We start from the raw sequence: 239801 nt of genomic DNA, 5'->3' as shown, positions 1-239801 counted from the left end.
GTCCTACAGGGGTGACTGCCCTATAGTGCGCTTTTTCATTTTATATTTTAAAAAGATTTATCTTTCAAACCGTTAATGATCCGCTTTCATCATCGACTTTTTCGCGACGAGATCTTCAAAACTAGATTCCATGTCGATATGTTTCGATAACTTTTATTTTTATCGGTATTTGTCAGATTACTATCACTTACTTGTCGCATTATTTTTCACATAGTTCTCACATTAAATCAACTTGGTTATCAGGCTTATGAATGTTGATATACCCCAATAAAAAACTTGATTCATTTATACTTGTGCTGATTCATGCATTTACTTGGTTATTGTTAGTGCTTTAGTGCCCACTTTTTAACTACACAGAACATTGCAATGTTTAAAAAGTATAAAATTATTGTTCGATAACTATGTATAATTTTTGTGACAATATACATCCGTAAGATGACAACTACGATGACATAAATATGGCAACTAGGAACGACGAAAAAAAAATCAACGAAACATGTCAACATGAGATCTTATTTTAAAGGTCTCGTCGAGACGAACCTAACGGTGAAGGTAAATCTCCAATCAAATTATTAATCCGTGAGATAAATCATTTTCCAAAATTCAAAAAAGCATTTAATACGATGCAAGCATAAGATAGAAGATTCCTGCATGTAAGCATTTAATGCGATGACGTAAGCACGCTTATGAAATTCAATTAGCAGGCCGCCGCACGGGGAAGGGTTGCATGCGGCCCTGCTAAGTAGTCAATCCCATCATTGTAATAGAGAGATAACCATTAATAAAACTTAATTCCTTCCTACTTCGTGTGTCTTCTATTTTTTGTGAGATTGTCTTTGACGTTTCACTCATGCTTCGCGACCTTGGACCGGACTCGTCGGCAGGAGTTGCGGAACACGTTATCAGCACGCTTCGCTCCATCAACTCTCCTCGAGCCCGCGTCAAGCCTGCAACAAGCAGGCTCTCGTCGATCGCACGGAGGTATAAGATCCGATCCCCCTCTTTGCAAAAAATGGATTCCTCTCGTTATCACGATTCCATTTTTGCGATTAGTTTATTTTTTCGGACTTCATCTACCTACAGTGTGGATTTGTCTTCCATGAACTGGCTGACAAACACGTCTCTCACCAATGTTGATGTTCATGGATTACGAAAGATTTATTGGCTACACCTAGAGAGATGGTGATAAGACGTACTCATCAGGAGTACGACACCACCGTGATGTATCGGATGTACACGCGTTGTGACGTTCCGCTGACGCACGATTTTCCCCCGAGCTGCTATAGTAGCCGCCGTCGTCACAGTGGCCATGCTGGTCACGACCGCGGCGCGCCAACCGCGCCTGCCGTGCCTGCCATGCTCTTCGCGAGCTCTGGCCAAGCCGAGCCCGTCGCTCGCGCCGATGCTGAGCCCGCCGCTCGCATCGGTCGCCTGGTCAAGGCGGCCGGCCGGACGCCTCGCTTGCCTCGAGCGCCCGCTCACCGTCGCCTGGTCGCGCGCCTCGCTAGCCGCCAGGCCTCGCCGACCACCTGCCTCCGTCGTTCGCCGCACCGGGCCGTCGCGCCCTACTGGCCAGGCACATCCTCCGCTGCTGCTCGGGCGCTAGGGAAACCCTAGAGTCCCGGTCGAGCTGGCTGGCCAGGACGGCCTCAGCTCGGCCTCTGGAATTGGGTTGGCAGAGGATGAATTGGGCTGGCTCCCTAGTTTTTCATAAAAAATAAATATATATTGGCTTTAGAGGAGCTCGAGAATTCGGTTTTTTTTGCTATTTTTCACATATTAGATATGTGTAATATACTATCTCATGCAACATGATTTTATTATATATTTTTACTGCTGTAGATTAATTGTTTAACACTTTTAATCATTAGGTAAATCACTAGCAAAAGGGCCCGTGCGTTGCAACGGAAGAAAAAAATGCCGCATGTTCTTAATTTATAAAAAATGATCCATAATCTGAGATTTTTTAGTTACGACACAAACAAGATGAACTTACCCTACAAAAGTGCAATTCAAGATTTTCACTGACCATATGCCGCATGAGAGCAGAAAATAGATTCAAAATCCAGCAACCACTCTGTATGCATATCTGGCCGATGTTGTGTACGTCGGACGCCGCTGTGCTCGCATGTATACTGTCGTACGTGAGTGAAAGAAATCAAGATGAACTAATCCAGAGGCCATTGGGGCAAAAAAAATTATTCGCGGTCTAGTTAGTGGTATACAATCTGAGGCAAAATTGACAAAAATGACCCCTGGGGCGAAAGAACTCACGGATTGACCCATCGGAGGAAATATTTCAGCGGCCTGGCCCTTTTGTGTGGCGCCCGACACCTAGGCGCCACACTGTACTGTGGGACTTCTAGAGGTTCGGCGCCACACCACCGACCACGTGGCAGGGAGGGCCCCACCCCCCAGGCAGTGTGACGCCTAAGCCTCAGGCGTCACACATTGTAATGTGTGGCGCCTAACACTTAGGCGCCACACATGGACTTAGCTGGCCACGGGCCAGCCCCCCTCCCCACCCCTCCCCACCCCCTCCCTCATTCAAACAGAAACTGCAACTGTGGCGGCGGCTGGCTCTCACCCCCTCCCTAATCCCCTCCCCCATCTCCTTCTGATCTGGTGATTTCTTTCTTGGATTGATCCCCCAAGGTAATCTCCTCCCCCATCCCTTCCCTTTCCCATCCTTCTATCCAATTGTATTAGGTTTTGGTTGAGTAGATTGATTTGAGTAGGTTCTTAGGATTTGACTAGTTAGGATATGAGTTAGTATATGAGTATATTAGTAGTAGTAGTTCATATTTGTAGTTATTATTAATAGTTAGTATTAGTAGTTAGTATTAGTAGTTAGTATTAAGCCTTAGGCGCCACACAATTGAAAACCTACTGGCATCCAAAATGCACACTTTTTGTTACTCTATTTCACATGTGTGGCGCCTAAGCCTAAGGCGCCACACATGTGCAACGCCCAAGGCTTAGGCGCCACACATTCTGTCATGCTGAAAACTGCAGCACATAGTGGTGGAGGAGTTCAAATATACATCACAAATATACAATGCGTAGTAGTGATGGAGGAGTTCAAATACATACGTTAAAACATACAACACAAAGCGCATAGTAGTGGTGGTGGAGTTCAAACATACATACCGTTCTTGAAGTAACATACGTCCAAAAGTGCATACATAGTGGAGTTTCATAGTAATAAAGCGCGGAACCGAACAAGGTTCAACAACACATAGAATAGAAGCATCCGGCTCTATTGGGTCGAGCAAGGCCCCTTACCCTTCTTCTTCTTCCTCTCTTCTTCCTCTTCCTCTTCCCTTTTGCGCATTTTTGAAGCCTCTTCCTTAACCCTCTCCGTGAAGCGTTGATGCTCCCGCTCTCTCTTTGCTGCGGCCTCTGCCCACATCTTCTTAAAGTTAGCTTCATATTCTTTTTTACGTTTCTCTAGCGCCTTCCTGTCATTCTCCTTTATCCTAGCCTCATATCGCTTATGCTCAAGGAACATTTGTCAGTCCTCATCCATCTTTGCCGTATGCTCCTCGTCCTTCTTCTTTCGCGCTTCCGCTGCATCCTCCTCTCTCAACTTCTTTGCAGCCCTCTCCATCAACAGCTGCTCCTCACTGGCTGCATCCTTCTCCTCCCCCCACTCCGCTTTTGCCTTGTTGGGTTGAGAAGCGGCCATACCTACAAAACAGGCATCAAAGCTCACAATTAGTAAAATAACACACAAAGGAGCATCAAAAACAACATGATAAAGATAAGTGAAATATGTGACATACGGAAATGGTCCTCGTAGGTATCCACGCATACCAATCCTAGTAAGTCCACCACCTATCCCACCACTGCCTCTAGCAGCACCACGACCTATCCCACCCCTGCCTCTAGCAGCACCCCTGCCTCTACCACCACCACTTCTTCTAGCACCACGTCCTCTAGTAAGCCCAAGTCGGCTAGGAACATGTTGAGTAGGAACTTGTTGGGTCGTGCTTGCTTGACCCGTCCCTTGTTGGCTCGTGCTTCCTTGACACGTCCTTTGTTGGCTCGTGCTTCCTTGACACGTCCTTTGTTGGCTCGTGCTTCCTTGACCCGTCCCTTGTTGGCTTGAACTTGGTTGGCTTGACCTGGAATCATTGTTTTTGGACTTCTTCTTTCAAGTCGTACACCTTCTTGTGTTGTGCCCTGTTACACCGCAATCTCCACATTGTGATCTCTCAGTAGGCTCTTGGAATTGGTTGTTCCCCATTTCTCTGCCACCACCATGGCCCCATCCATCCATGTCTCCTCTAAAACGCTTTGTCTTTCGTCTTCCCAGTTTCACAACCTTCCACTCTGGGCCGGGCCATAGTTGTACTCCATGATACTCTGGCCATTGTGATTGGTCAAAGTATGGTTCAAATCTAGGAGCCCATGTATGCTTCGTGGTCATGATCGAGAACTCGGACTCCCTCACGGTTAGTGGATGGTTGACGTCCACATTCCTACTGCGAGCTGCCGTGTACAAATGCGAGCATGCGAGATGAAGCAACCTTGGCCTCCCACAAGAGCAATCACACAAGGATAAAGATACCTTGAACACCCTGTTTCCCTGTTGCTGGCCATCGTTTGTCGTTCCTCCGGGCTCATTCACTTCGTATGTCCAATCCTCGTTGTTGTACAGGGTAGCCGTTTGGGAGTCAGCCTTCCGTGATTGAAATACCATCCATTTGTCAACCTTTGGTGGAAACTGATACTTATTATACTTTTTCTTGTTCTCTCCCGCAATCTGATCATCTGTTTCTTGTGAGTACTTTAGAAAGTATGCTCTCAACTTGTCGAATGTGTATTGAACTATTGCCATCACCGGCAACGCACGGACACCCTTCAACACCCGGTTGAAGCATTCTGCCATGTTACTGGTCATTTGACCATATCTTCGGCCATCTTCGTCATAAGCTCGTGCCCACTTGGCCCGAAGTTCAATGTGCCTGTTAAGAAACTCAAGCCCACCTGCATCAAGTTTTTTGTTTACAAGCAAAGCATTGTACAATCTTGCAAATCGTTTGTCAGAAAATGCTTGACAACAATCTTGAAGATCAGCCGCCAACTCCTTGCTACCACATGCCCGGTAGAAGTTTGCACAGAAATGCCTCATGCACCATCGATGATGCAAAGGAGCATGGCCGGGAATGACAATGTCAACCGCGTTAAGTATGCCTTGATGGCGATCCGATATGACACATATTTCCCTCTCAAACGGTAATACTTTGGTTCTCAAAATATGCAAGAAGCATTCCCAGTTAACATTGTTCTCTGCCTCAACCAAAGCAAAAGCCAAAGGCATCAACCGGTTATTGGCATCACTTGCTATTGCAACCAACAAAGTGCCCTTGAATTGTTCGGTCAAAAACGTGCCATCGATGGAGATGACAGGACGACAGTGCTGGAAAGCCCTCACACATTGGTCAAATGCCCAAAATGCACGGCCAAATACGCGGACCCTATTTCCATTCATAATCCTTGTTTTCTCCCCATACGGCTTGACCACATGAACCATGCCCGGGTTAGTGTGGGCAATAGCTCCCAACAACCTAGGAATGCGGTTGTATGCTTCCTCCCAATCACCATACAACATCTTGAATGCGGCTTGCTTTGCTTTCCATGCCTTACCATATTTCACCTCGTAGTGAAAGAGGGCTTTCACAAGGTCTTGTACGCTTTTTATGCTCATTGTAGGAAGAGAGGAGATGGAGTTGGAAAGCCTATAAGCGATGAACTCGGAGGTTAGTTGTCTATGGCTTTGCGACGATAGGGCAACATCAACCCTCTTGCCTCGACACATGTGAGGCATACAACTGACAATGTTCCATCCTGGCCCTCCTTTCCATGGTCTTGCACGGACAATCCAAGGACAACCTCTATCCTCACATGCAACCGTGTAACGCAGCCTCATGTTTGAATGAACAACTTTGTGTGGCCTATAATGCGTAACCGAATATTCATCCAATCACATCTTCAGTTCAAAGAATGTTTCGAACTTTGACCCCGGCAAAATAATATTCTTCCCATGTGTGTCCCGATGAGAAGGTGGCCTAACTCCAAACAATATGCCTTCGCCTCCGTCAACCACGGCTTCATCCGCAAGGCTAAGATCCTCGAACAATGGTGTCCGGTGATCACGCTTTAATACATTCGTGAAAGCTTCAACCTCCTTTGCCGTGAACCCTTCTTCATCAACTTCTTCATCGGGACCCTCATCGTCAGACTCAGAGGCATAGCCACGTGAGTACGGAATGGAATGGTCCATTGTCTCTTGCAAATTATATTTGTCCAAATCACCAAGATTGTTGTCATGAAGAACATTACCATCATTCTCGTCATCATCGTGCTCATCATTAGCCTTTACCAATGGTTCATGTTCAATGTTGACCTCTTCGTTAGCCTCATAGACACAAGAAAGAGGTTCAATGTTGGCCTCTTCGTTGATGGTTGCAGGAATAGCTTCAACAACCGAAGAGGCAACCCGGTTCAAATCCAACAAGTTAGGAACATTTGTTTTGATGGCAAATAACTCTAGAGCCTTGTCTAGTGATTCGGCCACCGTATCCTTGTATGCAAGCCAACGTTGCTCGGAGTTGACACGCATGGTCTTCCAACGAATGTGCATTCCGAATCCCACATTATGCCTACCATCAAACTCAACTACATCACTAGGGTCCATCCAATTCAAATCCTTTCGGACTTGTTCCAACAATTCACCATAGCTAGGACACAAATCGAACACCATGTCAAGCTCATCCGGGTCCGGATCAATATTGCCTTTTAAAAAGGCATCCTTGTCCACGTGATGAACATAAACACATGTTCTTCCCATACCTAAACAACAAAACATACAACCTTTTTTATGAGCAATCATACAATTACAATAACCCTTGCCTAACTTCCAAATAACCCTAACCCCATCATAACCCTAACACAACCAAATATCCCTAACCCTAGCCTAACCATAGCCTAATCCTAGCCTAACCCTAAAACAACCATAATGCACACATCCAAACAACCCTAATCCTAACCCCATCATACACCTTATCCTAGCATACAAACAATATCATATACATCCCACATTTCATGAAAAACTAGGGTTTCCTCAAATTTGCAAAAAAAAGAACACAAAAGATTTTCCTTTGGATGAGAATGAGGGGAGAGGTGGGGATTACCTTAGGGGAGTGATTGGACAACAAATGCCCGGTCCAAACCTTCAGATGTGCTGATGTAGAGAAGGATTTGAGGGAGGGGGCAGTGGCTGGGACAGGGGCTGGGGGAGGGGAATGAGGGAGGGGGTGGGGAAGGGGGCTGGCCCGTGGCCAGTTAAGTCCATGTGTGGCGCCTAAGCGTTAGGCGCCACACATTACAATGTGTGACGCCTCAGGCTTATGCGTCACACTGCCTGGGGGGTGGGCCCCTCCCTGCCACGTGGTCGGGGGTGTGGCGCCGAACCTCTAGGCGTCACACAGTACAGTGTGACGCCTAGGTGTCGGGCGCCACACAAAAGGGTCAGGCCGGTGAAATATTTCCCCCGAGGGGTCAATCCATGAGTTCTTTCGCCCCAGGGGTCATTTTTATCAATTTTGCCACAATCTGACAACCTATCATAGATAGTTGGCCTCTTCCACAAATAATCCATTTCATCTTCTCCTCCTAATTCCTATCGCTTGATTTGAATCAGCCTGATAGAAGAAAAGAAAAAAAGATAAACAAAAAGAGGCAAACAATTAAACAAAAATCGCTTTGATTTGAATCAGCCTGATAGAAGAATAGAAGAAAAGGTAAATAAAAAAGGGAAAATTAATCAAAAATTGCTTCATTTGAATCAGCCTGATAGAAGGAAAAAAGAAAAGATAAACAAAAAAGAGAAAACAATTAAACAAAAATCGCTTTGATTTGAATCAGCGTGATAGAAGAAAAGGTAAAAAAGAAAGAAAAAATTAAACAAAAATTGCTTCATTTGAATCAGCCTGATAGAAGGAAAAAAAGAAAAGATAAACAAAAAAGAGAAAACAATTAAACAAAAATCGCTTTGATTTGAATCAGCCTGATAGAAGAAAAGGTAAAAAAGAAAGAAAAAAATTAAACAAAAATTGCTTCATTTGAATCAGCCTGATAGAAGGAAAAAAGAAAAGATAAACAAAAAAGAGAAAACAATTAAACAAAAATCGCTTTGATTTGAATCAGCCTGATAAAAGAAAAGGTAAAAAAGAAAGAAAAAAATTAAACAAAAATTGCTTGATATTAATCAGCCTAATAGAAGAAAAAAAGAATAGGTAAACAAAAAAAGGAAAAAATAACTTAGAACTGGATTCGAACCCGGGTGTGTGGGGAAGAAGGGGTGCACTCTAGCCAGTATGCTAGGACCACTTAGTTGCCATATTGCGGTTCAACTTCTTATGTACCAATACATGGCGGAGCGATGTGATAAAAACGATCCGTTTCCTTTTGACTTGAAGGTGGCATAGTGGGTAATTTGAAGCAAAATTATGGGTAATGTTTATCACGTACGACAGAAGCATTATTTGCTTTATTAGTAGGTAAATCATATAATAAAATGTATTAAATAAAGAAATTCATTTTTATTGAATAAGTTCATATCTATTTTTATTGAATAATGCAAGAGATTACGAGTTGTAATCTCATTATTTTTGTATAAATTATAGATGGCCGGAATCGTCAACATGGAGTTTCCTGAGTTGGCCGAGACTAGGCTAAACTACCTGAGTTGGTCTTCGGAGAGCGAGATCTGGTTCGAGGGCAAGAACCTCCTGAGGGCGATCTGTAAGGGGACCCTGCTGTCCCCCACTGACCCCAAATTCGCACCAGAAAATGCCCAGGCTCTGCATTTTCTCCGTCATCACCTCTGCCCTACTCTAAAAGACGAGTATATGGCTGAGCGAGTGCTTCTGGCCTTTGGAGCGCTCTTAAGTAGCAGTTTGAAAGGCTGAAGTACACCGTCAAGCCACGTGCAGAGGCGGAGTGGATCCATCTGAGGTTCGCAGACTTCAAGACGGTTGGGAAGTACAATTCGGCGCTGCACCAGATTTGTACAACTCTTCAGATGTGCAGTACTGAGGTTACCGAGAGTCAGAAGATTGAGAAAGCCCTATCCACTTTCCATCCCGACGCGGTCCAGTCCTCATGGAACTACCACTAGGGGAACTACACGAGGTATTCATAGTTGATCGACATCCTCCAGGTGGCAAAGGCGTGGGACGAGGTTCTGAAGAAGAACTTTGCCGCGCAACCACTTGGGGGAGTTCTCGTTAGGAGGTGACACTAGTAGAAAACACGACATTTGTCCCAGTTCGTAAAGGCCTTTAGTCCCGGTTCTTGAACCGGGACTAATAGGTCATTAACTAATGCCTCCCCCCTTTAGTCCCGGTTCTTACACGAACCGGGACAGATGGGCATCCACGTGGCCGCTGCGGGCAGCCCAGGCAAGGGGGCCTTTGGTCCCGGTTGGTGACATAAACCGGGACCAAAAGGCATCCACGCGTCAGAAGCTGGCTGCAGCTGAGGTTTTGTTTTTTGAGAGTGGCTGGTTTAGGGGTTTTGGGGGTTAATTTAGGTTGTTATTAGCTAGCTAATAGAGAGAAGTGTCCTCTCTTATCTTCGTGCTTGGTTTACCAACGCTACTGCTATGTTCATTTCACCCGCTGATATATAATAACTCTTCATGCTCGCATCATACATCATCATACACTAGTAGAAAAAGGGCCTTTTGTCCCGGTTCGTAAGGGCCTTCTGTCCCGGTTTTGGAACCGGGATTAAAAGGTCGTTACTAATGCCCTCGGCCTTTAGTCCCGGTTCTTACACCAACCGGGACAGATGGGCCTCCACGTGGCCGCTGCGGCCAGGCTAGGCAGGGGGGCCTTTAGTCCCGGTTCTTACACCAACCGGGACAGATGGGCCTCCACGTGGCCGCTGCGGCCAGGCCAGGCAGGGGGGCCTTTAGTCCCGGTTGGTGACACCAACCGGGACCAAAAGGCATCCACGCGTCAGCACCTGGCTGAAGCTGAGTTTTTTTCCTGAAAGGGGCTGGTTTAGGGGTTAATTTAGGTTGTTATATACACCAACCAAGGAGCATCCATGAGCAAGCACAAAAATAAATAATTTTATCTTTCATCAATGAGCATCCATGAGCATGCACAAAATTTCATTAGGCACACCATCATCATACTTAAAAGTGCAGTAGCAGTTCAACACTATCGTACTTAAAAGGTTTACACTATAAAGATTAAAGCTCCATCAAGTTCTTAAGATCTTCACTCCAGCTTCTTCACCTTCTCCTTCATCATCCTGATGCGCTTAGAGCGGCGAAGCCCCAGGCCAGGCTGTGGGATGTACTCCTCTACCAGAATTGGCATGGCCCTCTCGCCCAGCTGTGGGATCACCATCGCGAGGCCATCATCGCTGCTACTTTTGCTGTAGCCAGAGTCACTGCTACTTTTGCTATAGCCAGAGTCGCTGCTGCCGTAGACATAGCACATGTCGCAGTACTCGCTGCTCCTGCTCCCATTGCCTTGCCAAATGCAAAAAAGTTTTTTAAAAATGGGTGTGAGACATAGCCTAATGGATAGGAAGAAGAGACAAAGCGTACTGGCATCGTCGTCATCCTGGTAGCGCCTCCGACACATAGTCGTGTCGAACACCTTCACGGCGAAGGTGGCGTTGTCGTCGTACCTGAAGACAAGGAAGTACCCGTGCCGCAGGTCGCAGCACTACAGGAATCAGCTTCTTTGCCGTCTGCCATCACACACGGCAAAGACTAAATCTCGGACGGCAAAGAGAAAACCACACACGGCAAAGAATCTCACGGCCGGCAAAATTTCTGCGTCAGCCTACGATGGCATAGGACCTTATTTGCCGTCAGCCCCCCCAAAGCGGACGGCAAAGGAGGAGAAGGACTAGAAGGTCCTTGGCCTTCTCCTCCTCCTCCTCCTCCTTCTCCTTCTCTTCTTCTTCTTCTTCTTCTTCTTCTTCTTCTTCTGTCTTTTCATTTTGCCTATTTCTTCTCCTCTTCTCCTCTTGTTGGAGCTAAATTACCTAATTATGTCTTTTTGGAGCTAAATGGGTTAATTATCCCATTTTAGATGAAAATAAGCTAAGTATATAATATTCATGAGCTAACCAAGGTTCTTATGCCATTTTGAGCTTATTATGGTATTTTGGAGCTAAATGGGCTAATTATGTCATTGTTGGGGAAATTAAAGCGAGGATAATATGAAAGAGGAGAAGAAAGAGGAGGAGGAGGAGAAGAACAAGAAATCAAGAAGAAGGAGGAGACGGAGGAGAAGGAGGATGAGGAGAAGGACTAGAAGGTCCTTGGCCTTCTCCTTCTCCTCCTCCTCCTCCTCCTCCTCCTTCTTCTCTTCTTCTTCTTCTTCTTCTTCTTCTTCTTTCTTTTCATTTTTCCTATTTCTTCTCCTCTTCTCCTCTTGTTGGAGATAAATTACCTAATTATGTATTTTTGGAGCTAAATGGGCTAATTATCCCATTTTAGAGGAAAACAAGCTAAGTATATAATATTCATGAGCTAACCAAGGTTCTTATGCCATTTTGAGCTTATTATGGTATTTTGGAGCTAAATGGGCTAATTATGTCATTGTTGGGGAAATTAAAGCAAGGATAATATGAAAGAGGAGAAGAAAGAGGAGGAGGAGGTGAAGAAGGAGAAATCAAGAAGAAGGTGGAGAAGGAGGAGGAGGAGAAGGACTAGAAGGTCCTTGGCCTTCTCCTTCTCCTCCTCCTCCTCCTCGTTCTCCTTCTTCTCTTCTTCTTCTTCTTCTTCTTCTTCTTCTTTCATTTCATTTTTCCTATTTCTTCTCCTCTTCTCCTTTTGTTGGAGCTAAATTAGATAACTATGTCTTTTTGGAGCTAAATGGGCTAATTATCCCATTTTAGAGGAAAACAAGCTAAGTATATAATATTCATGAGCTAACCAAGGTTCTTATGCCATTTTGAGCTTATTATGGCATTTTGGAGCTAAATGGGCTAATTATGTCATTGTTGTGGAAATTAAAGCAAGGATAATATGAAAGAGGAGAAGAAAGAGGAGGAGGAGGAGAAGAAGAAGAAATCAAGAAGAAGGAGGAGGAGGAGAAGGACTAGAAGGTCCTTGGCCTTCTCCTCCTTCTCCTCCTCCTTCTCCTTCTTCTCTTATTCTTCTTCTTCTTTCTTTTCATTTTTCCTATTTCTTATCCTCTTCTCCTCTTCTCCTCTTCTTGGAGCTAAATTACCTAATTATGTCTTTTTGGAGCTAAATGGGCTAATTATCTCATTTTAGATGAAAACAAGCTAAGTATATAATATTCATGAGCTAACCAAGGTTCTTATGCCATTTTGAGGTTATTATGGCATTTTGGAGCTAAATGGGCTAATTATGTCTTTTTGGGGAAAGTAAAGAAAGGATAATATGAAAGAGGAGAAGAGAAACTTACCGTAGTGGTCATCAAGGAGGAGAAACACCACGGTTGCTCGCGGCGGCTTCGTTTGGAGACGGTTGCCCTGGAGAAGGGTCGTGCGATGCCGCTCGGCAGTTATTCTGCAGAAAAGATATTTTGCAATGTCTCAGTTAGCATGATGACACTCAATTATTAATACTAGTTTATAATGAAACTCACCATGCCAATCGAAGAAAAGACGGGTATCGACCGAGGGACTTGACCGCTCTTCTCGCACATACCCTGAAGAGTGGGTCGTATTAGTTAGTAATGAAACAAACATTACACACATGATTTGGCTAATGTGAAAAAAAACATACCACAAAAAGCTCGTACAGGGCCCGTTGAGCCGCCTCATTCCGGGCCCTCTCCTCCTCAATCAATCGTGCCGTGGTCTGGTCCCTCTCATCAAGAGCAGTCTGAAGAGCAGCCTGGCTTGCCAATCTCTCTTTCTCAAGAGCAGCCTGGTTTGCCGCTCTCTCTTTCTGAAGAGCAGCCTGAAACATCGTTCCTCGTTACCACAATAATGATCTATGGTGACACACATAATGAAATGGATGAAAGTGTTCTTAGTCCGTACAACTAACCTTGATGGCAAGTTCGACTGGCCGTGGACGACGCGTTATCTCAGGACTGCTGCTCGACTGGCGCGCCTTGATCTCCGGAAGAGTGAGTGGACAACGTATTATCCCATCTCCAATGGCTATCGAGCCATGGGGCCTCCCGCCACCAGATATCATCACCAGCTCTGGATCCAAAGGTTCCTGGCTAGGGTTAAAGTCATCCCCTTTCGTAGCCTTCCCCGCGTCCCGTATGCCACAAGCTTCTGGTGGGATGATATGTTGGTGAAATTATTGGGATCATCCAGGTCAGACTCAGAGAATGCCTTCGCCTTCTTGTATGAGGCAGTATGGGCCATGCCATAAAGGTCGTACAAGTGTGGCATCTCCGTCTTATTGTGATGCGCCTAAAAGAGAGGAACAAAATATTAGCATCAAGAATGAGTTGCATGAATCATGAAGCAAATCACATACCCAGTTTCATCCAAACTGAAGTAAGTTGGCGCTACCTTGATGATGTGGCACACCAACCATTTGGCTACGCCGATCCTTTGCATTCTCGTGGACGGCTCGCCAGCTTCCTGTGCACCACTCATCAACCAACGCCTCCCAACAATCCATCTTATCCGCACACCATCTCGGGGGCACCTATAAGTTATTAGAAAGAATTTTCAGCGCTACGCCTATGAATGAAATCAAGAGAACTACGTAGAAGGACTTAAGAATAGGTAATTACCTTCATGTATTGCTCCTTCTTCAGAAACTTTCCGCGGCAATCCTTCTTCTGCTTCTTAATACCACGCGTGGCGTAGTAATCTCGAATAGCGTGCGGCCGAGCCTCGTGGCACAAGTTCTGTAGTAACCGCCTACACTCGGCCTCGAGAACCCTGGCTGCCTCCTCCTCATATCCATCCTCACACCTATAGAAGGTCTGCAATCAAACGTGAAAACACCGATTAGTACAATAATTAGCTATATTGTTAATTTTAGATTGTGTAAAAGGATAATTTACCCAAAAGCTCTTGTTCACCATCTCGGCCCTCGTGTGGCACAAAACACCATCTATAATCTCCTCTGGCAGGGCCTGCACAGCCTGGTAGTGCTCCCAAGAAAATCCTAGTGTAGGAACCTGACCCTCACCAGGCAACGTGACAAACCCCGTGAAATTTGTCCGGCAAAGCACACCAAGGACGGAGTTCGGCCTGCGGACTCCAAGAGGGTGTACCCATCCCCTGCAGTATGATAAGGTCAACGCATTAGATATTTGAACAAACTTGAAGGCAAAAGCTAAAAAAAGAGTAAATGTACTTACCTATCTCCTTCAGGTTTAATCACCGACCTCTGCTCGCGGGTAGCCGGCGTGACCGGGAGACGTGTACTACCACGCTTGTACACAGTGGCCCCGTCCACCTGCACATCGCCCTCACTATCCGTAAGCTCATCCCCGCCATCCCCGCCCCCTGAGCGACCCGGACCCTCGGTCCAATCCGGCAACTCGGTACGATCCGGCCAGGTCTCCTATCCGGGCCTCTCCACGTCGGGTGAAGCCTCCGGAACCGTAGTCTCGTCCGGCTGCTCCTGGGCCGAATGCACCTTGACCCGAGGCTGCTCCTGGACCGGAGTCTCATGGGACGAATGCCCGTCAACAACAGGGTCCTGGAACGGAGTCCCCGTAGCCTCCTCCGCAAACGGGTCGACCATACTAGTCCTATGCTCGGGTGAATGAGCTGGTGGTGGTGGCGAGGACGGCTCAACAGTCCTCCTGGATCCGCGGCCACCACCTCTCCCTGTACCCTTCCCCTTCTTCCCTACCGCCGACCAACACCTCTCCCAATGGGCAATGCTGCCGACGAAGTAGAACCCACGGGTGGTGTCGACAGACTGTCTGCCAAGGCTCTACGGAGAGATAGGGGTGGAAGGGAAGTACCACCCCTCGTGCGGGGCGCCTGGGAAGAAGCCGTCGAGCGATCTGGACCAGCGCCCACCATCTTTCCACACCTGGTGACCTGCCATGATAAAGATTAAAAGAAATTAGTACAACATAAAAAAATTGAATAACTAACATGAATAATAATATGTACATGAATAATAAAGATTAAAATATATATAATTTAAGTTGTGAATCTTGCAAACTAATAATCATCATCAATAAATGCATCATCATCATCACTATCACGCATGTCTTCATGAATGACGTGCTCGTCGGGTTCAACGGCGTGAAGTTGTGAAAGGCCTTCCTTTAATCGTTGAAGCATTGACAGGTCATCCGCATCAGTAACCTCTACGAGTTCCAGGTCTTCTGGTTCCGGCTCAGGGCTGGAATCGGATTCATTGTCGCTATCTACTTCCATGTTCTTGGGTGAAGCACGGCGGTTCTTGAAACATTTCTTGGAAAGATGTGTTTCTTGGAAGAATTCTCCATCATATGTGTCTGGGTTAATGTGAGGTTCATAATCCTGTTCATTTGGGACAGGTGGTCTGACATGTGGCGGCACTTCATAAACAACATACCAACCTTCCAGATTCTTATCCGTTTGGCATGCCCACGGTAGATAGAAAACTTGGGTCGCCTGTTGAGTCGTAATATAGACATCGGGAACATCTAAATGGGTGTTTGGATTGATTTCGACTAGTCCTATATGTTCATGAGTCCTTCTATTCTTTTTCGGCTGGAACCAATAACATTTGAAGACTACGACGTTCGATGGGTTTTCACCATAGAATTGAAGTTCATAAATTGCTTCCACTCTTCCATTATACTCGATAACACCTTCGCCGATAGCAGAGACACCACAATTTGTAGATTTCCGGTCGGGCATAGATAGCTCTTTGCCAAAGGTACGAAAGAGATACCCGTTGATGTTGTATTTCTCAAATGAACGGACCTTATAGTCAAAACCATTAGCGACTTGTCTCAATTCGGCGTCCATAGACTCTGAATTAGCCTACAAGTTTAATACGAAACGGTTGTTGCATTAGCCGCAAGTTAGACCAAGAATGAAATGGTCCATTTTTGATAATTACCGTTTGTTTGAACCAAGAAATGAAACCAGGATAGCTGCCTCTTGTCTTTGACAGAAGCTCATACTCTTCGATGGAATCATTTTCGATCACCGCTCCATCCGAGAATTTGACGATGTAACGGTTGTTTGAAATATCCGGGAATAAGAGCAGTTCAAATGAATTAGAAGTTACGGGAAAATGTGCCGAGAACTCACTCGATGTACGGCCGCACTTCTGTTAGGTTGTTGAAGATATACAACGAAATGTTCCGCCATTCTTCGACATCCAACGTTATTGGTTTCGAAGCACCGGCTGGTGCGAGCTTCTCTTTGAATAGGTTGAGGTTGGACCCACCTTTTTTAGGGTCTGCATCATTGTGCCGAGGCTTTGGATTATGCAAATGATGATTTTTGGCTTCGTAGTGTGCTGACACAAAGTTTGCCACCTCCTCAGTAATGAATGCCTCAGCCATCGATGCTTTAATTCTACGCTTATTTTTACATTTAGCTCGAAGGGTCTTCTGCATCCTCTCAGTTGCATAGCACCAACGATCTTGCACGGGCCCACCCAATCTTGCCTCGGTCGGTAGATGTAAAATCAAATGCTGCATTGGATTAAAGAAGCCCGGTGGAAAGCTCTTCTCTAACTTGCACAACAACTCCGGTGCAAACTCCTCCATGTCTTCTACCACGCCAGGCGACAATTCTTTCGCACAAAGAACACGGAAGAAATAACTCAGCTCCGCCAGTACTAGCCATTCATCCTCAGGAATAAAGCCACGTAACATCACCGGCATTACCCGCTCTAGCCATATGTGCCAATCATGACTCTTGAGACCAAAGATTTTTAATTTTTCAAGACACACTCCCCTCTTTAGATTCGCTGCATACCCATCGGGGAGCATCAAGTGCATTTTTACCCACAAGATAATTTCCCTCATAGCTCGCCTTCCAAGATTGAACCAGGCCTTTGGCTTCGACCACTTCTGCTTTCCTTTGCCTTCTGACATGTTTTGTAACGGTCTATGACATAGTGTCTCTTGATCGACTCTAGCCTTAATATTATCCTTTGTCTTCTCATCTATGTCAAACAATGTACCAAAAATAGCCTCTCCGATATTCTTTTCAGTGTGCATCATGTCGATATTGTGTGGAAGAAGGAGGTCCTTGAAGTAAGGCAGATCCCAGAAGCATGGCTTGTGAGTCCACGCGTGTTTTGAATTATACCCCTTGAAATACCCTGGACGCTCTGGATCAGGCTCGGGGGCGTTTAACTGATCCAGGATCTGTTGGCCTATGAACGCAGGTGGTGCCAAGTTGTTGAAAACTTTACCTTTGGTAAAGTTCTTCTTGTCTTTTCTGAACTGATGGTCAGGATCCAGGAACTGTCTATGCAAGTCAAAGCAAGAATACTTCCGACCTTCCTGCAACCAATGAAACTGAAGAGCTGCCTTGCATTGGGGGCACGGGAACCTTCGATGGACACACCATCCAGAGAATAGCGCATACGCTAGCCAGTCATGCATAGAGTACATGTACCAGACATGCATTTTGATTTTTCTTTTCTAGCGACATCGTATGTCTTGACCCAATATCCCAAGCTTCTTCCAATTCGTCCTTAAGCGGTTGCAGGTACACATTCATATTCTTCCCCGGATAATTGGGCCCTGGAATTATCAACGTCAGAAATATGTTCTTTCTTTGCATAATCTGCCGGGGGGGGGGGGAGATTGAGTGGAATGACAAATACAGGCCAACAACTGTATTGGGTTACCGTCATGCCGAAGGGATTAAAACCATCCTTGGCGGCGCAGACTCGAGGATTCCTTGGATCTGCCGCTTTATCCTGATGCAATCCATCGAAATGTTTCAACGCTTCCCCATCCGATGTGTGTACCATCATCTTATTCCCATCCGCATCTAGTTCGGTTCTTTTGCCCAATTTGTGCCATGTCATCTGTCTGGCTGTCTCTTCAACCATGAAAATATGTTGAAGTCTTGGATGATTGGCATATACCGAAGAACACTAACTGCGATTTTGGTCTGCCTCTTCTCACCCATACCGTTGTCTACCACAAGATACCTGCAAGACTCGCAATTGGGACAATAGTCCAAGTGTGCATACTCCTTCCTAAATAGGACACATCCTTTCTCACATGCATCTATCTTCTCATAGGGCATCTTAAGTACACGAAGTATTTTGTTCGACTGGTACAGGTTTGCAGGCATGACATGGCCTTTGGGTAGGAAACATCCAAATAGTGTCATCATCGCGTCGTAGCATTCTCTTCCCAAGTTGAACTGAGCCTTCAAAGCCATTACTTGTGCAATTGCATCCAGCTGACAGAGCTCAGTGTGCTCATGGAGAGGACGTTTTGAAGACTCCAACATTTCATAAAAGGCCTTTGCAGATTCCTCCATCTCATCTTCCGAATCCCAAACATCATCAAAGTCTTGCACCATGTCTTCGATCCCGGTACCATGCTCGTCCGTGCGACGACGGACCACCTCAGCTCTTGTGCGTTGTATAGACTCACCATGAAATGTCCACACCATATAATTAGGCTTAAAACCCCTCCTCTGCAGGTGTTTAATCATTACAGCCACTGTCGTCTTTTTATAGTTGTCGCATCGAGGATAGGGGCAATAGTTTCTTTCATGGCCATTTGCGAATGTGGCTTTCACAAATTCCTTTGTTTTTACAAACCATTCTTTCGTCATATCTTTCTGACTAGGGTGACCAGTATACATCCACGCACGATCACTCATCCTGCGTAGCTACTAAAGACAGAAGAAATATATTTATATATAATTTAGCATTTATATTCATCGGTTAATCAGGTTCGCCATTTTTATTACGTCCAGGAAACCTACACGCTAATAGGTAAAGATAGGTCCTAATCCCACCCGAGTATGTGTAGATTGGGTTCATTTTCCCATGCTCTGCTCCGGATCCAACGCAAAATTTCGGCAGCACCTCCCCGATGTTCTCCTGATAGACGTCTCCGTAATAAACAGAGAGGATGTGCATCCGGAGAACAACAGGGAGGCACTGAAGAAATTCCGCATCAGATCCAGAGCACAGCATACGGGAAAACGAACCCAATCTACACATACTCGGGCTATCCATGGATAATGTTGGACAATTCGAAAGGATGGCGGTTATAAATATGCAAAGACATGCATATTTATAGATGTCGCCCTTTCGAACGGGAGATGCATACTGGTCACGCATACTGATAAATTAATTGAATTACCTAAATCTAGAAAGTTTCATCCGGAAACCGAGCCATAGTAAATGAAGGGGCGAGGAGGAGATGAAATTTGTACTGATCCACGAATGAAGGGGCGGAGCTCGTACAACGCACGGGCAGGTCTTCGCACACCAGACCTCACAGCGATGAGACAACTATCACATGTAAATCCACCCGATCAACACAAATATTCTAATTATGTCATTTTAGAGGAAAACAAGTTAAGAATATAATATTCATGATCTAACCAAGGTTTTTATGCCATTTTGTAGCTAAATGGGCTAATTATCTCATTGTTGGGAAAAATAAGATCAGGAGAATAAGATAGAGGAGAAGAAAGAGGAGGAGGAGGAGAAGAAGAAGAAATCAAGAAGAAGGAGAAGGAGGAGAAGGAGAAGAAGGAGGAGAAGAAGGAGGAGGAGAAGGTATTCTTCTTCTCTTCTTCTCTTCTTCTTCTCTTCTTTTCTTCTTCTTTTCTGCTTCTCCTTCTTATTTTTGTCTTCTCCTCCTCCTATTCTTCTTCTTCTTCTTCTTCTCCTCCTCCTCCTCCTCCTCCTCTTCTCCTCTTCTCCTCCTCCTCCTCCTCTTCTTCTTCCTATTCTTTCTATTAAGCTAACTAACTAACTAACCTAACTAACCAAGCTAACTAAACCTATCGCTAAACCTAGATAGCACTAAACAGCAAAAAAAATAACAAAAACAGAATCTACCACTATAACAAAAACAGAATCTACCACTAAGTAACTAAAAAAGAATCTAGCTACCACTAAATACCAAACAATAAAAAATCAACTTCTTCTTCTTTTTTCTCTTCTTCTCCTTCTTATTTTTTTCTTATTCTCTTCTTCTTCTTCTTCTTCTTCTTCTTTTTCTTCTCCTCCTCCTCCTCCTACTCCTCTTCTTCTTCTCCTCTTCTTGTCTTCCTCCTCCTCTTCTTCTCCTCTTCTCTCCTCCACCTAACTAACCAAGCTAACTAACTAACCTAACTAAAACTACTAACCTAACTAAATCTACCACTAAAACTACTAACAATAACAACTACTAAAACTACTAAAAAATAATAAAACTACTAAAAACAATGCGGGTGGGGGTGGGGGTGTGGGGGCTCACCGGGAGGGGCGGCTGTGGAGGGGCCGGGGTGTTGGGGGTGGCGGGGCGGCGCCAGGGGCAGCGACGCGATGGGGGTGGGGCAGGGACAGCGGGGGCGAGGTGGGGAGAGAGACAGAGGGGCGGCGGCGGGGGTGACAGGGGCGACAGGGGCGGCGATGGGGGCGACAGGGGCGGCGTCGGGGGCGACAGGGGCGGCGACACGACGGGGGCGGCGGCGCGACGGTGGTGGCGGCGGCCGTTACAGAGAGAGGAGGGCGCGGGGTGGGGAGAGAGAGAGGGGCGCGCGGGGTGACCGTTACAGAGAGAGAGAGGGGCGGGGTGGGGGGGAAGGAGCCGTTAACGGTGTTAGAGTATTGTCGTGTGCCGGAGGATGGCAAAGAGTCTAGACTCTTTGCCGTCTGCCTGCCTCCGGACTCTTTGCCGTCCGCTAGCAGATGGCAAAGGTCCGACTCCAGTTTGACGTAGCCACCCCGTGGTCAGGTGGGCCTATCTATATCTTTGTCGTCTGCCTCTGGACTCTTTTCCGTCCGCTAGCAGACGGCAAATATGTGACAGATGGCAAAAAGACTTTATGCCATCAGCCTGTGCTTTGCCGTCTGTTTTGCTGAAGCTGACGGCAAAGACACTCTTTGCCATCAGCTAGCAGACGGCAAAGACTAGGCAGATGGAAAAAAGATGTTTTCTAGTAGTGTAGGCACGGACGAACTGCTTCCAGCCACGATCTAGGTACATGCTTCCATCGGTGTCGAACACCACCTCCACGTCCCACAGCTTGCGAAGCCCGTTGCCGGCCTGCCTCAGCTTCATGTTCTGTGGCCGATGACCGTCCAACATCTTCACAAAATTGTCCGGCGGCACCTGCGTGCTAGAGGATTTCTCAAGTATAATCGTGAAGAACTCCATCTCTGAAAAGCAGCAGAAGAGACCAATTACTACCCTTTACAACATTGTCAGTACTCGCTGCTCCTGCTCCCATTGTCTTGCCAAATGCAAAAAAGTTTTTTTAAAAATGGGTGTGAGACATAGCCTAATGGAGAGGAACAAGAGGCAGAGCATACTGGCATCGTCGTCGTCCTGGTAGCGCCTCCGACACATAGTCGTCTCGAACACCTTCACGGTGAACGTGGCGTTGCCGTCGTACCTGAGGACAAGGAAGTACCCGTGTCGTAGGTCGTAGGCACGGACGAACTGCTTCCAACCACGATCTAGGTACATGCTTCCATCAGTGTCGAACACCACCTCCACGTCCCACAGCTTGCGAAGCCCGTTGCCGGCCTGCCTCAGCTTCATGTTCTGTGGCCGATGGCCGTCCAGCATCTTTGCAAAATTGTCCGACAGCACATGCCTGCTTGAGGATTTCTCAAGTATAATCGTGAAGAACTCCATCTCTGAAAAGCAGCTGAAGAGACCAATTACTACCCTTTACAACATTGTCATACAACATTTACAACAACATGATCATTAGTATTAGGTAGGACTTTTCTGCATAGTGCTCTCCAATTTTAGCATTCAAAGTAGGAGTACTTTTCCAATTTAAGCATTCAATAGCATGCATTCAAATTAGCAAAACCAAATCGTAAAATAAAGTAGTATTCAAATTAGCATGCATTCAATTATAAGAAAAACAACATCATCTCTTGTCATACATATAGCATCACTAATACAGCTAGAACCGTAGTGCCCGACGGGTATTTTCGCGGGCGGTGGACACCCAAAGAGAAGGAACCATCACAGGATCATAGCTCCAGTGAGATCCCTGAAGAACCTGCCAGGTATTGTCGAACCTGCCCTCTAGCGCAACCATGTAACGAAGGACGTGCTCGTCCTCCTCTCTGACACGGTGACGTACCACCTCCGCGGTGTCCGGTAGCCTCGGCACCGTCACTGGCCCACGCGACCACCACCAAACAAGGATCGTGTCAACAACGGACTGGCTCCTCACCAACCTATGCCCCCCGGAAGGTAGCACCTTCGAATACCAGCTGGGCGGAGCCCAGTCCCGGACAGGGCCCTCTGATCAAGCAGGTGTCGTTCTCCGCCGAGTCGACGATGAGGATGCGGGATAGGCATCGTAAAATGAACTAAAAATATAAACTAGTTCTATTAATTTTCTTGCTAAAAATAAACTACTTCTTATATCAGTGTGCTTCTAAAAATAAATAACAAATTACCACATCACCACATCACAGTATTTAGAAACAGTGCGTGTTGACTATATGAGACAATTATGGTCCTATAGGCCATGGATTGACAAAGAAAATACTATGAACAAAAAAAATCATTAAATTGACAAAGAAAATACTATGAACAAAAAAATCATTAGATTGACAAAGAAAATACGGTCTATAGTTGCAGAATTTTCCTATACATACATGTGATAGCCCTTTGCCGACGTTCCAGAAGATTCCCCTCTATTTCCGTTTTCGTCGTGTGTCTATTTATATTGGTCGCATCATCATCGCATCATGCGCATCATCTGCATCGCATCGGCATCTCCGTTGCCGCCAGTTTTCAAAACTTGCATCCGTTGTTAGTTGCCGGTTCGCGTCGTTGTCCGTTCTGAGTCCGACCGCACACGCACGCGCCCGCGGCACCGTCGAAACCCTGTTTTTAAAGTGCGTTTAAAACTTTCTCTGATCGGGTTGAGATGTGACGTGCGGTCGTGATTAGTTGTAGCGAGGCCGCCTGTCGAATTTTGTCGCGATCGGAGACCGTCTGGTACCCGAATGGACGCCCGTAGCGTCACCGTATTCGGTCTACCGTCGGGCGTCTGTCGGTGTTTTAAAACTCGTTGCCGCGCCGCCCGTTTTCCCTCTCATCCCTGCTGAGCCCCTCTACACAGTGCACCGACCATACGCGTAGCCTAGTCCGAAGACCTCCCGAAACCCGAACCGGGTGCTCGTGACCGTTGGGTCCAGATCAACCCGGTTTTACTGTAAATCGTCTTCGATTTGTCCATTGGACTCCCGATCGTAATTATCTGGACCACCCGATCTAAATCGAAAGGTCCAGATGCCTCTATACCTAACCCACTAGCTTTATAGGCTACCCTAGCTCAAATAGACAGAGACCCTAGAAATTCTCCCCTGTCCTATCAGCGCCGCCGCCGCAACCACCTAGTCTCCTCCCTTGTTTTCTCCACCTTCGAGTCAGATGCTCACCTAGCTTTCCCCGCCAGGAAGACCGCAGCGAGCGAGTCCCTGCTTTTCCCCAGTTCCCCGCCTCGGTTTCCTCCCCAGTCCCAAGCGCCGCGTCAGCCCAGATCGGGAGCAGACCCGCCGCGCCGCGCCGCTGTGGGCCAAAGCTCCCAGGTGCTGATCCCGCTCGATTCCCTCGGGAGCATCGCCTTCCCGCTCGGGTGCTCGGGGCGTTGACCTCGGGAGCGCCAGTGCCGCCCTTCCCGCGATCTCGGATTCCAGATCGGTCCCGCGTCCCGCCGCCGCGATGGCAACGCGTGCCTGCTGATCTGATCGAGCCCCGGGACGCCTTCCCTCTGCTCCTCGACCTGGGCCCCGAGCCGGTCCAGATGGCCAGCAGCCGGCCCAGCCGGCCTCCGTCCCCAGGCCGCCTCCGCCTCAGCCTGCATGGGCCGAGTCCACCCGGTGAGACCTCCCTATTCCCCGCCCCAGCGCGTTTTTATTATGTTGCGCATGTTGTAGACCCGTTAGTAATATAGATGATTTTTCGGAATTAATATAAATTCTAGAAAAATATGACGATTTTAAAACGCGCGTATCTTTTTTTCCGTTAGTCGGATCGAGGTGATCTTTATATCGTTTTGGCGTAGAATTTCGCGTAGTATCCGTTTTTGCAACTTGCGTAATTATTTGACATCGTTTTACGTGCCAAACGCCTAGTCTAACGTGCTGTCCTATATTGTTTCGTCCCGTATTTATTTTTTCTTGCGGTTCGGACTGCCCGTATACCGTAGATTAAATGCCTACGTTTTAGGAACTATTTTTCCGTGCATTTTAGAGCGGTCACTTGTATTTTTGCATGTATGGTTTGCCGGTAGTTAATTTTCCCGTATATAGGTTTTTTTTCCCGCATTTTAGTGTGGCATTATTTTGTGTTGCAAACCCCACATATTTTATATGTTTCCGTGGTCTGTGCAATTAGTTTTAGCATTAGAGCAAGTTAGTTCGCGAGATATTTTGCCATGTTGCCCTTTTATTTAGTTCGTAGGATTTAATCCGTTCTTCGTTTGACGGAGTTGTCAACTAGGGAGTTGTTCTTGGGTGTTTAGACTAGCCCCTGGTATTTTTAGTTGCGATAGAAATGCATGTTTAGGTGTTGTTTGCTTGCTCTCAAGTTGCTAGAAATAGTGCTGTTTTACAGGAGCTGAAATATTCTAAGTCTGGGATATGTTATTATTTTGTTGTTGTTTTGTCTTGCTTGCATCTTGTGATCTGTAGCTCTGTGGAGGTTGGTCCAATGGAGTTAGTTGTACCCCTTATGTTTCTCTAGCATGCTGTTAAGTTTCATGCCATTTGGAGACCTGTAGCTACAGATTTTGCTACTGTCAAATATAGCTTCAGGCTGAAAACTGCACTTTCATGAGATGTTATTTTCTCTAAGTCTGAAATAGTGTGTGGGAAGCCATTTTGTGACTTCTTTCCCTAGTGTTTCTTGCTGCCATGCTAGTTGTTGTTAGTTGTTCGTAGTAGTGCTTCTTGCCCTCTTCCGTGCCATGCCTTGCTTGAGCATATCGGAGTTGTGTAGCTCGTAGTTGTGGGGCGTAGAAAGTGCTACATGGCTGATTTTGGCAGATTGTAGTGTTTTCTTGTTTTGCTCGTAGTTTTCGAACCGTAGCTCCGTTTTGATCGTGTCCGACATGAAACTTGCTTAGAATCTCGTGCAGTTTCATTTTCTCTTGCTGGTTGTTTGTGTTGAAGTGCTCGTAGCCGCCGTTGCACACATTTTTGCATTCATGCCATCATATCTTGCGGTGCTTGTATCTTTTGAACCGTAGCTCCGTTGGAGATGTTCTTTATGTGTAGATTGCTTGCCTTGACGCGTAGAATCACGTGAACCTATTTTTTTTTGCTGTTTAACAACTAATTAAAGGTGTTAATTCAGATCTGGACAGAATTGTGAATTAACATGTGAGGTCGTTTCGGAGGTGCTATATGTCATTTCCGACCTCACTTAAAATGCCTAGATAGGTAGTTTAACTTCCGCTTCACCTCTTGCATGTTTGACAACATTAATATTGCCGTGTAGATAACCGAGAGTGAACTAAATAATTAACGTGGAGTTTCGTCAATATGCAACTCGTGCATATTGAGCTTCACTTAATGTGTAGTGTTTGATTGTGTGATTTGTCATGCCGTGACTTGCATGTATTCAGTAGCTCATGCATCATATGTGTTGTGCATTGTGTGGTGAATTTCGTGTGTTGATTCGTGTTTCCGGTTTGCTTCGTCTCGATAGAGTTCCGCAGCGTGCCGGATTGTGAGGACCCGTTCGACTACGTCAGTTCGTCTGCTTCGTGGAGGCATTCTTCTTCCAAGCGGGATCTCAGGCAAGATGATCATTTCCCCAGATACCATTACTATCATTGCCATGCTAGTTTATCGCTTCTATCGTTTATGTCTCGTTGCCTACCACCTGTTAAATTCAGCCTCTCAACAATGCCATGATAACCTGCAACCTGTTCAACCTAGCAAACCACTGATTGGCCATGTTACTGCTTGCTTAACCCTGTGTTAGCGTTGCTAGTTGCAGGTGCAGATGCTTCCATGTGAAACATGGGTTCCTTGTTATATCACCATATTAAATGCTATTTAATTTAATGCACCTATATACTTGGTAAAAGGTGGAAGGCTCGGCCTTTCTAGCCAGGTGTTTTGTTCCACCTTTGCCCCCTTTAGTTACCGGCTACCGGTGTTATGTTCCATAATTGAGCGCTCCTAACACGATCGGGGTTGTTATGGGGACCCCCTTGATAATTCGTTTTAGATTAAAGCTGGTCTGGCAAGGCCGAACATTGGTACTACATTTGCCTAGTCACCTAATAAAATTGCATAGGGACTTCACGGGCCCCGAGGATAATTTAATCAACCCCCGGGCCAGTGCTCCTCATGAGTGTTGGTCCAAAACAGAGCAGCTTATTAACGCTACCCGGGGCAACTCGGCGTTTGGCGTGGTAACCATCGCTCATCCGTCGTGTCCTGAGAACGAGGTACGTGACTCCTATCGGGATCGTCGACACGTCGGGCGGCCTTGCTGGATTAGTTTTACCTTTGACGAGATATCTTGTGCATCGGGATTCCGGTGATGCTTTGGGTAAGCTCAGAGTTGAGGTTTTCCACTAGGGAATCCGACGAGATCGCGAGCTTCGTGGTTGAGGATTTCTATGCGGCTTGTGGTAATTTGTAATGGACTAGTTGGAGCACCCCTGCAGGGTTAAATCTTTTTGGAAAGTCGTGCCCGCGGTTATGTGGCAACGTGGAAGCTTTGCTTAACACTGGTTCTAGATAACTTGAAGTTAACTTGATTAAAACTTGCCAATTGTGTGCATAACCGTGACTGTCTCTTTCGTGAGTTCCTTCTCCGATCAAGGACACGGTGGGGTTATGTCTGACGTAGGTAGGTGTTCTGGATCATTCATTTGATCATCTGTAGGCACGTCCGTTATGCGTAGATCACCCCCCTCTTTATTCTTGTACTCGTAAGTTTAGCCACCAAATATATGCTTAGCCGCTGCTGCAACCTCACCACTTAACCATACCTCACCCATTAAGCTTTGCTAGTCTTGATACCTTTGGAAATGAGATTGCTGAGTCCCCTGTGGCTCACAGATTACTACAACACCAGTTGCAGGTACAGGTAAAGGTTACTTGACGCGAGCGCGTTGATTGTTCATTTGGAGTTGCTTCTTCTTCTTCTTCATCATCGATCTAGGATGGGTTCCAAGCCGGCAGCCTCGGATAGCAAGGATGGACGTCGTTCTTCTTTTGTCGTTTGTTTTCGTCCGTAGTCGGACCCTGCTCTTACTCTTGATGATTATGTAATGTACTGATGTGACTCTGATGTAGCTTGTGGCGAGTGTAAGACAACTCTTTATATATCTCATCTTTTCAGTACATGTACTTGTAACGATATCCATTCTTGCGACACGACGAGATGCGCTTCTATCCCTGACGAGGCCCTCGTGCCAAATTGAGCATAGGGTCGCATCTTGGGAGTGACAATACACAATATGAACATATACATAAATTGACAAAGAAAACACTATGAATAAAAAAATCATTAATATTCTATGAACAAAATTACAACAGAAAAAAATCATAAAAATTCTATGAACAGAAAAAAATCATAAAAATTTGACATATTCGATCTTTACATATATATGAACATACAAACATGCATATTCAACAATAATATCACCAAAAAAATATTTTAATAGAAAAAAAATCTTTGCTCACGGCGACGGTGTCAGGGACGGCGACGGCGACGACGAGGTGCGGCGCGGGGCGGGGCGGCGCGGCGACGGTGAGGTGCGGCGCGGGCCGGGGCGGGGCGGCAACTGGCAGGGGCCGGCGGCGTCGCGTGGCATGGGGCGCGGGGCTGGGCGCGGCGACAGCGTCGGGGCGGTGCGGGACGACACGGGGCGACGACGGCGACGGCGAGGCGGAGACGGACGGGCAGCCTGGCGGCGTCGGGCGGCGGGGAAGAACCAAATTTTCGCAAGGGCTGCTTATATAGGCACAACATTGGTCCCGGTTCATGGCACCAACCGGGACCAAAGGCCTCTTTTCAGCAGCCCAAAGGGCGGAAAACAGAGACCTTTGGTCCCGGTTGGTGGCACAAACCGGGACCAATGCACCCCTTTAGTCCCGGTTGGTGCCATTAACCGGGACGAAAGGTGTGTTCGCGGCAGTTCCGAAGAAGTTTACTCCCACCTCGCCAAGCGATGCGCCCTGTTAATGGTTTATAAGCCCCTCTACGGCTGCTTATTCGAAGTGTCTTATAAAGAAAATTCAACCTAAAAATCGAAGGGTGTTTAGGTTGAATTTTCTTTATAAGTGCATCGATTTTGTTGCAATTTTTTTTGATTTTATGAAAACTTTTTTAGTTGATATTTTTTGATTTTTTAGTTCATTCTTTTTATTAATGTTTTATTTGATTCTTTTTAATTCATTCTTTTCAGTCCATTATACGGAAACTTGTCTCTTAAAGCATGCATATTCATACGGAAACTTGTCTGTTACAACATGCATTTCAATGAACTACAAAAAGGTTGAAAGTTGGCATGGTATCATCATAATAGTTGTGGAGAAAGTCTTCACTTTTTCTTCGCTTGTGTCCTTTCCTTATTGTGCCGTAACCATGGATAATCTTCATCATTTATCAGGATGCTTGGGTCAGCCTTGACTTTGAAGGGAGGAATTTCATGAAACTTTTCATAATCTTCGGACATGTCTGTCTTGCCCTCCACTCCCACGATGTTCCTTTTTCCTGAAAGAACCATGCGGCGCTTTGGCTCATCGTATGATGTATTCGCTTCCTTATTTTTTCTTTTTCTCGGTTTGGTAGACATGTACTTCACATAGATAACCTGTGCCACATCATTGGCTAGGACGAACGGTTCGTCGGTGTACCCAAGATTGTTCAGATCCACTGTTGTCATTCCATACTGTGGGTCTACCTGTACCCCGCCTCCTGACAGATTGACCCATTTGCACTTAAACAAAGGGACCTTAAAATCTATTCCGTAGTCAAGTTCCCATATGTCCACTATGTAACCATAATATGTGTCCTTTCCCCTCTTGGTGGCTGCATCAAAGCGGACACCGCTGTTTTGGTTGGCGCTCTTTTGATCTTGGGCGATCGTGTAAAATGTATTCCCATTTATCTCGTATCCTTTCCAAATCTTAACAGTCGAAGATGGTCCCCTGGACAACGAGTACAGCTCATTCCAAACAGTGTTTTCATCTCTGAGACGTGTTTCCAACCAACTGCTGAAAGTCTTGATGTGTTCACATGTAATCTAGTCGTCGCACTACTCCGGGTGTTTGGAGCGCAGACTGTTCTTGTGTTCATCGACGTAAGGGGTCACCGAGGTAGAGTTATGTAGAACTGTGCAGTGTGCTTGAGACCAAGAATATCTGTCCCTGCATATTATTGTGTGCCCTCCAAGCGTGTCTTTTCCAGTCAGTCTCCCCTCATACCGCGACTTAGGGAGACCTATCTTCTTAAGGTCAGGAATGAAGTCAACACAAAACCTAATGACATCCTATGTTTGATGGCCCATGGAGATACTTCCTTCTTGCCTAGCGTGGTTACGGACATATTTTTTTAGGACTCCCATGAACCTCTCAAAGGGGTACATATTGTGTAGAAATACGGGGCCCAGAATGACAATCTCGTCAACTAGATGAACTAGGACGTGCGTCATGATATTGAAGAAGGATGGTGGGAACACCAGCTCGAAACTGACAAGACATTGCACCACATCACTCCTTAGCCTTGGTATGATTTCTGGATCGATCACCTTCTGAGAGATTGCATTGATGAATGCACATAGCTTCACAATGGCTAATCGGACATTTTCCGGTCGAAGCCCCCTCAATGCAACCGGAAGCAGTTGCGTCATAATCACGTTGCAGTCATGAGACTTTAGGTTCTGAAACTTTTTCTCTGCCATATTTATTATTCCCTTTATATTCGACGAGAAGCCAGTCGGGACCTTCATACTAAGCAGGCATTCAAAGAAGATTTCCTTCTCTTCTTTGGTAAGAGCAGAACTGGTAGGACCTTCATACTGCTTTCGAGGCATGCCGTCTTTTTCGTGCAAACGTTGCAGGTCCTCCCGTGCCTCAGTTGTATCTTTTTTCTTCCCATACACGCCCAAGAAGCCTAGCAAGTTAACGCAAAGGTTCTTCGTCACGTGCATCACGTCTATCGAAGAGCGGACCTCTAGGTCTTTCTAGTAGGGTAGGTCCCAAAATATAGATTTTTTCTTCCACATGGGTGCGGGTCCCCCAGCGCCACTCGGAACAGCTAGTTCGCCGGGACCCTTTCCAAAGATTACGTGTAAATCATTGACCATAGCAAGTACGTGATCACCGGTACGCATGGCGGGCTTCTTACGGTGATCTGCCTCGCCTTTGAAATGCTTGCCTTTCTTTCGACATTGATGGTTGGTTGGAAGAAATCGACGATGGCCCAGGTACACATTCTTCCTGCAGCTTCCCAGGTATATACTTTCGGTGTCAGCTAAACAGTGCGTGCATGCGTGCTATCCCTTGTTTGTCTGTCCTGAAAGGTTACTGAGAGCGTGCCAATCGTTGATGGTTACAAACAGCAACGCGTGCAGGTTAAATTCCTCATGTTTGTGCTCATCCCACGCACGTACACCGTTTCCATTCCACAGCTGTAAAAGTTCTTCAACTAATGGCCTTAGGTACACATCAATGTCATTGCCGGGTTGCTTAGGGCCTTGGATGAGAACTGGCATCATAATGAACTTCCGCTTCATACACATCCAAGGAGGAAGTTTATACATACATAGAGTCACGGGCCACGTGCTGTGATTGTTGCTCTGCTCCCCGAAAGGATTAATGCCATCCGCGCTTAAACCAAACCATACGTTCCTTGGGTGACGTGCAAACTCAGCCCAGTACTCTCTCTCGATTTTTCTCCACTGCGACCCGTCAGCGGGTGCTCTAAACTTCCCGTCTTTCTTACGGTCCTCACTGTGCCATCGCATCAACTTGTCATGCTCTTTGTTTCTGAACAGTTGTTTCAACCGTGGTATTATACAAGCATACCACATCACCTTCGCAGGAACTCTCTTCCTACGGGGCTCACCGTCAACATAACCAGGATCATCTCGTTTGATCTTATACCGCAATGCACCGCATACCAGGCATGCGTTCAAATCCTCGTACGCACCGCGGTAGAGGATGCAGTCATTAGGGCATGCATGTATCTTCTGCACCTCCAATCCTAGAGGGCATACGACCTTCTTTGTTGCGTACGTACTGTCGGGCAATTCATTATCCTTTGGAAGCTTCTTCTTCAATATTTTCAGTAGCTTCTCAAATCCTTTGTCAGGCACAGCGTTCTGTGCCTTCCACTACAACAATTCCAGTACGGTACCCAGCTTTGTGTTGCCATCTTCACAATTGGGGTACAACTTTTTTTTGTGATCCTCTAACATGCGATCGAACTTTAGCTTCTCCTTTTGACTTTCGCATTGCGTCCTTGCATCGACAATGACTCGACGGAGATCATCATCGGGCACATCGTCTGGTTTCTCTTGATCTTCAGCAGCTTCCCCCGTTGCAACATCATCGGGCACATCGTGTGGTTCCTCTTGATCTTCAGCAGCTCCCCCCCGTTGCAGCATCACCGTATTCAGGGGGCACATAGTTGTCATCGTCCTCTTCTTCTTCGCCGTCTTCCATCATAACCCCTATTTCTCCATGCCTTGTCCAAACATTATAGTGTGGCATGAAGCCCTTGTAAAGCAGGTGGGTGTGAAGGATTTTCCGGTCAGAGTAAGACTTCGTATTCCCACATTTACTGCATGGACAACACATAAAACCATTCTTCTTGTTTCCCTCAGCCACTTCGAGAAAAATATGCACGCCCTTAGTGTACTCGGAGGTGTGTCTTTCACCATACATCCATTGCCGGTTCATCTGCGTGCATTACATATAATTATGTGTGTAAAAATTAAGAAAATCAGACAAGTATCTATCTAAAGTAAGAAAATCAGACAAGTATCACAAAGAAGATAAGAACAAGAGGCTCACCACGGTGGTGTCGGCGACGAGATCGGCGCGGGCGATCAACGGCGGTGAAAACGGGGACGGGGCGTGACGGACCCCTAAATCTAGACAAATCTTGAAAAAATGGAGCTCCTAGGTCGAGCTTCGAGAGGAGAAAGCTTAACTAGTGTGGCTCGGGCATTTCATCGAACACCTCATGTGCATAGGTGGTGAACTAGAGCATCCAAATGCCTTCTCCTCGCCGGATTGAAAAAACAGACCACTCTGGAGTGCTCTGCCGCGGCGGTGGGTATATATAGGAAAGTTATTTGTCCCGGTTCGTGGCATGAACCGGGACTAAAGCCACCCCTTCTGTCCCGGTTCATGCCACGAACCGAGACCAATGGTTATGGGCCAGCAGCGAGGACCATTGGTCCCGGTTCGTGGCTTGAACCGGGACAAATGATTCTACACGAACCGGGACCAATGCCCACGAGGCCCCGGCCGCCCCCCTGGGCCCACGAACCGGGTCTAATACCCCCCCTCCCCATTGGTCCCGGTTCTTGAAGAACCGGGACTAATGGGCTGGCCAGGGCCGAACGATAGCCCTGTTTTCTACTAGTGATATATAATAACAAGTCCTACTAATCATGCATCATCATACAACTTCTACTCGTTATTAATAACAAGTCATACGATCATCATACTCATAGTCATCGAACCCAACCCTACATAATTGTTCTTAGCACATCATCGGTATCAGGTAGACCTAAACACACTTAAGATAAAATAGCATAAAACAATATAGACCCTGACTTTCCATTATGAAGAATGGAGATCATCCTGTCTCCAATTCTTGCGCTTCGCTTCCTTTTTCTTCCAAGAAGCTCCTTACGACTGTCCATACATTTTTTCCATTCTTTGATTGTCATGTCTTCACTTCTTGTAGAAATCCGGTATGGACAGTTGAGATTCGTAGGACGACCTGGTTGTATGTTCAAAACATCAAGGCGACCGTGCGTATACATCAGATGAGGCACACAATCATTCGGGATTATCTGTTGAAAAACATAGTAATAAACTCATAGTTAGCAATGATGTATACTAGTTTTAGAAGTATGCAAAAAGATGCACGGATGTCGTAATAGTAAAAAATCTTACCAGGGTATCTCCATGGTAGTTACCGTAGTTCAACACGTGCACTAGTGGCATGTATTGACCATAATGTTGAGGAGTTCGATGGTAGACATTGTAATTCTCAAGATCAGTACAAAATGCGATCAGATGATTTTTCTCCTTATAAGTTAATTCGGAGCCATCGGTGTAGTGGGTTTTGTCTACCATCTTCCGCACATTCTTTGAAGAATGAAAATAAGCTGTCAATGGAAATAAGTTGTCAACTATTTTGAAATAAACAATATAAATTACTTAATAACTATGTTAAGCTCACATGGGGGAAGAATTGGAGGTGTATCCACAAGGACCCAAATGTCCATATTGTCTTGCTCGATTGTAGGATCACCAAGATCCATGGTGACAAGTATACCCTCATCAAAACCATACATCTTGCAAAGTGCTTCCCAATTTTTGCAACCAAAATGGGTTACACTCTCAGCATTGTACAGCTTTACTTTAAAATCCACACCATGATGGGTTCTTAGGAGAATTTGTTTGGTTTCCATACTTTCATGGTCTTCAAAACCCATCCTCTCCAAGACATAGCGTCTTGCCTAGCATGGGATAAGCTAGTCGAATTGGAAAAGATGAAAAATACACGTTAAAATAGTTGAAGTCGTGCTTAATTACGAAAAAAACTATTGTCGTCGTTGTGTACCGTATGAACATCGAAGGTCTCCTCGAGCTTAATGCTGAAGCGCCGATCTTCGTCCAGCTCAATGAACCAATCGCACATACCTCGGTCGTCATGGCACCAATCGCACTCCCCCAGGCGGTTTTCGTCGTCCGAGTACGACATTTCCGGCCTATGTTCATAATTCAAATATTAAACTTGTACAATTAAATATATGTACTAAAAAACCTAAATTAGATCATTATTATTAATCACGGGTTGACTATTGGTGATGGTACGTAGCTCCTCCTTTCATTCCCTAATGCATTATTACACCAAATTGTCTAGCACACGGGAATGAAGGAGAAGCTACCCCCACGACGGCGTGTATGATGGAGGGGGCTCCTAGATTTCTGCATAGAGTGCTCTTCAATTTTAGCATTCGAAGTAGGAGTACTTTTCCAATATGAGCATTCAATAAGCAAAACCAAATCATAAAATAAAGTAGTATTCAAATTAGCATGCATTCAATTATAACCAAAACTACATCATCTTTTATGTCTGTACATCGTCGAATATTATCACTAATACTCCTCGAATACTATCATACATATAGCATCGCTAATACAGCTAGAACCGTAGCGCCCGACGGGTATCGTCGCGGGCGGTGGACATCACAGGATCATAGCTCCAGTGAGATCCCTGAAGAACCTGCCAGGTATTGTCGAACCTTCCCTCCAATGCAACCATGTACCGACAGACGTGCTCGTCCTCCTCGCTGACACGGTGACGTACCACCTCCGCGGTGTCCGGAAGCCTCGGCACCGTCACTGGCCCACGCGACCACCACCAAACAAGGATCGGGTCAACAACGGGCTGCCTCCTCACCAACCTACGTCCCGCAGAAGGTAGCACCTCTCAATACCAGCCCGGCAGAGCCCAGTCCCGAACATGGCCCTGATCAAGCAGGCCTCCACCGCTGAGTCGGCGACGACGAGGATGCGGGATAGGCATGGTCGACGTCGATGCGGGAACTACTTCTATATATAGTTAAATAAAGTAATTTTATTAATTAAATCAACTAGTTCAACTACTAAGCACTTACTATAAATAAATAAAGTAGTACTTAATAAAAACAAACTACTTCTATATATAGTAAAATAAAGTAGTTTATTAAATCAACTAGCTAGTTCAACTATATATGAAGCACTTGCTATAAATAAAATAAAGTAGTACTTACTAAAAATAACCGAGTTTAACTATAGTTCTATTATTTTTCTAACTAATTATATTAAACACTTTCTCTTCTTATTTTTCATTTTTCCTCTATTCTAAATATGAACATATTCATAAATGACTTTGATCATGCACAATTTTCCTATACATACACAATATGAACATATACATAAATTGACAAAGAAAATACTATGAACAAAAAAACCATTAAAATTCTATGAACAAAATTACAACAGAAAAAAATCATAAAAATTCTATGAACAGAAAAAAATCATAAAAATTTGACATATTCGATCTTTGCATATATATGAACATACAAACATGCATATTCAACAATAATATCACCAAAAAAATCTTTTAATAGAAAAAAAATCTTTGCTCACGGCGACTGTGTCGGGGAAGGCGACGGCGACGGCGAGGTGCGGCGCGGGGCGGGGCGGCGCGGCGACGGTGAGGTGCGGGGCGGGGCGGCGACGGGCAGGGGCCGGCGGCGTCGCGGGGCACGGGGCGAGGGGCGGGGAGCGGCGACTACGTCGGGGCGGCGCGGGACAACGCGGGGCGACGACGGCAACGGCGAGGCGGAGATGGACGGGCAGCCTGGCGGCGTCGGGCGGCGGGGAAGAACCAAATTTTTGCAAGGGCTGCTTATATAGGCAAAGCATTGGTGCCGGTTTATGGCACCAACCAGGACCAAAGGCCTCTTTTCAGCAGCCCAAAGGGCGGGAAACAAAGACCTTTGGTCACGGTTGGTGGGACCAACCGGGACCAAAGGCCTCTTTTCAGCAGCCCAAAGGGCAGAAAAAAGAGACCTTTTGTCCCGGTTGGTGGCACAAACCGGGACCAATGAAGGTGTGTTCGCGGCAGTTCCGAAGAAGTTTACTCCCACCTCGCCAAGCGATGCGCCTTGTTAAAGGTTTATAAGCCCCTCTACGGCTGCTTATTCGAAGTGTCTTATAAAGAAAATTCAACCTAAAAATCGAGGGGTGTTTAGGTTGAATTTTCTTTATAAGCGCAACTATTTTGTTGCAATTTTTTTTGATTTTATGAAAACTTTTTTAGTTGATATTTTTTGATTTTTTTAGTTCATTCTTTTTATTAATGTTTTATTTGATTCTTTTTAATTCATTCTTTTCAGTCCATTATACGGAAACTTGTCTTTTAAAACATGCATATTCATACGGAAACTTGTCTCTTACAACATGCATTTCAAATGAACTACAAAAAGGTTGAAAGTTGGCATGGTATCATCATAATAATTGTGGAGAAAGTCTTCACTTTTTCTTTGCTTGTGTCCTTTCCTTATTGCGCCGTAACCATGGATAATCTTCATCATTTATCAGGATGCTTGGGTCAGCCTTGACTTTCAAGGGAGGAATTTCATAAAACTTTTCATAATCTTCGGACATGTCTGTCTTGCCCTCCACTCCCACGAGGACCCTTTTTCCTGAAAGAACTATGTGGCGCTTTGGCTCATCGTATGATGTATTCGCTTCCTTATTTTTTCTTTTTCTCGGTTTGGTAGACATGTCCTTCACATAGATAACCTGTGCCACATCATTGGCTAGGACGAACGGTTCGTCGGTGTACCCAAGATTGTTCAGATCCACTGTTGTCATTCCGTACTGTGGGTCTACCTGTACCCCGCCTCCTGACAGATTGACCCATTTGCACTTAAACAAAGGGACCTTAAAATCTATTTCGTAGTCAAGTTCCCATATGTCCACTATGTAACCATAATATGTGTCATTTCCTCTCTCGGTGGCTGCATCAAAGCGGACACCACTGTTTTGGTTGGTGCTCTTTTGATCTTGGGCGATCATGTAAAATGTATTCCCATTTATCTCGTATCCTTTCCAAATCGTAACAGTCGAAGATGGTCCCATGGACAACGAGCACAGCTCATCACAAACAGTGTTTTCATCTCTGAGACGTGTTTCCAACCAACTGCTCAAAGTCCTGATGTGTTCACATGTAATCCAGTCGTCGCACTGCTCCGGGTGTTTGGAGCGCAGACTGTTCTTGTGTTCATCGACGTAAGGGGTCACCAAGGTAGAGTTCTGTAGAACTGTGCAGTGTGCTTGAGACCAAGAATATCCGTCCCTGCATATTATTGTCTCCCCTCCAAGCGTGTCTTTTCCAGTCAGTCTCCCCTCATACCGTGATTTAGGGAGACCTATCTTCTTAAGGTCAGGAATGAAGTCAACACAAGACCCAATGACATCCTCTTTTTGATGGCCCATGGAGATGCTTCCTTCTGGCCTAGCGCGGTTACGGACATATTTTTTTAGGACTCCCATGAACCTCTCAAAGGGGTACATATTGTGTAGAAATACGGGGCCCAGAATGACAATCTCGTCAACTAGATGAACTAGGACGTGCGTCATGATATTGAAGAAGGATGGTGGGAACACCAACTTGAAACTGACAAGACATTGCACCACATCACTCCTTAGCCTTGGTATGATTTCTGGATCGATCACCTTCTGAGAGATTGCATTGATGAATGCACATAGCTTCACAATGGCTAATCGGACGTTTTCCGGTAGAAGCCCCCTCAATGCAACCGGAAGCAGTTGCGTCATAATCACATGGCAGTCATGAGACTTTAGGTTCTGAAACTTTTTCTCTGCCATATTTATTAGTCCCTTTATATTCGACGAGAAGCCAGTCGGGACCTTCATACTAAGCAGGCATTCAAAGAAGATTTCCTTCTCTTCTTGGTAAGAGCGTAGCTGGCAGGACCTTCATACTGCTTTGGAGGCATGCCGTCTTTTTCGTGCAAACATTGCAGGTCCTCCCGTGCCTCAGCTGTATCTTTTGTCTTCTCATACATGCCCAAGAAGCCTAGAAGGTTGACGCAAAGGTTCTACGTCATGTGCATCACGTCTATCGAAGAGTGGACCTCTAGGTCTTTCTAGTAGGTAGGTCCCAAAATATAGATTTCTTCTTCCACATGGGTGCGTATCCCCCAGCGTCACTCGGAACACCTAGTCCGCCGGGACCCTTTCCAAAGATTATGTGTAAATCATTGACCATAGCAAGTACGTGATCACCGATACGCATGGCGGGCTTCTTCCGGTGATCTGCCTCGCCTTTGAAATGCTTGGCTTTCTTTCGACATTGATGGTTGGTCGGAAGAAATCGACGATGGCCCAGGTACACATTCTTCCTGCAGCTTCCCAGGTATATACTTTCGGTGTCAGCTAAATAGCGCATGCATGCGTGGTATCCCTTGTTTGTTTGTCCTGAAAGGTTACTGAGAGCGGGCCAATCTTTGATGGTTACAAACAGCAACGCGTGCATGTTAAATTCCTCCTGTTTGTGCTCGTCCCACGCACGTACACCGTTTCCATTCCACAGCTGTAAAAGTTCTTCAACTAATGGCCTTAGGTACACATCAATGTCGTTGCCTTGGATGAGAACTGACATCATAATGAACTTCCGCTTCATGCACATCCAAGGAGGAAGGTTATACATACATAGAGTCACGGGCCAGGTGTTGTGATTGCTGCTCTGCTCCCCGAAAGGATTAATGCCATGCGCGCTTAAACCAAATCATATGTTCCTTGGGTCACGTGCAAACTCAGCCCAGTACTCTCTCGATTTTTCTCCACTGCGACCCGTCAGCGGGTGCTCTCAACTTCCCGTCTTTCTTACGGTCCTCACTGTGCCATCGCATCAACTTGGCATGCTTTTTGTTTCTGAACAGTCGTTTAAACCGTGGTATTATAGGAGCATACCACATCACCTTCGCAGGAACTCTCTTCCTGCGGGGCTCGCCGTCAACATCACCAGGGTCATCTCGTCTGATCTTATACCGCAATGTACCGCATACCGGGCATGCGTTCAAATCCTCGTACGCACCGCGATAGAGGATGCAGTCATTAGGGCATGCATGTATCTTCTGCACCTCAAATCCTAGAGGGCATACGACCTTCTTTGTTGCGTACGTACTGTCGGGCAATTCATTATCCTTTGGAAGCTTCTTCTTCAATATTTTCAGTAGCTTCTCAAATCCTTTGTCAGGCACAGCATTCTCCGCCTTCCACTGCAGCAATTCCAGTACGGTACCCAGCTTTGTGTTGCCATATTCACAATTGGGGTACAACTTTTTTTTTTGATCCTCTAATATGCGATCGAACTTCAGCTTCTCATTTTGACTTTCGCATTGCGTCCTTGCATCGAAAATGACCCGGCGGAGATCATCTTTGGGCACATCGTCTGGTTTCTCTTGATCTTCAGCAGCTTCCCCCGTTGCAGCATCATCGGGCACATCGTCTGGTTCCTCTTGATCTTCAGCAGCTCCCCCCGTTGCAGCATCACCGTATTCAGGGGGCACATAGTTATCACCGTCCTCTTCTTCTTCGTCGTCTTCCATCATAACCCCTATTTCTCCGTGCCTCGTCCAAACATTATAGTGTGGCATGAAGCCCTTGTAAAGCAGGTGGGTGTGAAGGATTTTCCGGTCAGAATAAGACTTCCTATTCCCACATTTACTGCATGGACAACACATAAAACCATTATGATTGTTTGCCTCAGCCACTTCGAGAAAAATATGCACGCCCTTAATGTACTCGGAGGTGTGTCTGTCACCATACATCCATTTGCCGGTTCATCTGCGTGCATTACATATAATTATGTGTGTCAAAATTAAGAAAATCAGACAAGTATCTATCTAAAGTAAGAAAATCAGACAAGTATCACAAAGAAGATAAGAACAAGAGGCTCACCACGGTGGTGTCGGCGACGAGATCGGCGCGGGCGATCAACGGCGGTGAAAACGGGGACGGGGCGTGACGGACCCCTAAATCTAGACAAATCTCGAAAAAAATGGAGCTCCTAGGTCGAGCTTCGAGAGGAGAAAGCTTAACTAGTGTGGCTCGGGCATTTCATCGAACACTTCATGTGCATAGGAGGTGAACTAGAGCACCCAAATGCCTTCTCCTCGCCGGATTGAAAAAACAGACCACTGTGGAGTGCTCTGCCGCGGCGGTGGGTATATATAGGCAAGTTATTTGTCCCGGTTCGTGGCATGAACCGGGATTAAAGCCACCCCTTCTGTCCCGGTTCGTGGAATGAACCGGGACTAAAGCCACCCTTTCTATCCCGGTTCATGCCACGAACCGAGACCAATGGTTGTGGGCCAACAGCGAGGACCATTGGTCCCGGTTCGTGGCTCGAACCGGGACAAATGATTCTACACGAACCGGGACCAATGCCCACGAGGCCCCGGCTGGCCCCCTGGGCTCACGAACCGGATCTAATACCCCCCATTGGTCCCGGTTCTTGAAGAACCGGGACTAATGGGCTAGCCAGGGCCGAACGATAGCCCTGTTTTCTACTAGTGTGAACGCCCTCAAGGTCCGCAAGGGCAAGAAGAAGGGCCCTCACCCCCCCCCCCCCCGCCGGGTCCGGCTAAGTAGAAAAAGGCGGGAAATGGATGCAGAGGCCTCAATACTGCTTCCGGTGTGGATCGTTGGAGCATTTCTCCCGCCAGTGCCACGCACCACGGGAGGTGGTTGCTGCGTACAAGGCTCAGAAGGAGCGTGAGACGCACCTCACCTTGGTCTAGGAGGAATCACCACTGGCGCCACCAGCGGCTCCCATGATGATCCCTACGCCTCCTCCTGCGGCCATAGTGGCGACCTCAGTTGTTCCCATAGTGGCAGCCTTGGCGGTCTCTAACGACGTTGACGTTGCCATGGAGTTTGAGCACACGGTCGCCCCTACGATGCCGCCACTGGATGTTGATGCTGCTACCAAGATGATGTCTATCGAGGAGGGGATCACCAGTCTGGACAATGGCTTCTTTGCCGAGTCTACTTAGCCTACCTTGTTAGTGATCATGATTCCATGATTTGAGACAATGCATTAGAATAAATTCGATTTGGTTTTAAGATCTATGAGAGCACAAACTTATTCTTTATTTCATGATGCTTGGATGACATTTATATCATTCATTTATTTCATTATTTATACATGATAGTATGTTATGTTCTGAAATGTGTGCATTTGTTACTAATGTATGTTCTTGCTCATTACATTAATTAGATGTCATATTTTACCGGCATTGTACCGGAAGTGACGAATGGGTTCCGAAAGTTCACCGGGAGGGGGGCAACCCACCCGGGGGAAGCCCAATGGCCTTAGGGGTGGCGCACCAGCCCTTAGTGGGCTGGTGGGACAGCCAAGAGGGCCTATGCGCCAAGAGAATAAAACCAAAGAAAAAAAGGGGAGGTGGGAAGGAACATAAGGACTCCACTTTCCAATCCTGATTGGAGTAGGAATCCTCCTCTCCTCCTGGCCAGCGCACCCTTGAGGGCTTGTCCCTCAAGGCAAGCCTCCTCCCCCTCCCTCCTATATATAGTGGTGATTTAGGGCTGATTTGAGACAACTTTTGCCACGTGCAACTCAGATCTAGACACCATAGTTCTTCATCTAGATCGTATTTCTGCGGAGCTCCGGCGGAGCCCTGCAGGAGTAGGTCATCACCACCACCGGAGCGCTGTCACGCTGCCGGAGAACTCATCTACTTCTGTGTCTTGCTTGCTGGATCAAGAAGGCCGAGATCATCGTCGAGTTGTACGTGTGCTGAATGCGGAGGTGCCGTCCGTTCGGCACTAGACCGGAACGGATCGTGGGATGGATCGCGGGACGGTTCGTGGGACAGTTCTTGGGCGGATCGAGGGACGTGAGGAGGTTCCACTACATCAACCGCGTTTCTTAACGCTTCCTGCTGTACGATCTACAAGGGTACGTAGATCCAAATCTCCTCTCGTAGATGGACATCACCATGATAGGTCTTCGTGTGCGTAGGAAATTTTTTGTTTCCCATGCAACGTTCCCCAACACTCGGTTGCAAGCTCACCCTCAACCCGCATCTAACCCACTAATTTTTGTTCTTGTCCCAACTGCAAGTCCCCCTCTACTCGCAACTAGCCCCGTAGTAGGTGGTGTTCCACTTGCAAGTCCGCCTCTCAACTCGCAACTAGGTCCATAGTGTGTTGTTGTCTCCCCGGGTTGCAATCCCACCACTTGACTCGAAACTTGGCCCGTAGTTGTTTTCAATGCACTCGCAACACCACCATCGACTCGCAACTAGACCCGTAGGTGTTGTTGCCATCCCGGTTGCAATTCCAGCCCTCGACCCGTCTCTTGGCCCCTACCTTTTTTCTTGTTCCAGTTATAACTCCCCTTCTCCTGAATCACAGTTAGAGAGGCCTTAGTAGGTGTTGTCCCACTTGCAAGTCCACACAGCAACCCTACAAATCGGGCCCACAAGATGTTGTTGTTTTGCCGGTTTCAAGCCCACCCCTTGACTCGCAACTTGATCATGATGTGTGCAGACACTGTTGAGTAGGGTATGTATTTTAGGGGACCTTTGAAGACTTTGTACTTAATTTTAATGATCTATTTAGACAAGAAATGCTAAGACTTGCGATATGTGTTATTTGCAATTCTGTGATCCAACATGTAGCATAATAGCTCAAATCTATGCAAGTTTGTCATCAATCACGAAGAGCTTAGTGGGTGATGGATACATTTTTATAAGTGATGAAACAATTAACAACAACCTCGACGACCTGGAATGGAAAGGGCATAAAGTCCCTCTCATCCTTCTCAGGATTAACAAGCAATAGATTCATAAACAATGTTCATATTTACTATGAACTTTGTCGAAACCTACAAAGTTTGAGTTAAAAAAAACTCGCACATACACTATAATTGGGCTGTCTATCTACAGAAATTCATGCCGGCCAGTCAGCAGTTTCGACCCGCCAGTGCCGGGTCCGTGGGCCGCGGCCCGTGTTGTCAGTGTCTTTGCAATTGGCCTCCTTTCCCCCCAAAAAAACATCTCCTCTCTCCTTTTTATTTGGGAAAAGATTGCGGTCAACCTCGGCGACCGTTCGATCTGTCCTTTATCAGACGGGCGAGACCGGACCACCTTCCGCGTGAGCTGTGGCCGTTTTCCTGAAACGATGTTCTTGTTTGAGAAACCGTTTCCTGCAGCTGAGTGTCCGCGAGCATTTGATGTCGTTTTTGCTGGATCTGGAGGGTGACGACGAGAGGTGTTGCTCCTGTCGGACGGCAACGGGGAGCTGACCCACGCCACGGGCGTGGAGCTGGGCCTGTCGGACAAGCTCGTGGGGCTCGGCCTACCTGCCACCCTGTTTGCGGTCCGCCGCCCCTGCTCGCCCGCAGCCCCGCACACCCTCCGCCGCCGCGCCCGCCCACGGCCCCGCCGGCCTACCCGCCGCCCTGGCTGCCATGGCTGTGCGTCCTCCACAGCTCCATACCTCCTCTGTTTTCCGTCTGAAGGAAGAAGATGGAGGAGACGTGCCCTCCGGCTGGCTGCCCCTGGAGAAAGGGCGGTTCGACTGAGCAAGATCCGCAGGTGAGTTTCTGCAACATGAACTTTGCCGCAAAAATCTCTTTCGCAACAGTACTTATGTTGCAGAAAGACGAAGAAAAAAACTACAACAAAGCGATGGTTTCAGAAACTCGAGCATTGTCTTAGGAATTACCGGGTGCCCAACCGAAGCGCGCGCGAAGAAAAAAACTGCAACAAAACGATTGTTTCAGAAACTCGAGCATTATCTCAGTAATTACCGGGTGCCCAGCCGAACCGCGTGCGAGAAAAAAAAAAGCTGTAACAAAACGATTGTTTCAGAAACTCAAGCGTTGTCTCAGGAATTACCGGATGCCCAGCCGAAGCGCGCGCGAAGAAAATTTTTTTACAACAAAACGATTGTTTCGGAAACTCAAGCGTTGTCTCACGAGTTAACGGGTGCCCAGCCGAAAGCGTCGCATGCGGATCGAACGGCTACGCGTGTAGATCAAACGGCTATCAAGGTGGATGATGTTTTCTAAACATCATCCGACGGATGCGTAGCAGCCCTATTTATTTTCCCTGGTCATTCATTATAAAAACAAAAAGAAAACCCTCTCTCTCCCTCTCGCTTCGACCGCTCTCCATCCTCGTCCTCCGCCGCCGCCGCCCTCGCCCTCACGAAGACCGGACTCGAGCCCTAATCCGCTGCCCTTCTTCCTCCTCTCGGTAAGCTCTAATCCTCTCCTTCTCCGAGCAAACCCGACGCCAAAACCCTACCAGCCTGACCTAGCTCCGAGCCCGATGACGAGAGAGACGAGCCCTGCTAGCTGCTCTGGTGTAGTGTAGGCTACCGAGATGCACCCGCCGCTCCCCTGCTCTTGCATGCACCGGCGACCAGTGGTGTTCCGCCCTACGTTTTGCTGCGGTGGCTCAACCCCACCCCCTGCCCGTGCTCCGGTTTGCGGTGCCCTGTGCTCCAGCTAATAATTAATCAATTAATCGTATCCTGTTGCTATTGTGGTTGCTGCACAACTGTATGATCGTTGATGCGTGGGCAATCTTTTCACGATTTTGCCCCGTCCAGTCTGCCGCCGCTCAATTGTTCGCATATGGATTGGATGAATTCTATAGCCCTCTATAGAGCCTTGTGTCAGTGTCAGACTGTCAGGTAGCTAGGAATATTACATTACGTTACAGGGTTGCTTGGCCTCATGGGATCTGTTGCTAACCTCATCATCTTCTGCTAGCTAGATCTTAGGATTGTAATTGTTCATCATGAAACTCTTTATCTAGAGATCGATGGAGTATATATCATATCAGATACACCTGATGGAGCTCTTGTTATATGTATGTCCTCGTCACGGAATCTAATATATGCTAGATACTTTATATTTTTATATTTTTTTATATACATAGATACATAATAAATGAAACAATAATAACCATGGTTTACAAAGCGGTAAAGCGAACTAAAGCTAGAGCGCCTAAAGCGGGCACTTAAGCCCCTAAAGCAGGGAAATATCTAAGGCGCTGCAAGGGCACATTGTTGCTTAAGCGAGTGACCATAAAGTGTCTGAAGCGAGGCGCCTTAGAAACAATGATAATAACAAGATAAACAGCAAAGTTAGTCCAAAATCGTTATATGTGTTGTGACCATACATCTCTCTTTTTGCTTCTGTGATCTTACTTGTTGCAAACGTTGACGTTTTTGTATAAATAAGTTCCATGCTGTTAATTTTAATTAGTAAGGATGCATATTCTGTTTTTAGGTTATATGCCTTTTGGGATAGTAACTCTGAAGGGTGCTCTAGCTAGCTAACTATTGTAACGATCAGTCTTATTGGCTGATTTGGCATTCGTCTGTACGCTGTTGGTACCAATTCTACCCCCTCCCCTCAACCCAGCATGCTACACCCGTAACGTGCCTTGACTAACATGAAAATAAAATCTTCCACTACCAATTGCTGCTAGGCTAAGAGCATCTCCAATCGCAGCGTAAAAAATCCGCGTTCAATAATTTTTTTAATGCGCCACTGTAGCACTATTAAAGCGCGGGGACCAGAGCATCTCCAACAGACGCGTGCTAGTGGGGCACCCAATCCAGTCCGGTCCAGCGGCCCCACATGCAGCAGCTCAGAGTTTGCTGCGCGCGCAAGCCGGTGCACCAAATATGTTGTGTGCGATAGTGTTTTTAAGCGCGTGCCCAAAAGTTTTTAGCGCGCGCACTGTTTTGCAGCGTCTGTTGAAGCTATCCAGCGCCCAAAAAATAAATCTTTTAACGCGCGGAGTAGTTTTTGGGCCCCCGTTGAAGATGCTCTAACGTCCGTGTGAGTTCCCTAGTCAGCTTGCGACCAGTGAACCTGTGTTCATGTTGTCAAAGGTTCTGTGGAGACGCCATGCTCTCATGGCAAATATCATTCATGACCATTCAACCCATTTAAGCTCTTCCTATTGGGTCATAAGTTTGGTAACAGGCCACCTTGGTCTGGATTGGGACCGTGACTTGGATAGCTCTTAAGCTGGTGTCTTAAATCACTTTTGTGCATTCATTTCTCTTATGCACGTCATAGTGCATGATTTACCTTCCATCAGCTTTCTTTGTAAATCTTTCCCCTGTACTGAAAATTCAGAGTTGTCTTAGTGAATCTTCCCTTCCTACTACTCCCTCCATTCCGTAATATAAGATGTTAAAAAACGTCTTATATTATGGGACATAGGGAGTAAAATTCATAAGCTCACACATAGATTGTTTTTCTTTATGTTATAGTGCTAGTGATATAAAATGAAACTAGAAATTTATATTTAGCAAAAAACAGCAGCAATATTCTCCTTTAGTATAGCACTAAGTTTGCGCAGGTTATATAATACAATTTGGTGAGTATATAAACCGAACTTTTAAATCTCGGGCGAAAACTGAGCGATCACGGCGCTATCACATTCTGCGAGCCTCCCCGCGAGGCAATGGCTGAAAAACGAAAACTGTGGCTAATCGCACGATCGCCCGCGAAACGGCGTGATTTGGCTTTGTGGTTGCTGCAATTTTGTGGGATGGGCCGAAACACTGAAACACAAGGGCCCAAATAGATCAGGAACGGCCCAAATTTCTCACGGTGGTATATCATCTTCTCCATAAAACCAAGCTCGTGTCCCTCCCCATTACCTCCCCCCCCCCCCCCCCCAAACACACACACACCAAAAAAAAGTTTGCGGCGGCTGCTCTGTTTTTCCCGGCTGAACGATTGCTGCTTCGTTGGAAGGCGGATTCAGTTGTGGGGGAGGTTGAAAGACGAACGGCGATGAGGGGCCTCTGCGACCACGATGACCTCTCAGTCTTACTCTCACACGGTTCCAACACCCGGTGCAAGCACATCCTCAGGAGGATTCAGTTATTCTGTTTACTGAACTTAAGTGCTGATCTGGTGATGTTATGCTTTCAATTTATATTGCTGTTGGACTGTTGCAGAGAAACCTCTGTTTTCTATTGAAAATCCCCTGTTTTCTGAGAAAAGCATGCACATGTATTAGATGTGTAATATACATGCAGAAGTACCGTAGTCGCGAAATGGGTTAGCGGCCGTAGCGTTTGAACGAGTTAGCCGTGAAATGCTTTAGCCCGCAATTTTAAACTTTTGATATATACTAAGGTGATAAGGGAAAGTAGAGAAAAACAGGGACGTTTGTTGCTACCCTGTGAAAAACTGGACTTGACAGGTGTGTTCACCAAATAGAAGTATCACTTGATTGATAATACCATATGTTCCATTTTATTCCCTAGCAACTCACGGGCACGTAACTTAGTCTCTTCAGTGTACAGGACTGAGTGAACCATACATGTATATTATTAATGAATGCTCAAGTCTGTATATAAACTATAAACGAAGTATTTATGCAGTAAATTTCTCTTCTTCTTCTACTGTTTTTTGAATTATGGGCTCTTTTTACTAACTGGAATTATTGGCATATTTTCTGTATTGTTCTACAGCCTAAATATATTGTCTAATAGTTGTTTTTTGATTTTGCTAGCTGATCCGGAATGCATATCTTTGTCAAGAACCCCACCGGCAGGACAATCCGCTTCAAGGTCCACTCATCAGACACCCTGTACACCGTCAAGGCAAAGATCCAGCAGCAGTACCACCTCGTCTTTGATGGGTTGCAGCTAGAAGACAACCGTACCTTGGCTGATTATGGCATCCAGCATGACTCTACGATTGACCTTCAGGAAAAGATGCAAATCTACGTGACGGAGACGCTGGCAGGCAAGACCATTGCCCTCGAGGTTGACAGCCTAGACACCATCGGCAACGTGAAGTCCAAGATCGAGGACATGGAGGGCTTTCCCAAGGGCCAGCAGTGCCTCATCTTCGCCAACAAACAGCTGGAGGAGGACAACCGCACCTTGGCTGACCACAACATCTGGAAGGAGTCCACCCTCCTTCTTGTCCTCCGCTCGTGTAGGCCAGGAGAGAGTAGGATGATGCGCATTTTTATCAGGTCCGTGGATGGGAAGAGACTCACCCTTGAGGTTGGTAGCTCAGACACCATTAACAATGTCAAGGTGAAGATCTACGAGAAGGACGGCATTCCCCCTAGACAACAGGCATCCTCTTTGCTGGCAAGCAGCTGGAGGACGGCCGCACCCTGGCGGACTACCAGATTGAGAGCGAGTCTACCCTTGATATGTTGCTTCGCCTTTGTGGTTGCTGAGCTGCATGGCCTGCATTCAACAACCAGTTTTATTTTGCAGGAGCCTTCCTACCAGTAGTGATGCGTTATCAGTAAACTATATGCGTTAGTATATATATATATATGCTCCAGTATTGTTCCTTCACAGTAGAAGTGTGGTGGGTTATCAGTGAAACTACGTACTACCATATCATTAATATGTTAATGTCTCGAGTACTTATTTTTGTCTATCTGTCAACAGGAAGTACTATTAAGAGTCGCTGGGTATGTATTGTCATCAGTTGATTGAGAATACAGTCTGTATGCAGTATTTTTGACCGACAAATAGCCTCCTTCCTTTACCCGTTTCTCTCTTGTCTGCATACCCAGTGCGGTTAATTTCTGTATTCATGTTTTTATCTATGTTATCACAGTCAAAAGTTGAAGCGGTGTGGATCATAACACTGATTGCATGTTGTTTACAAAGAAATTTATTGTCGCATATGCAATTCGAAGTTGAAATCAAGTTGTCCTCGTCCTCGCTGTTGAAGGCGGAGAAGGAGGAGGAGGACGGCGGTAGGATGACCGGGGCGCGGCTCAGGAGTCGCAGAGGAGGGCAAGGAGGAGTTAGCCGAATAGCACCCCTTAAGCTACCATTGAGCATTGGGGGGTATGGTCAGCAGGCTGGGCTGCGTGGCAGGTGGGGATTTGGGGTGCAGCGTTTAGGGTTTGAAGGCGGATTGGTGTTTTGGGGGCCGATGATGGGGTATTTGTAGGAGGGGAGGCTAGAGGGTCATGGGGTGGCCGAGGCAAGTGGTAGGATTTAGGGATAAAGACTATTTTGGCGAAATTTGAACAAACGGGAAAGTCAAATTTGAACAAACTGGGAATAGTTTCATGTGTGACTCTTTGAGATGTTTTGAACTTTAAAGGAAAGGACTAGACTTGCAGAAAGCCTAAAACGTTTCTTTTTGAGAGTTAAACGGAATTTAGAAATATACTAGTAAAAGTGCCCGTGCGTTGCACCGGGTTAGATTGTTGACTTTCCGATCATGAATTTTGTATTTGAAAAGCCCGCGCATCCCCCCCCCCCCTCCCTCATGTCCTTACAGTCAATTCACTTGTATGTTAGTGAAAGATTAAACACCTTGAAGGATTTATTGACTGAGCATCATACTGCTCCTTGAGGATGGGAGCAAAAAAAGGACTATGGCCAACTTCTAGAAGAGAAGCAATGTTACTAAAAGTATCCATATGCTTTGTGAGGCCATCGGTCTGGTGAAGGAAGACGACAATTTCATGAATTTGGTCGTTTGGTATCGATTGATCAGGATTCAAATACAACTCCCCAATTTGAGCAATTGCAAATTGTTGCCCTGGAATGATGAAAATAATGTAGATGTCAACGAACAACTGAAAATAGAAGAAGCAACCCTGACACACTCAACACAGAGTTTAACTTCACCACCTAGTGTTTACCTTTCAGCTTCATGCCTGAATTATCAGAATCTGACAGTGCAAGACCAATACCGACTTTTTTGGCTGCTGAGAGTTCCAGTACACTCGACAGAGTCTCAAGGAGGCCATCTGTAGCAGTTTTTATCCGCGTTAATGCCTCACAGAAACAAGTGTTGAAGTAAGTTTTATCCAGACAATATCTGAAAGTGGAGGATAAAAGATCATGCTTCAACTGCAAGTTTTTGGCCTCCCTGTCATTCAACAACACTTCATCCAAACAGACTTGGAGCATCAAAAGACATCCATCATGACCATAATCAACTAACTGAAAAGGTGGAAAGATAAACATATCAGAAAACCTGCACCAAACTCAGATTTAATTGGTACTTTGCTTGTATGCGGAAATGGTTGAAGCAATAAATTTCTCTCATAAACTGCTGGGTTGTGCACAAAGGTTGCGAGTTGCTTGTGGGCATGCCGATACCACCCTCCCATTTCGCAATTGGAATGGAAAAATGAGGCAACTACCATCCTATTGCTATACAACTGCCACAGAAGATCCAATCAATCCCCAACCCTCAAAACACCCCACACAAAATAGGTGTGGAGACTTACCTTGGGCTCGCCGTCGAGGAAGATGGTGGAGTCGGCGGCGTAGGGGAGGAGGGAGCGGCCGTTGCGGGGGGGGGGGGGTGAATGAATGGCGACACCGCGCGCGCGGGAGGCGGCGTCTAAGGCGAAGACGGACTTGAGGCCGTGCTTCTCCAGGATGTCCCCCACCTCCAGCTAGTCCTGCGTGTACCCGCACAGGGGTGACCGGAACACGGCCACCGGCCCCCGGCCACGGCGGAAGAGTTGTACCTCCACCTCAGGCGCGGCCGACGGCTCGGATCCGGGCCTCCCGTTCTGGGCGGAGGCCGCCACCTCCTCGTGGATGCCGTCGTCGGCCGGCGACGCTGCCTTGTCAGCCTGCTGTGGTGGTCTCGCGACCGTCGTCGGCCTCGTGTGCTCCTCCTGTCGCCGGATTAGACGGGCCGCCGCCGCCGACCTCGTGTGCTCCTCCTAAATCTAGAGAGCCAGCGAGACATGAACAACCATTCCATGAGCATCATAATAATGCAAAATTCAACCAGGTTCCATAATCATTGTAAACGAATAATCCGACCACACACAAATAAAACTGTGCAGATGAATCACCTGCTTCTCGACGACCGTGTTGTTGAAGCTGCCGGGGTCCGTCTATGCAAAATCATAGCAGCAGAGGTCAGCACAAGCCAGCTCAATGCAAAGACCCATAAACAGGCAGGATTCGCCAATTCCCAGCAAAGCGCGGCAGCCGGGGCCGAGATCTAGGCAGCCGGCCGCCGACACATGCCAGGGCGCGTCGAAAACAGATCCCCGAGCCACGGAGCCCGCGAGGCGGATCGCGAGGAGACGGCGGGACTCAGATCCACGCACCTTCGCCGCCCTGGTCGCCCTCCGAGTCGGGGAACTCCTTCTCCAGCGCGCGGTCGATCATGTCGGTGAGGCTGTTCTCCTTGTTCGTGCCATTGCCCTGCGCTGCCTCCCCGACGGCCTGGGCCACCCCCAGGGCCGGGGCCGTGGCGTCCGCGCGCTCCACCGCCGCGACCGCCTCGCCCACGCGGTCCTCGTCGGCCGCCTCGGCCACGTTGCCGGCCGCGCCGGGGAGCAATGCGGCGGCGGACGCGAGGAGCAGGGCGACGAGGAGGCGGGGGAGGACCGGGCCCAGCAGGCGGCGGCGACGCATCAGCATCGCCGTAGGGGAGCGGTCGGATTAAATACAGGGGTTTTTCATAAAAAGTGAAAAATAGTTCGACCCGACTTACAAAAGGACTGTGGGTTAATTACCTGAAACGACAGGGACCTTTTCGTAAAAATGCCACGACGGACGACCAGAAACCCTATTTGCTTTATTATTAGGGAGAGATTTGCCTGACGTTTATAACCTGTACAGTAAGATTCATGGAGACTGATCACTCATTCCTGAGCAAAGAAATTACAGTTGCATACATATTCACCGTGTACATACCAAGTAACTTGAAGACCATCAAATTGCATCTCATTCTCATTTATTCATAATTTACAAAAGAAAATTTGTGCATTTGGAACTCACGTGGCTGACAAGTCTGAAAGGGATAGAGAGAGGAGCAGGAGGGAAAAAAGATGCAATGTGATCAAGACCTATGTTTCTTTTAGCGTTCGTATGTAGTCCGTACGGTTCAGATCCCAGATATCTACAGATAGATATCCTAGATACGGCCTATGTCACGGCCGAATATCATCGTGGTCAGCGAGTTTATAGCCACATAGAACCTATTTCTCCAGCTGACAACACGAGTCAGGTATGCCGAGCGCCATATGAACCAGCTTGCAAATCCTGCGATGGATATGCCCTTCGTAGATACCCTAGATACGGCCAATGTCACGGCCGAATATCATCGTGGTCAGCGAGTTTATAGCCACATAGAGCCTATTTCTCCAGCTGACAACACGAGTCAGGTATGCCGAGCGCCAGATGAACCAGCTTGCAAATCCTGCGATGGATATGCCCTTCGAGCCCTGTGAATAGGGAAAAAATCGCTCAGTTCGACTCTTGGGCGTCTAGTGAATTGCAAAGATTCACAAAGAACGGAGGAGCAACCAACCTTGCTTTGCCTCATATCCACCAAAGCTTTGTACCTTCCAACGGTTGCCATACTCCCTAGATGCTTATATACAAACTTTGGACCTAGATCAACTTCAACCTGGGAGTTTGCATGCCCTCCTCGAGCTTTCATCACACTGTTGAGCAGGCGAGCAAGGTACAAGCCTTGTCACTCGGCAACCTGTTCAGGAGTACAAGCGGCACATTATATGTACATAGCAAAATGACAGGCCTTTCGTCTGAAAGAGAAGGAACAAAATCCTAGAATGCATGACTGATATGCAGCATTGCAAAGAGATAGTCTTATGTCATGCCCAACAGCCCAAGTGTCTGCAATTTGATGAGATGTATAATCATCTGTTCAATTTTATCTTATGCTATGTTTCTATTCCACCCAGTTCTATTGCACTTCAGGAAAGAGGAAACAATACATAAGACCATTTTTCTTTCTGAGATAGTAACTTTGGCAAAATGCTTTCATACTCTTGAACTGCGTCAAGATAGTTCGTGAAATTACCTGAGCTAAGGCTGGGAGAACTTCCTTGCCAGTGCTTTCAAGGAATCCACAGCAATCACCAACAGCGAATACATCTGGCACTGAAGGAACACGTAACCACTCATCTACACCGATCCTGCAAACAGTAATTAATTGTAAGGTCATACCAATTAATTATACCTTCCTCCAGCTGACTTAGGAAATGGCAATGACTTGACGAATGATGAAGCACCAACTCCAGTAGACCATACAAGCAAACCATAAGGAACCTCCTCTCCGTTGTCCAGGATTAATTTGTCGGGTTGTACATCCTTCATGATTCCTTCAATACAAATATAAACTGAACATCAATACAATTTAGTTTAGATAAGTACAGTTTGGAGAAAAAAATGCCCACGCAAAGATGGCCATAGTTGATGATGAGAAGCAAACTAAGCTCCCCTATTTGAAGTATGATCATGGAAGCGACCTGCATTGGAAGGGTGTGCCATGCTCCATTAAGTATGAACCTTACGAAAAATGGCAACTGAACAATGCAAGGAATCTATGAACACTGCATATAAAACCCTTACCAAAATTGGTAATATCTAAGTGAGATCCTTGTAGGCCAGAATATACACAATGATAATAATAACTAAAAGGTACAAATACTTCCTAATGTGCTTTATTTATGGCATCTACCCTTTGCTTATGTAGTACATGCAAATCCAACAACGATAATAATGCATTGGAGCTTCTGGTAGGAGATCAAATTGGAAAGCTTGAGTCTCGAATCAGTGCAAGCCATAGACACATAAGGTCCTTCATTCACATGAGACTGCAAAAATTAACTGTCACAAAACCTGAAACCTGATTCAATCTGGGTGTACTTATACCATTCATCTGCTGGATAACGAACTTTGTTCTCTCGAGAACTCATATATAATTCAATATTACTATCATGTAGGATGCATAAATAACAAATGGACACCAAAATTTGTGGTCACTATATTAGTAACAAATCATTAATATGCAAACCATTTTAAAAATAAAATAATAATACCTTCTCTTCATAGTTAATCTTGTGACAGCTCACAAATAAGGTGCAAATGGCATATCCACAAATCAAACAATTGAAGCATTTTTTTTTACAAAATTATCTACTTGCAACTTTTTCCAAGGGAAGTGTTGCCAACATGATAAATTCGATAGCTTTACTCGAGCACTCTGTACAATACCAATTATTACCATATCTTGTGTTAAGTCCTCATTGTGACAACACCCTAAATCATGCAATGGTGTTTTCCTAGGCTATTTACCAACAGGAAAAAATAATTCAAGATGATAATGCCACTGATGGGGTTATAGTCCTAGGGTAGGGTCATAAGCCTACCTTATAGGTCCTACCCAAGGACCACCCTTCATAAGGGACAAGGCCCTTTGTCAGCTCCGACTGAACTAAGGAATTCCCATCATCCAATCGGTAACAGACATCCGACCATCCAGTCGAAGGCGAGCATTCGGAGCGTATCGATCGGACCGACTGGATTCCACTCTGTACATCGTAACCCCCCAGGAGGGAAACGGTCGTACGTTTCCTCACGCTTTTATTAGCATTTAGGCCGTACGTTACCTGTAACGTAGGTATTTATTCGCCATTATTCCACCCCTGCGCACCGACCGTTGTGAAGGGCAGCGCACTCTACATAAGCCACCCTTCTCCACTGGTGCAAGGGTTAGCAACTCATGGTATTCCATATTTCCACTCGACAACAAGCTCCCTGAGCACTGAGACGTAGGGCTATTACCTCCACCGCAGAGGGGCCTGAACTCATACAACCTCGTCGTAGCTAAGGCTCTGCCCATCCTTTTCGTACCCTACACATCTACTGTCAGGCTTATACCCATGACAGTTGGCGCCCATCGTGGGGCAGGCGTCTAAGCGACTTCCGGCGAGTTTGCGACTACTTCCTTTCGTCATGTCGTCCGGTGGAGGTTCGAGCATGGGTCACCAGATCTTCTTCGGCGCTCTCTCCTTCATCATCGACGATTCGGCGTGGCTTCGGGATGCTCCTCTCGACGTCGAGGCGCTTCCCCGTTGTGGGGCTACGCACTCTCGTGCCGGCGCCCGCGGCATTCTTCTTCTCCAACAGTCGGCTCCGGTGTCGACCCGCACCTGTTGGAATTATGCCCTAGAGGCAATAATAAATGTATAGTTATTATTATAATTCCTGTATCAAGATAATAGTTTATTATCCATGCTATAGTTGTATTGAATGAAGACTCATTTACATGTGTGGATACATAGACAAAACACCGTCCCTAGCATGCCTCTAGTTGGCTAGCCAGTTGATCAATGATAGTCAGTGTCTTCTGATTATGAACAAGGTGTTGTTGCTTGATAACTGGATCACGTCATTGGGAGAATCACGTGATGGACTAGACCCAAACTAATAGACGTAGCATGTTGATCGTGTCATTTTGTTGCTACTGTTTTCTGCGTGTCAAGTATTTATTCCTATGACCATGAGATCATATAACTCACTGACACCGGAGGAATGCTTTGTGTGTATCAAACGTCGCAACGTAACTGGGTGACTATAAAGATGCTCTACAGGTATCTCCGAAGGTGTTAGTTGAGTTGGTATGGATCAAGACTCGGATTTGTCACTCCGTGTGACGGAGAGGTATCTCGGGGCCCACTCGGTAATACAACATCACACATAAGCCTTGCAAGCAATGTAACTTAGTGTAAGTTGCGGGATCTTGTATTACGGAACGAGTAAAGAGACTTGCCGGTAAACGAGATTGAAATAGGTATGCGGATACCGACGATCGAATCTCGGGCAAGTAACATACCGAAGGACAAAGGGAATAACATACGGGATTATACGAATCCTTGGCACTGAGGTTCAAACGATAAGATCTTCGTAGAATATGTAGGATCCAATATGGGCATCCAGGTCCCGCTATTGGATATTGACCGAGGAGTCTCTCGGGTCATGTCTACATAGTTCTCGAACCCGCAGGGTCTGCACACTTAAGGTTCGACGTTGTTTTATGCGTATTTGAGTTATATGGTTGGTTACCGAATGTTGTTCGGAGTCCCGGATGAGATCACGGACATCACGAGGGTTTCCGGAATGGTCCGGAAACGAAGATTGATATATGGGATGACCTCATTTGATTACCGAAAGGTTTTCGGAGTTACCGGGAATGTACCGGGAATGACGAATGGGTTCCGGGAGTTCACCGGAGGGGGGCAACCCACTCCGGGGAAGCCCATAGGCATTTGGGGGGGTCACACCAGCCCTTAGTGGGCTGGTGGGACAGCCCACCAATCCCCTATGCGCCAAGAAAGAAAAAATCAAAGGAAAGGAAAAAAAAAGGAAGAAGTGGGAAGGGGGAAGGACTCCCTCCCACCAAACCAAGTAGGACTCGGTTTGGGGGGGGAGAGTCCTCCCCCCTGGCTCGGCCGACCCCTTGGGGATCCCTTGAACCCCAAGGCAAGGTCCCCCTCCCTCCTCCTATATATATGGGGCTTTTAGGGCAGATTTGAGACGACTTTCTCACGGCTGCCCGACCACATACCTCCATAGTTTTTCCTCTAGATCGTGTTTCTGCGGAGCTCGGGCGGAGCCCTGCTGAGACAAGGTCATCACCAACCTCCGGAGCGCCGTCACGCTGCCGGAGAACTCTTCTACCTCTCCGTCTCTCTTGCTGGATCAAGAAGGCCGAGATCATCGTCGAGCTGTACGTGTGCTGAACGCGGAGGTGCCGTCCGTTCGGCACTAGATCGTGGGACTGATCGCGGGACGGTTCGCGGGGCGGATCGAGGGACGTGAGGACGTTCCACTACATCAACCGCGTTCACTAACGCTTCTGCTGTGCGGTCTACAAGGGTACGTAGATCACTCATCCCCTCTCGTAGATGGACATCACCATGATAGGTCTTCGTGCGCGTAGGAAAATTTTTGTTTCCCATGCGACGTTCCCCAACAGCACCGTCGTCACGCGCCGCAGCAAGCGGTCTCGCCGTCCGCGGCTCCAGCGTTGGGTGCAACACGCCCAGGCGCGCCAGAAAGCGTCTTCACAAGTGGCGGTTCTAGAGTCCGTTGTGGTTGCCCCGCTGTCCCAGCACTCGGACTCGGTTCCGACTGAGTTTCCTTCCGAGTATGCGGGTCGCGGGCCCGCAGCAGAAGTCCATATGGCCAACTCCCATGAAGATCCCCGTCAAGCTGGCCGGAGCGAGCGCGAGGTCGGCGAAACGTCCGGCGCGCGCCATCCACCTCGTCGTTCTGCCAGTCGGCACACTCGGCGGAGCAACGTAGAGTTGTTCCGCACACCCCTCCTCAACTTGGTTGCGGCTACCAAGATAGCCGATTCCCTCCAGCCGACTGATTCAGAGGTTGGTAGAGGGATCGAGCAGATCCGAGCCTTGTTGCACACGGCGCAACAGCAGAATTCAGCGGTCTCCCTGTCGCACAACAGGATCCATAATAGTTCTGTTCATGCGAATACGCATCGGTCGGTTCACAGCCCTGGTTCCCATCAGCAGCACAGGGGAGGCAGCCGTTCCATGAATCACGAAGAACGCCGTCGTTCACGCACCCCTCCGCGGGGTGGGCCCTATGGGTTCCGACATCATGATGATCGGCGTTCAGTCGGCGACACTTACGATCCAAGGCCCGACGCAAGAGGGCGTATCGCCCAGCGAAGGGTCGACAGGGGCCGAGCCCACCGCGATGGTCACGATATGGACCGTCCAAGTGGAAGCAGGACCATCGTGTCTGGTCCCGAGTGTTTTAGTCGAGCCATCCGCTCGGCTGACATCCCGCCCAACTTTCGATTGGCGACGAGAATCAGCAAGTTTATAGGAGAGTCCAAGCCAGAAACATGGCTAGATGACTACCGAGTGGCGGTCCAGATCGGAGGAGGGGACGACCATGTCGCCATGAAGCACCTCCCTGTGATGCTCGACGGCTCGGCGCGAGCGTGGCTGAATCAGTTGGCCCCCTCAAGCATCTACAGTTGGGCAGATCTGGCCCGAGTGTTCATCAAGACCTTCGAAGGGACGTGCAAGCGCCCTGCAGGCCTCATGGAGCTCCAGCATTGCGTCCAGAAGCAGAATGAGCCCCTGCGTGACTTCATTCAGCATTGGACAACTCTCTACCACACGGTGGAGAACGTCACCGAGCATCAAGCAGTCTACGCCTTCAAGGCAGGCGTGCGGTACAGGGATCTGTACCTAAAGTTCGGCCGAACAGGTGACATCTCCATGAGCAAGATGATGGAGATAGCAGCTCGCTACGCAAATGGCGAAGAAGAGGACCGCATCCGAAGCGGCAAGCACAAGACAGTCGGCGACGGAGATGGAAGCAACACTCGGAAGCAAAAGCAAAAAGTTCCATCCACTCCGCAGGCAGAAGCTGCAGTCATGAACAATGGCAAGTTCAAGGGCAAAGGGAAGGCGCAGTTTACCCCCAAGAAGAAGCAGTTCAATAATCCCATCCTGGACCAGCCATGCCCGGTTCATACGAAGATGGACGAAGAGGGCAACCCCATATATCCAAAGCATACCACTTGACAGTGTCGCCTCCTGATCCAGGGGTTCGGCGAAGGGCAACCGAGTGAGAAGGTCAATGAACAAGATGAGGAGGATAAGGAAGATCCGTTCCCCCAAGTCCATGCGACACTCATGATTTTTGCTAACGTCGAGAGCAAGAGTCGACTGAAGCTGGTGAACAGGTAGGTGAACATGGCCACCCCTGCCAGCCCCAAGTTCCTCAAATGGTCTCAGACTGCGATCACCTTTGACCAGTCGGATCATCCAGCACATGTACCCACCCCAGGAAGACAAGCTCTGGTCGTTGACCCGGTGGTAGAAGGAGTCCGACTACGCAAAGTCCTCATGGACGGCGGCAGCGGTCTGAACATCATGTACGCCGACACTCTCAAGGGGATGGGCATTCCGATGTCCAAACTCAGCGAGAGCAGCATGCAGTTCCATGGAGTCGTCCCTGGACGGAAGGCCAAGTCACTCGGCCAGATCGCGTTCGACGTCGTTTTCGGCTCCGACAAGAACTTTCGCAAGGAAAAACTCACGTTTGAGGTGGTGGATTTCCAGAGCGCTTACCACGCAATTCTGGGCCGCCCAGCGTATGTGAGTTTCATGGCCCGTCCATGTTACGTATACTTGAAGCTGAAGATGCCAGGCCCGAAAGGCGTGATCACCATCACAGGCAATCGGCAGCAAGCCGAAGAGTGCCTGCAGCAGGGATCAAGAATCGCCAACCAGCAGATGGCCGTCCTCGAGCTCGACGAGTACAAGAAAACAGTCGACCCCGCCGACCTGATGCGCTCAAAGAAGCCAGCTTCTGAATCCGCATTCCAGTCGGCGGGAGAGACGAAGAAGGTCAGCATTCACCCGACGGACGACACTGCTGCCCCGACGAACATCTCCACCACCCTCGATCCTAAATAGGAAGCCGAGCTCACCCAATTCCTCCGTGAGAACTGGGACATCTTCGCATGGAAACCCTCTGACATGCCAGGTGTACCCAGGGAGTTGGCTGAGCACCGACTGCATGTGGACCCCGTCGCTCGGCCCATCCGAGAGCGCTTGTGCCCGTCCGCCGCGCACAAGAGGAAAGCAATCGGGGAGGAGGTGGCCAAGATGCTGGCAGCCAACTTCATTCGTGAGGTTCACCACTCCGAGTGGCTCGCCAATGTTGTCATGGTGCCCAAGAAGGACAAGTCGCTCCGAATGTGCATCGACTTCAAGCATCTCAATAAGGTCTGCCCGAAGGACCATTTTCCGCTCCCCCGCATAGATCAAATTGTCGATTCGACTGCGGGGTGCGAGCGTTTGTCATTTCTTGATGCCTACTCGGGCTATCATCAGATCCGTCTGTATGGCCCCGATGAATTAAAGACAACCTTTATCACCCCATTCGGGTGCTTCTGCTACATCACTATGCCATTTGGTTTGAAGAATGCAGGAGCTACCTTTATGCGCAAAGTCCAAAAATGCCTTCTCGACCAGATCGGTCGGAATGTGGAGGCATATATGGATGATATCGTAGTCAAGTCACGCAAAGGTTCCGACCTGCTGACTGACTTGGCAGAAACATTCGCCAACCTTCGTAGGTACGATATCAAGCTCAACCCCGCCAAATGTTCATTCGGCGTTCCCAGCGGAAAGTTACTCGGTTTCTTCGTTTCCGAACGAGGGATCGATGTCAACCCCGAAAAGATCGGGACCATCGTTCGAATGGAGAGGCCGGTCAGAATACACGATGTTCAACGGCTCACAGGTTGCCTAGCGGCTTTGAGCAGGTTCATCAGTCGACTCGGCGAGAAAGCACTTCCTCTGTACCGACTCATGAAGAAATCAGATACTTTCGAGTGGACAGACGAAGCCCAAGTCGCATTCGATGACCTCAAAGTCCTACTTTCCACCCAGCCGGTTCTTACTGCTCCGCTCAGTAAAGAGCCCCTTCTTCTGTATATCGCGGCTACAAATCAAGTCGTCAGTACTGTTCTTACAGTCGAACGAGAAGAAGAAGGCAAAGCATACAAAGTTCAGCGGCCAGTGTACTACGTCTCCGAGGTCCTGACTCCTTCCAAGCAGAGGTATCCCGACTATCAAAAACTTATCTACGGGATTTACATGACTGCGAAGAAGGTGGCTCATTATTTTCAAGACCACTCGGTGTCTGTCGTTTCTGATGCTCCGTTGTCGCAAATTCTCTACAATCGGGACGCGTCAGGCCGAGTGGCGAAGTGGGCAATGGAGATGCTGTACTGCGATATCAAGTTCGAGGCCAAGAAAGCTATTAAGTCTCAAGCTCTGGCTGACTTCATAGCAGAATGGGTAGAACAACAGCAACCGACCCACATCTACTCGGCCCATTGGACAATGTTCTTTGACGGGTCCAAGATGTTGAATGGCTCCGGCGCTGGCGTTGTGATCATATCGCCAAAGGGCGACAAACTCAAGTACGTGCTGCAGATACACTTCGATTCCTCCAACAACGAGGTAGAGTATGAAGCTCTCCTCTACGGATTGCGCATGGCCATCTCACTCGGCGTCCGTCGCCTGATGGTCTACGGCGATTCAGATTTGGTGGTCAATCAAGTGATGAAAGAGTGGGATGTCAGGAACCCCACCATGACCACATATTGCAATGCAGTGAGGAAGCTTGAGAAGAAGTTCGAAGGTCTAGAACTTCATCACGTTCCGAGACTGAAGAACCAAGCAGCTGATGAGTTGGCAAAACTCGGATCCCCTCGGAAACCAGTCCCGAGTGACGTCTGCCTCGAGCACCTTCACCTCCCTTCAGTCAAAGAAGATCCTTTTACAGAAGAACCAGTACAACCAAAGAGTTCAACAGATCCGACTGAAGTCGATGTACCTGCTCTGGTTGATCTGGTCATGGAGATTCTTGTTGTCATCCCCGATTGGACTGTGCCGATCATTGCATATATCCTGAGACAGGAACTACCAGAAGACGAAGTCCAGGCCAGGCAGATAGTCCGCAGGTCGAAGTCATTCACTGTCATTGATGGCCAATTGTACAAGGAGAGTGTTTCAGGCGTTCTCCAATGATGCATCTCCCCAGAGGAGGGGCGGCTGATCCAGGAAGATATTCACTCGGGGACCTGCGGTCATCACGCCTCTTCGAGAGCAAGCGTCGCCAAGGCATTCAGGGCTGGTTTTTTCTGGCTGCAGGCAAACGAGATGGCTAAAGATATGGTCGACCGATGTGAGGGCTGTCAGTTCTACTCCAACAAGTCCCACAAGCCGACATCTGCGTTGAAGACAATCCCTCTTGTGTGGCCGTTTGCAGTTTGGGGAGTAGATACAGTCGGACCATTCAAGACAGGCCAAGGGGGATACACACATCTGTTGGTGGCAGTAGACAAGTTCACGAAATGGATCAAAGCCAAGCCCATCAAGAAACTCGACGCCTCAACAGCCGTCAAGTTTATCAGGGACATCATCTCCAGATTCGGTGTACCTCACAGCATAATCACGGACAACAGGACAAACTTTGACTCGGACAGATTCAAAGGTTTCTGTGCAAGCCAAGGTATCCGAGTGGATTTTGCTTCCGTAGCACATCCTCAATCCAATGGACAAGCAGAGCGGGCGAATGGGCTTATTCTTCAAGGTTTGAAGCCCCGACTCCTGCGAGAGGTGGGACACGCCGCTGGCGCATGGGTCATCGAGTTACCTTCAGTACTTTGGGGTCTCCGCACAACCTCGAAAAGATCTATTGGGCGATCACCGTTCTTCCTCGTTTATGGAGCAGAAGCGGTCCTTCTGAGTGACTTGCTTCACAATGCGCCACGAGTCGAACTCTTCTCCGGAGCTGAAGCAGAACAAGCAAGGCAAGATGGAGTGGACCTTCTGGAGGAAGAGCGCGAGATGGCACTGACTCGCTCAACCATTTATCAACAAGATCTGCGGCGTTTTCATGCACGCCACGTCAGGAGTCGCGCGTTCCAAGCAGGCAACCTGGTGCTCCGAGTGGATCAGCAAAGACCTCACAAGTTGGCTCCGGCCTGGGAAGGACCTTTCATCATCTCCCAGGTGCTGAACAATGGAGCATACAGACTCTACAACATCGAGAGGGAGACAGACGAGCCGCGTGCATGGAACGGAGACATCCTGAAGCGCTTCTACACGTGATCGTCGACTGAAGCAGTGTAAAGAACAAGTATTGATGAAATAATATAAAGCAGATTCAGTTTTTGTAGATTCAGAATTCTTCCGCGGTCGCAGACTCCGGTCACACACAAAAAAACTTAGTTGCGATCCAGAATCGCCTAAGTTCTAACTTCCTCCGAGTGTGCACTAAACGTCGCACTCGGGACTTAGCTATGATCAAGAATCACCTAAGTAATACGTTTCTCCGAGTGTGCACTAAACGTCGCACTCGGGGACTTAGCTGTGATCAAGAATCACCTAAGTAATACATTTCTCCGAGTGTGCACTAAACGTCGCACTCGGGGACTTAGCTGTGATCAAGAATCACCTAAGTAATAACTTTCTCCGAGTGTGCACTAAACGTCGCACTCGGAGACTTAGCTGTGATCAAGAATCACCTAAGTAATAAATTTCTCCGAGTACGCACTAAACGTCGCACTCGGGGACTTAGCTGTGATCAAGAATCACCTAAGTAATACATTTCTCCGAGTGTGCACTAAACGACGCACTCGGGGACTTAGCTGTGATCAAGAATCACCTAATTAATAACTTTCTCCGAGTGTGCACTAAACGTCGCACTCGGAGACTTAGCTGTGATCAAGAATCACCTAAGTAATAAATTTCTCCGAGTACGCACTAAACGTCGCACTCGGGGACTTAGCTGTGATCAAGAATCACCTAAGTAATACATTTCTCCGAGTGTGCACTAAACGACGCACTCGGGGACTTAGATGTGATCAAGAATCACCTAAGTAATAACTTTCTCCGAGTGTGCACCAAACGTCGCACTCGGAGACTTAGCTGTGATCAAGAATCACCTAAGTAATAAATTTCTCTGAGTATGCACTAAACGTCGCACTCGGGGACTTAGCTGTGATCAAGAATCACCTAAGTAATACATTTCTCCGAGTGTGCACTAAACGTCGCACTCGGGGACTTAGCTGTGATCAAGAATCACCTAAGTAATAACTTTCTCCGAGTGTGCACCAAACGTCGCACTCGGAGACTTAGCTGTGATCAAGAATCACCTAAGTAATAAATTTCTCCGAGTATGCACTAAACGTCGCACTCGGGGACTTAGCTGTGATCAAGAATCACCTAAGTAATACATTTCTCCGAGTGTGCACTAAACGTCGCACTCGGGGACTTAGCTGTGATCAAGAATCACCTAAGTAATAACTTTCTCCGAGTGTGCACTAAACGACGCACCCGAGACTTAGCTGTGATCAAGAATCACCTAAGTAATACCTTTCTCCGAGTGTGCACCAAACGTTGCACTCGGAGACTTAGCTGTGATCAAGAATCTCCTAAGTAATAAATTTCTCCGGATATGCACTAAACGTCGCACTCGGAGACTTAGCTGTGATCAAGAATCACCTAAGTAATAACTTTCTCCGAATGTGCACTAAACGTCACATTCGGGGACTTAGCTGTGATCAAGAATCAACCAAGTAATAACTTTCTCCGAATGTGCACTAAACGTCACACTCGGGGACTTAGTTGTGATCAAGAATCACCTAAATAATAACCTTCTACGAGTGTGCACTAAACGTCGCACTCGGAGACTTAGCTGTGATTCAGAATCACCTAAGTATTAACTTCCTCCGAGTGTGCACTAAACGTCGCACTCGGAGCCTTAGCTGCGATCAAGAATCACCTAACTAGTAACTTTCTTCGACTGCGCACTTCACGCCACACTCGGGGATTTAGATGCGATCAAGAATCGCCTAAGTACCAACTTCCTCCGAGCGTACACTCGAAGATTTAGCTGCGATCAAGAATCGCCTAAATACATGGCTAACACTTACATGCTACGTATGTTTGCCTTTGGCTTCACCAAGAAACGCCAAACAGAAAAACTCGAGACAACATTGCAACACAAGAGCAAACGCTTTGATTCAGATTCAAAAGCTCTAGCAAAGATAGTTCACTCGGTGCGGATCAAGCTTACCCGCACTGATCTAAGAATGTGACGGCCAACAGCAGTGGCCAAAGTTCCTTATAGATAAACACTCAGCATACCGAGGATAAAAGTGTTCTTACGCATCATCTGGATTAACGCCAGGACTAGAGGGCTCTACGAACGTGTCCAGATCAATACCGTCGGCGATGCGGGTAGCTCTCTCAAGGAAAGTTTCCATGAAGTCTTCGACTCGAAGTTTCTTCGTGTTGGCCACCTTCAATGTCTTCAGCTTCTCCTCGCGCACCTCCTTGCAATGGACTCGGACCAGGGACAGAGCAACATCTGCACCACAACGAGCTGCAGATTTCTTCCACGACTGCACTCGGTTCGGAATCTCCTCCAGTCGAGCCATCAGGTTCTCCATCTCCTGCCGCGACTCATCTTCTGGCCAAAGCTCCTTGTCGATTCGGCCGACGACTTCTCTCAGTTGACCGATGAAAGGGCCAACTTTGCCCACGCGGATGTGCGCCCGGAGCAGATCCTGATTGGCGTCCTCGCCAAGTAGCACGTCATCGCGAATCGACCGCTCCACATCAGCTGCTTCAACTTCAGCATCAATGCAAAAATCTGCAACAGAAGGACAAGCAAACAATAAGCGCCGAGTGTAACGCACATAGGACAAGCACTCGGCAAAAAACAGGACTTACCAGCCAGACGCGTCATCATCTGCCGAGCCCAGTCGCTGACGTATTTCTCCTGAGCTATGCATCGTTTGTTCAGCACGTCCATCTGCCCCATCAGAGCAGTCCTCTGTTTCCCCATCTTCTCAACTTCCTCAGTCAGCACCTTGTTCGCTTCACGTGCCTGCTCCAATGACTTCTCTCATCCCGCCAGAGCATCCTTTATGCCAGCCATTGCAAGCAGCGCCGCATCAAGCTCACTAGCTAATTGATTCTTCTCCGCCCTGAGAGTCTCATAGGCTGTTCCCATTTCACAAGTTTTCTGCCAGCAAACACCAAGGGACAATCCGAAAATTCAACAATAAAAGTCTAAGTTCTTCATACCCCTGCCGACGCAAACAGTCGACAGTGGTCTCGGGGACTACGCCCAGTGGGTTCACTAAGAGTGACCCCACTGGCATGCAAGTCAAGCAGGCCCGCCCTATTGAGATGCATGTTACCACATACGCCTACGAGGCCAATACTACCCGACCTGAGTACAAATTACTCTCGGGGACTCTTACAGTAAGTGCACTCCGAGTGCCACAACTGCTCGCAGTCGGTCATATTATTTACAGACCTGACCAAAGCAAAGACAATATGTATAAAGACAACTGTCGGTGCAAGCACTCGGCAGAAGTCTCGGGGACTACACCCACTGGGTTCACTCAGAGTGAACCCATTGCAAACAACAGATGCTATCCAAGAACACCCAGCGAGTTACAAGAGAAAAGTAAATACTTACTAGCCCACTTACTCGGATATCATCCCGCAGCTCCAAGCTCCGCTGCTACAAGGATGCGACAGAGTCGTAGGCCCTCTTGGCTTCTCCAGCCATCAGCTCCGCCTGCACCATGGCTCCCTTGGCCGCTCCCACCTGCTCCTCCGGAAGACGCTGGATGTTGAACTCGACATTCGACGAGCCTGGCATCGTTGGAAGTTCCTGAGTCATCCCAAGGTCCGCTCCAGTCGGCTCTTCAACCACCAGCGCCGGTTCAGTCGGCGGCAGCACCTCAGTCGGCAGCACGTCGGCGGCGAGAGCAGCAACAGGCGGAGCAGCCTCAAGAACAGGCTCCGCAGCTTGTTCAGCTCTCCCCTGATCACCCTCATCCATGCAAATCGCCCCTGATAGACTGAACGGCGCAAGATCTCAGAAAAAGAAAGAGGCAGAACCTATGATCGAATTCGAGACGCGATAGTATAAAACACTCGGAGTCACTACAACGCACCTGGCTGGGATGAGACGACATTGTCCGTGTCCATGGGGTCATCCTCCTGGCGCGCCGGAGAGGTGGCAGAAGTAGCGACTCTGTCGAGTGAAATCCATTCGACCAATAAACAGGAGTTCACTCGGATATCACAAGAAATTAGAAGATCGATGCACTTACGTGGATGTGACGGGGACAGCAACCCTCATCCGCGGCAGAGCCTTCCGAGGCTTGGGCCCACTCGGTTTGGCCGCCTTGGAAGACTGACCCACAGGCTCAGCGGCAGCATCCCTGGCCCTCTTGGTGCTCCGAGCATTCGAGACCACTGGGACAGTGGACGGAGCACTCGAAGATGCCGGAGGGACCGAGGGAACGGCAGGCTCGTGTCGGCGCTTGGTCCGATGCTCTAATTGCGGAGGCGGCGAATCCTGCTCTTCGTCTTCCTCCTCTTCCTCGCTAGTCTCTTCCTCCGATTCCCCGCTGTCGGAGACATGCTAAGTGCTCTTCACGCTGCCTTCCTGGCTGCCTTCCTCCTCCTCCTCGGCCGGGTTCCCGTTCGAGACGGGAGAAAACCAGTTGGTCCACTTCTGCATAAAATTCAGTCGGCGACATCAGACGTCACACAGAGATTCAAGCAAACGATAAGATTAAGACAGTTAGGCGCACTCGACAAGTGTTACTCACCTGATTCGGAGGAGGATTATCCGTGCAGAAAGGCTTCACTCGCCGAGATCCTTTGGGATTCTCGCAGGGGCCTGTGATCTGGAGCACCCACGAGGTCACCTTCTCCTCAGTCACGCCCACAACGTTGGTCCGAGTGGAATCCTCGGGCCCCGTATAATGCCACATGGCGTGGTCGCGAGCCTGCAGAGGTTGGATACACCGACCGAGGAAGACCTCCAGCAAGTCTATGCCGGTGACCCCCTCCTGACGACATCTACGAGTGCCTCAACCAGAGGTTGGATGTCGTTCTTCTCCGCCTTCGTGAGCACGAGCTGCTTAGGCGGGGCGGGCCGATCTAAGCTAAAGGGAGGCAGCCCTGTCGCAGCATTCAGACAGGCGATATCCTGGCAATAGAACCACGTCGACTGCCAGTTCCTGGCCGACTCACTTAGCTGGAGGGCAGGATAACTACTCCGACTCTTTTTCTGGAAACCTAAGTCCCTGCAGAGCTGGAGAAGATGTGTCTTATCATCCGACTGGCTGAGTCGTTTGATGGTTTGGGATCTAGCAGAAAATATGTGCTTGAACAGCCCCCAATGGGGAGGACAGCCAATGAAACACTCGCACAGAACTATAAAAGCAGAGAGATGAGCAATGGCGTCCGGGGGAAAGTGGTGAAGTTGTGCCCCGAAGTGATTCATGATGCCCTTGAAGAAAGGATGCGGGGGCAAGGAGAAACCTCGATAGACGTGGCTGAGCAGCAAGACGCGCTCCCCCTCCCGGGGTGCCGGCTCGACCTCGTTCTCCGCCGGCAGCCTCCAAGACTTGTGCACGATCATTCCGTGCTCCACCAGCTGCAGCAGATCCCCCTCCGTCACCGTGGAGGGGAGGAAGTCGCCTTGAATCCACCCCGCCGGCAGCGGCCGCTGCCGCCGCTGAGCAGGAGCCGCCGCCTTCCCCTTCTTCTTCCTCGCCTCCATCTTGCTGGTCTGACCCTTGGTCATGGCGGAAACTACGAACCCGCGGGAGGAAGGAGGAGGAAGGAGTGTAGAGGCGCTGGAGGTGGCGAGAAGGACGGAGCAGGCGAAGGCAAGAGATTCGGCGAGCGTAACAAAGAACCCTCGCCGCCGAGATTTAAGTAAGGTTCCGACTGGGTCGCTGGCAGGTGGCCCTGAAACCTTATCCCCCCGACCCACCGCGGCGATATTAGTGTAGAGGTTGAAGGCGCGAGAATCGAGGCGTCAGGCGCTACTCGAACGCGATGGCGTCATCCCTGCTGAGCGCGCGGAAACCAAAATTTGAGGATCCCGAAAAATCCGCCGCTGTCAGTTGACCGGTCGCGTCAGAAGATGCCGCAGAAGCACTCGGCTTCCGGGAGTCTGTTTCGCGAGCACTTCCACTCGGATCGTCGATCGGAAAAGATAAAATGGACCGAGGCAAGCAACGCCAAAGTCCCGTCCGTGCCAGTCGGATCCAAACCACAAGCATCACTTCGTCGTTTCAACCTCAATCCATTCGGGGACTAATGATGGGGTTATAGTCCTAGGGTAGGGTCATAAGCTTACCTTATAGGTCCTACCCAAGGACCACCCTTCATAAGGGACAAGGCCCTTTGTCATCTCTGACTAAACTAAGGAATTCCCATCATCCAGTCGGTAACAGACATCCGACCATCCAGTCGAAGGCGAGCATTCGGAGCGTATCGATCGGACCGACTGGATTCCACTCTGTACATCGTAACCCCCCAGGAGGGAAACGGTCGTACGTTTCCTCACGCTTTTATTAGCATTTAGGCTGTACGTTACCTGTAACGTAGGTATTTATTCGCCATTATTCCACCCCTGCGCACCGACCGTTGTGAAGGGCAGCGCACTCTATATAAACCACCCTTCTCCACTGGTGCAAGGGTTAGCAACTCATGGTATTCCATATTTCCACTCGACAACAAGCTCCGTGAGCACTGAGACGTAGGGCTATTACCTTCACCGCAGAGGGGCCTGAACTCATACAACCTCGCCGTAGCAGAGGGGCTATTCAGAACAAATGGATCTTTAAGAAGAAGACGGACGCTGATGGTAATGTGACCGTTTATAAAGCTCGACTTGTGGCAAAGGGTTTTTCACAAGTTCCAGGAATTGACTACGATGAGACTTTCTCTCCCGTAGCGATGCTTAAGTCCGTCAGAATCATGTTAGCGATAGCTGCATTTTTCGATTATGAAATCTGGCAGATGGATGTCAAAACGGCGTTCCTTAACGGTTTCCTTAAGGAAGAGTTGTATATGATGCAACCCGAAGGTTTTGTCGATCCTAAAAATGCTGACAAGGTGTGCAAACTCCAGCGATCCATTTATGGACTGGTGCAAGCATCTCGGAGTTGGAACAAACGCTTTGATGAGGTGATCAAGGCATTTGGGTTTGTATAAGTGGTTGGAGAATCTTGTATTTACAAGAAAGTGAGTGGGAGCTCTGTGGCATTTCTAATATTATATGTGGATGACATATTACTGATTGGAAACAACGTAGAGCTTTTGGAGAGCATAAAAGGTTACTTGAATAAAAGTTTCTCTATGAAGGACCTAGGAGAAGCTGCTTACATTCTAGGCATTAAGATCTATAGGGATAGATCAAAACGCCTGATAGGACTTTCACAAAGCACATACCTTGATAAAGTTTTGAAGAGGTTCAAAATGGAACAGTCCAAGAAAGGGTTCTTGCCAGTGTTACAAGGTGCTTTATTAGTAGGGATAGAGTTAGTGATGGTCTTACTAAGCTATCATCTTGGGAATGTGCTGAGTCCTACGAAACGGTCCTTCTCATCCGTATTATTAGGATTAAAGACCAAGAGGTTGTGTTCCCTCAGAATGGGACTTATGATATGTTGGTAGAAAGTGTTAATGGGACAATCAGCTAAGCTAACAAGCCAACTCTTAACTTCTGAGGAGTACATTTTCTGATAACTTTTCCCCATAGCTGAAAAGGGCAGTAAGTTGTCCTCTATTTATAGAGTAAATAGCATAAAACTATCATATTAGGGGCTAGGGTTCCAGAAAACTTCCATTTGATTTTTAAATTCCGTGAAACCTACCACTATTTTGGTTCGTTGTTCCAAAATTACCACGTTGGACTGTGTTAGTTAATTTTAATCGTGTTTATGGTAGATTGGGTCCCACATGGCATAAAAGTAAACACAACTAGCTTTGACCGTTGCGATAGGTGGAGCCCACATGTTGATCCCTTAAAAAAAAGCAATCGAGTCCCTATAACTTTTTTTTATTAAAAGCAATTGGTCCCTATAATTTTTTTAATTAAAAGCAATTGGGTCTTTGTAATTTTTTTAATAAAAGAAATCGGGCCCCTCTAACTTGTGTTTCATAAAAGCAATGGCCCCTTTGGCTGTGGCGGCGTCGGCTATAGTGCAATTATAAACCACCTAGACTACAAGCATTGAAGCGAGTTGAAGGAATGCCGCCGTCATCTTCCCTTCCTCCGTTCCTCGCTAGATCCAGGCAAACTTTGTTGTAGTAGAGAATCCAAAATTCGTCGTCATAAGGCCCTGCAGAACCATCACACAGGACAACAACCTACACTAATGAAGAAAAGCATAGATCAAAAGGATCTAACCTATACACACATTACCACTAACGATCAAATACTAGATCCACAAACACCGACCCAGTCCCAGGAGATCCGTCAAAGACAGACCCCCACACGCTCTTTAATGATGCTAGAAACACCGCTAGAATGGAGGCTAAATGAGGATAACCGTATTCCATCTTCTAAGAGCCGTCGGTGCCTAGCTTCTCTGAAAAGAATAGAAGCCCTAATAAAACTAAAAAAACATCAGAAAAGAAGCCCTCCCAATGGCAAAGGCGGGGATCCACCGTGCCTCCATGGCCCTACGACCAAAAAAGACGAGGCTCACCGATGGTGGTATCAATGGGAGGCACAAGAAATATGAGCGCTAGTTGTGGCTAAGAGAGGAGGCGACCAATCCAACAATGTACCCAATGGCAGATCCAGGATTCAAAGTTACCCGGGTGGACTTTTATAGAAAACAAAAAATCAACGGCATAAAACAATTAAATAAGGATTCAACAATATTATGTGGCCAAGTAGTTTGCAATCAGGCAAGACGATCAACAAAACTAATTATTCAAAGTAGATTCATTCTAAAAAAAACTAGGCGAAAAATATACGACAAAACATGAAATTCATATAATGTCTAACATGGACTCCTAAAATCTTCCATTAAGCCGATGTGACAAGAAACTAAATAATGATACTTCCTTCGTCCCATAATATAATAGTAGCAACATATATAAAATATGGCTTCTCTCTGAAACAGTCCGGAGAAACAACACCCAATGAAATTTACATCATCATCGTCAAAGAATCTAGCCACCACCATCACCGAAGCGTTCATTGGAGGAGAGAAACACTTGCCTTCAACTTGCCAAGATCCAAGATACACTAGTAGAAAAAGGGTCTTTTGTCCCGGTTCGTAAGGGCCTTCTGTCCCGGTTTTGGAACCGGGACAAAAAGGTCGTTACTAATGCCCTTTGCCTTTAGTCCCGGTTCTTACATGAAGCGGGACAGATGGGCCTCCACGTGGCCGCCGCGGCCAGGCCAGGCAGGGGGGGCTTTAGTCCCGGTTGATGACACCAACAGGGATCAAAAGGCATCCACGCGTCAGCACCTGGCTGGAGCTGAGGTTTTTTTTAAAGGGGCTGGTTTAGGGGTTAATGTAGGTTGTTATTAGCTAGCTAATAGAGAAAAGTGTCCTCCCTTATATATCTCCGTGCTTGGTCATCCGTCGTGCTTTGTCGAACATATTTACAAAATGTAGACACGAGTTACATGCACATATATGCATCTTTTTTACACTATATCATTTCATATCATTTTCGTCGAATGGCAATAGTATTCTAATCGATCATCTAACAACTCATCATCAACTTAATCATATACCAAGTTATCATATGATACATATAAAATAAAACAGAGAAACATCATAATATATATATAGTCATCATATGCATCATGCATCCTAATTAATCGATCATGTCAAGTAATAATATAAACTAGAATAACTTGTCTCTCATAAGACCTAGTCCTCGCTCTTAGATATTAAGGACAGTAAAACCGAACCCTTTCCGAGCTCTCTCAGGCCTTGACTGGTTTCAGCCACCGGATCACGTTTCCTGGCCATCCCTAGCCGTCCAATACATTGTTTTCTCCGGAGTGGGCTTACACTGGGCCATATGTCCTCGGTCGCTATTCCGGTGGCCGAATCTGAAGCCTCTTCACTGAAGGGCTAACGTCACATGTTGAACGAACGGAGGTGATTCTGTCTTGACACTCGCCCTTCTCTCCCTTTCCCACGCCAACCCTACTCCATAGCCCCGACTCCTTCTGATGCACCGCCTGTGTCGCCGTCACCGTAGAGAGAGAGACGGCCAAAATGGATCGCCAAGCACATCATTGCAGAGTGGAGCCACTTAGATCGCTCCCATTCTGGACCGAGCCTCCAAATCTCAAGTGAAGAAAGAGATCGCCGCTAGAAGAGGAAGCAGGAGGCGACGGTTCGACGACATGAGACGAGAAGAAGGGTGGAGGCATGGAGGTGAACAAGAACCGGTGGGTGGAACACCGTCCGGGAGAACCTGGAGCTCAACTTCCGCTTTACCCGCCGCAGCCTCGCCATCATCGGCCTCTTCGGCCTCGCTAGCCCCATCCTCTTAGCATCGTTCACAAATTCGTAAGGTCCCCATCTACTCCCATATCTCATTCTCAGTTCCCCAAACCCTAAAAGAAATATGTACGTGTGGTTGGAAGGGATGCAACATAAAGTTTTGATCCACCGGATGGCAGAAGAATATATTGGTGATGGCCGGTGATGAAAGGGTCCATGAATAAAGGGTCCGGTATGAGACCACACAAGGTAATTACACCTCTCGCTCAGATTGATTCATGATTTATTTCATTGGGGCTATCTTTGTTCACGGTCCTCTTGTGATTGCATCGGATTCTGGTGTTCCAGATGATGGTTGATCAGTGCTATTTTAGGTACTTACGTTTTACATAGCTTCAAATGAACATGAGGCTGAAGGGGGATTTAGGAAACGATTCTGATGTTAATGCGGACACTACTTCATCATGAATATTATCTTCCCCTGAATCACGTGGACCAAGTTGAGGTATGAATAGTATAGTATTACAAGAAGTTAATTAATTAAGTACTACAGTTTTCTGTTCTCTAATTTGTCAATACCTGTAGTTTTACTATGGTACATACATCTGATATTCTACTTCTCATCATGTGCCGGCAAAGCGTTCCGTGCGAGGTATGACGGTGACGCCATGCTAGCTTGTGTGAGCAACAAGGAAAAAAAATCAGCTTTCACATTTGCAAGCCTCACGACTGAGTGAAGCGTTCCGTGCGAGGCGAGCGACCACGGAAACAAAACACAGTGTTTTCCATGGAATCGTTGTTGTCCCTTCACGAGCGAAGGTGCGTTGTTTCCTGCCCTCCCAGCTTACCTCCTTCTCATTTTCTTTGGGGCCATCAGTCCTTGTCTGAAAACATGAAGTAGCACAATTCTTTTTCTGAACAATTCAAGTAGAATTCATAACTATTCATAGTTCCAGACCGTGTACGAGTGCACACACGCTTGCAGTTGTGGTTATGTGCTTTCATAGTTCCATTGCGCTTGCACGTCTACAATATCAAGGTAGAGAGAGACAAAAAACTGTGATGAGGTTGGGCTCTCATGGTGATGTACATAGCTGGCTGACATATTTTCTGTTGTTGTTTCCTGAAGCTTCTGTGTCGTCCATGAGAGGCCGTTGTGCTTGTAAAGAGAAAAAGGAAATAATCTCTCTCATGATTGTGCATATATCTTACTTTCCTAGCCTAAATGATTTTGTTGCCTCTAATCAATAATTTTGCCAAGGTTAATTTTGTCTTAACATGTGTATAGTTACGCGCCTTGGTCACCTTGCCGGAAATAATACACCTTACATAATGAAACGGAGGGAGTACCTTATAAGCCGACAATAATTCTGATTTTTTGATTATTTTTTAATAAAATTTAGTCTTTTCAAACTACACATATGGCTTAGTACTACTTTAAATTTGCACCTTCTGTATACTTTATATGTTGTATTAAGCCATGTTATATGTTGAGTATTTTAATGGACCTTTCTTCCTTGTGATATTGGCAAACTGGAGTAACCGCTTGTACAATGGAAGCATGCGCTAACTTCTGAAGTTGAACTGATGTTGATTGGTTATAGCGTCTTATGAGTTGCTTTTGTAGAAATGCATGACTTCTTTTTGTAATTGGATGGGAACCTCACCTGTTATATCGGTTATTACGATGAGTTTTAAAATTGTGCATGCTAACCTGATCTTTTCAGCTGAGTTATTTATTTCAAAGATACAGACTGTGCATATGTTCAGATGCATTTACCACTGGCATGCAGAAAGGGTTAAATAATATCTCCATTTAAAAAATCATTGTTTACTAGAGGAGTTCCATCTTGTGTTTGAATATGCTCCTACCTCCAAATCGTATGTTAGACATAATGTAGATCCATTTCAAGTGACAAGCTAACAATATCATAGTTGTGTAACCATTTCGAGGTCACTTTACATGCAAGGTAACAAGATGAGATAATCTTTTCATGAAAGTTGCTAAAGTATTAGAAGGTAGAGAATATGTCCTCCTACATATGAAGTAATTTTTGTCATACAAAACATTCTTGTATTTGCCATCTTATTTATGAGCATGCATATGATGGCAGACGGACAACATGATTCCCATTGTTACTTCTTTTCCAAATTCAGTAGGCATACTTTTTTATTGGTTATATAAACATGAAGAGGATTGCTCGGAAATCAATACCAAACATCGAAATGGTTGCACTATAGGCATTATTTTTCCTAACAATAACAGTACCATGTAAGGCATAGCGCTATAGGTACTGATTAATAATACCCCCCATTCATATTACTTGTTGCTTAAATGAATGTATCTAGACGTACTTCAGTGCTATAAACAATTTTTTTAGCTAGAAGTAATATGGATCAGAGGGAGTACAATAATTAAGTCTCCAAGGCATTTCATCTTGATGTCGCTGCTACTTCCATTCTCTGCATTGAAACGGGAAGATTCATAACTTGCGAAAGGTAAAAGTTTACCCGATATAGCATTGTATGTTTTTTTTTTCTTATTTGGTGTTTTGAAAGAGATGTTGTATTTTGATTCGTCATTGACATAAAGGAGGAGTTAGGAATTAATTTAGATTGTTTTATCAAAAAAATCCTTGAATATTCTTCTAATGTAATTTTTATTTCCTTAAATATTCTTCTTTCTTCAACATTTTTGTTTCTAGGTTTTGTGATGTGATACTTTACAAGAGTTACTTTAGGAGCCAAAAGAGGTCATGATCAATCACCTAACATGTATCCGTCAACCAACAAACACAACTTGAATAAAGAAGTCTCTTAGATTCTTCTCTTCAATTTCTTGACATTATTTTGAAAATTGGAGATAAACACAAGCTACCAAAAAACACATTATTTCAAAGCATTGTAAACAATTGTATACATATTACTTTATATTCCTAACAAATAAGAGCCAAAAAAGATGGGCGCGGCAACGCGCGCCATCGATGATCTAGTTGTTGGGGAACGTCTCATGGGAAACAAAAAATTTCCTACGCGCACGAAGACCTATCATGGTGATGTCCATCTACGAGAGGGGATGTTCGATCTACGTACCGTTGTAGACCGCACAGCAGAAGCGTTAGTGAACGCGGTTGATGTTGGAATTATGCCCTAGAGGCAATAATAAATGTATAGTTATTATTATAATTCCTGTATCAAGATAATAGTTTATTATCCATGCTATAATTGTATTGAATGAAGACTCATTTACATGTATGGATACATAGACAAAACACCGTCCCTAGCATGCCTCTAGTTGGCTAGCCAGTTGATCAATGATAGTCAGTGTCTTCTGATTATGAACAAGGTGTTGTTGCTTGATAACTGGATCACGTCATTGGGAGAATCACGTGATGTACTAGACCCAAACTAATAGACGTAGCATGTTGATCGTGTCATTTTGTTGCTACTGTTTTCTGCGTGTCAAGTATTTATTCCTATGACCATGAGATCATATAACTCACTGACACCGGAGGAATGCTTTGTGTGTATCAAACGTCGCAACGTAACTGGGTGACTATAAAGATGCTCTACAGGTATCTCCGAAGGTGTTAGTTGAGTTAGTATGGATCAAGACTGGGATTTGTCACTCCGTGTGACGGAGAGGTATCTCGGGGCCCACTCGGTAATACAACATCACACATAAGCCTTGCAAGCAATGTAACTTAGTGTAAGTTGCGGGATCTTGTATTACGGAACGAGTAAAGAGACTTGCCGGTAAACGAGATTGAAATAGGTATGCGGATACCGATGATCGAATCTCGGGCAAGTAACATACCGAAGGACAAAGGGACTGACATACGGGATTATACGAATCCTTGGCACTGAGGTTCAAACGATAAGATCTTCGTAGAATATGTAGGATCCAATATGGGCATCCAGGTCCCGCTATTGGATATTGACCGAGGAGTCTCTCGGGTCATTTCTACATAGTTCTCGAACCCGTAGGGTCTGCACACTTAAGGTTCGACGTTGTTTTATGCGTATTTGAGTTATATGGTTGGTTACCGAATGTTGTTCGGAGTCCCGGGTGAGATCACGGACGTCACGAGGGTTTCCGGAATGGTCCGGAAACGAATATTGATATATAGGATGACCTCATTTGATTACCGGAAGGTTTTCGGAGTTACCGGGAATGTACCGGGAATGACGAATGGGTTCCGGGAGTTCACCGGGGGGGGGGGGGGGGGGGGAGGGCAACCCACCCCGGGGAAGCCCATAGGCTTTGGGGAGACACACCAGCCCTTAGTGGGCTGGTGGGACAGCCCCAAGGGGGCCTATGCGCCAAGAAAAGGAAATCAAAGGAAAAGAAAAAAAAAGGGGGAGGAAGTGGGAAAGGAGGGGGACTCCTCCCACCAAACCAAGTCCAACTCGGTTTGGGGGGGGAGTCTTCCCCCCCTTGGCTCGGCCGACCCCTTGAGGGTCCCTTGGACCCCAAGGCAAGGTCCCCCTCCCTCCTCCTATATATATGGAGCTTTTAGGGCAGATTTGAGACGACTTTCTCACGGCTGCCCGACCACATACCTCCATAGTTTTTCCTCTAGATCGCGTTTCTGCGGAGCTCGGGCGGAGCCCTGCTGAGACAAGATCACCACCAACCTCCGGAGCGCCGTCACGCTGCCGGAGAACTCTTCTACCTCTCCGTCTCTCTTGCTGGATCAAGAAGGCCGAGATCATCGTCGAGCTGTACGTGTGCTGAACGCGGAGGTGCCGTCCGTTCGGTACTAGATCGTGGGACTGATCGCGGGATTGTTCGCGGGGCGGATCGAGGGACGTGAGGACGTTCCACTACATCAACCGCGTTCTCTAACGCTTCTGCTGTATGATCTACAAGGGTACGTAGATCACTCATCCCCTCTCGTAGATGGACATCACCATGATAGGTCTTCGTGCGCGTAGGAAAATTTTTGTTTCCCATGCGACGTTCCCCAACAGTGGCATCATGAGCTAGGTTCATGCGTAGATGTCTTCTCGAGTAGAACACAAAAGTTTTTGTGGGCGGTGATGTGCGTTTTGCTGCCCTCCTTAGTATTTTCTTGATTCCGCGGTATTGTTGGATTGAAGCGGCTTGGACCGACATTACTCGTACGCTTACGAGAGACTGGTTTCATCGTTACGAGTAACCCCTTTGCTCAAAGATGACTGGCAAGTGACGGTTTCTCCAACTTTAGTTGAATCGGATTTGACCGAGGAGGTCCTTGGATGAGGTTAAATAGCAACTCATATATCTCCGTTGTGGTGTTTGCGTAAGTAAGATGCGATCCTACTAGATACCCTTGGTCACCACGTAAAACATGCAACAACAAAATTAGAGGACGTCTAACTTGTTTTTGCAGGGTATGATTGTGATGTGATATGGCCAACGATGTGATGTGATATATTGGATGTATGAGATGATCATGTTGTAATAGAAATATCGACTTGCACGTCGATGGTACGGCAACCGGCAGGAGCCATAGGGTTGTCTTTATACTAACATATGTGCTTGCAGATGCGTTTACTATTTTGCTAGGATGTAGCTTTGGTAGTAATAGCATAAGTAGCACGACAACCCCGATGGCAACACGTTGATGGATGATCATGGTGTGGCGCCGGTGACAAGAAGATCGTGCCGGTGCTTTGGTGATGGAGATCAAGAAGCACGTGATGATGGCCATATCATGTCACTTATGAATTGCATGTGATGTTAATCCTTTTATGCACCTTATTTTGCTTAGAACGACGGTAGCATTATGAGGTGATCTCTCACTAAAATTTCAAGACGAAATTGTGTTCTCCCCGACTGTGCACCGTTGCTACAGTTCGTCGTTTCGAGACACCACGTGATGATCGGGTGTGATAGACTCAACGTTCACATACAACGGGTGCAAAACAGTTGCGCACGCGGAACACTCGGGTTAAGCTTGACGAGCCTAGCATGTGCAGACATGGCCTCGGAACACATGAGACCGAAAGGTCGATCATGAATCATATAGTTGATATGATTAGCATAGGGATGCTTACCACTGAAACTATACTCAACTCACGTGATGATCGGACTTGGGATAGTGTAAGTGGATCATGAACCACTCAAATGACTAGAGAGATGTACTTTTTGAGTGGGAGTTTAGCATATAATTTGATTAAGTTGAACTCTAATTATCTTGAACATAGTCTAAGTCCACTTTGAATATATTTGTGTTATAGATCATGGCTCACGCAAGTGTCATCCTGAATTTTAATACGTTCCTAGAGAAAGCTAAGTTGAAAGATGATGGAAGCAACTTTGTAGACTGGGCTCGTAATCTTAAGCTAATCTTACAAGCTGGGAAGAAGGATTATGTCCTTAATGCTGTGCTAGGAGATGAACCACCCACTACGGCTGATCAGGATGTTAAGAACGCTTGGTTAGCGCGTAAGGAGGACTACTCAATAGTTCAATGTGCAGTCTTGTATGGCTTAGAACCGGGACTTCAACGTCGCTTTGAGCATCATGGAGCATTTGAGATGTTCCAGGAGTTGAAGTTCATCTTTCAGAAGAACGCCCGGATCGAGAGGTATGAGACCTCCGATAAATTCTATGCTTGCAAGATGGAGGAAAACTCGTCTGTCAGTGAACATGTGCTCAAAATGTTTGGGTACTCAAACCGTCTAGCTGAACTGGGGATTGAACTCCCGCAAGAGGCTATCACTGACAGAATCCTTCAATCACTGCCGCCAAGCTATAAAGGCTTTGTGTTGAACTACAACATGCAAGGGATGAACAAGTCTCCCGGCGAGTTGTTTGCGATGCTGAAAGTCGCAGAGTCTGAACTCCGTAAAGAGCATCAAGTGTTGATGGTAAGCAAGACCACTAGTTTCAAGAGAAACGACAAAGGCAAGAAGGGCAATTCGAAGAAGAGCGGCAAGCCTGTTGCCAATCCGCCGAAGAAACCCAAGGCTGGACCTAAGCCTGAAACAGAGTGCTTCTATTGCAAGGGTATGGGTCACTGGAAGCGCAATTGCCCCAAGTATCTGGCAGATAAGAAGGCGGGCAAAGAAAAATCAGGTATATTTGATATACATGTTATTGATGTGTACTTAACCGGCTCTCGTAGTAGTGCCTGGGTATTCGATACCGGTTCTGTTTCTCACATTTGCAACTCGAAGCAGGAACTGCGGAATTGACGAAGGCTGGCGAAAGACGAAGTGACGATGCGCGTAGGAAATGGTTCCAAGGTTGATGCAATCGCCGTCGGCACAGTGTCACTTCAGCTACCATCGGGATTAGTGATGAACTTAAATCATTGTTACTTAGTGCCTGCGTTGAGCATGAACATTATATCTGGATCTTGTTTATTGCGAGACGGTTACTCTTTTAAGTCTGAGAATAATGGTTGTTCTATTTCTATGGGTAACATCTTTTATGGTCATGCACCGAATGTGAGAGGATTGTTCATATTGAATCTTGATAGCGATACGCATATACATAACATTGAGACCAAAGGAGTTAGAGTAAACAATGATAGCGTCATATTTTTGTGGCACTGCCGTTTAGGTCATATTGGTGTAAAGCGCATGAAGAAACTCCATGCTGATGGACTTTTGGAGTCACTTGACTTCGATTCACTTGACACGTGCGAACCATGCCTCATGGGCAAGATGACTAAAACTCCGTTCTCCGGAACAATGGAGCGTGCAAGTGACTTGTTGGAAATCATACATACCGATGTGTGTGGTCCAATGAGCGTAGAGGCACGCGGCGGATATCGTTATTTCCTCACCTTCACTGACGACTTAAGTAGATATGGTTATGTCTACTTGACGAAGCACAAGTCTGAAACATTTGAAAAGTTCAAGCAATTTCAAAGTGAAGTGGAAAATCATCGTAACAACAAGATCAAGTTCCTACGGTCTGATCGTGGGGGTGAATATCTGAGTTTCGGGTTTGGTGCTCACTTAAGACAATGTGGAATTGTTTCGCAGTTAACACCGCCTGGAACACCACAGCGTAATGGTGTGTCCGAACGTCGTAATCGTACTTTGTTAGAGATGGTGCGATCTATGATGTCTCTTACTGATTTGCCGTTATCATTTTGGGGTTATGCATTAGAAACAGCTGCATTCACTTTAAATAGGGCACCATCAAAATCCGTTGAGACGACACCATACGAACTGTGGTATGGCAAAAGGCCAAAGTTGTCGTTTCTTAAAGTTTGGGGATGTGATGCTTATGTCAAAAAGCTTCAGCCTGAAAAGCTGGAACCCAAAGCGGAAAAATGCGTCTTCATAGGTTACCCAAAAGAGACAGTTGGATACACCTTCTATCTCAAATCCGAGGGCAAAGTGTTTGTTGCTAAGAACGGAACTTTTCTCGAGAAGGAGTTTGTCGAGAGAGAATTGAGTGGGAGGAAGATAGAACTTGACGAGGTTGTTGAACCTCTCATCCCTCTGGATGGTGGCGCAGGGCAAAGGGAAACCTCTGTCATTGCGACGCCGGTTGAGGAGGAAGTTAATGATGATGATCATGAAACTCCAGTTCAAGTTTCTGTTGAACCACGCAGGTCGACGAGATCACGCGCTGCTCCAGAGTGGTACGGTAATCCCGTCTTATCAATCATGTTGTTAGACAACAATGAACCTGCAAATTATGAAGAAGCAATGGTGGGCCCAGATTCCAACAAATGGCTAGAGGCCATGAAATCCGAGATAGGATCCATGTATGAGAACAATGTGTGGACTTTGGAGATACTACCTGAGGGCCGCAAGGCTATTCAGAACAAATGGATCTTTAAGAAGAAGAGGGACGCTGACGGTAATGTGACCGTTTATAAAGCTCGACTTGTGGCAAAGGGTTTTTCACAAGTTCCAGGAATTGACTACGATGAGACTTTCTCTCCCGTAGCGATGCTTAAGTCCGTCAGAATCATGTTAGCGATAGCTGCATTTTTCGATTATGAAATCTGGCAGATGGATGTCAAAACGGCGTTCCTTAACGGTTTCCTTAAGGAAGAGTTGTATATGATGCAACCCGAAGGTTTTGTCGATCCTAAAAATGCTGACAAGGTGTGCAAACTCCAGCGATCCATTTATGGACTGGTGCAAGCATCTCGGAGTTGGAACAAACGCTTTGATGAGGTGATCAAGGCATTTGGGTTTATACAAGTGGTTGGAGAATCTTGTATTTACAAGAAAGTGAGTGGGAGCTCTGTGGCGTTTCTAATATTATATGTGGATGACATATTACTGATTGGAAACAACGTAGAGCTTTTGGAGAGCATAAAAGGTTACTTGAATAAAAGTTTCTCTATGAAGGACCTAGGAGAAGCTGCTTACATTCTAGGCATTAAGATCTATAGGGATAGATCAAAACGCCTGATAGGACTTTCACAAAGCACATACCTTGATAAAGTTTTGAAGAGGTTCAAAATGGAACAGTCCAAGAAAGGGTTCTTGCCAGTGTTACAAGGTGCTTTATTAGTAGGGATAGAGTTAGTGATGGTCTTACTAAGCTATCATCTTGGGAATGTGCTGAGTCCTACGAAACGGTCCTTCTCATCCGTATTATTAGGATTAAAGACCAAGAGGTTGTGTTCCCTCAGAATGGGACTTATGATATGTTGGTAGAAAGTGTTAATGGGACAATCAGCTAAGCTAACAAGCCAACTCTTAACTTCTGAGGAGTACATTTTCTGATAACTTTTCCCCATAGCTGAAAAGGGCAGTAAGTTGTCCTCTATTTATAGAGTAAATAGCATAAAACTATCATATTAGGGGCTAGGGTTCCAGAAAACTTCCATTTGATTTTTAAATTCCGTGAAACCTACCACTATTTTGGTTCGTTGTTCCAAAATTACCACATTGGACTGTGTTAGTTAATTTTAATCGTGTTTATGGTAGATTGGGTCCCACATGGCATAAAAGTAAACACAACTAGCTTTGACCGTTGCGATAGGTGGAGCCCACATGTTGATCCCTTAAAAAAAAGCAATCGAGTCCCTATAACTTTTTTTTATTAAAAGCAATTGGTCCCTATAATTTTTTTAATTAAAAGCAATTGGGTCTTTGTAATTTTTTTAATAAAAGAAATCGGGCCCCTCTAACTTGTGTTTCATAAAAGCAATGGCCCCTTTGGCTGTGGCGGCGTCGGCTATAGTGCAATTATAAACCACCTAGACTACAAGCATTGAAGCGAGTTGAAGGAATGCCGCCGTCATCTTCCCTTCCTCCGTTCCTCGCTAGATCCAGGCAAACTTTGTTGTAGTAGAGAATCCAAAATTCGTCGTCATAAGGCCCTGCAGAACCATCACACAGGACAACAACCTACACTAATGAAGAAAAGCATAGATCAAAAGGATCTAACCTATACACACATTACCACTAACGATCAAATACTAGATCCACAAACACCGACCCAGTCCCAGGAGATCCGCCAAAGACAGACCCCCACACGCTCTTTAATGATGCTAGAAACACCGCTAGAATGGAGGCTAAATGAGGATAACCGTATTCCATCTTCTAAGAGCCGTCGGTGCCTAGCTTCTCTGAAAAGAATAGAAGCCCTAATAAAACTAAAAAAACATCAGAAAAGAAGCCCTCCCAATGGCAAAGGCGGGGATCCACCGTGCCTCCATGGCCCTACGACCAAAAAAGACGAGGCTCACCGATGGTGGTATCAATGGGAGGCACAAGAAATATGAGCGCTAGTTGTGGCTAAGAGAGGAGGCGACCAATCCAACAATGTACCCAATGGCAGATCCAGGATTCAAAGTTACCCGGGTGGACTTTTATAGAAAACAAAAAATCAACGGCATAAAACAATTAAATAAGGATTCAACAATATTATGTGGCCAAGTAGTTTGCAATCAGGCAAGACGATCAACAAAACTAATTATTCAAAGTAGATTCATTCTAAAAAAAACTAGGCGAAAAATATACGACAAAACATGAAATTCATATAATGTCTAACATGGACTCCTAAAATCTTCCATTAAGCCGATGTGACAAGAAACTAAATAATGATACTTCCTTCGTCCCATAATATAATAGTAGCAACATATATAAAATATGGCTTCTCTCTGAAACAGTCCGGAGAAACAACACCCAATGAAATTTACATCATCATCGTCAAAGAATCTAGCCACCACCATCACCGAAGCGTTCATTGGAGGAGAGAAACACTTGCCTTCAACTTGCCAAGATCCAAGATACACTAGTAGAAAAAGGGTCTTTTGTCCCGGTTCGTAAGGGCCTTCTGTCCCGGTTTTGGAACCGGGACAAAAAGGTCGTTACTAATGCCCTTTGCCTTTAGTCCCGGTTCTTACATGAAGCGGGACAGATGGGCCTCCACGTGGCCGCCGCGGCCAGGCCAGGCAGGGGGGGCTTTAGTCCCGGTTGATGACACCAACAGGGATCAAAAGGCATCCACGCGTCAGCACCTGGCTAGAGCTGAGGTTTTTTTTAAAGGGGCTGGTTTAGGGGTTAATGTAGGTTGTTATTAGCTAGCTAATAGAGAAAAGTGTCCTCCCTTATATATCTCCGTGCTTGGTCATCCGTCGTGCTTTGTCGAACATATTTACAAAATGTAGACACGAGCTACATGCACATATATGCATCTTTTTTACACTATATCATTTCATATCATTTTCGTCGAATGGCAATAGTATTCTAATCGATCATCTAACAACTCATCATCAACTTAATCATATACCAAGTTATCATATGATACATATAAAATAAAACAGAGAAACATCATAATATATATATAGTCATCATATGCATCATGCATACTAATTAATCGATCATGTCAAGTAATAATATAAACTAGAATAACTTGTCTCTCATAAGACCTAGTCCTCGCTCTTAGATATTAAGGACAGTAAAACCGAACCCTTTCCGAGCTCTCTCAGGCCTTGACTGGTTTCAGCCATCGGATCACGTTTCCTGGCCATCCCTAGCCGTCCAATACATTGTTTTCTCCGGAGTGGGCTTACACTGGGCCATATGTCCTCGGTCGCTATTCCGGTGGCCGAATCTGAAGCCTCTTCACTGAAGGGCTAACGTCACATGTTGAACGAACGGAGGTGATTCTGTCTTGACACTCGCCCTTCTCTCCCTTTCCCACACCAACCCTACTCCACAGCCCCGACTCCTTCTGATGCACCGCCTGTGTCGCCGTCACCGTAGAGAGAGAGACGGCCAAAATGGATCGCCAAGCACATCATTGCAGAGTGGAGCCACTTAGATCGCTCCCATTCTGGACCGAGCCTCCAAATCTCAAGTGAAGAAAGAGATCGCCGCTAGAAGAGGAAGCAGGAGGCGACGGTTCGACGACATGAGACGAGAAGAAGGGTGGAGGCATGGAGGTGAACAAGAACCGGTGGGTGGAACACCGTCCGGGAGAACCTGGAGCTCAACTTCCGCTTTACCCGCCGCAGCCTCGCCATCATCGGCCTCTTCGGCCTCGCTAGCCCCATCCTCTTAGCATCGTTCACAAATTCGTAAGGTCCCCATCTACTCCCATATCTCATTCTCAGTTCCCCAAACCCTAAAAGAAATATGTACGTGTGGTTGGAAGGGATGCAACATAAAGTTTTGATCCACCGGATGGCAGAAGAATATATTGGTGATGGCCGGTGATGAAAGGGTCCATGAATAAAGGGTCCGGTATGAGACCACACAAGGTAATTACACCTCTCGCTCAGATTGATTCATGATTTATTTCATTGGGGCTATCTTTGTTCACGGTCCTCTTGTGATTGCATCGGATTCTGGTGTTCCAGATGATGGTTGATCAGTGCTATTTTAGGTACTTACGTTTTACATAGCTTCAAATGAACATGAGGCTGAAGGGGGATTTAGGAAACGATTCTGATGTTAATGCGGACACTACTTCATCATGAATATTATCTTCCCCTGAATCACGTGGACCAAGTTGAGGTATGAATAGTATAGTATTACAAGAAGTTAATTAATTAAGTACTACAGTTTTCTGTTCTCTAATTTGTCAATACCTGTAGTTTTACTATGGTACATACATCTGATATTCTACTTCTCATCATGTGCCGGCAAAGCGTTCCGTGCGAGGTATGACGGTGACGCCATGCTAGCTTGTGTGAGCAACAAGGAAAAAAAATCAGCTTTCACATTTGCAAGCCTCACGACTGAGTGAAGCGTTCCGTGCGAGGCGAGCGACCACGGAAACAAAACACAGTGTTTTCCATGGAATCGTTGTTGTCCCTTCACGAGCGAAGGTGCGTTGTTTCCTGCCCTCCCAGCTTACCTCCTTCTCATTTTCTTTGGGGCCATCAGTCCTTGTCTGAAAACATGAAGTAGCACAATTCTTTTTCTGAACAATTCAAGTAGAATTCATAACTATTCATAGTTCCAGACCGTGTACGAGTGCACACACGCTTGCAGTTGTGGTTATGTGCTTTCATAGTTCCATTGCGCTTGCACGTCTACAATATCAAGGTAGAGAGAGACAAAAAACTGTGATGAGGTTGGGCTCTCATGGTGATGTACATAGCTGGCTGACATATTTTCTGTTGTTGTTTCCTGAAGCTTCTGTGTCGTCCATGAGAGGCCGTTGTGCTTGTAAAGAGAAAAAGGAAATAATCTCTCTCATGATTGTGCATATATCTTACTTTCCTAGCCTAAATGATTTTGTTGCCTCTAATCAATAATTTTGCCAAGGTTAATTTTGTCTTAACATGTGTATAGTTACGCGCCTTGGTCACCTTGCCGGAAATAATACACCTTACATAATGAAACGGAGGGAGTACCTTATAAGCCGACAATAATTCTGATTTTTTGATTATTTTTTAATAAAATTTAGTCTTTTCAAACTACACATATGGCTTAGTACTACTTTAAATTTGCACCTTCTGTATACTTTATATGTTGTATTAAGCCATGTTATATGTTGAGTATTTTAATGGACCTTTCTTCCTTGTGATATTGGCAAACTGGAGTAACCGCTTGTACAATGGAAGCATGCGCTAACTTCTGAAGTTGAACTGATGTTGATTGGTTATAGCGTCTTATGAGTTGCTTTTGTAGAAATGCATGACTTCTTTTTGTAATTGGATGGGAACCTCACCTGTTATATCGGTTATTACGATGAGTTTTAAAATTGTGCATGCTAACCTGATCTTTTCAGCTGAGTTATTTATTTCAAAGATACAGACTGTGCATATGTTCAGATGCATTTACCACTGGCATGCAGAAAGGGTTAAATAATATCTCCATTTAAAAAATCATTGTTTACTAGAGGAGTTCCATCTTGTGTTTGAATATGCTCCTACCTCCAAATCGTATGTTAGACATAATGTAGATCCATTTCAAGTGACAAGCTAACAATATCATAGTTGTGTAACCATTTCGAGGTCACTTTACATGCAAGGTAACAAGATGAGATAATCTTTTCATGAAAGTTGCTAAAGTATTAGAAGGTAGAGAATATGTCCTCCTACATATGAAGTAATTTTTGTCATACAAAACATTCTTGTATTTGCCATCTTATTTATGAGCATGCATATGATGGCAGACGGACAACATGATTCCCATTGTTACTTCTTTTCCAAATTCAGTAGGCATACTTTTTTATTGGTTATATAAACATGAAGAGGATTGCTCGGAAATCAATACCAAACATCGAAATGGTTGCACTATAGGCATTATTTTTCCTAACAATAACAGTACCATGTAAGGCATAGCGCTATAGGTACTGATTAATAATACCCCCCATTCATATTACTTGTTGCTTAAATGAATGTATCTAGACGTACTTCAGTGCTATAAACAATTTTTTTAGCTAGAAGTAATATGGATCAGAGGGAGTACAATAATTAAGTCTCCAAGGCATTTCATCTTGATGTCGCTGCTACTTCCATTCTCTGCATTGAAACGGGAAGATTCATAACTTGCGAAAGGTAAAAGTTTACCCGATATAGCATTGTATGTTTTTTTTTTCTTATTTGGTGTTTTGAAAGAGATGTTGTATTTTGATTCGTCATTGACATAAAGGAGGAGTTAGGAATTAATTTAGATTGTTTTATCAAAAAAATCCTTGAATATTCTTCTAATGTAATTTTTATTTCCTTAAATATTCTTCTTTCTTCAACATTTTTGTTTCTAGGTTTTGTGATGTGATACTTTACAAGAGTTACTTTAGGAGCCAAAAGAGGTCATGATCAATCACCTAACATGTATCCGTCAACCAACAAACACAACTTGAATAAAGAAGTCTCTTAGATTCTTCTCTTCAATTTCTTGACATTATTTTGAAAATTGGAGATAAACACAAGCTACCAAAAAACACATTATTTCAAAGCATTGTAAACAATTGTATACATATTACTTTATATTCCTAACAAATAAGAGCCAAAAAAGATGGGCGCGGCAACGCGCGCCATCGATGATCTAGTTGTTGGGGAACGTCTCATGGGAAACAAAAAATTTCCTACGCGCACGAAGACCTATCATGGTGATGTCCATCTACGAGAGGGGATGTTCGATCTACGTACCGTTGTAGACCGCACAGCAGAAGCGTTAGTGAACGCGGTTGATGTTGGAATTATGCCCTAGAGGCAATAATAAATGTATAGTTATTATTATAATTCCTGTATCAAGATAATAGTTTATTATCCATGCTATAATTGTATTGAATGAAGACTCATTTACATGTATGGATACATAGACAAAACACCGTCCCTAGCATGCCTCTAGTTGGCTAGCCAGTTGATCAATGATAGTCAGTGTCTTCTGATTATGAACAAGGTGTTGTTGCTTGATAACTGGATCACGTCATTGGGAGAATCACGTGATGGACTAGACCCAAACTAATAGACGTAGCATGTTGATCGTGTCATTTTGTTGCTACTGTTTTCTGCGTGTCAAGTATTTATTCCTATGACCATGAGATCATATAACTCACTGACACCGGAGGAATGCTTTGTGTGTATCAAACGTCGCAACGTAACTGGGTGACTATAAAGATGCTCTACAGGTATCTCCGAAGGTGTTAGTTGAGTCAGTATGGATCAAGACTGGGATTTGTCACTCCGTGTGACGGAGAGGTATCTCGGGGCCCACTCGGTAATACAACATCACACATAAGCCTTGCAAGCAATGTAACTTAGTGTAAGTTGCGGGATCTTGTATTACGGAACGAGTAAAGAGACTTGCCGGTAAACGAGATTGAAATAGGTATGCGGATACCGACGATCGAATCTCGGGCAAGTAACATACCGAAGGACAAAGGGAATGACATACGGGATTATACGAATCCTTGGCACTGAGGTTCAAACGATAAGATCTTCGTAGAATATGTAGGATCCAATATGGGCATCAAGGTCCCGCTATTGGATATTGACCGAGGAGTCTCTCGGGTCATGTCTACATAGTTCTCGAACCCGCAGGGTCTGCACACTTAAGGTTCGACGTTGTTTTATGCGTATTTGAGTTATATGGTTGGTTACCGAATGTTGTTCGGAGTCCCGGATGAGATCACGGACGTCACGAGGGTTTCCGGAATGGTCCGGAAACGAAGATTGATATATAGGATGACCTCATTTGATTACCGGAAGGTTTTCGGAGTTACCGGGAATGTACCGGGAATGACGAATGGGTTCCGGGAGTTCACTGGGGGGGGGGGGGGGGCAACCCACCCCCGGGAAGCCCATAGGCTTTCGGGAGACACACCAGCCCTTAGTGGGCTGGTGGAAAAGCCCCAAGGGGGCCTATGCGCCAAGAAAAGGAAATCAAAGGAAAAGAAAAAAAAAAGGGGGAGGAAGTGGGAAGGGAGGGGGACTCCTCCCACCAAACCAAGTCCAACTCGGTTTGGGGGGGGGGGAGTCTTCCCCCCCTTGGCTCGGCCGACCCCTTGAGGGTCCCTTGGACCCCAAGGCAAGGTCCCCCTCCCTCCTCCTATATATATGGAGCTTTTAGGGCAGATTTGAGACGACTTCCTCACGGCTGCCCGACCACATACCTCCATAGTTTTTCCTCTAGATCGCGTTTCTGCGGAGCTCGGGCGGAGCCCTGCTGAGACAAGATCACCACCAACCTCCGGAGCGCCGTCACGCTGCCGGAGAACTCTTCTACCTCTCCGTCTCTCTTGCTGGATCAAGAAGGCCGAGATCATCGTCGAGCTGTACGTGTGCTGAACGCGGAGGTGCCGTCCGTTCGGCACTAGATCGTGGGACTGATCGCGGGACGGTTCGCGGGGCGGATCGAGGGACGTGAGGACGTTCCACTACATCAACCGCGTTCACTAACGCTTCTGCTGTGCGGTCTACAAGGGTACGTAGATCGAACATCCCCTCTCGTAGATGGACATCACCATGATAGGTCTTCGTGCGCGTAGGAAAATTTTTGTTTCCCATGCGACGTTCCCCAACAGTGGCATCATGAGCTAGGTTCATGCGTAGATGTCTTCTCAAGTAGAACACAAAGGTTTTTGTGGGCGGTGATGTGCGTTTTGCTGCCCTCCTTAGTCTTTTCTTGATTCCGCGGTATTGTTGGATTGAAGCGGCTTGGACCGACATTACTCGTACGCTGACGAGAGACTGGTTTCATCGCTACGAGTAACCCCGTTGCTCAAAGATGACTGGCAAGTGTCAGTTTCTCCAACTTTAGTTGAATCGGATTTGACCGAGGAGGTCCTTGGATGAGGTTAAATAGCAACTCATATATCTCCGTTGTGGTGTTTGCGTAAGTAAGATGCGATCCTACTAGATACCCATGGTCACCACGTAAAACATGCAACAACAAAATTAGAGGACGTCTAACTTGTTTTTGCAGGGTATGCTTGTGATGTGATATGGCCAACGATGTGATGTGATATATTGAATGTATGAGATGATCATGTTGTAATAGTTAATATCGACTTGCACGTCGATGGTACGGCAACCGGCAGGAGCCATAGGGTTGTCTTTAAACTAACGTTTGTGCTTGCAGATGCGTTTACTATATTGCTAGGACGTAGCTTTAGTAGTAATAGCATGAGTAGCACGACAACCCCGATGGCGACACGTTGATGGAGATCATGATGATGGAGATCATGGTGTGACGCCGGTGACAAGAAGATCATGCCGGTGCTTTGGTGATGGAGATCAAGAAGCGCATGATGATGGCCATATCATGTCACTTATGAATTGCATGTGATGTTAATCCTTTTATGCGCCTTATTTTGCTTAGAACGACGGTAGCATTATGAGGTGATCTCTCACTAAAATTTCAAGAAGAAATTGTGTTCTCCCCGACTGTGCACCGTTGCTACAGTTCGTCGTTTCGAGACACCACGTGATGATCGGGTGTGATAGACTCAACGTTCACATACAACGGGTGCAAAACAGTTGCGCACGCGGAACACTCGGGTTAAGCTTGACGAGCCTAGCATGTGCAGACATGGCCTCGGAACACATGAGACCGAAAGGTCGATCATGAATCATATAGTTGATATGATTAGCATAGGGATGCTTACCACTGAAACTATACTCAACTCACGTGATGATCGGACTTGGGATAGTGTAAGTGGATCATGAACCACTCAAATGACTAGAGAGATGTACTTTTTGAGTGGGAGTTTAGCATATAATTTGATTAAGTTGAACTCTAATTATCTTGAACATAGTCTAAGTCCACTTTGAATATATTTGTGTTATAGATCATGGCTCACGCAAGTGTCATCCTGAATTTTAATACGTTCCTAGAGAAAGCTAAGTTGAAAGATGATGGAAGCAACTTTGTAGACTGGGCTCGTAATCTTAAGCTAATCTTACAAGCTGGGAAGAAGGATTATGTCCTTAATGCTGCGCTAGGAGATGAACCACCCACTACGGCTGATCAGGATGTTAAGAACGCTTGGTTAGCGCGTAAGGAGTGTTGGAAATAGGTATACGGATACTGACGATCGAATCTCGGGCAAGTAACATACCGAAGGACAAAGGGAATGACATACGGGATTATACGAATCCTTGGCACTGAGGTTCAAACGATAAGATCTTCGTAGAATATGTAGGATCCAATATGGGCATCCAGGTCCCGCTATTGGATATTGACCGAGGAGTCTCTCGGGTCATGTCTACATAGTTCTCGAACCCGCAGGGTCTGCACACTTAAGGTTCGACGTTGTGTTATGCGTATTTGAGTTATATGGTTGGTTACCGAATGTTGTTCGGAGTCCCGGATGAGATCACGGACGTCACGAGGGTTTCCGGAATGGTCCGGAAACGAAGATTGATATATAGGATGACCTCATTTGGTTACCGGAAGGTTTTCGTGCATTACCGGAAAAGTTTCGGGCTCATCGGTAGTGTACCGGGAGTGCCGGGAGGGGTGCCGGGGACCATCGGGAGGGGTGTCACGCCCCAAGGGGTCTCATGGGCTATGGGAAGAGATAAACCAGCACCTAGTGGGCTGGAATAAGTTCCCACTAAGGCCCATAAGGTTTGAGAAGGAAAAAACACAAGGTGGAAAGAGTTTCCAAGTGGGAAGGTGGAATCCTACTCCAAGTAGGATTGGAGTAGGACTCCTCCACCTCCAATTTCGGCCAAACCTTTAGGTTCTGAGGCTGCCTCCTCCCCTCCCTCCCACCTATATATACGGAGGTTTTAGGGCTGATTTGAGACGACTTTTCCACGGCAGCCCGACCACATACCTCCACGGTTTTTCCTCTAGATCGCGTTTCTGCAGAGCTCGGGCGGAGCCCTGCTGAGACAAGGTCATCACCAACCTCCGGAGCGCCGTCACGCTGCCGGAGAACTCTTCTACCTCTCCGTCTCTCTTGCTGGATCAAGAAGGCCGAGATCATCGTCGAGCTGTACGTGTGCTGAACGCGGAGGTGCCGTCCGTTCGGTACTAGATCGTGGGACTGATCGCGGGATTGTTCGCGGGGCGGATCGAGGGACGTGAGGACGTTCCACTACATCAACCGCGTTTTCTAACGCTTCTGCTGTACGATCTACAAGGGTACGTAGATCACTCATCCCCTCTCGTAGATGGACATCACCATGATAGGTCTTCGTGCGCGTAGGAAAATTTTTGTTTCCCTTGCGACGTTCCCCAACAGTGGCATCATGAGCTAGGATCATGCGTAGATGTCTTCTCGAGTAGAACACAAAAGTTTTTGTGGGCGGTGATGTGCAGTTTGCTGCCCTCCTTAGTCTTTTCTTGATTCCGCGGTATTGTTGGATTGAAGCGGCTTGGACCGACATTACTCGTACGCTTACGAGAGACTGGTTTCATCGTTACGAGTAACCCCCTTTGCTCAAAGATGACTGGCAAGTGACGGTTTCTCCAACTTTAGTTGAATCGGATTTGACCGAGGAGGTCCTTGGATGAGGTTAAATAGCAACTCATATATCTCCGTTGTGGTGTTTGCGTAAGTAAGATGCGATCCTACTAGATACCCTTGGTCACCACGTAAAACATGCAACAACAAAATTAGAGGACGTCTAACTTGTTTTTGCAGGGTATGATTGTGATGTGATATGGCCAACGATGTGATGTGATATATTGGATGTATGAGATGATCATGTTGTAATAGAAATATCGACTTGCACGTCGATGGTACGGCAACCGGCAGGAGCCATAGGGTTGTCTTTATACTAACATATGTGCTTGCAGATGCGTTTACTATTTTGCTAGGATGTAGTTTTAGTAGTAATAGCATAAGTAGCACGACAACCCCGATGGCAACACGTTGATGGATGATCATGGTGTGGCGCCGGTGACAAGAAGATCGTGCCGGTGCTTTGGTGATGGAGATCAAGAAGCACGTGATGATGGCCATATCATGTCACTTATGAATTGCATGTGATGTTAATCCTTTTATGCACCTTATTTTGCTTAGAACGACGGTAGCATTATGAGGTGATCTCTCACTAAAATTTCAAGACGACATTGTGTTCTCCCCGACTGTGCACCGTTGCGACAGTTCTTCGTTTCGAGACACCACGTGATGATCGGGTGTGATAGACTCAACGTTCACATACAACGGGTGCAAAACAGTTGCGCACGCGGAACACTCGGGTTAAGCTTGACGAGCCTAGCATGTGCAGACATGGCCTCGGAACACATGAGACCGAAAGGTCGAGCATGAATCGTATAGTTGATATGATTAGCATAGAGATGCTTACCACTGAAACTATTCTCGACTCACGTGATGATCGGACTTGAGATAGTGGATTTGGATCATGTACCACTCAAATGACTAGAGAATGTACTTTTTGAGTGGGAGTTCTTAAGTAATATGATTAATTGAACTAATTGTCATGAACATAGTCTAATGGTCTTTGCGAATTACGATGTAGCTTGCGCTATAGCTCTACTGTTTTTATATGTTCCTAGAGAAAATTTAGTTGAAAATTGATAGTAGCAACCTTTGCAGACTGAGTCTGTAAAACCGAGGATTGTCCTCGTTGCTACGCAAAAGGCTTATGTCCTTAATGCACCACTCGGTGTGCTGCACCTCGAGCGTCGTCTGTGGATGCTATGAACATCCGACATACACGTTACTGATGACTACACGATAGTTCAGTGCAAGATACTTAATGGCTTAGAAGCAAGGCGCCGAAAACGTTGTAAAACGTCACGAAACATAATTGATGTTCCGAAGAGATGAAATTGTGATTTCATGCTTGTGCCCTTGTTAAGAGGTACGAGACCTCCAAACAAGATTCTTTGTCCACAAAGTAAAGGAGAAAAGCTCAATCGTTGAGCGTGTGCTCAGATTGTCTGAGTACGACAATCACTTGAATCAGGTGGGAGTTAATCTTCCAGATGAGATAGTGATGGTTCTCCAAAGTCACTGCCACCAAGCTATGAGAGCTTCGTGATGAACTATAACATATCAAGGATAGATACAATGATCCTTGAGCGATTCGTGATGTTTTGACACTGCGAAAGTAGAAATCAAAAAGGAGCATCAATAGTTGATGGTTAGTAAAACCACTAAGTTTCAAGAAAGGCGAGGGCTAGAAGGGATACTTCGTGAAACAACAAAACAGTTGCTGCGCTAATGAAGAGACCCAAGACTAAACCCAAACCCGAGACTAAGTGCTTCTCTAATGAGGGGAACAGTCATTGAGGCGGAGCAACTCTAGATACTTGGTAGATAAGAAGGCTGGCAAAAGTCGAGAGGAGTATATTTGATATACATAATGTTGATGTGTACTTTACTAGTACTCCTAGTAGCACGAGGGTATTGGATACCAGTTCGGTTGCTAAGTGATTAGTAACGCGAAATGAAAGCTACGGCGTAAACGGAGACTAGCTAAAGGCGAGGTGACGATACGTGTTGGAAGTGTTTCCAAGGTTGATATGATCAAACGTCGCACGCTCCCTCTACCATCGGGATTGGTGTTAAACCGAAATAATTGTCATTTGGTGCTTGCGTTAAGCATGAACATGATTGGATCGTGTTTGTTGCAATACGATTATTCATTTAAAGAGAATAATGGTTACTCTGTTTGCTTGAATAATCACCTTTAATGGTTTATTGAATCTCGATCGTAGTGTTACACATGTTCATAATATTGGTGCCAAAAGATACGAGGTAATGATGATAGTACCACTTACTTGTGGCACTGCGGCTTGAGTCATGTTAGTATAAATTGCATGAAGAGGCTCCATGCTGATGGACCTTTATACTCACTTGATTTTGAATCACTAGTGACATGCAAATCATACCACATGAGCAAGGCCTTATTTTCATTGAGATGAAACAATATAGTAACTTGTTGGAAGTGATACATTTGATGTATGCAGTCCAATGAGTGCTGAGGCACGCAGTGGATATCATTATGTTCTTACTTCACTGACCACTTGAGTAGATACAGGAGTATTTACTTAATGAATCACAAGTCTGAAATATTGAAAAGTTCAATTCCGTTTCAGAGTGAAGTTCGTCGTAACAAGAGGATGAAGTGTCTACGATATGATCATAGAAATGAATGTCTGAGTTACGAGTTTTTGGTACACAGTTAAGACAATGTAGAAATTGTTTCACAGTTCATGCCACCAGGAACATCATAGTGTGATGATGTGTCTGAACGTCATAGCCACGCACTATTTAGTATTGTGCATACTGTGATGTCTCTTATCGAATTACCACTATCGTTTATGGGTTATGCATTAGAGACAACCGCATTCACTTTAAATAGGGCACCGCGTATTTCCGTTGAGATGACACAGTATAGACTGAGGTTTGGAGAAATCTAAACTGTCGTTTCTTGAAAGTTTGGGGCTTCGACACTTATGTGAAAAAGTTTCAGTCTGATAAGCTCGAACCCAAAGCGGATAAATGCATCTTCATAGGATATCCAAAACAGTTGGGTACATCTCCTATCTCAGATCCGAAAGCAAAGTGTTTGTTTATAGAAACGGATCCTTTCTCGAGGAAAGGTTTCTCTCGAAAGAATTGAGTGGGAGGGTAGTAGAACTTGATGAGGTTATTGAACCATCACTTCAACCAGTGTGTAGCAGGGCGCAGGAAGTTGTTCCTGTGGCGCCTACACCAATTGAAGTGGAAGCTGATGATGGTGATCATCAAGCATCGGATCAAGTTACTACAAGCCTCGTAGGTCGACAAGGTCGCGTACTGCTGCAGAGTAGTACGGTAACCCTGTCTTGGAGGTCATGTTGTTGAGAAACAGTGAACCTACGAGTTATGGAGAAAGCGATGGTGGGCCCAGATTCCGACAAATGGCTGCAAGCCATGAAATCCGAGAGAGGATCCATGTGTGAAAACAAAGTGTAGACTTTGGTAGAACTACTTGATGGTCATAGGACTATTGAGTAAAAATGGATGTTTAAAGGAAGACAGATAATGATGGTGATAAGTCACTATTAAGAAAAGCTCGACTTGTCGCAAAGATGTTTTCGATAAAATCAAACAGTTGACTATGATGATACTTTCTCACTCGTAGTGATGCTAAAGGTCTGTTGGAATTATGTTAGTAGTTGCTGCATTATTTATGAAATATTGCACGTAGGATGTCAAAACATTGTTTCCTCGACGGTTTCCTTGAGCAAACATTGTATGAGATACAACCATGAGGTTTTGTCGATCCTAAGGATACTAACAAGTATGCAAACTCCAGCGATCCTTCAATGGACTCGTGCAAGCATCTCGGAGTTGGAATAAGCACTTTGATGAGATGATCAAAGATTTTGGGTTTGTACAAGGTTTATGAGAAACTTGTATTTCCAAAGAAGTGAGTGGGAGCACTATAGAATTTCTGATAAGTATATGTGGTTGACATATTGTGGATCAGAAGTAATGTAGAATTTCTGTAAAGCATACAAGGTTGTTTGAAAGGAGTTTTTCAAAGGAATACCTGGATTGAGCTACTTGAACGTTGAGCATCAAAGATCTATGGAGATAGATCGAAAGCGCTTAATGGAAGTTTCAACAAGATGCATGCCTTGACAAGTTTTTGAAGGAGTTCAAAATAGATCAGCAAAGAAGGAGTTCTTGGTTGCGTTGTAAGGTGTGAATTTGAGTAAGACTCAAAACCCGACCACGGCAGAATAAAGAGAATAGACGAAGGTCGTCTTCTATGCCTTAGCCGTAGAATCTAAAGTATGCCATGCTGTGTACCGCACCTGATATGTGCCTTGACTCAAAATATGTTGAGAGGTACAGAGAGTGATCCATGATTGAATCACTAGCAGCGGTCAAAATTTATCCTTAGTAACTAATGGACTAAGGGATTTTTCTCGATTATGGAGGTGGTTAAAGAGTTTGTCGTAAAAGGTTACGTCGATGCAAGCTTTGACACTAATCCGAATAACTATGAGTAGTGAAACGGATTCGTATAGTAGAGTAGATATTTGGAGCATTTCCGAATAGCACGTAGTAGCAGCATCTATAAGATGACATAAAGATTTGTAAAGGACGCACGGATCTGAAAGTTTCAGAACCGTTGACTAAAACCTCTCTCACGAGCAAGACGTGATCAGACCCCATAACTATATGGGTGTTGGATTCATTGGAATCACATGGTGATGTGAACTGGATTATTGACTCTAGTGCAAGTGGGAGACTGTTGGAAATATGCCCTAGAGGCAATAATAAATTAGTTATTATTATATTTCTTTGTTCATGATAATCGTTTATTATCCATGCTATAATTGTATTGATTGGAAACACAATACTTGTGTGGATACATAGACAAAACACTGTCCCTAGTAAGCCTCTAGTTGACTAGCTCGTTGATCAAAGATGGTCAAGGTTTCCTGGCCATAGGCAAGTGTTGTCACTTGATAACGGGATCACATCATTAGGAGAATCATGTGATGGACTAGACCCAAACTAATAGACGTAGCATGTTGATCGTGTCATTTTGTTGCTACTGTTTTCTGCGTGTCAAGTATTTATTCCTATGACCATGAGATCATATAACTTACTAACACCGGAGGAATACTTTGTGTGTATCAAACGTCGCAACGTAACTGGGTGACTATAAAGATGCTCTACAGGTATCTCCGAAGGTGTTCGTTGAGTTAGTATGGATCAAGACTGGGATTTGTCACTCCGTGTGACGGAGAGGTATCTCGGGGCCCACTCGGTAATACAACATCACACACAAGCCTTGCAAGCAATGTAACTTAGTGTAAGTTGCGGGATCTTGTATTACGGAACGAGTAAAGAGACTTGCCGGTAAACGAGATTGAAATAGGTATGCGGATACTGACGATCGAATCTCGGGCAAGTAACATACCGAAGGACAAAGGGAATGACATACGGGATTATACGAATCCTTGGCACTGAGGTTCAAACGATAAGATCTTCGTAGAATATGTAGGATCCAATATGGGCATCCAGGTCCCGCTATTGGATATTGACCGAGGAGTCTCTCGGGTCATGTCTACATAGTTCTCGAACCCGCAGGGTCTGCACACTTAAGGTTCGACGTTGTGTTATGCGTATTTGAGTTATATGGTTGGTTACCGAATGTTGTTCGGAGTCCCGGATGAGATCACGGACGTCACGAGGGTTTCCGGAATGGTCCGGAAACGAAGATTGATATATAGGATGACCTCATTTGGTTACCGGAAGGTTTTCGTGCATTACCGGAAAAGTTTCGGGCTCATCGGTAGTGTACCGGGAGTGCCGGGAGGGGTGCCGGGGACCATCGGGAGGGGTGTCACGCCCCAAGGGGTCTCATGGGCTATGGGAAGAGATAAACCAGCACCTAGTGGGCTGGAATAAGTTCCCACTAAGGCCCATAAGGTTTGAGAAGGAAAAAACACAAGGTGGAAAGAGTTTCCAAGTGGGAAGGTGGAATCCTACTCCAAGTAGGATTGGAGTAGGACTCCTCCACCTCCAATTTCGGCCAAACCTTTAGGTTCTGAGGCTGCCTCCTCCCCTCCCTCCCACCTATATATACGGAGGTTTTAGGGCTGATTTGAGACGACTTTTCCACGGCAGCCCGACCACATACCTCCACGGTTTTTCCTCTAGATCGCGTTTCTGCAGAGCTCGGGCGGAGCCCTGCTGAGACAAGGTCATCACCAACCTCCGGAGCGCCGTCACGCTGCCGGAGAACTCTTCTACCTCTCCGTCTCTCTTGCTGGATCAAGAAGGCCGAGATCATCGTCGAGCTGTACGTGTGCTGAACGCGGAGGTGCCGTCCGTTCGGTACTAGATCGTGGGACTGATCGCGGGATTGTTCGCGGGGCGGATCGAGGGACGTGAGGACGTTCCACTACATCAACCGCGTTCTCTAACGCTTCTGCTGTACGATCTACAAGGGTACGTAGATCACTCATCCCCTCTCGTAGATGGACATCACCATGATAGGTCTTCGTGCGCGTAGGAAAATTTTTGTTTCCCTTGCGACGTTCCCCAACAAGGAGGACTACTCAATAGTTCAATGTGCAGTCTTGTATGGCTTAGAACCGGGACTTCAACGTCGCTTTGAGCATCATGGAGCATTTGAGATGTTCCAGGAGTTGAAGTTCATCTTTCAGAAGAACGCCCGGATCAAGAGGTATGAGACCTCCGATAAATTCTATGCTTGCAAGATGGAGGAAAACTCGTCTGTCAGTGAACATGTGCTCAAAATGTCTGGGTACTCAAACCGTCTAGCTGAACTGGGGATTGAACTCCCGCAAGAGGCTATCACTGACAGAATCCTTCAATCACTGCCGCCAAGCTATAAAGGCTTTGTGTTGAACTACAACATGCAAGGGATGAACAAGTCTCCCGGCGAGTTGTTTGCGATGCTGAAAGTCGCAGAGTCTGAACTCCGTAAAGAGCATCAAGTGTTGATGGTAAGCAAGACCACTAGTTTCAAGAGAAACGGCAAAGGCAAGAAGGGCAATTCGAAGAAGAGCGGCAAGCCTGTTGCCAATCCGCCGAAGAAACCCAAGGCTGGACCTAAGCCTGAAACAGAGTGCTTCTATTGCAAGGGTATGGGTCACTGGAAGCGCAATTGCCCCAAGTATCTGGCAGATAAGAAGGCGGGCAAAGAAAAATCAGGTATATTTGATATACATGTTATTGATGTGTACTTACCGGCTCTCGTAGTAGTGCCTGGGTATTCGATACCGGTTCTGTTGCTCACATTTGCAACTCGAAGCAGGAACTGCGGAATAGACGAAGGCTGGCGAAAGACGAAGTGGAGATGCGCGTAGGAAATGGTTCCAAGGTTGATGCAATCTCCGTCGGCACAGTGTCACTTCAGCTACCATCGGGATTAGTGATGAACTTAAATCATTGTTACTTAGTGCCTGCGTTGAGCATGAACATTATATCTGGATCTTGTTTATTGCGAGACGGTTACTCTTTTAAGTCTGAGAATAATGGTTGTTCTATTTCTATGAGTAACATCTTTTATGGTCATGCACCGAATGTGAGAGGATTGTTCATATTGAATCTTGATAGCGATACGCATATACATAACATTGAGACCAAAAGAGTTAGAGTAAACAATGATAGCGCCATATTTTTGTGGCACTGCCGTTTAGGTCATATTGGTGTAAAGCGCATGAAGAAACTCCATGCTGATGGACTTTTGGAGTCACTTGACTTCGATTCACTTGACACGTGCGAACCATGCCTCATGGGCAAGATGACTAAAACTCCGTTCTCCGGAACAATGGAGCGTGCAAGTGACTTGTTGGAAATCATACATACCGATGTGTGTGGTCCAATGAGCGTAGAGGCACGCGGCGGATATCGTTATTTCCTCACCTTCACTGACGACTTAAGTAGATATGGTTATGTCTACTTGATGAAGCACAAGTCTGAAACATTTGAAAAGTTCAAGCAATTTCAGAGTGAAGTGGAAAATCATCGTAACAAGAAGATCAAGTTCCTACGGTCTGATCGTGGGGGTGAATATCTGAGTTTCGAGTTTGGTGCTCACTTAAGACAATGTGGAATTGTTTCGCAGTTAACACCGCCTGGAACACCACAGCGTAATGGTGTGTCCGAACGTCGTAATCGTACTTTGTTAGAGATGGTGCGATCTATGATGTCTCTTACTGATTTGCCGTTATCATTTTGGGGTTATGCATTAGAAACAGCTGCATTCACTTTAAATAGGGCACCATCAAAATCCATTGAGACGACACCATACGAACTGTGGTATGGCAAAAGGCCAAAGTTGTCGTTTCTTAAAGTTTGGGGATGTGATGCTTATGTCAAAAAGCTTCAGCCTGAAAAGCTGGAACCCAAAGCGGAAAAATGCGTCTTCATAGGTTACCCAAAAGAGACAGTTGGGTACACCTTCTATCTCAAATCCGAGGGCAAAGTGTTTGTTGCTAAGAACGGAACTTTTCTCGAGAAGGAGTTTCTCTCGAGAGAATTGAGTGGGAGGAAGATAGAACTTGACGAGGTTGTTGAACCTCTCATCCCTCTGGATGGTGGCGCAGGGCAAAGGGAAACCTCTATCATTGCGACGCCGGTTGAGGAGGAAGTTAATGATGATGATCATGAAACTCCAGTTCAAGTTTCTGTTGAACCACACAGGTCGACGAGATCACGCGCTGCTCCAGAGTGGTACGGTAATCCCGTCTTATCAATCATGTTGTTAGACAACAATGAACCTGCAAATTATGAAGAAGCAATGGTGGGCCTAGATTCCAACAAATGGCTAGAGGCCATGAAATCCGAGATAGGATCCATGTATGAGAACAAAGTGTGGACTTTGGAGATACTACCTGAGGGCCGCAAGGCTATTTAGAACAAATGGATCTTTAAGAAGAAGACGGACGCTGACGGTAATGTGACCGTTTATAAAGCTCGACTTGTGGCAAAGGGTTTTTCACAAGTTCCAGGAATTGACTATGATGAGACTTTCTCTCCCGTAGCGATGCTTAAGTCCGTCAGAATCATGTTAGCGATAGCTGCATTTTTCGATTATGAAATCTGGCAGATGGATGTCAAAACGGCGTTCCTTAACGGTTTCCTTAAGGAAGAGTTGTATATGATGCAACCCGAAGGTTTTGTCGATCCTAAAAATGCTGACAAGGTGTGCAAACTCCAGCGATCCATTTATGGACTGGTGCAAGCATCTCGGAGTTGGAACAAACGCTTTGATGAGGTGATCAAGGCATTTGGGTTTATACAAGTGGTTGGAGAATCTTGTATTTACAAGAAAGTGAGTGGGAGCTCTGTGGCGTTTCTAATATTATATGTGGATGACATATTACTGATTGGAAACAACGTAGAGCTTTTGGAGAGCATAAAAGGTTACTTGAATAAAAGTTTCTCTATGAAGGACCTAGGAGAAGCTGCTTACATTCTAGGCATTAAGATCTATAGGGATAGATCAAAACGCCTGATAGGACTTTCACAAAGCACATACCTTGATAAAGTTTTGAAGAGGTTCAAAATGGAACAGTCCAAGAAAGGGTTCTTGCCAGTGTTACAAGGTACGAGATTGAGTAAGACTCAGTGCCCAGCAACTGATGAAGATAGAGAGCATATGCGCTCCGTCCCCTATGCTTCAGCCATAGGTTCTATCATGTATGCAATGCTGTGCACTAGACCGGATGTTAGCCTGGCCATAAGTATGGCAGGTAGGTTCCAGAGTAATCCAGGAGTGGATCACTGGACAGCGGTCAAGAATATCCTGAAGTACCTGAAAAGGACTAAGGAGATGTTTCTCGTGTATGGAGGTGACGAAGAGCTCGCCGTAAAAGGTTACGTCGATGCAAGCTTTGACACAGATCCGGACGACTCTAAGTCGCAAACCGGATACGTATTTATTCTTAATGGGGGTGCAGTAAGCTGGTGCAGTTCCAAGCAAAGCGTCGTAGCAGATTCTACATGTGAAGCAGAGTACATGGCTGCCTCGGAGGCGGCTAAGGAGGGTGTCTCGATGAAGCAGTTCATGACGGATCTTGGAGTGGTGCCAAGTGCACTGGATCCAATAACCTTGTTCTGTGACAACACTGGTGCCATTGCCTTAGCAAAGGAACCACGGTTTCACAAAAAGACCAGACACATCAAACGACGCTTCAACCTCATCCGCGACTACGTCGAGGAAGAGGACGTAAATATATGCAAGGTGCACACGGATCTGAATGTAGCAGACCCGCTGACTAAACCTCTTCCACGGCCAAAACATGATCGACACTAGAACTGTATGGGTGTTAGATTTATTACAATGTAATTCACATGGTGATGTGAGGGCTAGATTATTGACTCTAGTGCAAGTGGGAGACTGTTGGAATTATGCCCTAGAGGCAATAATAAATGTATGGTTATTATTATAATTCCTGTATCAATATAATAGTTTATTATCCATGCTATAATTGTATTGAATGAAGACTCATTTACATGTATGGATACATAGACAAAACATCGTCCCTAGCATGCCTCTAGTTGGCTAGCCAGTTGATCAATGATAGTCAGTGTCTTCTGATTATGAACAAGGTGTTGTTGCTTGATAACTGGATCACGTTATTGGGAGAATCACGTGATGGACTAGACCCAAACTAATAGACGTAGCATGTTGATCGTGTCATTTTGTTCCTACTGTTTTCTGCGTGTCAAGTATTTATTCCTATGACCATGAGATCATATAACTCACTGACACCGGAGGAATGCTTTGTGTGTATCAAACGTCGCAACGTAACTGGGTGACTATAAAGATGCTCTACAGGTATCTCCGAAGGTGTTAGTTGAGTTAGTATGGATCAAGACTGGGATTTGTCACTCCGTGTGACGGAGAGGTATCTCGGGGCCCACTCGGTAATACAACATCACACATAAGCCTTGCAAGCAATGTAACTTAGTGTAAGTTGCGGGATCTTGTATTACGGAACGAGTAAAGAGACTTGCCGGTAAACGAGATTGAAATAGGTATGCGGATACCGACGATCGAATCTCGGGCAAGTAACATACCGAAGGACAAAGGGAATGACATACGGGATTATACGAATCCTTGGCACTGAGGTTCAAACGATAAGATCTTCGTAGAATATGTAGGATCCAATATGGGCATCCAGGTCCCGCTATTGGATATTGACCGAGGAGTCTCTCGGGTCATGTCTACATAGTTCTAGAACCCGCAGGGTCTGCACACTTAAGGTTCGACGTTGTTTTATGCGTATTTGAGTTATATGGTTGGTTACCGAATGTTGTTCGGAGTCCCGGATGAGATCACGGACGTCACGAGGGTTTCCGGAATGGTCCGGAAACGAAGATTGATATATAGGATGACCTCATTTGATTACCGGAAGGTTTTCGGAGTTACCGGGAATGTACCGGGAATGACGAATGGGTTCCGGGAGTTCACCGGGGGGGGGGGGGAAACCCACCCCGGGGAAGCCCATAGGCTTTGGGGAGACACACCAGCCCTTAGTGGGCTGGTGGGACAGCCCCAAGGGGGCCTATGCGCCAAGAAAAGGAAATCAAAGGAAAAGAAAAAAAAAAGGGGGGGAGGAAGTGGGAAGGAAGGGGGACTCCTCCCACCAAACCAAGTCCAACTCGGTTTGGGGGGGGAGTCTTCCCCCCCCCCTTGGCTCGGCCGACCCCTTGAGGGTCCCTTGGACCCCAAGGCAAGGTCCCCCTCCCTCCTCCTATATATATGGAGCTTTTAGGGCAGATTTGAGACGACTTTCTCACGGCTGCCCGACCACATACCTCCATAGTTTTTCCTCTAGATCGCGTTTTTGCGGAGCTCGGGCGGAGCCCTGCTGAGACAAGATCACCACCAACCTCCGGAGCGCCATCACGCTGTCGGAGAACTCTTCTACCTCTCCGTCTCTCTTGCTGGATCAAGAAGGCCGAGATCATCGTCGAGTTGTACGTGTGCTGAACGCGGAGGTGCCGTCCGTTTGGTACTAGATCGTGGGACTGATCGCGGGATTTTTCGCGGGGCGGATCGAGGGACGTGAGGACGTTCCACTACATCAACCGCGTTCTCTAACGCTTCTGCTGTACGATCTACAAGGGTACGTAGATCACTCATCCCCTCTCGTAGATGGACATCACCATGATAGGTCTTCGTGCGCGTAGGAAAATTTTTGTTTCCCATGCGACGTTCACCAACAGTTGATGTAGTGGAACGTCCTCACGTCCCTCGATCCGCCCCGCGAACCGTCCCACTATCAGTCCCACGATCTAGTGCCGAACGGACGGCACCTCCGCGTTCAGCACACGTACAGCTCGACGATGATCTCGGCCTTCTTGATCCAGCAAGAGAGACGGAGAGGTAGATGAGTTCTCCGGCAGCGTGACGGCGCTCCGGAGGTTGGTGGTGATCTTATCTCAGCAGGGCTCCGCCCGAGCTCCGCAGAAACGCGATCAAGAGGTAAAACCGTGGAGATATGTGGTAGGGCTGCCGTGGCAAAGTTGTCTCAAATCAGCCCTAATACCTCGGTATATATAGGAGGGAGGGAGGGGAGGAGGCAGCCTCAAACCCTCAAGGTTTGGCCGAAATTTGAGGTGGAGGAGTCCTACTCCAATCCTACTTGGAGTAGGATTCCACCTTCCCACTTGGAAACTCTTTCCACCTTGTGTTTTTCCCTTCTCAAACCTTATGGGCCTTAGTGGGAACTTATTCCAGCCCACTAGGGGCTGGTTTATCTCTTCCCATAGCCCATGAGATCCCTTGGGGCGTGACACCCCTCTCGATGGTCCCCGTCACCCCTCCCGGCACTCCCGGTACACTACCGATGAGCCCGAAACTTTTCCGATAATGCCCGGAAACTTTCCGGTAACCAAATGAGGTCATCCTATATATCAATCTTCATCTCCGGACCATTCCGGAAACCCTCGTGACGTCCGTGATCCCATCCGGGACTCCGAACAACATTCGGTAACCAACCATATAACTCAAATACGCATAAAACATCGTCGAACCTTAAGTGTGCAGACCCTGCGGGTTCGAGAACTATGTAGACATGACCCGAGTGACTCCTCGGTCAATATCAAATAGCGAGACCTGGATGCTCATATTGGATCCTACATATTCTACGAAGATCTTATCGTTTGAACCTCAGTGCCAAGGATTCATATAATCCCGTATGTCATTCCCTTTGTCCTTCGGTATGTTACTTGCCCGAGATTCGATCGTCAGTATCCGCATACCTATTTCAATCTCGTTTACCGGCAGGTCTCTTTACTCGTTCCGTAATACAAGATCCCGCAACTTACACTAAGTCACATTTGCTTGCAAGGCTTGTGTGTGATGTTGTATTACCGAGTGGGCCCCGAGAAACCTCTCCGTCACACGGAGTGACAAATCGCAGTCTCGATCCATACTAACTCAACTAACACCTTTGGAGATACCTGTAGAGCATCTTTATAGTCACCCAGTTACGTTGCGACGTTTGATACACACAAAGCATTCCTCCTGTGTTAGTGAGTTATATGATCTCATGGTCATAGGAACAAATATTTGACACGCAGAAAACAGTAGCAACAAAATGACACAATCAACATGCTACGTCTATTAGTTTGGGTCTGGTCCATCACATGATTCTCCTAATGATGGGATCCCGTTATCAAGTAACAACACTTTCCTATGGCCAGGAAACCTTGGCCATCTTTGATCAACGGGCTAGTCAACTAGAGGCTTACTAGGGACAATGTTTTGTCAAACACATATACTTATCAGAAATTCTATAGTGCTCCCACTCACTTCTTTGGAAGTACAAGTTTCTCATAAACCTTGCACAAACCCAAAATCTTTGATCATCTCATCAAAGTGTATATTCCAACTCCGAGATGCTTGCACCAGTCCAATGAAGGATCGCTGGAGCTTGCAAACTTGCTAGTATCTTTAGGATCGACAAAACCTCCTGGTTGTATCACATACAATGTTTGCTCAAGGAAACCGTCGAGGAAACAATGTTTTGACATCCTATGTGCAATATTTCATAAATAATGCAACAACTACTAACATAATTCTAACAGACTTTAGCATCGCTACGAGTGAGAAAGTCTCATCATAGTCAACTTGTTTGATCTTGTCAGAAACATCTTTGCGACAAGTCGAGCTTTTAATAATAGTGACTTATCACTATCATCGCCTGTCTTCCTTTTAAAGATCCATCTTTACTCAATAGTCTTATGACCATCAAGTAGTTCTTCCAAAGTCTACACTTTGTTTTCATACATGGATCCTCTCTCGGATTTCATGGCCTCCAGCCATTTGTCGGAATCCGGGCCCACCATTGCTTTCTCCATAACTCGTAGGTTCACTGTTGCTCAACAACATGACCTCCAAGATAGGGTTACCGTACCACTCTGTAGTAGTGCGCGACCTTGTCAACCTATGATGTTTGTAGTAACTTGATCCGATGCTCAATGATCACCATCATCAGCTTCCACTTCAATTGGTGTAGGCGCCACAGGAACAACTTCATGTGCCCTGCTACACACTGGTTGAAGTGATGGTTCGATAACCTCATCAAGTTCTACCACCCTCCCTCTCAATTCTTTCGAGAGAAACTTTTCCTCGAGAAAGGATCCGTTTCTAGAAACAAACACTTTGCTTTCGGATCTGAGATAGGAGATGTACCCAACTGTTTTGGATATCCTATGAAGATGCATTTATCCGCTTTGGGTTCGAGCTTATCAGACTGAAACTTTTTCACATAAGTGTCGAAACCCCAAACTTTCAAGAAACGACAGTTTAGATTTCTCTAAACCTCAGTCTATACTCTGTCATCTCAACGGAAATACGTGGTGCCCTATTTAAAGTGAATGCGGTTGTCTCTAATGCTTAACCCATAAACGATAGTGGTAATTCGATAAGAGACATCATAGCATGCACCATACCAAATAGTGTGTGGCTATGACGTTCAGACACATCATCACACTATGATGTTCTAGGTGGCATGAACCGTGAAACAATTTCCACATTGTCTTAACTGCGTACCAAAACTCGTAACTCAGATATTCATTTCTATGATCATATCGTAGACAGTTTATCCTCTTGTTACGACGAACTTCACTCCGAAACAGAATTGAACTTTTCAATATTTCAGACTTGTGATTCATTAAGCAAATACTCTAGTATCTACTCAGATCGTCATTGAAGTAAGAACATAATGATATCCACTGCGTGCCTCAGCACCCATTGGACTGCATACATCAAAACGTATCACTTCCAACAAGTTACTATCTTATTTCATCTCAATGAAAACAAGGACTTGCTCATGTGGTATGATTTGCATGTCACTAGTGATTCAAAATCAAGTGAGTATAAAGATCCATCAGCATGGAGCCTCTTCATGCAATTTATACCAACATGACTCAAGCGGCGGTGCCACAAGTAAGTGGTACTATCATCATTACCTCGTATCTTTTGGCACCAATATCATGAACATGTGTAACACTACGATCGAGATTCAATAAACCATTGAAGGTGATTATTCAAGAAAATAGAATAACCATTATTCTCTTTAAATGAATAATCGTATTGCAATAAACACGATCCAATCATGTTCATGCTTAACGCAAGCACCAAATAACAATTATTTAGGTTTAACACCAATCCCGGTGGTAGAGGGAGCGTGCGACGTTTGATCATATCAACCTTGGAAACACTTCCAACACGTATCGTCACCTCGCCTTTAGCTAGTCTCCGTTTACGGCGTAGCTATCATTCTGTGTTACTAATCACTTAGCAACCGAACCGGTATCCAATACCCTCATGCTACTAGGAGTACTAGTAAAGTACACATCAACATCATGTATATCAAATATACTTCTTTCGACTTTTGCCAGCCTTCTTATCCACCAAGTATCTAGAATTGCTCCGCCTCACTGACTGTTACCCTCATTACAGAAGCACTTAGTCTCGGGTTTGGGTTTAATCTTGGGTCTCTTCATTAGTGCAGCAACTGTTTTGCCGTTTCACGGAGTATCCCTTCTAGCCCTTGCCTTTCTTGAAACTTAGTGGTTTTACTAACCATCAACTATTGACGCTCCTTCTTGATTTCTACTTTCGCAGTGTCAAACATCGCGAATCACTCAAAGATCATTGTATCTATCCTTGATATGTTATAGTTCATCACGAAGCTCTCACAGCTTGGTGGCAGTGACTTTGGAGAACCATCACTATCTCATCTGGAAGATTAACTCCCATTTGATTCAAGTGATTGTCGTACTCAAAAAATCTGAGCACACGCTCGACGATTGAGCTTTTCTCCTTTACTTTGTGGACAAAGAATCTTGTCGGAGGTCTCGTACCTCTCAACAAGGGCACGAGCATGAAATCACAATTTCATCTCTTTAGAACATCACTTATGTTCCGTGACGTTTCAAAACGTCTTCGGTGCCTTGCTTCTAAGCCATTAAGTATTTTGCACTGAACTATCGTGTAGTCATCAGAAACGTGTATGTCGAATGTTCACAGCATCCACAGACGACGCTCCAGGTGCAGCACACTGAGTGGTGCATTAAGGACATAAGCCTTCTGCGCAGCAACGAGGACAATCCTCTTCAAAGTTTGCTACTATCAACTTTCAACTAAATTTTCTCTAGGAACATATAAAAACAGTAGAGCTATAGCGCAAGCTACATCGTAATTCGCAAAGACCATTAGACTATGTTCATGACAATTAGTTCAATTAATCATATTACTTAAGAACTCCCACTCAAAAAGTACATCTCTCTAGTCATTTGACTGGTACATGATCCAAATCCACTATCTCAAGTCCGATCATCACGTGAGTCGAGAATAGTTTCAGTGGTAAGCATCTCTATGCTAATCATATCAACTATACGACTCATGCTCGACCTTTCGGTCTCATGTGTTCCGAGGCCATGTCTGCACATGCTAGGCTCGTCAAGCTTAACCCGAGTGTTCTGCGTGTGCAACTGTTTTGCACTCGTTGTATGTGAACGTTGAGTCTATCACACCCGATCATCACGTGGTGTCTCGAAACGAAGAACTGTCGTAACGGTGCATAGTCGGGGAGAACACAATTTCGTCTTGAAATTTTAGTGAGAGATCACCTCATAATGCTACCGTCGTTCTAAGCAAGATAAGGTGCAAAAAAGATTAACATCACATGCAATTCATAAGTGACATGATATGGCCATCATCATGCGCTTCTTGATCTCCATCACCAAAGCACCGGCATGATCTTCTTGTCACCGGCGTCACACCATGATCTCCATCATCATGATCTCCATCAACGTGTCGCCATCGGGGTTGTCGTGCTACTCATGCTATTACTACTAAAGCTACGTCCTAGCAATATAGTAAACGCATCTGCAAGCACAAACGTTAGTTTAAAGACAACCCTATGGCTCCTGCCGGTTGCCGTACCATCGACGTGCAAGTCGATATTAACTATTACAACATGATCATCTCATACATCCAATATATCACATCACATCGTTGGCCATATCACATCACAAGCATACCCTGCAAAAACAAGTTAGACGTCCTCTAATTTTGTTGTTGCATGTTTTACGTGGTGACCATGGGTATCTAGTAGGATCGCATCTTACTTACGCAAACACCACAACGGAGATATATGAGTTGCTATTTAACCTCATCCAAGGACCTCCTCGGTCAAATCCGATTCAACTAAAGTTGGAGAAACTGACACTTGCCAGTCATCTTTGAGCAACGGGGTTACTCGTAGCGATGAAACCAGTCTCTCGTCAGCGTACGAGTAATGTCGGTCCAAGCCGCTTCAATCCAACAATACCGCGGAATCAAGAAAAGACTAAGGAGGGCAGCAAAACGCACATCACCGCCCACAAAAACCTTTGTGTTCTACTTGAGAAGACATCTACGCATGAACCTAGCTCATGATGCCACTGTTGGGGAACGTCGCATGGGAAACAAAAATTTTCCTACGCGCACGAAGACCTATCATGGTGATGTCCATCTACGAGAGGGGATGTTCGATCTACGTACCCTTGTAGACCGCACAGCAGAAGCGTTAGTGAACGCGGTTGATGTAGTGGAACGTCCTCACGTCCCTCGATCCGCCCCGCGAACCGTCCCGCGATCAGTCCCACGATCTAGTGCCGAACGGACGGCACCTCCGCGTTCAGCACACGTACAGCTCGACGATGATCTCGGCCTTCTTGATCCAGCAAGAGAGACGGAGAGGTAGATGAGTTCTCCGGCAGCGTGACGGCGCTCCGGAGGTTGGTGGTGATCTTATCTCAGCAGGGCTCCGCCCGAGCTCCGCAGAAACGCGATCTAGAGGTAAAACCGTGAAGATATGTGGTCGGGCTGCCGTGGCAAAGTTGTCTCAAATCAGCCCTAATACCTCAGTATATATAGGAGGGAGGGAGGGGAGGAGGCAGCCTCAAACCCTCAAGGTTTGGCCGAAATTTGAGGTGGAGGAGTCCTACTCCAATCCTACTTGGAGTAGGATTCCACCTTCCCACTTGGAAACTCTTTCCACCTTGTGTTTTTCCCTTCTCAAACCTTATGGGCCTTAGTGGGAACTTATTCCAGCCCACTAGGGGCTGGTTTATCTCTTCCCATAGCCCATGAGACCCCTTGGGGCGTGACACCCCTCTCGATGGTCCCCGTCACCCCTCCCGGCACTCCCGGTACACTACCGATGAGCCCGAAACTTTTCCGATAATGCCCGGAAACTTTCCGGTAACCAAATGAGGTCATCCTATATATCAATCTTCGTCTCCGGACCATTCCGGAAACCCTCGTGACGTCCGTGATCCCATCCGGGACTCCGAACAACATTCGGTAACCAACCATATAACTCAAATACGCATAAAACATCGTCGAACCTTAAGTGTGCAGACCCTGCGGGTTCGAGAACTATGTAGACATGACCCGAGTGACTCCTCGGTCAATATCCAATAGCGAGACCTGGATGCCCATATTGGATCCTACATATTCTACGAAGATCTTATCGTTTGAACCTCAGTGCCAAGGATTCATATAATCCCGTATGTCATTCCCTTTGTCCTTCGGTATATTACTTGCCCGAGATTCGATCGTCAGTATCCGCATACCTATTTCAATCTCGTTTACCGGCAAGTCTCTTTACTCGTTCCGTAATACAAGATCCCGCAACTTACACTAAGTTACATTTGCTTGCAAGGCTTGTGTGTGATGTTGTATTACCGAGTGGGCCCCGAGATACCTCTCCGTCACACGGAGTGACAAATCGCAGTCTCGATCCATACTAACTCAACTAACACCTTCGGAGATACCTGTAGAGCATCTTTATAGTCACCCAGTTACGTTGCGACGTTTGATACACACAAAGCATTCCTCCGGTGTCAGTGAGTTATATGATCTCATGGTCATAGGATCAAATACTTGACACGCAAAAAACAGTAGCAACAAAATGACACGATCAACATGCTACGTCTATTAGTTTGGGTCTAGTCCATCACATGATTCTCCTAATGATGTGATCCCGTTATCAAGTAACAACACTTGCCTATGGCCAGGAAACCTTGGTCATCTTTGATCAACGAGCTAGTCAACTAGAGGCTTACTAGGGACAGTGTTTTGTCTATGTATCCACACAAGTATTGTGTTTCCAATCAATACAATTATAGCATGGATAATAAACGATTATCATGAACAAATAAATATAATAATAACTAATTTATTATTGCCTCTAGGGCATATTTCCAACAGTCTCCCACTTGCACTAGAGTCAATAATCTAGTTCACATCACCATGTGATTCCAACGAATCCAACACCCATATAGTTCTGGGGTCTGATCACGTCTTGCTCGTGAGAGAGGTTTTAGTCAACGGTTCTGAAACTTTCAGATCCGTGCATTCTTTACAAATCTTTATGTTATCTTATAGATGCTGCTACTACGTGCTATTCGGAAATGCTCCAAATATCTACTCTACTATACGAATCCGTTCCACTACTCATAGTTATTCGGATTAGTGTCAAAGCTTGCATCAACGTAACCCTTTACGACGAACTCTTTAACCACCTCCATAATCGAGAAAAATTCCTTAGTCCATTTAGTTACTAAGGATAACTTTGACCGCTGCTAGTGATTCAATCATGGATCACTCTTTGTACCTCTCAACAGACTTTGAGTCAAGGCACAAATCAGGTGCGGTACTCAGCATGGCATACTTTAGAGTCTACGACTAAGTCATATAAGACGACCTTCGTCTATTCTCTTTATTCTGCCGTGGTCGGGTTTTGAGTCTTACTCAAATTCACACCTTACAACGCAACCAAGAACTCCTTCTTTGCTGATCTATTTTGAACTCCTTCAAAACTTGTCAAGGCATGCATCTTGTTGAAACTTCCATTAAGCGCTTTCGATCTATCTCCATAGATCTTTGATGCTCAACGTTCAAGTAGCTCAATCCAGGTATTCCTTTGAAAACTCCTTTCAAACAACCTTGTATGCTTTACAGAAATTCTACATTACTTCTGATACACAATATGTCAAACACATATACTTATCAGAAATTCTATAGTGCTCCCACTCACTTCTTTGGAAGTACAAGTTTCTCATAAACCTTGCACAAACCCAAAATCTTTGATCATCTCATCAAAGTGTATATTCCAACTCCGAGATGCTTGCACCAGTCCAATGAAGGATCGCTGGAGCTTGCAAACTTGCTAGTATCTTTAGGATCGACAAAACCTCCTGGTTGTATCACATACAATGTTTGCTCAAGGAAACCGTCGAGGAAACAATGTTTTGACATCCTATGTGCAATATTTCATAAATAATGCAACAACTACTAACATAATTCTAACAGACTTTTAGCATCGCTACGAGTGAGAAAGTCTCATCATAGTCAACTTGTTTGATCTTGTCAGAAACATCTTTGCGACAAGTCGAGCTTTTAATAATAGTGACTTATCACTATCATCGCCTGTCTTCCTTTTAAAGATCCATCTTTACTCAATAGTCTTATGACCATCAAGTAGTTCTTCCAAAGTCTACACTTTGTTTTCATACATGGATCCTCTCTCGGATTTTATGGCCTCCAGCCATTTGTCGGAATCCGGGCCCACCATTGCTTTCTCCATAACTCGTAGGTTCACTGTTGCTCAACAACATGACCTCCAAGATAGGGTTACCGTACCACTCTGTAGTAGTGCGCGACCTTGTCAACCTATGATGTTTGTAGTAACTTGATCCGATGCTCAATGATCACCATCATCAGCTTCCACTTCAATTGGTGTAGGCGCCACAGGAACAACTTCCTGTGCCCTGCTACACACTGGTTGAAGTGATGGTTCGATAACCTCATCAAGTTCTACCACCCTCCCTCTCAATTCTTTCGAGAGAAACTTTTCCTCGAGAAAGGATCCGTTTCTAGAAACAAACACTTTGCTTTCGGATCTGAGATAGGAGATGTACCCAACTGTTTTGGATATCCTATGAAGATGCATTTATCCGCTTTGGGTTCGAGCTTATCAGACTGAAACTTTTTCACATAAGTGTCGAAACCCCAAACTTTCAAGAAACGACAGTTTAGATTTCTCTAAACCTCAGTCTATACTCTGTCATCTCAACGGAAATACGTGGTGCCCTATTTAAAGTGAATGCGGTTGTCTCTAATGCTTAACCCATAAACGATAGTGGTAATTCGATAAGAGACATCATAGCATGCACCATACCAAATAGTGTGTGGCTATGACGTTCAGACACATCATCACACTATGATGTTCTAGGTGGCATGAACCGTGAAACAATTTCCACATTGTCTTAACTGCGTACCAAAACTCGTAACTCAGATATTCATTTCTATGATCATATCGTAGACAGTTTATCCTCTTGTTACGACGAACTTCACTCCGAAACAGAATTGAACTTTTCAATATTTCAGACTTGTGATTCATTAAGCAAATACTCTAGTATCTACTCAGATCGTCATTGAAGTAAGAACATAATGATATCCACTGCGTGCCTCAGCACCCATTGGACTGCATACATCAAAACGTATCACTTCCAACAAGTTACTATCTTATTTCATCTCAATGAAAACAAGGACTTGCTCATGTGGTATGATTTGCATGTCACTAGTGATTCAAAATCAAGTGAGTATAAAGATCCATCAGCATGGAGCCTCTTCATGCAATTTATACCAACATGACTCAAGCGGCAGTGCCACAAGTAAGTGGTACTATCATCATTACCTCGTATCTTTTGGCACCAATATCATGAACATGTGTAACACTACGATCGAGATTCAATAAACCATTGAAGGTGATTATTCAAGAAAATAGAATAACCATTATTCTCTTTAAATGAATAATCGTATTGCAATAAACACGATCCAATCATGTTCATGCTTAACGCAAGCACCAAATAACAATTATTTAGGTTTAACACCAATCCCGGTGGTAGAGGGAGCGTGCGACGTTTGATCATATCAACCTTGGAAACACTTCCAACACGTATCGTCACCTCGCCTTTAGCTAGTCTCCGTTTATGGCGTAGCTATCATTCCGTGTTACTAATCACTTAGCAACCGAACCGGTATCCAATACCCTCATGCTACTAGGAGTACTAGTAAAGTACACATCAACATCATGTATATCAAATATACTTCTTTCGACTTTTGCCAGCCTTCTTATCCACCAAGTATCTAGAATTGCTCCGCCTCACTGACTGTTACCCTCATTACAGAAGCACTTAGTCTCGGGTTTGGGTTTAATCTTGGGTCTCTTCATTAGTGCAGCAACTGTTTTGCCGTTTCACGGAGTATCCCTTCTAGCCCTTGCCTTTCTTGAAACTTAGTGGTTTTACTAACCATCAACTATTGACGCTCCTTCTTGATTTCTACTTTCGCAGTGTCAAACATCGCGAATCACTCAAAGATCATTGTATCTATCCTTGATATGTTATAGTTCATCACGAAGCTCTCACAGCTTGGTGGCAGTGACTTTGGAGAACCATCACTATCTCATCTGGAAGATTAACTCCCATTTGATTCAAGTGATTGTCGTACTCAAAAAATCTGAGCACACGCTCAACGATTGAGCTTTTCTCCTTTACTTTGTGGACAAAGAATCTTGTCGGAGGTCTCGTACCTCTCAACAAGGGCACGAGCATGAAATCACAATTTCATCTCTTTAGAACATCACTTATGTTCCGTGACGTTTCAAAACGTCTTCGGTGCCTTGCTTCTAAGCCATTAAGTATTTTGCACTGAACTATCGTGTAGTCATCAGAAACGTGTATGTCGAATGTTCACAGCATCCACAGACGACGCTCCAGGTGCAGCACACTGAGTGGTGCATTAAGGACATAAGCCTTCTGCGCAGCAACGAGGACAATCCTCTTCAAAGTTTGCTACTATCAACTTTCAACTAAATTTTCTCTAGGAACATATAAAAACAGTAGAGCTATAGCGCAAGCTACATCGTAATTCGCAAAGACCATTAGACTATGTTCATGACAATTAGTTCAATTAATCATATTACTTAAGAACTCCCACTCAAAAAGTACATCTCTCTAGTCATTTGACTGGTACATGATCCAAATCCACTATCTCAAGTCCGATCATCACGTGAGTCGAGAATAGTTTCAGTGGTAAGCATCTCTATGCTAATCATATCAACTATACGACTCATGCTCGACCTTTCGGTCTCATGTGTTCCGAGGCCATGTCTCCACATGCTAGGCTCGTCAAGCTTAACCCGAGTGTTCTGCGTGTGCAACTGTTTTGCACCCGTTGTATGTGAACGTTGAGTCTATCACACCCGATCATCACGTGGTGTCTCGAAACGAAGAACTGTCGCAACGGTGCACAGTCGGGGAGAACACAATTTCGTCTTGAAATTTTAGTGAGAGATCACCTCATAATGCTACCGTCGTTCTAAGCAAGATAAGGTGCAAAAAAGATTAACATCACATGCAATTCATAAGTGACATGATATGGCCATCATCATGCGCTTCTTGATCTCCATCACCAAAGCACCGGCATGATCTTCTTGTCACCGGCGTCACACCATGATCTCCATCATCATGATCTCCATCAACGTGTCGCCATCGGGGTTGTCGTGCTACTCATGCTATTACTACTAAAGCTACGTCCTAGCAATATAGTAAACGCATCTGCAAGCACAAACGTTAGTTTAAAGACAACCCTATGGCTCCTGCCGGTTGCCGTACCATCGACGTGCAAGTCGATATTAACTATTACAACATGATCATCTCATACATCCAATATATCACATCACATCGTTGGCCATATCACATCACAAGCATACCCTGCAAAAACAAGTTAGACGTCCTCTAATTTTGTTGTTGCATGTTTTACGTGGTGACCATGGGTATCTAGTAGGATCGCATCTTACTTACGCAAACACCACAACGGAGATATATGAGTTGCTATTTAACCTCATCCAAGGACCTCCTCGGTCAAATCCGATTCAACTAAAGTTGGAGAAACTGACACTTGCCAGTCATCTTTGAGCAACGGGGTTACTCGTAGCGATGAAACCAGTCTCTCGTCAGCGTACGAGTAATGTCGGTCCAAGCCGCTTCAATCCAACAATACCGCGGAATCAAGAAAAGACTAAGGAGGGCAGCAAAACGCACATCACCGCCCACAAAAACCTTTGTGTTCTACTTGAGAAGACATCTACGCATGAACCTAGCTCATGATGCCACTGTTGGGGAACGTCGCATGGGAAACAAAAATTTTCCTACGCGCACGAAGACCTATCATGGTGATGTCCATCTACGAGAGGGGATTTTCGATCTACGTACCCTTGTAGACCGCACAGCAGAAGCGTTAGTGAACGCAGTTGATGTAGTGGAACGTCCTCACGTCCCTCGATCCGCCCCGCGAACCGTCCCGCGATCAGTCCCACGATCTAGTGCCGAACGGACGGCACCTCCGCGTTCAGCACACGTACAGCTCGACGATGATCTCGGCCTTCTTGATCCAGCAAGAGAGACGGAGAGGTAGATGAGTTCTCCGGCAGCGTGACGGCGCTCCGGAGGTTGGTGGTGATCTTATCTCAGCAGGGCTCCGCCCGAGCTCCGCAGAAACGCGATCTAGAGGTAAAACCGTGAAGATATGTGGTCGGGCTGCCGTGGCAAAGTTGTCTCAAATCAGCCCTAATACCTCAGTATATATAGGAGGGAGGGAGGGGAGGAGGCAGCCTCAAACCCTCAAGGTTTGGCCGAAATTTGAGGTGGAGGAGTCCTACTCCAATCCTACTTGGAGTAGGATTCCACCTTCCCACTTGGAAACTCTTTCCACCTTGTGTTTTTCCCTTCTCAAACCTTATGGGCCTTAGTGGGAACTTATTCCAGCCCACTAGGGGCTGGTTTATCTCTTCCCATAGCCCATGAGACCCCTTGGGGCGTGACACCCCTCTCGATGGTCCCCGTCACCCCTCCCGGCACTCCCGGTACACTACCGATGAGCCCGAAACTTTTCCGATAATGCCCGGAAACTTTCCGGTAACCAAATGAGGTCATCCTATATATCAATCTTCGTCTCCGGACCATTCCGGAAACCCTCGTGACGTCCGTGATCCCATCCGGGACTCCGAACAACATTCGGTAACCAACCATATAACTCAAATACACATAAAACATCGTCGAACCTTAAGTGTGCAGACCCTGCGGGTTCGAGAACTATGTAGACATGACCCGAGTGACTCCTCGGTCAATATCCAATAGCGAGACCTGGATGCCCATATTGGATCCTACATATTCTACGAAGATCTTATCATTTGAACCTCAGTGCCAAGGATTCATATAATCCCGTATGTCATTCCCTTTGTCCTTCGGTATATTACTTGCCCGAGATTCGATCGTCAGTATCCGCATACCTATTTCAATCTCGTTTACCGGCAAGTCTCTTTACTCGTTCCGTAATACAAGATCCCGCAACTTACACTAAGTTACATTTGCTTGCAAGGCTTGTGTGTGATGTTGTATTACCGAGTGGGCCCCGAGATACCTCTCCGTCACACGGAGTGACAAATCGCAGTCTCGATCCATACTAACTCAACTAACACCTTCGGAGATACCTGTAGAGCATCTTTATAGTCACCCAGTTACGTTGCGACGTTTGATACACACAAAGCATTCCTCCGGTGTCAGTGAGTTATATGATCTCATGGTCATAGGATCAAATACTTGACACGCAAAAAACAGTAGCAACAAAATGACACGATCAACATGCTACGTCTATTAGTTTGGGTCTAGTCCATCACATGATTCTCCTAATGATGTGATCCCGTTATCAAGTAACAACACTTGCCTATGGCCAGGAAACCTTGGTCATCTTTGATCAACGAGCTAGTCAACTAGAGGCTTACTAGGGACAGTGTTTTGTCTATGTATCCACACAAGTATTGTGTTTCCAATCAATACAATTATAGCATGGATAATAAACGATTATCATGAACAAATAAATATAATAATAACTAATTTATTATTGCCTCTAGGGCATATTTCCAACAGTCTCCCACTTGCACTAGAGTCAATAATCTAGTTCACATCACCATGTGATTCCAACGAATCCAACACCCATATAGTTCTGGGGTCTGATCACGTCTTGCTCGTGAGAGAGGTTTTAGTCAACGGTTCTGAAACTTTAAGATCCGTGCATTCTTTACAAATCTTTATGTTATCTTATAGATGCTGCTACTACGTGCTATTCGGAAATGCTCCAAATATCTACTCTACTATACGAATCCGTTCCACTACTCATAGTTATTCGGATTAGTGTCAAAGCTTGCATCAACGTAACCCTTTACGACGAACTCTTTAACCACCTCCATAATCGAGAAAAATTCCTTAGTCCATTTAGTTACTAAGGATAACTTTGACCGCTGCTAGTGATTCAATCATGGATCACTCTTTGTACCTCTCAACAGACTTTGAGTCAAGGCACAAATCAGGTGCGGTACTCAGCATGGCATACTTTAGAGTCTACGACTAAGTCATATAAGACGACCTTCGTCTATTCTCTTTATTCTGCCGTGGTCGGGTTTTGAGTCTTACTCAAATTCACACCTTACAACGCAACCAAGAACTCCTTCTTTGCTGATCTATTTTGAACTCCTTCAAAACTTGTCAAGGCATGCATCTTGTTGAAACTTCCATTAAGCGCTTTCGATCTATCTCCATAGATCTTTGATGCTCAACGTTCAAGTAGCTCAATCCAGGTATTCCTTTGAAAACTCCTTTCAAACAACCTTGTATGCTTTACAGAAATTCTACATTACTTCTGATACACAATATGTCAAACACATATACTTATCAGAAATTCTATAGTGCTCCCACTCACTTCTTTGGAAGTACAAGTTTCTCATAAACCTTGCACAAACCCAAAATCTTTGATCATCTCATCAAAGTGTATATTCCAACTCCGAGATGCTTGCACCAGTCCAATGAAGGATCGCTGGAGCTTGCAAACTTGCTAGTATCTTTAGGATCGACAAAACCTCCTGGTTGTATCACATACAATGTTTGCTCAAGGAAACCGTCGAGGAAACAATGTTTTGACATCCTATGTGCAATATTTCATAAATAATGCAACAACTACTAACATAATTCTAACAGACTTTTAGCATCGCTACGAGTGAGAAAGTCTCATCATAGTCAACTTGTTTGATCTTGTCAGAAACATCTTTGCGACAAGTCGAGCTTTTAATAATAGTGACTTATCACTATCATCGCCTGTCTTCCTTTTAAAGATCCATCTTTACTCAATAGTCTTATGACCATCAAGTAGTTCTTCCAAAGTCTACACTTTGTTTTCATACATGGATCCTCTCTCGGATTTCATGGCCTCCAGCCATTTGTCGGAATCCGGGCCCACCATTGCTTTCTCCATAACTCGTAGGTTCACTGTTGCTCAACAACATGACCTCCAAGATAGGGTTACCGTACCACTCTGTAGTAGTGCGCGACCTTGTCAACCTATGATGTTTGTAGTAACTTGATCCGATGCTCAATGATCACCATCATCAGCTTCCACTTCAATTGGTGTAGGCGCCACAGGAACAACTTCCTGTGCCCTGCTACACACTGGTTGAAGTGATGGTTCGATAACCTCATCAAGTTCTACCACCCTCCCTCTCAATTCTTTCGAGAGAAACTTTTCCTCGAGAAAGGATCCGTTTCTAGAAACAAACACTTTGCTTTCGGATCTGAGATAGGAGATGTACCCAACTGTTTTGGATATCCTATGAAGATGCATTTATCCGCTTTGGGTTCGAGCTTATCAGACTGAAACTTTTTCACATAAGTGTCGAAACCCCAAACTTTCAAGAAACGACAGTTTAGATTTCTCTAAACCTCAGTCTATACTGTGTCATCTCAACGGAAATACGTGGTGCCCTATTTAAAGTGAATGCGGTTGTCTCTAATGCTTAACCCATAAACGATAGTGGTAATTCGATAAGAGACATCATAGCATGCACCATACCAAATAGTGTGTGGCTATGACGTTCAGACACATCATCACACTATGATGTTCTAGGTGGCATGAACCGTGAAACAATTTCCACATTGTCTTAACTGCGTACCAAAACTCGTAACTCAGATATTCATTTCTATGATCATATCGTAGACAGTTTATCCTCTTGTTACGACGAACTTCACTCCGAAACAGAATTGAACTTTTCAATATTTCAGACTTGTGATTCATTAAGCAAATACTCTAGTATCTACTCAGATCGTCATTGAAGTAAGAACATAATGATATCCACTGCGTGCCTCAGCACCCATTGGACTGCATACATCAAAACGTATCACTTCCAACAAGTTACTATCTTATTTCATCTCAATGAAAACAAGGACTTGCTCATGTGGTATGATTTGCATGTCACTAGTGATTCAAAATCAAGTGAGTATAAAGATCCATCAGCATGGAGCCTCTTCATGCAATTTATACCAACATGACTCAAGCGGCAGTGCCACAAGTAAGTGGTACTATCATCATTACCTCGTATCTTTTGGCACCAATATCATGAACATGTGTAACACTACGATCGAGATTCAATAAACCATTGAAGGTGATTATTCAAGAAAATAGAATAACCATTATTCTCTTTAAATGAATAATCGTATTGCAATAAACACGATCCAATCATGTTCATGCTTAACGCAAGCACCAAATAACAATTATTTAGGTTTAACACCAATCCCGGTGGTAGAGGGAGCGTGCGACGTTTGATCATATCAACCTTGGAAACACTTCCAACACGTATCGTCACCTCGCCTTTAGCTAGTCTCCGTTTACGGCGTAGCTATCATTCCGTGTTACTAATCACTTAGCAACCGAACCGGTATCCAATACCCTCATGCTACTAGGAGTACTAGTAAAGTACACATCAACATCATGTATATCAAATATACTTCTTTCGACTTTTGCCAGCCTTCTTATCCACCAAGTATCTAGAATTGCTCCGCCTCACTGACTGTTACCCTCATTACAGAAGCACTTAGTCTCGGGTTTGGGTTTAATCTTGGGTCTCTTCATTAGTGCAGCAACTGTTTTGCCGTTTCACGGAGTATCCCTTCTAGCCCTTGCCTTTCTTGAAACTTAGTGGTTTTACTAACCATCAACTATTGACGCTCCTTCTTGATTTCTACTTTCGCAGTGTCAAACATCGCGAATCACTCAAAGATCATTGTATCTATCCTTGATATGTTATAGTTCATCACGAAGCTCTCACAGCTTGGTGGCAGTGACTTTGGAGAACCATCACTATCTCATCTGGAAGATTAACTCCCATTTGATTCAAGTGATTGTCGTACTCAAAAAATTTGAGCACACGCTCAACGATTGAGCTTTTCTCCTTTACTTTGTGGACAAAGAATCTTGTCGGAGGTCTCGTACCTCTCAACAAGGGCACGAGCATGAAATCACAATTTCATCTCTTTAGAACATCACTTATGTTCCGTGACGTTTCAAAACGTCTTCGGTGCCTTGCTTCTAAGCCATTAAGTATTTTGCACTGAACTATCGTGTAGTCATCAGAAACGTGTATGTCGAATGTTCACAGCATCCACAGACGACGCTCCAGGTGCAGCACACTGAGTGGTGCATTAAGGACATAAGCCTTCTGCGCAGCAACGAGGACAATCCTCTTCAAAGTTTGCTACTATCAACTTTCAACTAAATTTTCTCTAGGAACATATAAAAACAGTAGAGCTATAGCGCAAGCTACATCGTAATTCGCAAAGACCATTAGACTATGTTCATGACAATTAGTTCAATTAATCATATTACTTAAGAACTCCCACTCAAAAAGTACATCTCTCTAGTCATTTGACTGGTACATGATCCAAATCCACTATCTCAAGTCCGATCATCACGTGAGTCGAGAATAGTTTCAGTGGTAAGCATCTCTATGCTAATCATATCAACTATACGATTCATGCTCGACCTTTCGGTCTCATGTGTTCTGAGGCCATGTCTCCACATGCTAGGCTCGTCAAGCTTAACCCGAGTGTTCTGCGTGTGCAACTGTTTTGCACCCGTTGTATGTGAACGTTGAGTCTATCACACCCGATCATCACGTGGTGTCTCGAAACGAAGAATAGTCGCAACGGTGCACAGTCGGGGAGAACACAATTTCATCTTGAAATTTTAGTGAGAGTTCACCTCATAATGCTACCGTCGTTCTAAGCAAGATAAGGTGCAAAAAAGATTAACATCACATGCAATTCATAAGTGACATGATATGGCCATCATCATGCGCTTCTTGATATCCATCACCAAAGCACCGGCATGATCTTCTTGTCACCGGCGTCACACCATGATCTCCATCATCATGATCTCCATCAACGTGTCGCCATCGGGGTTGTCGTGCTACTCATGCTATTACTACTAAAGCTACGTCCTAGCAATATAGTAAACGCATCTGCAAGCACAAACGTTAGTTTAAAGACAACCCTATGGCTCCTGCTGGTTGCCGTACCATCGACGTGCAAGTCGATATTAACTATTACAACATGATCATCTCATACATCCAATATATCACATCACATCGTTGGCCATATCACATCACAAGCATACCCTGCAAAAACATGTTAGACGTCCTCTAATTTTGTTGTTGCATGTTTTACGTGGTGACCATGGGTATCTAGTAGGATCGCATCTTACTTACGCAAACACCACAACGGAGATATATGAGTTGCTATTTAACCTCATCCAAGGACCTCCTCGGGTAAATCCGATTCAACTGAAGTTGGAGAAACTGACACTTGCCAGTCATCTTTGAGCAACGGGGTTACTCGTAGCGATGAAACCAGTCTCTCGTCAGCGTACGAGTAATGTCGGTCCAAGCCGCTTCAATCCAACAATACCGCGGAATCAAGAAAAGACTAAGGAGGGCAGCAAAAGGCACATCACCGCCCACAAAAACCTTTGTGTTCTACTTGAGAAGACATCTACGCATGAACCTAGCTCATGATGCCACTGTTGGGGAACGTCGCATGGGAAACAAAAATTTTCCTACGCGCACGAAGACCTATCATGGTGATGTCCATCTACGAGAGGGGATTTTCAATCTACGTACCCTTGTAGACCGCACAGCAGAAGCGTTAGTGAACGCGGTTGATGTAGTGGAACGTCCTCACGTCCCTCGATCCGCCCCGCGAACCGTCCCGCGATCAGTCCCACGATCTAGTGCCGAACGGACGGCACCTCCGCGTTCAGCACACGTACAGCTCGACGATGATCTCGGCCTTCTTGATCCAGCAAGAGAGACGGAGAGGTAGATGAGTTCTCCGGCAGCGTGACGGTGCTCCGGAGGTTGGTGGTGATCTTATCTCAGCAGGGCTCCGCCCGAGCTCCGCAGAAACGCGATCTAGAGGTAAAACCGTGAAGATATGTGGTCGGGCTGCCGTGGCAAAGTTGTCTCAAATCAGCCCTAGTACCTCAGTATATATAGGAGGGAGGGAGGGGAGGAGGCAGCCCCAAACCCTCAAGGTTTGGCCGAAATTTGAGGTGGAGGAGTCCTACTCCAATCCTACTTGGAGTAGGATTCCACCTTCCCACTTGGAAACTCTTTCCACCTTGTGTTTTTCCCTTCTCAAACCTTATGGGCCTTAGTGGGAACTTATTCCAGCCCACTAGGGGCTGGTTTATCTCTTCCCATAGCCCATGAGACCCCTTGGGGCGTGACACCCCTCTCGATGGTCCCCGTCACCCCTCCCGGCACTCCCGGTACACTACCGATGAGCCCGAAACTTTTCCGATAATGCCCGGAAACTTTCCGGTAACCAAATGAGGTCATCCTATATATCAATCTTCGTCTCCGGACCATTCCGGAAACCCTCGTGACGTCCGTGATCCCATCCGGGACTCCGAACAACATTCGGTAACCAACCATATAACTCAAATACACATAAAACATCGTCGAACCTTAAGTGTGCAGACCCTGCGGGTTCGAGAACTATGTAGACATGACCCGAGTGACTCCTCGGTCAATATCCAATAGCGAGACCTGGATGCCCATATTGGATCCTACATATTCTACGAAGATCTTATCGTTTGAACCTCAGTGCCAAGGATTCATATAATCCCGTATGTCATTCCCTTTGTCCTTCGGTATATTACTTGCCCGAGATTCGATCGTCAGTATCCGCATACCTATTTCAATCTCGTTTACCGGCAAGTCTCTTTACTCGTTCCGTAATACAAGATCCCGCAACTTACACTAAGTTACATTTGCTTGCAAGGCTTGTGTGTGATGTTGTATTACCGAGTGGGCCCCGAGATACCTCTCCGTCACACGGAGTGACAAATCGCAGTCTCGATCCATACTAACTCAACTAACACCTTCGGAGATACCTGTAGAGCATCTTTATAGTCACCCAGTTACGTTGCGACGTTTGATACACACAAAGCATTCCTCCGGTGTCAGTGAGTTATATGATCTCATGGTCATAGGATCAAATACTTGACACGCAAAAAACAGTAGCAACAAAATGACACGATCAACATGCTACGTCTATTAGTTTGGGTCTAGTCCATCACATGATTCTCCCAATGATGTGATCCCGTTATCAAGTAACAACACTTGCCTATGGCCAGGAAACCTTGGTCATCTTTGATCAACGAGCTAGTCAACTAGAGGCTTACTAGGGACAGTGTTTTGTCTATGTATCCACACAAGTATTGTGTTTCCAATCAATACAATTATAGCATGGATAATAAACGATTATCATGAACAAATAAATATAATAATAACTAATTTATTATTGCCTCTAGGGCATATTTCCAACAGTCTCCCACTTGCACTAGAGTCAATAATCTAGTTCACATCACCATGTGATTCCAACGAATCCAACACCCATATAGTTCTGGGGTCTGATCACGTCTTGCTCGTGAGAGAGGTTTTAGTCAACGGTTCTGAAACTTTCAGATCCGTGCATTCTTTACAAATCTTTATGTTATCTTATAGATGCTGCTACTACGTGCTATTCGGAAATGCTCCAAATATCTACTCTACTATACGAATCCGTTCCACTACTCATAGTTATTCGGATTAGTGTCAAAGCTTGCATCAACGTAACCCTTTACGACGAACTCTTTAACCACCTCCATAATCGAGAAAAATTCCTTAGTCCATTTAGTTACTAAGGATAACTTTGACCGCTGCTAGTGATTCAATCATGGATCACTCTTTGTACCTCTCAACAGACTTTGAGTCAAGGCACAAATCAGGTGCGGTACTCAGCATGGCATACTTTAGAGTCTACGACTAAGTCATATAAGACGACCTTCGTCTATTCTCTTTATTCTGCCGTGGTCGGGTTTTGAGTCTTACTCAAATTCACACCTTACAACGCAACCAAGAACTCCTTCTTTGCTGATCTATTTTGAACTCCTTCAAAACTTGTCAAGGCATGCATCTTGTTGAAACTTCCATTAAGCGCTTTCGATCTATCTCCATAGATCTTTGATGCTCAACGTTCAAGTAGCTCAATCCAGGTATTCCTTTGAAAACTCCTTTCAAACAACCTTGTATGCTTTACAGAAATTCTACATTACTTCTGATACACAATATGTCAAACACATATACTTATCAGAAATTCTATAGTGCTCCCACTCACTTCTTTGGAAGTACAAGTTTCTCATAAACCTTGCACAAACCCAAAATCTTTGATCATCTCATCAAAGTGTATATTCCAACTCTGAGATGCTTGCACCAGTCCAATGAAGGATCGCTGGAGCTTGCAAACTTGCTAGTATCTTTAGGATCGACAAAACCTCCTGGTTGTATCACATACAATGTTTGCTCAAGGAAACCGTCGAGGAAACAATGTTTTGACATCCTATGTGCAATATTTCATAAATAATGCAACAACTACTAACATAATTCTAACAGACTTTTAGCATCGCTACGAGTGAGAAAGTCTCATCATAGTCAACTTGTTTGATCTTGTCAGAAACATCTTTGCGACAAGTCGAGCTTTTAATAATAGTGACTTATCACTATCATCGCCTGTCTTCCTTTTAAAGATCCATCTTTACTCAATAGTCTTATGACCATCAAGTAGTTCTTCCAAAGTCTACACTTTGTTTTCATACATGGATCCTCTCTCGGATTTCATGGCCTCCAGCCATTTGTCGGAATCCGGGCCCACCATTGCTTTCTCCATAACTCGTAGGTTCACTGTTGCTCAACAACATGACCTCCAAGATAGGGTTACCGTACCACTCTGTAGTAGTACGCGACCTTGTCAACCTATGATGTTTGTAGTAACTTGATCCGATGCTCAATGATCACCATCATCAGCTTCCACTTCAATTGGTGTAGGCGCCACAGGAACAACTTCCTGTGCCCTGCTACACACTGGTTGAAGTGATGGTTCGATAACCTCATCAAGTTCTACCACCCTCCCTCTCAATTCTTTCGAGAGAAACTTTTCCTCGAGAAAGGATCCGTTTCTAGAAACAAACACTTTGCTTTCGGATCTGAGATAGGAGATGTACCCAACTGTTTTGGATATCCTATGAAGATGCATTTATCCGCTTTGGGTTCGAGCTTATCAGACTGAAACTTTTTCACATAAGTGTCGAAACCCCAAACTTTCAAGAAACGACAGTTTAGATTTCTCTAAACCTCAGTCTATACTGTGTCATCTCAACGGAAATACGTGGTGCCCTATTTAAAGTGAATGCGGTTGTCTCTAATGCTTAACCCATAAACGATAGTGGTAATTCGATAAGAGACATCATAGCATGCACCATACCAAATAGTGTGTGGCTATGACGTTCAGACACATCATCACACTATGATGTTCTAGGTGGCATGAACCGCGAAACAATTTCCACATTGTCTTAACTGCGTACCAAAACTCGTAACTCAGATATTCATTTCTATGATCATATCGTAGACAGTTTATCCTCTTGTTACGACGAACTTCACTCCGAAACAGAATTGAACTTTTCAATATTTCAGACTTGTGATTCATTAAGCAAATACTCTAGTATCTACTCAGATCGTCATTGAAGTAAGAACATAATGATATCCACTGCGTGCCTCAGCACCCATTGGACTGCATACATCAAAACGTATCACTTCCAACAAGTTACTATCTTATTTCATCTCAATGAAAACAAGGACTTGCTCATGTGGTATGATTTGCATGTCACTAGTGATTCAAAATCAAGTGAGTATAAAGATCCATCAGCATGGAGTCTCTTCATGCAATTTATACCAACATGACTCAAGCGGCAGTGCCACAAGTAAGTGGTACTATCATCATTACCTCGTATCTTTTGGCACCAATATCATGAACATGTGTAACACTACGATCGAGATTCAATAAACCATTGAAGGTGATTATTCAAGAAAATAGAATAACCATTATTCTCTTTAAATGAATAATCGTATTGCAATAAACACGATCCAATCATGTTCATGCTTAACGCAAGCACCAAATAACAATTATTTAGGTTTAACACCAATCCCGGTGGTAGAGGGAGCGTGCGACGTTTGATCATATCAACCTTGGAAACACTTCCAACACGTATCGTCACCTCGCCTTTAGCTAGTCTCCGTTTACGGCGTAGCTATCATTCCGTGTTACTAATCACTTAGCAACCGAACCGGTATCCAATACCCTCATGCTACTAGGAGTACTAGTAAAGTACACATCAACATCATGTATATCAAATATACTTCTTTCGACTTTTGCCAGCCTTCTTATCCACCAAGTATCTAGAATTGCTCCGCCTCACTGACTGTTACCCTCATTACAGAAGCACTTAGTCTCGGGTTTGGGTTTAATCTTGGGTCTCTTCATTAGTGCAGCAACTGTTTTGCCGTTTCACGGAGTATCCCTTCTAGCCCTTGCCTTTCTTGAAACTTAGTGGTTTTACTAACCATCAACTATTGACGCTCCTTCTTGATTTCTACTTTCGCAGTGTCAAACATCGCGAATCACTCAAAGATCATTGTATCTATCCTTGATATGTTATAGTTCATCACGAAGCTCTCACAGCTTGGTGGCAGTGACTTTGGAGAACCATCACTATCTCATCTGGAAGATTAACTCCCATTTGATTCAAGTGATTGTCGTACTCAAAAAATCTGAGCACACGCTCAACGATTGAGCTTTTCTCCTTTACTTTGTGGACAAAGAATCTTGTCGGAGGTCTCGTACCTCTCAACAAGGGCACGAGCATGAAATCACAATTTCATCTCTTTAGAACATCACTTATGTTCCGTGACGTTTCAAAACGTCTTCGGTGCCTTGCTTCTAAGCCATTAAGTATTTTGCACTGAACTATCGTGTAGTCATCAGAAACGTGTATGTCGAATGTTCACAGCATCCACAGACGACGCTCCAGGTGCAGCACACTGAGTGGTGCATTAAGGACATAAGCCTTCTGCGCAGCAACGAGGACAATCCTCTTCAAAGTTTGCTACTATCAACTTTCAACTAAATTTTCTCTAGGAACATATAAAAATAGTAGAGCTATAGCGCAAGCTACATCGTAATTCGCAAAGACCATTAGACTATGTTCATGACAATTAGTTCAATTAATCATATTACTTAAGAACTCCCACTCAAAAAGTACATCTCTCTAGTCATTTGACTGGTACATGATCCAAATCCACTATCTCAAGTCCGATCATCACGTGAGTCGAGAATAGTTTCAGTGGTAAGCATCTCTATGCTAATCATATCAACTATACGACTCATGCTCGACCTTTCGGTCTCATGTGTTCCGAGGCCATGTCTGCACATGCTAGGCTCGTCAAGCTTAACCCGAGTGTTCTGCGTGTCCAACTGTTTTGCACCCGTTGTATGTGAACGTTGAGTCTATCACACCCGATCATCACGTGGTGTCTCGAAACGAAGAATAGTCGCAACGGTGCACAGTCGGGGAGAACACAATTTCGTCTTGAAATTTTAGTGAGAGTTCACCTCATAATGCTACCGTCGTTCTAAGCAAGATAAGGTGCAAAAAAGATTAACATCACATGCAATTCATAAGTGACATGATATGGCCATCATCATGCGCTTCTTGATATCCATCACCAAAGCACCGGCATGATCTTCTTGTCACCGGCGTCACACCATGATCTCCATCATCATGATCTCCATCAACGTGTCGCCATCGGGGTTGTCGTGCTACTCACGCTATTACTACTAAAGCTACGTCCTAGCAATATAGTAAACGCATCTGCAAGCACAAACGTTAGTTTAAAGACAACCCTATGGCTCCTGCTGGTTGCCGTACCATCGACGTGCAAGTCGATATTAACTATTACAACATGATCATCTCATACATCCAATATATCACATCACATCGTTGGCCATATCACATCACAAGCATACCCTGCAAAAACAAGTTAGACGTCCTCTAATTTTGTTGTTGCATGTTTTACGTGGTGACCATGGGTATCTAGTAGGATCGCATCTTACTTACGCAAACACCACAACGGAGATATATGAGTTGCTATTTAACCTCATCCAAGGACCTCCTCGGTCAAATCCGATTCAACTGAAGTTGGAGAAACTGACACTTGCCAGTCATCTTTGAGCAACGGGGTTACTCGTAGCGATGAAACCAGTCTCTCGTCAGCGTACGAGTAATGTCGGTCCAAGCCGCTTCAATCCAACAATACCGCGGAATCAAGAAAAGACTAAGGAGGGCAGCAAAAGGCACATCACCGCCCACAAAAACCTTTGTGTTCTACTTGAGAAGACATCTACGCATGAACCTAGCTCATGATGCCACTGTTGGGGAACGTCGCATGGGAAACAAAAATTTTCCTACGCGCACGAAGACCTATCATGGTGATGTCCATCTACGAGAGGGGATTTTCGATCTACGTACCCTTGTAGACCGCACAGCAGAAGCGTTAGTGAACGCGGTTGATGTAGTGGAACGTCCTCACGTCCCTCGATCCGCCCCGCGAACCGTCCCGCGATCAGTCCCACGATCTAGTGCCGAACGGACGGCACCTCCGCGTTCAGCACACGTACAGCTCGACGATGATCTCGGCCTTCTTGATCCAGCAAGAGAGACGGAGAGGTAGATGAGTTCTCCGGCAGCGTGACGGCGCTCCGGAGGTTGGTGGTGATCTTATCTCAGCAGGGCTCCGCCCGAGCTCCGCAGAAACGCGATCTAGAGGTAAAACCGTGAAGATATGTGGTCGGGCTGCCGTGGCAAAGTTGTCTCAAATCAGCCCTAATACCTCAGTATATATAGGAGGGAGGGAGGGGAGGAGGAAGCCTCAAACCCTCAAGGTTTGGCCGAAATTTGAGGTGGAGGAGTCCTACTCCAATCCTACTTGGAGTAGGATTCCACCTTCCCACTTGGAAACTCTTTCCACCTTGTGTTTTTCCCTTCTCAAACCTTATGGGCCTTAGTGGGAACTTATTCCAGCCCACTAGGGGCTGGTTTATCTCTTCCCATAGCCCATGAGACCCCTTGGGGCGTGACACCCCTCTCGATGGTCCCCGTCACCCCTCCCGGCACTCCCGGTACACTACCGATGAGCCCGAAACTTTTCCGATAATGCCCGGAAACTTTCCGGTAACCAAATGAGGTCATCCTATATATCAATCTTCGTCTCCGGACCATTCCGGAAACCCTCGTGACGTCCGTGATCCCATCCGGGACTCCGAACAACATTCGGCAACCAACCATATAACTCAAATACACATAAAACATCGTCGAACCTTAAGTGTGCAGACCCTGCGGGTTCGAGAACTATGTAGACATGACCCGAGTGACTCCTCGGTCAATATCCAATAGCGAGACCTGGATGCCCATATTGGATCCTACATATTCTACGAAGATCTTATCATTTGAACCTCAGTGCCAAGGATTCATATAATCCCGTATGTCATTCCCTTTGTCCTTCGGTATATTACTTGCCCGAGATTCGATCGTCAGTATCCGCATACCTATTTCAATCTCGTTTACCGGCAAGTCTCTTTACTCGTTCCGTAATACAAGATCCCGCAACTTACACTAAGTTACATTTGCTTGCAAGGCTTGTGTGTGATGTTGTATTACCGAGTGGGCCCCGAGATACCTCTCCGTCACACGGAGTGACAAATCGCAGTCTCGATCCATACTAACTCAACTAACACCTTCGGAGATACCTGTAGAGCATCTTTATAGTCACCCAGTTACGTTGCGACGTTTGATACACACAAAGCATTCCTCCGGTGTCAGTGAGTTATATGATCTCATGGTCATAGGATCAAATACTTGACACGCAAAAAACAGTAGCAACAAAATGACACGATCAACATGCTACGTCTATTAGTTTGGGTCTAGTCCATCACATGATTCTCCTAATGATGTGATCCCGTTATCAAGTAACAACACTTGCCTATGGCCAGGAAACCTTGGTCATCTTTGATCAACGAGCTAGTCAACTAGAGGCTTACTAGGGACAGTGTTTTGTCTATGTATCCACACAAGTATTGTGTTTCCAATCAATACAATTATAGCATGGATAATAAACGATTATCATGAACAAATAAATATAATAATAACTAATTTATTATTGCCTCTAGGGCATATTTCCAACAGTCTCCCACTTGCACTAGAGTCAATAATCTAGTTCACATCACCATGTGATTCCAACGAATCCAACACCCATATAGTTCTGGGGTCTGATCACGTCTTGCTCGTGAGAGAGGTTTTAGTCAACGGTTCTGAAACTTTCAGATCCGTGCATTCTTTACAAATCTTTATGTTATCTTATAGATGCTGCTACTACGTGCTATTCGGAAATGCTCCAAATATCTACTCTACTATACGAATCCGTTCCACTACTCATAGTTATTCGGATTAGTGTCAAAGCTTGCATCAACGTAACCCTTTACGACGAACTCTTTAACCACCTCCATAATCGAGAAAAATTCCTTAGTCCATTTAGTTACTAAGGATAACTTTGACCGCTGCTAGTGATTCAATCATGGATCACTCTTTGTACCTCTCAACAGACTTTGAGTCAAGGCACAAATCAGGTGCGGTACTCAGCATGGCATACTTTAGAGTCTACAACTAAGTCATATAAGACGACCTTCGTCTATTCTCTTTATTCTGCCGTGGTCGGGTTTTGAGTCTTACTCAAATTCACACCTTACAACGCAACCAAGAACTCCTTCTTTGCTGATCTATTTTGAACTCCTTCAAAACTTGTCAAGGCATGCATCTTGTTGAAACTTCCATTAAGCGCTTTCGATCTATCTCCATAGATCTTTGATGCTCAACGTTCAAGTAGCTCAATCCAGGTATTCCTTTGAAAACTCCTTTCAAACAACCTTGTATGCTTTACAGAAATTCTACATTACTTCTGATACACAATATGTCAAACACATATACTTATCAGAAATTCTATAGTGCTCCCACTCACTTCTTTGGAAGTACAAGTTTCTCATAAACCTTGCACAAACCCAAAATCTTTGATCATCTCATCAAAGTGTATATTCCAACTCCGAGATGCTTGCACCAGTCCAATGAAGGATCGCTGGAGCTTGCAAACTTGCTAGTATCTTTAGGATCGACAAAACCTCCTGGTTGTATCACATACAATGTTTGCTCAAGGAAACCGTCGAGGAAACAATGTTTTGACATCCTATGTGCAATATTTCATAAATAATGCAACAACTACTAACATAATTCTAACAGACTTTTAGCATCGCTACGAGTGAGAAAGTCTCATCATAGTCAACTTGTTTGATCTTGTCAGAAACATCTTTGCGACAAGTCGAGCTTTTAATAATAGTGACTTATCACTATCATCGCCTGTCTTCCTTTTAAAGATCCATCTTTACTCAATAGTCTTATGACCATCAAGTAGTTCTTCCAAAGTCTACACTTTGTTTTCATACATGGATCCTCTCTCGGATTTCATGGCCTCCAGCCATTTGTCGGAATCCGGGCCCACCATTGCTTTCTCCATAACTCGTAGGTTCACTGTTGCTCAACAACATGACCTCCAAGATAGGGTTACCGTACCACTCTGTAGTAGTGCGCGACCTTGTCAACCTATGATGTTTGTAGTAACTTGATCCGATGCTCAATGATCACCATCATCAGCTTCCACTTCAATTGGTGTAGGCGCCACAGGAACAACTTCCTGTGCCCTGCTACACACTGGTTGAAGTGATGGTTCGATAACCTCATCAAGTTCTACCACCCTCCCTCTCAATTCTTTCGAGAGAAACTTTTCCTCGAGAAAGGATCCGTTTCTAGAAACAAACACTTTGCTTTCGGATCTGAGATAGGAGATGTACCCAACTGTTTTGGATATCCTATGAAGATGCATTTATCCGCTTTGGGTTCGAGCTTATCAGACTGAAACTTTTTCACATAAGTGTCGAAACCCCAAACTTTCAAGAAACGACAGTTTAGATTTCTCTAAACCTCAGTCTATACTCTGTCATCTCAACGGAAATACGTGGTGCCCTATTTAAAGTGAATGCGGTTGTCTCTAATGCTTAACCCATAAACGATAGTGGTAATTCGATAAGAGACATCATAGCATGCACCATACCAAATAGTGTGTGGCTATGACGTTCAGACACATCATCACACTATGATGTTCTAGGTGGCATGAACCGTGAAACAATTTCCACATTGTCTTAACTGCGTACCAAAACTCGTAACTCAGATATTCATTTCTATGATCATATCGTAGACAGTTTATCCTCTTGTTACGACGAACTTCACTCCGAAACAGAATTGAACTTTTCAATATTTCAGACTTGTGATTCATTAAGCAAATACTCTAGTATCTACTCAGATCGTCATTGAAGTAAGAACATAATGATATCCACTGCGTGCCTCAGCACCCATTGGACTGCATACATCAAAACGTATCACTTCCAACAAGTTACTATCTTATTTCATCTCAATGAAAACAAGGACTTGCTCATGTGGTATGATTTGCATGTCACTAGTGATTCAAAATCAAGTGAGTATAAAGATCCATCAGCATGGAGCCTCTTCATGCAATTTATACCAACATGACTCAAGCGGCAGTGCCACAAGTAAGTGGTACTATCATCATTACCTCGTATCTTTTGGCACCAATATCATGAACATGTGTAACACTACGATCGAGATTCAATAAACCATTGAAGGTGATTATTCAAGAAAATAGAATAACCATTATTCTCTTTAAATGAATAATCGTATTGCAATAAACACGATCCAATCATGTTCATGCTTAACGCAAGCACCAAATAACAATTATTTAGGTTTAACACCAATCCCGGTGGTAGAGGGAGCGTGCGACGTTTGATCATATCAACCTTGGAAACACTTCCAACACGTATCGTCACCTCGCCTTTAGCTAGTCTCCGTTTACGGCGTAGCTATCATTCCGTGTTACTAATCACTTAGCAACCGAACCGGTATCCAATACCCTCATGCTACTAGGAGTACTAGTAAAGTACACATCAACATCATGTATATCAAATATACTTCTTTCGACTTTTGCCAGCCTTCTTATCCACCAAGTATCTAGAATTGCTCCGCCTCACTGACTGTTACCCTCATTACAGAAGCACTTAGTCTCGGGTTTGGGTTTAATCTTGGGTCTCTTCATTAGTGCAGCAACTGTTTTGCCGTTTCACGGAGTATCCCTTCTAGCCCTTGCCTTTCTTGAAACTTAGTGGTTTTACTAACCATCAACTATTGACGCTCCTTCTTGATTTCTACTTTCGCAGTGTCAAACATCGCGAATCACTCAAAGATCATTGTATCTATCCTTGATATGTTATAGTTCATCACGAAGCTCTCACAGCTTGGTGGCGGTGACTTTGGAGAACCATCACTATCTCATCTGGAAGATTAACTCCCATTTGATTCAAGTGATTGTCGTACTCAAAAAATCTGAGCACACGCTCAACGATTGAGCTTTTCTCCTTTACTTTGTGGACAAAGAATCTTGTCGGAGGTCTCGTACCTCTCAACAAGGGCACGAGCATGAAATCACAATTTCATCTCTTTAGAACATCACTTATGTTCCGTGACGTTTCAAAACGTCTTCGGTGCCTTGCTTCTAAGCCATTAAGTATTTTGCACTGAACTATCGTGTAGTCATCAGAAACGTGTATGTCGAATGTTCACAGCATCCACAGACGACGCTCCAGGTGCAGCACACTGAGTGGTGCATTAAGGACATAAGCCTTCTGCGCAGCAACGAGGACAATCCTCTTCAAAGTTTGCTACTATCAACTTTCAACTAAATTTTCTCTAGGAACATATAAAAACAGTAGAGCTATAGCGCAAGCTACATCGTAATTCGCAAAGACCATTAGACTATGTTCATGACAATTAGTTCAATTAATCATATTACTTAAGAACTCCCACTCAAAAAGTACATCTCTCTAGTCATTTGACTGGTACATGATCCAAATCCACTATCTCAAGTCCGATCATCACGTGAGTCGAGAATAGTTTCAGTGGTAAGCATCTCTATGCTAATCATATCAACTATACGACTCATGCTCGACCTTTCGGTCTCATGTGTTCCGAGGCCATGTCTGCACATGCTAGGCTCGTCAAGCTTAACCCGAGTGTTCTGCGTGTGCAACTGTTTTGCACTCGTTGTATGTGAACGTTGAGTCTATCACACCCGATCATCATGTGGTGTCTCGAAACGAAGAACTGTCGCAACGGTGCACAGTCGGGGAGAACACAATTTCGTCTTGAAATTTTAGTGAGAGATCACCTCATAATGCTACCGTCGTTCTAAGCAAGATAAGGTGCAAAAAAGATTAACATCACATGCAATTCATAAGTGACATGATATGGCCATCATCATGCGCTTCTTGATCTCCATCACCAAAGCACCGGCATGATCTTCTTGTCACCGGCGTCACACCATGATCTCCATCATCATGATCTCCATCAACGTGTCGCCATCGGGGTTGTCGTGCTACTCATGCTATTACTACTAAAGCTACGTCCTAGCAATATAGTAAACGCATCTGCAAGCACAAACGTTAGTTTAAAGACAACCCTATGGCTCCTGCCGGTTGCCGTACCATCGACGTGCAAGTCGATATTAACTATTACAACATGATCATCTCATACATCCAATATATCACATCACATCGTTGGCCATATCACATCACAAGCATACCCTGCAAAAACAAGTTAGACGTCCTCTAATTTTGTTGTTGCATGTTTTACGTGGTGACCATGGGTATCTAGTAGGATCGCATCTTACTTACGCAAACACCACAACGGAGATATATGAGTTGCTATTTAACCTCATCCAAGGACCTCCTCGGTCAAATCCGATTCAACTAAAGTTGGAGAAACTGACACTTGCCAGTCATCTTTGAGCAACGGGGTTACTCGTAGCGATGAAACCAGTCTCTCGTAAGCGTACGAGTAATGTCGGTCCAAGCCGCTTCAATCCAACAATACCGCGGAATCAAGAAAAGACTAAGGAGGGCAGCAAAAGGCACATCACCGCCCACAAAAACCTTTGTGTTCTACTTGAGAAGACATCTACGCATGAACCTAGCTCATGATGCCACTGTTGGGGAACGTCGCATGGGAAACAAAAATTTTCCTACGCGCACGAAGACCTATCATGGTGATGTCCATCTACGAGAGGGGATGTTCGATCTACGTACCCTTGTAGACCGCACAGCAGAAGCGTTAGTGAACGCGGTTGATGTAGTGGAACGTCCTCACGTCCCTCGATCCGCCCCGCGAACCGTCCCGCGATCAGTCCCACGATCTAGTGCCGAACGGACGGCACCTCCGCGTTCAGCACACATACAGCTCGACGATGATCTCGGCCTTCTTGATCCAGCAAGAGAGACGGAGAGGTAGATGAGTTCTCCGGCAGCGTGACGGCGCTCCGGAGGTTGGTGGTGATCTTATCTCAGCAGGGCTCCGCCCGAGCTCCGCAGAAACGCGATCTAGAGGTAAAACCGTGAAGATATGTGGTCGGGCTGCCGTGGCAAAGTTGTCTCAAATCAGCCCTAATACCTCAGTATATATAGGAGGGAGGGAGGGGAGGAGGCAGCCTCAAACCCTCAAGGTTTGGCCGAAATTTGAGGTGGAGGAGTCCTACTCCAATCCTACTTGGAGTAGGATTCCACCTTCCCACTTGAAAACTCTTTCCACCTTGTGTTTTTCCCTTCTCAAACCTTATGGGCCTTAGTGGGAACTTATTCCAGCCCACTAGGGGCTGGTTTATCTCTTCCCATAGCCCATGAGACCCCTTGGGGCGTGACACCCCTCTCGATGGTCCCCGTCACCCCTCCCGGCACTCCCGGTACACTACCGATGAGCCCGAAACTTTTCCGATAATGCCCAGAAACTTTCCGGTAACCAAATGAGGTCATCCTATATATCAATCTTCGTCTCCGGACCATTCCGGAAACCCTCGTGACGTCCGTGATCCCATCCAGGACTCCGAACAACATTCGGTAACCAACCATATAACTCAAATACGCATAAAACATCGTCGAACCTTAAGTGTGCAGACCCTGCGGGTTCGAGAACTATGTAGACATGACCCGAGTGACTACTCGGTCAATATCCAATAGCGAGACCTGGATGCCCATATTGGATCCTACATATTCTACGAAGATCTTATCGTTTGAACCTCAGTGCCAAGGATTCATATAATCCCGTATGTCATTCCCTTTGTCCTTCGGTATGTCACTTGCCCGAGATTCGATCGTCAGTATCCGCATACCTATTTCAATCTCGTTTACCGGCAAGTCTCTTTACTCGTTCCGTAATACAAGATCCCGCAACTTACACTAAGTCACATTTTCTTGCAAGGCTTGTGTGTGATGTTGTATTACCGAGTGGGCCCCGAGATACCTCTCCGTCACACGGAGTGACAAATCGCAGTCTCGATCCATACTAACTCAACTAACACCTTCGGAGATACCTGTAGAGCATCTTTATAGTCACCCAGTTACGTTGCGACGTTTGATACACATAAAGCATTCCTCCGGTGTCAGTGAGTTATATGATCTCATGGTCATAGGAACAAATACTTGACACGCAGAAAACAGTAGCAACAAAATGACACGATCAACATGCTACGTCTATTAGTTTGGGTCTAGTCCATCACATGATTCTCCTAATGATGTGATCCCGTTATCAAGTAACAACACTTGCCTATGGCCAGGAAACCTTGGCCATCTTTGATCAACGAGCTAGTCAACTAGAGGCTTACTAGGGACAGTGTTTTGTCTATGTATCCACACAAGTATTGTGTTTCCAATCAATACAATTATAGCATGGATAAAAAAACGATTATCATGAACAAAGAAATATAATAATAACTAATTTATTATTGCCTCTAGGGCATATTTCCAACACTAGTAATGTCATAAAACAGAATAACACCTATTGCTCCATGATGAGTCACAGGGATCCAACGGTCTCCAGCTTGTGGCTTGCGAACCTTCTTTATTTCTCTCCATGCTTTAATTTGGAGTCTTTTTGATCTTGATTTGAAGTTAATTAAGTATCGAGCATAGAACTCAGCCCTCAGCGGGCTTCTAATTCTCATTTGACCTTCTGGGTCCATTAACGGAGGCACTACATCATGTGGCAGTTGCTGTTGAAAAACATAATAATAACCTAGTTAGCAATGTAATCAACACCATTTATGCAATAGTGGAGCGTACTTAATTAGGAAACTCTTACCAAGACATTTTGCCGAATGTCATCTGGACTCAACCTATGCACTAGTGGCATGTAAAATGAATAATTTTGGCAATTCCAAAATGATACGGGAAGGTATCCCTAGAAGTCAGAACACCAGCAACAAGAAAGTGGAGAAGCTCATCCTTCTCCTCCCAAGTTAGATGTGATCCATACGTGTAGTGTGTCGTGTCAATTAATTTTCGTAATTCAGTCGAAGCAACGGAATAAGCTGTAAATTATAATTTAACAAATTTAGTATATAGATGAACACCAACTATTTCTAAATATAAATGCAAATTACTTCACATGGAGGTAAAACAGGAAGCATATCATCGACAACCACCCAAATTTTGTAATAATTTAATGTTTCAAAAATACTTAGAAATTTTGTAATTGTCCACAAGATGTGGACATTATATAAACCATTCAAAACAACCACATGTGTTACGATCATTTAAAGGACAATTTGGGTTGTTGTTGTTGTTTGTACAACATGTAACATGATATAATTATAACTATGGCCCAATAACTAGGAACCTGCAACGTGTGGCCAAAGTTTTAATAGACGATGAACACCACATGATATGTAAATTGCGAGAGGAAAATAGGTTGACTACACCAACTATTTATAAATATAAATGCAAATTACTTGACAAATATGGTTGAGAAACTCACATGGAGATAAAACAGGAAGCATATCATCGACAACCACCCAAATGTTGATGTTGTTTGTCATATTATCTCCAGGACGAAGATCGAAGGTGATTTACATTCCCTTGTGAAATCCATATGCCTTGCAAAGATCTTCCCACTTTGGGCACCCAAATTCTGTTTGAAAAACTATATTAAATACTTGGATAACAAATGTGTGACCATGTATAGTCCTCAGCTTAGCGCTCCTCATCTCAATTCTCTCGTGGTCTTCGAAACCGAGCCTGTCCAACACATATCTTCTTGCATGGCAAGGGAGGTACATATCGCCGTTCTCGTCAAGCTTCATGCTGAAGAACCTATCGTCTCGCAGGTGAGGCATGTCGCACATACCCCGAGAGTCGTCGCAATATTCACACTCGCAATATCCATCGTCAGACATTTCCTGTTTTAATGTGGTAAATGTGTGTAAACAACAAGATAATCGTGGCACAATATATATATCAAAAGAATTGAACATCTATATATAATAACTCTTCATGCGCGCATCATGCATCATCATATATAACAACATGTCCTACTAATTAATCATCATCATACATGGTTAAATAAAGTGTGTCACGATTATATATAACAACAAGTCGACGTTGATGCGGGAACTACTTCTATATAAAGTTAAATAAAGTAATTTTATTAATTAAATCAACTAGTTCAACTACTAAGCACTTACTATAAATAAATAAAGTAGTACTTACTAAAAACAAACTACTTCTATATATAGTAAAATAAAGTAGTTTATTAAATCAACTAGCTAGTTCAACTATATATGAAGCACTTACTATAAACAAAATAAAGTAATACTTACTAAAAATAAACTAGTTTAACTATAGTTCTATTATTTTTCTAACTAATTATATTAAACACTTTCTCTTCTTATTTTTTCCTTTTTCCTCTATTCTAAATATGAACATATTCATAAATGACTTTGATCATGCACAATTTTCCTATACATACACAATATGAACATATACATAAATTGACCAAGAAAATACTATGAACAAAAAATTCATTAAAATTCTATGAACAAAATTACAACAGAAAAAAAATCATAAAAATTCTATGAACAGAAAAAAAAATCATAAAAATTTGACATATTCGATCTTTACATATATATGAACATACAAACATGCATATTCAACAACAATATCACAAAAAAATATTTTGACAGAAAAAAAATCTTTGCTCACGGCGATGGCGAGGTGTGGCGCGGGGCGGGGCGGCGCGGCGACGGTCGACGGTGAGGTGCGGCGCGGGCTGGGGCGGGGCGGCGACGGGCAGTGGCAGGCGGCGTCGCGGGGCACGGGGCACAGGGCGGGGGGCGGCGACGGTGTCGGGGCGGCGCGGGACGGCGCGGGGCGACGACGGCGACGGCGAGGCGGAGACGGACGGGCAGCCTGGCGGCGTCGGGATCGAATGAAGAGAGGGGGAGAGATCAAAATTTCTAAACTGTCGCTTATATAGCCCAACCTTTAGTCCCGGTTGGTGGCACCAACCGGGACCAAAGGTCTCTTTTCAGCAGCCCGGCGGGCGGGAAGCAGAGTCATTGGTACCGGTTGGTGGCACAAACCGGGACCAAAGGTCTCTTTTCAGCAGCCCAAAGGGCGGGAAGCAGAGGCCTTTGGTCACGGTTGGTGTCACCAACCGGTACCAATGCCTCCCTTTAGTCCCGGTTGGTGCTACGGGACCAAAGGCCTTGCGCGGTGCGGTGCTATGTTTAGTCCCACCTTACTAGCCGAGAGGGGCTCGGAGTGGTTTATAAGCCCTGCCGGACCAATGTGACAGCCCGATGCCGACGTTCCAGAAGATTCCTCTTTCTTTCTGTTCTCATCGTGTGGGTATTTTCATTTGTCGCATCATACACATCATCTGCATTGCATCGGCATCTCCATTGCCGTCAGTTTTCAAAACTTGCATCCGTTGTTAGTTGACGGTTCTCGTCGTTGTCTGTTCTGAACCCGACCACACACGCACGCGCCCGCGGCTTCGTCAAATCCTTGTTTTAAAAGTGTGCGTAAAACTTTCTCCATTTGGGGTGAGATTTGACGTGCGGTGTTATTTTAATATAGCTAGGCCGCCTGTCGAATTTCGTCGCGATCGAAGTCCGTCTAATACCTGAACGGTCGGCCGTAGCGGCATCGTCTTCGGTTATTCATCGGACATCTGTCGGTGTTTTAAAATACGTTGCCGGGTCGCCTGTTTTCCCTCTCATCTTCGCCTAGCCCCTCTCACAGTGCGTCGACCCTACGCGCGGCCAGTCCGAAAACCTCCCGAAATCCGAACCAGGCGGTCGTGACCGTTCGATCCGGATCAACGCCGTTTTACCGCAAACAGTCATCGGTTTGTCCATTGGACTCCCTAGCCTATTCATTCTCGACCGTCCCATTTATATCGGAGGGTCCAGTCAGCCCTATCCAAACCCACCTGATCATTTAAGCAGGCAAACCCTTGTCCAACCAGTCCCATCCGCCAGCCGCCACCCACCTCGGGATCCCTCCAGATCCAGCCGCCACACACTTGGTCTCCACCTCGTCGTGCGCACCCAGCCAACCAGCAACCCAATCCCCCGCAGCTCATGTCCCCATGGATGCATCCGCCTGCCCATAGCACCGTCTCCTGTCATGTTGCTGCTACTCCCCAACAGTTGTAGCCCTGCAACTAGCGGAAGCATCAGCTCCCGCTGCACCTGCTGCTTCGCTCCTCATCGCCGGCCGGCCTTCTCTTCGCAATGGCCCACGTTGGCAAGCACCAGCAGCCAGCCGTGCCACGGCCTTCGACCACTTCAGCCAAGCAGAGGAGCAGCAGAGCGCCCCCAGTTGCAAGGAAAACGAGTGGGGATAACGGGACCTGATGCCAGCACCTCGTCTCCGCCTGGTTTCTGCGAAAACCGAGCCCCAGCGAGCTCCTCGTTCCAGATCCGGTGTGGGGGAGCCCTTTTCCCACCGCGCCGTGGAGCTCCGCCACCGTCGGAGTGCCTCTGCTGTCGTGGGCATTGGTCGCCGCCGCCCCAATCAAAGGCACGAGAGAGACGAGGGGCTCCCAGCCTCTCGCGTGGGCCTTGCCAGCACCCTGGGCCACCTCGCCCTTGGCCCAGCTACGCCAGATCCGCCCCGGCCTGCTTCAGCCTATAGCCAGTCGGCCGAGTTCCACCCCGAGCCCATCACCGAGCCGACCCAAGTGGCCTCTGGTGAGCCCTGGTACATTTTAGCTATCGTGCACCGCTCCGTTCAGCCCATAGTAGCAGTTTCGTTCCGCTGTATTTTTTTGTCCTGTGATTTATTCTTTTTCATGAAAATGCATGATTTTCAAACACCTGTAGTTTTCAAACCGTGCGTCGGATCGCAACGACTTATATATTTAACTTGACCAGATTTTTGCGTAGATTAATATTTTCATTCTCTCAAGCATGTTTAAGGCTGTTAACGTGTTGTTTGTGTCGGTTTTGCGTGTCGACGTGTTAAAAACAGTTTAGGTCGTAACTATTTGTCCGTAGCTCCGTTGGAGATGTGCCATATATGTAAATGGATCAGAACGACGAGTAGAATCACGTGAACCACTTTGTTTTGCCGTTTAACAAACCAAAAAAATGTGATTAGGACAAATCTGGACAGAATTAAGATTTAACACGTGAGATCGTTTCAGAGATGCTATATGTCATTTCCGACCTCATTTAAAATGCCTAGATAGGTAGATTAAATTATGCTTCACCTCTTGCCATTTTGACAACATTAATATTACCGTGTAAATAACCGGGAGTGAACTAAATAATTCGGATGTGGAGTTTCGTCAATATGCAACTCGTTGCATATCGAGCTTCACTTAATGTGTAGTGTTTGATTGTTGTGATTGTCATGCCTTGCATTAGACCGTTCATGCATGATATTAGGGTGTGCATCATATCATGCATGTGAGTGATGAATATAGTGTGTTGATTCTTTTCCGGTTTGCTCCGTCTCGGTAGAGTTCCGCAAGCGTGTTGGAAAGTGAGGACCCGTTCGACTACGATGGTTTGCCGACTCCACCAAGTTGTTCTTCTTCCAAGCGGGATCTCAAGCAAGATGATCATTTCCCCAGATACCATTACTATCATTGCCATGCTAGTTATTTCGATGCTATCGATTATGTCTCGTTGCCTACCACTTGTTAATATCAGCCTCTCAACAATGCCATGATAACCTTCAACCTGTACGACCTAGCAAACCACTGATTGGCTATGTTACTCCTTGCTTAACCCTGTTGATAGCATTGCTAGTTGCAGGTGCAGATGCTTCCATGCGAAAGCATGGGTTCCTTGTTATATCACCATATTAAATGCTATATAATTTAATGAACCTATATATTTGGTAAAAGGTGGAAGGCTCGGCTTTCTAGCCTGGTGTTTTGTTCCACCTTTGCCCCCTTAGTTTAGGCTACCGGTGTTATGTTCCATAAATGAGCGCTCCTAACACGGTCGGGGTTGTTATGGGGACCCCCTTGATAATTCGTTTGAGATTAAGACTGGTCTGGCAAGGCCCAACTTTGATACTACATTTGCCTAATCACTAATGAACTGCATAGGGAGTAATTAACCCGAGAATATTTTAATCAACCCCCGGGCCAGTGCTCTTCATGAGTGTTGGTCCAAATTGGCAGACTACGGGGCCATCGCGGGGCAACCCGAGGTTTGGTTCTCCTAGTGTGACCCATCCGTCGTGTCCTGAGAACGAGATACGCGGCTCCTATCGGGATCATCGACACGTCGGGCGGCCTTGCTGGATTAGTTTTACCTTTGACGAAATATCTTGTGCATCGGGATTCCGGTGATGCTTTGGGTAATCTCAGAGTTGAGGTTTTCCACTAGGGAATCCGACGAGATCGCGAGCTTCGTGATTGAGGATTTCTGTGCGGCTTGTGGTAATTTGTGATGGACTAGTTGGAGCACCCCTGCAGGGTTAAATCTTTCGGAAAGCCGTGCCCGCGGTTATGTGGCAACGTGAAAACTTTGTTTAACATTGGTTCTAGATAACTTGAAGTTAACTTAATTAAAACTTGCCAACTGTGTGCGTAATCGTGACTGTCTCTTTTGTGAGATCCTTCTCCGATCGAGGACACGGTGGGGTTATGTCTGACGTAGGTAGGTGTACAGGATCATTCATTTGATCATTAGTAGTTCACGTCCGTTATGCGTAGATCTTTCCCCTCTTATTCTTGTACTCGTAAGTTTAGCCACCAAATATATGCTTAGTCGCTGCTGCAACCTCACCACTTAACCATACCTCATCCATTAAGCTTTGCTAGTCTTGATACCTTTGGAAATGAGATTGCTGAGTCCCCTGTGGCTCACAGATTACTACAACACCAGTTGCAGGTACAGGTAAAGGCTACTTGACGCGAGCGCGTTGATTGTTCATTTAGAGTTGCTTCTTCTTCTTCTTCTTCATCGATCTAGGATGGGTTCCAGGCCGGCAGCCTGGGATAGCAAGGATGGACGTCGTTCTTCTTTTGTCGATTGTTTTCGTCCGTAGTCGGACCCTGCTCTTACTCTTGATGATTATGTAATGTACTGATGTGACTCTGATGTAGCTTGTGGCGAGTGTAAGCCAATTCCATTATATATCTCTTCTTTTCACTACATGTACTTGTGACGATATCCATTCTTGCGACACGACGAGATGCACTTCTATCCCTGACGAGGCCCCTGTGCCAAATTGAGGATAGGGTCACATCTTGGGCGTGACAACCAACCACTTCGAGCTCCTCTCTACTGCAGGCTTACGGGCCTAAAATCACTCTCTCTGCTTGTGGGCCCATTGGGCCTACTACGGGCCTGCATCATGGCCCTAGTAATGGGTTTCTAGTCGTATGCAGGCCGTGGTTGCCTTGTAGGTGGCACTTTTTTCCCCTGTTTTTTGCTTTCTTTTTTGTTTCTAATTACTTATTTATTTTCTTTTACGATAATTCTTTTTGCTATTAAAGTTTGTAACAAAATTCTAATTACTTATTTATTTTCTTTTATGATAATTCTTTTTGCTTTTAATGTTTTGAACAAAATTCTAATTACTTATTTATTTTCTTTTATGATAATTCTTTTTGCTATTAAAGTTTGTAACAAAATTCTATATAATTTTAGTTTCAATAATACTAGAGGTTTATAAAATCTTTTTAGTTGATTCCTTTAGTACCAGTTCTAAAGTTGTTACAAAGGCATTTTATTTGGTACACGTTTTAAGGCTGGCCCCACGAGCACCTTTTAGTACCGGTTCGTGGCATGAACCGGTAAAAGAGTTTTTTAGTTGATTCTTTTTGCAGCTGTTTTTTAGTCCCACCTCGCCAAGCGAGAGGCACTTGCAACGATTTATAAGCCCTGAGTGTAGAGACGATGAAGGGAGAAGCGCAGTGCTCACTTGCACGTTGGCCTGAAGCTAAGCAACGTGCAGGTGAGCATTGCGCCTCTCTTTTATTTTGACATGGTATCATGATTTCATCCACATAGCATATGCAAAAAAGTTGAGAGGGTTACGGCAAAAACTGGATGCACTTCGTGTACAAAACGAACAATCTCTTTGGAAGTATGAGGGTTTCATACGGAAACTCGTCTGTTACAAAGGGATTTCATTTTTTTGAACTTATTTGAACTCCATAGGATTTTTGTGTTCAAAATGCACCATTCAAAGCCACATCAACAATTTACAACCCTTTCTAACTTCATTTGTTATTTTTCATGCATTTACTGATTATTTTGAGCTATAAGACCATGAAATTGAAAAGCATTTGAAACAAACTCTGAAAAGGTTCCAAGTTGGCATGGTATCATCATTTCACCCACATAGCATGTGCGAGAAAGTTGAGAGGGTTACGGCAAAAACTGGATGCACTTCGTGTACAAAACGGACAATCTCTTTGGAAGTATCAGGGTTTCATATGGAAACTCGTTTGTTACAAAGGGATTTCATTTTTTAAACTTATTTGAACTCCATAGTTTTTCTGTGTTCAAAATGCACCATTCAAAGCCACATCATTAATTTACAACCCTTTCTGACTTCATTTGTTGTTTTTCATGCATTTACTGATTATTTTGAGCTATAAGACCATGAAATTGAAAAGCATTTGAAATGAACTCTGAAAAGGTTCCAAGTTGGCATGGTATCATCATTTCATCCACATAGCATGTGCGAGAAAGTTGAGAGGGTTACAGCAAAATCTGGATGCACTTCGTGTACAAAACGGACAATCTCTTTCGAAGTATCAGGGTTTCATACGGAAACTTGTCTATTACAAAGGGATTTTATTTTTTTGAACTTATTTGAACTCCATAATTTTTATGTGTTCAAAATGCACCATTCAAAGTCACATCAACAATTTACAACCCTTTTGTGACATCATTTGTTATTTTTCATGCATTTACTGATTATTTTTGAGCTATAAGACCATAAAATTGAAAAGCATTTGAAATGAACTCTGAAAATGTTCCAAGTTGGCAGTGGTGACAATTTTAACACAACACATGATATCCATTACATCTAGGGCACAACATTACATTTGTTCAAGTTCACAACAGTGTACAAATGATAGAATTACATCTAGGACACAACACACTAGCAGAAACATAACACACACACTGCCACTTAATTGGTTTGCTTAGATCAAATAGAAACTAAAGTAGCCACAATGATGATGCCAAGAACAAAGAGAAAACTCATTGTTTCCATGAGCTCATTCCTTTTCTGCAACTTCAATTGCATTTTCTTGTTTTCATTGTTCAGATCCATAACCTTCTTCTCCATCCTACTAGCTTTGATCCAACTACGTTCAAGGCCACCATGGAGCTCCTCAAAAGCTTGCCCCACTAGCTCAGTGGGAGGGGGGTCAATCCAAACAACCCAATCACACTCATCAGGAAGCTGTTAAATCAGAGTTCACATAATTAGGTGAAATTCATAACTTTGCAATAAATCGATGAAAACAGAGTACCAAATGATGTTTTGAGGAATTACATCGAGTGGACAACCCAAAAACCTTCTTCCCGTGCTTGCTCCACCCCAAGAAACACGGCGAGCAGGAATTAGCCCATGCCCCGGGCAATGGTGATTCGAACGCTCCTGAAGGCCGTAGAAACTTGGATTGGGAATGAAAAATTCAGATTGGAACTGCACAATCCCGCAGCCATCCACCTACGAGCCAGAAAGGCACATATTACGGCCCATCCCGCGAAACCCTAGATGAGAAATCCCCAAATCCAATGTCAACCAAAAATCCAAATCGACTTACCTCACTGTCTGCGGAGGAGCTTGCACACGACATTGCGGATGTACACATGGACGTGCCCCAGTGGTGAAAACGGGGACGGGGCGTGACGGACCGCTAAATCTAGACAAATCTCGGGAAAAATGGAGCTCCGAGGTCGAGCTTCGAGAGGATAAAGCTTAACTAGTGTGGCTCGTGCATTTCATCGAACACCTCATGTGCATAGGAGGTAAGCTAGAGCACCCAAATGCCCTCCCCTCGCCGGCCAGAAAAAATAGATTGCTCTGCCGCGGCGATGGGTATATATAGGCAAATTATTTGTCCCGGTTCGTGGCATAAACCGGGGCTAAAGCCCCCCCCCCTTCTAAACCGGTTCAAGGCATGAACCGGTACCAATGGATGTGGGCCAGGAGCGCGGCCCATTGGTCTCGGTTCGTGCCTAGAACCGGGACAAATGGGTCCACACGAACCGGGACCAATGCCCACAAGGCCCTGGCCGGCCCCCTGGGCTCATGAAGCGGGACTAATACCCCCATGGGTCCCGGTTCGTGAAGAACCGGGACTAATGGGTTGGCCAAGCCCGAACCAAAGCCCTATTTTCTACTAGTGATAGTAGCATAGCACCAAGCTGCGTTATGACCCTTTGAACTCGTGCTGCCACAAGTGACGACACGCATGTCAATGTGGGTCGTAAAATGAATAAGAAATTCACACATCTTGGATAGCGATCTTCATGATCTCGACGGGTAACACCGTCGAAAAAATCTAGAACGGGCAACCATCTTCCACCGCCAAATCTCTGGACCATCCCTTAGACAAGACCACCAAATCTCCAAGACACAAGCTTCCGGTTCCACGACGACGCTGGAGACGCACTCGACACAACGGCGGGCGAAGGCAAAAAAACAAGAACCTGAGCAAGATCTAAACCGTCGGTTTGAGGAACTCGCTCAAACAAAAATCCATGGCTCTCGACGTCGCTGAAGAACGGCATCGAGACGGTGACTTGGAAAACTTTATTCGTGATGGCGACATATGCACCGACTAAGTGCAGTCACCTGAAATACCTACCGTAAACTATCTGCAGACCGGACGAAAGGAAACCGGGCTTCCCCACCCTCCAGCTTCCTCCGGAGTAACTAGCGGAGGGGGAGCTGTCAGCCCAGCCCCTAAGAGCATCTCCAGCCGTTGGCCCCCAGCGCACCCCGGCGAATGCCTTGTTGGTGTTACGCTTTTTCCCCTCGGGGCGAGCGAGTTTCCAGCCGCGCCCCCAGGTTTTGGCCCCCATACGCCAACTTTTTCAAATTTATCTTTCCTGCTGCCAAAAATACGCCACAAGTTCGGCGACCAGCATGCCACAAGTCGGCGAACAGCATGCCATAGTCCGGCAATCAACACACCCAGTAGTTCGGTGATCAAAAGGAAGGGATAGTAGACATGAAACGAATCAAACGGCCGGCTTGGAGCAGTGCAGCTGCTCTGCCGTGGGACTGGCCGGGTTAGTTGGGCTCGTCGGCGGCGTGGTTTCTGTCGGGGTCGTCGTCGGTGTTTCCGTCGTGGTCGCCGCTGGTGTGAGCATCTGGTTTAAGATGAGGCCGCGCTCCACAAGGTTCCATGCCTTCACCTGCTCGTCCATTGTCGATGTGTCTGTCTCCATTGAGAACGCCAGGTCGTCGTTCCTCTTCTTTGCGGCGACGTTGGTCCTGAGAAGGTCGAGCTTGAGGTCCCGATTCATCATCAACGCCGACCATCACACGTCGGATTTCCTCCTGGCAGCGCTGCTCTTGGCGTCGGCGATGCATTTGGCAACGGGCGCCGTGTCCCCTCGTCGCCCTGGCTGTTTTCGTGCCATCTGGACACCCTTCTGCCGCAGCCGGGGCAGGTGCTTTCGGATTGTAGATCTCCTTGGCCTTACCGAGAGCGAACCGAACTTTCCTCCACTTCTCGCACAACTCGATCCTGAAGAACACGTGAAGGAACTTAAACTCTTGGTCCTCATTGTCGGCGCAAATACATGGCGAACATCCGAACCATATGCACAACCACGGGCAAAACATGTCGTCAAAGTACACGACGACACGACGAACAGCGGCCGACGAACCATGTCCATACCTGACCCTCGACATTGACACTACTTTCCAGGCAAGCAGCGACCTCCTCGACAATCCAGGCCATCTGGATCGTCGACCAGTGGTTCGACATGGCCTTCTCGCCACGGTCCATGTGGATGTTAATGAAGTCGAGGTCGACCACCTTGCGTTCGCACGTATTGTGCATGTATGATACTTTCACATAGGTTTTGGCAACTCACATACCCACGAACTAAACATGGAACCAACTTACGCCCACCGTTGTCAGTCTCCCACATACCGGAAAAAACTCTCCTCTCCTTTCTTTTTTCCCTTATATACATTAGAAAAAGAAAAAAGAAAACCCTATCTCTCTCTCTCGCTCGCTTCGACCGCTCTCCTTCCTCCGCCGCCTGCACGCAGACCGGACTCGAGCCCTAATCCGCTCTGCTTCTTCTCCTCTCGGTAAGCCCTAATCCGCTCCCTTCCCCTTCCCTCTTATTGGTCTGCGTCGTGAAATTTCGAATCCTCATCCTTCCCCGAGTCCGATGACGAGAGGGACGGCGTTCTTGAGAGCCCTGCTAGCTGCTCTAGTGTAGTGTAGGCTACCGAGATGCATGCTGCATGCATCCGCCGCTCCCCTGCTTTACAGTGTTTGCCGCATCCGCCGTTTATTTGTCGCATATGGATTGGGTGAAATTTTCATTTTTTCCATTGTTCCACACACAAGTCTGCGTAGACTGTACTGCTTCTCGCGGAAGAAATTCGTCATGTAAAGATCGGTGATGCATAGCAGTTGTTGTTGTATGTATCTATGTCCTCACACCACAGAATCTAATAATAAGTTACACAACTTTGTTTTTTGAAATCTTGTTTTGTTTATATGCATGAATAAGACAACAGTAACGCAATAAACAGCAAAGATAGTCCAAAATCGTTATATGCGTTGGGCAACCTTTGTGGCTACATCTCTCTTGTGTTGCTTCTTTGGCCTTACCTGTTGCAACTAGTGTCGACGTTTCTTTTTATGTAAATAAAAGCTGGACGGAAGCATCAAGATTAGAATCGTTTACAAGCCTGCACATTCTGTTTTCCAGTTAAAATCAATGCGTTGTAGCGTAGCAACTCTCAAGGGTGCTCTCTAGCTTCCCTGACGGTGAGTCTTGTGGGGTGCTTTGGCATTTGCCTGCTAGCTGTTGGTTCTATTCTAGAAAGTGTTAGTAAGTTAATTGAGAACTTTATGTTTACTTTTCGGTGATGAAGCTATGCCGTTTCTCTTTCCAATTGTAGCCCAAGTTGCCGCACCTGCATCATGCTTTTACTAACATGAGAATGAAATCTTCCATTAGCAATTAATTGGCACATTAATTACTTACTGTCACAGAGATGCCTTCGTAGAATCCTTTACTAACATGAAAATCAAATCCTTCACAGACCGCCTTCCAGAATGCCCCCGAAGAAGCGACTGCACACGTCGCCCGCTGTTCCCAAGCTGGAAGACAATGTAGAGGAAGCTGCTCCTGCTGTCTCTACATCTGTCACGGAAGTTAGCATGCGTGGTGAGTTTTACCGGCTCCTGCTTGCAGTGTGCATGAATGCATGATGCATACGCATCACATTCTTTGTTCTCTGCGGGGTCGTTGAGTGGCTTGCGTGTTTGATGGACTTGGCAGATCCCAAGGAGGAAGTTGGTGACAGGGGCGAGGACAAAAAAGATGACAGTGCTGACATGGATGAGTAAGTGACCGGAGTTCTTTTGTAGACAGTTCTTCTATTTTGTATGCGTGTCTCCTGCAGTTTTTTTTTTGGCGGGTGGTGTCTCCTGCAGTTAATAGCTGCTAGGTGAAGTCAGTCCCTCGGTTGCTGTTAGGATCAGTGCAGTACCCTGTTAGGAACGAAATTTGTTCACTGGATAAACTCTATTATCAGATTTTGGAACACATACTTTGTCAGCTTAGATCCCTCAGCTGGCTCAAATCGACTCTTCTTTGGCTTGTCAAATATGAGTTTCGAGTGTTTAAGTACTCTGGTGCTAATAGTCTCATTATGAACACTACATATTTCTTTGAAGAAGGAACTAAAATATCACAGACCACTTGTAACTGTTCTATAAAGTTTTAATCAGTAATTGATATGCCAACCGGAAATGAAAGATTTGATTTTCATGTTAGTCAGTGCTTATAAATTGTTTATTGATCTTGAACCTTGCAATCAATGCAAGTTGTAATCAAACCTTTTAATCATTTATTGTGATTTGCTTGTTATATCCACGGGAACACGCTTATGTCTATTAGTTGCTAAGTTTTTTAGCCAGAGGATTACTTCGTTATATTGAACTGTAGTCTCATCTTTCCTGTTCACAATGAAAAACATTTCTCAGAGCTACAAGAAATAGTTGGTCGACTGGATTAAAACCAAAGATGGTCTCTATATGTGTGCTTTTTTTGTTCTTATCCTGTTTTTATTTATTTTATCTGTTGATTTCTTAGAACAAGAACTTATGAACAACCCCTTTATTTATTTGATCTGTTGATTTCTTAGAAAAAGAACTTATGAACAACCCCTTCACCAAATAGAGGATATTATTAACGTGTTAATATTGAAAAGCTTCCAAATCTGCACACAGGAGCTAGCTGGTGTCTTCACATGTAAATTCGCCTCATGTGTGGGACTAGTGAGCTGTCTTTGTATGTACTTGTATCTTTTTTATATATATTGAGGATAATCAACAAGATAGCTTTTCTCCTTTGATTTGGTTAGTCGCATGTAAATTCGCCTCATGCACATCTGACGATATGCATCATCATATATTTGAAAACAATTGTGAAGAGAGGGAATAGAGGTGTAGGGGTGTGCTATGATTGACAAGCAGGAAAGTGGGAAAAACTTGATGTTTATCCTGACATGATAGGTAGCAAAGCTGCCTGAAGATTAGGCATCATACTTTGGAGAAGAATCTTGTTTCCCGCTGCCGCATGTGCACCTTTGTTACCACACAGTAGGACATGTGTTGAAGTTGCCGCATGTCCTATATGAATCTCCATGTACTAAGATACCGCCATCCATTGCTGGTGGTGATTGGGACATGGTAGAGATCTGCTAGGCACACACATGACGTCAGAGTAATAAAATTGTGGAGCGGGCCATTAGCATAACGGAACTGCAAGACTGATGGGGGACCGGAGGGTGATGATGCGGCTGTAGTGGAGTATGTTTTGGGCATAGTGAGGTGAGGAGAGAGACTGTGTTCTCTGAAGATGGAGATGCCTATGTAGAGCAAGAGAACACCTTGGTGGCTGGGGTTACATGATTAAGAACATGTGTCTCACTCTCTCACTTGACAAGTGTGTTAACCGAATAGAAGTATGGCTTGATGAATACTTTTATATGTTCCTTTTTATTTTCGAGCAACGCATGGGCACCTAACTAGTCTCTTCAATGTACAGAATTGAGTGAACCATGCATGTATGTTTTTTTATGGTAACTCAAGTCTTGAAATGTTTGCATCCTAAGCGTAGTGTGATACAATGTTCTGTATAAAGAAGGTACTTACAGAGTAGATTTCTCTTCTTGCTGGATTGTTTTTTATTTAGGTACTTGCTTGTACTACTACCTGCTGGAATTGTTGATGTTTTTGTGTATTGTTCTACAGCCTAATTATTGTTTAAAAATTGGTGATTTTTTGTTTGGTAGCCCATCCAAAGTGCACATCTTTGTCAAGAATCCTGCTGGCAGGAAAATCTGCCTCAGGGGGGTCCACTTGTCAGACACCCTTTACACCATCAAGGCAAAGATCCAGGAGCAGTACCGCCTTGTCTTCGACGGGGTGCAGCTAGAAGACAACCGTACATTGGCGGATTACGGCATCAAACATGATTTCACGCTTGACCTCCAAGAAAAGATGCAAATCTTCGTCATGGAAACGCTAGAAGGCAGGACCATCACTCTCGAAGTCGACAACCTAGACACCATTGACAAGGTGAAGGCGAAGATCGAAAGCACTGAGGGCTTTCCCAAGGTCCAGCAGTGCCTCATCTTTGACAACAAACAGCTGGAGGACGGCAAGCGCACCTTGGCTGACCACAACATCTGTAAAGGGTCCACTCTTCTCCTCATCCTCCTCCCTCGTAGCCCAACTGTTGTGATGCGAATCTTCGTGGAGGCGCAGCAAAGGAGGATCCCCCTTGAGGTTGGGAGCTCGGACACTGTCAACAGTGTCATGGTGAAGATCTATGAGAAGATCGGTGTTCCTCCTAAACAGCAGCGCCTCATCTTTGCTGGCAAGCAGCTGGAGGAACACCGCCCCCTGGCGGACTACAAGATTAAGAGCAGGGATACCTTTCATTTGATGTACCGCCCTTGTGGTTGCTGAGCTGCATGGCCTGCTTTATTTTGCTCGAACCTTCCTTCCAGTAGTGGTGTATTATCGTCATTCTTGTTCCGTTCTGGTAGTGGTTTGTTATCGGCAAAACTATCATTGTTAGTACGTCGATGTGTTGACTGTTGAGGAGTAGTTCAGTTCTTATCTATGATGAAAGAACCTACTATTAAGAGTCCCTACCTTGGTCTGTCTTGGCATGAGTAAGTTGATTTAAAAATTGACTCATTTCCTCATACTCAGTGCGGTTGATTTCTGTGTTTAACTGTTTATCCATATTTTTGTCTATATGTATGCTATCCACGTAAGCACCGATACTAGGTATAATAACAAGATATAATAACAAGATTTATACTATGGTAAATGATTCGTTCCGGTCAAGAAGATTTAGTTAGTTTCTGCCGGTCCGTGTGACATCCGCCAAGCTGCTGCAAAGGGGAACTGTGCAGTCACGGTGCGCTCGTCACCATGGTCGCGCCAGAGCACGGTGTGCTCGTGGCCATGGCCGCGCTCCCCACTGCTCTCAATGCTGCGATTGCGGCTGCTTTTTTTTAGAAAAAGGAGAACTACCTCCGGTCTCTGCATCAGCACGATGCATACAGCCTCTTTTATTAATAATAAGGCAAACAAATTGCGGTTCAACATCGTCTCCGACAAAAGAAATCAAAAACATTGGTAAATATAAAAGTGCCACAACCGGTAAAATAGGCCAAGATGTCTACTCATCTATCCTATTACTGGACTGCCATCCAAACCGGTTGAAGATATCCCGCGCTACCGTCTCCCATCGGGTAGACCCAGTAACCAAAGGCTCTCTGGTTTCCGCAGGAGTAAGTAATGACCATGTATGGATCAATGATGCAGCTCTGTGTAGTACCTGCAAAAAATGTATGTTTGTATGTCTGTCAAAAACCACATCATTCCTACAGTTCCATATAGCCCAAAAAAGTGCACAAACTTCAATACAAATGTGTCTAGCCGAAGTCTTATCAACTCCATCTAGCCACGTTCCAAATAATGTGTCAATACTGTCTAGCGATTGCGGCTGCTGCAGCCCTTATTTTTTGCTGGGAAGGGACAACCAGGGGGTGTTGGAAGGGTCGGCCGTCGAGGCTGCGAACTGAACCGGCTAGATGGATTACAATGAACTGGTGACCACGACAACCTTTTTTATGGAACCGACGACACTTTTTGTTTGAATCGGTAAGTAGAATTGCACGTCAAGCTGCGATATTGATGAAGAGAACGTTCATCACCGTTGTGGGTCGGGGCGCTGCTCTATGGTCGCCGTGGATCTAGCCATTGATGCATCCCTTACCCTAACCATTCTGCAACAGACTGGCTGTTGTGCTCGAAGAGTTTGCAATAAAGGGTGGCGTTGCAAACCTAACATTGATTGAGTCGGGGGTGTTGTAGGCTGCAGGATCAGATTTGATCGGGGGTCTCTGAGGGGTGAAGTCTATTTTAAACCTTAAAGTCGTAGAGCTCGTCGAAATCAAACCCTCGCGTTTGAATCCCTGAAATCGATACCCTGAACTCTAAGACCCCGGTCAATATCCACCCTACATCTATCCTAGCCCTGTTTGTGGCACTGAAAAATGATAATCCCGACCGGGTTCTAGGTTCTCTCACTGACTCAACGACCCTACATGTTATATCCATCTTCTTCTTTGTTACTGTCTTTTCGAGCTGCCCGAGCAATGATGCTTGCCTCGTTGTGATCACCTGCAGCAACCGACAGTGCGGTGTGTGGCAAAATCCATGGCACGGATTGATCAGTACTGTACGTGTGAGCTTGCTCTCCACCCCCGGCTTACTGCTTCAAAGCCACTAAGCCAGCTTGTACGTGAAAGCACGCTGCCTAACCAAAAGCATCACAACATCGATTGAGTCAGCTATGCATCATATAAGCTAGTGTTTGCCGAAGAGTACTCCGCATCTTGAGATTGTACGTGTTCGCCCAAAAGCAAGCATATGTGTCATACTAGCTTCCGTTGCTATGCATCATAGCTTTCGTTGCTCAATGCTCACAAATCACAATCAAGGAGCACTTCTAGCCAAGTGCTTCTAGCACGTGCCTGAACATATTACCGTGGCCCGCCGCACGATAAATTTGTCAATTGTCGAGGAACTGGAGCACGAAGCCGAGCAGGCCATGTAACCATTTTACGCGAGTGCCGCGTCGCACACCTCTAGCTGGCCATCGCCATGCATGACGCAGGTCGTTGGCCACCCCCACGCCATGCGCGCCATCACAGGTCGTTACCTCGCGGCGACCCAGCAGCTCGGGCTACGCCGCTGTCTCATATCCGGATATCCCCAATGATGCGTATACGTTATTCCACAAAGTTGATACGGTGTGCACTCGCCACCTCCAGGCCATGCGCGCCATTGCGGGCCTTCACCTGGGAGCTTCGGTTATTCCTCCTACGTCTCATCACCAATGCTGGTGTCGGCCACATCGTCTCCTGTATGGAGCGGACCACCATGGATTATTTCAGGAGAGATATGGAAAGGGATTGGGATAGAGCCCGAGCAGGCCGGGATGGATCTTTTTTCCCGTGCACCAAACAGGTCTAGGGTTGATATTGATCGGGATCAGAAAAGTTAAGGTATCGATTTCAAGGATTCGGAGGTCGGGGTTCGATTCCGACGAGCTATATGAGTTTAAGGTTTAAAATAAACTTCACTCGTCTCTGAGCGGTGGACGGATGTAACGTCACCAGTTGGGTGAATGGATTTGGTATTAGGTATGAGTGCTTATGTGCATCATTATTTTTAGACCCTGTTTGAAACCATTCAGATTATATAATCCAGCTTTTGTAATCTATTATGTCTTCAAACATAACAGATTATGGTGTAGATTATAAAAACTAGATGGACAGATTATTAAAAACTCATAATTTACTCTACCCCAGCTAAAATCAGATTACGGATTGCTAATGACCCATTACCCTTGTAAAGTTGGAAATGGTTACATTCTGCCACCGCCATCCTCCTCTTTAAAAAAAACAAAGGACAGACAAGTCATTACGTAATGTAAAACCTGCATTACAGTTTATAAAATCTGGCCTCCAAACATGTCCATCTAGATTATTTTTATAAACCAGATTATATAATCTATCTTCATAATTCAGATTATCATAATCTATTGTAGTTCCAGACAGGGTCTTAGTCTAGCTGATCACGGAGTAGAGTCTGCTATAAATACAGTATGTGGAGAAGCTGAATAAACTCTTGAATAATTAGCTCTACTAAGGTATCTTGCCCATTGTTTTGGGTACCGCCCGAGAAATTCGGGTACCGGGCGATAACCACGTTTCTCGCCGCCCCATGAGAAATATCTATCCCGAGCAAGTAAATTCGAATTTTTTGAATATTTCAAATTTAAACTCTCAAGGTATAGTAAACAGGAATCCCGAGTAAATAATTCTAGTTTCAGTTTCTTTTATATTCAATTTAAAAGAATTCAAATTCAAATTTTAAATACAAATTTCATCCGACTTTTTCTTGGTATTTCTCGGTAACCGTGATTACCGGGAATTTCGCCCACCCACGAGAAAATTTGTCCATTCGGGATCCAAAACATTGATCTTGCCTTCCTTAGAAACTAAGTCTAATGAGGTATATATCCTCCTTTCCTTTATGTGCAGCTTTATCTAATTTGTAAAATCGGATTGTATTATTCCAGTTTGGCATATTATACCAGCAGCATTCTATGTATGGATTCACTTGGTAGTTCGAGCAAAAGTAATTAGCTATAATGAGTTTTCTTTTTGTTTCTGCAAGGGAAAATAAATTCTTCATTAATTCACGGGGCTTCCTAGCCGCAACCAGATTTGCAGTAAAATCCATTCTGACAGCTAACCATACTACTGTGCGAACTACTACAGTCATATTGTATTAGCTAGCTAATAAAAAAAATGTTCTATCTTTTTTCGTGCTTGATCGACGCTAGCTACTATACATATAGAGAGAACTCGACTCTAGCTAATAAGAAAATGAAGGAAATCATTAATTACACAAGATCGTCGTGCTGAAAATATATAGAAAGAAGTGACATCTCTATCTCCGTGCTTGGTCGAACAACAAGTTTTCGTATATCTATCCGACGCTACTGCATATATACAATATAACATCTTTTAAAATCCTTAACTTCATCTACCTAAGATCCAATCACAAACCCACATGGTATTCTCCGTTTTTAGGTATGACGTGGTTAACAAAGAATTCGTCAATTCCTCTTGAATTGCTCGTTTGCGATCATATGGTAGGAGTTCATCCCGCATCTGCCAGATCTAATTTAAAGAAGGGGTCAATACATGCATATATATGAATAAAAATCAACACAATTAATGGTAATATATAAAATAAAATTATGAATATTATTTACGTACTTGAAATTGTTTGTCAGAGAAGCCCCGCTCAGAGGTCGAGTGACGAATGAACTTGCATACGTAGTATGCACATAAAACAATCTCTTCTTCCTGATACATGCACTTTACGAGAATAGAATTCAATCAAACTGATAAGCAAACATGGTAATGATATATTGATGAAAATTTGAATCAATTAGAGATGCGCGGAACTAGCTAGTACTACTTACTTTGGGGTGCGTAAATCATAACTCTTTGTTTAGACAAGGAACCTTTTTGATGAACTTCTTCCAAATCCTGCCAGACAAAGAAAATCATTACTTGATATCAGGAAATTAACGAAAGTTGCATATGCCGATATGGTACCGGTATTGACTGAACTTACTTCTTGAACATTGCAGTCATGTCCGCATAACCTTCGGAATCTTTACATCTCGAGTCTAAGAGAGTTATTAATGCCTCGTCAAGCTTAATGGATAGCAGAATAAAGTGAAAACTACGCACACATATATAACTCATCAATTACATTACTTAACCTCGAGTAAGCGAAACCGAGTATACAGAGGAGACAACAACACTTACTTGAAGTTGTAAGGAAACAGTATTTCCTTTTTGTTTTGATGTATAAGTAACTACTTTAGCAAGTTATCCTCGGTCTCTTTGATTCAGTTTCGTACCGTCATCCATTTAGGGCATCCGGGCTAATGAACCCAACATCGAAGATTCCTGCTTTTTTGCATTCAACGATCTTCAATCTGCATAATATAGTGAGGATAATTATATATACATGCAATGAATGAGCTGACCTAGAGACTTAACTATAGAAGTAATAATTACAGACAGTAGGAAGTCATGAGTTGTTTGTCGAGGGCCAGTTGATTGTATAACTGAACCCAACATCGAAGATTCCTGCTTTTTTGCATTCAACGATCTTCAATCTGCATAATATAGCGAGGATAATTATATATACATGCAATGAATGAGCTGACCTAGAGACTTAACTATAGAAGTAATAATTATAGACAGTAGGAAGTCATGAGTTGTTTGTCGAGGGCCAGTTGATTGTATAACTGAAATAACTCCACAAATTCAATAGGCATCACGGGAAGTCCAATGAATTTGTGCTCTGGTTTCACTGCCACATACATAGTGTCTTTTCCAAACTCCCTGCAGGTTTTCATGTACCACTCATGCAATTTGTGCATCATCGTTGTTAGACTAGGATGATCAGGTTTGACGAGAGACTTCCCGTGCACGTATTTATATTGCTCTTTTGTTACCTCAACCGTTTCAAAAATTACATCATCCCCCAAGTAATCACCAGGATTTGTAACGGGCACCATCCCCGGAGGATTAACGACGATATCGCTCGACACCTTGAGCAGGGGGCACGATTGCTTGTCATGTTCGTCGAGCTGGGAATTGTTTTCTCACTTCTTCGTTCTTCTAACCTTGCTTCATTGGAAGTACTTCCTGACCGCCGCGCTGCTGCATATGTCTTTTTAAGAATGCGGTCATAGTTGGAATCCAGCGGAGGCGGTGGTGGTCGCTTCAGGGCATTGATAGTGCGCGTCACTTTCACCGGATCTAGCTTCTCCTTCGGAAGTGGAGTTTTCTTTGCAAAATGTTCCCTCAATTGGGTATGACATATGTCCTCGTTTTCTTGCGCGGTCCTCTCATATGGTAACTTTTCCAGAGGCTTGAGAGATGGACCGTATCTCTCGCCTCTGCTTGTACTGCTAGCCGCCGAAGCGGCGGCGTCTCTCTTTCGTCGTTGCTGACGAGGCGGGGGAGGAGGCGGACTACTCTGACGCGCCGGAGGAGCCGGAGCGGCGGTGTTTGTCTTTCGCCATTGTCGACGAGGCGAAGGAGGAGGCGGACTGCTCTGACGCGCCAGAATAGACAAAAGAGGAGGCGGAGTGCCCTCATGCGTCGGAGGAGCCGGAGAAGGATGCGGAGTGCCCTGATCACTCGCTGGAGGAGGAGGAGGCGGAGTGCCTTGACTCGCTTGAGGAGGAGGAGGAGGCGGAGTGCCCTGACTCACCGGAGGAGGAGGAGGAGGCGGAGGCGTCCAGTTTGAAAGCTTGATGTACTCCTTCTGCCATAGACATGTACTCCTCAGAGCATGAACCAGCTGATTCTCCCCTTCACCTGTAGGGTGGTCAACCTCGAGCTCCTCAAATCCCTCCATTACTTGATCCACCATCACAACAGCATAGTCATGTGGAATCGGAAGGCAGTGAAAAGTTCCGTTGGGTTGAGAAGGTGCAACAGAGCCGACAACCGCCTTGAAAGTGAGGTTCCCGCATTTCGTCATAAGCTCGCAATGTTGAGCCTCCGTGATAGTATCCACGGGGTAGCTAGGAGCCGTGAAGTTAGGCTGAAGGTGCTCCGTGGAAGCCACACTGCTTCTCCGCTGAGATGGCGGGGTACCTTTTGGGGTAGCTTCGTGCCGCTGAGATGTTGGCCGGTGGCTCGCCGGCTCTCAAGTTCCTCAAGCTTTTGTAGTATTGCATTGATCTTCTGCATTTCGCTCAGCACCGCTTTCTCTTTCTCTCCTAGCTTCTGTAACCGCCTGCGTCGGGAAACCCAACCTTCCACGGAAGGGAGCCTGGTGTGCCTCGTATTCGTCCAGGGTGCTCAGCATTCCCTGGGGCCTCAGTCAGCTCGTCCTTTTCTCTGTCGGGAATGAACGTCCCTTCCTGCGTTACGGTGATATACTTCTGAAGCTTCATGTTGGGTATTGCAAGTTGCTCGTCCGTCCAACGACACCTCCCTGTTTCAGGGTCCAAAGTTTCCCCAACCCCGAAGAACCAAGTCCTTGAACGGTCTGGCCAGTTCAATGTCTGTGGTTCGACCCATTTAGCAATCAGGTCATTCTCAGCTTTGTCCCACAACGGTCGGGCTTTGAGGTAGCCACCTTTGACAGACTTCAATCTCATTCTTGTATGTTTGTTGGACTTCATATTGTCCTTTGAACTCTTCACTTTGACAATAACTGTCTGATTATCGCAATTCATAAGGATGGCCGGAACCGGCTTCTCAACCAAAGGTAAGTCCATCAAAATATCTCGAAGAAATTCTGCTTTGACACCAGAAGTGTCTAATGTTGTTAATTCTGCTTCCATTGTCGATCTCGTTAAGATTGTTTGCTTGCAAGACTTCCAGATCCAGGAAACAACACCACCTTCAAGAGTAAATATATACCCAGTAGTGTCCTTCATGTCATCAGCATCAGAGATCCAATTCACATCACTATACCCTTCAAGTACCGATGGGTATCCCATATAGTGAAGTATGTGGTTGACACTACCCTTCAGGTAGCGCATAATTCTTTCAACAGCACGGCAATGAACATCGCCTGGGTTTGCAGCAAACCGGCTAAGTTTGCTCACAGCAAACGCGATGTCAGGCCTCGTTGTGCTAGCTAGATACATAAGCGAACCGATAATCTGAGAGAATCTCAATTGATCTATAGTTGTGCCTTTGAACTTTTGAATCAGCACCCTAGGATCATATGGTGTTTGAGAAATTTTGCAGTCTGAATATCCAAAGCGACTCAAAATCTTCTCAATATAGTGGGATTGCAGAAGTGTAATCCCACCCTCATCATCTCTCAAGAGCTTGATGTTCAAGATAACATCAGCCACTCCAAGGGCATATTCCAATACAGAAGGTTGTCAACCATTTTGTAATAACATACATCTCACTCCCAGCATCAGTGGTCCCGAATTTAGATTCGAGCGTCTCTCACAGAGGAGTGTGCGAGGGTCTCTTCTCTTTTCACTTTCCAATAGCATGTAGAAGAGAGACCCTTATAAAGGGGTCCAACTTCTTCTCCACTAGCGGGGTGGAATTAAACTTCCCACCACCACCATGTCATGCCACCACCTACGTGAGCCGTTAGAGATTTCTGCAATTTTCTTATGGGCCTAAAGCCCACCACTAATTTCAACACGGCGCACTCGTGCTCGCGGCTCGTCTTAGCCCCCTTGATCCGTTCTTCGATCGTCGCCATGCTTATTCTTGCTCGTCGCTGCAACCGTAGCACTTTGATTCGTACTTATCGATCCATCCATGCCTAGCGAGCTTGTCCACTACGTACTGCCTATATATATATATATATATATATATATATATATATATATATATATATATATATATACACACTATGTATTCCAGTACTCTATCTACTTCCAGCTAATAAGTTATCAGTGTGTTACTAATTATGGTCAATTAGTGTACATGATGCAGTGTATGGTATGTATATCAGTATATCAGTAATGCTAGATCGATGCATGATGCCTATGGTGGGCGATGAGAACCATGTTTCCACTGTTTTAGTATATGATATGTTTCAGAATCTGAAATCTGTGCTAAAACTGCGAGCTGCTGTGGTGCGTTTGTGGTTCCTTTTGTTCTTTCTTAGTTTTGATTCAAGATACGCAATGATTAGATTGAAAAATGTGGCGTTAAGTTGTCTGTTTCCTCAAGCCTTTTCTTATCTTCTTAACCATGGAGTTACCATGCAATAATTGCAGACTCCTCAGTTTCTCCAATGCTGCTGAAATGTTGCAACTAACGGTTTTGTGCTATTGTTTTCCCGTGAAATTACTTTATTACGTGAATGTGACTTGACGCATATGCATAATATAGACGCACATCAAAACACACATCAGGAAAGTGCAGTAGTTTCATGCATGGATGATTAGATGAGTGCTTGCACTGCTCTACCCCAAAATGGAGAACGCTACACCTCACCTCCCGGCGTACACGCATGCTAATCTCTCACTGCTAGTGAGAGAGAGGAGGCTAGCAAGCTGGACCCAACCATCTCGCTAATGTAATGAATTTGTTACTAGCTAGTACTCCATCCGTTCATAAATATAAATTTTTCTAAAGGTTTCATTAAGGGACTAAATACAGATATATATAAACATACTTTAGAACGATTTTGTTACTAGCTACTACTCTCTCCCTTCATACGAAGAACAATTTTAAAAACCCTGAACAAATTTGGAAGCGCGAACAAATTTTTAAAGCACAAACATTTTCTGAATCTTGAGAACAAAATTTTGAAATCGAAAACAATTTAAAAAAACCCCAAACAAATTTGGAAGCACGAATAAATTTTGAAAGCACAAACATTTTTTTAATTTTGAGAACAGATTTTGAAAAATCCTGAACTAATTTGAAAGCGAAAACAATGTTTTAAAGCACGAACATTTTTTGAATATTAAGAACAAATTTTAAAACCGAGAACAAATTCGAATCTTAAGAAGAAAATTTGAACAAGTTTTCAGTTTGTGAACAAATTTGAAAAAAGAAAACATTTTACATAAAACAGGAACATTTTTTATAAAAATATGAAAACAAGAACATTTTTTTATAACTCTGACCAATTTATGAAAAAAGGAACATTTTTTTGAAAAATCATGCAGTTGTTTTAATACGAGAACAACTTTTGAAACACCATCACTTTTGAAAATATGAACACGTTTTGGAATCAAGAAGATTTTCTGTATCAAAAACATTTAAATATAGATTTTGAACAAAATTTGAACACGAGAATATTTTTTAAAATTCAAAAAAAAGTATTAGAAAATGTGAAACAAACAGTACGAAAAGGAAAAAAGGAACAAAAGTGAAGGAAATAGTGAATACCGAAACATTGTTTTTCAAATCGCAAATATTTCTTGAAGTCATAAATGTTTCCGAAAACCGGAAATTATTTACAATTTAGAACATTTTTATAAAAGCAAGAACATTTTCTGAATTTCAACAACAATTTTCAAACATGAACTTACTTCAAAAAAATAACCATAGAAAAAAAACCGAAACCAAAAAAAAAACAGAAAATAGTAGAAGTACAAGAAAAGAAGCAAAACCGGAACTGCCTGCAGAGGGATATGGGCTGGCCCAGTTTTTCGCGTCCCTGTGCGTTTGCCACGCGTGTCGGGCCGAAAGAGCGTGGCCCAGTTCTCAGTTCTCGCCCGAAGAAGGCAGCGGGCCGATAGTGCGACCTGGCCTGTGCCCGCAGAAACCGACTCTCACGGTGGTCTTGGAATATATCGTGTTTTCGCAGTTTATATAGTATAATTAAATAAATACTGATTTTTTGATGGAGGACGGGGCTGTAGCCTAATGGCTGGGGTCACAGTTGTTCACCAGGCAAACGATAGTTCGACTCCAACGTCGAGCGAATATCTCGGGTCCTCGCTAAGGCCCCCTTTGGTTAAGGGAGATTTTGAGAGGAAAATCCTCATCAGGCCCGGAGCCTAGCCACACACCAGGGTACGCTGGGTGCAGTGGTTCGTACCCTATATATGGATAATCTCCGGACGTGGGCAAAAATATGCCTTCGGATGACATGCAGGGCCCTCTTCGTCTCCTCCACCCAACTCACCATCGAGGATCTAATGACACTGCTATATCCATTAGGGCATCCACTCCAGCCTTGCAATCCAGCTCAATGATAAGGGGCTTCTCCGTTCGTTGCAGCGTCAGGGACGTGCCCTCGAGACACGCTGGCATTTCCGCCTCTATCAGGGAGCGACGGGATCGAAGAAAAGCGACACCAAGAGAAGATGATGTCTTCCGTGTCGTCCCTTAGTACCATGCCTGCACTCCCTGTATTCTCTCCATGGACATAAGATCCATCCTGCTAAAAAAAGTAATAATGGTAGTATCTACTCAGACAAATGCTAGTAGGAGTTCTGTTTTTCAGGAAAAACTAATCAATATAAATACCATGCAAAAAAAAAAACTAACCAATGAAAATAGCGGCATGTTCAATACTCTATATTTGCTCTTTATTAGCAGATACCTATACAGAGTTTAGAAAAAAAAATCTTGGTGTTGGAATATGTGAACTACGATTAAAAGGCACTCGAAAGCTATCGGTAGAAAAGTTTCCAATGATAGGCGCACAGCGAGCCCACCAACCAGCCAGTGTGGTTACTTGGATAGATGCCCCTATTTGTATAAATAAAATGTCCTACTCCCTTTATAAGTCATCTTATGAAAATTAAATAATCTCAAAACACTTAGGTGTGGTGCATTAATTTTCATCTAGTTTCTTGTTTTTTTAAACATTAATAAAGGAATCAACCAATAAAAGACGTGGGACGCGTATGTTTTTAATGGCTTGAGACTAACTAGCACGACATGCAGTGGTCGATTCTGGTATTAATTAACAAATTAACATTAAATTCTTTTGTTAATGTCCATAGATTGCTAAAAGGATTTTCTTAATTATGTCCCTTATCTTTCTTTCCTTAAAAGCAATGAATGGCTCGCCTAGATAGAATAACCGAGCCAAAACAGAAAAAAGCAGGGCATGTATAAATAAGAATATCGTAGTTAAGAGGGTTCATGTAAAGAACATGTTTCCAAATCACGATCGATTCCCTTCTCAAAACCTGATGCAGCAGCTCGGGCTCTTCCTGCATGCCATAAATGGCCCACAAAAAAGAAGAATCCTAGAATAAAATGAAAAGTTGATAACCAACTTCTAGGATAGACATAATTAACTGCATTGATCTCGGTCGCTATGCCACCCACGAAATTTAAAGAGCCTAAAGGAGCGTGGGTCATATATTCTGCTGAGCATCGTTCTTGCCAAGGTTGTATGTCTTTTTTCAACCTAGCGCCGTGGCTCCTCCGTTGTGCTCCTCTTTGTCACCGCCTTATACCACCAGTTCCAGAATGCGTCGATAAATCACCACATCAGTGTGCTTCCGCCCTCATCACCGTTTCTGACGATCGCTAGGGAAGGTCATAGTGGAGGGAGAGGATGGAGGACACATGCGGAAAAAGGTGGGAGGTGGAGAAAATCACAGAGTCGGTGAGGTGAGTCCATGAGGGTGATGGGTGAGGAAAAAGGGTTCACTCGCTTGCTTCGGCAGCCTAAGCGAACAATCACAGAAAGTGACGTGACGGCCATCCATGCGTCAAGATCCACGTTACTTAATCAACGGTAGATTAATCGTTCGACGAGTAATCCTTAGAATTGATGTTACGCTTTTACACTTTCGTACCATATACTCTATAAGAACGGAAATTATCCTTATCGCTTTCACCTTTTATGCAAAGGTGCATACATAGATACACATCAAATCAAATAGATTAATTTTCCTTCAAAAATCAAATATATTAAGGAAAAGAAAAAGGGAAACATGTTAACCAAGCCTCTCGCACGAGAGTCGACGGATCGACTTCGACTTGGGTAGGGTACCGGCCCGATCCAACCGGCAAATTTACGGCCCGCACCCCTCCAATCGGATCCGCACAGCTCTCTCGCCCTACCCGATCGATTCTGATCTACGCCCCACCCGCCCCCTCGCCAAAACCCAGATGCACTAACGATATCCGTCTCCATGGCACAAAAAATGACTATACCCATGAGTAGCTCTTAGGATTTCAATAGTACATCAGTACAGATCACACATATAGTGGGCACTTGGAAAATGAGAGGGCGCATGGGGTGAAAAAGAGGGGGTAGTCAAGGATGTCGAGGTCCATGGTAATCTCTATTGTTGCCGCCGCTACCTTCCTTCATTTATTGACGCCGTCGTGCCCCGGTCTCCCTATGTGGTGGTCCTGCCCTTTCTTCTCGCAAGCGGAAGCACTGAAACCTAGTAGAAGGAAGCGACGTCGAGGCGACCCATCACACATCCCTTCCCCACGCTCCAGCTCCAGCTCGATGTGCAGCTCCTATGCAGTGGGCCCTCTACGCCGCGACTCCTTCCCGCCGCGCTTGCGCAGGGAGCACACACACTCCTCCACCACTCTTCTTCTTCGTTGCCTCTGCTTGTTATCCGTGCCACCAGATCCACCCATCACCGTCCCCGAGGATTGCCACGGAGGGGCGTGCAAGCATTAACTTTTGTCCCGATCAGTGTTGGTGGTCTTGTATAGGCTCAAAATGTATTTGCTATAGAGGCTTTTTTTTAAGGCAACCACAATTTCATTAACTTGAACGGTGTGAGGGCAAATCCCCTCTACACAAACTGCCACTTGGACAGGAACAATGTTTCCCCACTCCTCAAAGTGGTTAGGTACGAATGTACGACCCGTACAGGCTAATTGATGGGCAACACTATTGGCGTCTCGTCGGCAGAGGGAAATCTTCTGATGGGAGAACCAGACCTTCAGTTGGTATTTCATGTCCTCTATGATAGCAGCATACGCTGAAGCATCGGCCCGTGTTAGATCCATAGCCTCCATCAAAAGCGAACTATCCGTTTCAAAAATCACCCGGATCATTCCCAGTTCCGCTGCCATCGTTATTGCATGAGAGAGAGCATACATCTCCGCAGCGAACGCATCCCCAGCCTGTGCCTGTCGTCCTGCCCGAGCCAGTAGAACGTCGCCATTGCAATCTCTAGCGACGACCCCCCAGCTCGAGTTTGTTTGACCTGGAGTAAAGAATCTATCCACGTTGATCTTAATCGTACCCTCCGGGGGTGGTTTCCATTTAGTAGGACACTTATCCTTGTCTGGAGTCTTGAAAACCTGCATGTACTCCATGACATTTGCACGAGTTCGCCGCGCTACTTCCTCCGCTTTGTCCGGCAACTCTCCTTCCCTCAATTTGTTCCGATTGGACCACCATAGCAACCAGAATGTGAGGATATGCATGCTCTTGAGCTCACTGAGTCCCCATAGAAAGTCTAGGGCTTGATGCACCGATGTGATTTCCTGCAACTGCCCTCGTTCATGCTCCATCTCCAACGCCTGCCATCCTTCCTTTACATGTTTACATTTGATGAACAAATGGCCTCCATCCTCCTCTGCCTTGCCGCAGAATAGACATGTTGCGTCCTCCACCGGGATGCCCCTCCTTTTCAGGTTAGATCGAAGCGCCATGGATTCATGTTTCAACCGCCAAGTGAACATCTGAATATTCCGAGGGCCTGGTAGTTTCCATAATCGTGTCCAGGAATCGTCCGTGCGTTGGTCAAGGTTCATTGTAGTTGAGCTTCCTCCCACATCCCCCAGCAGCATAGGCTTGCCCAGCTTAACCTGCAGTTTATATGCGCTCCTCACTGAGTGTTTGCCTTTGGTGTCATACTGCCAGACAACAAAATCTGGGACTCCTTCCCTCAATGGTATTCGGAGAATATGACGAACATCATCCCTCCAGAACGTTTCCCGCAACAGCCGTTCATCCCACTCCCCTGAAGTAGGGTCAATAAGCTCGCAGACCCGTTCGAGCAAGTTGCCCCGCCGTGGTGTAATCACCCGTCTGGACCAGGGCCGTGGAATCCAGGGATCCTTCCATATGTTAACTCTCTTCCCATCTCCGATCCGCCAGATATACCCCTCTTTGATTAGCTCCAGTCCATGCAGCAGGCTGCGCCATGAATAAGAGATGCCCGGCTTTGGCGACGCTTGAAGCACACTGGTGTTAGGAAAGTATCTTTCCTTGAGGACGTGGGCACATAGCGAGTCTGGAAACTGGATTAATCGCCATTTTTGCCGTGATAGAATAGCCTTGTTGAAGCAGTCCATGTCCCGAAACCCGAGGCCTCCCATACTCTTAGGTCTTGTTAGCTTTTCCCAACTAATCCAGTGGATGGTATCGTCCTTGTCCTGTTGGCTCCACCAATATCTCCCCAGCAGCGAGCTCAGCTCCTCACATAAGGTTTTGGTTAGATAGAAGCAGGACATGGCATACGTAGGAATGGCCTGAGCTACAGTTTTAACCAGCACTTCCTTCCCTGGTTTTGCGATGAGCCTCTCCTTCCATCCGTAGACCTTCCCTGCGACGGCCCCTTTGATATAAGCAAATGATTTCCGCTTCGATTGGCCCACATGTACTGGCAAGCCGAGATATTTCTCATTCCAGTTCTCACTCTGTATTGCCAGGGTACTCTTGAGATCCACACGTACTGCATCTATGGTGTTTGGAGTAAACATGATTGTTGATTTCTCCGTGTTGATACATTGCCCTGAACAGCTCTCATACAGATCAAGTATCCCCTTCAGCACCCCAGCTTTGGCTTGGTTGGCCTTCATAAGTAAAACAGCGTCATCCGCAAAAAACAAGTGAGAGACCATCGGTGCATTGTTGCATACTTTAACTCCACTCAACCTGCCATTCCTTTCCGCGTCATGTAGCAGCGCGGACAACCCCTCCACACAAATCACAAACAAGTATGGCGATAGTGGATCCCCCTGACGCAAACCTTGGGATGGGCTAAATTGGCCAGTCAAGCTTCCATTCACCTTGATTTGGTATCTCACCGTCGTGACGCAACGCATGATCAGCTGGACCACCCTGGTGTGAAATCCCAGTCGTAGAAGCAAAGCCTCCAGATAGCTCCATTCCACCCGATCATATGCTTTGCTCATATCCGCTTTGACTGCCGCAAACCCCTCCTTACCTTTCGTCTTGTGCAGGATATAGTCAGAGATCTCATACGATATCAGCACATTGTGTGTAATCAACCGTCCCGGAATAAAGGCACTTTGGTTGTCAGAAATAATATGGGGAAGAATCAGTTTCATCCTATTAGCTATGACTTTCGAAACCAGTTTATATAGCACATTACAAAGGCTGATGGGCCATAGATCCTTGATTCTGTTTGGGTTCTGCACTTTGGGTATAAGCACAATTACTGTGTCATTCCACCCTGCCGGGATCGGACCCCCATTTAGCACTGCTAGCACTTCCTCGACCACTTGGTTGCCCATCAGATGCCAGTTCTTCTTGTACACAATCGATGGCATTCCATCAGGCCCGGGAGCTTTTAAATCCCCTATATGATCCAGCGCAGCCTTGACTTCCTCTCGTGTAAACTCAGCTGCCATGATGTTATTCATGCCAGCATCAACCCGGGCTGAACCGTATCAAGAAGGTCCGCCAGACGGCCGGACATGTGGGAAGTAAATAGGCCCTGAAAAAAGGAGCAGACATAGTTAGTTAGAGCATCCCCTTCCTTCACCACCGTACCATCCTCCCTCACCAGCTCCTTGATTCGATTCTTTTTCCTTCTAGCTGAAGCCACTGCCATAAAGTAGCGAGTATTCCTATTACCATCCTTCAACCAGGCTATGTGGGACCTTTGTTTAGCTCTTGTATTCTTCTTTTCCTCCAGATCATTAACCACACCTCTTAATCTTCCTTCTTCCCTAATTTTAGCTTCAGACACCGGCGCACACATACACCTCTCGAGTTCGACCTGGGCTATCTTCAGTCTTCCGGTCAATTCTCCAATTTCCTCCTTATGCCATCTTCGCATTTTGGCCGCCACCTTCCTCATAGTTTGTTCTACATTACACCCTTCCGCCTGTCCTTTCTCCCATGCGTCCTGGATCACCTCGGCACATCCCTCCTCCTGCAGCCACCATGCTTCAAATCTAAACCCCCGGTCTCCCCCTCCTCCTCATGTGACAACATCCCCCACCGTGCTGATAATCAGTGGCCTATGATCGGAATGTCGCGGTCGTTCATGTACCACAGAGAACCCTGGGAACTTCGCACACCAGTCCACATTTGCGGTTGCTCGATCCAACCTCTCACAAATATAAGAATGGAGCTCCCTGTTGTGGTTCCTCCACGTGAAGCGGTCTCCAGTGTACCCGATGTCACACAAACCAGCGTGAACCAGCGCTTCGCGAAACCTGTCCATGCACGCCTGAGGTCTACGCCCTCCTCCAATCTTCTCATCATCAAGAAGGGTTTCGTTAAAGACCCCAAAGCACATCCATGGCTTCCCCGCTTCGTGATGTTGCCCAAGCAGTCTGATAGTACGCCACGTTTCTACTTTCCGCTCTGCCTCCGATTCCCCATACATCCCAGTGAGTCTCCACACCGAGCCATCCTCCTCCGTGACATCCACGTCAATGTGTCGCCGGCCATACGATCTAAGATTGACATTCACCCCCCTCTTCCAAAAGAGGGCAATCCCCCTGCTCCTCCCCTCCGAACTCCTTGCCACCATGTTACACAAGCCTAATTTCCATTTAAACCTCTCCACCTCCTTCTCTGTCAGCTTAGTTTCAGACAAGAAGACGATGTCGGGATCCTCCATTCTCCCCACGTCGAGGAGACCTTGAACTGCCGGGCCATTCCCGAGCCCCCGACAGTTCCAACCAACAATTTTCATTGTGTCCGGCGGGGCTGCTCCAGCAGCCCGGCCGATATGATTGAGTTCGAAACTGGTTCAGCTATCTCCACCTTCTCCCGTGTCTCTTCCACCCTGACCTCCAACCTCCCCTTCTTCGACTTCTCCTGCTCTCCCTCTCCATCCTTAGCCCGCTTGGAACCTATCACCTGTTCAGCAGCCTGGTTGCATGGGACGTCCTCCCTGTTCTCCCGCCCAACTCTCTTGAACCTTCGCTGCCCCGGGTCCTTTTTCTGCATGCCCGTGACTCCTTGCGACTTCTCCTCCACCCAGCTTGTAGGCATCTGTTGTACACGTTCCTCCCTCCCTGTATGCAACTATGCGTCTTTAAACCCCTCCGCTCCATCCTCCTGGGCATTATGGGTCTGCGCCACTTGTCGAGGATCACCCCTCCCCCCGCCATAGCGTGTCTTGATCACTTCCTCTTCCACGGCCTGCCCCTCCAGAATAAGCTTCTTAGGTCGCCCGAGATCCTTCGGACCCGTAGCAGGTAGTTTAGGCGGGCTGGTCACCTCCTATCCTTTCTCTGCACCCCCCTTCTCCCCTCCGTGCTCCTGGAATCATCCCTCCTCCATGATAGACTATCACTGCCACTCCCCAATTTCTCAAATGATCGGGCTACCCCAAAAGATCTAGCACCTCGTGCTCCCCTTCCTCTACCCCTCCATGGGCCCTCCTCTTCCCCATACAGCTTCCTACGCCCCATGTCTGCCCGGAGCCAGCCTCCAAACTGCGCCTTCTCCCCCTTAGCTAGCTTGGTACTACATGCCTTCTGTCCATGCCCCACCAGACCATAAATATAGCAGAAATTCATATTCAAAGCGGCACCACGCACCATCCTCCTCCTCCTTTGCACCATCAATATTCATACTCCTTTTTTGCTGTTGTCTAGCCTCGTGCTCCTCATCATCCAAGGTAAATCCCCTCATAATCGGTTTGTCCAGCTTCATCCTTATTTTCACACGCAAGAATTTGCCCAGGGCGCTCCCATCCATACCCACATCCGCTTCCACAAAGCTCCCCACCACATTGCCGATCTCCTCCGCCGCCTCTGCATTCATCATACCAAGCGGGAGGTTGAAGATTCTTACCCAGATTGATGTCTCGTTAAATCCATACTCCTCCAATCTCTTCCCCGAATCATAATCCTCCACCACCATCAGATCCTTCTCAAACATCCAGGGACCATCCTCCAGCGCCCTCCTCTTGCCCGACTCCTGGTTAAAGGTGAACACGAACAGGTTCTCTCCCACTTCCTTGCACTCAATGCCCTTGATCGGGCACCATACCCTTCCCAACGACAGCCTGACCGCATCGGGATGGGCCAGCCTCTCCGACAACACCTTCCCCACCGCCTGCGCCGCCACTAGCTTCCCCTTCTCCTTCATCGACACCTTGATCTTCACTCCCCTGCGCTCCTCCTCCGACAACTTCAGACCCCGCATCAACTCGGCGACTGCCTCCATCGCTGCCTACTTCTCCCTATATGCCGACGACTAGGGTTTATGTGTTTTACGACCGCGCGACCCCAGAACACGCGGAAGGCTTAGATGTGGATGGGATCTGCGTGGACTTGGCTGTAGGTGTTACTCCAGATCACAATGGCTGCGATCACAACTCCCGGCGGCGAGCAAGACGGCCCGACCACACCAAAACCCTAATCGCCTCCGAAAATTACGGAGTACACATAACCGCCACACCCGGGCGGACTTCCCTCTCATTCCTATCTGCTATAGAGGCTTTTTGTATAAGGAGATAAAGGGAGTACATCAAATCAAATAGATTAAGGGGTCTTTGGCAAAAAGAAAAGTTAAGATCAAGGGAAAGGAAAAGTGAAAATGTGTGTGCTACCAAAGCCTCTCGACTTGGGCAGGGCACCGGCCCGATCCAAGTCCAAGTCCAAGTCCAAGTCCAACCGACCTCTTCAATTCTTCACCTCGGCTAATTCGCGGCCCGCACCCCTCCTCCAGCCGGATCCCCACTCACCCAATCGATTCCGATCTGCACCCCCCGCTCGCCGAAACCCTAGACCCTGCCGCCGCCGCCGATGGGATCCCCCACGGTGGCCCCGCCGCTCCTCCCCGCCGAGGGGGACGCCAACGGCGACCACGAGCGGCAGCAGCAGCTGCAGATCGTCCCCTCCTCCGCCGCCCCCTCCGCCGCCGCCCCATCCAAGCCGCCCGAGCCGGCGCCGACGGTGGCCACCCACACGCGCACCATCGGCATCATCCACCCGCCGCCCGACATCCGCGTCATCATCGAGAAGACGGCCTCCTTCGTCGCCAAGAACGGGCCCGAGTTCGAGCGCCGCATCGTCGCCCTCAACCAGGGCAACGCCAAGTTCAACTTCCTCCAGCCCTCCGACCCCTACCACGCCTACTACCAGCACCGCGTCTCCGAGATCGCCGACGCGCCGCCCGCCTCATCCGACGCCGCCGACCCCGACGCGCTCCCGTCCGACGACTCCGCCGCCACCGCAGACGGCGCCCCCGCCGCCGACCACTCGGCGCCCTTCCGCGTGGCCCCGCCCGCCAAGGTGCTCGTGCCGCCCAAGGCCGAGCTCTACACGGTGCACCTCCCCGAGGGCATCACCACCGAGGAGGTGGACATCGTCAAGCTGACGGCGCAGTTCGTGGCCCGCAATGGCAAGGCCTTCCTGTCCAGCCTCGCCGCCCGGGAGAGCACCAACCCGCAGTTCAACTTCCTCCGCCCCACGCACAGCATGTTCCCCTTGTTCACCGCGCTCGCCGACATTTACTCGAGGGTGATGAGGCCTGACGAGGGCGTTTCCGCCCTGATGAGGGAGCTCAAGGAGGGGTCCAAGGACCTCACCACGGTGCTGGAGCGGTGCCTGAACCGGCTCGAGTGGGACCGGACGCAGGAGCAGGCCAAGCAGCAGGCGGAGGATGAGGTCGAGATGGAGAGGATGCAGATGTCCATGATTGATTGGCATGATTTCGTCGTTGTCGAGACAATTGAGTTTGCAGATGATGAGTTCGAGGGCCTCCCTGTGCCGCCTACGCTGGAAGAGCTGAAGCGCAGGAAGAGGATGGAGACCTTGGGAGAGGAGGAACCCATGGAATTGGCTGAACCAGCAAAGGATGTTGAGATGGAGATGGATGAGGAGGAGATGCAACTTGTCGAGGAAGGAATGAAGGCAGCAAGGCTTGATGAGAACGATGGAGGAGCACAGGTTAAGGTGGCTGGCAATGATGAGGAGCCGCCTATGAGAATTGTCAAAAACTACAAGAGGCCCGAGGAGAGGATCCCTGCGGAAAGGGACCCGACCAAGGTTGTTGTCTCACCAATAACCGGGGAGCTCATTCCGATCAGCGAGATGGAGGAACACATGCGCATCTCGCTCATTGACCCCAAGTACAAGGAACAGAAGGAAAGAATGCTGGCCAAGATTAAGGAGACCACGCTTGCTCCTGATGATGAGATCTCCCGTAACATTATAGGTCTCGCACGTACTAGGCCAGATATTTTTGGAACCACCGAGGAAGAGGTTTCTAATGCCGTCAAGGCAGAAATTGAAAAGAAAAAGGATGAGCAGCCAAAGCAGGTTATTTGGGATGGTCACTCTGGGAGCATCGGTTGGACAGCCACCCAGGCAATGTCTATCGGTGGAGAAGAACAGGGTGATGCCTCAAATGCTCCAGGTCCAGCTCCACTTCCCCGGCCTGGCATGCCGTTGCCCCGGCCTCCCCAACCACTTTCCTTGGTCAATGTTCCCCGATTTACACCCAATCCAATGCCTTATCATGTCCAACCCCCTCATCATATGCAAGGAGTTCCACCGCATATGATGTCCAACATGCATCCACCTCTGCCACCAGGTCAACAGCACATGATTAGGATGTCAGGTCCCATGGGTCATATGCCAAATAGTATCCCTCCACCGCCTCCAGGCCATAATACTCAGTTCATTCCTGGTCCACCACGGTTCCCTATGCCCCCTCCCCCGCACATGCAGAACATGCCAACCATGGTCAACCCCATCGGAATCCCCCAGCCTCCACCACCTTTGCCTCCACAACCACCTGCCGAGGAGCAGCCACCTCTACCTGAGGAACCAGAACCTAAGAGGCAGAGAACAGATGATGCATCTTTGATCCCAGCTGAGCAATTCCTTGCTCAGCATCCGGTAATGTCTCTTTTCATATATTTCCACTCTAATCACCTACTCCTCTTATTATTCTGTGCTGTCATGCTAATTTATTTGTTCCTTCTGCAGGGCCCTGCTCGCATATCAGTTTCTGTGCCCAACCTGGATGAAGGAAACTTGCGAGGCCAAGTTTTGGAGATCTCTGTCCAATCACTCTCAGACACAATTGGCAGCCTGAAGGAGCAGGTTGCTGGAGAACTGCAGCTTCCTGCTAATAAGCAGAAGCTGAGTGTGAGGACTAGTTTCCTCAAGGACAATCTTTCTCTTGCCTATTACAATGTTGGCCCCGGGGTGGTCATCAATCTAGCTCTGAGGGAGCGTGGTGGGAGAAAGAAATGAGCTTTTCTTATCTCAGTTTACTTACAGGACAATGCTTACAACAAAACTTCAGTGGCTATCATGGAGATTATTTTTGTTGGTTGCTGCATTCTGGATTCTTGTATTATGTGTTTTATAAGTCCAGCACTATAATTTGCACTATGTAGTTTTCGGACTTGCTTGTGCTTCTTAATATGGTTACATATTGTTGGACATGTTTATCCTTGTTATTACTTTTGTATTACTCAAGAGAGCTAACGATACCTACCTGCCTACTTGATAGTGCTCCAGAGTTCAGGTGCCCGCATTGGCTTCTACATTTGGCCTTTTAAGGTGTTCTTGATATCTTGAAAATGCTCAATGCTTTTCCCTATGTTGGAATGTTCTGGGATGTTCTCTTATATGAATACTTTGTGTTATTGTAGATGCTTCTGCACTGCATCAGTAAAGGTACTGTCTCTTCAAGTGCTTACTATAAAAGGTCTGTGGAAAGCCTATGATTGCAGTTCTAATTAAATTAGAGTTATGGGTGATGTCTGATGTTCTAAATCTTGTTGACAGCATAGCATGGCATCTATCAGAGATCACTGCTGCTGGAGTGTTTTAACAAATACTCCCTCCGTTCCTAAATATTAATCTTTCTAGAGATTCCACTATGAACTACGTACGGATGTATATAGACATATTTTAGAGTGTAGATTCACCCATTTTGCTCCGTATGTAGTCCGTAGTAGAATCTCTAAAAATACTTGTATTTAGGAACGGAGGGAATAGAATACATTGGTTATGTACTTGAGTAGGCATGCACTGAGTAGGGATAAATATAGTTGCTCTTGCTGCTCAAATAGGCATGCTGTGCCCTTTGTCGTAGTTGCTGGCATTCATAAGGTTCCATAAGGTTGATTTCTGTAGGTTATGCATTTAATTTTCATGTTTATTGAAATCTTTTCATCCTATGCAACTAAAAAAATCGCGATATATGCTTTCCTGCTATTCTGAAGGTAGTGTTTGGTCCATGGTAAATGAAGAGCAAAAGTATGCACAAATAAGTCACGGAACGACACTATGTTTGCCATGCCAAAAAGATTATCATTATGATTGTGCCTAAACCAATTTTTTTTCACTTCATCAAATTTTTCCTACTTATATATATCTGAGTTTGGCGGTTGTCCGTTCGCGCCTTATCCATCCTTATTTAAAATTCAAATCCAACAACCTTTTTGTGCCAGAGCTCATAAATCTTGAGACCGAAGTCTACAAGGGTTTGCTTGTCCAGTATATAGATCTTGCCCCGCAAGTAAAAGTAGTTCCTTTGTCCATGGTAAAGAACTCACCAGAGTGAACATAACTTGATTAAACTAGTATGTTCTATATACTTTTTTTTTTGCTTCGGTAGCGTAGCAGATGCATCTTATACTAGTTAAAATAGAAAATGTATTGTGAACTTGGTCATTTACTGTTGTCTACAAATATTCTGGTCATCTCAGTTGTCTGCATGCGACTTTTGATACTTGCTGGATTTATATAGTCTGAGCTGCGCTTATATCTCAAAGTGTATGGTCCATTCATTATGCTTGCTCTCCTTTTTTTTCTAGTTTATAATGTATCAAGAAAATGCATTTTCTTAGCATATCAACTAGACTAGACAAATGCATATTATTGTTCTCCAGTTGTTAAACTAAGCCCTGTTCTGGTGAGTAATAATAACCCTGTGGCCTCAGCTGTTAGTTTAATTATATCAGTAGAAGGCTTTATGCCTTTCAAGCTATTAGTATTCCTTTTATTCATAATTTAGATTGTAGATGCTTAAAACTATAGAGTAGTTTGCTATCTGAGTATTGACACATCAACAGTCTTGGATATGAATTTCATTTCTGATTTTGTTTCTCTGTTTCTTATGTTTCTGCCTGTTTCATGGCTTACAGTGGAAACTTATCTCTAAACAGCTGTGTCATTTGTATGTTTGTATCCACACAGCCCGGAGGTTTTACTGAAGGAGCTTAAATCACCATCTGTTTTACTTGACTGTGGTGAGTTCTGAGATTGCATGAGCTTCAGTACTCATGAAGTCGTGATGATGGTTCTATTCTAAAATGTTGTTGATCCAACGGACTAGATGTTCTTTCCGCACCTATGTATTTGGGATTATGTAAGCAAAGACGCTGTCTGGTGCAGCTTGCTTTGAGAGTCAGGAGGTTGGCAAAATGCACACTGAGAATAAGTTTGTGCATTTGAGCAATTGAGCCGAAGAGTAGAAAGTTGATATGTACTCCCTCTGTAAACTAATATAAGCATGTTTAGATTACTAAAATAGTGTTCTAAATGCTCTTATATTAATTTACGGAGGGAGTACTTAGGAACCAAGAGCTCTGTGATTCATAATTGATAAAGTACTATAAATATATTTAGCAATGGTGCCTAGCTCTGCTCATATCCGTTGCAAGCCCTCTTGGCCATGAATTGTGATTCATGTCAAATTAAGATTAGGGATCGATGCAAGCATTCTACTTGTGATTGTTTAATATCGTGGCTTCTTTTTTCTGTGCGTAACTGCCTAGGCAATTGGTGCGGCCGTTGGCATACAGCCGTTTAATGTATGTATGTACAAAAAAAAAACGTAGAAGCAAGCAGAATGCAGTGTTGCAGTCCCAAGAAACGAGTGCAGTGCCGCTGGTTTAACCTGTCTTCTCTCATTGTTGGGGATTCAAACTGTGTGCATAGATGTAGAAAAATCAACGCAAGAATGCTCGTTTGATAATTTCATTTCGCGTCTCCTCTTCTACACCTCTAGGAAAAGAGCAAACATAAATTAATTTCCCTAAGGCCTGATTTGGTTGAGGGGGATTGGGGAGGTTTTGAAAGGGAGAGATTTCAGCGGGTTGGATGAATCCCTTTGTTTCACCCAATCCTCTCAAATCCCCGGGGCTTTACTTCTAGTTCCCCGAGGAGGATTTTAAAACATATGGGTAAGAAGGGATTGAAGGGGAACGGAAGGATTGTGTTAAGCAAACCCCTTCTATCAAATGGGCGTCCGAGGATCTGTGGGGTTTCTGGCCCTCCCGGGGATTTTTCTCTCAAAACCTTCCAAATCCTCCTTAACTAAATGAGGCCTAAAACCGCACAATAAACTGTACGCCACCATCTTCACCGTCTCACCATCAAGCCCCACTTCGGCACAACTGCCGCACTTCCTCACCCGAGTGTCTAATTTTCCATCGACAGTGGCCGTCGTTGCCACCGCGCCCATGACGCCCGCGACTCTGGCCTCGGGACATTGGCCTGGATCCGTGCCCCATGAAGCTCGCAACTTTGTTCTGGATCTAGGCAGACAGAGGCGGCCCTGACCACCACCCATCCACCGGGGGAGGAAGAAGGCCTGGCGCCTTAGATCCCCTGTCAAGGAAGACCGTGCCATGATGATATTGTTGTATTGTACATGAGAAAAACCTCATTTAGAGCATCTATATCAGACCCCTTAAAAATGGTCAAACCCTTATAATTTTTATGTTTTAAGATTTTGATTGAAAAAAGTGTTAACATAAATTGTAAAAATGGTCCAACCTGTAAATTTTTAAGGGACACCGAAAATCCACACCTGAAACCCTTATATTTAAAGGTTGGAAGGCCGAACCGAGGGGTACCCCGTATACCGGTCAAACCTCATCGAAGCATACACGCCGCCGCAAAATTTGCCGGAGTTCATCACTACGCACCAGAAAAGGCGCTGGACGCCGAAATTGATCGCTGCCGGTTCGAACTGGCGAACTCGCCGTGGCCTCCCGTGACTTCAGCCTGGCCGCTGGAATCCTGCCGACATGGCCGGTAAAGGGGCATAGCTCGGCCGACGCAACAGGCAACGGAGCAGGGCGCGCCGGCGGGCGACGGGGCGTGGCCGACGGGGATGGGTCCGGTCGACGGGCGACGGGGCGTGGCCGACGGGGTTGGGTGCGGCCGGCGGGCGACGGGGCGTGGCCGACGGGGGTGGGTGCGGCCGGCGGGCGACGGGGCGTGGCTCGACGGTGGTGTGTGCGGTCGGCGGGCGACGGGGCGTGGCCGGCAGGGCTGGGTCCGGTCGGCGGGCGACGGGGCGTGGCTGGGTCCGGTGGGCGGGCGACGGGGCGTGGCTGGGCCATAGAGATAACTGTTCTGATTTCTGGCCTAAGTCAGAGTGATACTCTATCTACTGTCGGCACCTTGTCTTCATTGTACTCTAGTTTTTTCCAACAATAATTATTTACGTACAGATAAAGTAGTAAATTCCCTTCATGTCGTAGATTCTTTGCAGCTGCTGCTTGAGCTGAGATCTGATTGTCCGCCGTGTTTGCTTGTCAAAGTGGCGCTGGTCTGTGTCTCTGTGCGTGCAGCAACCTGGATTGGAAGGGACTCTGTCTTTGAGGGGGAGAATTATTGACCTCTACACCTGCTCCTGACATGTAAATTCCATATCAGGAGAGAGTGACACTCAAAAGATGTCGCACGCCATGCATATATAGTATGTAGGTATAAACCACGTTTCAAATATGGTTTCGATGCTTTCATCGCTAGCACTTCTTGGCCAGATCAATGCTCATTCTTTGTTGGGTACGACATGTGATTATGGGATATCATTTTGTATCTTCTTCACATCACAATGAGAAAGAAAGAACGAAAAAGGCATATATTTTTTTCAGGAGAAAAAAATCCATCCAAGGCTCTTCTTTAGAATTTAGAAACACAAGATCATAAGTTTTTTTTTAAATAGTACTCCCTCCGTAAACAAATATAAGAGCGTTTAGATCACTACTTTAGTAAGTAGTGATCTAAATGCTTTTATATTTGTTTGCAGAGGGAATATCATCTACGACTCTTTTAGGAACACTGATTATCTTGTTTTTTTTAGGTCTCACAAACATAGTTTGAAAAACCGAACCGGTCAGGCTGTTGGTTCAGGTTTTTCCTGGTCGAACCGATGGTTCATTGGTCCATTTGCGAGAAAAAATAATATTCAAGGTGATTTATAAAAAAAATGGCCTCAAATTAATGGAATATACACATAATATTGGATATAACCATTAAGAAATCACAGTTCAACAACATAATAGGCCAAATATGTAGTCATGAAATGAAAGACATGGATCCGTGGGAGCTCTGTGCTCACCAATCAATTGATGGTGCGTGGATCCGTGGTGTTGCACCAACTCTTGATCAATATCCGACAGCACGCTTGTAAATTCTGTAGCAAAGGGTTGTAAGCAATCTCAATTCAACTAACAATATTGATGGATTATCCGAACTCTATATTAGTTCTTTGCACTAAGAATTGCCATGCTTATATTGTTATAGGTATATTACCAGCAATTCTGGTTGTACACTGAAATTTAGGTGCTCTTGGAGAGCTGATTGTACAATAGAATGACCTACCTTGCAGTATCATTTTCCGCAAATGAATAAATTCAGAGCAGATTAGTCTTTAAGTTGTCTGCTAAAACATTCATATTTATTCTTCATGTTGCCAGGTAAGTTGAGATTACGGCCTTGACACTGCTTATCTGTAGCAGCTCGAAAATAAATAGGATGATATTATGTATTTGAACGTAGCAGCGCCCGTGGCCTAATGGATAAGGCGTCTGACTTCTAATCAGGCGATTGTGGGTTCGAGTCCCACCGGGCGTGCTTTCATTTTTTTTAACGTTTTGCTTCTCCCGGTGCTTCTATTGGTATTTAAACTTTTTTTTTTTGCAAATATTATTTTTTAAACGTTTTGCAAACACTTCATTTTTCGTGCGTTTTTTCATCTTCTTGTGAAAAATATACATATCAAGCTATGCATCATCAACACTTGACTCTGGGCAGCAAATTGTATCCCATGTGTTGGGTGAGCGTGAGCACGTGCTCGAATCATTTTGCGTAAGAAAGTTGCCCGCCTAGCTCAAATCTATCTCATGTTCAAGAATCTTGTGCGAGAATCGTGTTGCTTTCGCTGTCCACCCCCGACGTAAAATTTGCCTAGGTGCCGGCTTCAACATCGACGAGTTTAAATTATATCGTTTTATTTTTACGCACACGAAAAGTGATGTAGCTCGGAAGAGTAACAATGATGTGCTTAATAATTTTTTAGGGCGACCATTCGAAGTTTGGTATTACGACACGACATGTAGGAGGAGAAGGAATATAAATGGTGGAGGAGGAAGGGAGGGAGGTCGATTGGTGAGGCGCCATCACCCTTCAATATGCAAAACAAAATACACCAAATTTAGGATGAAACGACAACACTACCGGTTTTAGAACCATATTCCATCTTTCTTTTTTTCATGCCACTCCTCCTTTGTCATGCTTGTGGATCACTCGCTTTGAAGGCGGACACTATGGTATCTAGACGTGACAATGGCAGATGAAAGTGGGGTGTGTGTGTGCACGCACGCTGAACGAGGCATGACACGACACAGCCATATGTGAGAGTTGGTGTAGGGCGACGGTAGGATTAGAGCATCTCCAACAGTTCGTATGTTCAACCGTTGGTATAAGTGTCCACATCATCCACCAACAACACATCATACAAGCTCTTCAATAGAGTGTATGTTAACCGTATGTAAAATAACTAAGTGGGTTCATTTAATGTTGAAGAAATAACCATGTTTGCATCGGAGCTTGTGCATGAACCGTTGCTTCAAGTTCATACGGTTTCATTCTCTCTCTTCTTTTATTATGTGCCATATCATCAAAATCATCTATGTGATAATTTTACCAACGATGATCATACGACCATTGGAGATGCCCTTAACATAATGGGTGTGGGAGCCTACAACAAAGACCACAAAGATGCAGTGTATGGAGGTGGATAGAGTGGCAATTCGTAAGAGACATATAAGATCAAAATAGGATGAAAGAAGTGAGAAGATGATTTGTGGCTCTCGGATGCTACACACCCCTTTATTATTTTTTTGAGCAGAGTATAATCGAAGTCGCTCACATATACGAGCGTACACTCACCCTTATGAAGGCACACACGCATATCCTACCCTTATGAGCACCTTTAAGAGACTAAGCCGACACATCATCTTGAGATTGACAAAGTCGCCACTGTCGCCTTCGTTGTTGACGGGAACGTCTCCTCCCACTGAAAGCACATAAATGCAAGCACCAATGTCAAGTCTGGGACTTGAACTCTGGTGGATTTGGGATACCACAGTCCTCCTAACCATCCAACCACGGAGTGGTTTGCTACACAGCCCTATATGAATATAGCATTAAGAGTGGTAGAGCAGTCGGTTGTTAACTGACTGGTCGTAGGTTCGAATCCTACTTGGGATATTTTATTCATTCTTGAACGTAAGCATTTTAATGTAAGAGTAAAGAATTGAATTAAAGGGCTTGAGACCGGATCTTTCCTGAAATATAGCCTAGGATGATGGTGTCATTCTCTAGCCGAACGCAGAACATTCCATTGGGTAGGGCTTCCGTAACTAAACCTTCGAAAGTTAATTTTGCTTCTCTCGGGTTTTTCTTCTCTCCTACTTTTTTTCTGTCATATTTTTTTCTTCTATTTTTTCATTTTTATTTTCGAAATAAGAAGGACGAGATATAATTCGAGCACTATAGGGGGGACGATGAACATTTTGCACTTGGAAACTAATAAGAAAGGAATTCAAATCATAGTTCAATACAGACTTTTTCTCTTTTAGGAAGGGTGAAACTTTCCTTCCAATACTTGTGCGCTCTACCCATCTTCACTGAACAAACTGTAATAACCTAGCTTATTAGAGATAATAGACTACTCATATCAACAAATAATTCCTTCTTTTTCGGTAGCCCATTCGAACAGAACTCCCAGGTTAAGCGTGGCCGACCAGGAAGTTGATATCGGGTGCGCATGAGTGAGCACAAAGTACGCAGAAAAGACTAGTATTGATATGTGGGATCAGTCTAGATCCCGCCAGGAGTAACGACCGCCGGCGGGTGTGTCTAGGGTGTTACAAGTTGGTATCAGAGCCGACCCTTGCGGTTACACGGATGCGGCTTGGAGTAGTTTTAGGACGGGTGACCGATCGGGAAGTTGATCTCGGATGCGCATGAGTGAGGACAAAGTGTGCAGAAAAGACCAATATTGATATGTGGGGCCAGTCTAGATCCCGTCAGGAGTAACGACCGTCGGGCGGGTGTGTGTGGGGCGTTACACAAACCCAAAAACATAATAGGAAATCAAAAAAACTGAAATTTTGACATATGAAACCTGAATGTCCGCTGCACACCCTTGTTCAGTTTCATGAGAAATGGGTGCCCATGGTTCAGTAGAAAAGACAAAAAAGGTGTATGTGTAGAAAAAAAATTCTGAATATAACATGTATCGGACAATTGTTCTTGTGCCACGCATACCACGGGTATCTATTTCCCATGAGAATGAACACGTGTGTACAATGAGCACTCAAATTTCATATCCCAAAATTTCAGATTTTTTTGAATTTTTTTGATCTTTTATTTAATGCTATTTACATATAGGCATGGGTGGCACCCGGGTGCTCCAATGCATTTCCCGAAAGAAGTGCCACTAAAATGAAGGCGGGCAAAGATTGAACAATCAACGAATCCACATGCTAGAGCACTTGGTTTGCTATTGAGAAAGAGTGGGATACTTTACCTTTTGGAAGAAGTTTGTATGGTGAATCCCTTGACCTTTGGAATAGCTTGAAAACTAGATGTGATGAAATTCAAATGAATGGGTTTAAACATGACATTAAGTGGATGCTGAGTCACCGACAACCGATAGAAAATTTACTGTTATATCTTTGTATTTGTTTTTGGTTAGATCTGACATTAGCTTTTCACACAAATTTTTGCAGAAAACCAATATATCCCAACTAAGATCAAAATCCTTCTGTGGCTCTTGACTAGAAAAATCATTTTAACTAAGGATAATTTGCTTAAAAGGGGTTGGAAAGGTAATAAAAATTGGGCCTTCTGTGGTTAGGATGAGTATTGACCATCAGTTTTTTACTTGTTCGGCTGCTAGGTTGCTGTGAAGCCTGAAGAAATGTGCTTTTGATCTAAACTCTACTCCTAATTGTCTCACTGATTTCTTGGGTAGATGTATCTGATTATTCCCTAAACATGATACGAAACTTATTTTTCGGTTGGTGTTGCAACCATGTATTGGACTATCAGGAGATGTAGAAATGACATTATATTTGAAAGAAAAACTATTAATAACTCTTTAATCCTTGTGAGGCTTGTGTTTGTGGATCGTTGATTGGTCAGTTTTGCACACGAAGCAGCCAGAAATAAGGGTGCTGAAGCTGGGAGCAAAGTTAGAGCATCTCTAGTAGAGCCCTCAAACCCTCAAACCCTTAAAAATAACCGCTTTTTTACAGTTTTCATAGGAAAACGATGTAGACTAGAACCCTTAAACCCGTAAAAAAAATTAGAGGTCCAACCCTCAAACCCCTTCCCAGCCTATAGAAGTGAGGGTTGGGAGGGAAAACTGCCCCCAACCCGCACACCACTTCCCACCTCGCGCGGGAGGCAGTTGGTTCCCCGCCCGCGCGAGGAAGTTGCCTCGGCCGCCGCCGCCCCGCCTCCCCCCGCGCTCCCTCCGCGTCCCGGCCGTCGCGTCCCCGCGCCCACCCCGCCCGCCCAGGCCGCCGCGCCAGCCGCCCCGCCCGCCCAGGCCGCCGCGCCAGCCGCCCCGCCCGCCCAGGCCGCCGTCGCGCCCCGCCCCCGCGCCTGCCCTGCCCGCCCCGACCGTCGCCCCGCCCGCCGCGTCAGCCGCCCCGGCCGCCGTCGCCATGGCCTCCATCTCCGCCGCCGCCAAGGCCACCTCCGCCGCCTTCGCCCACAAGGTCCCCTCCCCTTCCCTCTCCCTGCCGCAGAAGGAGCTCACCGCGGCGGCGCCGCAGCAGCAGCAGCGCGCGAGCGCCAACAGCCGGCGCGCGCGGTCCTGGCTGTATTCCGGATTTTGCATTAGGTGTAATATCCGATTAGCACTATTTGAACAACAGTTATCAATCTCACGCTTTGCATATTTTTGCATACTGTATGCTTCTCACGTTGTGTTTATTTTTAGTGTGATAAAATATTGGTTTTTGAACATGCTATCTCTTTTCATATTGTGAAGAAACTTTTCCCTATTTCTTTCATGCATACAGGGTGTTTCCTATGGAAAAATGGTGCTTTGATCTGTTTAATCTTATTTCAGGTGCCTCCAACCATCAGGTTTATTATGTTTTTCTAGTGAAAATTATGCAACGCCAAATGACATTTTTAAGGGTTGGGGTTGGGGCAAAGACTAGAATCCTCAAACCCAACCCTTATAACGGAATATTCCGTTATAAGGGTTGGGTTTGAGGGTTCTAGTCTTTGCCCTGTTTTTCAACCCTTAAAAGTGTCAAAAATGGCAATTCTCAACCCTTAAAACTGATTTTAGATTTAAGGGTTTGAGGGCTCTACTAGAGATGCTCGAGATGCTCTTCGAGCATCTCTAGTAGAGCCCTCAAACCCTCAAACCCTTAAAAATAACCGCTTTTTTTACAGTTTTCATCGAAAAAACGACGTAGACTAGAACCCTTAAACCCTTAAACCCGTAAAAAAATTTAGAGGTCCAACCCTCAAACCCCTTCCCAACCTGTAGAAGTAAGGGTTGGGAGGGAAAACTGCCCCCAACCCATACTCCACTTCCCACCTCGCGCGGGAGGCAGTTGGTTCCCCCCGCGCGCGAGGAAGTCGCCTCGGCCGCCGCTGCCCCGCCTTCCCCCGCGCCCCTGCCGCCGCCCTGCGCTCCCTCTGTGCCCCGGCCGTCGCCCCGCCGCCCCTCCGCGCCCCGGCCGCCGCCCTCCTTGCCCCGCCGCCCTCCGCATCTCGGCCGCCGCCGACCGCGCTCCGGCCGCCGCCCCCGCGCCCCGGCCGCCGCCCCGCCGCCCCTCCGCGCCCCGGTCGCCCTCCGCATCTCGGTCGCCGCCCCGCCGGCCCACCGCGCCCCGGCCGCCGCTCCGCCTCCCGGGAATATTCCGTTATAAGGGTTGGGTTTGAGGGTTTTAGTCTTTGCCCCTATTTTTAACCCTTAAAAGTGTTAAAAATGGGCAATTCTCAACCCTTAAAACTGGTTTTAGATTTAAGGGTTTGAGGGTTCTACTAGAGATGCTCTTAGTCGAGCGAGTAGCAAATGAAGTCTACCGGGTGTCGCAAGGGTAGATGCCATGAGTTCTTTGGCTAGGTGGCTGACAGATGGAGATACTATAGTCCCTGACTTGGGGCCCCGCTGAAGCCACCGCTTCTCCCGCTTGCTTCCCTGATCCCGTGTTTTTGTTTTGTTAATTTGATGTTTTTTTGGACCCAATTTTATCTTTCGGAGGGTTTCCAACCTTGTCGGGCCTCTGGTCCTAGATCACGTTCTATTCCTGAATATTTGGTTGGTGCTTTGATTTCTTTATATGAAATTAATTGGAGGGGAAGACCCCTCTTTTGCTAAAAAAAGGACACTTTGTTTTTTGCTAATTAATTGGGAAATTATTTTCTACTTAATTAATGAATGGATGAGGCAAACCTTTTGTCTCCGCTAAGGAAAATAAAATGCGTCGGACCATCGATTTTGTCCGCACTTTTGCTGAACGTTAAGTTCTCTATTTTTTTTCGGTAGAATACCGATCACCGAAATTCACGTATGTAGTATGCTAGCCTTGAAATCACACCATATGACACACAGACACGGATGAAATTCACGTATGTAGTATGGTGCCTTGAAACCTTTTACCTCCGTCATTAAGAAAAATGAAACAAGCCCGGATCATCGATTTTGTTTCCCCACTTATGACAAATGTCGAATCCTCTAATTTTTTGGCAATTAATATCGATCACCTAAAGTCATGATTCACGCGGTATGCTAGTTCTGAAACCACACTGTGTGATGCGCACGACTTGGGTGAAATGTATTTCCAGCAAAAAAAGAAAACTTGGATGAAATGCTGGCGCAAGTAAAATAAAAAATAAAAAAAACGCTCATTTTGTAGTGACCGGACCGGAGTTGTTGACATGTTGGCTCGGAAACGCGACTGAGACTCGTGAAAGAAAAAAGCGTCTTAATAAAAAGTTTGAAATACAACTCGGTGAATCTATCTAACTATCTAGCGCTGAGGTCAGGATGGAAAACGACCCAAGTGTACTTTAGCATGGAAAAAGCACACGTGGAATGGATCACGTCGAAAGCAAAGCAAAGACGGCAACCCAAAACGAGCAAGTCAAAAAAAGAAAATGAAAGACATGATTAGAAGAACAGTGACATCCTCAACGGGTTCAAGTTTTGATGTTCGTATTTATTCTGAATTTATTTCAGAAATTTCGACGATACGTTTTTAATAAAAATATATTTTTTATCAACTATGAGACGTTTTTACTAACTTCGTAGAAACTTAAGATGATATGCCAGCTCAGTGCCTTGAAAATAGTTACAGTGATATGATATATGTTTTTTTTTGCGTCGAGTGATATGATATATGTGTATGCGTGCACTTATAAGGATGAACGTATACACATACACGTATACATGATGTTAGAAAAAAGAAGAAAAAGAGGAAGGAATGGTGTGAACGCCGCCGACGCGTCCTTTTCGGTCTGCTTCATCTTCACGCACGCACGCACGCGGATAGCCACCCCCACGGCCCCACCCACCGGAAACAACCACCCCAATCCCATCCAGCAAGCAAGCAAGCAGCATCCAATAGTCTCCGCGCCGTCCGTCACCCTCGCCGCCGTCCATCCATCCGGCCGGCACTGGTACGCACCCCTGCGGGCCCCTCTCCCCGTGAACTTGCCCCCTCCCTCCCCTCCCCGCCTCAGGGCGAGCCGAATTCCTCGCCCGCCCGTTCCCCTCTAGCCTGTCAGCCCCCGCGGCTCCCTTCCCCGGCGGCGGGGACCCGGCCCCTGCTCTGCTCCGGTGAGCAGCACGCCGGATGGGCTCCGGCCGGTTCGGCCTGCCTGACGCCAGCCAGCGCCGATCCCTTGATTCATCATCGACGGAGCCCCTGCCGAATCCGTCAGCCGGCGGCGTTCATGCTTGCTTGGCTGCCCGGCGAATCCGCCAGCCGGCGCACCGCAAGTCCGCAGCCGGCAAAACTGACGCTCTGCCTGTCTGCTCTCCTGCTACTCTATTACTTTCACCAGGACGGATCTACTAGATCCCAGCCCAGCCCACCCTGCCGCTCTTGCTGCCACACACGCGCGCGCGGATTTCCTAGCGTACTACCTTCTAGAGCGCGCTGCCGCCCAGTAACATTTTTCGCATGGTGCGCTCGATCCAGGTTGCAGGCGGCGGAGGCGAAGCTCGTGCGGTTCCTGCAGGTCGTCGCCGACAGGCAATGTGGGGCGAGAGGGCTCGTCACAGGCACGGGCACCATCACGACCACGCCCCCTCCGGGGGTTCCAGGGACCGGCAGCCCAAGTTCATCGCGGACAACTACAGCTCGGTGGACGAGGTGAGTCACAAGCAGCCACTGGCCTCTCTCCATGCCTGTCAAGTGTTGGCAGATTTCTCTGCTCCTTCTGTCTGTGCACGCTCTTCGCTCTGAATCGCGCTGCTGCTGCTTGTTGAGCGTAAGTTACCGCAGAAAAAAAATTCAGATAGAGGCCATCACCTGGCTTGCTATTCTAGTACTCCCTCCGTCCGGAAATACTTGTCCTAAAAATGAATATAATGAATGTATCTATAATTAAAATAAATCTAGATACATTCATCTCTAGGACAAGTATTTTCTGACGGAGGTAGTATTTGCTTAGTAATTAAAACCTCAGGGCATTGCTAAAACTATGTGTCTCTGTTATTCAATCTTCGGCGCAGTCTTCTTTATAAACGTTGGCAAATGTCAAATCCTGCCAGGGTACAAAATGTTTTTCCTTGTATATATATGCTACGGTGCCCAAATCCACGTAACACAAGCTGTCTCTCCGAGCCATAGATTTCCCTCTTTTTTTGTTGCTTGCAGTAGTAAAGTAAACACTGCTGAAGTGCTTTCAGCTACCTCATTTCCTTTTGTCATGCGTTTGCATTCTCTACCACGATGTAATTTGGTACTGTTCCGATTTATACGAAGGTCATTGCTGCGTTGAGAGAAGCTGGGCTTGAATCGTCAAATCTAATTCTTGGCATCGACTTCACCAAAAGCAATGAATGGTCAGGTAATGTTACCTCTGCATCACTGTCACTGTCAGATCCCCTGTTTTACCCAACAAGGCCCCTGTCGTTTAATAACTACATAAATATTCTGCTGAATTTTCTGTAGGTAGGCATTCCTTTGGAAGAAAATCCCTGCATGCCATTAGTGGCACCCCAAATCCATATGAGCAAGCCATCTCTATTATTGGGCGAACACTATCACCTTTCGACGATGATAACTTGATACCATGCTTTGGATTTGGTGATGGTGAGTATTCGCTTCAATGTTTTTAACTTTTCCGTTTTAACTTTGCTTGGAGGAAATCGTGTACCGCTTTTATGACTTGACAAAATGTAATTCAACTTGTAGCTTCTACACATGATCATTCCGTCTTCAGCTTTTACCAAGAAAATCGTCCTTGTCGTGGTTTTGAGGAGGTTCTTGACAGATACCGACAAATTGTTCCACATTTGAACCTTTCAGGTAATGAGGGCTTATTCCCCCTTTTCTTTCAATAGATTGTATAACCACAGCAGATATGAGTTTTATCTGCCTCAGTAACTTTGGCAGTGGAGACAGTCTTTTTCTAATCGACGAACTGTTTTTAGGACGAGTTATGTATTAAAGTAACCATATAGTGCTATGCTTTGTTTCCTTGCTTCAACTTATTTGATAACTGCACGCCAGACCTCCCGACCTCTCCCTGCAGTGATGGATAGCTAGCTGTACAGTTTTTTGTTCTGTGGTTCTGTTTTCTGTCTCGCAGTTCCTTTTGGCCAGCTTAGGTAGTTTTTGTTTTGTTTTCACTAGGTTTCTTGTGCGCTTTGCGTCATATTGACACGCCCTCCTAGTATACAAAATGACACACATTTTGGTGTTTGTTCGAGAAAACAACTTATTGGATGATGTCCCGAGATTACCATATGATAGCACGTAGCAAATAGCCAAATAGTCCTGTTGGTGCTCAACTATTCGGTTCATCTGTAAGTTTTTTACATCACTTGTTGATAAGAATTGTATCATTGTGATCGTTGCATCATGATTACATACATTATGTAATCTGTGAACATGATGTGATAGCTATTTGACTAAGACAAAGGTGTTCGCAGTATAACTCATGTATTGTGTTTCGACTGAATAATAATTTGTATCGATGATGCTGTCTCTGTTTGAGGGCAGCTGAATAATTCACCAGCAATAGTCAAATCTTTCGTTTCCCTCACAATTTTGTTGAACTGATTACTGTAGGACCAACTTCTTTTGCACCTCTTATCTATGCGGCGATGTCAGTTGTCGAAAGCAGTAACTGCCAATACCATGTCCTCGTCATCATAGCTGATGGACAGGTAATGTGTTCATTGTAGCAATAAATTTTTCAGTGGAACTTGAGCCATTCGGCGTGAGCCTCACTTGAGCAAAAGTTGTAGGTGACCACCTCAAATTCAGGTGGAAGATTAAGTCCACAAGAACAGGCGACTATACAAGCAATTGTTGACGCTAGGTAAATGCAGTTCATATATCGTTATTCAACTTGGTGTTGTATTATTACTAAAGCCTTTTTTGTTCGCTAGCTTCTATCCTCTTTCAATTGTGATGGTGGGGGTGGGCGATGGACCATGGGATGCAATGCAGCATTTTGATGACTGTATTCCTGACAGAGCCTTTGACAATTTCCAGGTGATTTTACAATACTATTATGTTGCTTCAGTTCCAGATTTCTTCAATGCCAAGATAAATGATTCTAGCCATGTGTCTTGGAGTTAATGATGCGAGGAGACTGATGATTCCAATAAGAAAGAAAACATCATAACCTTGTTGATAAATTACTGCAGTTCGTGAACTTTACTGGTATCATGTCAGCAAGCAAGGATATGTCAAAGAAGGAGGCCGCATTTGCCCTTGCAGCGCTGATGGAAATACCCACCCAATACAAAGCGACCCAAGGCCTTCGACCACCAGAGTACATGCTCTTCTTTGTCCCTTGAGGCCCTGCATTAGTTATTCTTGGCATCCTTATGGAAGTGTTCAATTTCCGATCTTGTACTTATCACCTTAACCTAACTAATCTATCAGGAGGCACGCACAAAATCCCAACCCTCTGAGGATCCTTCCCCCACCCAACAAAGTTCTTGAACATGACAATATTGTCGCAGCTTCCCGTGCTCCAGCCGCAACGTCCCGGTCAACCGACGTTGGCAAGACTGCTTCGGATGAACAGGTTGGTACACCTTGAGGCCAGCAAGCCCGCGTCATATTCTTTTTTACAGTTATGACCTTAACTCTTTTTTTTTTGTATAACTTGAAAGGTATGTCCCATCTGCTTAACAAATCCAAAGGACATGGCTTTCCAGTGCGGCCATTTGGTAAGTCTCTAGCGCCAAACTAACTGAACCTCTGAACATATGATGAAGCAGTTCACTGTGAAACAACGCTGTTAAAAATTCAGATACATTGAAGTAGTAGCTCCTTTCTCGTGATCTAAGCTTCCTTTTGTCTCCTCTTTAAAGACATGCAAGGAATGCGGGCCGACGCTATCGACATGCCCCTTGTGCCGTGCGCCGATTACTGTCCGTGTAAGGCTCTTTTCGTAAAGATGACGCAGCCGTCTGGAAGTGAAGAGTCAGTCATTCATGCAGTATGGTATCGGCAGTAATTGAGGAGCAAGAAAGAAGTTGGAAGGGCAAGGAGATATGTAAATGTTCATAAAGCTTTACTGTATATGTCCAGCGCCAACTGTATTGGCTGTCTGATGGATAGTTTCCATCACCTCTTGTAAAGTTTATTACTGTCATCTTGTAAAAGTAGTAGTAGCAGCAGCAGCAGTAGAAAATCTTGTTTTCTCGTAATAAAACCTAAATGAATCAATGCTAGCAATAATTGTGGCTCAATATAATTTACATCTTCATATCACATCCTGGTAGATTAAGGTGAATTTGGAGGTGTGGGGGAGTCTTTGGAGCGATTTATTTTTACTCCAGCTGCCCACGAGCGAGTATATATAGGGATCGAGAGGCGGCTGGAGTGAAAATTATCCTCCTCTAAAGCTTTTGAGGAATCAGTTAGAGGAGGGAAACCAATTTTATCTTGTTCTTAGGACAATTATAGGGTTAACATCATGGACGTGAGAGCCTACAACAAAGACCATTAAGAGTCAGTGTGTGAAGGTGGAGAGAGTGGCAATGCGTAAAAGAGTGAAAGTATCCTTCTAATCTCGAGCTCAAATGCTTTTGAATGATTAGTACATATAAAAAATAAAAAAAAATGCTGAATTCTGTGTGTGGCAAACTTTAAACAATGTTTGAAGTGCATGCAAATTTTCATCACGAAATCACATTGGAGGAAGTCGTGGCAGAAAAAAAAACAAAGCTCCAAAATGCGTTAGAAAGTAACATTTTCAGAACATCGATTTTGTTTTCTTTACCATACCTGACACTGAAGTGATTTTGTGATGAATATTTGCATGCACTCCAGACATTTCTTAAAGTTTGCCATAAAATTTTTCAGAATTTTCAGGAAACTAATTCCTTTTTTTTTCAATTTTTTGTTCATCCAGAAGCATTTAAACTCAAGATTAGAAACTCCACTTCCATAAAAGACTCGAGATTAGAAACTCCGCGTCCATAAAAGAGTTACAAGATAAAACATAAGAGCATCTCCAAAACAGACCCGCAAATAGCTTCGTTATATGTCCAAACGTGTTCCATGGGTATGTTGCAGGAGCTGGCCATCCAACCGTCTGCAAAGATCCACCTCTATTAATGTTTTTTAAGAAACAAACTCCGTCAAATTAACCTTACATCATTTGAGGTATAATAATTATAGAGAAATAATTACTCCCGTAATTTTAGGTTCTGCAGATAATGCGGATTTCTTTCCTCCTTTAATCCTATGAGCTAACTAATCTGGAGTATTTAGGCCCTGTTTGGAACCATAATAGATTATGATAATCTAGATTATAAACATAGATTATATAATCTGGTTTATAAAAATAATCCAGGTGGTCATGTTTGGAGGCCAGATTATATAAACTGTAAACCAGCTTTTAAATTGTACAATGACATGTTTGCCCTCTGTTTACAAGGAAAAATAGGAAAGTGGCGGTGGCACTGCGTAATTCTCTTGAAGTTTACAAGGGTAACACGTCATTTGTAATCCATAATCTCATTTTAGCTGGGGTAGAGCAGATTATGAAATTATAATAATCTGATCATCTAGTTTATAAAATCTATAATATAAACTGTCCTGTTTGGAAATACAATAGATTATAAAAACCAAATTATATAATCTGGGTGGTTCCAAACAGGGCCTTAATGGACTCAGTGGCGGAGCCAGAAAACTAGTTAATTTTGTTTGATAAATAGAGGATTAGGAGTACATATATGGGTATTTGTGAGAGCATGGGGGCGCGGGGGGGGGGGGGGGGGATGCAGGGATGCCCCTGCCAGCACCCCCACCCTCAATAAATTTACGCTTTGTAATGCGGAGTACTAATTAATAAAAGTGGAGGAAATCTACATTTTTAATATGGAGTAATTAACGGACGATCCTATACCGTTCTCGGCCCAATCCGGACGCCGGTACGTGATTTTTTTTTGCTTGATCACGCGGATGTCCGAACTTTTACAAAGCCCCCCACATCTGGTTCCGATTTGCAAGGAAAACGTGATCCAGACCGATCGACGGACCAATGCAGAACCGTGTTGGACGGTACGACATGGCCGGATCATATGGTCCGGATGGACCGGACAGGGATGGGGGGAGGGGTCTTTGAGGGTCTGGATACACTACTAAGTACTCGATCCTGTGGAAAATATGAGATAAACGCTTGCATCTTGGAGGGGCGCTTTACGTGTTAATATAGGCCACCGGCCAGGTTGTTACAAAGATCTACAAGATTAGTTGTTGGATTGCTATACAAGTCATATCTCCAACAACTAACTTAAACATAATCATATACCGTTTATATTACACGGATATATGTTACATCTTTTAACACTCCCCCTCAATCACAACTATTTAAGTTGAGATTGTTTCTAAATGCTTCTAGCTGCCAAATGGTGAGTGGCTTAGTGAAGCCATCTGCAACTTGATCACCAGTTGGTACAAACCTGATGTTCAACAACTTGTCTGCCACTCGTTCACGAACAAAATGATAATCAATTTCAATGTGCTTTGTTCTAGCATGAAAAACAGGGTTAGCAGACATATAGGTAGCACCAAGATTATCACACCATAGCGAGGCTGCCTTTGAATGGCGTACACCTAGTTCAGTCAACAAATTCTGAACCTAAATCATTTCAGCAGTTGCATTTGCTAAGGCTTTATACTCAGCCTCAGTGCTTGACCTGGAAACTGTAGGTTGCTTACGAGCACTCCATGAAACAAGGTTGCCTCCAAGAAACACAGCAAAGCCTCCAATAGATCTCCTATCATCAGGACATCCAGCCCAGTCTGCATCTGAGAATGCACTTACCAGCATAGAATCAGTTTTGCTAATCTTAAGTCCATGACTTTTTGTTCCCTGCAGATATCTCAGTATTCTTTTTACTGCAGTCCAATGCACACTAGTGGGAGCATGCAAAAACTGGCATACTTTATTAACTGAATATGAAATATCAGGCCTAGTAAGGGTCAAGTATTGTAATGCTCCTACAATACTTCTATACTTTGTCGAATCCTCTGCTCCTAACACTTCCCCATCATAAAGAGACAGTTTTTCAGAGGTAGACAAAGGTGTGGGAGAGGGTTTGCAACCCGTCAGCCCTATGCGTTGAAGGATTTCCTGCACATACTTTTCTTGGGACAAAAGAATTCCAGTATGTACTTGTTTTACCTCAATGCCAAGGAAGAAGTGCAAATCTCCAAGATCCTTGAGGGCAAATTCCTTGCCGAGATCCTTCAAGAGAGCCTCAACCGCTTGGGGAGAGGAGCTTGCAACTATGATGTCATCAACATAAATCAGCATAAAAATAGTAACACCATGCTTATGGTAGAAGAAAAGTGAGGTATCTCCTTTGGATGGAGCAAAACCAAGGGATTGCAACTTTGAGGACAACCGAGAGTACCAAGCTCTAGGTGCTTGCTTGAGCCCATATAGTGCCTTCTCAAGTTTACACACATGTCTAGGTGAGTTAGAACTCTCATACCCAGGAGGTTGTCTCATGAACACTTCCTCTTCCAGAACACCATGCAAAAACGCATTCTTCACATCTAATTGTCTCATGCACCAATTTCGAGAGACTGCAACAGAAAGGATCAACCTAATAGTAGCAGCCTTAACTACAGGACTAAATGTGTCCTCATAGTCAATCCCATACCTCTGCTTAAAACCTTTGGCAACCAGGCGTGCTTTGTACCTATCAACACTGCCATCATCTTTCCTCTTTACCTTGTACACCCATTTGCAATCGATGATGTTTCTGCCCCGAGCTGGAGGAACTAGGCGCCAAGTCTTGTTTTGCATAAGGGCACTATACTCCTCATCCATGGCCTCTTTCCACCAAGGTGAGGTAAGGGCTTCTTTCACGTTTTGTGGTTCACCTGTGGCACAAAAAGAGCCCCAACGAATGCAACCATCGTGATATACCTTTGGTTTGATGACACCACCCTGGGACCTGGTGTGAGCACGCGCAGGTGGAGGTGGCGTAGGGCGCGAGAGCTGCAGTTGGAGGCGATTTGACGAAGCAGAACCAGATCCTGAGGAGGATTCCTGTGGAGAGGCGGCGGCGGCGTCGGCAGCATCAGCATCTGCATGCGCTGCATGGGAGTCGTCGTGGGAGTCAGCGCCAGAATCATCGTGGGAGTTAGCGCCGGTCGGCGCGACCGACAGCGACCGCGCCTGGGAGGCCGAGGCTGGCGCAGCGTCATGTGCGGGGGACCCGCCTGTCCCCGCACCCAGCCCCGCGCTCGAGGAGCCGCCAACCGTGCGCCCGCCTGGCGTCTCGTTGGGCACGCCACATAGCGAAGCAGGCCCCGGCGCGCCGGATCCCGAGGAAAGTGCGCCAACTGCTGGCCCGCCTGGCGCCGCAAGTCTCGGGGAAGATTCGCCAGCAGCTGCTGGCCCGCCTGGCGCCGCAAGTCCCGAGGGAGATCTGTCTGCCGCGCCGGATCCCAATATGCCAGGGCGGCCTGCTGCGCCCGATCCCGAGGAGGATTCTGTCGGATTTTCTGCACCGTTGGAGAGCATAAAATCACGGCTATGTTCAGCCGTTTTTGCACCGATTCCTGCACTGTTTTCCTGCACACTTTCAGCTGAGATATGATCAAGTGTAGTAGTATGAGGCATTGTCATGCTAGCATCAGTATTAGTTCCACCGCGTAGGGAGGGAAGGGATGGTGTAAGGAGGTGGGGTGGCAACACAATAAGCTCTTTGCGAAGTTGGGCACCAGCATTTGGATGTAATTGCGAGAAGGGAAATATTTGCTCATCAAACACCACATCACGAGACACATAAACCCTACCAGAGGCCACATCAAGGCATTTTTAACCTTTATGCAACGAGCTATACCCTATAAAAACACATTGCTTAGATCGAAATTCAAGCTTGTGTTTATTGAAAGGACGTAAATTTGGCCAAACCGCACAACCAAAAATACGAAGGAAATTGTAGTTGGGTTTAATGTCAAAGAGGCGTTCAAGAGGTGTTTGGTCATGGATTACTTTGCTTGGGACACGGTTAATAAGGTACACAGCAGTGGTAAAAGCTTCATCCCAAAATTTCAAGGGCATGAACGCATGAGCAAGGAGAGAAAGGCCAACTTCGACAATGTGCCGGTGTTTTCGTTCAGCGGATCCGTTCTGCTGGTGAGCGTGAGGGCATGAGACATGGTGGATAATACCTATGCGCTCAAAGAAGGTGTTGAGGTGTTGATACTCTCCACCCCAGTCGGTTTGCATGGCTAGAATTTTGCGATCAAACTGGCGCTCAACAAGTTGTTGAAAGAGATGAAATTTCTCAAAGACGTCAGACTTGTTTTTGAGCAAGTAAATCCAGGTGAACTTACTAAAATCATCAATAAAACTCACATAATACTTTTGTCTGCCGACAGAGACGGGTCCAGGACCCCACACATCCGAGAAAACAAGTTCTAGAGGAAAATTCGACACACTACTAGACCGAGAGTATGGGAGTTGATGGCTCTTGGCCTTTTGACAGGAATCACAAACTAACAAATGATCCTTTTTATTTGACACTGGGAGAGAAAAATTACTAAGAACTTTCTGGACCACCGATAAAGCTGGATGTCCTAAACGCTTGTGCCATCGCGAGGTGGAAGGTTTGACAGCGCCAAGAGCTTGTGGATGTGGGGCTTCGTGATGACCAGATACTGGGAACAAGCGACCCTTACTCTTGCTTTGAAGAATGGTTCTCCGAGTGTCCCGATCCTTAACAAAAACAATTTCAGGGTAAACTTCGAGAAAAGCATGGTTATAAAGCATGAGTTGCGAGGCGGAAAGAAGGCTTTTTCGGCTTGTGGAGAGTGGAGGATGTTGTTAAGGCTGAGGGAACCATGCGGGGTAGATAAAACTGAATGACCAACATGGGCAATGCTCATACCTTGACCATTGACGGTGTGGATCTGCTCGTTGCCGGTGTAGGATTGTGGACAGCCAGCTTCTCAAGTTCGCCAGTGACATGATCGGTTGCACCAGTGTCGAGATACCAGTTGGTATCTATCCCATAGGAGTGGGCGGCGTTAGCAGATTTTTGTCCACGTCCACCGGCACCTCCTCCTCCTGCTGGATTGCGGACATTGTTGTTGTAGTTGCGATCAAAGCGCTTCGCACAGCGCCATGCCCCATGTCCACTTTCCTTGCAAATTTGACAGTTCTCAAACTTGCGATCACCGCGATCACCGCGGTCTCCTCCTTGGCGTGGTGCGTTGTTGTTGCTGTCGGGGAAGCGTCCTCCCGTGGTGTTGTTGTTGTAGCCACCACGGGAGCCGTTGTTGTTGTAGCCACCACGGCCACGGCCACCTCCCCGAGCAACGAGATTGGCGGTGTAGACGCTGGTTTGGGAGGTGATCCGTGCTTCGGCTGCGAGGAGGAGGGAAAAGAGCTCACCGAGGCCGATGGGTTGGTCGGTGACGGTGCGGGTGGTGATGGCGGAGACGAACCCGTTGTACTCAGGCTCGTGCATCAGCCCCTGGAGAATATGCGAGACGACGTCATCTTCGTCCAGAGGCTTCCCGGCTGCTGCCAGTTCGTCGGCAAGGCCCTTCATCTTGGTGAAGTAGGCGGCGGCAGAGGAGTCACCCTTGCGGGTACTCCCGATCAGAGATCGTAGCTGGATGATGCGCGCCCGTGACTGCGAGGAGAAGCTTTGGAGAATCTCCTTCCACGCTGTCGCAGCCGTCTCACAGTTGCTGACCTGGAGAAGGATGTCACGGGAGAGGGACGCGAGCAAGAACGTAAGCACCTGTTGGTCCTGCGTTACCCAAACAGCATGTTCAGGGTTTGGCGTGGCGGTAAGCTCCTTCTTCCCGGTGACATCTTTCTCCAAGATGAGCTCGGCGGGAGGAGCCTTGAGGGAACCATCAAGGTAACCCATCATGCCGGCAGCCCGGACATGAGGGAGCACCTGCGCCCTCCAGACAAGGAAGTTCTCCCTGTTAAGTTTCTCGGCGATGGTGTGGCCGAGAGAGGCGATGGAGGGGAGGGCCATGGCGACGGCGGCGGTGGAGGAGGAAGACATAGATGTGATTGGAAGAGTTTAGGCTCTGTATACCATGTGGAAAATATGAGATAAACGCTTGCATCTTGCAGGGGCGCTTTACGTGTTAATATAGGCCACCGGCCAGGTTGTTACAAAGATCTACAAGATTAGTTGTTGGATTGCTATACAAGTCATATCTCCAACAACTAACTTAAATACAATCAAATACCGTTTATATTACACGGATATATGTTACATCTTTTAACAAATCCCATAATCTAATATAAGAGCATTTGAATCATTACTTTATTGATTTATAAATGCTTCTATATCTGTTTATGGAGGGAGTAAGTAGTAAGGCCCTGTTTGGTTCCAAAAAGTCATCAACTTATAAGTTAAAAGTGTAAAAAGTGACTTATTTTGTCAAACAGACCCAACTTATAAGTCACCCCAACTTATAAGTCATAAGTTGCTTCACCCCAACTTAAAACTTATAAGTCACCCACTTTTGCATGAAAGGTGACTTATAAGTCAAATGACAACCAAACAAGCGTGACTTATAAGTCACTAGTTTTAAGTCACCTGACTTATTAAAACCAAACATGACCTAACATAGGGTGAAAGAAGGGCCACTGCGTCCTGCCCTCCCCAAAAGGAAGAATTCAAACTTCCAAGCCCAAAAAAGAAAAGGAAAAAAGGAAAGCAGTGAAGGCCGCCCCTGCGCTGCGCCGACCACGCGGATATATCCAGCCCGCCCCCGCCCACGGGAAACTGCCGCTCGCCGTCTCCAGCAATCAACCACCACCACCAGCAAAAGCCCGGCGCGGCGGCGTCTCTTCCTTTCCTTCCCCGCTCGCCATCCGCCATCGCCGTCCCTCATCGGGTAAGTACGCACGAACGCACGCACCCGCCGCTCCCCTGCCCCTCCCTCACTCCCCCCCCCCCTCCCTCCCCGGCGGTTCCCTCTCGCCGTCGTCGTCGGCGAATCGGCCCGCTCTGGTAGGCGGGGTTCCGGCCGATTGGGCCCGACGCCGCGCTCGCCTCCGCTCTGCCTGCTGTCGCACCCTCATCCACCTAACGCACGCTTAATTACTACTCCTGTTCATCATCTGCTCGGTCTTATTTTACCCTCTTATTTGGGACGGATCTACTAGATTCCACCCCGCCCCGTCGCTGTCTTTGTTACATCACCGCCGCCCACCAAGTTCCTCGGGAACCGAGAGAAACCATTTCCCCAGCGACAATTCTTGTTTTCTGCATAGTAGCGCGACGTCGGCTGATCCATTCCAGGGTTGCTGATGCGCAGGCGAAATCCATGTGGTTCTGCGGGTCGTCGCCGATAACGTGGGGCCAACAAGAGGAAGAGGAAGAGGATCGTGACGAGCATGACAGTACCCAGTAAATCTCTCGGAAACTACTTCAAAGAGATCATTTTTCCCAACCGTTTTCATTTTCTGCATACTGCGTTGATCCACTCCGGTCCAGGCTTGCTGATGCGTGCGCGCAATTCCCGTGCTTCTGCAGGTCGACGCCCACAGTGTGGGACGAAAATGAACAGGCTGATGACGAGCATGACGCCAGGTAAATTCCTCAGAAACTGAGAGAAATCATTTTTCGCAACCATTTTTATTTTCTACATACTGCGTTGATCCCAGGTTTGCTGACATTCAGGCGAAATTCCTGTGCTTGTGCAGATCGCCGCCGACAATGTGGGACGAAGAGGAAAAGGATGATGACGAGCATGACACCCAGTAAATTTCTTGGAAACCGAAATAAAATTATTTCCCCCAACCAATTTAATTTTCTGCATAGTGTTTTGATCCCATAGTTGCTGACCCTCACGCAAGATTCGTGTGGTTCTGCAGACCGCCACCGACGATGTGGGGCGAAAATGAAGAGTCTGATGACCAGTATGACACCGAGTAAATATCTCGGAAACTGAGAGAGATCATCTTTCCCAACCATTTTAATTTTCTGCATAGTGTGTTGATCCAGGGTTACTGACGCTCACGCGAAATTCATGTGGTTCTGCAGATCGCCGCCGACAACTTGGGACGAAACTGAAGAGGCTGATGACGAGTATGACACCCAGTAAATTTCTCGGAAACAGAGAGATCATTTTTCCAACCATTTTAATTTTCTGCATAGTGTGTCGATCCAGGGTTGCTGACGCTCACGCGAAATTCATGTGCTTCGGCAGATCGCCGCCAACAATGTGGGGCGAAAATGAAGAGACTGATGACGAGCATGGGCACGATGACGACGATGTTCCCTCCGGGAGTTCCGAGGAAGGGGAGCCCAAGTTCATAGAAGACAAGTACAGGTACAGCACGGTGGATGAGGTGAGTCACAAGCAGCCATTGTCCCAACATGGTGACTATCTGTTTCCTCACGCCTATTAACTATAGATACATTTTTCTGCTACTTAGTTATGTGCACACTCTTTGCTCTGAATCCTACCGCTCTTTGTTGAGCATAGGTTACTTCAGGAAAAGTCAGACAGAGGCCGCCGACCTTATTCTAGTGTTTGCTTAGTTAGAGCAAGTCTAGTAAAACCCTTAAACCCTCAAACCCTTAAAAATAACCGCTTTTTTACAGTTTTCGTCGACAAAACGACGTAGACTAGAACCCTTAAACCCGTAAAAAAATTTAAAGGTCCAACCCGCAAACCCTTTCCGAGCCTGTAGAAGTGAGGGTTGGGAGGGAAAACTGCCCCCAACCCGCACTCCACTTCCCACCTCGCGCGGGAGGCAGTTGGTTCCCCGCGCGCGCGAGGAAGTTGCCTCAGCCGCCGCCGCCCCGCCTCCCCCCGCGCTCCGGCCGCCGCCCCGCGCTCCCTCTGCGTCCCGGCCGTCGCGTCCCCGCGCCCGCCCCGGCCGCCGAGCCAGCCGCCCCGCCCGCCCAGGCCGCCGTCGCGTCCGCCCCGCCCCGCTCCCGCGCCCGCCCCGCTCCCGCGCCCGCCCCGGCCGCCGTGCCCGCCCCGCCCGCCCCCGCGCTCGCCCCGGTAGCCGCCCCGCCCGCCTCGGCCGCCGTCGCCATGGCCTCCATCTCCGCCGCCGCCAAGGCCACCTCCGCCGCCTTCGCCCACAAGGTCCCCTCCCCTTCCCTCTCCCTGCCGCAGAAGGAGCTCGCCGCGGCGGCGCCGCAGCAGCAGCAGCGCGCGAGCGCCAGCAGCCGGCGCGCGCGGTCCTGGCTGTATTCCGATTTTTGCGGGTTGGGTTTGAGGGTTCTAGTCTTTGCTCCTGTTTTTCAACCCTTAAAAGTGTCAAAAATGGGCAATTCTCAACCCTTAAAACTGATTTTAGATTTAAGGGTTTGAGGGTTCTACTAGAGATGCTCTTACAACCTCAGCATGTTGCTCAAATTCTGCGCCTCTATTATTCAATCTTCAGGATTTCCCTTCTGTTTTTTTTTTTGCTTGCAGTAAACATTGTTTAAGTGCTTTCAGCTACCTCGTTTCCTTTTAAAATATGAGTAAATAAATCATGTCCACATAAAGATGGCATGCGCTTGCATTCTCTTCCACGGCGTGATTTGATATTAATTTCTATATACGAAGGTCATTACTGTACTGAGAGAAGCTGGGCTTGGATCATCAAATCTTATTTTTGGCATTGACTTCACCAAGAGCAACGATTGGTCAGGTAATGTTACTTCTGTATCAGTGTCACCGTCAGATCAGCTGTTTCACCCAACAGGGTCCCTGTCGTTTAACTGAATAACTATCCTGCGCGCTGGATTTCTGTAGGTAAGCATTCCTTCGGAGGAGAATCTCTGCATGCCATCAGTCGCACCCCAAATCCTTATGAGCAAGCCATTTCTATTATTGGGCGAACACTATCACCTTTTGATGATGATAACTTGATACCATGCTTTGGATTTGGTGATGGTAAGTTTTCGGTCCCTGTTTTTTCCTTCTCCATTTTAACTTTCTTTCAAGGAAATTTTGTATTTCCTGTGACTTGATGAAATGTAATTCAAACCTGTAGTTTCTACATGTGATCATTCCGTCTTCAACTTTTACGAAGAAGACCGTCCTTGTCGTGGTTTTGAGGAGGTTCTTGATAGATACAAACAAATGATTCCATATTTGGACTTTTCAGGTAATGAAGGCTTATTCCCCGTTATCCTTCAGTAGAAATTCTGGGATTGTAGAAGCATAACAAATCTGAGTTTTATCTGTCTCAGTAACTTTGACAGTGGAGACAGTCTTTTTCTAATCGATGAATTGTTTCTAGGACGAGTTATATTTTTAGGTAGCCATATAGTGCTATGCTCTATTTCCTTGCTTCAACTTATTTGATGACTTGCACGCCAGGCCTCCTGACCCCTCCCTGCAGTGATGGATAGCTAACCGTACAGTTTTCTGTTTTTTTGTTGCATTTACTCCAGTCCTCCTTTTGTTTAATTTTGTTGACTTTGCCTTGCTTTGTTTTCATTGGGTACCTTTTACAGTTTGCGTTATCTTGATACTTCCTCCTAAGGGCTTGTTCGGTTAATCCCTTCCACGAGGAGATTGGAGAGGATTGGAGGGGATTGAGGTGGAATTTGACTTATAGGGTATTTTATCCCTCCCAATCCCCTCCAAACCCTTTCGAATGTGAAGGAACCGAACAAGGCCTAATACAGCATAACACGTATTTTGGTGCCCTAGGATAGCACGGTAGCAAACAGTCCTATTAGTGCATCTGTAAGTTTCTGACACCACTTTATGATAAGGATTATATCCTTGCAATCGTTGAATCATGGTTACACACATTATTTTGACAAAGACGAAGGTATTTGCAGTATAACCCATGCATTGTGTTTCGATTGAATAATTTTATTTCTGTGACGCCATCTCTGTTTAGGGGCAACTGAATACTTCACCAGCAATACATAAATCTTTTTTTTCACCCATAATTTGGTTGAGCTGGTCACTGTAGGACCAACTTCTTTTGCACCCCTTATCTACGCGGCGATTTCAGTCGTCGAAAGGAGTAACTTCCAATACCATGTCCTCGTCATCATAGCTGATGGACAGGTAATGTGTTCATTGTAGCAGTAAATTCTTCAATGGAACCTCAGCCCTTTAGCGCGAGTCTCACTTGAGCAAAAGTTGCAGGCGGCCACCTCAAAGTCTTACAGCATCTTAAGTCCACAAGAAGAGGAAACTATACAAGCACTTGTTGATGCTAGGTAAATGCAGTTCATCTGTTGTTATTCGATTTGCTGTTGTCATATTACTAAAGCCTCTTTGTTTGCTAGCTTCTATCCTCTTTCAATTGTGATGGTGGGAGTGGGCGATGGACCATGGGATGAAATGAAGCATGTTGATGACTGTATTCCTGACAGGGCTTTTCACAATTTCCAGGTAATTTAACAATACTATTATGTTGCTTCAGTTCGAGTTCTTTTGTTGTGCCACACACACACACAAAAAAAAAACAGGTGCTACCTTCAATGCTAGTGATTCTAGCTGTGTTTCTTGGACATAATGATGTGGGAAGGCTGATGATTACAGTAAGAAGTAAAATAACAAATTGTGTTGAGATCAGTTTACTTTGTGCCGTTGCCTTCTCTTATTAGAAGAATTTCAGATTTGTGTTGCATTCATACATCTGTTGCTGCAGTTATAACCTTATTGATAAATCTACTGCAGTTTGTGAACTTTACTGACATCATGTCAACGAGCAAGGATATGGAGAAGAAGGAGGCTGCATTGGCCTTTGCAGCTCTGATGGAAATACCCGCTCAATACAAAGCGACCCAATGCCTCCAACCTCCAGAGTACCCGCTCTTCTTCGTTCTTGGCGTCTCTGCATTACTCATCCTTGGCATCCTTGTCATATTCTCATTTGCCCGTGTCGTGCTTATTGTCTTATCCTAAACCAATCTCGCAGGTGGCACGAAGAAATGGCTGACCCTTGGATGATCCTTCCGCCACCAATTGAAGTCCTTGAACGTGATTATGCTGTTGCAGTTTCCCATTTTCCAGCCGCACCCGCCCTGTCTACCGGCATTGGCAAGGACAGTTCGGATGAACAGGTTGGTAACTTCAGGCTAGTAAGTCTGCACCATAGTCATATATTTTACAGTCATGGCCTCTTACTAAACTTTCTTTTTGTAAAATTTGTAGGTATGCCCCATCTGCTTAATGAATCCAAAGGACATGGCTTTCCAATGTGGTCATCTGCTAAGTCTCCCTAGCGCGGCATTAACCGGCGTTGGCAAGGGCACTTCGGATGAACAGGTTGGTACCTTCAGGCTAGTAGTAAATCCGCACCATATTCATTTTTTTTACACACATGGCTTCTTATTAAACTCTGTTTTTGTAAAACTTGTAGTTATGCCCCATCTGCTTAACGAATCCAAAGGACATGGCTTTCCAATGTGGTCATCTGGTAAGTCTCCCTAGCTCCGCATTAACTCAACTTGCGAACCTAAAATGAAACCCCAGATTTACTATATATGAACACAACTAAATATGAAGTACTAGCCCCCCTGTTGTGTGAGTGTGCTGATCTAACCCTCCTTTCGCCTCTTACTTTCTGTCTGTGCCAAGACATGCAAGGAGTGTGGTCCGACGCTATCGACCTGCCACCTGTGCCGCGCACCGATCACCGTGCGCCTGAGGCTCTTCTCGTGAAGATGACGTGGCCCTCTGTAGCGGAGTACCGAATCGGCCGTTCCATCCAACTCGGTGTCAGTAGTAATGAAGGAGCAAGAGGTTGGAAAGACAATCCGGTCAAAAAAAAAAAGGTTGAAAAGACAAAGATACATGAATAGAACTTTACTTTATATGTCCAGAACCAACTGCATTTCAGACTTCCAGTGACCTGTTGATTGCACAGTTTATTACTGTCGTCATGCACAAAGTAGCAGTGGTAGGAAACTGTGTTTCCTTTTTCTGGTAAAACCTGAATGGAATATCAGCTATTGTGTTACAGTATGATCTGCATGACTCTTATCTTGGTATCGCCGACCTGATATATACTTCCACCATTAAGGATGCAAAGCATTTTCGTGGGTTTGCACAAAGTCATGACTCTTGGCCGACTTTCAGAATGCTCGCATTCGAGCTTCCGCGGGTTCCCGCTTGCATAGCTACTTGCCGTGTAGCTGTTGTTTCTTATGAAAAATCATGGAAGACGAATATGGACTGGTAATCAATCAACTGAAGATGTTTTGGCTAGAGTGCAAAAACATGGTAAGGTCAAAAGTCTGATGTCGGATATTTAGACATGGCAAATCGAACATTTTTCATGGCAATTTCAATTGTCACAGATGGCAAATTTAGTTTGAAGCACGTCAATTTTCTGACCAAAAAAAAAGAACTGAGGCGAATTTGCTATGCTCGCCGATTAAATTTGTCATCCTCGACGAACAGAACTTGCCATGAAAAATGTTTGTTTTACCGTGCCTAAAAATCTGACGTTAGGGGGGCATTGACTTACGCAAAAAATGCGTATGAGGCGACAGGATACTACTCAACGTTTTCTTTCTTCCCTAAAAGAAAGAAAGACTCCCAACCGGGACATGGAGTTTCTCGGCCCGAGCTCAAATGAGCTCGGGGTGAACAGTAAAATTGAAACAATTTCAATTTTTTTTAAAAAATTCTAATTTCTTTTTGTGATAAACATTGATAAAAGTTCTAATATCTTGCGAAATTTCATCAGAAAATCACATTTTTGTGAGGTGTGGCAAAAACAAAAACGATACTCTGAAAATGCTACTTTCAAAAGCCGCATTTTGGAGTATCGATTTTGTTTTTTTTTGCCATGGCTTTCACAAATGTGATTTCATAATGTAATTTTGCAGGCAGTTGGAACTTTTGTCAATGTTTGTCACCAAAAGAATTCAGATTTTTATGGATTTGTTTTGATTTTTTTGGATTTTACTGTTCACCCCAAGCTCATTTGAGCTCGGGCTGAGAAGCACACTTTCCTCCCAACCGTCTAGAGTTTCCTCCGCCCTCCGCCGTCATCGCCACCAATCTAGTGCCATTAGTCGCAACCCAATTCCAAGATAACACGCATGAGCAAAACTTTTGATTTATTCATGTTTAATCATGGCAGTACAACGAACACCGGATTGCTCATATGATGATAATATTATTAGTTCAAATATTCGTGTGCCATACAACCAAATTGTATTGAATATATTGCAACTAATTGCTACAGCATTGCGTGGAGTATCATCCTGGTAACTAATAGTGTATTGGCTACTTCTCTATCATTCGCAAATTATGTCACCTTAATTGCATGTTGTCAATCTTTTGAAACTTTGAGCACTAATATGCACAAATATATAAAGGTTGGACACGTAGGAATGATGTCACATTATTTATCTTGCAAAATACTTTTTATTTCATGCATATTTTCTCTATTTTTAGCTATACATCTTAGCCAAAGTCGTGTATCGAAAACTATTAAAACTAGAAAAACCTACTTATATTTTGAAACATAGAATGATCACATGTTCGTCCTACCATTGGACTGGTCAAGGAAAGTGGTTTTCCATGCGCCAACCCTTATTTTGTTATTTGTGACAAACTTTACTGCCTTAATTTTCATTGTTACATTACGATTGTGGAAAGAACCCCAAATTAAAAGGAAACTTTGTTTTTACCGCTCTAGTTTTTGCCCAGTTTGCTTTTGCCATTCTAGAATTTGACATCTCACTTTTGTAGCTCTTAGCTTTTGATTATACATTACAAATGCCATTCCGGGGCAAAAGCAATAATTTTTTTATTTCACTTTTGTCACTCTTAGCTTTTGACAATGTATCACAACTACCACTATGGGATTATTGTTTTTGCCACGGATTGACAATTGTGATGTATTGTAAAAAGCTAAGAATGATAAAAGTGAAATATCAAATTTTAGAGTGGCATAAACAAAATGGACAAAAACTGGAGTGGCAAAAACAAAGTTTTTCCAAATTAAAAGTTCCATTACTATCATAAAAAAGAGAATTGAGATTTCATTTTGCGTAAGACCACTATATCAAGTACGAAATGACAAATTTACCTCTAATGCATATTTAGAGCAAACTGAACTCTCCACGCGCACGTTGTAAAAGTCATTTAAAAACTTAATGAGAGTAAATAAAAGGGCAACACCTTTGGGGGCAAAATTTAAAGAAAATCGCCACTATTGTGACTTTTATTTTTTTATGTATTTGAGGCATCTATGTTACAAACACTGACTATTGTTAGTATTTCGATACGAGATGTAACATAACGAGACCACACGTGAGGACCAACATGACCTGCCTCTGAAAAAATATGATGAGATTGACATGGGTCCCACCTCTCAAGTTCCCATGCAAACACGCTCACTACCTTGGGCCTAGACAGGAGGGGTGAGTTCGTGATTGTAGGAGGACTCTGGATAGGGAGGAAGAAGAAGGCGACCCGCCATGTAAACGTGGGTATACCTCGGACTGAACCGGGTTTGAGAAAGCCCGAACTGAAAATTCCAAGCCCGAGCTCGGTCCAGCCAAAATAAATGAATATTCAGGCAGGCCCGAGTCCGGTCCAAATGGGCTAAAAGGATCAATTTTGGGCTGGACCAGGGGGGTCTCAGTGTAAAATAACAATTTTTCCAAGTCCAAGCCTGACCAGAAATACACAATACACACCGGGCCTGGTTTTCAAGCCCGAGCCTGGCTCGAACACAAAGCCCAAACTCGGACCGTCGGGATTTATGTGTGGGCCGGGCTGCCCATGCCTGGGTGTACCGCCATGTGGGCCCGCGTCCACTGCAGCATATTTTTTCCATTGATGCACACCATGTCCATTGTCAAAGACTTGCGGAGGCCAAACGGGCTTGCGACCACCTTCCAATTTTTTTACTATACTATAAGCATTTGTCTCAGCATCTCACACTCAGTCCGTACTTTCCTCAAATCAACTGAAACCGCGTGTCTCTCCGTAACTCACCTCTATGCCTAGTGGAATTCTATTTCTAGGTCTTCGGTCCAAGTCTCAATCCTCAATCTTATCATTTCCCTTCTTGGCTACTCCGTTGATTCTTTAATTTCCAACCATCATGACGCCGCCTGCTTGCTACTCACCAATAGTGACTACTTCTACATGACATTAGTTTTGATGTCATTCTCTTCATTTGGTGATGTTGAAGTGTTGCACGTCACCGATCATCATCAGCGGGTTGTTTTCACACATCCATATGTCATCGATGTTGCTGCCCAGCACGACCCAATGTGACGATCGTCGATGAACTGAACAATAAAGTGCTTCCGAAGGACTAAAGAAACAAAGTAAATTATGTTTCAAATATTGTTGAACAAAACTATTTCACAGACGTTTTGATGGTTAGGTGGTGCGTAAATTTTGATTACCATCTAAACTTGATTCACCGGGTTCTCATCTCCATCTCCATGTAAGACTTGCTTTAGATGTTCACTCATTCCATCTTGTTCTGATTGCGTTAATTAATTATTTTTTGACTTGGAGAATATGTAGAACAAATAAATACTTTTTTTGCAGGAACATTAAAGAATCACTCATTTTAAAAGGCAAATGTCTTGAGGACTGCTCTCTAGTGCAGTGGTGGAGGTTGCTAGTGTGCACCTCACCCACCTAGGTTCAATCCCCGTCCAGCTCCAGTGGCACTCGAGTCATGTAATCCCGAACTGAGGTAATAATATTTATGCTAAACATTTTTATTTTTTATAATTTGCTATTCTTTGTTATATAGTTCAGACATTCATACTTAATAAATACATGCTAAGTCTATGTTATATCTTGTAGCATTAGTTATTTTCTTTTTGCAAGAAGGTGTCACTTAATATTGAACATGAAAAATTAAAAGGAACAAAATCTCATGTCTGTATGGATTGATAGTACTACACTTACGTAGACTATAGTGTATATATGTTTACGTGTTTTTATTTCTATTTCCATATTTTTAAAATACCTGAACACTAATATGTAAGTTGTGTGGTTTACGAAATATCTTGATGTCGGGTTCTAGAGTATGACTAATCCCAAACAAATAGCAAATCTTAAAAAAGACAAAGAGAATAACACATAATTAAACTAATGGACACGTCAATTAGATTGTTTTTTTTGTCTCTATTGCTACTACCTACTAAACAACGTCAAGTATTTCCAAACGGAGGGACTACTTTGGTACGTTTTGTGAACTTTCTTCTATATACTGGAATTTGTTTCCCATTAGAAATCTGACATACACAATCATGTATAATTAAATAGTTTATCTCCACAAACTTATTTCTTTCAGCATGCGTGCATGGAAAATGGCCACCTCAATATGTGACCATGCATGGGAAAAGCCCAACCATTTCCATAATATTAAACTATTTATATTCAATATTATTTTACAACTACAAAATAATCAAATTGTGTACAATAAATTCCCGTTCGAGTTATCATAATATTAGTTCAAATATTCATGTTTCATACAACCAAATTTGTATTGAATATATTACAACTAATTGCTGCAACATTGTGTGGAGTTTCGCCTGGTAACTAATAGTGTATTGGCTACTTCTCCATCCTTCCCAAATTATGTCACATTATTTGCATGTTGTCAAACTTCTAAAACTTTGAGCACTAATATGCACATATAAAAAGATTGGACACGTGAGAATGTTGTCACATTATTTATCTTGCAAAATACTTTTTATTTCATTCACATTTTCAATATTTTTAGCTATATATCGTAGCCAAAGTCGTGTATTAGAAAATGCAAAAGTAAAAATCTACTTCTATTCTGTAACATAGAACAAGTGCATGTTTGCGTGAGCATTGGACTAGTCGCGCAAAAGTGGTTTTCCATCTGCCAACCCTCATTTTGTTATTTGTGACAAATTTTATTGCCTTATTTATCATTGTTGCAACACGATTGGGTATAAGAACCCCAAATTAAAAAAATGGTATCATGGAGAAAGTTAATTTAGATTTCACTCTGAGTAGGACTACTCTACAAAGTGACAAATTGATCTCTAATGCATATGTAGTGAACATTGGAATACTCTCTCTCTCTCTCTCTCTGTGCATGCGCATAGTAAAAGTCATTTAAAAGATTGACAAGAGGAAATAAAAGATTAACCAGATGATACGAATCTCTCTCCTAAAGATGGGTCAGTGGACCGATGATGATGGCGGCTTCTAATGTGTGCATGTGGTGTGCACTTTAGGTCTGCTGCACCGGCTGTTGGTTCCGATACGTTATGTGGATGGATTGGCGACAACACCAGTTTTAGATATGGGAGAGTGAAAGCACTTCACATTATCGAGTCTGTAGGTGTGAATGGTATCTTCGGGTGGTTTGATGTATATTTTTGTCAGATCTTTGTGGAATAATTAATAAAGATGGCTGCATGCATCGATTGATGGAGAGGCCGAGGATTGAACCTCTTTTTCTAAAAAAAATTGGGGCAACATTTAAAAAATCGCCACTGTCGTGACTTTAAAAAATATCTATGTATTTGAGGCATCTTGGTTACAATCACTGGTTTTTGTTAGCATTTTGATACAAGATGTAACAAAAGGATAACACACGTGAGGACCAACATGACCTGCTTGTGTGGAAAAAATATGATGAGGTCGACATGGGTCCCACCTCTTAATTCCCAATGCCAACACGCTCACTACCTTGGGCCTAAACGGGAGGGGTGAGGTCGTGATTGCAGGAGGACGCCGGATGGAGAGGAAGAAGAAGGTGACCCACCATGTGGGCCCATGTCCGCTACAACATATTTTTCCACTGAGGCACACCATGTCCATTGGCAAAGCCTCGCGGAGGCCGCGACCCCATGCCACTCCATCAATTCTTTTAATTCTCTGCTACCGTCAATTCTTTTAATTTCCGAAAATATTTTTGAATGATGTCACATTATTTATCCTGTAAAATATTTTTTGCTTCATTCACATTTTCACTAATTTTAGCTATATGTCGTAGCCAAAGTCATGTACTAAAAACTGCCAAAAGTAAAAAAATATACTTATATTTTGTAACATAGAACGATTGCATGTTTGCGTGACCATTGGACTGGTTGCGCCAAAGCGGTTTTCATGTGCCAACCCTCATTTTTTTATTTGTGACAAATTTTATTGCCTTATTTGCCATTGTTGCATCAAGATTGTGAAAAAGAACCCTAAATTTTAAAGAATGATATCGTGAAAATATTGAATTTAGATTTCACTTTTCTTAAGACTACTCTACTCATGGAGGACAAATGGGGTTGCGAGTTGCGACCCCCACCCCCTTCCAAAAAAAATTATTTTATTTTACTATACTAAGCATTGTTCTCAACATCTCACACTCGTCCATACATTCCTGAAATCAGGGGCGGAGCAAGGATTCAAATATAGGGGGGCAAATTTTTTTGGCCTCTAATATAGAGACTCGTAAAAAACAGACAGAAACGGCCTAGGAGCTAGGTTAACATACTAAATCTTCATCTAAGCATGTGTCTGCTTTGAGCAAGTCAATTTTTTATCAGAAGATACCATCAAGAAAAGCTAAAGCAGTTCACATGTAAATGAACTAAAATTTTCTACTATATGATGGATAAACAATGCGAAACCTCGTTTGCTCAAGGATTGTCCGCTCAGGATCAGAATGAATCAGCGTTGCTCAAGAACTGTCCTAATCATCTAGACCTAGGCGACCGGCATAGCACACAAAAAATTAAACAATCTGATCATATCCTTTTGTGCTGGGCTACTGCTGGAGGCATTTCAAAGATGGGTTTGGTAATATTTTGTTGGACTTCACGTGGTCGGGGGGCGCTATTAGCCAGATAGTCATTTTGTAGATTAGAGACCAGAAATTTCCTTTTTGGGCGGCCGCTCGCTAGCGATCCAGGGGCGGGCGCTCCCTAGACGCGTCCAAAAATAAAATTATATGGATTGTCGAAAATAAAATACCCATACGAACAAACATACGGTGGGTTTTTTCGTGCAAAAAATAAAATACCCATACGAACAAACATACGATGGGTTTTTTCTGCAAAATATAAAATATTATGGAGTTTAAAAAATCTACGCAAAGTGGTCATGTGGTATGAGGTGACTTTCTATAATTTGTTGACCTATTTAGTACCGTGCGCATGAATGTCTTCCTTGCGGCTGCATGCGAACGCGCTGACTCTCCATTGCACGGCCAGGAAAATACATCCCACATAGCATGGGAATCACAGGTAAGCGTAAATGCGTAATTGGACTAATTTTTCCACTGCATGCCCATTCAATTCTCATGCATACCTGTAGCATGCATGGTCAACTTTACTACTATATCTAGTAATCACAAGTAGGCTTACAGGCTACAGTACCTCCTTCAGATAAAATAATACCTACATATGGATAGGCATTGTGTGAGGCAGCCTTATCTGCTCACATAGAAAAGCTTTGGCCTACCAATAAAAACATTGGCCGTATACATAAGGTTTTGCAACGCTCACATGTCGCTGTTCCGCCCTTAGTTTGTTATCAAAACTCAAATTAGCAAGATAGTAACTTACCCCAGAAAACTATTAATTTATCTCCTATTGTTAATATAGCAAGTAAGTATAATAAATTTGACAAGTAAGTATAATGGCAAGGTCATAATAAAGTATAATGTGGCGAATAAACAAAATAAATCCAACAAGTAAGTATAATGACAAGTGGCAAAGCTAAGCTCTAATATGAAAATAAATTTGACAATGAAGTGCAATAATTTTGACAAGTAAGTATAATGGCAAGGTCATAATAAAGTATAATGTGACGAATAAACAAAATAAATCCAACAAGTAAGTATAATGACAAGTGGCAAAGCTAAGCTCTAATATGAAAATAAATTTGACAATGAAGTGCAATAATTTTGACAAGTAAGTATAATGGCAAGGTCATAATAAAGTATAATATGGCGAAAAAACAAAATAAATCCAACAAGTAAGTATAATGACAAGTGGCAAAGCTAAGATCTAATATGAAAATAAATTTGACAACGAAGTGCAATAATTTTGACAAGTTAGTATAATGGCAAGAGCATAATAAAACTATAATGGGCGAATAAACAAAATAAATCCAACAAGTAAGTATAATGACAAGTGGCAAAGCTAAGCTCTAATATGAAAATAAATTTGACAATGAAGTGCATTAATTTTGACAAGTAAGTATAACGCCAAGGTCATAATAAAGTATAATGTGGCGAATAAACAAAATAAATCCAACAAGTAAGTATAATGACAACTGACAAAGCTAAGCTCGAATATGAAAATTAATTTGACAATGAAGTGCAATAATTTTGACAAGTAAGTATAATGGCAAGAGCATAATAAATTATAATGTGGCGAATAAACAAAATAAATCCAACAAGTAAGTATAATGACAAGTGGCAAAGCTAAGCTCTAATATGAAAATAAATTTGACAATGAAGTGCAATAATTTTGACAGGTAAGTATAATGGCAAGAGCATAATAAAACTATAATGTGGCGAATAAACAAAATAAATCCAACAAGTAATTATAATGACAAGTGTCAAAGCTAAGCTCTAATATGAAAATAAATTTGACAATGAAGTGCAATAATTTTGACAAATAAGTATAATGGCAAGGTCATAATAAAGTATAATGTGGCGAATAAACAAAATAAATCCAACAAGTAAGTATAATGACAAGTGGCAAAGCTAAGCTCTAATATGAAAATAAATTTGATAATGAAGTGCAATAATTTTGACAAGTAAGTATAATGGCAAGAGCATAATAAAACTATAATGTGGCAAATCAACACAATAAATCCAACAAGTAAGTATAATGTCAAGTGGCAAAGCTAAGCTCTAATATGAAAATAAATTTGACAATGAAGTGCAATAATTTTGACAAGTATAATGGCAAGGTCATAATAAAGTATAATGTGGCGAATAAACAAAATAAATCAAACAAGTAAGTATAATGAAAAGTGGCAAAGCTAAGCTCTAATATGAAAATTAATTTGACAATGAAGTGCAATAATTTTGACAAGTAAGTATAATGGCAAGAGCATAATAAAACTATAATGTGGCAAATCATCACAATAAATCCAACAAGTAAGTAAATGTCAAGTGGCAAAGCTAAGCTCTAATATGAAAATAAATTTGACAATGAAGTGCAATAATTTTGACAAGTAAGTATAATGGCAAGGTCATAATAAATTATAATGTGGCGAATAAACAAAATAAATCAAACAAGTAAGTATAATGAAAAGTGGCAAAGCTAAGCTCTAATATGAAAATAAATTTGACAATGAAGTTCAATAATATTGACAAGTAAGTATAATGGCAAGGTCATAATAAAGTATAATGTGGCGAATAAACAAAATAAATCCAACAGCTAAGTATAATGACAAGTGGCAAAGCTAAGCTCTAATATGAAAATAAATTTGACAATGAAGTGCAATAATTTTGACAAGTAAGTATAATGGCAAGGTCATAGTAAAACTATAATGTGGCGAATAAACAAAATAAATCCAACAAGTAAGTATAATGACAAGTGGCAAAGCTAAACTCTAATACGAAAATAAATTTGAGAATGAAGTGCAACAATTTTGACAAGTAAGTATAATGGCAAGATCATAATAAAACTATAATGTGGCAAATCTACACAATAAATCCAACAAGTAAGTATAATGTCAAGTGGCAAATCTAAACTCTAATATGAAAATAAATTTGACAATGAAGTGCAATAATTTTGACAAGTAAGTATAATGGCAAGGTCATAATAAAGTATAATGTAGCGAATAAACAAAATAAATCCAACAAGTAAGTATAATGACAAGTGGCAAAGCTAAGCTCTAATATGAAAATAAATTTGACAATGAAGTGCAATAATTTTGACAAGTTAGTATAATGGCAAGGTCATAATAAAGTATAATGTGGCGAATAAACAAAATAAATCCAACAAGTAAGTATAATGACAAGTGGCAAAGCTAAGCTCTAATATGAAAATAAATTTGATAATGAAGTTCAATAATTTTGAGAAGTAAGTATAATGGCAAGGTCATAATAAAGTATAATGTGGCGAATAAACAAAATAAATCCAACAAGTAAGTATAATGACAACTGGCAAAGCTAGGCTCTAATATGAAAATAAATTTGACAATGAAGTGCAATAATTTTGACAAGTAAGTATAATGGCAAGAGCATAATAAATTATAATGTGGCGAATAAACAAAATAAATCCAACAAGTAAGTATAATGTCAAGTGGCAAAGCTAAGCTCTAATATGAAAATAAATTTGACAATGAAGTGCAATAATTTTGACAAGTAAGTATAATGGCAAGGTCATAATAAAGTATAATGTGGCGAATAAACAAAATAAATCCAACAAGTAAGTATAATGACAAGTGGCAAAGCTAAGCTCTTATATGAAAATAAATTTGACAATGAAGTTCAATAATTTTGAGAAGTAAGTATAATGGCAAGGCCATAATAAAACTATAATGTGGCGAATAAACAAAATAAATCCAACAAGTAAGTATAATGACAAGTGGCAAAGCTAAACTCTAATATGAAAATAAATTTGATAATGAAGTGCAACAATTTTGACAAGTAAGTATAATGGCAAGAGCATAATAAAACTATAATGTGGCAAATCAACACAATAAATCCAACAAGTAAGTATAATGTCAAGTGGCAAATTTAAGCTCTAATATGAAAATAAAATTGACAATGAAGTGCAATAATTTTGACAAGTAAGTATAATGGCAAGGTCATAATAAAGTATAATGTAGCGAATAAACAAAATAAATCCAACAAGTAAGTATAATGACAAGTGGCAAAGCTAAGCTCTAATATGAAAATAAATTTGACAATGAAGTGCAATAATTTTGACAAGTTATTATAATGGCAAGGTCATAATAAAATATAATGTGGCGAATAAACAAAATAAATCCAACAAGTAAGTATAATGACAAGTGGCAAAGCTAAGCTCTAATATGAAAATAAATTTGATAATGAAGTTCAATAATTTTAGAAGTAAGTATAATGGCAAGGTCATAATAAAGTATAATGTGGCGAATAAACAAAATAAATCCAACAAGTAGGTATAATGACAAGTGGCAAAGCTAAGCTCTAATATGAAAATACATTTGACAATGAAGTGCAATAATTTTGACAAGTATAATGGCAAGAGCATAATAAAACTATAATGTGGCAAATCAACACAATAAATCCAACAAGTAAGTATAATGTCAAGTGGCAAAGCTAGGCTCTAATATGACAATAAATTTGACAATGAAGTGCAATAATTTTGACAAGTAAGTATAATGGCAAGGTCATAATAAAGTATAATGTGGCGAATAAACAAAATAAATCCAACAAGTAAGTATAATGACAAGTGGCAAAGCTAAGCTCTAATATGAAAATAAATTTGACAATGAAGTTCAATAATTTTGAGAAGTAAGTATAATGGCAAGGTCATAATAAAGTATATTGTGACGAATAAACAAAATAAATCCAACAAGTAAGTATAATGACAAGTGGCAAACCTAAGCTCTAATATGAAAATACATTTGACAATGAAGTGCAATAATTTTGACAAGTAAGTATAATGGCAAGGTCATAATAAAGTATAATATGGCGAATAAACAAAATAAATCCAACAAGTAAGTATAATGACAAGTGGCAAAGCTAAGCTCTAATATGAAAATAAATTTGACAACGAAGTGCAATAATTTTGACAAGTTAGTATAATGGCAAGAGCATAATAAAACTATAATGGGCGAATAAACAAAATAAATCCAACAAGTAAGTATAATGACAAGTGGCAAAGCTAAGCTCTAATATGAAACTAAATTTGACAATGAAGTGCATTAATTTTGACAAGTAAGTATAACGCCAAGGTCATAATAAAATATAATGTGGCGAATAAACAAAATAAATCCAACAAGTAAGTATAATGACAAGTGGTAAAGCTAAGCTCTAATATGAAAATAAATTTGACAATGAAGTGCAATAATTTTGACAAGTAAGTATAATGGCAAGAGCATAATAAAACTATAATGTGGCGAATAAACAAAATAAATCCAACAAGTAATTATAATGAGAAGTGTGAAAGCTAAGCTCTAATATGAAAATAAATTTGACAATGAAGTGCAATAATTTTGACTAATAAGTATAATGGCAAGGTCATAATAAAGTATAATATTGCGAATAAACAAAATAAATCCAACAAGTAAGTATAATGACAAGTGGCAAAGCTAAGCTCTAATATGAAAATAAATTTGATAATGAAGTGCAATAATTTTGACAAGTAAGTATAATGGCAAGAGCATAATAAAACTATAATGTGGCAAATCAACACAATAAATCCAACAAGTAAGTATAATGTCAAGTGGCAAAGCTAAGCTCTAATATGAAAATAAATTTGACAATGAAGTGCAATAATTTTGACAAGTATAATGGCAAGGTCATAATAAAGTATAATGTGGCGAATAAACAAAATAAATCAAACAAGTAAGTATAATGAAAAGTGGCAAAGCTAAGCTCTAATATGAAAATAAATTTGACAATGAAGGGCAATAATTTTGACAAGTAAGTATAATGGCAAGAGCATAATAAAACTACAATGTGGCAAATCATCAGAATAAATCCAACAAGTAAGTATAATGTCAAGTGGCAAAGCTAAGCTCTAATATGAAAATAAATTTGACAATGAAGTGCAATAATTTTGACAAGTAAGTATAATGGCAAGGTCATAATAAATTATAATGTGGCGAATAAACAAAATAAATCAAACAAGTAAGTATAATGACAAGTGGCAAAGCTAAGCTCTAATATGAAAATAAATTTGACAATGAAGTGCATTAATTTTGAGAAGTAAGTATAACGCCAAGGTCATAATAAAGTATAATGTGGCGAATAAACAAAATAAATCCAACAAGTAAGTATAATGACAAGTGGCAAAGCTAAGCTATAATATGAAAATAAATTTGACAATGAAGTGAAATAATTTTGACAGGTAAGTATAATGGCAAGAGCATAATAAAACTATAATGTGGCGAATAAACAAAATAAATCCAACAAGTAATTATAATGACAAGTGTCAAAGCTAAGCTCTAACATGAAAATAAATTTGACAATGAAGTGCAATAATTTTGACAAATAAGTATAATGGCAAGGTCATAATAAAGTATATGTGGCGAATATACAAAATAAATCCAACAAGTAAGTATAATGACAAGTGGCAAATCTAAGCTCTAATATGAAAATACATTTGACAATGAAGTGCAATAATTTTGACAAGTAAGTATAATGGCAAGAGCATAATTAAACTATAATGTGGCAAATCAACACAATAAATCCAACAAGTAAGTATAATGTCAAGTGGCAAAGCTAAGCTCTAATATGAAAATAAATTTGACAATGAAGTGCAATAATTTTGACAAGTAAGTATAATGGCAAGGTCATAATAAAGTATAATGTGGCGAATAAACAAAATAAATCAAACAAGTAAGTATAATGAAAAGTGGCAAAGCTAAGCTCTAATATGAAAATAAATTTGACAATGAAGTGCAATAATTTTGACAAGTAAATATAATGGCAAGAGCATAATAAAACTATAATGTGGCAAATCATCACAATAAATCCAACAAGTAAGTATAATGTCAAGTGGCAAAGCTAAGCTCTAATATGAAAATAAATTTGACAATGAAGTGCAATAATTTTGACAAGTAAGTATAATGGCAAGGTCATAATAAATTATAATGTGGAGAATAAACAAAATAAATCCAACAAGTAAGTATAATGACAAGTGGCAAAGCTAAGCTCTAATATGAAAATAAATTTGACAATGAAGTTCAATAATATTGACAAGTAAGTATAATGGCAAGGTCATAATAAAGTATAATGTGGCGATAAACAAAATAAATCCAACAAGTAAGTATAATGACAAGTGGCAAAGCTAAGCTCTAATATGAAAATAAATTTGATAATGAAGTTGTGACGCCCTCGGCTTAATCGTACGCTAACCAAACACGCAATTGCGTACGATCAAACCGAAGGACTCACGGGAGGATATCACAACACAACACTAGACACAAATAAAATAACATCAGCTTCATATTACAAGCCAGGGGCCTCGAGGGCTAGAATACGAAAGCTCGATAAACACACGAGTCAGCGGAAGCAACAAATATCTGAGTACAGACATAAAACATGGGGTGCCTTAGAGAAGGCTAGCACAAAAGATACAACGATCGAACGAGGCGAGGCCTCCTGCCTGGGAACCTCCTAACTACTCCTGATCATCAGCGGCCTCCACGTAGTAGTAGGCACCGTCGGGGTAGCAGTCGTCGGCGACGGGGACCTCCATCTCCTGGGCTTCATCATCTGGTCGCAACAAACGGATCAAGGGAACAAGGGGGGAGCAAAGCAGCGGTGAGTACTCATCCAAAGTACTCGCAAGTCTTACATCAGAACTATTCTAATAATGCACCAGTATCAAAGAAGGGGGTTATATGTGGACTGACTGCAGCAATGCGAGAATAGAGAGAGAAAGCCTAGTCCTATCGAAGACTAGCATCTTCAGGGTCTTGCAGCAATAGACGAGAGTAGAACAAGGGGAACACAATAATAGTCATATTGTTGCAGCAATATTAAAGTGAGGTCACGCCTAAAGATCCTCCCTCGACTCCCTGCGAGGAAGCAATCCCGAGGCAAACTAATTCCAGTTAAGTAACAATTGTAGTTGTATAAGATCGGGGCACAACTCCAAGTCGTCCTGTAACCGTGGACACGGCTATCCGAATAGTTAATTTTCATCCCTGCAGGGGTGCACCACATGTCCCGTCACGCTCGATAACACTCTGGCCGGACATACTTTTCTGGGTCCTGCCCGGCCTCGGAATATCGACACGTCGCAGCCCCACCTAAGACTAATCAGAGAGGCCAGCCCGCCCGTCTAAATCCTAAGCACAAAGGGTTCATGGGCCCAGTTCCCCTCCACGCTCCTGCACGTGGCGTGGGCGGCCGACGTCAGTCCTAGCATCCCTTAATCACAAGCGCGATGCATCTCGGGACCACTCGGGCGCGCGCCGCTACACTGCTGGCATCTGAAAAGCTTCGGCTGATACCGCGACGCCGAGTACCCATAATTCTTCCCGCGTAGCCGGTTAGTGCGAAAAGGTCTCCGACCAACCCAGATCAAATACCCAAATCCATTAGCATCTTAATTAGGCCAGCAACACAGTCTCGCGGGAAACCACCCGTCTTACAACTAATCACCGAAGATCCCAGTAACATGGTCGAGTAACTGTGTGGTCGTAACATCGGGGGGGGAATCCGAGGTATCACCCTCGTTGGATCCCGAACGATGTACCCGTCAAGGTGGGCTTAGAGGAATCACCCTCGGGGGTCCCACACTTGCGGGGTTGCACGACAGAGGCGTCATCGGGAATGGTGAAAGAGGAATCACCCTCGATAACCACGACCGACTAGCTATACTACAGAGATATCATCAGGAGTACTTAGCGAGGTGTCACCCTCGGTACCCGATAGTATCTCTGTAGCGTCGTACAACAAGGGGGGGGTGAATGTGCTGTGTCGGGTCTGGCTCGTCGATCAGAGATCGAGATTCGAAAACAAGCGGGGCAACTGAACTACGGGGTCAGAGGGGATGACTGCTCCACCTATACTAAGCAGATTAAAGGTACATGACTGAAAGTAGCAGTTCATCAAAAACAGGCTATGCATCAGATATAGGAGCTAACTACAACAGTAGCAAAATACTAATGCAAGCAGTAGGGAGAAAGACATAGGCGATATAGGAATGATCAAGGGGAATTTGCTTGCCTTGCTGCTCTGCGGCAAAGGACTGATCGGCAGGGTCGTAGATGTACCCGGCAGCAGCGTCAGTCTCGGGGTCTACCGGTAAGAAGAGGGGGAAGAAACAATAAATAATAGCACCGATGCAACACAAAGCATGACATGGAAAGATGCAGGCTAGACATGAGCTAACGCAGCAACATCCGTCATAGACGGGTCGGAAGAATATCTGACGATATTTTCCGGGTCTCGGGCTACTACCGGTTATACTGGAAACGATGGAAAAGTTCCATGTTTACTATGCTAGGGACGCGTGACACACGAACGGGCCGTGTATCCGGGTTCGTCTCGCTTTGCTGATCAACTTTCATGTTGAAAACATTTTGATCTGACTTACGGATTATTTAATATTAATTTTCAAAGTTTTATTAGTTATTTAGGAATTAAAAACAGATTTAAAAGATTTAATAAAATCCTATTATGACATCATCGCGATGTCAGGCTGACATCAACGTTTGACCGGTCAACTGACCAGCGGGTCCCGAACGTCATAGGCACAAGTTTTTATTAAGATTAATTATTTATTAATCAGATTAATTCAACGAGGGACCCACGTGTCATACTCTAATTATGTTAATTAATTATTTTAAATAATATATCTATTTCTTTATTTATTTTAAGAAAAACATTACTTTTATATTTTTATTTCAACTAACGCGTGGGGCCTCCCTGTCATAGACCCGGGTGCAATGGCCCCACCGGTAAGTGACCTAAGGCCAAATACACATTTTAAATCACAAATAAATAAACATACAAATGTCGTATCTCTCCACATGCCTATATACGCAAATACATACATAATACGGGTATCGAATACATACATACATACATACGGCATCTAATACAACAATTGTTTTTATTTCTTTTCTCTCAAAAACTCTCAACACTCATCTCTCTCTCTCTGTTAACAGAGACACAACTTTCTCTAACACCACCTAGAGGAACCAAAAACTCAAATCTTCCTACCGGAGTCTACCCTCGACGGATCGAGGCCCCGTTTGCCGAAACGGAACCGGGGCGGCGAGGAGATCGACACGGTGGGAGGAGCCCGAGGAGGGGCTCACCGACGGTGACGTGACGGCCCGGTGAAGCCGGAGTTCGCACGTAGATGACGGTGGAGACGGGTGTGCCGGCGAGGAGGAGCCGGTGAGGAGGGCCCCCTGGAGATGGAGCCGCCGACGGTGAGGGGCGGCCACCGTAGAGAGGGCCGCCGGAGATGGACCTCCCGGAAGGGGTCGGCCGCCGAGATGGGGGGGGGCCGAGGTGGCCGGCGCCCCTGCCGGCGGGGTGGAGGCCGAGAGGTGGGGGGGCCGCCGGGAGAGGATGGTCGGTGGAGGGAGGCGGCCGTGGGGAGAGGAGGCCCGCGGGGGGAGGCGAGGAAGCCGTGGGGGGGCGGCTCGCCGGCGCGGTGGGGTGGCTCGGTGGAGAAGCTCACCGGCGGGAGGCAGGGGAGGGGCCGCCGGGGGGTGAGGGGGGGCGAGGGGCCGCCGGGGTAGGGGGCGGTGGAGGGAGAAGGCCGGCGGTGGAGGATCTAGGAGGGGAGGCGAGGTGGAGGCCGATCTGGGAGGGAGAGGCGAGAGGGGCAGAGGGGGGCGACGGGATCTCGGGGGAGGGGTGGGGGGCCGAGAGAGGGGGAGGAGATGGCGCGTGGGGTGGGGCCCCCCACGAGGGGGGGGGGGGGGCTGGCGGCGGCGGCGTGGGAAAGGGAGGGAGTAGCGAGGGGGGGTGGCGCCCAGGAGGGCGATTAGGGTTTGGCGGGAGGGGGCGCGGGAGATGGCCGGCTGGGCCTTGAGCCCAGTTGGGCCACGGGGGGTTGTTTCCTTTTTTTTTTTGATTTGTTTTATTTTGTTTTCTCTCTTTTTTTTTATTATTACTTCTTTTCAGTTTTCTTTCTTTCTTTTATCATTATTATTTCTTTAATACTTTCCTTTTATATATATATCCTTTTAATACTTGTAATGAACCGGTAAAGTGCTTCCCTTTGCTTTCAAATCATCGATCCGGACAGACGCGAATCCACGCGGGTCTGAGATGGGAATTCGATGACGTGGCATCATTAGCGGTTGATCACTGTAGCTTAATTACAATCACTACTGTAGCAAAAGTCGAGGATGTCACAGAAGTGCAATAATTTTGACAAATAAGTATAATGGCAAGGTCATAATAAAACTATAATGTGGCGAATAAACAAAATAAATCCAACAAGTAAGTATAATGACAAGTGGCAAAGCTAAACTCTAATACGAAAATAAATTTGACAATGAAGTGCAACAATTTTGACAAGTAAGTATAATGGCAAGAGCATAATAAAACTATAATGTGGCAAATCAACACAATAAATCCAACAAGTAAGTATAATGTCAAGTGGCAAATCTAAGCTCTAATATGAAAATAAATTTGACAATGAAGTGCAATAATTTTGACAAGTAAGTATAATGGCAAGGTCATAATAAAGTATAATGTAGCGAATAAACAAAATAAATCCAACAAGTAAGTATAATGACAAGTGGCAAAGCTAAGCTCTAATATGAAAATAAATTTGACAATGAAGTGCAATAATTTTGACAAGTTAGTATAATGGCAAGGTCATAATAAAGTATAATGTGGCGAATAAACAAAATAAATCCAACAAGTAAGTATAATGACAAGTGGCAACGCTAAGCTCTAATATGAAAATAAATTTGATAATGAAGTTCAATAATTTCGAGAAGTAAGTATAATGGCAAGGTCATAATAAAGTATAATGTGGCGAATAAATGAAATAAATACAACAAGTAAGTATAATGACAACTGACAAAGCTAAGCTCTAATATGAAAATTAATTTGACAATGAAGTGCAATAATTTTGACAAGTAAGTATAATGGCAAGAGCATAATAAATTCTAATGTGGCGAATAAACAAAATAAATCCAACAAGTAAGTATAATGTCAAGTGGCAAAGCTGAGCTCTAATACGAAAATAAATTTGACAATGAAGTGCAATAATTTTGACAAGTTAGTATAATGGCAAGGTCATAATAAAGTATAATTTGGCGAATAAACAAAATAAATCCAACAAGTAAGTATAATGACAAGTGGCAAAGCTAAGCTCTAATATGAAAATAAATTTGACAATGAAGTTCAATAATTTTGAGAAGTAAGTATAATGGCAAGGTCATAATAAAACTATAATGTGGCGAATAAACAAAATAAATCCAACAAGTAAGTATAATGACAAGTGGCAAAGCTAAACTCTAATATGAAAATAAATTTGACAATGAAGTGCAACAATTTTGACAAGTAAGTATAATGGCACGAGGATAATAAAACTATAATGTGGCAAATACACACAATAAATCAAACAAGTAAGTATAATGTCAAGTGGCAAATTTAAGCTCTAATATGAAAATAAATTTGACAATGAAGTGCAATAATTTTGACAAGTAAGTATAATGGCAAGGTCATAATAAAGTATAATGTAGCGAATAAACAAAATAAATCCAACAAGTAAGTATAATGGCAAGTGGCAAAGCTAAGCTCTAATATGAAAATAAATTTGACAATGAAGTGCAATAATTTTGACAAGTTAGTATAATGGCATGGTCATAATAAAGTATAATGTGGCGAATAAACAAAATAAATCCAACAAGTAAGTATAATGACAAGTGGCAAAGCTAAGCTCTAATATGAAAATACATTTGACAATGAAGTGCTATAATTTTGACAAGTATAATGGCAAGAGCATAATAAAACTATAATGTGGCAAATCAACAAAATAAATCCAACAAGTAAGTATAATGTCAAGTGGCAAAGCTAAGCTCTAATATGAAAATAAATTTGACAATGAAGTGCAATAATTTTGACAAGTAAGTATAATGGCAAGGTCATAATAAAGTATAATGTGGCGAATAATCAAAATAAATCAAACAAGTAAGTATAATGACAAGTGGCAAAGCTAAGCTCTAATATGAAAATAAATTTGACAATGAAGTTCAATAATTTTGAGAAGTAAGTATAATGACAAGGTCATAATAAAGTATATTGTGACGAATAAACAAAATAAATCCAACAAGTAAGTATAATGACAAGTGGCAAAGCTAAGCTCTAATATGAAAATACATTTGACAATGAAGTGCAATAATTTTGACAAGTAAGTATAATGGCAGGGTCATAATAAAGTATAATGTGGCGAATAAACAAAATAAATCCAACAAGTAAGTATAATGACAAGTGGCAAAGCTAAGCTCTAATATGAAAATAAATTTGACAACGAAGTGCAATAATTTTGACAAGTAAGTATAATGGCAAGAGCATAATAAAACTATAATGGGGAATAAACAAAATAAATCCAACAAGTAAGTATAATGACAAGTGGCGAAGCTAAGCTCTAATATGAAAATAAATTAGACAATGAAATGCAATAATTTTGACAAGTAAGTATAACGCCAAGGTCATAATAAAGTATAATCTGGCGAATAAACAAAATAAATCCAACAAGCAAGTATAATGACAAGTGGCAAAGCTAAGCTCTAATATGAAAATAAATTGGACAATGAAGTGCAATAATTTTGACAAGTAAGTATAATGGCAAGAGCATAATAAAGCATAATGTGGCGAATAAACAAAATAAATCCAACAAGTAATTATAATGACAAGTGTCAAAGCTAAGCTCTAATATGAAAATAAATTTGACAATGAAGTGCAATAATTTTGACAAATAAGTATAATGGCAAGGTCATGATAAAGTATAATGTGGCGAATAAACAAAAGAAATCCAACAAGTAAGTATAATGACAAGTGGCAAAGCTAAGCTCTAATATGAAAATAAATTTGATAATGAAGTGCAATAATTTTGACAAGTAAGTATAATGGCAAGAGCATAATAAAACTATAATGTGGCAAATCAACACAATAAATCCAACAAGTAAGTATAATGTCAAGTGGCAAAGCTAAGCTCTAATATGAAAATAAATTTGACAATGAAGTGCAATAATTTTGACAAGTATAATGGCAAGGTCATAATAAAGTATAATGTGGCGAATAAACAAAATAAATCAAACAAGTAAGTATAATAAAAAATGGCAAAGCTAAGCTCTAATATGAAAATAAATTTGACAATGAAGTGCAATAATTTTGACAGGTAAGTATAATGGCAAGAGCATAATAAAACTATAATGTGGCAAATCATCACAATAAATCCAACAAGTAAGTATAATGTTAGGTGGCAAAGCTAAGCTCTAATATGAAAATAAATTTGACAATGAAGTGCAATAATTTTGACAAGTAAGTATAATGGCAAGGTCATAATAAATTATAATGTGGCGAATAAACAAAATAAATCAAACAAGTAAGTATAATGACAAGTGGCAAAGCTAAGCTCTAATATGAAAATAAATTTGACAATGAAGTTCAATAATATTGACAAGTAAGTATAATGGCAAGGTCATAATAAAGTATAATGTGGCAAATAAACAAAATAAATCCAACAACTAAGTATAATGACAAGTGGCAAAACTAAGCTCTAATATGAAAAAAAATTTGACAATGAAGTACAATAATTTTGACATGTAAGTATAATGGCAAGGTCATAATAAAACTATAATGTGGCGAATAAACAAAATAAATCCAACAAGTAAGTATAACGACAAGTGGCAAAGCTAAACTCTAATATGAAAATAAATTTGAGAATGAAGTGCATCAATTTTGACAAGTAAGTATAATGGCAAGAGCATAATAAAACTATAATGTGGCAAATATACACAATAAATCCAACAAGTAAGTATAATGTCAAGTGGGAAATCTAAGCTCTAATATGAAAATAAATTTGACAATGAAGTGCAATAATTTTGACAAGTAAGTATAATGGCAAGGTCATAATAAAGTATAATGTAGCGAATAAACAAAATAAATCCAACAAGTAAGTATAATGACAAGTGGCGAAGCTAAGCTCTAATATGAAAATAAATTTGACAATGAAGTGCAATAATTTTGACAAGTTAGTATAATGGCAAGGTCATAATAAAGTATAATGTGGCGAATAAACAAAATAAATCCAACAAGTAAGTATAATGACAAGTGGCAAAGCTAAGCTCTAATATGAAAATAAATTTGATAACGAAGTTCAATAATTTCGAGAAGTAAGTATAATGGCAAGGTCATAATAAAGTATAATGTGGCGAATAAACAAAATAAATCCAACAAGTAAGTATAATGACAACTTGCAAAGCTAAGCTCTAATATGAAACTAAATTTGACAATGAAGTGCAATAATTTTGACAAGTAAGTATAATGGCAAGAGCATAATAAATTATAATTTGGCGAATAAACAAAATAAATCCAACAAGTAAGTATAATGTCAAGTGGTAAAGCTAAGCTCTAATATGAAAATAAATTTGACAATGAAGTGCAATAATTTTGACAAGTAAGTTTAATGACAAGGTCATAATAAAGTATAATGTGGCGAATAAACAAAATAAATCCAACAAGTAAGTATAATGACAAGTGGCAAAGCTAAGCTCTAATATGAAAATAAATTTGACAATGAAGTTCAATAATTTTGAGAAGTAAGTATAATGGCAAGGTCATAATAAAACTATAATGTGGCGAATAAACAAAATAAATCCAACAAGTAAGTATAATGACAAGTGGCAAAGCTAAACTCTAATATGAAAATAAATTTGACAATGAAGTGCAACAATTTTGACAAGTAAGTATAATGGCAAGAGCATAATAAAACTATAATGTGGCAAATCAACACAATAAATCCAACAAGTAAGTATAATGTCAAGTGGCAAATCTAAGCTCTAATATGAAAATAAATTTGACAATGAAGTGCAATAATTTTGACAAGTAAGTATAATGGCAAGGTCATAATAAAGTATAATGTAGCGAATAAACAAAATAAATCCAACATGTAAGTATAATGACAAGTGGCAAAGCTAAGCTCTAATATGAAAATAAATTTGACAATGAAGTGCAATAATTTTGACAAGTTAGTATAATGGCAAGGTCATAATAAAGTATAATGTGGCGAATAAACAAAATAAATCCAACAAGTAAGTATAATGACAAGTGGCAAAGCTAAGCTCCAATATGAAAATAAATTTGATAATGAAGTTCAATAATTTTGAGAAGTAAGTATAATGGCAAGGCCATAATAAAGTATAATGTGGCGAATAAACAAAATAAATCCAACAAGTAAGTATAATGACAAGTGGCAAAGCTAAGCTCTAATATGAAAATAAATTTGACAATGAAGTGCAATAATTTTGACAAGTAAGTATAATGGCAAGAGCATAATAAAACTATAATGAGGCAAATCAACACAATAAATCCAACAAGTAAGTATAATGTCAAGTGGCAAAGCTAAGCTCTAATATGAAAATAAATTTGACAATGAAGTGCAATAATTTTGACAAGTAAGTATAATGGCAAGGTCATAATAAAGTATAATGTGGCGAATAAACAAAATAAATCCAACAAGTAAGTATAATGACAAGTGGCAAAGCTAAGCTCTACTATGAAAATAAATTTGACAATGAAGTTCAATAATTTTGAGAAGTAAGTATAATGGCAAGGTCATAATAAAGTATATTGTGACGAATAAACAAAATAAATCCAACAAGTAAGTATAATGACAAGTGGCAAACCTAAGCTGTAATATGAAAATACATTTGACAATGAAGTGCAATAATTTTGACAAGTAAGTATAATGGCAGGGTCATAATAAAGTATAATGTGGCGAATAAACAAAATAAATCCAACAAGTAAGTATAATGACAAGTGGCAAAGCTAAGCTCTAATATGAAAATAAATTTGACAATGAAGTGCAATAATTTTGACAAATAAGTATAACGACAATTTCATAATAAAGTATAATGTGGCGAATAAACAAAATAAATCCAACAAGTAAGTATAATGACAAGTGGCAAAGCTAAGCTCTAATTTGAAAATAAATTAGACAATGAAATGCAATAATTTTGACAAGTAAGTATAATGTCAAGAGCATAATAAAACTATAATGTGGCAAATCAGCACAATAAATCCAACAAGCAAGTATAATGTCAAGTGGCAAAGCTAAGCTCTAATATGAAAATAAATTTGACAATGAAGTGCCATAATTTTGACAAGTAAGTATAATGACAAGGTCATAATAAAGCATAATGTGGCGAATAAACAAAATAAATCCAACAAGTAAGTATAATGACAAGTGGCAAATCTAAGCTCTAATATGAAAATACATTTGACAATGAAGTGCAATAATTTTGACAAGTAAGTATAATGGCAAGAGCAAAATAAAACTATTATTTGGCAAATCAGCACAATAAATTAAACAAGTAAGTATAATGTCAAGTGGCAAAGCTAAGCTCTAATATGAAAATAAATTTGACAATGAAGTGCAATAATTTTGACAAATAAGTATAACGGCAAGGTCATAATAAAGTATAATGTGGCGAATAAACAAAATAAATCCAACAAGTAAGTTTAATGACAAGTGGCAAAGCTAAGCTCTAATTTGAAAATAAATTTGACAATGAAGTGCAATAATTTTGACAAGTAAGTATAATGTCAAGAGCATAATAAAACTATAATGTGACAAATTAGCACAATAAATCCAACAAGCAAGTATAATGTCAAGTGGCAAAGCTAAGCTCTAATATGAAAATAAATTTGACAATGAAGTGCAAGAATTTTGACAAGTAAGTATAATGGCAAGGTTATAATAAAGTATAATGTGGCGAATAAACAAAATAAATCCAACAGGTAAGTATAATGACAAGTGGCAAAGCTAAGCTCTAATATGAAAATAAATTTGACAATGAAGTGCAATAATTTTGACAAATAAGTATAACGGCAAGGTCATAATAAAGTATAATTTGGCGAATAAACAAAATAAATCCAACAAGTAAGTATAATGACAAGTGGCAAAGCTAAGCTCTAATTTGAAAATAAATTTGACAATGAAGTGCAATAATTTTGATAAGTAAGTATAATGTCAAGAGCATAATAAAACTATAATGTGGCAAATCAGCACAATAAATCCAACAAGCAAGTATAATGTCAAGTGTTAAAGCTAAGCTCTAATATGAAAATAAATTTGACAATGAAGTGCAATAATTTTGACAAGTAAGTATAATGGCAAGAGCATAATAAAACTATAATGTGGCGAATAAACAAAATAAATCCAACAAGTAATTATAATGAGAAGTGTCAAAGCTAAGCTCTAATATGAAAATAAATTTGACAATGAAGTGCAATAATTTTGACTAATAAGTATAATGGCAAGGTCATAATAAAGTATAATATTGCGAATAAACAAAATAAATCCAACAAGTAAGTATAATGACAAGTGGCAAAGCTAAGCTCTAATATGAAAATAAATTTGATAATGAAGTGCAATAATTTTGACAAGTAAGTATAATGGCAAGGTCATAATAAAGTATAATGTGACGAATAAACAAAATAAATCCAACAAGTAAGTATAATGACAAGTGGCAAAACTAAGCTCTAATATGAAAATAAATTTGACAAAGAAGTGTAATAATTTTGACCAGTAATTATAATGGCAAGAGCAAAATAAAACTATAATGTGGCAAATCAGCACAATAAATTCAACAAGTAAGTATAATGTCAAGTGGCAAAGCTAAGCTCTAATATGGAAATAAATTTGACAATGAAGTGCAATAATTTTGACAAGTAAGTATAATGGCAAGGTCATAATAAAGTATAATGTGGCGAATAAACAAAATAAATCAAACAAGTAAGTATAATGACAAGTGGCAAAGCTAAGCTCTAATATGAAAATAAATTTGACAATGAAGTGCAATAATTTTGACAAGTAAGTATAATGTCAAGAGCATAATAAAATTATAATGTGGCAAATCAGCACAATAAATCCAACAAGCAAGTATAATGTCAAGTGGCAAAGCTAAGCTCTAATATGAAAATAAATTTGACAATGAAGTGCAATAATTTTTACAAGTAAGTATAATGGCATGGTCATAATAAAGTATAATGTGGCGAATAAAAAAAATAAATACAACAAGTAAGTATAATGACAAGTGGCAAAGGTAAGCTCTAATATGAAAATAAATTTGACAATGAAGTGTAATAATTTTGACAAGTAAGTATAATGGCAAAGTCATAATAAAGTATAATGTGGCGAATAAACAAAATAAATTCAACAAGTAAGTATAATGACAAGTGGCAAAGCTAAGCTCTAATATGAAAATAAATTTGACAAAGAAGTGCAATAATTTTGACAAGTAAGTATAATGGCAAGAGCATAATAAAACTATAATGTGGCAAATCAGCACAATAAATTCAACAAGTAAGTATAATGTCAAGTGGCAAAGCTAAGCTCTAATATGAAAATAATTTTGACAATGAAGTGCAATAATTTTGACAAGTAAGTATAATGGCAAGGTCATAATAAAGTATAATGTGGCGAATAAACAAAATAAATCCAACAAGTAAGTATAATGACTGAAACGATGCTAGAAGGCTGAAACGATGAATCATGAAGATAATGGGCCAAGATTGAGAGTAACACTCCTTCAAATAGAACTTGAAGAAGTAATATGACTGATGAAAATCATACTGACATCATAGTTGAAAGATTTAATGATCTCCGGGAAAAGATTAAAAAACGCCAGGAAAGATCGTTGGAAAGAACCTGTGGGTTATGGGCCCACTCAAGAAACCACCATTAGAAAATATTGCTAGACCGAGAGATATTGCACCGGTATAAGAAAACTAGATAAGGTTAGCACCTCGAAATAATTAAAAGAATTGAAAACGAGAAACTACTGAAATATCTTTAACACTCCGGATAGAAAAGAGAGGAATTAATAAACAAGAGAGGCTGAAAGAATTCCAACGTCGGAAAGAATTTAATGGTTGAAAAGGATATGATGACCATGGATAACTGAACTGAATTCACCGGTAAGGATGACAAGAATGAACAAATATGACACGAATCTCCTGAGAATCTTCACAATGAATCCCTGGGTAAGAGAGAAAAGAACAGACAACGGAAGTACAATGAAAAGAAAAACTCCTGGATGAAAATTGAATCACTGATAAAAGGGCGGGAGGGCGGGAAAAACAAAGATGACTTGGAACAGATGAGATGAACTCCGGTATAAAAGAGAGAATGATCTTGCAAAATAGGAGAGGATGGATTTCACTTGAAGAGAAACACACCGGTTGAATGGAATTGAAATGACAACTCCGGTTGACAATAATTGATAAGACGATCTGATTGAGGAAATAATTGCATTCACATAAAAATTATGAGAACACCTCTTGGAAAGATATGAAACACCACTTGACATCGAAGCAACTTGAATTACCATAGTTCAACAAAACAAAGGGTGTGGCTTACCAAACAAGCCAGAACAAACTCATGAGAAAGATTTCGTCCGATATTTTCATGGATAGGATTGCATGGGCACGATTTACAGTAGCCATCAAGTGCAAGGCAGTGCACCCGACATACGAAGCGTCCCCGAGTCGTAGCAAGCTACAAGGACTCTTTAAGACACAACGTGTACCGCTGTAAGTTGACCGTGAACAAACGAATCCACTAGATGTCGAACCCCAACCTAACATCATGGATTTGTTGGAAGATTGTCCTATAAGCAACTACTTGAATTCCCACCTATGAATTCCCGAAATATCTGGTCATGCAATCTAGTACACGGATACAAGGAGTAATAATCACACAACTCCTATACTAACCCGTCACTTGTATCACATCCGTCAACACACGACCATAATCTCGAACCTTCATATACAACAGACCCTCGTGATCACAACGATACAAAGTATGGCAGTACTCCCGAACAATCTGCACCAGTACTGGGGACATCGGGGTTATCTCGCCACTACTAGTATTGAAGCAATTACGAACATCCTTCGTCCTGAGATACTAAGAAATCTGAATGATAACGATGTGCTCAAGAATCCCCTGGAGCTCAACTCCCCGGAAGAAGATCAAGTCAGACAAGAGGCACCAAGACAGAACTCCGTCACATCGGCATCATATAGATTCCAAAAATATCCGCGTGATCCTAAATTTTTTTGAGTGAGAAGAGGAGTAGATTAAATTATTACGTCAAGATTCCTCACCAGAGTATAGAAGAGGAGAAAAAAGAATCCTACTCTCCGATATATAACTAGACTCAAATAGTTTTTCACTAGACTCGACTCGGCCAAGTTCGATCAATCAAGGGGGCTCCTAGGTCGGTACTTGCTCTGATACCAAATTGTCACGCCCAAGATGCGACCCTATCCTCAATCTGGCACGAGGGCCTCGTCAGGGATAGAAGCGCATCTCGTCGTGTCGCAAGAATGGATATCGTTACAAGTACATGTACTAAAAAGAAGAGATATATAGAATTGGCTTACACTCGCCACAAGCTACATCAGAGTCACATCAGTACATTAGATAATCATCAAGAGTAAGAGCAGGGTCCGACTACGGACGAAAACAAACGACAAAAGAAGAACGACGTCCATCCTTGCTATCCCAGGCTGTCGGCCTGGAACCCATCCTAGATCGATGAAGTAGAAGAAGAAGAAGAAGCAACTCCAAATGAACAATCAACGCGCTCGCGTCAAGTAACCTTTACCTGTACCTGCAACTGGTGTTGTAGTAATCTGTGAGCCACACGGGACTCATCAATCTCATTTCCAAAGGTATCAAGACTAGCAAAGCTTTATGGGTGAGGCATGGTTAAGTGGTGAGGTTGCAGCAGCGGCTAAGCATATATTTGGTGGCTAACTAACGAGTACAAGAAATAAGAGGGGGAAGATCTACGCATAACGGACGTGAACTACTAATGATCAAAAGAATGATCCTGGACACCTACCTACGTCAGACATAACCCCACCTTGTCATCAATCGGAGAAGGAACTCACGAAAGAGACAGTCACGGTTACGAACACAGTTGGCAAGATTTAATTAAGTTAACTTCAAGTTATCTAGAACCAGTGTTAAACAAAGTTTCCACGTTGCCACATCACCGCGGGCACGACTTTCCGAAAGATTTAACCCTGCAGGGGTGCTCCAACTAGTCCATCACAAATTACCACAAGCCGCATAGAAATCCTCAATCACGAAGCTCGCGATCTCGTCGGATTACCTAGTGGAAAACCTCAACTCTGAGATTACCCAAAGCATCACCGGAATCCCGATGCACAAGATATCTCGTCAAAGGTAAAACTAATCCAGCAAGGCCGCCCGACGTGTCGACGATCCTGATAGGAGTCGCGTACCTCGTTCTTAGGACACGACGGATGAGCTATGGTTACCACGCCAAACGCCGAGTTGCCCCGGGTAGCGTTAATAAGCTGCTCTCTTTTGGACCAACACTCATGAGGAGCACTGGCCCGGGGGTTGTTTAAAATAGTCCGCGGGTGTCGGCGGGTCCCTATGCAATTTTATTAGGTGATTAGGCAAATGTAGTACCAATTTTGGGCCTTGCTAGACCAGCTTTAATCTAAAACGAATTATCAAGGGGGTCCCCATAACAACCCCGATCGTGTTAGGAGCGCTCAATTATGGAACATAACACCGGTAGCCAGTAACTAAAGGGGGCAAAGGTGGAACAAAACACCAGGCTAGAAAGGCCGAGCCTTCCACCTTTTACCAAGTATATAGGTCCATTAAATTAAATAGCATTAATATGGTGATATAACAAGGAACCCATGTTTTCACACGGAAGCAACTGCACCTGCAACTAGCAACGCTAACAACATGGTAAGCAAGCAGTAACATAGCCAATCAGTGGTTTGCTAGGTCGAACAGGTTGAAGGTTATCATGGCATTGTTGAGAGGCTGATATTTAACAAGTGGTAGGTAACGAGACATAATCGATAGAAGAGGTAATACTAGCACGGTAATGGTAGTAATGGTATCTGGGGAAATGATCATCTTGCCTGAGATCCCGCTTGGAAGAAGAATGCCTGCGTGAAGCAGACGAACCGACGTAGTCGAACGGGCCCTCACATCCGACACGCTTGCGGAACTCTATCGAGACGGGGAAACCGGAAACAAGCATCAACACACGATATTCACCACACGATGCGCAACACATGTGATGCATGAGCTACTGAATACATGCAAGTCACGGCATGACAAATCACACAATCACACACTACACATTAAGTGAAGTTCAATATGCACGAGTTGCATATTGACGAAACTCCACGTTAATTATTTAGTTCACTCCCGGTTATCTACACGGCAATATTAATGTTGTCAAACATGCAAGAGGTGAAGCGGAAATTAAACTACCTATCTAGGCATTTTAAGTGAGGTCGGAAATGACATATAGCACCTCCGAAACGACCTCACATGTTAATTTACAATTCTGTCCAGATCTGAGTTAACACCTTTAATTAGTTGTTAAACAGCAAAAAAAATAGGTTCACGTGATTCTACGCGTCAAGGCAAGCAATCTACACATAAAAAACATCTCCAACGGAGCTACGGAACAAAAGATACAAGCACCGCAAGATATGATGGCATGAATGCAATATGTGTGCAACAGCGGTCACGAGCACTTCAAAACATGCAAACAGCGAGAGAACATGAAACTACACGAGATTCTAAGCAAGTTTCATGTAGGACACGATCAAATCGGAGCTACGGTTCAACATCTACAAGCAAAACAAGAAAACATTACAATCTGCCAAAATCAGCCACATAGCATTTTCTACGCCTTACAACTTTGGCTACACAACTCCGTTAAGCTCAAGCATGGCATGGCACGGAAGAGGGCAAGACGCACTACTACAAACAACTAACAACAACTAGCGTAGCAGAAAGGAGCACTAGGAAAAGAAGACACAAAATGGCATCTCACGCACTATTTCAGACTTAGTGAAAATAACACCTCATGAAAGTGCAGTTTTCAGCCTGAAGGCATATTGACAGCAGCAAAATCCTAAGCTACAGGTCTCCAAATGGCATGAAAATTACCAGCGTGCTAGAGAAACACAAGGGGTACAACTAACTCCATTGGGCCGACCTCAAAAGATCTACAGATCACAAGATGCAAGCAAGACAAGACAGCAACAAAATATAACAGATTTCAGACTTAGAAATATTTCAGCATGTCTAAAACAGCACTATTTCTAGCAACTTGAGAGCAAGCAAAACGAACCTAAACATGCATTTCTATTGCAACCAAAAATACCAGGGGCTAGTCTAAACATCCAAGATCAACTCTCTAGTTGACAACTACTTCAAACGAGACACGGAATAAATCCTGCGAATTAAACAAAGGGCATCACGGTAAAAATATCTCGCGAACTAACTTACTCAAAAGCTAAAACTAACTTCACAGAAAAATCCAATGGATTTTTCTACCCCGAAAACATATAAAATATGTGGGGTTCGCAACACAAAATAATGCCACACATTAATGCGAGATAATCACCTATATACGGGAAAATACACTAGAGGGAATTCCCTACACGAAAAATACAAATGACCGCTCTAAAATGCATGCAAAAATGATTCCTAAAACATGGACATTTCTATCATGGCATTCGAGCAATTCAAACACGCGTGGAAAATAAATGCGGGCACTTTCCTTTTGAGAAAACACGCTTATCTAGGCAAACAACATGCTAAACGACGTCAAACAAATGTGCAAGTTGTAAAATCG

General features: G+C 44.4%; 5 protein-coding genes, 1 non-coding gene and 1 pseudogene across 13 annotated transcripts; 6 read left to right on the top strand and 1 right to left on the bottom strand.

Annotated features, from left to right (window-relative positions):
- The first annotated feature begins 47515 nt into the window (after positions 1 to 47515).
- Positions 47516 to 48263, top strand: LOC123441038 (annotated as a pseudogene).
- A 3842-nt stretch (positions 48264 to 52105) lies between these two features.
- On the bottom strand, positions 52106 to 150401 carry LOC123442220 (internal alternative NAD(P)H-ubiquinone oxidoreductase A1, mitochondrial-like). The gene is made up of 5 exons (XM_045118270.1): positions 150185 to 150401; positions 52947 to 53106; positions 52788 to 52902; positions 52272 to 52451; positions 52106 to 52185 (listed from the first exon to the last, which is right to left on the bottom strand). The coding sequence occupies exons 1-4, from the start codon at positions 150399 to 150401 to the stop codon at positions 52440 to 52442; spliced, it is 504 nt and encodes a 167-aa protein (XP_044974205.1). The 3' UTR covers positions 52106 to 52185; positions 52272 to 52439.
- Positions 150402 to 154803: 4402 nt separating this feature from the next.
- LOC123445589 (polyubiquitin-like) lies at positions 154804 to 155758 on the top strand. The gene has a single exon (XM_045122596.1). The coding sequence runs from the start codon at positions 154811 to 154813 to the stop codon at positions 155552 to 155554; it is 744 nt and encodes a 247-aa protein (XP_044978531.1). The 5' UTR covers positions 154804 to 154810; the 3' UTR covers positions 155555 to 155758.
- Positions 155759 to 175013: 19255 nt separating this feature from the next.
- Positions 175014 to 177768, top strand: LOC123445588 (probable splicing factor 3A subunit 1). Its single transcript, XM_045122595.1, has 2 exons — positions 175014 to 177216; positions 177307 to 177768. Exons 1-2 carry the CDS (start codon positions 175117 to 175119, stop codon positions 177574 to 177576), a joined length of 2370 nt encoding a protein of 789 aa, XP_044978530.1. The 5' UTR covers positions 175014 to 175116; the 3' UTR covers positions 177577 to 177768.
- A 5366-nt stretch (positions 177769 to 183134) lies between these two features.
- Positions 183135 to 183207, top strand: TRNAR-UCU. Its single transcript has one exon. It is a non-coding gene; the product is annotated as a tRNA-Arg (tRNA).
- Positions 183208 to 190179: 6972 nt separating this feature from the next.
- On the top strand, positions 190180 to 194579 carry LOC123445587 (E3 ubiquitin-protein ligase RGLG3). Its single transcript, XM_045122594.1, has 12 exons — positions 190180 to 190293; positions 190818 to 190991; positions 191607 to 191691; positions 191796 to 191936; positions 192039 to 192152; positions 192918 to 193015; positions 193097 to 193170; positions 193241 to 193346; positions 193502 to 193629; positions 193743 to 193887; positions 193976 to 194032; positions 194177 to 194579. The coding sequence occupies exons 2-12, from the start codon at positions 190875 to 190877 to the stop codon at positions 194258 to 194260; spliced, it is 1149 nt and encodes a 382-aa protein (XP_044978529.1). The 5' UTR covers positions 190180 to 190293; positions 190818 to 190874; the 3' UTR covers positions 194261 to 194579.
- Positions 194580 to 201963: 7384 nt separating this feature from the next.
- LOC123445585 (E3 ubiquitin-protein ligase RGLG3-like) lies at positions 201964 to 208259 on the top strand. Of its 8 annotated transcripts, none has more exons than XM_045122586.1 (18): positions 201964 to 202208; positions 202616 to 202723; positions 202850 to 202906; positions 203020 to 203076; positions 203191 to 203247; positions 203360 to 203416; positions 203526 to 203667; positions 204885 to 204969; positions 205074 to 205214; positions 205315 to 205428; positions 206251 to 206348; positions 206430 to 206503; positions 206573 to 206678; positions 206967 to 207094; positions 207208 to 207352; positions 207444 to 207557; positions 207652 to 207708; positions 207870 to 208259. In XM_045122586.1, exons 2-18 carry the CDS (start codon positions 202641 to 202643, stop codon positions 207951 to 207953), a joined length of 1599 nt encoding a protein of 532 aa, XP_044978521.1. In that variant the 5' UTR covers positions 201964 to 202208; positions 202616 to 202640; the 3' UTR covers positions 207954 to 208259. The 8 variants fall into 8 exon arrangements, with proteins under 8 accessions (XP_044978521.1, XP_044978522.1, XP_044978520.1 ...); XM_045122587.1 differs by having other exon boundaries at positions 202014 to 202208; positions 202632 to 202723; positions 203360 to 203404; XM_045122585.1 differs by having other exon boundaries at positions 202014 to 202208; positions 202632 to 202723.
- Positions 208260 to 239801: the final 31542 nt, after the last annotated feature.

Source organism: Hordeum vulgare, chromosome 3H (genome assembly GCF_904849725.1).
Source record: "Hordeum vulgare subsp. vulgare chromosome 3H, MorexV3_pseudomolecules_assembly, whole genome shotgun sequence".
In the NCBI taxonomy this organism is placed as follows: Eukaryota; Viridiplantae; Streptophyta; class Magnoliopsida; order Poales; family Poaceae; genus Hordeum; species Hordeum vulgare.
Note: the sequence above shows the minus strand (reverse complement) of the source record. Positions and strands in the feature narration are given on the sequence as shown.

Excerpts from the sequence above, each read along its gene's own strand:
- LOC123445587 (XM_045122594.1), top strand. The coding sequence starts at position 190,875 with ATGTGGGGCGAGAGGGCTCGTCACAGGCACGGGCACCATCACGACCAC. Across the intron at positions 191,937-192,038 it reads ATGCTTTGGATTTGGTGATG|CTTCTACACATGATCATTCC; the intron begins GTGAGTATTCGC and ends TTCAACTTGTAG. Across the intron at positions 193,630-193,742 it reads CAAGGCCTTCGACCACCAGA|GAGGCACGCACAAAATCCCA; the intron begins GTACATGCTCTT and ends CTAATCTATCAG.
- LOC123442220 (XM_045118270.1), bottom strand. The coding sequence starts at position 150,401 with ATGGGGGCCAAAACCTGGGGGCGCGGCTGGAAACTCGCTCGCCCCGAG. Across the intron at positions 53,107-150,184 it reads CGGTCTGCAGATAGTTTACG|TTTATATTTGTATTGAAGGA; the intron begins GTAGGTATTTCA and ends ATTGATGTTCAG. Across the intron at positions 52,903-52,946 it reads CCTAAGTCAGCTGGAGGAAG|GATCGGTGTAGATGAGTGGT; the intron begins GTATAATTAATT and ends TACTGTTTGCAG.
- LOC123445585 (XM_045122586.1), top strand. The coding sequence starts at position 202,641 with ATGTGGTTCTGCGGGTCGTCGCCGATAACGTGGGGCCAACAAGAGGAA. Across the intron at positions 204,970-205,073 it reads CAAGAGCAACGATTGGTCAG|GTAAGCATTCCTTCGGAGGA; the intron begins GTAATGTTACTT and ends GGATTTCTGTAG. Across the intron at positions 207,709-207,869 it reads CTTTCCAATGTGGTCATCTG|ACATGCAAGGAGTGTGGTCC; the intron begins GTAAGTCTCCCT and ends GTCTGTGCCAAG.
- LOC123445589 (XM_045122596.1), top strand. The coding sequence starts at position 154,811 with ATGTTTTTGTGTATTGTTCTACAGCCTAATTATTGTTTAAAAATTGGT.
- LOC123445588 (XM_045122595.1), top strand. The coding sequence starts at position 175,117 with ATGGGATCCCCCACGGTGGCCCCGCCGCTCCTCCCCGCCGAGGGGGAC. Across the intron at positions 177,217-177,306 it reads AATTCCTTGCTCAGCATCCG|GGCCCTGCTCGCATATCAGT; the intron begins GTAATGTCTCTT and ends TTCCTTCTGCAG.